At 39.8% G+C, this 259178-nt stretch overlaps 3 protein-coding genes and 1 long non-coding RNA gene across 7 annotated transcripts in view; 3 read left to right on the forward strand and 1 right to left on the reverse strand.

Moving 5' to 3' along the window:
- Nucleotides 1–53978, forward strand: part of LOC121519630 (receptor-type tyrosine-protein phosphatase N2-like) — a 361356-nt gene extending 307378 nt beyond the window's left edge. The window contains exons 17-23 of the mRNA XM_041802418.1: nucleotides 3800–3877; nucleotides 7832–7951; nucleotides 8447–8613; nucleotides 28077–28130; nucleotides 38405–38469; nucleotides 47309–47382; nucleotides 51615–53978. Coding sequence (XP_041658352.1) covers nucleotides 3800–3877; nucleotides 7832–7951; nucleotides 8447–8613; nucleotides 28077–28130; nucleotides 38405–38469; nucleotides 47309–47382; nucleotides 51615–51686 — 630 coding nt within the window. The 3' untranslated portion in view covers nucleotides 51687–53978. The remainder of the gene's footprint in view (nucleotides 1–3799; nucleotides 3878–7831; nucleotides 7952–8446; nucleotides 8614–28076; nucleotides 28131–38404; nucleotides 38470–47308; nucleotides 47383–51614) is intronic.
- Nucleotides 53979–86346: 32368 nt separating this feature from the next.
- Nucleotides 86347–102154, reverse strand: LOC121519764. The gene is made up of 4 exons (XR_005992736.1): nucleotides 101782–102154; nucleotides 101558–101692; nucleotides 93569–93900; nucleotides 86347–86710 (listed from the first exon to the last, which is right to left on the reverse strand). It is a non-coding gene; the product is annotated as an uncharacterized LOC121519764 (long non-coding RNA).
- Nucleotides 102155–108738: 6584 nt separating this feature from the next.
- lactb2 (lactamase, beta 2) lies at nucleotides 108739–114342 on the forward strand. 2 transcript variants are annotated; one of them, XM_041803680.1, is made up of 8 exons: nucleotides 108739–108770; nucleotides 108849–108988; nucleotides 109447–109610; nucleotides 111314–111434; nucleotides 111572–111750; nucleotides 111932–112080; nucleotides 113943–114030; nucleotides 114261–114342. In XM_041803680.1, exons 2-8 carry the CDS (start codon nucleotides 108867–108869, stop codon nucleotides 114302–114304), a joined length of 867 nt encoding a protein of 288 aa, XP_041659614.1. In that variant the 5' UTR covers nucleotides 108739–108770; nucleotides 108849–108866; the 3' UTR covers nucleotides 114305–114342. The 2 variants fall into 2 exon arrangements, with proteins under 2 accessions (XP_041659614.1, XP_041659615.1); XM_041803681.1 differs by having other exon boundaries at nucleotides 108747–108770; nucleotides 108866–108988.
- Nucleotides 114343–120930: 6588 nt separating this feature from the next.
- Nucleotides 120931–242691, forward strand: LOC121519607 (nuclear receptor coactivator 2-like). 3 transcript variants are annotated; one of them, XM_041802378.1, is made up of 23 exons: nucleotides 120931–121018; nucleotides 147686–147751; nucleotides 190781–190891; nucleotides 196080–196252; nucleotides 206708–206811; nucleotides 208583–208760; nucleotides 211535–211723; nucleotides 213926–214027; nucleotides 214505–214645; nucleotides 214900–215047; nucleotides 219978–221190; nucleotides 227396–227645; nucleotides 227806–228027; nucleotides 228421–228615; nucleotides 228703–228811; nucleotides 228908–229076; nucleotides 229358–229681; nucleotides 234940–235017; nucleotides 237303–237726; nucleotides 239265–239499; nucleotides 239583–239745; nucleotides 239828–239896; nucleotides 241109–242691. In XM_041802378.1, the coding sequence occupies exons 3-23, from the start codon at nucleotides 190800–190802 to the stop codon at nucleotides 241118–241120; spliced, it is 4590 nt and encodes a 1529-aa protein (XP_041658312.1). In that variant the 5' UTR covers nucleotides 120931–121018; nucleotides 147686–147751; nucleotides 190781–190799; the 3' UTR covers nucleotides 241121–242691. The 3 variants fall into 3 exon arrangements, with proteins under 3 accessions (XP_041658312.1, XP_041658314.1, XP_041658313.1); XM_041802380.1 differs by having other exon boundaries at nucleotides 237303–237552; XM_041802379.1 differs by lacking the exons at nucleotides 120931–121018; nucleotides 147686–147751 and adding an exon at nucleotides 154216–154346.
- The last annotated feature ends 16487 nt before the right edge of the window (nucleotides 242692–259178 follow it).

A 259178-nucleotide genomic window follows, 5' to 3' on the forward strand; every position in this document is an offset into this window, starting at 1 on the left:
AGAATATGATTCTCTTAATCTTCTCATAAATGCAGTAAGATTTAATCTGGCCCAAAAAAAACCCCCTTTGTTTTCACTTGAATAAATGTACTTTTATCACGATAACTCCAGTAAGGCTGAAGTCACTTAAAATGGATCTGTGCTGTAATCCAGGGGTTCTCAACCTTTTGAGCCCGTGACCGCCAAAATAAAGGTGCCAGAGACCGGGGACCACCTAAAGGTGGTTGAACACAGCCATGAACATTCAAGAATAGTCATGTGGAGACAAGGCTGTCCATTATGGGGGATAAAAGGGAGCCAGCCAAACTGGGGGCCCATGGAGGTCAGCTAAATCATGGTCTATAGTAAAGTTAAGCTGTGATACAGACTTTATATTTAACTGAAAAAATAAACACTCATCCATGAAACAAGTCTCTTATCAAATCGTTTATGTTAGATATAGCCGTCTTGAAAATGTATATCTGTTTTGTTAAAAAAAATAAATCAAAATTGGTTTAAAAAGTTGAAAAATGGGTTAAAAAAATAGCAAAGAAAATACTGGAAAAGGTGGTGAAATTGGATCTTAAATTGGCAGAAATGGGTTAGAAGTGGCAAAAATTATATAAGAATGGAAAAAAATTACTGAAAGGGGAAAAACGGGCCTAAATAGTGTTAAAAGTAATTAATGTTACTTGCAATGGATAATATCTGAGCTTAAAAAAATTCCCTTTTAAAGATTTTTAGGGTTTTTTTTTTAGGGAATAATATTTCAAACTAGAAAGCACTCAGAGAGCGCAGACCTCCGCCATCAGCCCTGTCTCCCAATAGTGAAGAATCCTTCAAAAACATTCCTGGATCCAGACGGTGATCAGGATCACTCCCAAAATCTAATTTACCGATTACTCCCTCCTGGTGGGGTGGAGACACGGTGAGGCAAAGCATTGGCTTCGCTACGTGTGGACTGTCATGGCAGAGGGTGAATGTTCCTCTATTCCTCCCAGCATTGTGAATATTCTCACTACAATTCGCTGTCTTTCTCTCTGTTACGCTCCGACTTGTCTCCTCAACCAGGCGTGCGTCTTTCAAACTCTATAAAATCAGTTCTTCCTTATGCCATTTCTGACATTTCCTGAAAATTTCATGAAAATCCGTCCACAACTTTTTGAGTAATGTTGCTAACAAACAAACAAACTAACTAACTCACTAACTAACTAACCCACCCGATCACATAACCTCCTTGGCGGAGGTAATTAAGATATAAAAGAGCCACAAACCATCACAGATGAGCAATGTTGCTTCAGAGAAACTCTCTTTATTTGTACAGTTTAATAGTTTGGTTGTGGCTCCACTCTACGCAGACTTAAGTCACCTGTGAGGGGATTTATTGAGGTTAAACTGATGAAGAATGGCGGTGCTTTGACAGCAAGGAGATGCAGCCAGCACGCGGCAAACTCGTGCCTTGTGTGAAAGCCGCATTAAAACACACAGCCAGTCTGAAAGCAGTTTAAGAATTAAGAACGTTTTTATTTTTCATGCTTTGAATGCTTGCCGTGGTCATAACCAGCTCTAAACATGGCTCTTTGGGAAACCTTTCTCTGTGCAGAAATCCCCGCTGGACTCCAAGGGGAGCTCATCGCTGTTGCAAAGTTGCGACCAAAATTCTGGACATTATTTGACAGACCGGATGTATTTGATGAAAAATAGCCACGTTTGGACCTCAGACACAGCGACATGGGACAAAGAGACTCAGGACGAGCATGTTTCTAAAGTTTAGAAGCACCAGCCTAAAGCATCGCCTGCTGTGTGCTGTTTTACTCTAAACAGAGCCGTATTGTTCTATACCAGGGGTTTTCAAAGCGTGTGAGAGTGAGCCTCCCCTAAGAAGAAATCATTCATTCGGTGGACCCCCACCCACAAAAAGGATTCAAATTTTTTTAAAAATGAAACAGCATTTCAAACATTTTTGTCTAATCTTTAAACATTTTAAACATCAATATATTTTGGATATTTTGGTTTGCAAATGTCCTTAAACATCTGCTTTTCCCTCTTATTCAGTTATAATGCCATTAAATACCACTTTTTCTTTTTTTTTTTTGGCCATTTTAAAATTCTTTTTACCCCTTTTTCCTCATTTTTTCCACTTTTATCCCATTTTTGCCCTTTTTATACTTTTTGCCTATTCAAGCTACCTTTCATCATTAAATATCCTTTTTGTCCAAATTTTTTTGCTCATTTTTGTGACGTCTTTTTGCCACTTTTTCCCAAGTTCTGCAACTTTTATCCGTTTTTTTGCCCTCTTTTTTATTACCGTTTTTTGCAACTTTTTGTCCATGTAAGCTACCTGTTGCCATTAAATATCACTTGTTTCCTTTTTCCCCAATTTTTGCCTCTTGTTTTTGCTATTTTTTCCCATTTTGCCCTTTTACACATTTTTTTGCTACTTTTTGCCTATTTAAACTACCTTTTGCCATTAAAGATCCATTGTTTCATCTTTTATTGCCCATTTTAGCCACTTTGCCACTTTATTCCATTTTTGCCCTTTTTCACCTTTTTTGCCACTTTTTACCCAATTTAATTTAGCTTTTGCCATCAAATAACACTTTTTCCCACATTTTTGCCCATTTTGACACTTTTTTTTTTTGCAACTTTTTACCTTTTTTGCCACTTTTATCCCATTTTTGCCCTTTTTCACCATTTTTCTCCAAATTTTCACCCATTTAAGCTACCTTTAGTCATTAAATACCACCTTTTTCCCTAGTTTTTGCCCATTTTAGCCACTTCTTTTCACCACTTATCCCACTTTTGCCTTTCTCACCATGTTTTTGTCACTTTTCAACCATTTAAACTACTCTTTGCCATGACATACCACTTGTTTCCTCTTTTTTGCCCATTTTTGCCACTCTTGACTGCTTTTTGCCCATTTTAGTCACTTTCTACTCCTTTTTGTCACTGACCATTTGTCCACTTTTTCTCCCCATTTTCGCCCCTTTTCACCCCTTTTTTAGCCTTTTTTACCATTTTTGCCACCTTTAACCTATTTTTATTGCTACTTCAAACTGTTTTTGCCTCTTTTCACCTCTTAGATTGTGGCTCTTGCAAAGGTATTTTTCAACATTTTGGCTCTTTGGTTGAGTAATACTGCTCTATATCATAGTCCCTATTGTAAGTATAAGTCTATCCATTTTGATCAGTGCACAGCAGAGGTTAGCAAAGCATATCACCTTTTTTCTGGTTTATGGTTCTGCGCCTCCCCTGAAGCTCTGTGGCGCCCCCTAGGGGAGGCCCACCTCACCCTTTGAAAACCACTGGCTTAAACAGAGCCATGTTGTTCTACATTCTTCTCATGCTGAATTGAAGTGAAGCTGATAATGAGACTCTAAGAACATAAACTCAAAAAAGCATTTATAGACTAGTAAAATCAACTCAGAAGACTTTAGTGTAACTTTACTTCTCTCAGCAGCCGTCACCACCTCCTTCCTTTTGAAAGAAAATTGGCTTGATTCCGTGTTTTTGCATTAGCTTGGATTTCAGATCTGGAGGAAACAAACACTATATAATGTATGCTGGGTGTGTGGTCCTGAGCCAGCATGTAAACTCATATCGAGGACTGACTTTATTTTGTTGGGTACCTTTTGGCAACTATTTTCTGCAATTAGTGCTTCCATTTTGTCTCGCCTTCAGAAAATAGAGGTCTATTTTAATTTCAGTGCATTTTATATGAAACCAGTATGCATAGGTTGGATATGGAGTTGTTTAGAATGAGTTTCTTTAAAAAAAATGGTTCAGATTTGACCTCCATCTTTTCTCTCTCTCCCCTCAGATGGATCATGATCCCAGAAATCCCGCCTACATCGCCACCCAAGGCCCCCTGCCCTCCACTGTGGCTGATTTCTGGCAGGTAAGAAAACCCAGCACATGCACGCTCACACTGGTGAACAAAAATCGATATGTTCTCCTCTCTAAAACAAGAGTTAGCCGAGTTTTATTAGTGCAGCGAGCCACGCGGGAGTGCAGCTTGTTCTATGGATGTCGTTATTAATCTCTCCTTCACTATCAGGCTCTCTGCCCAGCAACGCCACACACCTACACACCTACACACTTGCACACCTACACAGCTACAGTGAGCGGAGTGGAGTGGGACACTTTGTTAATGCAGGGAGGGACAAACACTTTCCCCACTGTCCCAGATGTTGGATTGGGTTTGAATGTGAGAGCAGGAGATCGATAAGTTATTCCGGCCCATCTTGGCGCTTAAATGTGTGTCGAGGGGGACAATAGGGGAGCGGTGTGAGCGGAGGAAAGGTTGCCGTGTCAAACATGCTGTCCTCCCAGAGGAGCTGGTTACCATGCAGGCTGCAGACAGAGACGTCACAGGCTCTAGTGCTGAATACAGCTAAGACTAGAGCTGCCTGCATCAGTGCATTAATCACAATGAGACTGAGGTCCAAAATGAACACATTAAATATTTACAATCAATTTAATAGCTATTTGCTGTTTTACAGCTGTAGGGATGCTTACAGCTGGATGCTACTCTCTGTAGCATCCTCCTGCTTTGACAGTGATGTAAAAATGTCCACCACTGCTTTTTAACCCTCAGGCATCACTTTCATTTACTACCCTTTAAAGTCATTACGGACAAAATGTCCACTTAAAAAAAACTGCTATAAAAACTTCACAGATTAATACTTTTTCTGCTTTTTTGCACAAATCTCTTAAACAACTTCAGCTGTGCTCAAAACTACCAAACATTTAACCATTTTGAGGATTTTAACCCTTTAAATGCCAGTTTTATTACTTCAAGTCAATGTTGTTTTTGATGAAAAAAGCAAAAAAAAAAAAAAAAGTGATATCTTCCTTAAACCAAATGCTGGATGGCAGCTTGGATATGTCTATGCTTAGCCAAAATATTGACTTTGATGCATTTTTAGTTTTTGTGTAGCATCGGATTTAAAATTTACTGACCTTTCGAGTCATTAAGGACAAAAACATCCACTACCAAAAACGGCAATAAAATAATAAACAGTGTTTTTGTCTGCTTTTTTGGATAAATCTTTTGATCGACTTCAATAAAAAAAAAAAAAAAACAAATACTGCATAATTTTCAGGATTTTAACCCTTTAAATGCCAGTTTGATTATAAGATAGTCATATTTTTTCTAAAAAAAAAACAAAAAAATTGGTTAATTTCCAGATTTTCATGCTTTTTCAGCTATTTCTATGCTTTTTCAAGCATTAAATGCAAGTTTCAGCTTCTTTTAGGCCAAATTTTTATGGCTATTTTTAGCTTTTTAAAGGCTACGTTCAGTTATTTTTAGGCTATTTTTAGCTATTTTAAGGCTATATTCAGCTATTTTTAGGCTATTTTCAGCTTTTTTAGGCTACTTTCAGCTATTTTTATCCTTTTTTGAGCTACTGAATGCCATTTTCAGCTACTTTTAGGCCAAATCAGCTATTTATATGCCTTTTTCAGCTATTTTAAGGCTACTGTCAGCTATTTTTATGCTATTTTTTTTTTTATAAAAATCAAATAAATCTCTTTGACTTTCCCAATCAACTCTGAGAAGGATTGCATCCCATTGTCAGCATTGTCTTTTTAAAGTCAGTCGCAGTTCTTCATCAGGGGGATAATGTTGAGTATTCGAGCTTCTCCCAGGCTATCTGTTGTGTTTTGGCCTAATTCACATCAGTCCGTATTTTCAGACTCCCTGGTCAAGAGCTGCTGGGTTATTACACTTCATACATCACATTGCAACGCCTTCCCCTCCAGGACTGCTGAAGCAGAGTACTCAGGGCCCATAATGCCAGAGTACTGAAATTTAACACATGGACTTTCATGATGTAGAGCAGCAGGACTCTCAGGCAACAACATCAGGGTGCAGTTAACGTTTCTCCAGCATAAATAAGCAATAAATTCAGATGAACTTTTAACAAACGAAGTTTTATCATGTTCTCCCTGCACCAGATGAGTTTTCCATCAGCTTGAGCAAATGAACCCCATCTCTCAAAAAAGTGCACCGTCACATCTTGAGATCCCAATCAGAGAAGCAGTGGGAGCTGCAGTAATTCAAAACCCACAGCAATTAACGGCAGCGAAACTCCACCAAGGTGTGTCGGCGCTCCATCTGAACGGCAGGTGCAGCCATCTTGATTATGTAGCTCGATGATGTGGGAGCGGTATTGTTTTATGGCTTCCATTAAGGGCTGACTGTTACCTCTGATCAGAGTCGAATGGATCTCCAGAGCCGGCCCACCCCTCCGGCTGTGAGGATATGACTGCCAGCAGGAGAAATACGACCGCGTACCGAGTCTCCCCGTTCAATGACCCTGCTGGGGAAGGGAAGCGCCCCAATAGCAATTAGTCTTCAAGCCATGGAGCTTCATTTCATTCTAGTTTCCCACTGAAGTTTGAAACGTTACAAAAATTGTGCTTTCTCTGTAATTCACGTTAGGTTGTCTGCAGAAACATGAGAAGTCACTGCACACCCTAAATGTTAAAATGTCCATCTGTGCATGAGAAATAAACATGTTTCAGCCTGGTAACTCCCAATCTCCTCCAGTTTTCCCACTCTGTCTACTGTGGGACAGTGGACCAGCTCTTCTCTCATGCGTGGTCTATATGTGTGGACCTAGAGAAGCCTTATGACCGTGTTCCACAGGTGCCACGTGGGGGTTACTGCTGGAATGTTGTGCCCTGGGTTGCTGTGGCGAACCCATCCCGGGCGGGTTCCCGGTGCATGTTGGCCTCTGCCAGGGCTGCCCCTTATCTCTGATTCTGTTAGTGGTTTTCATGGACGTAGATGACGTGGTTCTGTTGGTGTCCTCAGCCGGGGAGGCACCTCCAGGTTCAAGGCCATGGTTCTCTGCTGGAAAACAGTGGATTGATCCCTCTGGGTGGGGAGTGAGTCTTTGCCCCCAGTGAAGAAGTTCAAGTATCTTGGGGGTCTTGTTCACAAGTGAGGGTAGAATGGACTGGGAGATTGGCAGGCAGATCAGTGCAGACCATTGTGGTGAAGTGGTGAAGAGAGAGCTGAGCTGGAAGGCAAAGCTTTGTTCCACCTCTCACCTGTATTCATGATTTTTGGGTAATGACTAAAAGAATGACAACTTTGGTTCAAGCAGTCAAAATGAAATTGAAGTAGAGTTGCCCCTTCACACCAAAAGGAGCCGGTTGAGGTGGTTCAGGCATTTGATCAGGATGCCTCCTGGTCACCTCGCTGTGGAGGTCTTTTAGGTGGGTCCAACTGGGAGGAGACCCCAGGGTAGACCCAGGACTTGCTGGAGGGATGGATGGATGGATGGATGGATGGATGGATGGATGGATGGATGGATAGATGGATGGATGGATGGATGGATGGATGCATGGATGCATGGATGCATGGATGCATGGATGGATGGATGGATGCATGGATGCACGGATTGATGGATGCATGGATGGATGCATGGATGCACGGATGGATGGATGCATGGATGGATGGATGATGGATGCATGGATGGATGGATGGAGAGATAGATAGATAAATAGATAGATGGATGGATGCATGGATGGATGGATGATTGCATGGATGGATGCATGGATGGATGCATGGATGGATGGATGGATGCATGGATGGATGAATAGATGGATGGATGATAGATGGATAGATGCATGGAGGGATGGATGGATGGATGCATGGATGGATGGATGGATGGATGGATGGATGCATGATGCATAGTTGGATGGATGGATGGATGGATGGATGGATGGATGGATGGATGGATGGATTAGATAGATGGATGGATGGATTGATGCATGATGCATAGTTGGATGCATGGATGGATGGAATGAGTCTTAATGGGTGTGTTTTCGTTTGCAGATGGTTTGGGAGAACGGCTGTGTGGTCATCGTCATGCTGACCCCTCTGGTGGAGAGCGGAGTGAAGCAGTGTTACCACTACTGGCCCGACGAGGGATCCAACCTGTATCACATCTACGAGGTAAAATGACTCAGCTCTGGTCTAACCTGTATCACATCTACGAGGTAAAATGACTCAGCTCTGGTCTAACCTGTATCACATCTACGAGGTAAAATGACTCAGTTTTGGTCTAACCTGTATCACATCTACGAGGTAAAATGACTCAGCTCTGGTCTAACCTATATCACATCTACGAGGTAAAATGACTCAGCTCTGGTCTAACCTGTATCACATCTACGAGGTAAAATGACTCAGCTCTGGTCTAACCTGTATCACATCTACGAGGTAAAATGACTCAGCTCTTATATATCTTGTTGACAAATTCAGTATTAAGTGCTGTGAATGATAACTGTATGATGAGTGGGGGATTATGGATCAGTTTGTTCATCTTTAGTCATTTTGTTCTCCATTTAGTGAATCCAGATTAGACCTAATGGACAAAGTTGAATGTAAAAAAAGTCTTGAACAACTTGTTTGCTGTATTTGTTTATCGTACGTTTATTTGTCTCCTCGTAGGTAAACCTTGTGTCTGAACACATCTGGTGCGATGACTTCCTGGTTCGCAGCTTTTACCTGAAGAACATGCAGACCAACGAGACACGAACCGTCACTCAGTTCCACTTCCTGACCTGGCTCAACCAGAACGTCCCTGAGACCAGCCGGACTCTGCTCGATTTCCGCAGGTAGGGAATTGCGCTAAAAAAAGAAATATGAATACACCATCTCGGTTTCCACAAGGTTTCTTTTTTAAATCAAAGAGGGAGGACTTCTTTTGTCTTCATGTTTTTCTCTTCACTTTAAAGGCACAGGATGTAAAACTATGTAAACTATGTACCACAGGAGCAGTCATACATATGTAGGCTATGTTTAACTCCAGAGTTGGTAGGAGAACAAGAGAAAAGATATCCATATGTCTCTGAGCGACCTCTGTCTCTCAGTTATTGGTTCAGCACCAAGTCTGTGATCCCTCTCAGACTCTCAGCAGCTAATACTGCCAAATCTATTCTTATAATTCTCAAACAAAGCCCGAGGTAGCACCACTGGCTATTTAACTGAACCTCCTCTACTACAGCCGAGCATGTGTAACCATGCAGATTTGACTCGTGCGCCCACACAGAGCCGCTTTCAGCGTCTTCCTCCTCACCGGCCGGCTAATAAAGGTTTCTCTTTCAAGAGTTAGGTGGACCTTCCTTTCATTTGAAGTACAGAGTACCACAGCCTGCTTTTATTGTTGATAGTGAAAGCATTGAGGGTTTAGAAAGCCTTGAGGAAACTTTTGGAAGTCCTTTTGAAAGAAGCCCATAAGAGAAAAACTTTGATAGCAGGATTCTTGACTGAAGAAAAACTTAAGATGAGCCTTTTCTGTGATGTTCTTAAGAAAAAAAGTCACCAAAGTCTGCCTCTCAAAGGAGCTGGTTACCTCTCTTTGTCTTTGCTTTGGTTTAACTATTGTTGTGGAGAAATTTGCCTGTAGATAGACAACAGAAAAGGTAAGAAAGACACACGAGCTTTGAAAGAAATCACTGGGGAATTGTTTTGCAGCAGCATGCTTTTCCAAAATCTTACTAAGAAATTATGCAGCCATACACCTCTCAAAGGCTCTCTGATCTCAAATCTGTGTCTCCGAATAAAGCTGTTGTCATGTTCAGGAACCAGATATCTCTGGTTATGGTTACTATCACTCCGTGTGTTTCCTGTGCTTCCTTTGAGTGAACAGAATTTATAATTTGAGTTTTAAATGCAGCAAAAGATCCCAGGTCAAAACAACTCATATATAAACTCATGCTCGTTGGATCAGTCGTGAAAGGTCTTGCCACCTGGCTAACGTTTGCCTCCTGGGCCCAGCTCTGATCAGCCTATTTACCTATTTAAGCCGCCTTTTGTCATTAAATACCACTTTTCCCCTAGTTTTGCCCATTTTAGCCACATCTTTTTGTTACTTCTAACCCATTTTTGTCCTTTGTCACCATGTCTTTGCCACTTTCACCTATTTAAGCTGCTTTTTGTCATTAAATACCATTTTTTCCAACTTTTTGCCCATTTTAGCAATTATTTTCCAATTTTTGCCCTTTTTTCACATTTTTTGCCACTTTTTGCCCTTTAAAGCTACATTTTGCCATTAATTACCACTTGTTTCCTTTTTCACATTTTTGCTTCTTCTTTATGCCAATTTTTTCCCAATTTTTCCCCTTTTTTTGGCTAATTTTTACCCATTTAAGCTGCCTTTTGCCATTAAATACCACTTTTCCCCTAGTTTTTGCCTATTTAAGCCCCTTCCTTTTGGCACTTTCATCCCATTTTTGCCCTATTTTACCTTTTTTTTTGCCAGTTTTTACCCATTTAAGATGACTTTTGTCATTGAGTAACTTCTCCCCTAGTTTTTTCCCATTTAAGCCACTTCTTTTTGCCACTTTTATCCCATTTTTGACCTTTTTCACCACTTTTTGCCACTTTTCTCCCATTTAAGCTACGTTTTGCCATTAAATACCACTTTTTTCCTACTTTTTTGCCCGTTTTAGCCACTTTATTTGCAACTTTATACCAGTTTTTTTGCCCCTTTCCCCATTTTTGCCCCCTTTTTTGCCAGTTTTTTCCCATTTAAGCTGCCTTTTGCCATTAAATACCACTTTTCCCCTAGTTTTAGCCCATTTTAGCCCCTTCTTTTTTCCACTTTTTTCCCCCAGTTTGGCTGGGCCCCAGAAAGCTCTCCCTTTTATACCCCTCATTCCCTTATTCTTGAATGTGCATGGCTGTGTTCAACCACCTGCAGGTACAGTGGGGGTCCCCGGTCTCTGGTACCTTTACTTTGGGGGTCCCGGGCTGAAAAGGTTGAGAACCTCTGCCCTAGGCTGTGCCTACTAGCCACATCCATCCCTTACTCTTCCCTAAAGGTGTGGCCTTTATTTCTGTTAACACAGTGTGTGTGTGATGAGCGGACATCCAGAGCACAACAGGGTTGTGTCGATCCTCCTTCCTGCCCGATGGTGCCCTCGGGTGGGCTCATTCGCCATTACACACCTTAACTCAGGCTCAGTTTTTGGCCCAATCATGGCTGAAAGTTCTGCACAGTCCCGTATGTCCACATCTTTGACTTTAATATCAGATTCAGCTGTAGGGCTGAACGATTTGCAAAGAAAATCTGCAATTTTTTCCTGCAATATTGCGATTTGAAATGCGATTATTTCCTATTTTTTTCTGTTGTTAACAAACATCAGCAAGAAATCATTCTATTTTACAACAAGTACAATATTAGATAAGTTCAACTAGGGCTCAACATAGAATAAAAATATCTTACTGCCATTTTGGCTCATATAGACATTTTGATATCAATTGGGTTATTGAAGGGGATGATCATTTCTTATATTCTTCTCATTTTGATGAGGAAAAATAAATGCATGAGCAAGAAAAGTAAGATTTTTGTGAAAAAAATTAAATAAATAAAAACATACTTGAAGGTTTGAATAACGTTTAAAGTAGTGATAATCAACGTGTGCCTCTAGAGGCACATGTGGCTCTTTTATGTCTTCATTTTAAATGTTATTCCCCCAGAAAACCTTAAAGAAGGAAAACTTTTTTCACTTTTTCACCTTTTTTTCCCACTTTGCACCCATTTAAGCTACCTTTTGCCTTTAAAAAACATTTTTTCCTACTTTTTGCCCATTTTGACACTTTATTTCCACTTTTATCCCATTTTTGACCTTTTCACTGTTATTTCGCCGTATTTTCACCCATTTAAGCTGCCTATTGTCATTAAATACCACTTGTTTCCTAGTTTTTGCTCATTTTAGCCACTTTTGACAGCTTTTTGCCCATTTTAGTCACTTTTCACTGATTGTTTTCACGGTTTTGCCACTTTTGGACCATTTAATACCAACTGTAACTGATTTTTTGTCACTTCTCACACATTTTTGCTTCTTTCTGACCCTTTTTCCTCTTTTCCTCTCCATTTTTGCCCCTTTTTTACCCTTTTTGGTTGCTTTTTGACCATTCTTGCCACATTTAACTTATTTTTATTGCTACTTCAAGCTGTCTTTGCCACTTTTCACCTCTTAGCTTGTGGCTCTTGCAAAGGTATTTTTCAACTATTTGGCTCTTTGGCTGAGCGGGGTTGAGTAACACTGATATAAAGGATAAAAAAAGAAAAAAGATTGTTTCAAACTGATATTTTGACACTTTTCAGGTTAAAGAAATATTGCACTGTCTGCGATTTGAATATTGCAGCATGCCATGTTGCGATTTAATCTAATTTGTGATTAATTGCCGAGCTCTATTCAGCTGTTCTAGCCAGTATCAGATCGAGCTATCCAACAGCAGTAGTGGCTCGGTGCGTCCCTAAACAGAAGAACCAAAGGCAGAAAAGCATGAAACTAACTTTGCAGATGTCCTGAAATGCATGTTTGGGTTTAAACTGGGAAGTTATTTGTTAATCTCTCGTTCACTGCGTTTGAGAGACGAGCAAGGCTGCAGAGTAGAACCTATGAGTGGTTTAATGGATGAGGATCTGTCAGACTTTTTGGATTTCTTCTTCAGAAACAAGAGGCTTTGAGTAGCTCACTCAAAGAGTAATAACCTCAAACCTCTCACTTCCCCTGGATTTTTCGACTTGTGACCCTGAGATGCAGGCAGAGAAACGTCTTTATTCCTCAAACATCCTGGGCATTTTCCCAGTCGATAACAGTGTAATTTAGGATGCATTGAGTGAACTCTGCAGGAGTGATCCTTTATCTCTGGTGCCTTTATAGCCGCTCCCCTCCTTCACCCCGCCTTCGACCTCTTTTAAACTGATATACTGTATTGCCTATTAGGCGGGAGCGTCCCGGCCCCTTTCTTCTGATTCACTGTGGATTTTCTGCAGCGATAGACCCCAGCTCGGTTTTATATATAGGTCCGGAGCTGCCGTGTTGCTGGCGCACATCAATTAGACGAGATATGAAGAGTGAGAGTTTGTGGTCACAGCTATTATAAAAAGGTCTGGTGGGCGTCGCCACCCACCATCAGTTAGGAAATATTGCCTTTACTCACAGGGCGGCGGGGTCAGAACACAATGAAGAAAGCTCAGAGGGATATTTTTCACTTTTATGACCCAGGATGTGGTACTCTCACTTAACAACCTGCCTCCTTTTTTGTGCCGTTTCCTTTTTTTTTTTTGTCTTTATGCCTCGATGGTTCGAGGAAGTCGGCTGATCTTTGCCAGCATGATTTTTTTTAACCTCATTCACAGCTGACTGACTGAGGCGAAGCACCACTTACCAACCCTCTGTCATTTCCCCACCTCTTTTACCAGCTAACTAGCGGTTGCCAGTGTCATTTTTGTGATGTTGCAGCTAGTAATATAAGCCCAGTTGCATAGTCACAAAAGTGATCATTGGAGACTGTGACTCTGCAACCAAGGGGCCCTCATGGACCCCAACCCCCGTACCCTTTCCTCTCCTAATGCTCCTGTTGTTGTCCACCTCCACCACCGTCTCCTTCATCTCTCTCCTCGCTGTGCCCGGTGACCTGAGATGACCTTTCTGCTTGCTCATGGTTTGCTTGACTTCCCTCGAATCCCCCCCCCCACCTCTCTCACCACGCCTCCCTTCCTCTCTTGGTCGCTTTTGTCTTTTTTACCCATCTTTGATCCGTCCTTAACTCCCTCTTACGTCCCTCTGTTGTTTCTCTCAGTCCATATTTCTGTGGGAAATCTGAGTCATTGTCAGAGAGTACATCCACACAGGGAAATGGCACTTAAGAGAGTGTTTTTCTTAGAAGACAGAGTGACTAATGCTTTCATAAATTAAAAATACTGCAGAGAAAGAAGCAACTCTCCTGCTAGCCTTGTGTTCCTTTTTTAAATGTTAGATTATACTATTATACAACACAGATATTTTCATGCTGCTGCAGCACGTTTATTTTGACGGACAAATCTACAACCATGCAATCAGGATTCTGGTTGTAATGCAAGAGCATTATACATCAGAACAGTGTTACTCAACCCTGCTCAACCAAAGAGCCAAGTTGTAGAAAAATACCTTTGCGAGAGCCACAATGTAAGTGGTGAAAAGTGGCAAAAACTGATCGAAGTGGCAATAAAAATAAGTTAAAGGTGGCAAATAATGGTCAAACAGAGGGGCAAACAGGGGCAAAGAAGGCATAAAAGGACAAAAAGTAGGTAAAGAGTGGAAAAACAGTAACCTGACATGTCAGATGGATGTGTTTCACACATCCATCTGGGAAAGCTTCAATAGGAAATGTTTGAGAAAAGGCAGAGGCTTTGAAAAAAACTCAGAGTGTGATTGGATGAACGTTCTGTCTGTCACATCTCTACGGGCCAATCAGAGCAACAAAACACTTGACGTAGCTGCTACTGTGCTGTGCGTGCGCAGCTACTGAGGAATAACGTGAAACATGTCGACTATAGACATGTAAGTACTCGACTTTTGTCGTTTTTGAAAAGAAAACAACTCACTGCTGTTCTTTGTTCTTCTTTTAACAAAGAAATTCTGTCAAGTTCTGCTAAAACTGGCACTTTAGCAGCATCCACGCTAATCTCTTCCTCCAAAACTGCACCAGCTCTTGCTGTGGCTTGTTTATGTCACGACTCTGCTGCGCCTGAAAGTACCGCCCCTCATCGCTGATTGGTCCTGTCACTTTCTAACTGGGCCCAAACGGTTTAGATGGGAGCTTTGCAAGATGGATTTGCATCTTCTCGAGAAGAGGTAGTAGTCAGAGAGAAAGAGAGCGAATTGTAGCGAGAATACTCACAATGCTGGGAGGAATAGAGGAGTATTCACCCTCTGACATGACATTGAGTTGTCAGGTGAAACCATGGGTGAGACTGATGATGTGTCTGTGAGCAACGACATGGAGTCTGTGCATCATGACAGTCCACAAGCAGCACATACTGAAGCTGATGCTTTAGCTCACATCATCATGAGGTGGGAGTAGGGGACATGGCGGGGGTAGCAGGGGGGTCAAAACACCGCTAATAGTGACGGAGGTAGGGGCAGCCATGTTAGAATCTGTGGGAGAAAACGCACAGCCAATGGCGGTGGAGGCCACCTGGTGATGTCAGAATATGCAAATTAGATGAGTGAATTTACTCCCATCACAAACTTTGGGTCATACTGAAGAGTTTTCTCATTTACAGTAAGCCTTTATCTCTAACCACTTTCAAGCTACAGCCATCTTGATATCACAATTGACTATTTTCTTGAAAAAACTCTTGCGGCCAAAGGGTTAAGTGATGGTTGGCTCCTTAGGCTGGCGGCGCTGTACTTCCTGCTCGGAAAATATGACTGTCCCAGGTTGCTATGGTTACCCCTACCATCTAACGGCTGCTGTGTATTAATTTGGAACAGTGAAAAGATTTTTTGACCGGGACTACTTGAGAAGTTGGAACGGTGTCCATATATCAGAAATTAATTGACACCAATGGAATTTCCAGAGCCAATCAGAAATGAGTTTTCACCAAGACCATGGTTTAAGCAGCGTTAAACATGAACACAGAGGTATTTCCAGGGATTTTCCCTGTTTTCAAGAGTGAAGCCATCCACAGATGCTGAACATCTCCACCTAGCATGGTCACTGCATGTTTGTAGTTCACTGTCCACACATGGGGTGATAGTCCAGGTCCTGAGCTCTGGTTAGCCCTCTTGGGTTGTTCTGCGGTAGCATGAGCCATGCATAGTCAGTTATGCTCATGATGCAGCAGGACAAAAAAACTATGGACGCCTCGAGTGTTTCTTCTTCCTATTCCTGTCATCTTTGTCTGTCTTTGTCCACTCCCTCATTTCTGCCTCTCTCTCCCTCTCCTATTGGGTGTTTCCTTTACCCCTCCCCTGCCCTGACCTCCTCGCTCCGCTCCATCCCCTCCTGTTGGTGACTCTCTGCCGGCTGTTTCCATGGTAACATCACTCATGATTGTCTGCAGTGAGCTCTGACTTTTCAATTTTGGTGGGATGGAGAATGGAAATGGAAATGGGAGCGGTGGGGTGTTTGGTTTTCCAGCTGCATGCGTGTTCATCTCTTGGTCTAATGAAACCTGCAACAAAAAAATCTGTGTTTGTCTGTCCTGCTTGTTTGTTTCTAGAAATGTCTGAAAATATGATTCTGTCCCAGGTATGATGCTACACTGTTAAATGTTTTATATGCATGAAAGCAAGGTGATTAAAGGTGATGCACTCTTTTATGTGGAGCTCTGGATCTGAGAACACTTGGCTGTATAAACCTAGTTCATTTAAATAAGTGGAAACATAACTGTACCATACTTAGCACCTCTGCAGTGGCCTCAAGCATGGTGCTGTCAGACTTGATCCACATGTCTTCAGGCATGGTACATGGAAGATATAAATGCAACCATGACCAAGTACTGGGTCCTCTTCAGCCAGCAGAGTTGTGACGTCAATTCCAATCATCTCCTGGCTATTCCAATACTGTCATATCTACACAGCATCCTCTGAGCTGCAGCTACACAAGTTTTAGGCTTAAACAGTGATGAGGCTTCATCACCGGACCTGGTGTGCCACATCCCGGGGCTGTAGGGGGGTGCAGAGTCAAGCTGGACATATGTAGACACACATGTGCCTTTTTTAACTCTGGTGATACGCCGAAGACTCCCGGTGGTTTTCGGGCCCTTAGGACATCCACAGCGTGACCAGGGCCTCATGGCAACCCTACAACCCCCGGAACAGTACCCTAGGGCAGTGGTGCTCAACCGGGGGTCCCAAGACACTAAGAGGGGGTCTCCAGATTCCCTTAGAATATTTTGTTGCCACCTTACACCAGTTGTGTTGAATTTTAACCAGTTTTCGTCACTTTTTCCCTCAAACTTTAACACATTTTTGGAATTTAACACTTATTTTTACCATTTTAAACCCTTTCCACCACTTTTTTTCTGCCTGTTTTGCCACTTCTAAACCCGTTCTTGCCACATAACCCTAATGTCACCTCTGTTGACCCACTGTTGCCACTGTTAACCCCATTTACCACTTTTAATGCTGACTTTTTCCCATTTTATCTAAATTTCACTATCTGATTTTGCCCATTTTGCCAATTTGACAAATTTCTGCCAATATCTACCTATTTGTTTTTTCTCACTATATTGCCAGGTTATATCAATTTTTCTTTTAATTTGACGAGTTTTTCACCCTTTTTGCCAATTTAAAGCCTTTTCAGACACTTTTTAATTTCCTTTTACCACTATTAATGCCCATTTTTGCCTTTTTTGGTTATTTTTTGCCATTTTTATATAATTTTTCCTTTTTTGCCCATTTCTGCTACTTTTAAGATCCAATCCAACTTTTCCCACCATTTTTTTGCCACCATTAACCTTTTCTTTCAATTTTTAACCCATTTTCATTCTTTTTTTTTTTTTAACAAAATACGGATATCACAGCTTAACTCTTTAAGCGCCAAAGTCGCAAAATTGCAACAAGCAACATTACTGAATTAAACAGGCTCCAGCTGCAAATGTGGTGCCTAATGTTGTTACTACTTTACACCAGGAGATGGCGGACATGAGTAACTTCAATCCCAGCAGCATATGTGAGTGTGTTTCTATTCAAAGTTATGGAGAGAGAGGGTTTGAAGACGCACCGCCAGTCAAGGAGACGAGGAAGTGGTAGTAGTGGGAGCGTAAAAGAGAAAAAGAGAGTGAATTGTAGCGAGAATACTCACAATGCTGGGAGGAATAGTGGAATATTCACCCCTGTGACGATGACAATCAGTCGTCCGGTGAGACCACGACTGTGACTCCGTGCACCATGAGAGTCCACCAGCAGCACATACCTAAGCCGATGCTTTCCCTCACCAGGGCCGGGGTGGGAGTAATTGGCGAATGCCGATGAGGGGACATGGTGGGGGTTTCAGGGATGGTCAGTACACGACGTTTGTTCATCCAGTGAGACCGAAACTGCCGTGTGTCTGTGAGCAGCCACTGCAAGTCTGTGCGCCATGAGAGTCCACAAGCAGCACATACCTAAGCCGATGCTTTTCCTCATGGTGGCTGGGGTAGGGACATGGTTGGGGTTGCAGGGGTGGTCAAAGCACGAATATTGGCAGAGGTAGCGGGATTAAAAAAACACTGCGGAGGTAGGGGCAGATGTGGTAGAAGCAATGGTAGTGGAGGCTGGCTGGTGATGTCAGAATATGCAAATTAGATGAGTGAATTTACTCCCACCACAAACTTTGGGTCATACTGAAGAGTTTTCTCTTTTACAGTGTGCCTTTATCTCTAACCACTTTCAAGCTACAGCCTTTTGAAATCTTGATATCACAATTGAATATTTTCTTGAAAAAACTCTGGCTCCCAAAGAGTTAACTTACCTTTATTTTGGGGGTTGCGGGCTGAAACAGTTGAGAGCCACTCAACCTTTTAAGCCTGCGACCCCCCAAAATTAAGGTGCCAGAGACTGGGAACCCCAGCCAAACCGTGGTCCCATGGAGGTCTGCAAAAACATAGTCCACTGGGAAGTTAAGCTGAAAAAAACATATTTTACATTTGACCTGAACAATAACCACTCTTATCAAAGCAACAAATATCTTTATTTACTCATTTGTGTAGAAAATAGCCTTCTTAAAATGAAAATAAATTTAATTATAAACATTTAAAATGGGTTAAAAATTGTTAAAATATGTTAATAATGGCAAAAAAAAATGGTAGAATAGGTGGTGAAATTGGATTTTTGAAAAATGTAAATGGATTAAAAGTGGCAAAAAATAAGCAAAGATGGATTAAAGGGGCAAAAACGAGCACATGAAGTAGTAGAAGGGGATTAAAAAGTGGCTGAAATGGCTTTAAAGTACAAAAAATTTGTGGAAATTAGGTTGAATGGGATGCAAAAGGAGAAACTGTCAACTGTGGTTAAAATCGGCAAAAACGGGTGGCATTAATGGGTCAACAGAGGCAACATCAGGCTGATGTGGCAAGAATTGGTTTAGAAGTGGCAAAAACAGTCAGAAACTAGAATGGCCGTCTGAGGCAGCAGACCCACGCCTAAGCAGCGCCACCGAGGAACTCACGCTCCCATCGATTACTGTGGTGTTCAAAATTTCAAAGTCCGAGAAAAAACGAACAGGTGCGCGGATCATCACCAAAATCTAATCGATTCTTCTCTGTCACTATCCCAATATTCCCTGAAAGTTTGGTGAAGATCTGACTTTCCGTTCTTGAGTTATCTTGTACGCAAACAAACAAATAAACGAATAAACAAAGATGCAGAACCCTTTACATAACCCCCCTGCCGATTTCATCAGCGTGGGTAAAAAGTGGTGGAAAGAGTTTAAAATCCATACAAATAGGTTTTAAGTGGCAGAAATGTGTTAAAATTGGTGTTGAAAGTGATAATAAACAATATTCTTAGTTTTTTAAGGCATCTGATGACCCCCTCTTAGTGTCTCACGACCCCCAAGGGGGTCCCGACCTCAAGGTTGAGAACCACTGCCTTAGGGCATGCTTACTCACCACATCCACCCTTACTCCACCCTAAAGATGTGGACTTTGTCATTTATTCAACAGATTATTTTCCCATACCCTGGTAAAATGCATCCAGAGCATGACCTGGGTTGTGTCGATCCCTTGGGAGGCTACTCGCCTTACTCAGCCTCAGTTTTGGCCCCAGCATGTCCAAAAGCTCTGCACAGAACTGTGTATGATCAAAGTTTGGACCCTTTGGATCATGCTATAGAGCTTTGTGCCTAATTAGTGGGAATGCTGAGTAAGCATCCACGCTATTGATATTCGCGTCGGCCATTTTGTTTATTATTATTCTTTTTCTATGTCCGCTATCTCCTCCTTCATACTTTGTCGTATCGACACCGTTTAAACTTTTTAAAAAGTCAGTTTTTTCACCATTCGACTGCTATGCCTTTTCTCATTTCTAACTTTTATAATTTTTTAAATATTTAACTTTGTGTAACAACAATGGCAAAATTTCACAAATCTGCACTGTCCTCAACTCCTCGTAACTTTGGCATTTCTTGTGCTATTTTCACTCTTCTACTATCATACTTTTCAGCTTCTTGTGCTCTTTTCATTTATTTTTTATTTTTTTACCTTTCTATACTATTGCATCTTTTTTGCTTTTTAAATTATATATTTTGAGCAATGATTTCACATTCTTCTACGCTCTTTGGCTTTTATGCTATTTTCAGCTATTTTTCCACTATTTTCAGCTAATGTCATGCTATTTTAAGCTATTTCTATGCTTTTTCAGCTGCTGAATGCCATTTCAGCTACTTTTAGGTTATTTTCCAGATAATTTTATGCCGTTTTCAGCTTTTTTAGGCTACTTTCAACTTTTTTTAATCCTGTTTTTTTTTGCTACTTTCATGCTTTTTGTGCTATTTTTATGCTATTTTCAGCTATTGTTGTACTTTTTGGCTATTTTCAGCAGTTCTTCCGCAATTCAGCTCTCAGCATCCCTCATCCAGTGTTTGCTTTACATATTTATAAGGCGAGTACCCGATCCAGATTCTGGTTCGATCAGTGTGAACACAGCTGAACTGTATTTGGGCGCTGTGCTGGAGTCCACTTGAACAGGTGGTCCCAGGTCTGAGGAGAGCTGTAGAACCAGTTCTAACATCTCCCGTGTCTTCAAAAATGTTGTATTAGCACACTACAGACTATTTTCCTCCTCTGAGATGCATGATAGACATTGGGTGTAGAGAGAGGTTCATTGTTGGCATCTAAAAAATAATGAAAACATCCTTAGTGGCCTCCAGGTTGGACTCAAATGTCTGCACAGAGCAGAAATAATATCCCTTCTTCTTCTTCTTAACGGATCTGATGCACAATTACCCAAGTATGATTATGCTTTCCTTCACAGTGGACCAACAGAGTTTAACTCTGAGTCAAGTGTACTCTGCTCTGGCCCTCGGTCTCTCATGCGAGACCATCTTTAGTTGTAGCTATACCATTATGCAGCATTTTTCTTATTATTATTCATTAATTGAATTAAAGCTAGCCTGAGCAAACGTGCAGAAGAGCAACTTTTTTGTAGTTGTTCATTTAAAGTTTTGGGGAGTCCTACAAGAAAAAAACCAGACTGAGTTTTTACTGTGGAAAGTCAGTCACAATGAGGATTTTTAAGAAAGTAAAGCAGAAAAAGATGTGTAAATTTACACTAACTGACCATGAGGAGCTGCAGTTAAGCATCAACCCTGCACCTCCTAAACTTCCCTCCCTGAATAAGCCTCTGAGTGTCTTTACATCAGAAACTGCAGCTGAATATTGTTATTTGGAGTTGTGGCCATGAGATCGACTCACAGATGATCTCCTGCTGGGATCAAAGTCACGTCTCTCTGCTCCTCGCTCACATCCAAGCTGGATGTTTTTCACCAGCTGCCGTGAATTTTGATGAACTTAGAGCCAGTTTTTTTCACCAACATTTCTGAAAAGGTTTGACACCGGTACCTTGAACCGGCTCTCAATTTTTTAATGCATGTATGAAGGCAGCTGCAGACGTGAATGCTGATCTCATCCGCTTTAGATCGGGGAAGGATGGTTTGGATTCTTCAGACACACGTTTTTGGTTTTTGTGCTGAGCTTTCAGTGGAACATTAAGAGTTGTCGACTTCATTATGATTCAAACTTTACACAAGCACCGGTCAGAAAAGGATTGTTTTTATTTCAGCATTCTGTCCACACCAGGAGGTCTCAGCCGGGGGGTCAGGACCAAACAGCGGCTCATAAAGCTGTTTCAGAGGGTCACATCTACTCTGTGGTTAAACGTCTATACTGTCCCAAAGTAAATACACATATTTTATTATCTCAGTTGTGACATGATGATGTCTACATTTTGTGATTTACTTGTTTATCTTTTTTATAGCAAGGTCCCTGATCTAAAACCCCAGATACACCAGTGATTCTCAACCTTGGGGTTGTGACCCCATTGGGGGTCACAAGACACTGAGAGGGGGTCTCAAGATTCCTTAAAATAAAATTGACACCAATTTTGCCAAAATTTAACCAGATTTGATCATTTTTTCCCACAAATTTTTATACATTTTGACCCATTATTGCCACTTTTTACCACTTTTTATTCCCAATTTTTCCCATTTTAACCACATTTCACTATCTGATGTACCCATTTTTTGCCAATTTGACAAATTTCTGCCAATATCTGCCTATTTTCTCTTTCTCAGTTAGCACTATTGTGCCAGTTTATTCAATATTTCTTCCCATTTCACCAGTTTTCCACCCATTTTTGCCAATGTAAAGCCTTTTCAGACACTTTTTAAGTCCCTTTTACCACTATTTATGCCCACTATTTTTGCCACTGTTACCCATTTTTGCTTTTTTCAGTAATTTTTTGCTATTCTCATATAATTTTTGCCACTTCTAACCCATTTCTGCTACTTTTAAGATCCAATTTCCTGACCTTTTTCACCATTTTTTTTGCCATCATTAACCATTATTTTCCATTTTTGACCCGTTTTAATTTTTTTTTTTTTTTAAACAAAATATGAATTTCACAGCTTAACTTTACAATGGACCATGATTTTGTTGACCTCCATGTGCCCCCAGTTTGGCTGGGCCCCAGAAAGCTGTCCCTTTTATCCCCCCTTATGGACAGCCTTGTCTCCACATGACTATTCTTGAATGTTCATGGCTGTGTTCAGCCACCTTCAGGTGCTTTGGGAGTCCCTGGTCTCTGGCACCTTTATTTTGGGGGTCGCAGGCTGAAAAGGTTGCAGACTCCTTAGAAAAAATTAGGGATCCATGATATTGGATTTTTGCAGGTATCCGACATGCTGATAATTACAGATTCATTTTAGCCGATACTAATATCGATACAGATATTTAAATACCCTTTTCGGAAAAAAATGTCAGTCCTTTTGGACACTTTAAGGTTTAAGAATGACCAAGGACTCCACTTTAGTCCTTAAAAACCTTTTTCAAGTTTAAAGAATGAGGATAAATAAAGAAAAAGCCCTCACCTGACATAGGTCTGTTGGTTCAGACTTAACTATTGTATATGCACCAAATTTACAGTCGATATCTGCTGAAATACTCAGGCAAAATATTGGATGCAAATATCGGCAGAAATTTTGATATCTGCCAGTACCGATAATTAGCTTTTCAGCTTCATCGGCCTGATGGCAGACATGGAATTTTGGACAATCCATGCAAGTTGAGACGCTCCCTTTACCTCAAAAGCAGAATAGAAGAGAGTGCATGCCTCCTGTGGCTTCTTGCTGCTGTGCCTTTTACCTGTGTTTGACCTCTCTCTTGGCTCAGTCATGTTCTGCTCCTTCTCAGATGCAAACAGCCACATTTTTCATCACGTAGTTTTGACTGGTTGAGATTTCTCCTGGAAGTTTGGGGTCCTAATTTCCCATCTAGCTGCTGAGAATAAACACATTGATAACCACTGGTTTAGACTACTTTTTCCCTTTGTAAATACATACTTTAGTTCTCAAGAGGCTGCTCTTCTTTTAGAGATAAGGAGGTTCTGTCTGAGGGTCTGAAATGATCCATTAGTCGTTCCTGAAAAAACAAACACAATGGGATTGATGGAAAACATCATCTTTCTTCAATTTGGGTTTTATGCTTGATAGTTTTAGTTTACTTTCTCTCATTTATTTCTGCCAGAACACAATCAGCATCTTTAGGGATCATGTTTTATTATTATGATGCCAATCCTGTTTAGGAAAGTTATTATTTGTATGTTTAACTCAGTGGCCAGTAGATTTGAGCCCCAAATAAACATTCAACCACACATTTTTCATACCTCACTTCATTAAAACTCTTCAGTATTCCATCGTTCCCTTTTAGTTCCATTCACTTTGTAGGTTTTCATCCAGACGGTGGGGCTAGCATGGTTTGGGTTATGTACCTGGATGGACTGCTCTTATCAGTGGCAGTTAACATCAGTTAACATGGTCACACATTAAGGCGTAACACCGGCAGAGCATGCACTGAGTTTGTTCACTTCTATATCACTGATCATCAACTGGCGGTCCGAGGGCCATATCAGGCCCCCGAAGCGTCCTGTCTGGCCCCCAGAAGGTCGTTAAAATCAGAAAAGGAGGAAAAGAAGATGTTCTGGTTTTAAGAGTATCCTTTGGCTTTAAATGTCTGCAGATGTTAAATCCAGCCCAACAACAATTGATATTGAAATAATTCTACAATGACTTTAATTTTGATCTGTTTTATCAAATTTCACTTTCTGACACCTTGTAGAGCCACATTATGTAATAACGCCGCATTATGTAATAATCCTAACCATAGGACTTAGTGTGGGCACCAAGGTATAACTTACTACCTTGCCCTAACTCTAACTGCTTAGTGACTTATGCCTAAACCCAGCCCCCCTTCAGGGCTCTAGTCTAAACACCTAACCTTAACCCTAGGACTTAAGGTGGGCTCCAGGGTATACCCTACGGCTTTGCCCAACCCAAACCGCTTAGTGGCTTACAAAATGCGGCGTTATTACACAATGAGTTGAAAATGTATTACATTATTACATAATGTGGCGTTATTGCATAATGTGGCACTGTAACCCCCTTTCATCGCTTTTTAACACCAATTTTGCTCGTTTTTGCACGTATTTAACATTTTAAACCTATTTTTTTCCATTTTAAACTCTTTCAACTCCTTTTTCTGCCTGTTTCTGCCACTTCTAAACCAATTCTTACCACTTTTTGCCTATTGCTGCCTTTATCAACCATTCTTTACACTCCTTTTTGCCCATTTTAACCACAGTAAAACCATTTTTGCCAGTTTATATCACATTTCCATCCCATTCCACCTAATTTCAACCATTTTCAGCCTGTTTTTGCCACTCTTATCTAATTTTTGCCACTTTTAACCCATTTATGTTCTTTAAAAATCCAATTTCCCTGCCTTTTTCCACCATTTTTGCCATTAATTAACAATGTTAGACATTTTAACCCATGTTGATTATATTTTTAACCAAATTTTTTGCATTTAAAGAGGGCTAAATGAATAAATGAATATATTTGTTTGTTGATAAGAGTGGTTATTATTCAGGTCAAATATAAAATATGGTTTTCACGGTTTTACATCACCATGGACCATGGTTGTTTTGCTGACCTCCATGGACTTCCAGTTTGGCTGGGCCCCAGAAAACTCCCCCTTTATCCCCCTTATGGCAGCCATGTCTGCACATGACTGTTCTAGAATGTTCCTGGCTGTTCAACCACCTTCAGGTACAGCGGGGGTCCCCAGTCTCTAGGACCTTGGTTCCCAACCTGGGGTCCGGGACCCCCCAGGGGGGGCGCCAGAGATCTTAGGGGGGGCGCGAGGCTTTGTCTTCTCTGAGGCTGCCAAAAATAGGTTTGCAAATATTGACTAAAACCATGACAAAGCAGTTATAAAGTAGTTCATACAGAGGTCTTTTGTTAAGTAGCATGGACCTTTTTTAGGGTTTAATCAGTGGAACAATTAAAATCTATGTGGATTTTTGGCAGCAATGTGTCACTTTTTCTTCTCTCTTGGGTCCTAGGGGGGCTCCGCTTTTCTGAGGAGCGTGTAGGGGGGCTCCAAGGAAAAATGGTTGGGAAACACTACTCTAGGACCTTTATTTTGGGGGTGCCTGGTCTCTGACACCTTTATTTTGGGGTCCCTGGTCTCTGACTGTTTTATTTTGAGGATCCCCGGTCTCTGACACCTTTATTTTGGGGGTGCCTGGTCTCTAACACCTTTATTTTGGGGGTGCCTGGTCTCTGACACCTTTATTTTGGGGGTCCCTGGTCTCTGACACCTTTATTTTGGGGTCCCTGGTCTCTGACACCTTTATTTTCGGGGTTCCCTGGTCTCTGACACCTTTATTTTGGGGGTTGCTGGTCTCTGACACCTTTATTTTGGGGGTCCTGGGTCTCTGACACCTTTATTTTGGGGGTCCTGGGTCTCTGACACCTTTATTTTGGGGGTCTCTGGTCTCTGACACCTTTATTTTGGGGTCCCTGGTCTCTGACACTTTTATTTTGGGGGTCCTGGGTCTCTGACACCTTTATGTTGGGGGTCTCTGGTCTCTGACACCTTTATGTTGGGGGTCTCTGGTCTCTGACACCTTTATTTTGGGGGTCCGGAGTCTCTGACACCTTTATTTTGGGGGTCCTGGGTCTCTGACACCTTTATTTTGGGGGTCTCTGGTCTCTGACACCTTTATTTTGGGGGTCCCTGGTCTCTGACACCTTTATTTTGGGGTCCCTGGTCTCTGACACCTTTATTTTGGGGGTCCCTGGTCTCTGACACCTTTATGTTGGGGGTCTCTGGTCTCTGACACCTTTATTTTGGGGGTCCGGAGTCTCTGACACCTTTATTTTGGGGGTCCCGGGTCTCTGACACCTTTATTTTGGGGGTTGCTGGTCTCTGACACCTTTATTTTGGGGGTCCCGGGTCTCTGACACCTTTATTTTGGGGGTCCTGGGTCTCTGACACCTTTATTTTGGGGGTCTCTGGTCTCTGACACCTTTATTTTGGGGTTCCCTGGTCTCTGACACTTTTATTTTGGGGTCCCTGGTCTCTGACACCTTTATTTTGGGGTCCCTGGTCTCTGACACCTTTATGTTGGGGGTCCCGGTCTCTGACACCTTTATTTTGGGGATCCTGGAGTCTCTGACACCTTTATTTTGGGGTCTCTGGTCTCTGACACCTTTATTTTGGGGGTCCGGAGTCTCTGACACCTTTATTTTGGGGTACCATGTGAATGACACCGTTTTTTTGGGGGTCCTGGGTCTCTGACACCTTTATTTTGGGGGTCCCGGGTCTCTGACACCTTTATTTTGGGGGTCCTGGGTCTCTGACACCTTTATTTTGGGGGTCTCTGGTCTCTGACACCTTTATTTTGGGGGTCCCTGGTCTCTGACACCTTTATTTTGGGGGTCCCTGGTCTCTGACACCTTTATTTTTGGGGGTCCCTGGTCTCTGACACCTTTATGTTGGGGGTCCCTGGTCTCTGACACCTTTATTTTGGGGGTCCGGAGTCTCTGACACCTTTATTTTGGGGGTCCTGGGTCTCTGACACCTTTATGTTGGGGGTCTCTGGTCTCTGACACCTTTATTTTGGGGGTCCTGGGTCTCTGACACCTTTATTTTGGGGGTCTCTGGTCTCTGACACCTTTATTTTGGGGGTCCCTGGTCTCTGACACCTTTATTTTGGGGTCCCTGGTCTCTGACACCTTTATTTTGGGGGTCCCTGGTCTCTGACACCTTTATGTTGGGGGTCCCGGGTCTCTGACACCTTTATTTTGGGGATCCGGAGTCTCTGACACCTTTATTTTGGGGGTCCTGGGTCTCTGACACCTTTATTTTGGGGGTCCGGAGTGTCTGACACCTTTATTTTGGGGGTCCTGGGTCTCTGACACCTTTATTTTGGGGGTCTCTGGTCTCTGACACCTTTATTTTGGGGGTCCCTGGTCTCTGACACCTTTATTTTGGGGTCCCTTGTCTCTGACACCTTTATTTTGGGGGTCCCTGGTCTCTGACACCTTTATGTTGGGGGTCTCTGGTCTCTGACACCTTTATTTTGGGGGTCCCGGGTCTCCGACACCTTTATTTTGGGGGTCCCGGGTCTCTGACACCTTTATTTTGGGGGTCCCGGGTCTCTGACACCTTTATTTTGGGGGTCCTGGGTCTCTGACACCTTTATTTTGGGGGTCCCTGGTCTCTGACACCTTTATTTTGGGGGTCCCGGGTCTATGACACCTTTATTTTGGGGGTCCTGGGTCTCTGACACCTTTATTTTGGGGGTTGCTGGTCTCTGACACCTTTATTTTGGGGGTCCCGGGTCTATGACACCTTTATTTTGGGGGTCCCGGGTCTCTGACACTTTTATTTTGGGGGTTAAAAAGGTTGTGAACCCCTGATCTAAAGAAGCTTTTCTAAACTGTGGAGGTCAATTATACTTATTTATATAAATGTGATTGCTTTTAAAACAGTGTTAAAGATGGACGATGACAGCTTATGGTCAGGTTTAAATGTAATAAATCATCTTTTAATGTTTAAAAGCGTGCTTTATAATCCTCAAGCTTAAATGTAAGACTTAGATTTATCCAGCCTGTTGTCATGGCTGATAATCAGCGTGAGCAGAGTTATCCTTGCTGTGCATGCTGAGGAACATGGCGTTCTCACTCTTTGTGTTTTGCTGCAGCTGATGTTAACACTGAGCTTGTTTTTCTCCTCTCTCTCTTTTTACAGAAAAGTTAACAAGTGCTACCGGGGACGCTCGTGTCCGATCATCGTCCATTGCAGGCAAGTATCATCATAACTGAACCGTCTCTTCTTCCTTTAAAGCTTTCATTCAGGGCGCTGAAATGTGGTTTGTACTGACTGTGATGTGATTTGTCGGTAATGAGCACATACACCGACCTCTCACTGATACTGACAAACTGCCCGCTCGGCTGATTTGAGGCTGGACTTGGCCGGCTCTCCTGCGGTTTGTGTTATCCTGTCCACATTACCGTTTAATTTCCTACAAGCTCTTGTGTCACTTGTCAGCACGGCGGAGGACGGCAAACATTTAATATGAGAAATTAAGCAGAAAGTTGTGATTTAATTGGACAAACTGTCCGTGGAGGAGGACAACTTTTAATTGGAGGCACTTCAAAGTTTGCAGCGTGTCGGTCAGAGTGGGGGGGGGGGGGGTGAATAGAAGTGAGGAGAGATGAAGCTGTTGCATTTGTGTGCCACATCTGCCTACACCCACCACCAATAGGAATGAACCCAGACCAGAGAGACATAATTAAGTCCGTATTAAGCATAAAAATCTGCCGCTGTTTTTCTGGAAACGCTCTGCAGTGATTGGATTAGAGACAAAAAATAACTTCCATAACAGATAGCTTTTATGTGTCTGCTCACTCCTGCACTCAGTGATCTATTATTTAATATGGTGTAATGGCTCTTCCAGGATGATGAAACCGAGCCTCGCTGGCTGAACTGTCAGGCTGCACCAGAGAATGAAACCCCTCTTTATAAAGCATCAGATAGCCATGATCATCCTGAAGGTTTCCATTTACCTTTAGGACTCTGCATGTAAGAGGAAATGGTTGAAATCGTGCAGAATGGCTCCTGGTTACTTAAGAAAGATAACAGCACATAGAAATGTATAAAAACATGCTGCTTCATTTCTGCTTATGCACTGAATCAATGCTGTAGCATGCATCGTGTAGCTCTGATGTGCACCGCTTCAGAAGTGTAACAACACGGACTTCAAGCTCTGTGATTGGTGCAAAGGGTAGCACAGGATGACAGCCAGTCTCTGAGTAATGCTTGAAAACAGAAATCTGTGTTTACGCTCATTTCCATGCATTGATCAACAGTTTGAAATTTGGACATGAGCGCAGGACATGCTCATTTCCAAGTCAGTGTAGACGTGCAGTGTCTGTTCAAACTGACCTTGACTGTTGTCATCTCATTGGCCTTGCCATGAGATGATTTCTGCACCAAAATGTGCTGTGGTTTCTACAGAGAAGGGTTCCTTCACACTAACAAGCAGGAAATATGTTGACAGGAGCAGAGAGTGGCATAAAAGTCACACTGCCGTATTGCAGTGCGACAGTCGTCACTTTAGGGGTCTGGATCCAGATACACCTGACCCCAAAGTCTGTTTCTGTTTGGTCGGTGTGAATGCAAATGTACTGTATTTATGCACTGGGCCCAGTCTGTCTGGTGAGCTCTCTATGGCAGTGGTTCTCAACCTTTTCAGCCTGGGACCCCCAAAATACAGGTGCCAGAGACCGGGGACCCCCGCTGGTCCTGAAGGTGGTTAGACACACCCATGCACCTTCAAGAATAATTATGTGGAGACCAGGCTGCCCCTAAGGAGGGATAAAGAGGGAGGTTTCTGGGGCCCAGCCAAACTAGGGGCCCATGGAGGTCAGCAAAATCATGGTCCATTGGGAAGTTAAGCTTAAAATAAAATTACTTTGTTAAAAATGGTGAAAAACAAAACAAAACAAAACAAAAACTGATTAAATTAATGAATAATGGCAAAAAAAATTGTGGACAACGTGTTGAAATTGAATTTTTAAAGAACATAAATGGGTTAAAAGTGGCAAAAATTAGATAAAAGTGGCCAAAAAATAACCAAAAATGGATTAAATTGGCAAGAATGGGTACAAAATATGCTAAAAGTGGATTAAAAAGTGGCTGAAATGGCTTTAATGTGCAAAAAAAAAAAAATTTAGGGACATCAGGAGGACTGGGATAAAAAATTGATATAAACTGCCAAAAATGGGATAACTGTGGTTAAAATGGGCAAAAAGGGGTGTAAAAAGTAATAAATAGTGGCAATAATGAGGCAACAGGCAGCAAGTGGCAAGAAGTGACAACAACAGGCAGAAAAAGTGGTGGAAAGGGTATAAAATTGACACAGATGGGTTTGAAGTTGCAAAAATGGGCTAAAATGGGCAAATTTGGTGTTAAAAAGTGATGAAAAAGGGTCACAAATTGGTAAAATCGGGGTAAAGTGGCAACGCTGTTATTTAAAAAAAAATTCTTAATTTTTTTTTTTAAGGCATCTGGTGACCCCCCTCTCAGTATCTCGCAACCCCCAATGGGGTCCAGACCCTAAGGTTGAGAACCACTGCTCTATGGTAGCGGTAGCTACATCTGGGGTTTAGTTATACTTGAAGCTGATGGCAATTATGGATGCACATGGTTAAACAGTTAAATTTGTTTATCAAATTAGACGATGCGAGATTTTCAAGTTGGTTAAAAATCCATCCATCCATTTTTTTTCCTACTTGGGGTCACAGAGGGGGCTGAAGCCTATCCCAGCTGTCATTGGGCAGGAGGCGGGGTACACCCTGGACTGGTCACAGGGCTGACACATAAAAAACAGACAACCTGGCACACTCGCATTCACACCTACGGCCAATTTAGAGTCACCAGTTAACCTAATGAGCAGTCTTTGGTGGTGGGAGGAAGCCGGAGTGCCTGGAGAGAACCCACGCGTGAGGCAACAGCATTAACCCTGCGCTGCCGTGCAGCTTGTTGGTTTAACAAATTACCTATAATCTTTCATAAACATGGTCTTGAAATCCCGATCTATAATGTTCTTTCAAACTTGGATGAACGTCCTGCCATTAGAGGCCGCTGTAGCTACAGTTAACCAAAGTGAGAGAGGCCACATGGCAAGGCATGAAATTAGTTTGCAAAGAGGAGCAAGGCTGGCAGAGCTAGCTGCTAATGTTAGCAGGTGACTCTGATGGATTTGACTCACTATTTTCTTTTCTTTAGACAAGTCTGTTAAACACAGTTTAAATGAGCATTTAGCAAATGGGGAACATAGCAACATCCCTAATAGCAGTGGCGGCCACCAGTGTAGCACTTAGCTCGGATGTAGCTATAGAAGCAGCAGTTTGACCAGAACTGGACCACATTTATTTATTATTAAACAGCAGAGAACAGCACTGAAAGATTTTCATGACAGAAAAGATGTTTTTCGCTCTTCTGCTGAGCCTGTCAGGTTTGCAGTAGTTACCACTCAGTTGTACTGTAAGCTGCGGCTGCTGCCAGGAAGCAGTTGCCTCAGATGTAGCCACGCTATAGCGGCTATAGCAGAGTATGTTTGGTGTGAGTCAAATCCATCGCCAAGCTCTGTCATTCATACACTACTGCAGCATCAGTCTGTCAAGCTGAGGTTACTACCAAAGCATATGCATGCCTACTACCTCATTTTGTCTTACTCTGATTGGCCCATCATGAATGTGACAGAACATTTGTCCAGTCACCTTTCAAGAATTATTTAAAAGGTTCTACCCTTCCTGAACGCTTTCCATGGGAGCTTTCCCAGATGAATATGAAAAACCTTACAACAAAAAGTAAGGCAATTTGTGTTTGGTAGATTATTTCTTTGTTGTAACAATGCTTCTTGGTAATAAATCTTATACCAGTGGAAAGCCTGTTTATTACCCTTTTAATTGATGCCACATTTGTAAGGATCATGCATTTGTGGGATGAGCAGCAGAGCTGAGTATGTGGGTTGTGCCCATGAAAAATGTGCCAAATCTCTGCCAATGCCAAACAGCTGATTCTGCCACTGACTCTGGTTTGGTGTTTGGTGGATTGGATGATTGAGATTTGAAGAAACAAGACATATTGACAATTTAACAATTTATTCATTTAACAAACAGGAGCCTCAGTAGCATATGGAAGAACCACACACAGCCACAACAGCCTGGCTCCTCCTCCTCATGCTGGTCACCAGCCTGGTCACACACTGCTGTGGGATGGCATCCCATTCTTCAACCAGCATTTGTTGCAAGTCAGCCAACATGGTTGTGTTTGTCACTCTGGCACGAACAGCACACCTAAGCTGATCCCACAAGTGTTCAATGGGGTTCAGGTCAGGACTGACAGCGTGAGAAAACAGTATTCTTGGGGTGTTGTCTTCTTGGGACGCCACTTCTCGGCCTGTCTCTGACATTCCCCGTTATATGGAACTTGGCCTTCAGGCTGGAGATGGTACTGGGGTTCACTCCAAACAATGACGCAACTTGGTTTTGTTGAACACCAGCTTAAAGTTGCCCAACCGACGGGCCCTATCCAGATCAACCAAACATGGCATGCCGATTCTTGAAGCAGACATTTACTGACCACTGTAGCCCCGCCCATGCTCACAGGTGCTGCCAATCAGGCACCTGATTGGCAGCACCTGGGGGTACCAGAAGCTCAAAACAAGAGTCAATAGCAACAGCAAAATGAGCTGTTTGGCAGAGAAGATTTGGCACATTTTTGAGGCGCAACCCACATACTCAGCTCTGCTGCTCATCCCACAAATGCATGATCCGTATAAATGTGACATCATTTAAAAGGGTAATAAACAGGCTTTCCAATGGTATAAGATTTATTACCAAGAAGCATTGTTACAACAAAGACATAATGTACCAAACACAAATTGCCTTACTTTTTGTTTTAAGTTTATATTCCTGCAGTGAATGTATGGAACAGTCTGTGTGGTGTGTCAGGCTAGTTTTTTGGCCCATTTTTGCCTAAAACTAGCAACATTTCTGCTGTATAGCCTAGCTTCTTTGCCGGTGCCCCAAGCACTCTTAAAGGGGCAATGCAGACTGAAATGTCTGGAAGCCAATGCCACTATTATTGCCAAGTATCTTTTACAACCCAACTTAAAATGCAGAAATATCCCTTTAACTGCGATCTCTGGCCTTTATCTGACTGATTTTTATTTTCAGCTTTCAACCAAATATGATGAACCCTGACTGTGCTAAACCCTTTTTCAGCGTGATGCAAAGCAATCAGGAACAGAAGAGAGGTAGAAATGTAACGCAGCGTTTAGCAGCCTCTCTCTATTTTTCCCTTTTCCATCCCTGTCTCTCTCTATCTCGTCTTTCCTTCCCTCGTCTCTCATTTTAAGAAGAGTGAAAGGAGGCAGCAGACATCTTGACGTGTTTACTCACAGCCCTCAGGCTTCGGCTCACACACGGTCTTCACACACGCCACGTATCTTTGATCGGCCTGTAATGATTCTGGCGAGGTGCGGCGATACGACAGATCTAATCACGCCGTAATAACCTGTACGGTGCACACACGTGGGCCAGATCAGGGCGATAGTATCCGTGTTTGTGCTCGTACAAACGCACATGCTGCAGCGGTTCTGCTCAATTACTGCAGCAGAGAGAGTGAATGTGAGGAGTTAAAAATGAAATATTCAGGAAGGATGGATGCATGCCGGCGCGGAAAAACACACACAAACACACACAAACGCACACTCTGGGTGCAGATTTTCAGCACTAGAAAATATCCCCCTGACAGAAATGTTGTTTTTCATGCAGCATGTTTGGATTGTACTGCCACTTTTTCACATATTTCCGTTACAGTTCTGGAGAATGTGTTCACGATCATGTCAAACAAACACTCTAGCTTCAGTGTTGTTGTTTAACATGCAGATTTGTACGTTTCTTTTAATTCCTAACCAAAAATAAACCTTTTTCATCCTTTCTGTTCTATAATTGTACACCTTTGAAGTCGTTGATCCCCTTGAAATAGCATTAGAGGACTCATCAAACCCAAACATGTTGAATCTGTCTGACTGCAGCTCAGAAGCTCAGCTCCACTGCCTTTAAAGCACAGGTGTCAAACTCAAGGCCCGGGGGCGAAGTCCGGCCCGTGGTACAGTTGTATCCAGCCCACAAGATCATATGATCTTTCTATTATAACTGGCCCGACAGAAAAGAATGAAGGGCTTGGGCCCCAAACGTCACATGGGTGATAATCTTCATTAAAGAAGCCTTTGGAGCAGCTTCTGTCTTGCTTGATAGACTTTTTGGTTCAGCACCCAGTACTCAACTTTATGGGATGTGTGTGCCTTTGAATTTTTTTATTGTAACTGGCCCACCAGTATGAGGTCTGCAGACTTAGCCCAGTAAACATGTAAACTTAACGCTGATGATTTAAATATCCTTGTTAAATTGAAAAAATCTGAAGAAGTAAGGAATAAAAGAAGTTTAATAAAGCCTCAGGAAGGTGAGAAAATAAATTTGTGTTTTCATTTCATATTTTCAATTTTTCATCTCACAGTTCTGACTTAAACTTATGATTTTGACTTTTTTCATGTTTTGACCTTCAACATTCACAATTCAAAATACTAAGTCATATTTTTACCTTCTAAACTTTTGATTTTGACTTTCTATCTCATTTATTTGCTTTGTAAAATCATTAATTTGCCTTTAAATTTTGTGTTTTGACCTTTTGAACTAATAAATTTGACATTTTTATCTGATATTTTGAGACTTTAAAATTATAATTTTTATTTTTTTAAATCTCAGAATGATTTATTATGAGTATTATTTTTATTTTTCATATTTTACTGATGGTGAAAATGAGGTTGACAGTTTATGTTTAAATGTTGACCTTGTTAGGCTCTCAGGTAAGGCCTAAATTCAGAATCGGCCCTCAAGTCTTCTCATCGGAGCAAATCTGGCCCCAGACCCAATACGAGTTTGACACCTATCAAAGCTTTTTCATCACTTCTTTTGGTGCCAGAATCCCAAAATGCCGACATTTTCTCTCACATTTAACCACAAAAACTGATCAGAGTTTGTCCAACCAGTTGCTTCCTCTGCCTGATCGTAAACCTTGTCTCTAAATCAAAAATTATTGTCGACTGATGTGCTAATTTGTGCAGAAAAGCACTTTAAGTTTCAAAAAATGGCTTCAGACAACACTGGTGCAACAATGCAGCACTGGAAAAGCTGCGGTCATGAAGTACCTCCCTTTGCTTTCATTTCATCCACTAATCAAGAGTTGCTTCACTTACATGGATTTTGAAATTGCTTTGAAATGCCAAATAAAATGAGGTTAATGGGTGTAAAGTCATGCAATGCAGCAGTTATTGTAATGAAAACATATTTTTAGGAGCCCTTATTGTTGCATGAAGCAGCAGCAGCGCAGACCTGCTCAACATGTCCAACTGTAATAGTTTTACCGGTTTGCTTTCTATTGTGAGATTAAATGTGATTATTACTTGATCTTAAAGAAACTCTGCTGCCTGAGTAAACTTAAACAAGTCAGCGTGATGGAAGATAACGCAAACAGAAAGCGAGGCTGCAGGTTTTAGTTCCTGATGGTGTCAGAGGAAAGACTGAACCAGTGTGGACAGGTTCATCGTGTTTTCCTGGACTCAGTGTGAGTGAAGCTCTCATGATTCACTCTGACTCTGCAAAGACTGACGCCTAGGATTATTTGGTCTATCTGTGACTCCTGGCAGTGTCATCTGTGAAAGGACTGAGGCAAAATCATCACTTTTTACCAGGTTTAATGTAGAATTGATCGACTTTGTATTGAACCTCATCCTCTGCTTTGTCAGCCTCCATGCTAAGATGTAGATATTCTTGCTGTTTACGATGTGCATGGATGCACGCCACATGTCTGCAACCAACATAAAAGATTAACAAATTTCTGTCCATGCAGGGAGGAGGATGTTGCAGGAAAAAAAAGTGTGTTCTGACCACCAGTCATCAGCTGATCTGATCTAAAGTTACCATCGGTTGTTAATGCTACTGAAAAATCAGTTCTGATCTCAAGATTAACATTGTAGACAGCTGTTCATATCTGTTCATAGTTTACATCTCACACATCAGGTTGTTGTATCTAGCCTGAACTCTCTCATGTGCCCTCTAGTGGTCTAGTCAAACATTGCATCAAGACAAGCATAAAGAAGGAAAAAGGTCCACACACTTGAAAGTTCCTCTTAAAAGATTTATTCATCTGCTACAGGCAGGCTTTAGTTATACTGGGAGCTGATAGAGAAGGCTGCTCCTGGTGTAGCGTTTAGCTCTGATGTCTTTGCAGATCACGTCTGCAGCAGCAGCAGAGCACTCCAGATGAGGGGCGAGCAATGATTTCAGCATTTAATGCCACCACGAGGCCATGTGTGGAGCTGTTTACGACTATGCCAAGCATTCTAAGTGTGAAAGTAAAAATATTCTTAAATCTTAAGCTTCTTTTGTTTCCCAAAGCTAGTGAAATATTCAGGACGACAAAACAATCTCACAGAGAAACAGCAGCAAGCAGGAATTTAAAAAAATCTCCATCTGAAGCCTGGACAAGCAGCGTCACACAAAGCTTGTGTCTGTTTCTACAAAGCGGTTCAGTCCGGTTCTGTCATCTGACCCGTGGGAAATCTGTCTCTTTTTAGAGATCCAGATCATGTGGATCAGCTCAGTAGAGCTGGTCGCTCTTCTTTTGGTGCCAGTTTGGCTTTTTGAATGTGGACTAAATAAGAGAAAAGGATGGAGGAAAGGAAACTGGCACTCAAACAGGAGCTAGCTACAACAGGCTGGCTCATGAGTGGCGCATACTTGGTCTGGTGTAGTGAAAGGGGCTCCGCTAGCCTCTTAGCTCAGTACTAGACTCCTCTAGACTCTGGTCTCCCTTCATCTGGATAGAGCAGTGGTTCTCAACCTTGGGGTCGGGACCCAATTGGGGGTCGCGAGATACTGAGAGGGGGTCACCAGATGCCTTAAAAAAAACTAAGAATATTTTTTAAATAACAGTGTTGCCACTTTACCCCAATTTTAACAATTTTTAACCCTTTTCATCACTTTTTAACACTAAATTTGCCAACTTTAGCCCATTTTTGCAACTTCAACCCATCTGTGTCAATTTTACACCCTTTCCACCACTTTTTTTCTGCCTGTTTTTCACTTCTTGCCACTTTCTGCCTGTTGCCTCATTATTGCCAGTATTAACCACTTTTTACATCTCTTTTGCCCATTTTAACCACAGTTATCCCATTTTTGTCAGTTTATATCAATTTTTCATCCCAGTCCACCTAATGTCCTCATTTTTTTGCACATTAAAGCCATTTCAGCCACTTTTTAATCCACTTTTACCACGTTTTGTACCCATTCTTGCCAATTTAATCCAGTTTTGGTTATTTTTTGGCAACCTTTATCTAATTTTTACCACTCTTAACCCGTTTATGTTCTTTAAAAATCCATTTTGACCACACTTTCCACCATTTTTTGCCATTATTCATTAATTTAATCAGTTTTTGTTATGTTTTGGTTTGGTTTTTTTACCATTTTTAACAAAAGTAATTTTATTTTAAGCTTAACTTCCCAATGGACCATGATTTTGCTGACCTCCATGGGCCCCTAGTTTGGCTGGGCCTCAGAAACCTCACTCTTCATCCCTCCTTAGGGGCAGCCTGGTCTCCACATGATTATTCTTGAAGGTGCATGGCTGTGTTCAACCACCTTCAGGTACAGTGGGGGTCCCTGGTTTCTGGCACCTGTATTTTGGGGTCCCAGGCTGAAAAGGTTGAGAAGCTCTGGGATAGAGGACGCTAGAAGGTCTGCAGGAGTAATTTATGATATCAGCGTACAGGTCCATGTAGAGCTTTAGAGTTCTAACTTTCCTCCATTCCCATTCGTTCATAAGGCTGACCCCCACCTCCTGAACCCCAGCAGACATTCAGGATCATGCGATTGGTAACAACCTACAGTTTTATCAGAAGTGGAACAAGCTTTTATTACATGAAGAGAAAAGAACAGCACTGAAAGCTTCTCTGATCTTTTTACACTCAGCACAAATTTAGAAGTTCTGCCACCTCATGTTTGTCTCGTTGCTCTGATTGGCCGGTAATGAATGAGACAGAACATTCATCCAATCACCTTCAGAGAATCTTTTGAGAAGTCCAGACCTTCCTAGACACTTTGCATGGGAGGTTTTCCTTGTGAATGTGAAATACATCCATGACATGGATTTATGGAACAGTCTCTGAGGTGTCAGGTTTTTTTTTTTTTTTTTGAGCCCTAAAGCTTTGAGCGTTTGCTCTTTCACCTTTATGTTATAAAACTCTACAGGATGCTGAATGCAGAGCTGTTTGTGAAACAAATACTGTTATAAAAATCTGCTGATATATAATCACTCACTCCAACTTATAAGAGGTAATAGTTTTAATTTGTTTATTATGAAGCAGCCTTTTTAACTAATGACTCTCCCTCTCTCTCTCTTTACCCACCCCATTCTGTGTCTTTGTCTCTCGCCCGCCTGTGCAGCGATGGCTCAGGAAGAAGCGGCACCTACATCCTGATCGACATGGTCCTCAACAAGATGGCTAAAGGTGGGTTTTTCTCCTCTTCTTTGCTTTTTTTCATTGTTTGACTGATTTCCACGGCAACATGGACTCCAAATAGGAGCCAAACAGCTTTCAAAATGTTTTGACTATTATTCATCAGAGCTAATGTGATTTCATTAGCTAATTACAGTGATAAGCAGGTGAAAATGATATTTTCTGTTAACACAAAACAGCTAAATCACTGTCGACAGTTGGGTTTAATTAATGCTCATTAATATCTGTTTCATTATCTCAGTCAGTGGCACGTCGCTTTGGCGCCACGCTGCAGGATCTCTCTTCTGTTGTGCTTTTAAAACACTTCAAACCCTTTAAAAACAAAAAAGTGAGAAATTAACCCCAGTGAGGTGATCGATGACAATCACTCGAACCAGAAGACAATAACAGCAGCAAATTCAGCTTGAGTTTGAACAACTAAAACACCGTTAGAGCAGCTGAGAACCCAGCCCTTTACATCAGTGATCCTCAACCTGTGGCTCATGATTCGTGGCTCTTTTATGTCTTCATTTTAAACATTATTCCCCCTGAAAACCTTTAAAAGGAAAATTTTACCTCAGAAATTATCCATTGCAAGTCACATTAATCAGTTTGTTTCCTACACCTACACAGTAGGCTTTAATTGTCAACCTCTATTGTTGTCTGCATATTTCCGTTGCCCTTATTTGCATTTATTTGCTACTTTAATTCCATTTTACTGCTTTTAGCCCATTACTGACACTTTTATCCAGATTTTTGCAATTTTTATGCCCCTTTTTTCACCTTTTTTGTCACTTTTTGCCCATTTAAGGTGCCTTTGGCAAGTAAATGCCTCTAATTTCCCATTTTGCCACTTTTTTGTGCTTTTTGCCCATTTTTCCCACCTTTTTTCTGATTTTTGCCCATTTTAATCACCTTTAACTCCTTTTTCTCCACGGTTTTGCCAATTTTGGGACCGTTTTTGCCAACTGTAACTCATTTTTTTGACTCTTTTGACCCATTTTGGCCACATTAAGCCCATTTTGGCCACTTCTTCTTTTCACTTTTCTCTCCTTTTTGACATTTTATCTTGCTTTTTGCATTTTTTCCCCCCTTTCCCCCACTTCTCCCCATTTAAGCTGCCCTTAGCAATTAAATGCCACTTTTTGCCCTTTTTTCCCACCTTTTTTTATGATTTTTGCCCATTTTGGTCACTTTTCACCAAATTTTCTCCACATTTTTGTCAATTTTGGATCATTTTTGCCACCTGTAACTAATTTTTTTGCCACTATTTACCCATTTTTGCCACTTTCTGCCCTTTTTTGCCACTTTTCTCCCAGTGTTTGCCACTTTAAGGCCATTTTGTCCACAGTTTTTCTGATTTTTGCCCATTTAAATCACCTTTAACTCATTTTTCTCCACGGTTTTGCCACTTGTGGGACTGTTTTTGACACTTTTGGACCATTTCTGCCAACTGTCACTAATTTTTTGACACTTTTTACACATTTTTGTCACTTTCTGCCCATTTTTGCCTTTTTTTGTCATTTTTCTCCCCTTTTGACATTTTATCCTGCTTCTTGCAATTTTTTGCCCCTTTTTGCCTCTTCTGGCCCATTTAAGATGCCTTTTGCAATTAAATTCCACTTTTTGCCCATTTCCCCCACCATTTTTCTGATTTTTGCCCATTTTAGTCACTGTTAACTCATTATTTTGGTCATTCCCCACCAATTTTGCCACTGCCACACTCCCAGAGTTGGCACTTTTTGCCCATTTTTGCCACATTTAACTCATTTTAATTGCTACTTTCCACCACTTAGATTGTGGCTATTGCAAATGTATTTTTCAACAATGGCTCTTTGGTTGAGTGGGGTAGAGTAACACTGCCCTGCACTGTTAACTACACAGAAAGTCAAGTTTAACATTCATTTTATCCACCAGGCTGCAATCAAACCTGCAGATTTTTGTGGTGAGGCACCACTGCAGTAGCAGCTTAGCTTCCAGGACCAAAACATCAGAACTGCAGATTTTCACTCAGAATTTAACCAAACAATGCCAGGAGATTGCATTGCACAATGTTGTGTTCCTAGGACTTCTTTTCCTGTTGAAAGATTGAATGGCAGAATGTTCACTGGCTGTATTTGACAGAAAAAAACTCAAAATAAGCCGAGTGTAAGCTGTGTATGTTGAAATAAGTTTAGGTGTTGATGGGTCTGGGTTGGAAATATAAATATATTTTAGTTGCTAAGGGAGGGTCCTGCAGAAAAAGTTTGGTCACGACCAGCCGAGTATGAGTGCCACATAAAATATGTGAATAAACACAGAAAGAGAAAGCTTTATTTTTTTCTTTGACATCTATGAGGATGTTTTATAAACTGAATATAAACCTCGTACATCAGCATGTAATCCTTCTAGATGAAACACAAAATCCCAAAAGTGCAGTGACGAGAATCTCAGCAGACTGAGGCTGTGTGTTTGTCAGTGGAGAGAATAATCAGTCAGGATGGTGTTGGGGCTTCCCTGAATATTCAGATTTAGTGGAAACTTTCAGATGAATTCACCTCCAGTGCAGCCATATCAGAGCAGAACTATAGAGACTGGTCTGTGGCAGTTTCTCCATCACATAGTGCAGACTTTTTACCTTTGAGATGACGGCTTATACCAGACATATCACAGACACTTTTCTCTTGACTAGTGTAAAATGCTGAGGCATGCAGCACCATGACTGCACCTGCAAACACTGACGACTGCTTCTGCCTTCATTCATTGTGTCTAACAAGCAGCTGCACGCTGTGTGAGGGAGATCACCCCAGCCACTCACTGAGTGTCAATCAGTCCCTGCAGATCCAGGTGTGTTTGCGTCTGATTGGCTCTGACTCAGCGCAGGTGTGGGAAGCTTTTATAAACTCTTGTGTTGCAGAGCTTAGAGGTAGTGGGAGCAGCTCTCTCAATGGTTTTCCTTGTTGCTCCACTCTGCTCCGGGTCAGATTCATGCTGTTTCCTTTCAGGAGAGCCACAGAGCATCAATCCATGCAGAGCAGATCGACCCAGACAGACTCAAAAACACAAAGAGTGTCTGGTCAGTTTCAAAATACAACAGGAAGCACCCACTGTAAATCTCATCAGTATAACAACATTACATCAAAAGGTCAGAGGGTCACAGAACACACTGGTGCCATCTGTAAGCTCGCCCCTGTTACTGGTCATCAAACCACCACAGCAGTACAGAGAACAGACGTTTTACACCTCTTGGCCTTCATTTTAAAGGACGTGACTGAGGAAATAATATATTTTTCTGCAAAATAAATCCATTTATTTGTTTTCATTAAATTATTTTTGTACATTATTTTGTAAGCCGTGCAGGATAAATGGAAATTACTTGTTATTGAAGCATGTTTCATGAAAATATATAAATATAGTTATCCAGTTAAATCAACAGCGTTGACTCAACCAAGTTCTTTGCATGTAGCGTGTTACTACCTTTTCTTCTATACCACCTGTAACTATACCAGGAACTATATCAGTCTGTTTACCACCAGATTTTATCATCCATTTTATGTTTATTTTCACTTTTTGCCATTTTGGTATTAAATCGTCTTTTATTGTTTTTTGGTCCAAACCAAAAAAAGTCATGTGTGGATCAATCATAATTTCTTTAAAGACCCTGTAAATTGAAAATAAATCTGTATTTAGGTTTGTTGTATGACAGCTCACTGTGTTATGAACTCCTAAATCCAATTTCAGCCAAATAAAACATCTCTTAGTTTATAAACTTAAACTTCAACATCATGAAAAATGAGGCAGTAAATCTGCTCTTGGATGGCGTGGGCGTTTCTGTAGAATGATCTGAGGCCATGCCCACTGAGGAGAAATAAGATCCTCCTGCCTCTTAACCTTTTGTTGACCTCAGAGGAAGAGACAAAGTCTGTTTTCTGTCTCAGATCTCTGTTCTGATGCTCTAAATCACCGATCATCAACTGGTGGCCCGGGGGCCACAACAGGCCCCCCAAAGCTTCCTGTCCCTGGAAGATCATTAAATTCAGAAAAGGAGGAAAAGAAGATTTTAAAAGTATCTTTTTGCCTCTAAATGTCTGCAGCTTTTAAATCCAACCCAAAAAATTAACATTGAAAAAGCTTTAGAATTCATTACCATTTGATCTGTTTTTACAAAGATTTACTGTCATAATTAGTAAGTATTTAAAATATGTTTAAGGTTGGCAGAAGTGCTGCAAAAATGACCAGATAAAGTGGTGAAAAGAGGTTAAAATGTGGCAAAAAATTGTAAAGGAGGAAAAATGGCACGAAAGTTATCAAAAAATTTGTTACAAATGACAAAAAATAGTGCAAGAAAGTCATGAAAAGGGGTTAAAAAGTGGCAAAAGTAGAAGAAAAGTGGCAAAAATTGATAAGAGTGGCACAAAGGAGATAACACATTTGGGAAAAGTGGTTTGAAATGGGTTAAAATCGTTTAAAAATTGTGTTAAAGAGGCAAAAAGAATCAAGAATGGGTTAAAAGTGGGAAAAATTGGTTTTAAAGTTGCAAAAATTGTTGAAAAAATGTAACGAAAAGTGGCAAAACGTAGAGAGGAGTGTCACAAAGGGGATAAACCATGCAGGAAGAGTGGTTACAATCATGTCAAAATTGGGTTAAAGAGGCAAAAGTGGGCAAAAAGCATCAAAAAAGGGTTAAAAGTGTCAAAAATGGGTTAATATTGGTGCTACATGACACTTAAGGAGGACCCAGTCTCTGGGATTTTCAGGGGTCTGGCTGATTCTGTTGTCAGGTCCGTCTCCTTGTGGTCTGCTGAATTGTAGATAATAGTGGTAGATCTCACTGGTAATGACTCAAAATGTCCTGTGTTCTGAGGGAAAATACAAATACTACTACAAAAATATTTAAATCAGACCAACATATTTATTTAATTTGTGTGTATTTGAAGGCCCGGCCCCCAGAGTTTCTGTCGAGAATGAATCTGGCCCTTGTGCAGATGTACTTGATGACCCCTGCTCTGAATGATCCGTAGACCACTGTGGCTGATAGATTTAGTAAACTTACCTCACAGTGAACAGAAAAACAGCATTAACTGACTGTTAACTTTGAATAAAAGCAGTGACATCAGCTAACAGACTGGACTGAGATGAACTGCTCTGTGATTTTAGATTGTAGTCTTAGAGGGGCGGGGCCATTCCCCACTGTGGACTTGTGACATCATGAGCCCACGTATTGGCCCCGCCCACATGAAACCCAGCCAGGAGAGAGGTGAAAAACTTTCTAAACGGTCTAAATCCAGAATTCAGTCAGATGTAGATCTCAGTGTTTTCACATGTTTGCAGCAGCCAGATTCTCACATTTCTAGAGTGTTAAGACACAAATTTGGGATTTCACTTCACAGAGAGTTTAAATGAGCCAGAAATCATCACATTTGGGCATTTTTTAAATAAATAATAAATGTTAACAGGAGATTAACTTAAAACGTCAGCCCTGGTCTGGTGTACTAAGAATTCTCACACGTCTGCTGTGTAAAAAGGTCTTAATTTTTCTCAGTCCAGGTTTTGAAAAGCTCTTAAAAGTCTTAAACTCAGAGCACAAATGGCCCTCCTGTGGCTCCTTTCCCTCACGTTTCTCCCCCACTCTCCTATCCCTGTTTCTGACTCTACCCACCATCCTCCACCCCAAATTTAGAGTCTTAAATAAGATTTTTAAAGTGTGATGGAGCTCTGCTTCACGTGCTGCATTATGCCAACAACACCGTCCCTGTACGCCACGCTGGATGTCAGAAACCGTCAGAAAATACTCCAGTCTTTCAAACTCCAAATCCAGCTATCGTCAAAATGATGTCTCTTTTCTGGAAAATTCCTCCAGAGCCCCGAAAGACGATTTAGAGCTATTTTCACTGGTAGAACTACTGTGAACGCAGTTTTTTCACTTAATCACAGCAGATGACTGGATCTCACACTGCCGCCCTTATCTCCCAGAGGATCTTTAGATTATTTAGTCTTTTGTGAGTTGTGGAATAAATCTGTGAAGGTTAAAAAAGTCTCTTCCTCTGGAAAACAGACTGCCTTTCCCTCCACAACATCCCTGCACTCCTCCCCTCCTCTTTTCTGGAGGTTTTTGTCTGTCCTGAGAAGCTGGAGGCCCCCAGGTTTGCAGGCTGGCCCCGTCCTGATCAAAGACTCTCCTCCTCCTCCTCCTCCTCCTCTTCTTTACTTTCCCACTCCCTCTCTCTGAAGGAATGAATTGTAAATTTGGGCGAGTATTACGGCGGTGTTGAGGAGGTATTGCTGTGGTTCTCACCCGTCTTCTACTTCTCCAAAAGCCTCCCTCCTCCTCCCGCCACCCTCCTCTTCATCTTAAGAATCGAATGAAACCCATCGAGGGCCGGGGAGCTTTTCAGCATCCTTGCGTTTCTTTTTCCCACCTCCAGCTGGTGAGCCCGGCCCTCGGCTCCGTCTTTCGGGCTCTTTTACGGCCTCCTCAAGGACTCTGCCTTTCTTATCCCACCCCCCTCCCTCCTCGGCGACCTCCACCCTGAAGCCAGGCTCTTGCAGAGGAGAGAAGTTCAACATGAGGCCAGAGTTTTTTATACTATTCCTCGTTTTTCATGCCTCTGCGTTTGCAAAGCAGGACGGCTTGAAAAAGGTGTTTTTTTTTCTTTATCCCGTCCATTTGAGGTTTATCAGAAGCTGCACAATAGCCCTCAGCTTGTTAAGTCCTCCACTATAAAAAAGAAGGAGAAACTAGCAGTGAGTAGTGTGTTGCAGCTTTTCCTGGCTAGAAGGGGGTCTATTGTGTGGTAGAAGGAGAAAAAACGCTCAGAAAACCTGTGAAACAGAAGAAGAAAACGGTGTGAATGAGCAGTTCTCCCACCATTCATTTCCCTCCTCATGCCAGGGAGAGAAAGAGGCGTTATTATGTGTCACAACAAGAACCCAGGAAAGAGAATTTTGCGCTTTTTGTTTCCACAGAGTTCGGGTAGAGGAAGAGGAGGAGGAGGAGGAAGAGGAGGAGGAGGGGAGACGGGAAACAAATTTAATGTCTTTTTCTTTTCTCCTGCAAATGTAATCGTTGCTCACATCCTCTCCATTTTTCTTTTATTCCATCTCCAGCAGAGATAATTCAGCTCATGTTCATTATCAGCCGTGACAATAGGCTGGATATAGTTTGAGAGAGTTCTGCATTTAGGCTGGAAGATCATAAAAGCTATCTTTCCAACAGGAAGAGATTTATGCATTTGAACCAGACCTGGAGCCATCGCCATCCAGTTAAAACACTGTTCATTTAAGCCACTGATGCTCAACCTGTGGCTCTAGGGCCACATGTGGCTCATCTGTGATGATTCGTGGTTCCTTTATGTCTTCATGTGAAATATTATTCCCCCAGAAAACCTTAAAAATGAAAATTTACCTCAGAGATTATCCATTCAAGTAACATTTATCAGTTTTTTCCCACATTTACATAGTAGGCTTTAATTTTAGCCCATTTTTGACACTTTTAGTCAGCTTTTTTCAATTTTTTGCCCCTTTTTTCACCTATTTTTGTCATTATTTGCCCATTTAAGCTGCCTTTTACAATTAAATGCCATTAATTTCCTATTTTGCCACTCTTTCATGCTTTTTGCCCATTTTTCCCACCTTTTTTCTGATTGTTGCCCATTTAAATCACTTTTCATTCATTTCTTGCAACGTTTTTGCCACTTTAAGCCCATTTTTGCCACTTCTTTTGTCACTTTTCTCCCCTTTTTGATACTTCAATCCTGCTTTTTGCATTTTGTTGCCCCTTTTTTGACACTTTTCGCCCATTTAAGCTGCCTTTTGCAATTAAATGCCACTAATGTCCCATTATGCCACTCTTTCATGCTTTTTGCCCATTTTTCCCACCTTTTGTTCTGATTTTTGCCCATTTTAGTCACTTTTCACTCATTTTTCTCCATGTTTTTCTGACTTTCTGACCAATTTTTGCCACCTTTAACTCATTTTTTGCCACTATTCACCCATTTTTGCCACTCAAATAGAAATACCTGGATGTGCCCATGGCTGCAGCTTAGCCAAAGAAACCGATGAGTACAACTTCTCCCCTCTGAGGGTCAAAGACATTACCAAAGCTAACAGAGCACACTCAGAGGCATGCATGTACAGCAGTAACCCTGGTTTCAAACATGTGGTCTTTTTCCAGTTTGCTCTCTGCATATTCTTTATGTTGTACCACTGCTAATAAAACGCTCTCCTACATGGACTAAAAGTAGCTGTATGCGTTCTCACTGCTGTAGAAAATCTTAGAAAAGTTCATCTGCAGTCATTTTAATGGTCAGGATTTTAATTATTGATCAGTGAGTGACTTGAGTTTTCTTGTGGATTTATCCTCTTGAACAAAGGAATTTAAACACTTTTCCAAAGATAGTACAACGTAGATGTAGATAAATGGATTGTTTTTGCTTCTAAATGGATTATAATCCTCTTTTAATGTCTCACATTGTCTGATAATCTGGCCCGTGATGGCTCGAGGTCATTCAGCAGCCAAAATGTCCTCAGCCGTGGGGCTCATCGCCAGTTTGGCACGCCGACAGAATGACTAGGTAGTGAATCGCACCGGCACAGATTCACAGGAGTGTAAGACTTTGGCACGGCCTGCAGAGCTTTGAACGGTGACCTTCAGGAGTTTAAAGGTGACTGGAGGACTATCAGAGATCAGAGGAGCCTCCTATAGAAATGAGTCAGCTTTCAGGGTTTCTTTAGCACCATGGAGCTGTTTACAGAGAGCTGACTGGAATCACTTCTCTGACAGATGTTGACAGATGTTAGCTGGATTATCTCGTTGCTGTTTCCAACCTGGTGTTTACACCTGTGTGGATTTTTGTCTGTGCTTGTCTGACAGGTGCCAAGGAGATTGATATTGCAGCAACGCTGGAGCATCTGCGTGACCAGAGACCGGGGATGGTCCAGACCAAGGTAAGACTCTCACAATAGTGTGAACGACCCTTACCTCTCCATGACTCTGTGGTCTCCCTCCTCCCTCTGCAGCTCAGCTGAGTGCAGTCAGAGTGGAGGAGGGGTATTTAGAGGAGCCTTAGTCCCTCTGTACATGTTTATTCCTGGGTTTTTCCCCATTTCCAGCCATTAAATTTTCCATTAAGTTAGTTTGTTTGGGTCAGGCAGGTCAGGTTTAGCTCAAAGCAATATAAAATGCAGTTTTTAAATGGTGATTTCATTTTGGCACTCCTTGTGAATTCATAAATTAGCTTCGATTAATCACATATTTTGGAAAACTGAGTTCAGTTTCTTTGCCCCTTTTTCCTCTTTTTGCCACTTCTTGTCCATTTAAGCTGCCCTTTACAATTAAATCCTATTTTTTTTGCCCATTTTTCCCCCAATTTTTTTAAGATTTTTGCCCTTTTTAGTCACTTTCACTCATTTTTTGCAGCGTTTTTGCCACTTGTAACTCATTATTTGGTCACTTCCCACCCATTTTTGCCACTTTTAACTCATTATTTGGTCACTTCCCACCCATTTTTGCCACTTTTAACTCATTATTTGGTCACCTCCCACCCATTTTTGCCACTTTTAACTCATTATTTGGTCACCTCCCACCCATTTTTGCCACTTTTAACTCATTATTTGGTCACTTCCCATCCGTTTCTGCCACTTTTAACTCATTATTTGGTTACCTCCCGCCCATTTTTGCCACTTTTAACTCATTATTTGGTCACTTCCCACCCATTTTTGCCACTTTTAACTCATTATTTGGTCACCTCCCACCCATTTTTGCCACTTTTAACTCATTATTTGGTCACTTCCCACCCGTTTCTGTCACTTTTAACTCATTATTTGGTTACCTCCTGCCCATTTTTGCCACTTTTAACTCATTATTTGGTCACTTCCCACCTGTTTCTGTCACTTTTAACTCATTATTTGGTTACCTCCTGCCCATTTTTGTCGCTTTTCTCCCAGTGTTCGCTGCTTTTTGACCATTTTTGCCACATTTAACTATTTTAATTGCCACTTTTCACCTCTTAGATTGTGGCTCTTGCAAATGTATTTCTCAACAATTTGGCCCTTTGGTTGAGCAGGGTTGAGTAACACTTTCTTAGAATATAGAAGATTTGTTGCAGAGGTAGAAACCAGACTCTACTGTGAGGGGACAGGTCATCTCTAAACCAGCCTCTGCACAGTCACGAGTCTGCAGAGCAAAGTTTGTGAGACTTTTTCGTCTGGAAGTTTCTAAAAATGTCATCTTTTCATTTCTGAGTCAAAGTTTTGTTACTGACAGCCGCGGGGATCAAACCTGTGACCTTCACGTCATAACACCGTCTCCAACAATCAGTCATACCTTCATTAAAACTTCATTTTATCCCAGTGTCTATCCTCTGCCAGCCCCATTGTGAGATAGACTGGATTAGCAGTTTTTCAGGGACTCAATGCTCCCCCTCAGGCAAGATCAATCGATTTCTGAGAAGTAATAGAGCAGGTATTATAGTCAGGTCTGACGAGATCACAGAGGAATATGTATGGAATTCAAATAGGTGGTAATAATCTGTTCTTAAACCTGCCTTCTACTTTCATGAAACCTCAGTAAGTTTTTGATGTTGAAGAGTTCTCGCTCGGCTAACTTTTTACTTTCCGAGACTTTGTGATTATTTGAAGAGTGCATAATAGAGGTTACAGAAGTTAAACACTTAAAAAGTGGCTGATTTTTGAGACAGAAAGCCTTTCATCGATGCTGTACTTCTCCATTCACATGATTAAAGACACTTAAACCCGACCTAAGAGATTCACCTAACACAGCCAGTCTTTCCTCATCTTCTTCTACGTAGGGTGACGTGGGGTCAGTCTGGAAACTTCCATTACCGGCTGATCTGTGAACATAATTAGAAAGAAAAACCAGGATGTGTGTAAAACATCCGCTGTATTGATCGGGGCTTTATTAAACCATGCATCCTGAGAGGAGCTGCTGTCACTGCGCTCTCTCGTGCATCGATTCCCCGCGTGGTCAGCTGGACCGTCTTCAGCACTCGGGTTTCATTTCTGATTTTGATAAGGGAGGACACTGTTGGACCATTAATCTTCCATTTCCTGTTATGGTGCAATAAATCAGACATTAAACACAAGTAAATCTGCCTGATGAATACTTCCAACTACACTGACTCATACTGTAAGCTGTTCATGATTATAACCAGATTAATGATCAGTAATGCTGCATGTGCATCACTGCTTAGTGTGGACCTTCTATCAGCAACCCGATGGCAGTTATAACCCTAGTTCCAAAAAAGTTGGGGCGTGTGTAAAGTATAAATAAACCACTCTGGGTGTGGCTCAGCGAGGCCAAACAGATGATAGAAAAGGGAATTAGCATGGCTTGGTTAGAACAGCGGCTCTCAACTTTGGGGTCGGGACCCCCTTGGGGGTAGCAAGACACTAAAAGGGGGTCTCCAAATTCCCTAAATAAAAAACTAAGAATATTTTGTTGCCACTTTAAACCAATTTTGCCAAATTTTCATCATTTTTTTCCCACAAATTTTAAGACATTTTTGCTATTTAACACTTATTTTTGCCATTTTAAACCCTTTAAGCGCCAAAGTCGCAAAATTGCAACCAGCAACATTGCTGAATTAAACGGGCTGTAGCTGCAAATGTGGTGCCTAATGTTTTTACTACTTTACACCAGGAGATGGCGGACATGAGTAACTTCAACCCCAGCAGCATTTGTGGGCGTGTTTCTATTCAAAGTTTTGGAGAGAGAGAGTTTGAAGACGCACCGCCGGTCGAGGAGACGAGGAAGTGGTAGTAGTGGTTGTGGTCGGTACGTAAAAGAGAGAAAGAGCGAATTGTAGTCAGAATACTCACGATGCTGGGAGGAATAGTGGAATATTCACCCCATGACGATGACGTTCAGTCGTCCAGTGAGACCAAGACGTCAGAGCCACACGAACTCCGTGCACCATGAGAGTCCACAAGCAGCACATACCGAAGCTGATTCGGGGCCGGGGTGGGAGTAATCAGCGGATGCCGATGAGGGGACGTGGTGGGGGTTTCAGGGGTGGTCAGAACACGAACATTGACAGAGGTAGCAGGAATTTAAAAAACACCACGGAGGTAGGGGCAGATGTGGTAGAGGCAGTGGCGGTGGAGGCCGCCTGGTGATGTCAGAATATGCAAATTAGATGAGTGAATTTACTCCCACCATAAACTTTGGCTCATACTGAAGAGTTTTCTCATTTACAGTCTGCCTTTATCTCTAACCACTTTCAAGCTACAGCCTTTTGAAATCTTGGTATCACAATTGAAAATTTTCTTGAAGAAACTGTGGCGCCCAAAGGGTTAAACCCTTTCCACCACTTTTTTCTGCCTGTTTTTGCCACTTCTAAAACAGTTCTTGCCACATAACCCTAATGTTGCCTCTGTTGACCCATTATTGCCACTACTAACCCCATTTTTACCAAATTTTTTTCCCATTGTTCCCATTTTAACCACATTTCACTATCTGATATGCCCATTTTTGACAATTTGATGAATTTCTACCAATATCTGCCTATTTTTTCTTTCTCAGTGAGCACTATTTTGCCAGTTTATATAGATTTTTCTTCCCATTTCACTAGTTTTTCACTAATTTTTGCCAATTTAAAGCCTTTTCAGCTACTTTTTAATTCCTTTTTACCAGTATTTGTGCCCATTTTTGCCACTGTAACCCATTTTTGCCTTTTTCAGTATTTTTTTGCCATTCTCATACAATTTTCTAGCCCATTTCGGCTACTTTTAAGATCCAATTTCACCACCTTTTTCATCATTTGCCATGATTAACTATTTTTTCCATTTTTATTTTTTATTTTTTGAACAATATGGATATCACAGCTTACCTTTACAACAGACCATGATTTTGCTGACCTCCATGGGCCCCCAGTTTGGCTGAGCCCCAGAAAGCTCTCCTGTTTATCCCCCCTTATGGACGGCCTTGTCTCCACATGACTATTCTTGATTGTGCATGGCTGTTCAACCACCTTCAGGTACAGTGGGGGTCCCTGGTCTCTGGTACCTTTATTTTGGGGGTCACAGGCTAAAAAGGTTGAGAACCCCTGGGTTAGAGAGTAACACGGGAGCATCACACAACATCTGAACCAAACTTTTTCTCCTTTAATGAGAGATTCATAAACTTTCTCTTCTCTTTCCTCTTCTCTTTGTCTCTGCAGGATCAGTTTGAGTTCGCATTGACAGCTGTTGCAGAGGAGGTGAATGCCATCCTGAAAAATCTTCCACAGTAGAAAGGAGCGCCTCCTTCTCCTCCATCCTTGAGGACATCCCCGACTCAAACCTCCACCTCCCATCTGCTGTTCCCTCCTTCCCTCTCTTGTCATTCCTTCTTTTTCCCTTACCCCTTTTCTCCCTCTTTCCTAGTTCTTACCTTTTCTCTTCTCTCCTTCGTTTCGTTCTGTAGCTTTTTACCCAGTCTTTACCTATCTTATCGTCTTTCTTCTTCTCCTTTCTTTATCCATATCCCCTCCTCTTCTTCCCTCCACAGCCCTTCCTCTTTCTCCATCTTAGTAAAACGTCATGCCAGGAACCCGTTGACCCAGTCTTGTACATAGATAGACCTTCCTTCTATTGTAATGATCCATGCAGCCTGTTTTTCCAAAGCGACATTTAAACACATTGAATAGAGAGTGATGAAGAGTATATTTATCATCGTTTATTTGCCGTGATGAATGAGGGCTTCGCTAAACGACGTCAGGTGGATTTGTCAGTCCTTAAAGTTTGGGTACGGCTAAATAGGTGAATTTTTGTTGCATTTTATCATTTTTAATAGACAAATTTAACATGCCAAATTCTGCTCTGATAAGGCTGGCTACACACTAGACATGTTTTAGTTTTAATGTATACTCCACAGACATGAATGTCCACAAAAAGTGAAATTTGGAGGACATGCGATGTTGTTTGGCTGTTAGCAGTATGATGATATGTCTTCATGAGACATTATAGAGGTACTAATGTTTCCACAGTTCCACAAGCTGGTCTTCTTTTTCATTATTCTTAAGCTAGAATCATAGATGTCAAATGAAAGATATTTAAGGTTCAAGCTGGGGAAGCTCTGACGAGATTGGGCCTCATTCACCACTGTCTTCCTAAGATTGACCTGAGAGACCTACGTAGGATTCATGACACGTTCTTAAACTTCAGACTTGCTCTCTCCTTGCATCTTAAGTTGATGAATGCCAGGAGCTTGTGAGCTGGAAGTGCAAGCACATTTCTTGTAATTAGCACAGAGAAATGCCCCTTTTGTGCCCATATAAGGGCAAGAGACTGCAGGGCAGTGTGCAAACACAGGAGCGAGAAAGGGGGGGGGGTATCAGTGATGCTCAAATTAAAATGAACTGTAAAAACAAAACCACATTACTCTGAATACTTTGTTAGTTGTAAAGTGGATGCAATGCTGCAAATGACACCAAAAGAGAGGAAAGATAATTCTATTTATAGCACCAGTAGTGGGTATTAAATACATGAATTGGATGGAATTATTAGTTCAGGACTCATTCAAGATCAGTTAAACAAACGCCAATCATGCAGGAGGGGGTGTCATGTTTTTAGACGAGTATGATTTGATTATCATAACATTTGGTGACTTTAAAATGAAGGAGTATCATTACAACACATTCATACCTGCAGATGCACGCATGTCTGTGTGCACATGTTCTACATTTGTCCTTATTATTTAACATTTGCAGCTTCGGCCAAACACTGCCTGTCTAAATCAATGCTTAACCATGTTTAGGTTATGTATTTTGCTAATTATTTATTCATTTAAAAGTGTTTAATGATTAAACTAGAAAAGCACTTGGAGAGCGCAGACGTCCGCCATTAGCTCAATCTCCCAATAGTGAAGAATCCTTTAAAACAGTGGTTTTCAAATGGTGTGCCTCAAGGCAAGTCTAGGTGTGCCGTGGGAATTTGTACAATCCATTATTACTACAACTTTATGGCAAGGACTGTAAGCAGGCCCACCCACGGATCTGGACCCCTGGAAAACCCCAGAGAATGGGATTTATCGATGATATCAGTGTGTGTGTGTGTTGGATCAGTAGCATTGGTGCTAACATCCTGGCTAACAGTTACCTCACTAAGAGCATAAAAGCATGGCAAACTATTACTGGGTTGAAATTGGTGTTGAAATTATAAATTCATGCCATTTTTAACCAAGTTGACCAACTTTTCTACCTACTTGTGCCACTTCTTATTACTACTTTTGACCCATTTTTGCCCCTTTTCTGAGATTTTTGCTGCTTTTAACCCATTTTTGCTATTGTTTGGCCATTTTTTTTGCCATTTTCCCCATCACTTTTGACTCCATTTTACCACCTCTTATGAATTCAAGCATTAATTTCACACTTTTCTGCCACTTGTGATCTATTTTGCCACCTTTTGGACACTTTCAGCCCATTTATGTCACATGCTTGCCAATATTTTTGCCCACTTTTGCCTTTTTCACCACTTTTTTGCCCAGTTTTGCCTTTTTATCACTTTTAACCCATTTTTACCACCTTTTTACAACATTTAATCCTTTTAAGCCAGCTGTAATCTATTTTTGCTCATTTCTGACTTTGTTTTGCCACTATTTGCCCACTTTTGCCATCTCCATGATCCTCCAGTTGGCTGGGCACCAGAAAGCTCTCTCCTTTATCTCCCCTTATAGGCCACCTTGACTGTAACATTATTTTAAAAGTCTGTTACATATCGATTTAAATATGGTGTGCCTTGAGAGTTTGGCTTAACCTTGGGTGTGCCTTAGGTGAAAAAAGTTTGAAAACCACTGCTTTAAAAAATTCCTGGATCCAGATGGTGATCTGGATCACTCCCAAAATCTAATCGTTCTTCCTTATGCCATTTCTGACATTTCCTGAAAATTTCATCAAAATCCGTCCATGACTTTTTGAGTTATGTTGCTAACAAACTAACAAACAAACGAACAAACCCACCCAATCACATAACCTCTTTGGTGGAGGTAAAAATGCTATAAAATAGATTTAAATATATATATATATATATAGTCCTAACGTGAACTCCTACAGTTCCTACAGTACCTCCAAAACCCAAAATCCTGTATTCAAGGCCAATGCTTGTGCAAGAATCTATGAAGAGGAGGATGTTCACAGGCATGGTGGATATTACAAACATTCGCCACCTTGCACATGTAAATGAGGTTCAAAGTTTGTTCTTTTTTCTGTTTCAAACAAGGAAAGATTTCATGCCATCCTACAACAGACCTTGGTTTGGGTCACTCACCCCAGGTCATCTAGTGTTCAGCCAGCCTGAGTAACATATACCACATCTTTACATTATCCTGATTTTTGACAGACATGCGAGGAGTTTGAGGGAATAAGGAAAGAATTAAGAGTAATTGTCGATGAACTTGTGGCCCTAGATATGGATCTTTTATCCCACTGATGTTAAATGTTGGCATCTTCCGTTTTTGCCCTGATTGGCACCCTTCATCGGTCTGTTCTGGATGCACTTATCATCCATCTTTGTAATTTTTGGTGCCATGCTTTCTGATACATCTTCATGCGAATGCTGGAGTGTCAAAGAGCTGATCAGTAGTCAGAATGAGAGTAAATAACCAAAAGTGGTCATTTTTGTGACTAAAAATCGCAAGATGAATCTGCAGTGTTGCTCATTTGAATTAAAAAAAAGATGTTGATGAGGTCAAATGACACGGATATATATTTTTTCACTGACCCCTGTGGAAGCAATATTTGTGTTCCTTCATCCTGAACCGTCACCGATATTGTGGCTCGTCAGTGGAGTTTCACTCATGTCTGCCTTAATAAAACCACAGTAGATGGGATGATGAGTTTTTTCAGCCACGTCAAACAAAGCCGCTGTTCAGCGCTTCATTTTAAAACGGCCTTTATTCCAGCGGATTAACCTGGTGGACTAAAGGTTTGCTGTGCTGCTACTTAATGAAAATCCCTCTGATAAACACAGCAGTCTAATAATCTGAGGGCAGAAACTCTGAGACGTTAGTGGAAGTCTTTGGTCGACTTTGACGGCAGTAATCTAAAGTTCCTCGATGATTAATAACAGTGCATGAGGCCGTTCTAAAAGGAAGCGTTTCAAGCCGGTTCCTTTTAAAAAAAGAGGATGTGGGTGTTTCTGAATAGCAGTTCTTCTATGTAGCATTTCAGGATTATTTGTACATGTACAGTAGCTGAAGCAGTGTTGCTTTTGAAACAAGTTTGCAGTGACGTATGTGAGCTGGTTTTCCTAAAGCATCTTCAGAATAACTGCCATTGAAATGGCATGGGTTAGCTATGGCTAACTCTTTTAGACATTTAAACAGTGCTCCTGTACTTACAGCTCTGGTTCATATCTTTATTTTTCTAAGGTTGTGAGATCAGTGGTTCTCAACTTCTTTTGCCCAAGGCACACCATATTTAAAACGATACATAATAAACTTTTTAAATAATGTTGCAGACAAGGTGGACTTTAAGGGGGGATAAAGGGGAGAGCTTTCTGGGACCCAGCCAACTGGGGGATCAGGGAGATGGCAAAAGTGCACGAAAGGTGGCTAAACAAAGTCAGAAATGGGAGAAAATTGGTAAAAAAGTGGCCAAACAATGGGTTGAAATTGGCAAAAGCTTGCTGAAAGTGTCAAAATAGTGGCAAAAATGGGTTACAAGTGGTCTAAAAGGGTGAAATACTGTAAAAATGGACCAGCTTTTCTCCTGTGAGTAGACTTTTTTGTTTGTGATCAGGTTTTGCAGGTCAGGTTTTTGGTTCTTAACTTTGCCCTGAAGCTAAATCCAGTTTAATTTTGAAACTTTTACCGTCTGTTTCCGATGTCTCACCTTAGGGGTCTGCAAGGGGGGTGTCTGAGATCTGCGGTCTGCAGTGAAACTGTCCCGATCAGTTGAGACCATCAGCAGCATAATTTTCTCTTTCAAACCAACCAGGAGGTAAAACATTAACGATCAGAGAGAGGCTGTCCCAACTATTTTATGACTAATTTAAACAGACAACAGATAGATAAATGGTTATGTGAAGATGGATTAGGCAAGCCAGCTTACATTTTGTGTAAAATGAATTAAATTTCACTGCTTTTAATTGGCTGATATTAAAAGAACGTTGTACGAGTCTCTATTGATTAAACTAGTTGTGTTTGAATCACTGATAGTATGACTACACTCTGCTACTAGTGCATGGCTCTTTATTCAGCAGATTATCGTGCTCTTCTTTGTGGCCTAAAGGCAATCTTAGCAGAACTTTAGAGGCAAACAAACACTCCATTTTTAAACTACATGTTGCACGAGATTCTCCAGGGACCTTAAAAGTGCAGAAGCCAAGGATTATCATCTCTAAAGTGTGCCGATTGTGGTTCAAGAGAGCTGAGAGGTGGTGCAGTAGCAGCATGATGCAACACTGCAGCAAGCTGGTGTCATGTCGTTGGAATCGACTCCATTTTTCCATCACAATGTTAAAACACGCTGCAGGAAATGCTCTCTGTAGATCTTATCATTTCTGCCTTCTTCAAGATACTTTCATGTGTGTTATAAAAATGAAACTACGTAAATTAGCTGCCATTTTACATGTGAGTAATCCTGTTTTAATGGGTATTATTTAGCATTGTGTGTTCTTTCTCCATGCTCCATCCAGATCAATAGATGGCTGGTCTGTTTCATTAACACTGTACATAAACCAAACTCTAAAAGCATAAAAACAGAAGATATTTTGTTCTATTGGTGTAAACAACTTGTGAATAAAGTCTCATTGTTGATGCAGTATTGTAATGCAATCCTGAATTCTGACTTCTGCCTCTTTTTTTCCACTTTAAATTTATGCTGGGGATGCAATTATATACGATCATCGGTAGCATGTTGGTGGGTGGTGAAACATCTGTTTCTGCAGCACCAAACTGCTTGATGAATTTTAAATCAGCGAGGTGACATCAGGTTAGGAGTGACACAAGCCACATCCAGGAAAAGATGCATTTACAGACAGAAATTCAGCATATAGCAGCTTTTTTTCTGCAATTATCCTGTAAAAGTTTGTCTAGAGGAACTTTTACCTTCCATGAGCATCAGCGTTAACATTCAGAGTGGCTCAGGAGGACTTTTCGCAGTTTATATGGCACATTTTTACTCTGATAAGGCTTTTATTCTGATTATGTGCATCCAGGAAAGCTGCAGAATGGGCTCTTTTATGTTCCAGCTCTTTAACACAATGCATGCTAACATCATTTACAATGTAAAGTTAAAACAAGACAAATGAGTCAAAAAAATACATAAATCAGCTGTTAATTTAAACGTTGAATAAAGCAGTGTGTAGACTGGCAGATGGAGATCAGTCAGGGAGTTCCAGATGCGTGGAGCAGAGCGGCTAACAGTTTCAGATCTCATGGTGTTTAAGCGAACAGGTGGGACGGTGAGGTTGACAGAAGAAGAGGACCTGAGAGTGCGGGTTCCGTTGGCACAGGTGTATAAAATCCTCGCCTAGCCATGCAGTCTCCGTTCTCAAACATCTGTGATCCTGAACGGGTCGTCCTGAAGAGCTCGGTGACTTCAAGTGTGGTACTGTGATGGACGCCACCTTTGCAATAAGACGGCCAGTGAAATTGATTCCCTGCTGGTTATTCCACAGTCAAGTGTTAGTGATATTATTAGAAAGTAGAAGAGTTTAGGAACAACAGCAACTCAGGCACGAGGCGGAAGACCACGACTACTAAGGTGCATGGTGCGTAAGTCTCCAACGCTCTCCTGGTTCCGTAGCTGCAGAGTTCTGAACTTCATGAACGGGTTTCCATGGCCGAGCAGCTGCATGCAACCTCACATCACCAAGTTAACCCTTGTGCCCTCCTCAAAGTTACTACCCTCTTTACACCTTCGAGGCAAAAATGTACATGTCCAGAAAAATTGCCATTATATCAGCATACATATTTTCTTCTACTTTTTTTCATAAATCTCTTTAACAACTTCAGACCTGCTCAAAACTACCAAACATTCAATAATTCTCAAAATTTTAACCCTTTTAATGCCAGTTTGATTATTTGAAAGCAAAAAATGCAAAAAAAAGTGAATTATTTTCCATATAATAAATAGTAGAAAGATGGGGCTTTGGTGCTGATGAGAGTCTTGGATGGGTCAAAGATTAGCAACAAAATTGATTTAATGCATTAATATTTTTTTACATAATGTCAAAAAATACCCTCTGGACACCTTCGAGGCAAAAATGCCCCCATAGACTTCCATTAAAACCAGGTTTTTTAATCTCACTGTCACTGCAGTATAAAATCATGCATTCTTTAATGTCAACATTTCCATGTGAAGAAATGTAGTGAAATTTGACATTTTTACCAGATTCAACCATTTACTCATTGTAGCATCATGCACGATATTCTTGTATTTTTGCCTGTTATATTACGAAATATTATAAAAAAAAAAAAATACAAGTGCAATCAAATCAATTTTGTTGCTAATCTTTGACCAATCCAAGACTCTCATCAGCACCAAAGCCCCATCTTTCTACTATTCATTTTATGGAAAATAATTCACTTTTTGTGTTTTTGTAGTAAAAAATAAAATATTTCAAATAATCAAACTGGCATTTAAAGGGTTAAAATCTTGAACATTATTGAATGTTTGGTAGTTTTGAGCAGGTCTGAAGTTGTTAAAGAAATTTATGAAAAAAGTAAAAAAAAATATATATTGTTGAATGCTGATTTAATTGCAGTTTTTTGTACGTGTACATTTTTGCCTCAAAGGTGTCCAGAGGGTACAAAATTCATGGAGATAGTATGAATGACATTTAAGAGTAAAACATGTTGGATTTCAAAAATTTAACTAGAAAGAAAAGTTCCTGTAAAAATTCATACCACAAGCTGTAAAAATGACAAAATGATCACAAATTTTAAAAAAAAGAGAGAGAGAGAGAGAGAAATGGCCAAAAATACCAGAGGAGGACACAAGGGTTAATGTATTATTTTTAATTTATTTAACCTTTATTTAACCAGGAGAACAACCTCACTGAGATTAAAAATCTCTTTTTCAAGAGAGTCCTTGCCAAGACAGCAGCAGCACAGTCAAAGTTACAGACAACCAACGGGTAAAAAGAGGAAGCAGAAAGTAAGCAGAAAGTTAATTACAGGTGGCAAAAATGGTCAAAAAGTGGCAAAAAAGAGCTACAGTTGGCAAAAAAAGTCAAAATGTGGCAAATACTAGGAGAAAAGTGTAAAAATTGGGGAACAGAGATGGCATCAAGGGGCAGAAAGTGGCAAAATGGTTAAGAAGTGACAAAACAGTTAATTACAGGTGGCAAAAAAGGTCAAAAAGTGGCAAATACCAGGAGAAAAGTGTAAAAATGGGGAGCAAAGATGGAAAAAAGGGGTAAAAAGTGGCAAAAAATGGTTAAGAAGTGACAAAAAAGTTAATTACAGGTGGCAAAAATGGTCAAAAAGTGGCAAAAATGAGTTACAGGTGGCAAAAATGGTCAAAAAGTGGCAAATACCAGGAGTAAAGTGTAAAAATGGGGAGCAGAGATGGCAAAAAGGGGCAGAAAGTGGCAAAAATGGTTAAGAAGTGACAAAAAAGTTAATTACAGGTGGCAAAAATGGTCAAAAAGTGGCAAAAATGTGGCAAAAAAAACTGTGAAAAGTGACTACAATGGGCAAAAATCAGCAAAAAGTTGGGAAAATGGGCAAATAACCGCAAAGTATAGAAAAATGGTAAAAAGTGTTTTTTAATTGCAAAAGGCAGCTTAACTGGGTGAAAAGTGGCAAAAAAAGGAAAAAAAAGGGCAAAAAAAATTACAAAAAGTAGGATTTACATGTTAAAAATGGGCAAAAAGTGTCAAAAATGGTCTGAAAGTGGCAAAAAATTGGGTGAGAAGTGACAAAAAATGAGTTAGATGTGGCAAAAAGGTCAAATAGTGAAAAACACTGGGAGAAAAGTAGTGAAAATGGGGAGAAGTGGCAAAAAAAAGGGCAGAAAGTGGCAAAAATTGTGTGAGAAGTGACAAAAAAAATGAGTTCCAACTGGCAAATATGAGTGAAATCTATCTAAAGTTGGAAAAAAAAATGTGGGAAAAATTGGCAAAAAAGCAGCAAAGAGCTGCAAAATGGGGAAAAGGAGGCATTTTATTGCAACAGGCTGCTTGATGGGAAAAAATGGCAAAAAAAAAAAGGCAAAAAACTGCAAAAAGCAGAACAAAAGTGTCCAAAATGGGAAAAAGTGGCAAAAATGGGCTGAAAGCAGAAAAAATGATCAAAAAGTGGCAAAAAAAAATTGCAAAAAAAGAGCAATGGACAAAGGCAGAAATATAGTTTGACAATGAAAGCCTACTGTGTAAGTGCAGGAAACAAACTCATTAATGTGACATGCAATGGATAATTTCTGAGGTCAAAGTTTCCTTTTTAAGGTTTCGTGGGGGAATAATATTTCAAATAAAGACATAAAAGAGTCACACAAGAGCTGCATGTGGCTCAGGAGCCACGTGTTGAGTATCACTGCTGTAGTATATATGCCAAGCCTGTAAGTGGCGCTGTAACGCTGCCATGGAAATGCACCAAAAGAGAGAAGAAGATTACAAAAACTGCCACAGACTTCCCATAGTTACCCTTCTGGTTGTTCTCTGCGGTAGACTCTAGAACATCTGGTGTCTGCTGTTCTCAGTGGCGGTAAAGGAGCATCAGATTTTGCTGTAAAAACCAGAATAAGCTCAGTAGCTTCTGCAGCACGAACACAACGCTGTAATCCGCCGTTGTTGTTTTGGTTTGACCCGTGCATGCAGCGTTAGTGCGCTACGCTATGTATGATGTAATCATTTCAAGAAAGATGGGTTGGCTGTCCACACGGAGACGAAACGGTAAACGTTTAGAGATTTGTTCACTCTGGGACCTGGTTTCAAAAAGAAGCATTTATGGCAGTGATACTCAGCGTGTCACTCTAGAGCTACATGTAGCTCTAGAGCTACATGTGGCTCTTTTATGTCTTAATTTGAAATATAATTACTCCAGAAAACCTGAAAAAAAGAAAATTTAACCTTTATTCCTTGCAAGTCACATTAATCAGTTTGTTACCCACACTTACACAGCAGGCTTTCATTGCTAACCTCTATTGTTGTCTGCATATTTCTTTTGCCCTTATTTGCATTTTTGGCTACTATTATTCCATTTTTACTGCTTTTTGCCCATTTTGACAATGTCATCCAGCTTCTTTGCAATTTTTTGCCCCTAGTTTTGCCTTTTCTGCCACTTTTATCCCATTTAAGCCATTTAATTTTCCATTTTGCCACTCTTTCATGCTTTTTTGCCCATTTTTCCCATCTTTTTTTCTGATTTTTGCCCATTTTAGTCACTTTTCACTCATTTTTTTCCACATTATTGTGACTTTTAGGACAATTTTTGCCACCTTTAACAGATTTTTTGGTCACTTCCCACCCATTTTTGCCACTTTCTGCCCTTTTTTGCCACTTTTCTCCCAGTGCTTGCCGCTTTAAGCCCATTTTTGCCACTTCTTTTAGTCACTTTCTCCCCTTGTTGACACTTTTATCCTGCTTTTTGCATTTTTTTTGCCCGTTTTCGCCACTTCTCACCCGTTTAAGCTGCCTTTGCAAATAAATGCCACTTTTTGCCCATTTTTCTCCATGTTTTCTTTTTTTTAATTTTTGCCTATTTTAGTCACATTTCACTCATTTTCGCAATGTTTTTGCCACTTTTAACTCATTATTTGGTCACCTCCCACCCATTGTTGCCACTTTTCTCCCAGAGTTTGCTGCTTTTAACCATTTTTGCCACATTTAACTTGTTTTGATTGCCACTGTTCACCACTTAGATTGTAGCTCTTGCAAACATATTTTTCAACAGTTTGGCTCTTTGGTTGAGCAGGGTTGAGCAACACTGATGAATGGCCTCCCGTTTCCGTGTGAATGAAACGCCAATACGACAAAAAAGTTTTACATATACTCCTGAATTTGTCTCCGTGTGGACGGGGCCTCAGAGGATTTGACCAAGAGAAAGTTAATAGATGATGAACAGTAGGGGGCCCAGCACAGAACTCTGGGGAACGCCAGTAGAGACTGGAAAAGCGTGGGATTTGATGGTTTGAATTGCATGACCTGAGTGAGGCAAGAGAGATATTATTTAAACCAGTGCAACTGAAACTATAACAGGAAAGTCCTAACCAGAACTCCTCTTCAGTGAGATTTACATAAATCAACTGGAGAATCCTTCTCCTTACAGTTTGATGTGTTTATGATGTATGTATGTATGCTGACATCTGAGTGACTGCTAAAAGATCCGTTTTCATCAGAAGTCTTAATGCAGATCACAGAGAGATGCAAGTTTATTCTGAAATGAAACATCTGCAGATTCATGAAGGTGTTTCTGATATTTTACCACCACACGGTCCGTGAGAAGCATCCTGATGTGTTCAGATATTCAGCGAGCGTCGGTGATCAATACGGTGTTGTTGACGCTGTGACTCATCATCTCTGAAATGTCAGCGTGTCACTCTGAGAGCCAATCACACACAAACACTTCAGCTGCCATCACACAGTCGTTCTAAACAGGTTATTTATCTGCAGGGTTTACAGAGCACATAAAATAAATCTCAGTCATGAAAACACATTTATTAAACGTCCCACCTGGGAGCTTTCAGCAGACTGCTGTCACTCAGCTGTGGAGCATCATCAGACCGGCACAGAGGCTTTAATGGCTCTGTTTAAACACTCACAAGCTGGGTTCATACATCCTGATAGAGGCGCAGATCAGCAGAAATGTATCTTTGATGACCATTAATCCACTAACAAAGACCTTAACTTTGATAACAAGGGATCAGTTAATTAGGGGCCGAGCACCGACCTTGGTGCAAGGACCCTATGCCCTCTTCAGGGCCTTATAATGCTCCAACACTCGCCCAATTTGGTGGCTTGTTTGGTTCTGCTGAAAAATGTAGTATTCTGGTGGCATCCCGTTAAAAAAATGGCCTCCTGGGGGGCCCAAACATCCTTTTTCTGGGGGCCCTCCAAAAAATTTTTAGCGATGTGCATGAAAATTGGTATACATATGTATCATATCCAGATAAACAAACTAATATACTCTCATTTAAAAATACATACAGGAAATGAGCTACTAATGGAAAAGTGTCCAATTTTGGCAATTTTGCCTCAAATGTCATAAACAGGAAGTAGTGTTTTCTCTGCCTTTTCAGCATCGTACAATCACCAAATTTCATATGTATGACCCTTATTGGTGACTCATAGCAGGCACATGATTTTTATTAGGGGGCGTGGCCTAATGGCTCAATGGCAGTCCCTACAATATTTAAAACATCAGCCCCCAAAGGAGGTTGAACCTAGGATTCTGAAATTCTAACTAATGTAGCATGAGCTAATGTAGCTAACATAGCTTTGTTAACTACATTAGCTTTGATACATTAGCCTCAGCTACATTGCCTACATAGCCAATATAGCTAATCTAGCTACTTCAGCTTCATAAGCTTTAGCCTTAGCTATGTTAGCTGCATCAGAGAACTTTTCACTGAGAAAAATCTTTTTGTCCTGTTACCAGACTGTTAATAAATATAATGTAACTTAATTAGCTACATTAGCTTTAGATACATTAGCCTCAGCTACATAGTTTACATGGCTAACCTATCTACCTTAGCTTTGTCTGCTTTAGCCTTAGCAAGGCTAGCTGTGTTGAAGAACATTATTTTTTCTCCTGTTAGCAGACTGTTTAGTGGGCTATGTTAGCTTTAGCTAAAACTAATGTAGCATAAGCTAATATAGCTAATGTAGCTTTGTTAGCTACATTAGCTTTAGATAGATCAGCCTTAGCTACATTGATTACATGGCTAATCTAGCTACCTTAACTTTGTAAGCTTTAGCCTCAGCTAGGCTAGCTGTGTTGAGAACTTTCCATGGAGAACAATCTTTTTTATGAAGTTAGCAGACTGTTTAGTGGGCTACGTTAGCTTTAGCTAAAACCAATGTAGCATAACTGTTTAGTCGGCTTTATCAAGCATTTGTAAACAGATTTTTCAGGCAAAGTTTGTGGTTTCCAAAGTGGGGGTTGGGACTCCTGAGGATGCTTGAAATAAAGAAACACTTCGAATGATTTTAAGTAGCATGATTCACTCATTATGGAAAAAAATGTAGCAGCTAATCTTATTTAAAACAAAACCATAGTTAATCAGTGAGATTTGTGCATGCATGTAAGTTATATGTAGTAAAACTTAAAATGTACATTTGTACATGATGCTGTGTGCATGATCGTAGGCTTGGACCACCTCCAGGGACGATGGGGGTCCCTGGTCTCTGGAGCTGTAATTTTAAAGTCTGGGAACTTCTGTCTAACCCTTACATAAAGTTAAATCAAATTTTATTTTGAAAGTTTAAGCATGAATACCTGTCCTGATAGAGGTGGTGTCACACACTTATTGTTTGTAAGATGAGGCGTCTGAGATCTGTGGTCTGCCTTGGAATAAACAGCAGAACGGCACCTGTTGTTAACATGCTTCTCACGCTGGATTCTCTATTCTAGCAGTCCTTGTTCCCCATGACCATCTCTTGTGTCCAGCTGCTCAGGACAGGGCTCTGCTGCACATCATTTCAGAAACATCCAGAGGGCTGTCGGTTGGAGCAAAACAGTGGTGTGCAGGCAACACTACAGTCAGGCAGTATGGGGAATTTATAGCACAGGAAATCCATTATGCCATTCTATGTAATGTCTGCTATTCAGCCTTTGGAGAGCAGAGCATCTCTGCTCACTGTGTGCAGCTTCACCATCCTACCATCTATTGTTTTCCACTGTTCCCAGCCCATCCTTGTTATTCCAGCCGTGCAGAAAACTCCCTTGGATTAAGTCCGTTCTCTGTGCTCTGGGTCTAAATGGACAAATGTGGCAATCAGGAGGTGGTTTGAGTTCACAGTGAAGGTGATCAGGGCCGTTTAAATGACCTGAGCTCAGTTTACAGAGATATTTATAACGCCATTAAACTCCTGCAGCCCTCAGCTTTATTTGTACGCCGCTCTGAACGATTACCACTTCCCCCTGATTCTCAAAGAGACTTGGAGGTGTTATTGAAATTAAGAAAAATAAATCTGTTAATTTGAATCACCCCTCAGATCTTTTTCATTAGTGCCTCGTCCAATCAGATTACTAACGACCACGGCTGTGATCTCACACGCCTCGGCCTCCTGTCCCATGCCCGCCTCACTCGTAGCGAGGACACTTCTGGCATTTAGTTGATCATTTTCATCGGTGTTGCACGTGCAGTGCCCCCAATATCGCCCACCGTCACTCATCATTAGCACGTTTATAAGCACGCGCCCACCGGCAGCCCTCACGGGGAATTTAACCATTTGCATAGAAAAATTGCTTTCCTCCATGCGACGAGTACGGACTGTTTTGCATAATTACAAATGATGTGCGGCTGCCGGACCAGACTGACACGTGCACGCGGGAGAATTAGGAGGAGAATGAGGCTGTGATTGGTATGATGTGTGTCGGAGGACAGCAGGGACCATCACAGCTTTAAATGATTGGGCTTCATGTGCTGCAAGGAGGAGAATTTTATTTTCTGTTTGTAGGAAATAAAAGTCATTTTCAGCACAGGTGCTTTGAGCTCTGTGCTGCAAGTGTGTGCATGCTGTGCAACACTGTAGGAGTAGCTGTGCATGATCTGCAAACACAACATACATCATATATACACTTAGAGAATGAAGCCAGATGATGGCTCAGTTTCTTCTTCTTCTCATTAGTTTAAAACATCTCATCTGCCTCCATCTCTCATGATTACTGCATCAATATATCAATTATCGATCATTCCTCTTTCACATCCAATGAAAAAGTCACAAATCTTCACATCAAATGTAAAGTTGGAGCTCAGTTTGGATTCTGTTTGGTGTTTCGAAGCTTCTACAACTCCAGTCAATCCTCCTTCAGGCTACGACATATTTTATAGAACAGCTGAGTGAGAAAGAAGAGTTCAGTAACACTAATCAGTCCCCATGAGGCGAGTCAAAGGGACTCAGCGTCTGCTCGGCTTTCGCAGGTTTAATGTCGAGATTTATTAACATGCCCATCTCTTCTCTCAGCGCTGAGAGACAGCGAGTGTTTCTGGTGGAGGCTAAAGTAAACAAACCGTGGACTTAGAAAATCTCAAAAAATATAAATACATCACAGAAATGAAAGCCACCTCTTGGTTTCAGGCCTGAAGTCCTTCCTGAAGATTCCTGCTCTGGCAAAGTAGTCCTAAATCATGGGGTCACAGCTGTAAAAGCCTTGTCTCTTTTATGTCTGTTTCATTCTGGGTGTGTGTTTGCTGTGTGATGGTTGGGGTGTGTGTTTGCTGTGGGACAGTTGGAGTGTGTGTTTGCTGTGTGACGGTGAGGGTGTGTGTTTGCTGTGTGACGGTGAGGGTGTGTGTTTGCTGTGTGACGGTTGGGGTGTGTGTTTGCTGTGTGACGGTTGGGGTGTGTGTTTGCTGTGTGACAGTTGGGGTGTGTGTTTGCTGTGGGACAGTTGGAGTGTGTGTTTGCTGTGTGACGGTGAGGGTGTGTGTTTGCTGTGTGACGGTGAGGGTGTGTGTTTGCTGTGTGACGGTTGGGGTGTGTGTTTGCTGTGTGACGGTTTGGGTGTGTGTTTGCTGTGTGACGGTTGGGGTGTGTGTTTGCTGTGGGACAGTTGGGGTGTATGTTTGCTGTGTGATGGTTGGGGTGTGTGTTTGCTGTGTGACGGTTGGGGTGTGTGTTTGCTGCGTGATGGTTGGGGTGTGTGTTTGCTGTGTGACGGTTTGGGTGTGTGTTTGCTGTGTGACAGTTGGGGTGTGTGTTTGCTGTGTGATGGTTGGGGTGTGTGTTTGCTGTGGGACAGTTGGGGTGTGTGTTTGCTGTGTGACGGTTGGGGTGTGTGTTTGCTGTGGGACAGTTGGGGTGTGTGTTTGCTGTGTGACAGTTGGGGTGTGTGTTTGCTGTGGGACAGTTGGAGTGTGTGTTTGCTGTGTGACGGTGAGGGTGTGTGTTTGCTGTGTGACGGTGAGGGTGTGTGTTAGCAGTGTGACAGTTGGGGTGTGTTTGCTGTGGGACAGTTGTGGTGTGTGCTTGCTGGTTGACTGTTGTGGTGTGGGTTTGCTGTGTGACTGTTGGGGTGTGTGTTTGCTGTGTGACAGTTGGGGTGTGTGTTTGCTGTGTGATGGTTGGGGTGTGTGTTTGCTGTGGGACAGTTGGGGTGTGTGTTTGCTGTGTGACGGTTGGGGTGTGTGTTTGCTGTGGGACAGTTGGGGTGTGTGTTTGCTGTATGACAGATGGGGTGTGTGTTTGCTGTGGGACAGTTGGGGTGTGTGTTTGCTGTGTGACAGTTGAGGTGTGTGTTTGCTGTGTGACGGTTGGGGTGTGTGTTTGCTGTGTGACAGTTGGGGTGTGTGTTTGCTGTGTGATGGTTGGGGTGTGTGTTTGCTGTGTGACGGTTGGGGTGTGTGTTTGCTGTATGACAGTTGGGGTGTGTGTTTGCTGTGGGACAGTTGGGGTGTGTGTTTGCTGTGTGACAGTTTGGGTGTGTGTTTGCTGTGGGACAGTTGGGGTGTGTGTTTGCTGTGTGACAGTTGGGGTGTGTGTTTGCTGTGGGACAGTTGGGGTGTGTGTTTGCTGTGTGACAGTTTGGGTGTGTGTTTGCTGTGGGACAGCTGGGGTGTGTGTTTGCTGTGGGACAGTTGGGGTGTGTGTTTGCTGTGTGACAGTTGGGGTTGGGTTATTCCTTTCAGGATTAAAACATTTTTGTCTGAATGTTTGTTTTATCCTGTTTTGTTTTGTTTTTCAACAGAACTTGTAGGTTGTTTGCATCATGTGATCCTGAATGTGTGTTGGGCGTCAGGACCGGGGGACAGCCATTAGGAATGAATGGGAATGGAAGGTGATCTAAAGCTCAAATCTCTGTGTCATTTGGAGTCCCTGTGATGTTTCCCCTTCTCTGTGAACATTGCAGAGACACATGAGGTGGTCCCACGTTGTCCTCTGAGGTAAAAGAGGCCTAAAAGAAGTGAAAACAGGATCAGCAGAGCCAGGACTGCCATCCCAGATACCCAAACACACTGGGAAGAGCAGCTTCACATTGTCAATATGGGTTTAAAACCTGCCTTGAATTCTAAGCATGCAATCAGTGTGATTAACCATCCAAATTCAGTGATTAATCCGGGTTTGTTTGTCAGCCATAATTTGAACAAAATGTTCAGCAAACAGGGCTGTAACTTGAGGACAGAAACTGAAGTCTGTGTTAGGAGGAAGAGTCTGATTGTCATCAAATCCTGTCTCTTCCTTTAAGCCGTTTCTCTGCAGATAAAATCAGGTGCAGCTTTGAGGTTGTCCGTGTCAGAGCGAGTGTTAGCAATTCATCGACCAGCTCACAGCCGTCACACTCTAACATCCCCACCCTGTGTTTACTAAAGGTCTGAGCTCAGACCGTCACCACTGAGGAGAAGTTTCCGTCGATGCCATTTCCCGGCCAACTTCCTCCTTTATCTGTCTCGCTCTGGTGGCGTCGGCGGTGGAGGAGAGAGGAGCCGGGCTGGGAAGAAGACTTGAGGTGATAACGGAGCGGGAGATAAAAAGAGACAGAGAAAACGCACACAGAAGGATGTGTTTGAGAGCTATTAGAGCCTGTCACAGTTGGCTTGTCATGGATCTGGAACAGTCACACAGCACCTTACACAATCCTAATTCTCACCAGTGTACACAGGACGACTACTCCCCACTGAGGCAGACTGGCTTCCTCCTATACAACACAGCAACACGCAGACACGTGTCTGCCTGCCATCTCAGGGAATCAAAGAGTGCAGCAGCAGGTATTTTCGACGTGCAGACTTGAGCAATTTTCAAAGATAAGAGCTGCGGCTGAGTGGCTTCTTCGCCATCTGGGTGGTGTGTATATGAGTGTGTGTTTGTAGAGAGTGTGAGAGAGAAGCAGACCAAACACTTCTGTGTCTGCAAATGTAATCCAGCATCACTGAAAAAGGACACCTGTAAGCAGAAAGCATAATCAGAGACTTTTAATGGAGAAGCTCAAACTTTGGCCGACCATGTGAAGTGGAGAAATGTTTATCTCTGCAGCAGGTGTGCGTCGCTTTGGAAGGAGAGATTTGGAAACACAGACAGAATATTTAAGGAGCAAAAGTAGAAATAAAAGTTAAAATCCTGCACTAATTAAGCACTGGTGTTTGAGGAGACTCTATGTTAGAACTAAGGCTGTTTTAGCTGGTTTGCTCTGGTCTTGATCACGGCCCAGGTTGTCACCTTGTCGCCAAAATACCTCAAGTTTGAAATGGACCAAGATGAGCTGGATTGCTTCTTTCAGGTGGGGAGACTTAAGTAATGCCAGACTTCATAGATAGGCCATGATCTGCACAAATGCCAGGGTGCCAGAGAATAAAGTAAAAGGAACTAAAATAACTTTTAAAGACAAATAATGAAACAATCGCAAAAAAAAAAAAAACAATGCTTAGGAGTGGCAAAAATTGGCAGGAAAAGTGGTGAAAGTGGTTAGAGAGAGGCAAAAAGGGATTAAAGGAGGTGAAAAGAGTCAAGAGGGGCAAAAAAAAGGGCAAAGATCTGTAGAAAATTGTGAAAAGCAATAAAAAAGCAGAACAAATTGGTTAAAAGTGGGAAAAATGGGTTGAGTAAAACAAAATGGGTTAAAAGGTGGTGAAAAGCGGGTAAAAAAGTGTCATAAATGTGTTAAAAGAGTTGAAAATTAGCCAAGAGGGGCACAAAGGGGAAAGAAGGGCAGAAAGATGGTGAAAAGTAATTAAAAAAGTGGCAAAAAAGGGTTAAAAGTGGCAGAAAAAATTGGCTACAAGAGGCCAAAATGGGTCGAGAAAAACAAAAATGGGTTAAAGAGGGTGAAAAGTGGATAAAAAGTGGCAACAATGAGTTTAAGGAGGTAAAAGTGGGTCAAAAAAGGCAGAAGGGGGAACAAGACAGATGAAACAGTGGTGAGAAGCAGGTAGAAATGGCAGAATTTGTTTAAAAAGGCAAAAAGTGGTCATGAAAAGCAAAAACAGGTCAAAAATGGGCAGAAATGTGGTGTTAAAAGAGGGTAAAAATGGGTTTATAATGGAAAACAATGCATTGAGAGGCAAAAAATGGTTCCGAATGGAGAAAAGTGGGTAAAAAGTGTCAAAAATGGGTTGAAAATAAGTCAAGAGAAGCATACAAGGGTCAAAGACACTCAGAAAATGGTGAAAAGCAATAAAAAAAGCAGAAAAAAATGGTTAAAAGTGGCAGAAAGAAATTGCATCAAAGGCAGTGAAAAGCGGGTGAAAAGTGGCAACAGTGGGTTTAAGGAGGTTAAAGTGGGTCAAGAAAGGCAAAAAGGGGAACAAGACAGCAGGTAGAAATGGCAGAATTTGTTTAAAAAGGCAAAAATTGGTAAAAAAAAAAAAAAATGGGCAGAAATGTAATGAAAAGCAAGTAAAGAGTGTCAAAAAGGGGTTTAAAGAGGGTAAAAATGGGTTAATGGAAAAAAAATGTGTTAAGAGGCAAACATGGTTCAGAATGGAAAGGTGGTGAAAATGAGTAGAGAGTGGCAAAAATGGGTTAAAAGAGGTGAAAACGAGTTAAAAACAAAGTCAAACTGGCCAAAAATAGGCAGAAATATGGTGAAAAGTTGTTAAAAAGTGGCAAATTGGGTTAAAATTAGGTTTAAAGAGGGAACAATTTATTAACAACTTCAAGAAAAGAGTCAAAAACAAATGAGAAAGATTAAAAAGAGGTTAAAAGAGGCAAAATTGGTTCTGTGGTGTAAAAATAAGTTTGAAGAAGCAGAAATGCATCAAGAAAGGTAAAAACAGACAAAATAGGCAGGATAATATGAAAGCTGGCAAAAGTGGGTAAGAAGTAAAAAAAATGGTAAAAAGAGGCAGAAATGGGTTACAAGTGAAAAATTTGGCAAATCAGAGACAAGAAGGGGTTAAAATGAGGCACAAGTGTGTCTGGATTGGAGCTGAGGTGGTTCAGGCGTCTGATCAGGATCTCCCGTCTTATAATAAAGGGGCTTTGTGGGTTTTGGTGTTCAGATCCTTCAGTTAGTCCATCTTTATTGAGCTCACGTCCACCGGAGAGTTCCGTCATGTATCTCTGTGTTTCGTTGTCATAGTGAGGATGTGTGAGGATCTGGAGTCGGAGAGTGCAGGTACTTTCAGAGCCACTCTGTCACCTCATATTCAGCCAATAGAGGAGACTTTGATCAAACAGGAAGTCAGCTCTTTGATGAATAAGAACCCAGAGAGTCTGAGCAGTGAGGAAGAGTAGCTGCAGGTTCTCTCTGTCTGCAGTCTCAGATGCTCGATTTTCCTCCTTAAATCTGGAGCAGACCTGATTGTAAACATGCAGCAACAACATGAACTGAACAAGGTCACTGTCCAAACAGGAAATCAATGAAGAGTCAAAGGTCAGAGGTCACAGTGGTCGGTCAATATTCCTTAGTATTGATTAGGATAAGTAGGAGGAGGTCGAGTCCTGTTAATTAATCCAGACTACATTTTAGAAATGACAGTAAAACCAATAAAACTCCGGAGTCAGTGAATCTTTAAACCTGTTTGAGCTTTTAAGCTGAAAATCTGACTCATTTTAATAAATGAAAACTAGCTTGATCTCAGTGTAGGGCTAGCACAAGCGTCACTTCCTGTTGAAAAATAGAGGTGTGATTGGGAAACTTGGAGGAACTCATAAGCATTAGACCAATGCCAGGACGGCGTTCAAATACAAGAAAATACAACCAGGTTTTTATTTTTCTAACATTTTTAACAGCTCTGCCCCACTAGAGTCAAATTTTCCTAATTAGCAGAGAGAAATGCCCCTTTTATGCCCATATAAGGGCATGATAGTGCAGGGCAGTGTGCAAACACAGAAGGCACACAGGAGGAGAAGAAGCAAGATATCAGTCATGTCCAAATGAAAATAAACCATAAAAACATTCAGAATACTTTTAAATACTTTGCTTTTTCTGAAGCGGATGTAGCGCTGCTTCAGTAACACCAGTGTTAGATGTTAAATATGTGCTACAAACACAGTAACTGGATGAAATCACTGGTTCCAACGTTTTTCATCAGAAATGAATCGTGCTGTTGGGCAGTGGTTCTAAAATGTTGTTGCCCTAGACACACCTAAGCCTAAGCCAAAATCTCAAGGCACACCATACAATAGACATTTCAATTAAGGTTACAGTCAAGGCTGTCCATGGGGGGGCAGCAAAATCCTGTCCGTTGTTAGTTTGCTGTTAAGCTGGCAAAAATGGGTTTACTTATAAGGATACTCACTCCTGCTGCTCATTGAGGCAGGTGAGGCAATCACTCAACTCACCTGCAGAGTCAGGTGTGCAGCTGATTAGCTTTCATGATGACCAGGTGTGGGACGCTTATATGCTCCTGAGCTCCAGCTCTCTTTGCTGACTCATTATCTCACCTTCAGAGATTCTGAGAGCATCTCCCTGGGTTTTCTTGCGTGTGTTTGCATGAATGAGTCTTCACAAGCATTTATATAACCGTCTATGAAGTTTTACTTTACCAGTCACAGTATCAGGCAGTGTATCAGGGCTGAGGGTTTTTACTCAGCCATTTTGGTTTCCTTTTTCAAGCTGGTCTAGTTGATTTTGCATTTCATTTGAGTTTTCTCAGTCTCTCATATTGTTTCAGTTTGTTGTCAGCTGCTTGGCAGCAGTGGTTTAGTTTCTTGTTTACATTTAGAACGAGAGCTTTTAGGTCATTACTAACCAACTTACAGCTTTTGTTTTCTTTCCCCTCTTCTATTGATAGTTTGTGATCCTAGTGGCTATCCTTTTAGGATAACTTAAAGAACCCCTGTCGTATCTGCAGTTGTGTTCTAACTCTCCTCGTCCTGACATTACTGACTAAAACCCTAACCCTAACTGACAGAAAGGTGGCAAAAATTGTTTAAAAGTGGCAAAAAGGAGGCATAAATGGGTTAAAGGTAGCAAAAAGGTGGCAAAACTGGTTCAAGGTAGCAAAAAGGTAGCAAAACTGGTTAAAAGTAGCAAAAAGGTGGTACAAATGGGTTAAAAGTAGCAAAAAGGTGGAATAAATGGGTTAAAAGTAGCAAAAAGGTGGAAAAATTGTTGTAAAAATGGATTGAATATGGCAAAAAGGGGGAAAATATGGGTTAAAAGTGGAAAAAATGGGGCATAAATGAGTTAAAAGTAGAAAAAAGGGGGCAAAAACTGTTGGAAAAATGGGTGAAAAGTTTCAAAAAGACGGCAAAATTGGTTGCGAGTTGCAATAAGGTGGCATAAATGGGTTACAATCAGAAAAAAGCTGGAAAAAAATGTTGTAAAAATGGGCTAAAAGTGGCAAAATTGTCATAAAAATGGGTGAAAAGTGTCAAAAAGGTGGCGACATGTTTACAGTACTTGTCATAAGTCAGTAGTTGATGAGCGATTGTTCGAATTCCAAAGGCAGACCTGAGCTTACCTAAAGGCACACAAGCGTGCCATGGCATACCATTTGAGAACTTCTGCTGTGAGGATGAGGATACATTCAAGACTAATAAAAAAATAGTTAAATCAGGCATGACGAGTTGTTATTTTTTATGTACTATAAGAGTTGATGAAATATTTATTCTAAAATTACACTTAGAGAAGAGAGAATGTCATTTTGACATATTTATACCCACTAAAGCACACGTCTGTGTGTGAAGATAGGTTTTAAATTGTTTTAAAAAGTGTCTCATAATAAAATAAAATAAAATAAAATAATTTATAAATCATTTATTATAACTTTACATATGTCAGCAGAGTTCAAACACTGTATGTTTCAAGAAATACTTGGTCATATCTTAGGCATGTGTTTTTGCACATTATTGAATTAGATTTAAAAGATTGTATTGATTTAAAAAGCAGTAAAACAGAGCTTAGATTGATTTTTGGTTTTAGCACATCTGAGTGCTGATGGCAGGCTAAATTTACATTTTTATCCCCTTATATCAGCACTCAGATGTTGGTCAGAGTGCCTCAGAATAAATCAGAGATCAGGAAAACTCTGGTGAATGTCAGAATTGTCTAAAAAAATTTGTAAAAGTTTTTTTTTTTTTTTTTTTTTTTTTATTTCATTTATTACAAACAGAAATATAGGGAGTATACATACATAAATCTCATATCTCACAATTCATATTCCCCACAACAAAAAATAGACAAAACAATTGCAAATAAAATGCAAAGATAAAATAAAACAGAAAAAACACATCATACAAAATCACAAATTTTGTAAAAGGTTTTAAAACTAAATTTCTTCTTAAGAAAAGTTGGTGAATGAAGCCCATTCCCATTCAGAACTGGGAACATAATCCAGCTGGTGTTCGTATTTTGAAGGCAGATTTATTTTAGGGATCCTGGTCCTGGCCAGGCTTCAGGGCACGAACCATGTCGGACCGGTCCTGGGATGGGTCAGAGAATCTCTCCTCTATGTGAGCTGCGGCAGGGAAACTTTTTCGGGAATATGGAAAAACTTGAGGAGTTTGAAACTGAAGACTGGCAGCAGGATTTGGATCGGCTGCAGAAGCAGAAAGTCTAGAGGAGAGGAGTTGGAGCAGCTGATTAGAAACTTCTTGGTTAAGACAGATTTGAAATTCTGATTTTGTACTGAGGAAATCTCCAGTCTGACTGTCCTGTAGCTTAATCTGGTTCACAGTGCTGAGTTTAATCAGAGAGGAGCAGCCAGGGTGAATATTTTAATAACCACCTACACAGAAAGCCTGGACAAACTGCTCCACATTCACTGTACTTTATCGTGATCACGCTGTTCAAACAAATCGAAGCGAGCTGCTGACGGAGTGATGAAACGACAGAGTGATAGAAAACGATGGAGACGAGTGACAGAGACACGGAGGAGAGCGACGAGTCATCAGCATTTCAGATCCAGCAGAACCTCCAACCATCCATAATGCATCACATGTCTCCTAGCAACAGCCGGGAACCTAGCAACAGGAACTTAGCAACAGCATCAAGCTACCGCCTCCTCGTCTGCTGACCAATGAGGGGGCAGTTTGTCCGATTTACAGCAGCCAATCAGGAGGAAGCAGAGGCCTGTTAGTGAGTAAAGTGGGTGTGTTTCTTTGCACAGCTGATTGGGCTCTAAACCACACACAACTACACACACTAACAGGAAACACACACACACTGTTAAACGCACACACGGACAAAGAGGAGAACAATTTAGATCCACATGTACTACCAACCAGACTCCAAAAAAGTTGGGGCACTGTGTAAAATGTAAATAAAACCAAATCTCATAAACCAATATCTCATTCACAATAGAACAGAAAATAACACATCAGATGTTAAACTGAGACATTTTACTATTTCATTAAAATATGAGCTCATTTTAATTTGATGGCAGCAACACATCTCAAAAAAGTAGGGACAGGGCCATGTTTAACGTTGTGTAGCATCCTCTCTTCTATCAACAGCCTGTAAACATCTGGGAAGTGAGGAGACCAGTTACTGGAGTTATGGGAGAGGAATGTTGTCCCATTCTTGTTTGATGTAGGATTCTAGCTGATGCTCCAAATTTATCTACTTCTCAGCACTGACAGTTCCTTTCCAGATGTTAGAGCTGCCCTCACCATAGGCACTAGTGCAACCCCATACCATCAGAGATGCAGGCTTTAGAACTGAGCAGGACAACAAGCTGGATGCTCCCTCTCCAGTTTGGTCCACAAGAATCAGAATTTCACATTTTGATTCATCTGACCACAGAAGTGATCCAGCTTTTAACTGTCATTTGTAGATGGCACAGCTAACTCAAGAGGATTTCTGGAAGTGTTCCTGAGCCCATGCAGTGATGTCCAGTGCAGAATCATGACTGTTTTAAACCCTTAGGTATACCTAGGCACATTGAATGCATTCTGTTTTACATTTCTAGAACCAATTTGTAACCTTGCAAAGTAGGGTGAATCCATCTTGCAAAGCTCCCATCTGAACCGTTTGGGCCAAGTGACAGGACCAGTAAGCGACGAGGGGCAGTACTTTCAGGTGCAGCAGAGTCGAGACGTAAACAAGCAGCAGCAAGAGCTGGTGCAGTTATGGAGGAAGAGATTAGCGTGGATGCTGCTAAAGCGCCAGTTTTAGCAGAACTTGACAACATTTCTTCGATAAAAGAAGAACAAAGAACAGCAGTGAGTTGTTTACTTTTCAAAAATGACAAAAGTCGAGTACTTACATGTCTGTAGTAGCCATGTTTTGTGTTATTCTTCGGTAGCTGCACACGCGTAGCTTGATAGCAGCTACGTCATGTGTTTTGTTGCTCTGATTGTCCTGTAAAGATGTGACAGACAGAACATTCATCCAATCACACTCAGAGTTTTTTTCAAATCCTCTGCCTTTCTCAAACGTTTCCTACTGAAGCTTTCCCAGATGGATGTGTGAAACAAATCCAGCTGGCATGTCAGGTTAACCAATTTGTGTTCTGTTGATGCAATTGGCATGAAATGCAAAGATGTATATTTTTGCTCATTTAAAAATCTTCAAGCCTAATCATTACGTTGACCCGTTTGGTATTGTGCATGGGAAAAATACTCACATATGTATCCCTTGTGGACAAAACTTTCCCATTCAAACCCATCATAATTGCTTATTTTGATATCAAATTTGCAATACCATGTATCTCTGTTTCTGCTGTTATCTGTGATGCAATTTTGAATGGGAACCTTAGACTTTCAATTTTGATTATAAACCACTAGATGGCGCCATTACCCTTTTTGAGCCAAGTTTGTATCTGTAGGGCACTTAAAAGAAACACAGTGGGATTTTCTTTTTTTTTTTTAAATCAAGGCATAAAAAAAATGTCTGTAGATGTTGATATAAACTTGGGTTTTGCATGTTAGATATTAGAAATTGCATCTTTGAAGTGCCACTCTAACTTGCTTTGTTGGGGATAAGCTGCAGGTCTCTGATGCGCTGCCAAACTGCATCAGTAACCATTAATCAGAACTCTCCAAACAGGAAGTCAAAAGTTTAGAGTAACAGGTATTTCCTCTGTCCATCCCAGTTAGCTCTGCTTATTTATTATACACTGTACGTTTTTATTTTATTTCTATTTTATTTTTATTTATCTACTTTATTAGGGCCCGAGCACGGAGTGGTGCGAGGACCTAATTGTATTTGTTAGGATTATTTTACTTACGCATTTGCTGTCATCGCATGGACTTTTGAGGCCCTTAACATTTATGAATTCGTGGTAAACTTTGCACATACATCCAGTCTTGTGAAAACTTTGATATTTTTTAGGTCTCCAACATGAAAATACAGAATTGCAAAAATAGAGCCCCCTAACAGTTTTCAAAGTTAAAGCACCCTCCTTTGACTTTGTCTAAGATTCATGAAATTTTGTGTGCAGGTGCGGCTTGGGGAGATCTACAAAAAAGCCTCTTGGGCCTACATTCTATCTTCAACAGGAAATCCGCCATTTTAAATAAATATGCAAAGAAGGGGCTGCTTTTGGCCTTTTCCAGGGTTCATATCTGGATTAACTCCACTGAGGGATTTCATCTGGTCGACTTGTACTTCGGCACAGAGGTACGTGACACATGGATTATGAAAAGTCATTCGGGATTTTCTCAATAGTCAAAAGGTGTGGTCATGGCGAGCCCTCAAATTTGCATATTTCTTTGGTAAACAGGAAGTAGTTTATAACTCAGCCGTGCATTGTCCGATTGGACTCATATTGTTTAGGAATATTGACCGTCATGGTCTGCACCCATTCATATGGTCAGGTTTTTAAGGATCAAAGCACCACCTAGTGGTGACAGGAAATGTCAAGGTTTATGGTGCAAGCTCCTGTTAAAAAACTATCCAAGATATCCACTTCAAATTTGTGTCAGGAAGGACTAAAGAAGTGGATTTAGCTTTGTGAAAAAAAAAATTGACTTTTCATCCGAGCCAGATGCGTCATGTCAGGACACAAAAAAAAAATCCTTTTGGACTCATATCATAAGTCAAACAGGAAGTTGGCCATTTTGAATTTTTGTAAAACAAGCCGTATTTTAGTGGTCGTATTTGAACGAACTTGTCTGAGGGTGTTCATCCAAACTACTTGATCTTTGGTGTAGAGCAAGAAGAGATGTCTTGGGTCAAAAGTTATTCGGGATTTTCTCATTAGGTGAAAGGCGTGGCCATGGCGGCTCCTTAAATTGAAATGCTTCATCATGTGATAAAAGTGGCTGGTGCTCACTAAAAAATTCCATTTATTACAAGATTGGTCAAATCCTGCTGAAATTAGCCCAGGCACCTCCCTCAAGGTTGGTATTACTCAAATTTGAAGGTCAAGAGTCCTTACCTAAAATAGTGTGGTGATGACAATCGGACAGTCGGTGGGCGTGGCTTTTTGGCTCAGTAACGCCCCCTACAGTAATTTGAAAATTCAGCCCCTGCAGAAGGATTATCCGAGGATTTTGAAAATTCGTGAGCTTATACATCATTTTAAGTTCTATAAAAAAGCCTTCAGACCCATGCTGTAAAACAAACAGGAAGTCTTCCATTTTTATTTTCTTCCCTCAAAAAGCAGCACATTTAGCATGATTATCACTACGGCCATTTTTACACAAAAACTATCCTCTGAGAACAGAATCCCTTTTCTTCTTCTTTTTTTTTTTTTTTTTTTTTTTTTAGGTTTGGTGATTAAATGTCAATCAGATCCACTAATGTGCCTGAAACTGCTGTAGTATGCATGCCAGGCCAGTAGTTGGCAGTGTGACTGACAATGAAACACATGCATGCACACCTTTCCTTCCTCCTGGTGGTGTCAGCAGACAAACATGGCTGACACACAAATGTTTGTGTGGACAGATGAAGTCAGGTTGCTTCCTAGTGACAGTCAACGACAAAATAAATAGATAGTTCAAAAATGGGAACATATAAACGTTGGCAGGAAGTGAGCAGCACAAACAAACAGCACATTTTTGTGTGGTCTGTGCAGCACCAGGCCAAGATCAAGTCTCTGACGGACTACATGCAGAACATGGAGCAGAAGAAGAGACAGCTAGAGGAGATCCAGGACGCTCTGACCGAGGAGCTCGCTAAGCTACAGGCTCACGGTTCGCACATTTATATTAACCATTAAAACATCTGAGCTCAAGTAAAAACAGGTTAACTTGATGGAATTTTCCTCTTTGTTTTTCATCAGATAAAACACACGAGATGTCTGGAGAGGAGAAGGAGGACATCAGCAGAAGGTGATGAGGAAACACGTCACTGAGAATCTCTGTTACAGAAATGTGAAATAGCTGAATGTTTTTGTGTCTGTGTGTCACAGAAAACTCTGGAGGAGCAGCTGGAGAACCACAGAGAGGCTCACCACAAACAGCTGAGCCCACTGAGAGACCAGATCGAAGACGAGCAGAGGATGCTGGACGAGCTCACAGAGTAAGTCTGACTGTTTTAAATCGAACTACATTTTTAAAGACATTTGAGAGCACAGACATGAGAAGAAACACATGGCAAGAGACATTTGAATCAAAGTCTGCAGTAAAATAAGTATACTAATAATTATTCAGACCAGTGTTACTGAAAACTGCTCAACCAAAGAGCCAAATTGTTGAAAAATACCTTTGCAATAGCCGCATTTAAAGAGGTGAAAAGTGGCAAAAATGGATTAAAAGAGACATAAATGGTCCAAAAGCAGGAAAAAATGGTATAAAGGTTCAAAATTGGAATAAAGGGCAAAAACTGGGTGAAAAGTGTCAAAAAAGGAGTTACAGATAACAAAAATGGTCAGAAAGCAGCAAAAAATGTGCTAAAAATAGTGAAAAGTGACTAAAATGGTCAAAAAGCGGAAACAGAATTAGTGAAAAGGTGAAAAATAGGCATTAAATGGCAACAACTAGGTGAAAAGTAGCAAAAATGGGGGAAAAGTGATACAAAAAAGGAGTTATGGATGATAAAAATAGTCAGAAGCTGCAAAAATGTGGTAAAAAATAGTAACAAGTGACTAAAGAGGCAAAAAGCGGCAAAAATGTGGTAAAAATTAATGAAAAGTCTCAAAAAGGTCAAAAAGCTGCAAAAATGTGGTATAAAATAGTGAAAAGTGACTTAAATGGCAAAAAGCTGAAAAAATGTGGTTAAAAATAATGGATGGTGACTAAAATAGGCATAAAGATGCAGAAATATGGTAAAAATAAAATGAATAGTGATTAAAACGACCAAAGGCAGCAAAAAGTGGTGAAAAGGTGCAAAAATGGAATAAAATGGCAAAAAAAGGGTGAGAAGTGACATTAAAAAAGGAGTTACAGATGATAAAAATGGTCAGAAAGTGGCAAAAATGTAGTAAAAATTAATGAAAAGTAACTAAAATGGTCAAAAAGCATCAAAAATGTGGTGAAAGTAGTGAGAAGTGACTGAAAAGGTCAAAAGGCAGCAAAAAACTGGTGAGGAGGTGCAAATTTGGAATTAAATGACAAAAAAATGGGTGAGAAGTGACATAAAAGAAGGAGTTAGAGATGACAAAAATGGTCAAAAAGCTGCAAAAATGTGGTAAAAGTAGTGAAAAGTGACTGAAATGGGCAAAAAGATGCAAAAATGAATGAAAAGTGACTAAAACGGCTAAAAGCAGCAAAAAAGGTGAATAGGCGAAAAATAGGCATCAAATGGCAAAAACTATGTGAACAGTAGCAACAATGGGTGAGAAGTGACATAAAAAAGGAGTTACAGATGAAAAAAATGGTCAGAAAGTGGCAAAAATATGTTAAAATAATGGTGAAAAGTGACTGAAAGGGGCAAAAAGTGATAAAATGTGCAAAAAAAAAAAAAAATGTAAAAAGTGACTTAAATTGTAAAAAGCGACAAAAATGTGGTATAAAAATGGTGAAAATTGAGTTAAGGAGAAGTGGCACAAATGGTCTAAAAGAGGCAAAAATGGATTACAAGTGTCAAAAAAAGGAAAAAAGGGAGAAGAATTAAAAATAAGGGTAACGAAAAAACTAAGAGAAAAAATAAAGGTTGACAATTAAAGCCTCCTGTATAAGAGTGGAAACACACTGATTAATGAGACTTGATATGGATCATTCCTGAGGTGAAAGTTTTTTAAGGTTTTCTGGGGGAAAATATTTGAAATGAAGACATAAAAGAGTCACAAACCATCCCAATGAAGCCACACGTTCAGTTTTACTCATTCAGACTAATAACTGTCTGTGACAAGACTTGAACTGGATCAGGAATTTAGTCTAAAACGGTCTAAACCAGACCTAAAATTTTGACTTCAAGTCCACAAAGACGAATGAAACAGTAGCAAAATCAACAAACCTATTCATGTTTGATTTTTTTTAGATCTAGGATATTTCCACAGATTTGATTGGTTCTCAATGAACCACTTGTTGCTGGTTTAAATGATCCTAAAGTTTGTTTTTCATTGTTTTTTTCAAACCAAAGTAGTGACAGTCATTACGACTGTCTACTGTGTGTGATCCTCATGAGGAAGGATGTAAAATCCTCGTACCACTCCTCTTTACTGAGCCAGGAACGTTTAGCTGAATACGACTGTAGTCTGGCTTTACCCTGGCTCTAAAGTCTACACACACCTGTTACATTAGTCTGGCTTTACCCTGGCTCTAAAGTCTACACACACCTGTTACATTAGTCTGGCTTTACCCTGGCTCTAAAGTCTACACACACCTGTTACATTAGTCTGGCTTTACCCTGGCTCTAAAGTCTACACACACCTGTTACATTAGTCTGGCTTTACCCTGGCTCTAAAGTCTACACACACCTGTTACATTAGTCTGGCTTTACCCTGGCTCTAAAGTCTACACACACCTGTTACATTAGTCTGGCTTTACACTGGCTCTAAAGTCTGCACACACCTGTTACATTAGTCTGGCTTTACACTGGCTCTAAAGTCTGCACACACCTGTTACATTAGTCTGGCTTTACACTGGCTCTAAAGTCCACACACACCTGTTACATTAGTCTGGCTTTACACTGGCTCTAAAGTCTACACACACCTGTTACATTAGTCTGGCTTTACACTGGCTCTAAAGTCTACACACACCTGTTACATTAGTCTGGCTTTACACTGGCTCCAAAGTCTACACACACCTGTTACATTAGTCTGGCTTTACACTGGCTCCAAAGTCTACACACACCTGTTACATTAGTCTGGCTTTACACTGGCTCTAACAGTCTACACACACCTGTTTTCTAGTTCAAAAGTCCTAAATTATTTCATCATGCACTTTAAAATTTCAAGTTTGTAATGTCAGAATTGAACTTTGTAAACTAGTGAAATTACAAGGAATCAAACTGAAAACAGTGACCAGAAATGTCTCTTCACAGTCTGGGGAATAATGATCATGTGATCATTCTTGGATCATTTCCTCACTGATCAATCCTAATAAGAAAAATCTCCTGATCAGACGATCATCTGTAGGACTTATGGAAGGAAAACATCTTCTTCTCTTGTCATTTTCTTTTTCCACGGCTCTTTTGGATTTTATAAGGACAAAAAATTCTACCTTTAAGTTGACATAGATTTCCAGTTTTCTTTTTCTGGTAAATTCATGACTTGTTAAATTAGAAATGTTTGAGATTTTACTTAAAAATTGACTGAATCTTTTCATTTTGGTATTCGTATGGTGGCTCTAAATGCCATTGTAATAATGGATAGTTTATATGCAGATATTTATGAAGAACGTGTTTATGTAGGCCTGTAATGCTGGGATTTAGTCAATAAAACAATTAAAAATGATGTTTAATTTTTGTCCTTGGGGGCTTTAGAGTGTTTAGAGTAGAGGGACCCCAAAGAAGAAAGGTTGAGACCCACTGATGTAAAGGTCTATCACTTCAGAAATGTTCTGCCTTCTACCATTTTTATGGCCAAATAACTGTTTGGAGAACTTCCCAGAAACCAGATGAAGAAAATGAATCTATGTTGATGTGGTTTGTTGACAGTTACTCTGCCATTAAAAAGCGCCCAATCAGAGCTCAGCGAGCGTCTCCTCTCAGTCTGAACCAGGGTCTGCTGCTGGAGCAGGAGAGGCTGATGTCAGACTAGGACAAACTGAAGACTGAAGAGCAGGAGAAGGACGCCGAGCTGCAGAAACTCATGTGAGTAAAGGACTCATCCGTACGTTTATTTATGCTGAATGTGAGTTCATGTGGTTTTTGTTTGCAGGCTGCTGAATGAGCAGAGGGAGCAGGCCAGAGAGGACCTGAAGGGCTTGGAGGGTCAGGGTACCAAAGTATCATTTATTTTGAAAGGGCCTGGAGGGTCAGGGTACCAAAGAATCATTTATTTTGAAAGGGCATTTGAACATACAGAAATCAAGAAAACGGACAACTTCACTCGTGTTTTTATTCTGGACACAAATCGAAAAAAGAGTGAAGTTGTCCGTTTTCTTGATTTCCGTACGTTCAAATGCCCTTTCAAAATAAATGATACTTTGGTACCCTGGAGGAGACCGGGTAAGTATTTCCTATTTCCACAGCGGAGGAGATGAAGTCCCCATGAGAGGCTCAGTGATCATCCATGCAAATAAAGACTCCATCCTGTAAAACTCCAGCTGTGTCTGCATTTTTGTTCCATAACCCCCTGCTTACATCTCTGAGGGCTCCCCAGGGGACGCCTCACCGCGTCCCCCCTTCTCCATCAGGCATGCCTTGATCCAGGTACCGGCCACAGTGGGGTTTGAACCCCAGCATCCCCTGCAGAACTGGTCTAGTCCAGTCCTCTGTGCCATCGCCGCCATACCTTTCACACTACCATCTCTTCTCCTGGCGCATTTATCCTCTTTGTTCAGGATGTGGCTTTAAAATTCACTGAGACTAAGATGGGAGTCGAACCTGGAACCTCCAGACTCTGAGTCAGTCCACTATCTCTTTAGGCTACAGAGCCAGACCTGCAGCAGAGCCTCAGGGGAGCTTTTCATTCTTTATCTGGACTCAAATCTTGAAAATTTAAAGACATTGGTTAGATTTGAAAGGCCAACTCCTGTCAAGGTCTCCTGAAGTCTAGATTTGGACTCAGACTTTTAAAATAGATGAACCTGGACATGGTAAGATTTGAACCTGTGACCTCCTGATTCACAGTTGATTGTCTTTTCCACTAACCCACTGAGACACACGCCTGCTTATGTTTCTCAGAGGATCTGATCTCTGCTTTTGGGGACTGGACTTAAAAATGCACCAAGAATCAAACCCACAACCCTCCAACTCTATGGCAGTCCTCTTTACTCCTGAGTCAGCCATTTACACCAGCAGCTTCAAAAATCCACAGATTCAAACCAACAACCTCATGACTCCAGGGCAGTTACCTGTCCAACTGAGCTAACGCAAAGGCTAAAGCTAGCTGCACTTTCTCTCAGACTTCACATCTGGAGTAGAACATCTCTACGATCCACAATCTTTGCTGCTGGAGACCATTTTCATACTTGAGCTGCAAATCTCCATGAATGATAATCTTTGCTGCTGAGAACTATATTCACATCTTGTGTTGCACATCTCAATCTTGAAAACTTAAAGACATTGGTTAGATTTGAAAGGCCAACTCCTGTCCAGGTCTCCTGAAGTCTAGATTTGGACTCAGACTTTTAAAAGAGATCAACCCATGCTAAGATTTGAACCTGTGACCTCCTGATTCACAGTCAGTTGGCTTTTCCACTAAACCACTGAGACAGACACCTGCTCATGTTTCTCAGAGGATCTGATCTCTGCTTTTGGGGACTGGACTTAAAAATGCGCCAAGAACCAAATACTCCCCGCCTTCCAACTCTATGGCAGTCCTCTTTACTCCTGAGTCAGCCAGTTACAGCAGCAGCTTCAAAAATCCACAGATTCAAACCAACAACCAACAGCTAAAGCTAGCTGCACTTTCTCTGAGACTTCACATCTGGAGTAGAACATCTCTACAATCCACAGTCTTTGCTGCTGAAGACTGTTTACACATATTGACTTGCACATCTCCATGAGTGATAATCTTTGCTGCTGAAGACCATATTCATACCAGAGTAGAACATCTCTACGATTGACAATCTTTGCTGCTGAAGACCATTTTCAAATTTGAGAGGAGATATAAATAGATATAAAAGCATTGACAAAAATGATGAAAGAAACTTGTACACATCTTGAGCTCTCTATTTGCTCCTCTGGTTGATCTTATTCACCAATGATTGGAACATTCAGTTAATGCTTTTAGCCACCTGGTCATTTTTCTCCTGTGGAGTGAGCGTGCACACGAGGGAGAGGGAGTGAGGCTGCAGGCATGCAGGAGAGAGAGACAGAGAAACAGCGGCTGAGCCAAGCAGAGCAGAAGGAGGAGCTGTGAAAATGACAATACAGTGATTGTTCATAATTTGGAGCTGCATTCAAAATTTTCAGGGTACATGCCTCCTTCCCGTTAGTTTTACTGCCAAAATTATGGCAAAATTAATGACGGGTATCACCCTCTGTTTCTGTGACAGTGTGAGTGTTGCAAAGCTCACATAACCCATGGGTGCAGCCTTGTTGCTGGCATGCAACGGTTGCTACATATCCACTTTTGCGTAACACCTCGACATGCAATGGGTTGCGAGGGCCCGTCATCGCTGCTTGCAGCTTTAATTTTATTATTATTATCTTTTTCTCTTCTTTTATTAATACTCTTAAGTTTAGATTTGTACATACCTTTGTCTTTGCCTGTATTGTTCTGTCAACTGACACTTTGTTTCTAAGCTTTGTTCTTTTTTGTAATGCTGCTGCTCTAAAGTGCCTAAAGTGGTTACAAACACATAAATCAATCAATAAAAAAAAACAAAAACAAATATGAATGTAACCACATAAAGTAGGGGTCAAAATGTTTCCTAGGGCTCTATCTTTTGCATAATTTTCACCAATTTCTGGGCGCTGCAAAAAAAAAATAATGTACTAAACTTGATGTTGGTGGTAACTCATGACTTATGACCATCTTTGATAATAATAAAAAATCCCCTTAGCATTTTTAATATGTAAAATATCTCATTCTGCTGAATGAAAATTGAACAGACGGGCATTTAAAGGGTTAAAAACACATAACATCATGGCATTGACCAAAGATTTGTTATGTCATGATCAGAGATGGAAGTGTTAAGAGAAAAAGCAAAACAAAAATGTTTTAAAGAATAATATAAATCATGAATTTTAGCATTTTTAGCTCCTCCTTCATCCTGCTTCTTAATGAATCCTTCTGCTGTCAGTGATGCCCGCTCTGCTCCGGGGTGCTGCTTCACTTCCTGCCTCAGGTAGGAACAGGAAAGGCAGGAACGTGTGCTGTCCCTGCTTTGTGCTCTCCAGATCAGCCTGTGGAAGAGCAGAGGGCATCCCAGAATAGTCACACCTTTGAATATAATATAATAACAGCAGTGAGTGCAAATCAATAACTGCTAATAAAGAAAAATATTTAAAACTGTGCTGAAAATTCATCTTTGCTCTGTCCGTCTCACACTGCATTATAAAGGACTTCTCTCCTATCTGCTCCTTCTCGGCGTTGCTCCAGAGGCTCTAGCTGCTATCAGACCTCCGTTCTGAGCAGACTCTTTCCCCCGCGGGCCCAAAAAGAAGAATAAGAATAAAAAAAACCTCCGTCTTTAACTTTAAATGAGCTGTAATGGCGTCCGGGGGCCTTTTCCCAGATCCAATATGGTCCCGCATCCTGCAGACACACGGGGGCTTTTCAATTCCCGGGGCCAAAGGTGTGGGTATTATCTGGAGATTTCATTCCCTGGGCTTAAATGGCAGAATGAAAAGTCAGGCTTAACTCACCTGCCTTTTTGTGAGCTCATTCTTCATTCAGAGTCAGGCAATCTCTAAACCAGGAGGAGGGGTATGTTTTAGTCCAGATGGAGCCTCCACTTTAGGATAAGCACAGGTGGTTTTAAGGAACCTTTTATGGGAAATCATGTCTTACATTCAGAGTTCTTTGAAAGCTGGATGGGGAAATTGTCCCAAAATAAAGAGGTTTTCTCTCTTTGGTATGTTTTTTTTTTTTAAATGAACACGACAAACATTTTAGGACAGAACAATCAAGCCACGATGACTTGGAAGAGATGGTCTGACTCTTGGCTCCCTTCAAATTGAGCCTTAGAGTGGCTCTATGTAATGGGAGCGCAATCAAGCTAACCGCCAGGACAAACAGCTCATGTTGACTCATCGCACCAAAGCAGGAGCATGAGCAGCAGCTGGAGTAATACGTGATGTTTTCAGTCTTCTCAACACTTATGGAGCACAGGCTTTGGTTAAAATAGTGACAGTAGTCAGTGTCTGGTAACAGGCCTTCACAGACATGCAGCTTACGGTCATTACCCAGAGTTCATGAGGAGATCTAAGGGTAAACTTAGAGCTTTGCCTTCCAGTTCAGCCTGCTCAGTACCACAACAGTCCAGTTCAGCGCCTGCAGAACTGCACAGGCTACACCAGTCTGCCTGTCAGTGTCAATGAGGGGTTAAGCGTGGAGATACGTGTTTGGCCAGGAGGGGTTAAGTTGGGGAACAGGTTTTTTATGACATATTTTAAAATCTGTGTGTGACCTGAATTGTAGGCATGCAAATGAGTGTTGTAAACTGGAATATAAAAGAGCACCGGTCAAAAGGTTTGGGGCACATTCTGTCATCACGACTCCGTGGTCGTGGTTGGTCTGTCCACCTGCAGGTGTCAAAATAAATCCAGAGAGTTTCTCCTTGCTGGTTGTTGTTGGTGTCTTAGTTTTATTGTCCTTTTAGAAATTCCCACCACAGCCGTAGAGATAGGGTGAGGAGTTCAGACGTCTGGAAGGAACTAAGAGTAGAACCGCTGCTCCGTCACATTGAAATCAGCCAGGTAAGGTGGTTCAGGCATCTGATCAGGATGCCTCTGAGGTGCCGTCCTGTGGGGGTCTTCCAGGCATGTCCGGCTGGTAGGAGACCTCGGGGAAGACCTAGAATGTACTGGAGGGGTAAAATGTCCTGTCTGGTCTGGGAATGCCTCGGGATCCCCCAGAAGGAGTTGGAAAGTGTTGCCGGAGAGAGGGATATCTGTGTTGACTTGCTTAGCCTGCTACCATTGGGACGCTGCCCCAGGTAGGTGGAAGATGATGAAGGATATTATCATCATATGTTATCAGAGTTGCTTGGTAGCCATACTACAGAGACTACTTCCTCTGAGCGATCTCAGCTCTGTCATTTTGTTTTAAAGCAGTGTTTGATTGTGGAGTTCACATCCATGTAAACCAGTTACCCAACCCTGCTCAACCAAAGAGCCTAGTTGTTGAAAAATACCTTTCTAAGAGCCACAATCTAAGTGGTGAAAAAATGGGTTCAAGTGGCAAGAAAAATAAGTTAGAGTTAGTAAAAAAAGTCAAAAAGTGGCAAAAATCTGGCTAAAAAAATGGGCAAGTGGGGTAAAAAAGGTATAAAATGGTGAAACTGGGTGAAAGTCACAAAAACTGAGAGAAATGGGTGAGAAGTGACAAAAATGTGTTACAGGTGGCAAAAATACCGCCACTTGGTGGCTGAGTTGCTGTCATTCCCAATGGCTTCCACTTTATTATAATACCACTGACAGTTGACTGAGGAATATTTAGGAGAAACTTGTTGCACAGGTGGCATCCTATCATAGTACCACGCTGGAATTCACTGAGCTCCTGAGAGCGAGCCATTCTTTCACAAATGTTTGTAGAAACAGTCTGCATGCCTAGGTGATGATTTTATACACCTGTGGACATGGAAGTGACTGGAACACCTGACTTACATTATTTGGATGGGCGAGTGATTACTTTTGGCAATATAGTGCATCTCTTCCTCTGCGCGTCTTGACTTTGATAATGTTCTGGGGGTCAGATGGGAAGATATGGGGGGCCTGATGTGGACCCAGGGCCTCCAGTTGAGGATCGCTGGCCTAGGTTCTCTTAGAGCTGTCTGGCATTGGTCCATATCAGTGACAACATGGAATCCCTTTAAACACAGCAATGACTACAACCTCCAAGGGGCCCACTGCCTGGGGCCTCCAGAGTATCTGGATCAGTGATACTCAACGTGTGGCTCTGGAGCCACATGTGCCTCTTTTATGTCTTCATCTGAAATAGTATTCTCTAAGAAAACCTTAAAAAGGGAAACTTTTTTGCCCTTCACCATTTTTTGCCACTTTTCATCCATTTAAGCTACCTTTTGTCATTAAATACCACATTTTTCCTACTTTTTGCCCATTTTTGCCACTTTTTTTGCAACTTTGTACCCATTTTTTGCCACTTTTATCCCATTTTTGCCCATTTTAGCTACCTTGTGCCATTAAATACCACTTTTTTTCCAGTTTTTTGCCCATTTTTGACATCCTTTATCATTTTTTTACAATTTTTGTTGCCACTTAAATCCCATTTTTGCCTTTTTCCACCATTTTTTTTCTCTGAATTTTCACTCATTTAAGATTACTTTTGTCATTAATTACCACTGTTTCCCTAGTTTTTGCCCATTTATCCTTTTTCATCACTTTTATCCTTTTGTCAATACCCTTTCACAATTTTTGTTGCCACTTTTCACCCATTAAAACTACCTGTTGCCATTGAATACCACTTTCCTCTTTCCTCTGTTTTTGCCCATTTTTTTCCCACTTTTATCCCATTGTTGGCCCTTTCCACCATTCCTTCTCCCCATTTTCACTCATTTAAGCTACCTGTTGCCATAAAAAAAAATTTTTTCCTATGTTTTGCACATTTTTGCCACTTTTATAGCAACTTTAACTCATTTTTTGCCACTTTTATCCCATTTTGCCCTTTTTAGCTACCTTTTGCCATTAAATACCACTTTTTCCCTACCTTTTGCCCATTTTTGACATGTTTCTTTGCAACTTTTAAGCCCCTTTTCACCATTTCTTCTCCCCATTTTGATCCATTTAAGCTACCATTTGCCATTAAATACTTTTTCCTATATTTTGCCCATTTTTGCCACTTTTTTTTGCCATTTTTAATTCATTTCTTGCCACTTTTTTTCCAATTGTTGCCACTTTTATCCCATTTTAGCTTCCTTTTGTCGATACCTTTTTCCCCCTATTTTTAATCCCATTTTTGCCAATTTTCACTATTTTTTGCCACTCTCACTCATTTCAGCTTCCTTTAATCATTAAATACATTTGCCACTTTTATCCAATTTTTGCCCTTTTTCACCACTTTTTACCTTTTGAAGCTACCTTTTGCCATTCAATATCACTTGTTTCCTATTTTTTGCCCAATTGTGCCACTCTTGACTGCTTTTTGCCCATTGTAGTCCTTTCCACTCATTTTTTGCTTGTATTTGCCACTTTCGGACCATTTTGTGCCACCTGTAACTAATTTTTTGTCACTTTCCTCCATTTTTGCTACTTTCTGACCCCTTACCTCCCCATTTCGCCCATTTTCACCCATTTTTGTTGCACTTTGACCATTTTTGCCACCATTTACTTACGTTTATCGCTACTTCAAGCTATTTTTTGCTACTTTTCACCACTTAGATTATGGCTCTTCCAAAGGTATTTTTCAATAATTTGGCTCTTTGGTGGAGCAGGGTTGGGTAACACTGATCTAGAGACACTGCTGCTTGTGCGTGTGTTTGGCACAAATCATAAGTTTTTATAAAATGTTATAATCTTTCTAAGAGGATATGTGAGTATTTGCATAAACCATGTGAGCTAAAATGCTTTAAAATGACTGAAAAAAGGAAGAATAAGAACTTGGCTGACGGTAACCTGAACATGAATCATGTGTTGAAATTAACTGGATAGTTGATGCTAGATTTACCACCTCAGATGGTCCAAATGTAGAATCCAATTTCTAACAAGCCACTTAATTTCAGCGTCTGCAGCTAGTTTGGCTGTCACTCCTTTTTTTTTTTTTTTTTTTTTTTAACACCCAAATCCAGCGTGGGTGGCAGGGCGAGGAGTGCACATCACATTTTCTCTTTTTTTATTTTCAATCTGACGTGTTGGAAACGACGTGTTGCTTGGTGGCTGGATGTGTGCCGAAATAATGAGTGGACCTATTAGTGAGTAAACAACAAACTCCCTGTCTGACTCTCCATCATCCATCCTTATTTTCTCTAAATCCTCTGCATACATCTTTCCATTTCCTGGACGTTTTCGTCACACATCTCCATCAGCATGGGTCTGTCTGCTCCATCCTTATTCTCCTGTCCTCTCTGTCTTTATTCAGCTCAGTTTTGATTCACTCTGCTTTATTGGCATGAATGTTGGATGAACAGTACTGCTGAATCAGTCCAATAAAAGTCATACAAAATATCTGCAACATCACAATAAATGAATCCCGCTCTCTTTTTCCCCTTTTGTCACACTCTGTCACATTTGGCTGCTTCCTCGCTCGCTCTCTGCTTCTTCCTCTCTCTCTCTTACACACACTCCCACACACACACCCACTCAGCCTCCCAGCCCTCTCAGGGTTTTTTCTCCATCACTGCTCAGATTAATCAGCAGCTTCCTGCCAGTGTCTGACAGTTTTCCCCTAGTTGGCCGGCCTCCAAATCAGACAGTGTTAGACACCGGCTCACTGTCCCGTCTGACTCTCACTTCTCTTTTTTTCTACCTATAAAAATGTCTTTTTTTTCTGAATATATTTAGGAGGTTTATGCATGCTTGTTGGGCTTTGAATTTCATGAAAACACTGAAAACGACCAATGCATTTGTTTATTTCTCACTGTCTGAATATGCATCATCATTAGGGGCTGTCTTTTCAAAGTGGATCAGTTTGTTTCCGTGCAAAGGTAAGTGGAGCTACAGTTAAAGCTTAATTTGCATTTTTATTCTCTCAGTGCCCATCATGACAAAGTGAAAACAGAATTTTAGACATTTTTCAAAGAAAACACTGCAATATCACAATGATTCACACTGCCATTTGCAGTCTTTCCAGAGATGTTGGATAAAGTTCATGTCAGGGCTCCGGCTGGGCCCCTCTAGGACATTCTCAGAGTCGGCCCTAAGCCCAGGGGTGTAGCACAGGGGGGAAAAGGGTACTGATTACCCGGGCCCACAGCAGGAAGGGGCCCGTGAGAAGCCCACTATGAAAAGTGTGTTTTTATTTAACTTTTCTTAGCATTTAGTGCAGTGTTCAACCCTGCTCAACCAAAGATCCAGGTTTCTGAAAAATACCTTTGCAAGAGCCACAATGTGGTGAAATGTGGCAATTAATATAAGTTAAAGGTGGCAAAAGTGGTCAAAAAGCTGCAACCAGTGGGAGAAAAGTGGCAAAAAAGGACAGAGTGTGGCAAAATTGGTGGGAAATGACCAAAAAATAATTTAAAGGTGGCAAAAAATGGTCAAAAAGTAGAAAAAATCCGAAAAAAAGTTAGGAAATATGGCCAATAATCAGAAAAAAATGTGGGAAAGTGGGGAAAATAAGACATTTAATTGCAAAAGGCAGCTTAAATGGGTGAAAGGTGGGAAAAAAGGGGCAAAAAGGGCAAACACCGAGAGAAAAGTGGCAATTAAGGGCAGAAAGTGGTAAAAATTGGTTAGAAAATTGCAAAAAATGATTTACAGGTGGCAAAAATGGTCCAAAAGTGGTAAAAGATGTGTGAAAAGTGACAAAAATTGGCATTTTTTTTAAAGTTTGAAAAATGGGAACTAGGTAGGAATTTAACTGCAAAAGGCAGCTTAAATGGGTAAGAAGCAACACATATAGGCAAAAATGGGCAAAAAAATTGCCAAAGCAGGATAAAAGTGTCAAAAATGGGTGAAAGGTAATAAAAGAAGTGGCTAAAATGGACTAAAAGCGGCAAACACTGAGATAAAAGTGGCAAAAAAGGGCAGAACATGGCAAAAATTGGTGGGAAGTGACCAAATAAATAAATTAAAGGTGGAAAAAAAAATGTCAAAAAGTAGCAAAAATCTGACAAAAGTTTGGAAAAATGGCCAAAAATCAGGAAAAAATGTGGGAAAGTGGGGGTAAAAAGGACATTTTTTATTGCAAAAGGCAGCTTAAAGGGGTGAAAAGTGGAAAAAAGGGGCAAACACTGATGGAAAAAGTGGCAATTAAGGGCAGAAAAAGTGGCAATTAAGGGCAGAAAAAGTGGAAATTAAGGGCAGAAAGTGGCAAAAATTGGTGAGAAGAGGCAAAAAAAAGAGTTACAGGTGGCAAAAATGGTCCAGAAGTGGCAAAAATAATGTGTGAAAAGTGACCATCTGGGTCTTGGTCTCCTCTCTTACTGGCTCTTGAGGGAGTCCTGGTTGGTCCAAACGTCTTCTATGTGAGAACTCTGGAGGCCGCTGTGCCCCTCCATCCAGATCTGTGCAACAGTCCTGTCTCTGAGCTCTGCACCTCCTTTGACCTCATGGCTTGGTTTCTGCTCTGGTATAATTGTCAGCTGAGAGTCCTATAGAGAGGTGAGTGCCTATTTAAATCACGTCCAATTAGTTTAATTTGCCACAGGTGGACTCCAGTCGAGGTGCAGAGGGTGGTAGAGGTGGTGTAGTGATTCATAAGTGGCAGCCTGAGTGAAGTTATCCACTGAGTTAGTCTGGATCTGGCCCAGGGGTCACTGTTTGAGGAACACAGATTGAGGGGTATTTAGTCCAAGTTCATGAAATTCATATGACTTAAAGGGATATTTCAGTATTTTTGAAGTTGGGTCATTTTTACATAAAACTTGTTAAACTACATTGATAAAATGTTCCCATTTATAGCCATTATGCTGCGGGGCTCTCTGAGCAAGTAACAATCACAATGGCTAATGCCACTACTATAGCCAAGCACCTCATACAACCTAACTTCAAAAACCCTGAAATATCCCTTTAATGAAGACTTCCAAGTTTACATGTTTTAAACGCCCATTTTTGTGGAACCAACACGAGGATTGGACTTTTCCTGACTGGGTGTAAATACTCGATAGTCTGCCTGCCTGCCTTCAGTGAGTCAGCGTGTCCCTGCAGAATCACTTTAATTCAGTCCAGAGGGACCAATGTCTGCTGCAGCGTGGCTGTCTCTCACCTCTCAGCCTGTAGATCATTTACAGCGGCGTTAGTCAACCCCGCTCAACCAAAATGAAAAATGAAAAATACCTTTGCAAGAGCCACAATGTAAGTGGGGAAAAAATGGGTTAAAGTGGCAATAAAAATACTTTAGAGCTGGTAAAAAAGGTCAAAAGGCAGCAAAAATGTGGCTAAAAAATGGGTGAGTGGGGTAAAATAGGAATAAAATGGTAAACCTGGGTGAAAAGTCACAAAAACAGAGAGAAAAGTGGCAGACATGGGTGAGAAGTGACAAAAAATGTGTTACAGGTGGCAAAAATGGTCATAAAGCAGCAAACAAGGTGGCAAAATATGAGTGAAAATTGTTTAAAATGGGCAAAAAGCAGCAAAAACTTGGGAGAAATGTGCTAAAAAGGGAAAAAGTGACATTCACTGGCAAGGGGCAGCTTAAGTGAGAGGGAGCTGGATGCATCAGAGAACCACTTCACATTTGAAATCGGACGAGCGCCGCCATATCTCGTCTTCTGATACTGGAAGTCACTTAAACTGAACGTCTTCTTCGTTGTTTTCTTCGTGCATCGCCGCCATGTTAACAGAGGCAAGTCTGCCACATAAGGAAATATAAGTAGACCAAAAATACGTGACTTTTCAGACTAACAAGCACAGAGATTACATAACATTAATTTTACTAAATCGATTTATGATCCAAATTCAAGTGTCACTTTGCACGGACATAATATGTGACAGGAGATTGGCTGGCTGGACGCTGATGTCGCCGCCATGTTGCCAGAGGCAAGTCCACTACATCATTTAATACAGTAGACAAGGACTGTGCACGTTTTTGGAATAAAAAGCACAAACGACAAGATTATATGGATTTTAATGAATCATTAAATAAATGATACATATAAAGAAAATAACTGACAGTGAAATATAAGTTTATATAAAAAAGATATAAATCATTTTTCGTGTAGTCTATTTTGGCGAAGTGGTCCGGCACAATAAACGCTGAACCAGAAGTAGCGACTTGCCTCTGGCAACATTTTTTCAAAGTTTTTTTTCAAAGCCTCTGCCTTTTCCCAAACGTTTCCTATAGAACAACATTACTCAACCCTGCTCAACCAAAAATTGGTGAGAAATACATTTGCAAGAGCCACAATCTAAGTGGTGAATAGTGGCAATTAAAATAAGTTAAATGTGGCAAAAATGGTCAAAAAGCAGCAAACACTGGGAGAAAAGTGCCAAAAATGGGTGGGAGGTGACCAAATAATGAGTTAAAAGTGGCAAAAACATTGCAAAAAATGAGTGAAAAGTGTCTGATGTTGGCAAAAATCAGAAAAAATGTGGGAAAAATGGGCAAAAAGCATGAAAGAGAGGCAAAATGGGACATTAGTGGCATTTAATTGCAAAAGGCAGCCCAAATGGGCAAAAGGTGGAAAATTGGGCAAAAAATTGCAAAAAGCTGGAAAAAGTGTCCAAAATGCGCTAAAAGCAGTAAAAATTCAATTAAAGTAGCAAAAAAAAAAAAATGCAAATAAGGGCAATGGAAATATGCAGACAACAATAGAGGTTGACATTTAAAGCCTACTGTGTAAGTGTGGGAAACAAACTGATTAATGTGACTTGCAATGGATAATTTCTGAGGTAGAATTTTCCTTTTTAAGGTTTTCTGGGGAATAATATTTAATATAAAGACATAAAAGAGTGACAAATCATCACAGATGAGCCACATGTGGCTCCAGAGCCACAGGTTGGGTATCACTGCTATAGAAGCTTTCTCAGATGGATGTGTGAAACAAATCCATCTGGCGTGTCAGGTTAGTGACTTCAGATGTTAGAAGACGAGATGTGGCGGTGATTTTCCGACGTTTGGTGTGAAGTGGAGGTCCTCAGATGCATCCAGGTACTCTTGGCTTAAATGGGGAAATAGGGGAAAATTCAAATCGCAAAAAGCAGGATAATAGAGGCAAAAAGTGGGAAAACATGGTAAAAATGGGATAAGAGTGGCAAAAAAGTGGCAGAAAGTGGCAAAAATGGGCTAAAAGCAGCAAAAAGTGATTAAAAGTGGCAAAAAAAGCAAATAAGGGCAATGAAGACAGAGACAACAAATAAAGTTGACAATGAACTGATTAATGCTACTTACAGTGGATAATTTCTGGTGTCAAAGTTTCCATTTTTAAAGGTTTTCTGGGGGAATAATATTTCAAATTAAGACATAAAAGAGCCGCCAATCATAACAAAAGAGCCACAGGTTGAGTATCACTGATTTAGAGGAACTGTCTGGATGTTAACAACCTTACAATCCCCCCAGAATAAAAATCTGAACTGGATTCTTTGTTTTCGTCTAGCCAGACTCCATCCTCTCAGTATTTACCTAATCAAAGTGAAAAACGGCACCTGAGGGCATGTGGAATCACTGCGACACCATAATAATAATCAAAAAAACACGTTCTAAACCTTTAAGACTAGTCAGACAACCTCCAGTTAAGTGATTACTCTTAAACTCTCCTATTCAGTCATCATAGAGGCTTTAAATTAATTTTATACTCTGTTTTGTCTCCTCCTTGCTGCCCGACTCTCATTTCCTGCCTTTCTTTACCTCCCTCTCTCTCCCCTACAGATTTCCACTCTGACTTTTACTCCCTCTTCCTCTAAATTGATATTTCCCTCCCTCTCTCTCTTTAATTTGGTCTCACATTACGGCGGCCGAGAAGAAAGTTAATTACGCAGCATTTTGAATTATGAATTGCGATACAGTTTAGTAACATATTGCCTCATTTCTCACGGCAGGGGGAAGCTGTGAGGAGATTTTTCACAGTTACTTTGCAGGTATCAGAGGTGCCATGTTCGCTGGGATCTCTCATATGAGCTGAATTTTATATTAACTTGATATCATCTTAGTGAAAGCCAACGTGACAGATGACGGACTCCATTCCTACACGCAATTTCTATATGAATTAAATATGGGCTGAAAATGGCCAACCCAAAGTTAATGTTTCCTTCTTAGTAGTTCAGTGTAATGTAGATGTCATGAATGTCAGCTGTTAGAGGAGTAACAAGAGAGTGTGAGTCTATTTCTAAGCTCGCAGAGTTCTACGGGAAATTTAAATTCATCTGATAATTAAATAACAGCATCATTTTCAACCTGACGGGGATTTGCACCAAGAAGCTAACCTGACCTGCCAGATAGACTGTTTTACTGCACGGATATATTTCACATTCACGTGGAAAAGCTCCCATAGAAAGTGTTTGGGAAGGGTAGGACTTTTAAAAAAAATTGTCAGAAGGTGATTGGACAAGCATTCTGTCAGTCACATTCATGAAGGGCCAATCAGAGCGACAAGAATAAACAAGGAAGTAGCTTAGCTTCAGTGCTAACCTAAGTTATACAGCAGCCACTCCACAACCCATTTTGACACTTATCACCAGTTTTTGCCAGTCTCAGACCCCTTTTCACCACTTTATCTGGCCATTTTTGTAACATTTCTGCCAGTCTAAACCCAGTTTTTTTAAAACACTTTTTTTACACATTAACTAATAATGGCTGACAAGTGATTTTTTTTTCAAACAGATCAAATGTTAAGTCATTCTACAACTATTTATCTAATCTATCTAATATCGTTGTTTTTGTGGTGGGTTTAACAGCTGTAGACATTTAAAGCCAAAAGATACCCTTAAAATCACAACATCTTTTCCTCCTTTTCTGAATATAATGATCTTCTGGGGGTCAGATAGGAAGCTTTGGGGGGCCTGATATGGCCCCCCAAAGCCAGTTGGGGGGCCATATCAGTTGATCAGCCAGTTGATGGTCTGTGTTACACAGGCTAGTGCTGTTAGTGGTGGAGCATGTCGGTGGGTGAAATTCATGCCAAAAAGCATGCTGAGAGATGTGCAAAATTATCTCTGCCAGGCCAGATTAACCATTAGGTCAGTGTTACTTAACCCTGCTCAACCAAAGAGCCAAATTGTTGAAAAACACCTTTGCAAGAGCCACAATGTGAAAAGTGGCAAAAAACAGCCTGAAGTAGCAATAACATTAAGTTAAAGCTTGCAAAAATTATCAAAAAGCAACAAAAATGGGTGAAAAGGGTGGTACAAATGGGAGGAAAAAGTAGAAAAAGGGTCAGAAGTAGCAAAAATGGATGATTGACAAAAAAAATTAGATATAGTCGGCATGAAATTGTGCACAAGTGCAAAAACATGTCAAAAAAATAAGTGAAAAGTGACTAGAGTGGGCAAATAGCAGTCAAGAGTGGTAAAAATGGGCAAAAAATAGGAAACAAGTGGTATTTAATGGCAAAAGGTAGATGAAATGGGTGAAAAGTGGTGAAAAGAAGTAGCAAAATGGGTGAAAAAGAGGACACAAGTGGTATTTAGTAGCAAAAAGGAGCTGAAATGGGTGAAAAGTGGTGAAAAAATGGTGAGAAAGGGCAAACATGGGATTAGAGTGGAAAAAAGAAGTGGCTAAAAGGGGCAAAAACTAGGAAAAAAGTGGTATTCAATGACAAAACGTAGCTTAATGGGGTGAAAATGGGGAGAAAATTGTGAAAAAAGGCAAAAATGGGATTGAAGTGGCAAAAAAATCATCAAAATGAACAAAAAAAGTAGGGAAAAGGGTGGTATTTCATGGCAAAAGGTAGCTTAAATGGGATAAAAGTGGCAAAAAGGGCAAAAATGGGATAAAAGTGGTAAAAAGTAGTGGCTAAAATGGGCAAAAACTAGGAAAAAGGTGGTATTTATTGACTAAGTGTAGCTTAAACGGGTGCAAATGGAGAGAAAAATGGGGACAAAAGGCAACAATGGGATAAAAGTGGCAAAAACGTGTCAAAAAAATAAGTGAAAAGTGACTAAAATGTGCAAATAGCATGCAAGAGTGGAAAAAATGGGCAAAAAATAGGAAACAAGTGGTGTTTATTGGCAAAAGGTAGATGAAATGGGTGAAAAGTGGTGAAAAAGAGCAAAAATTGGATAAAAGTGGCTATAAGAAGTAGCAAAATGGGTGACAAAGAGGACACAAGTGGTATTTAGTGGCAAAAAGGAGCTTAAATGGTGGAAAGTTTTGAAAAAATGGTGAGAAAGGGCAAAGATGAGATAAGAGTGGAAAGAAGAAGTGGATAAATGGGCAAAAACAAGGAAACAAGTGGTATTCGATGACAAATGTTAGCTTAATTGGGTGAAAATGGGGAGAAAAATTGAGAAAAGGGCAAAAATGGGATAAAAGTGGCCAAAAAAATGGGCAAAAATTTGAAAAAGGAGCAAAATTGGGCTAAAAGTAGGAAAAAAGCAGCATTTAATGGCAAAAGGTGGCTTAAATGGGTGAAATGAGGCAAAAAATGGTGAAAAGGGCAAAAAAGTTTCCCCTTTTTAAGGTTTTCTGGGGGAGAATGTTTAAGATTAAGACATAAAAGAGCCACAAATAATCACTAAAGAGCCACATGTGGCTCTAGAAACACACGCTGAGTATCACTGAATTAGGGCAACTAGGCCCTGCCCAGGGGAATGCACCAAAGGAGAGGAAGATCACAGAAAACCGATACACAAACTTTCTTCTAGTTGTTCTCAGAGTTGGATTTAAGAAAATATGGTTTTTGCGTTTCGTGGTGGTGGTAAAGGAGCATCAGATTTTGCTGCAAAGGCCGTAACGAGCTCAGTAGCCTCTGCAGCACGAACACAACCCTGTAGCCCGCCATCACTGTTTTGGTCAGACCCGCGCAGGCGCCTTAAGGGAGATACGCTATGTGTGATGTAATCGTTTCAAGAAAGATGAGGATAGCCGTCCACACGGAGATGAAACGGTAGTTGTTTATGGATTTATGTACTCTGGGACCTGTTTTCAAAAAGTATCCTTTACAGTCACCTAAAACACCGTTTCCGTGTGGATGAAACGCCGATCCGACATAAAACTTTTACGTATACTCTGAATTCGTTTCTGTGTGGACGGGGCCTTTGTCAGCTCCTTTCTCATTTGTAGATGAGACATTTTCGTGGACTGTTTAGTTTTGTGTTGTAACATTATTCTTCCCATCATGATAAGGCAGCAGTGATTTTTCAGTCTGCCTTTTCTTAGCACATTTGCATTTCATTCTCAAGGCAGCCGTACAATTTAAAGATCGAAATACGTTTTTAAAAATGTGGGGGGTACTACAGAGCCCGGGAGGTGACATGAACTTTTTTTTTTTTAATGCACGTGCGATTTAGTATCTCGCACATGCAATTTAGTATCTTGCATGTTCAATTTAGTATCTCTTACATGCTATTTGTTATCTCACACGTGCGTTTTATTCGTATCTTGTACGTGCGATTTCACAGTATCTTAAATGCGAATAAATCATACGTACGAGATACTAAATCACACATACGAGATACTAAATCACACGTACAAGATACTAAATCACACGTACGAGATACTAAATCACACGTACAAGATACTAAATCGCACATGCATAAGATACCGTAAGATACTGCAAAAGTTCGCCTTTTTTGGAAAGAAGAAGCCTCCCTTCCCTGAGACCAGAGAAGTAAAGTTTGCTGATGATACTTAAGATTCCAACCTTCCAAAATCTGAGCAAAAAGACCAAAACAGTCTTCATTGATAAGATAAACTACTAGTTGGAAAGATAAAGGGTTACTTGTGGTCGTTTAAACCTCCAAAGATCATATTTTCAGTCAGTTTTTGACCCTCATGCTTACAGTTCAATGTTCAATCACATAAACTCTCTACAGTCTTCAGTCCATATTCAATTTGTACACATTATCACAAAGATGTAAACGCCTTCTAGTAAATATAAGTACGGATTTGTGTGGAGATCACACTCCACATTTACACACCATACTGTTCCTGACCTCCCCTCCCTCCCCCTCCATCTCCCCCCAGTCATTTACATTTATATTGAATTAGAAGCCGTGGTGGAGAGCGAGTGGAGGCAGCCGAGACTGATTATAATGGGAGATTACGGGCCGACTGCACCACCATTATGTCGTGTAATTACAAAGAGAGAGAGAGAGAGAGGAGGATGGGGCCCTCGGATGCCCAGATGTCAGGATCTATTTCATTTAGGGGAAATAATGTCTCTCTGCTTTCCCCTCCACCTATTCTACCTGTAAATATTACAGAGAGCCCCGTTCTGGCCTCTTCTCCACGCCCGCTTTTATGGGTCACTATTTATTGGAGACAAATATCAAACAAGGCGTTAAGGAGGATGTGTGGGTCCCCAACAGGCGATTTACCGCTGTCTCGATGCGCTTTATGGCTTCATTTGACTGCCATCGATCTGGTGTCGTAATGCTGGTAGGATTAGCGGTCATGTAGTCAGGAGAGAACTAATGGGTTCAGTGTAATGTAGAGCATCTGCAGGGTTTCTCCTGATAACAGAGGAAGACACTTTCAGGTATTATGAAGGAGTGGTTATAGCAGTGTTACTCAACCAAAGAGCCAAATTATTGAAAAATACCTTTGCAAGAGCCACAATTTAAGTGGTGAAAAGAGGCAAAAACAGCTTGAAGTAGCAGAAAAATAAGTTAAAGTCGGCAAAAATGGTGAAAATGGCAAAAATGGGATAAAAGTAGCAAAAAGAAGTGGCTGAAATGGGCAAGAACTAGAAGAAAAACTGTATCTAATGACTAAACATTGCTCAAATGAGTGAAAAGTGACAAAAAATGATGAAAAAGGGCAAAATGAGATTAGAAAATGGGGGAAAGGGTATTTATTGACAGAAGGTAGCTAAAATGGGCAAAAATTGGATAAAAGTGGCAACAATTGGGGAAAAAAAGTGGCAAGAAATGAATTAAAAATGGCAAAAAAGTGGCAAAAATGGACAAAATATAGGAAAAAGTGGTATTTAATGGCAAAAGGTAGCTTAAATGGATAAAAAATGGGGTGAAGAAATAGTGAAAAAGGGCAAAAATGGGATAAAAGCGGCAAAAAATGAGTGAAAATGACTAAAATTGGCAAAAAGCAGTCAAGAGTGGACAAAAAAATGGGTAAAAAATAGGAAACAAGTGGTATTTAATGGCAAGAAGTAGCTTAAATTGGTAAAAATAGGGAGAAAAGATGTGGAAAAAGGGCAAAAATGGGTTAAAAGTGGCAAAAAATTGATAAAAAGTTGCAAAAAAGTGTCAAAAATGGGCAAAAAACTTGGGAAAAAAGTGGTACTTAATGGCAAAAGGTAGCTTAAAAGGGCAAAATGAGATAAAAGTGGCAAGAAATGAGTTAGAAATGCAATAAAAGTGGCAAAAATGTGCAAAACATAGGGAAAAAATTGTATATTATGGCAACATGTTGCTTAAATAAGTAACAATGGGGAGAAGAAATTGTGAAAAGGGCCAAAAATGGCATAAAAGTGGGGGAATATGGGGAAAAAGTTGTAAAAAGTGGCAAAAACAGGCAAAAAACAGGGAAAAAACATGTTATTTAAGGACTAAAGGAAGCTTAAATGGGCTAAAAGTAGCTTAAATGGGTAAAAATGGCAAAAATTGCATAAAAGTAGCAAAAAAGAAGTGGCTGAAATGGACAAGAACAAGGAAAAAAGTGGTACTAATGACTAAAGGTTACTCAAATGAGCGAAACGTGGCAAAAAAATGATGAAAAAGGGCAAAAAACTTGGGAATAGCAAATGGGGGGGGTATTTATTGACAGAAGGTAGCTAAAATGGGCGAAAATGGGAAAAAAATGGCAACAATTGGGGAAAAAAAGTGGCAAGAAATGAATTTTAAAAAATAAAAAAGTGGTATTTAATGGCAAAAAAGGTAGCTTAAATGGATGAAAATGGGGAGAAAAAATGGTGAAAAGAGACAAAAATGGGATTATACTGGCCTCAGTCTTCGTGCTTGAAAAAGCTTATCCAGCTAGCTAAACAATCAATATGAGAAGACTCTCAGACCGAAGACGTTGCGTCATCTTTGAGCTTTCTGAGGGACTTGACTGTGAAACTGTAATACAAATAATACAGAAATAGCAATAAATGTAGGCTCTTCGACATCATTTTACAACCAAATTCTCATCATACAAAATAAGGTAAGTATTTACAATGTACACAATCATTCTCACACAATGCACATGAACAAATATACCACAGAAGTACTAAAGAAATGCTTACGTATGCATAAAACAACAGAGTCCTGCACACTGTCTAGGCTAATGATACAAGCTAACTCCAAATGAACACATCTGTCTTATTTTAAGTTTTTCTGTATACATACATAAAATGTTAGTCTTTAGTAATGAGAAAATCGATAAACATCATTAAACTTACGGATATGGCCTTCGATAGCTTCAGTTAACAGAAAATATTCCTTCCTCCGGACACAGAAGAGGAGACTGCACAGCAGCACTGACCATGTGCTCTTTTAGCATTAATGGAAGCCTTAACTTAAAACTACAGCTGCATTGTTACTCTGTGCCACTAGGCGGCAGTGTTACACTAAGAAAACATAAAAAAGACTGATTCATCTGTTAGGACATGGCACAGTCCATGACAGGGATCAAAGTGGGAAAAAATGGGGAAAAAGTTGTAAATAAAAGTTTCAAAAACAGACAAAAAAGAGGAAAAAAGTGACCAAGGGTTGCTGAAATGGGTAAAAATGGAGAGAAAAAATGGTGGAAAAAGGCAAAAATGGATGCATTTGTACATTTGTTGAATTAATTTGATATAAATCCCTAGAAAAAGAACTCACTGATGTTATAAATCAACTTAACTGTCTCAGTGGCACATATATGCAGAACAGAGGAACTTCCTAATTCAGAGCAGAAACAAATTTGTGCTTCAGGAGGCGATCTTTTTAACAGGAAGCTGGAATAAATAAACGTAATTCTCTATTCATTCTGTCAATGAAAAGTCATCCTCCTCCTCTTCAGCCCATATTTACTGGAGTTTATTTTCAGTAGCAAAGCTGTTGAGTACAGTTGGATTGTAGAAGAGAGGGTCGCGCTGTTATGTTCATTTGTTTAAATGAAAACAAATAAATCTCGGTTATAATTGTCTGGGGTTTGTTTTCTGCATCTCACAGGTCATAGGTCACTCTCAGGAAGTTTGTGCATCACACCACCCACAGCTTTCTTACCAACTGCGTGAAACCATCACAGCAGTATAGAAGATCAACAATGGGCACTCCATTTTTATCAGTCAAACAAGCAGCTTTCTTTGTTCACCAGTTCCCCCAGTTATATATCAGCATCAACCCCATAGAGCACCGCTGGGATGAATTAGAGCAGAGCTAATTGCTAGCACCAATGCTACTGACCACACACACATGCACTGATATCACCAATAGACTGTCAGGGGTCCAGACAGTTCTGTGGGCGGAGCCTGCCCATAGCTGATTGGTTGGTACTCTAATGGCTCAGCCCTGTGGCGACCAATCCTGAGTGTACCACACCTCTCACCCAATCACAGCAGAGATCAGCTCCACCTGATAATGAATGGATGGACATGCTGGGACTCAGGTTTTAACTCCTGGAGTTTTCAGAAGCTGTCCATAAGATGGCGGCACTGACCAGTCATGATTCAGATGTTAGAGAGCAGTGATGCTCAACCTGTGGCTCTGGAGCCACATGTGGCTCATCTGTGGCTCTTTTATGTCTTCATTTGAAATATTATTCACATAGAAAACCTTTAAAAAGAAAATTTTACCTCAGAAATTGTCCTTAAGCATTTGTTTCCCACACTTACACAGTAGGCTTTAACTGTCAACCTCTGTTGTTGTCTGCATATTTCCATTGCCCTTATTTGCATTTTTTTTGCTACTTTAATTCCATCTTTACTGCTTTTAGCCCATTTTTAACACTTTTATCCAGCTTTTTGCATTTTTTTGGCCTTTTTCACCTTTTCTGTCACTTTTTGCCCATTTAAGCTGACTTTGGCAATTAAATGCCACTAATTTCCCATTTTGCCACTCTTTCATGCTACTTCTTGCCCATTTTTCCCACCTTTTTTTTAATTTATTTTTGCCCATTTAGTCACTTTTCACTAGTTTTTCTCCATGTTTTGCCACTTTTAGATCATTTTTGCCACTTTTCTCCCAGTGGTTGCCGTTTTAAGCCCATTTTTGCCACTTCTTTGTGTCACTTTCTCCCCTTTTTGACATGTTTATCCAGCTTTTTGAAAGTTTTGCCCCTCTTTGTAACTTCTCGCCTATTTAAATGTCACTTTTTGCCTATTTTTCCTGCCTTTTTTTTTTTAAATTTTTGCCCATTTTGGTCACTACCCACCCATGTTTTGCCACTTTCGGCCCTTTGTTGCCACTTCTTCCCAGTGTTTGTGCTTAAAGCCAATTTTTGCCACTTCTCTTTGTCACTTTTTTCCTGCTTTTTGCAATTTTTGCCCCGCTTTGCCACTTCTCACCCATTTCAGCTGCCTTTTGCAATTAAATGCCACGTTTGCCCAGGTTTCCTGCCTTTTTTTAAATTTTTGCCCATTTAATCACTCTTGACTCATTTTTCCACCTTTTTGCCACTGTTGGACCATTTTTGCCACCTGTAACTCAATTATTTCCACCTTTCACCTATTTTGCCACCTTTTTCCCAGTGTTCGCCACTTTCAGCCCATTTTGGCCACTTCTTTAAGTCACTTTTCTCCCCTTTTTGACACTTTTTTTCCTGCTTTTTGCCATTTTTGCCCCGTTTTGCCACTTCTCATCCAATTAAGCTGCCTTTTGCAATTAAATGCCACTTTTTGCCCATTTTCCCCATGTTTTTTTTCAGATTTTTGCCATTTTTGTCACTTTGCACTCATTCTTCTCCACCTTTTTGCCACTTTTGGACCATTTTTGCCATCTTTAACTCATTTTTTTCCCCCACATTGCCACTTTTCTCCCAGTGTTTGCCACTTTAAGCCTATTTTTACCACTTCTTTTTGTCACTTTTCGCCCATTATTGACACTTTTATCCTGCTTTTGCAATTTTTGCCACTTTTTGCCCATTTTTCCCACCTTTTTCTTTTTTTTGTCCATTTTGGTCACTTTTCACTCGTTTTAGCCACTTTTATCTCATCTGGTCACCTCTCACCTATTTTCGCTACATTTATCTTATCATTATAGCCACTTTTCACCATTGTGGCTCTTGTAAATGTAATTTTCAACAGTTCGGCTCTTTGGTTGAGCAGGTTGAGTGACGCTGGTATAGAGACTCATTGGTGAAGTACTCGGGCAGTGGTGTAATGTGTTGTAAGTCAAATAAGTTAAATGAAGGGGGGAAAAATCTAAATCTCAACAACGTTTGCCATTTCATGGAGCATATGTGACAGCAGCTGCATACTTCTGCATTTTTAATCGGCAGAATATTTATGCCAGTTAGATATTATTGTTTGAAATTGTCACCTTCCAGATGTTTTACCCTCCAGAGAAAAGCTCTGAAATGAAGGTTACATACTTATTGTGTTAAATCAGCAGTAAATGTTTGGATCCTGTCTGTTTGAGGTGTAATAAAACACCCATGAGAGCTCTAAACCCATTACACCAGTTTACTTAGATATCTGAGGTGAAAGTGTGTGGAGTCTGAAGGCTCTGTTATCATCACACAGACATAAAGGTTCATGATAAGCCAGCATCAGTGCAGGCCTGACGAGACTGGACAACAGCCCCACCTAGTGTTCATTCAAAGCACCGTGGATTTATGATGTGTGCTGACATTTAGTGTGACATATCCTCCAGTAAATATCCAGTAATGGTTGTATTCATTCGTTAGCAGCCTGGGCGAGGATGTATTTGCATATGTAGGAGCTCTGAGTGAATATCCATTTAACTGTGAGGAAGCATGTGAACAGGAGATTATTGAGGCACTGATGTCGATGTCATTTATGCAGAAAGACTGTAAATATGTGCTAATGGGCGCAGATGAGGATGGCTTGGCTGTATGGCAACAATAAACATGGATGGATGGATGGAAGGGTGCGTGTAAAGGAATTTAGTCATTTTAAAGCAGCAAACAGACAAAACAAGAAAAATGTAAACTTCTCCAGAGTCTAACCTCCTCAGACCGGAGAGTTTGTTTGGTACTTATTTCACATAAACAGGACAGCTCAGCCTCGTCTCAAACAGGAAGTGGGTTTGTTCAGAAATGATGTCCTGTTTCTGCAGTTGTGATTTTTTTGAATCGTCCTTTCCAAAATCCACATTTTTAAAAGAAATTACTCTGTGGAAATTTCTTATATACACGAAAACATGAGGTAAAAAGCACAAAAAAATTCAGCAAATGTTTCAGTCAATCTTTTATCATAAAACCTAAACATCCCAATAAAAAAGAAATGAATGTGATTCCCCAAAACTTTGAGGCAAATTCCCTATATTTCAAAGTAAATTCCTCCTAAAACTTCTTATCACATTCCCCAGAATTTACAAACACATTCCCCAAATTCCCATGAAAAGGCTTGAAATGTAAAAGACCCCCCCCCCACCCAATTCCCAATTAAATTCCCATAAATTAACATATAGATATCCCAAAATTTCAAAGTAAATCCCCTAAAATATATCAAATACCAAAATTCCAAGCAAATTCTCCAAAAGAATTCAGTATAAATTCCAAATAAATTTGCAAGTAAATAAAAGAGAAATTACTTTGAAAATGCAAATAAAAAAAAGAAAAAGAAAAAGAAAAAGAAGAGAAAGAAAAAGCAAAGAAAGAAAAATGAATCAAAGCAAATTCCCCCAAATTTCCATGACACTCCCCTCAAAATATTCCCCAAAAAATTATGAATTAAGATTTAAGCGTTTCAAAACAAATCCCCCAAAAAAATAAAAAAATCAAATAAAAAAAAAAATTACAAATTAATTTCCCAAATTTGCATGAAAAATGCCTGAAAATGTGGAAATAAAATACACAAATAATAGAAACAAAAAAAAAGCAAAGTTCTGTCAAGACATTCACAAAAATACTCCAAAATGTGCAAAAAAATGTCTAGTTACTACAAAAATTCTTGAAAATGTCCAAATTTTGATCAATCAATCAATCAATCAATCAATCAATCAGTTGGTCAATCAATTAATCAATTAATTTTTTTATAAAAATTATTCAAAATATTTAGGTAAATTCTTTAAAACATCCTAACATATTACCTTTTTTTTTCTTATTTTATTTTATTTTTTTAAGCACTTTGAAACATTTAAAGCAACTTACCTCAATATCAGTGGACATTCTGGACATTTATCTCTGAGCTAAATCGCCGATTATTTATATGTAAGAAAGCTAAGACGTCATTTCCTCAATGTTCATACAGAGTCTAAGGCGGTTAAGATAAAATTGCTCCATAAATCAACAACTAAAAAGGTAAAATAAATAAATAAATAAACCCTCGGCCGTCATAATTATTCTTAAAATTATTGTCAATGTTGCTAAATGTAAATAAAGTTATGCATTGTTGGAATTAGCAGAGCCGTGACGACATTGTTGTAAGGTGACTTTTATTTTGAAGGCTGTGTTGGGAGATACCGGAAGTAAACATCGGAAACGGTGAGATTCCGAAGCATATCCTGTGTTTTTGGTTAATTTGTTGGACTTTAACCTCCGTATGTTCTCTTACTTGCTCAGATTTGATCATATTTCAGTATGAGCGCCATTCTTCCTCGGATAGAGCAGCTGTCCGCCAGGGTGGTCCGGGTTTTGGGCTGTAACCCGGGACCGATGACCCTGCAGGGAACCAACACTTACCTGGTCGGCACCGGGGAAAGGTGACACTTGCCGTGGGCATTTCTCATGTTTCTGTATGAAGCTTATTCAGTGAAATATGTCTCTTCAGAATATCTGTGCCAGGAAAAGAATAACAGCATATAGACGACAGTACGCTAGCATAGATGGGAAAGGACGCCATGCCAAATACCGTTCATAAATATCTATATTTAAGGTTTCTTTACTTGTTGGGTTAGATACGCTGATTATAGATAAGTGATGATCATCTAAAGAGGATAATCAGGAGTTGAATGTCATTTCGGCATGTGCAACAAATGCATTAAATTGTTGTTAGTGAATTATAATAAATAAGTAATTTAATTTAGGGAAGTACACAGCATAAAGATACCTAACTACTAAAAACAAATTATCCTGGTATGAAGGGTTTATACATCCAGATGTGTGCAGCTGCATGTATGCAGCAGGATTTAAACCTCTGATTTTAAATTCTGTATTCCAGGAGAGTGCTCATAGACACCGGAGAACCTGCTGTTCCTGAATACATCAACAACCTGAAACAGGCACTGAAGCAGTTTAGGACCAGCATCCAGGAGATCATCGTCACCCACTGGCATCACGACCACACAGGCGGCGTGGAGGACATCTGCAGGGACATCTTTGGTGGTCGGTACATAGGTGGTCATAGTATCACCTGTAGATCTGCAGAAACAGGAAGTTTGATTAAATCTGTGTTGCTCAACCAAAGAGCCAAAATGTTGAAAGATACCTTTGCAAGAGCCACAATCCAAGTGGTGAAATGTGTCGATTAAACTGAGTTAAACCTGGCAAAATAGGTAAGAAAGCTGAAAAAAAGTGGCCAGAAATGGGTGAACGGGGGTAAAATATGCTGAAGACAAAACTGGGCGAAAAGTGATAAAAAATGTGGAAAAATAGTGGCCGAAATGGGTGAGACATGACACACACAAAAAAAATGGCTTACAGGTGGCAAAAATGTACCTAAAAAAGCTTTAACTAAAATTGGCAAAAAGCAGCATCAAGGTGTGGAAAATGAGTGAAAAATAACTAAAATGGCAAAAAGGTGGGTAAAATCAGTGAAAAATAACTAAAATTGGCAAAAAGGTGTGGAAAATGAGTGAAAAATAACTAAAATGGCAAAAAGGTGGGGAAAATGAGTGAAAAATAACTAAAATGGCAAAAAAATAGCATTAAAGTGGGGGGGAAATGAGTGAAAAATCACATGGCAAAAAGGTGTGGAAAATGAGTGAAAAATAACTAAAATTGGCAAAAAATAGCAAAAAGGTGGGGGGAAAATGAGTGAAAAATAACTAAAATTGGCAAAGAGGTGGGGAAAATGAGTGAAAAATAACTAAAATTGGCAAAAAGGTGTGGAAAATGAGTGAAAAATAACTAAAATTGGCAAAAAGGTGGGGAAATCAGTGAAAAATAACTAAAATTGCCAAAAAATAGCAAAAAGGTGGGGGGGAAATGAATGAAAAATAACTAAAATTGGCAAAGAGGTGGGGAAAATGAGTGAAAAATAACTAAAATGGCAAAAAGGTGTGGAAAATGAGTGAAAAATAACTAAAATGGCAAAAAGGTGGGTAAAATCAGTGAAAAATAATTAAAATTGGCAAAAAAAAGCATAAAAGTGGGGGGAAATGAGTGAAAAATCACATGGCAAAAAGGTGTGGAAAATGAGTGAAAAATAACTAAAATGGCAAAAAGGTGTGGAAAATGAGTGAAAAATAACTAAAATTGGCAAAAAGGTGGGGAAATCAGTGAAAAATAACTAAAATTGCCAAAAAATAGCAAAAAGGTGGGGGGGAGAATGAATGAGAAATAACTAAAATTGGCAAAAAGTAGCAAAAAGGTGGGGGGGGAATGAATGAAAAATAACTAAAATTTGCAAAAAGTAGCAAAAAGGTGGGGGAAAATGGGAAAAAGTGACATGTAATGGCAAGAGCCACCTTAAATGGGCAAAAAAGGGAAAAAAATGCAATTTGCAAAAAAGCAATCTAAAAGGCAAAAACTGGTGAAAAGGGTAAAAATGGGATTCAAATGGTAAAAAGGGGGAAAAAAGGGCAAAAACTGCAAATAAGTGCAATAGAAATATACAGAGAAAAAATAAAGGTTGATGACTGAGTTTGACAATTTAAGCTGAATTTACAAGTGTGGGAAACAAACTGCAAAGGATAATTCTGAGGTTAAAGTTTCATTTTTTTATTGTTTTCTGGGGGAATAATATTTCAAATTAATACATAAAAGAGCCACAAATCCTCACAAAAAAGGCCACATGTGGCTCCAGAGCCACACGTTGAGTATCACTGGATTTAATCATTCATAAATCTGTTTTCTTCTTTTTGCAGGTTCTGATGTCCGAGTCAGCAAACTTCCTCGCTCCAGTAATGTCAGAGAGACAGCCGGAAACAAAAGCTATACTTACCTAAAGGACGGAGATCTGGTCCAGACGGAGGGGGCCACGCTAAGGTGAGCTCTCTTCATCTGTAGAGAGCTTTATCATCTGCAGGGACTTTCACTAGCTGACACTTTTAGAAGATAAGCATGCTAAAATGATCATTTAGTCCGTTATTTGATCATAGAACCATGTTTGTTTCCTTTCCCAGAGTGCTGTTCACCCCCGGTCACACTGACGACCACATGGCGCTGCTGCTGGAGGAGGAGCAGGCGCTGTTCTCAGGTGACTGCATCCTGGGTGAAGGTACAGCCGTGTTTGAGGATCTCTACGACTACATGAAGTCTTTAAAGATCCTGCTGGACTCTAAGGCAGACCTCATCTATCCTGGTGAGTCTGAGCCTGGACTAGTGTATCTAGTCCACTCCTTTATATTCTGTCTAATGGTTCAAGCCTAAATGTTTAATGTACTTGTGTATTGGAGGCTTCGGCTAGTGACCATAAGTTGGTGTGATAATTTCATGTGAAAATGTTCAGATAGTGAACAAAAACTGTGCCCCTCTCTGTGCAGGTCACGGCCCTGTGGTTCAGGATGCAGGCTCTAAGATCAGGTACTACATCAGCCATCGGGACCAGAGAGAGCAGCAGATCCTGGCGGCCATTCAGGACGGAGCAGGAAGGCCATTCTCCTCGATGGAGCTGGTCAAGATCGTCTATAAGGTCAGGACTACAACTCCTGTTTGTCTGATCATGAAATTAAGGTTTTATTTGTTCAGGGAATTCTACCAAAACCAAGCAATAAAGAGGACTTACCCAAATCAAATCTCAACACTTCTAGATATACCTGTTTAGATGGAGATGCATGTAAATCTACTAAATAAATCATTCTTTAAACCAGTGGTTCTCAAAGTGGGGGTCACGAGGCACTGAGAGGGGGTCGCCAGATGCCTTAAAAAACAATGGATATTTTTAAAATGATTTCAAACTTTATATTTTCCCCATTTTTATGAAAATATATACGTGAAATCAGTTACATGTAATTGAAAACGTGGCCATTTGGTGAGATTTACGCTGAAATCAAAGTTATTAAAAAGCAGGTCTGCACAGTTCAAACTGCTGTGTGGTTCTGATATTAAAACTATATATTTGTGCCACATTTTAACAGCTTTGCCCACCCAATTTTGCCATTTTAGAAAATTTGAACACATTTGTGCTACTTTGAATGAAAATTTGTCAATTTTAAACCCTTTCCATCACTTTTTCTCTGCCTTTTTTGTCACATCTGAACCACTTTCTCCCTACTGTGCCTCTATTGACCATTTTTTGCTATCATTGTAACCACATTTCACTATTTGTTATGCCCATTTTTACCAGTTTAACCCATTTCTGCCACTCTGCTTATTACTCTGCCTTAGTCAACCCATTTTCACCAGTGTAAACCACTTGTTTTCACTTTTAAATCCCATTCCACCAAATAGTCCACCTTTAATCCCATTTCTGCCACCTTTCAGTTCTCTTTTACCACTTTATCTGCCTGTTTTTGCCACTTAAACCAATTTATGCCTTCTTCTTCACCTTTTTGGAAACACTTTTTAACCGCTTGTCCTATCCAATTTTGCAACTATTATTTGCCACTTATCATTGATTTTTGCACAATTTTGACCCACTTTTGCCCCTAATATTGCAATATTTTAACCTGTTTTCTTCACGTTTCCCACAAATCTTTGCCGATTTTAACACATTTGTGCCACTCTAAGACAATTTTTGTGAATCTAAACCCTTTCCACCACTTTTTTTCTGCCTGTTTTTACCGCTTCTAAACCAATTCTTGCCACTTTCGACCTGTTGTTGCCTCTGTTGACCCATTATTGCCACTATTTACCCCTTTTTACACCCATTTATTCCCATTTTAACCCCATTTCACTATTTGGTATGCCCAGTTTTGCCAGTCGAAACAATTTTTACCACTTTAACCCATTTCTGCCACTTTTTAATCCCCTTTTTATCCATTTTTATTCCTGTTTCTGCCACTTTAACCCACTTTATTTTTTTTTCTAATTTTTTTTTCTTCTAACCCATTTTTGTCACTTTTAAAATCCCATTTCACCAACTTTTCCACCAATTTATAACCATTTTTTAATTTCTGTTTTTAAGAAAATGAGTTTACATTTTTAACAAGGCTATATACTACAACACAAATAAATTAAAAAAAAAAGATATTTGTGATATTTTGTTGCTTTGATAAGAGTGGTTTTAATTCAGATTAAATAGAAAATATGGTTTTGCTCAACTCCATGGTCCTCCAGTTTGGCTGGGCCCAGAAAGCTCTCCCCTTTGTCCCCCCTTATAGACAGCCTGTACCTTCAGGTACAGTGGTGATCCCCAGTCTCTGGCACCTTTATTTCAGGGCTGAAAAGGTTGTGAAATCCTGCTTTAAACAATATCGCTTTTGTGTTTTTGTATGCAGGCAGAAAAAGCTGAATTATTGTATTTGTGTGACTTAAACTGGACTTTCAAAAGAGATGTCAACAGTTAAGACTGAACAAAAAAATACCAATATTTTCTAATCGTTTTTGTTCCAGGACACTCCTGAAAACCTTTATCAGGCAGCCAATGTGAACCTGGTTCATCATTTAAAGAAACTGGAGAAGGAAGGGAAGATCAGCCTGGGTACGTCATCTCTTTATGCCACTGCAAGAAATACTGGGAGAATTTCAGAGCACCAGATATAAACTTGATCATATTTGTTCAATCAGGGAAGACATATTTGCTCTGCATAATTGTGATGTAGGGTTAGGGTAGGAATTTATGAAAGTAGTCGTGACGTTTTAGCTAAGCTGAATACTATTTCCTCTCACATTCTGATAGAAAAATCTAAATTATACTGTTTTTCTCCTCAGTGAATGAGTCTCCACAGAGCATCAGATGGAGGAGTAACCTGTGATGTCCATGGAGGCCATAAATAAATCAGCTCTTATTGATCATTTGGTGATTTAAACTAATCAAAAATGATCAACTTTGGATAGAATATGAACTGATCAATGCCTGTGATTGGAGAAGGTGTTGAGGAATCAGGGGTTGGTGGTCAAACATGTTGCCTTGAAAGCCTCCCGACTGGGATAAAACTGAATTAAACCAGCTGTGAGAATTTATAGGCCATTGCTGCTCTCTGTGTTGAAGTCTACCAAGGTCGAGTTTTGTTTGACGGCAGGCTGCAGCAGAATGGAAAATGTAGGTTTGATAAACCACAATATAAACATATCTTTAATGCATGCATTAAATGTCAAAATGTTGTCAACTCTTGCACCAAGAACAGCTTCTGCAGGTTATGGGATAGTCATAGACACTTACTGGAAACACAGCTGAAAACCAGCCAATGTGCAAGTGAAATAATACTGAACAATGGCGTGATTTGTGACTGCAATTATGATATAATCCATAAATGGCATCATGAGTCTCCTTGCTCGGTTATTGATGAAAATGCAGAGAATAACGACAGTTTTGAAGCGTGTATTTCTCAACTCAAAACAAACAAATATTAAAGAGCATTACAAAATACAAAACCTGAAGTTTTTACACGACTGCTTTCAAAATAAAACATTTTCCAAATTAAAGTGATTCTTTTTTGAAAATAACTTCTAAAAAGTACTATAGTGGCACTATTGTAAGCCTAAAGGCCTTTCTGCAGGCATTTTTGTAAACCTTTCAAGTGCTACTGATGACAAAAATAACCAGCCTTTAATGCAGCTGTGTAACGGCCCAACCTGACGTGCAGCTCTAATTAGCATCGCTACCGACAATCTGCTAGATTATTTTCAACATTAGCATCATATCAGCCCTGATTTTCACACTTTGTGAAACTTTAAATACATGGTTTGTTATTCGGTCCAAGCCTTCCCTGATTCTTTAGTGCAGGGGTGTCAAACTCAAGGCCCAGGGGCCAAATCCGGCCCATGGCACAGTTATACCTGGCCCACCAGATCATATATTTTTATTATAACTGGCCCACCAGTATGAGGTCTGCAGATTTCCTCCAGTATAAAACTGTAAACTTAACCTGGATGATTTATAATATCCTTGCCGAGTCATAAAAATCAGAAGTAAACAGTAAAAATAATAAGATAACTTTGACTTTTATCTATTTTTTTACCTTTAAAACTCACGATTTTGAATTTTATTTTATATTTTGAGTTTTAAAACTCATGATTTTGACTTTAATCTAATTTTTGACTGTTAAAAATTATGGTTTCAGTATTCTATCTAATATTTTGCCTTTTAAAACCAGTATTTTGACTTTAAATGTCATGTTTTTACCTTTAAAACTTAAAAATTTGACTTTAATCTCAGATGTTGAGTTTTTAAATTATCATGTTGACCTTTTAATCTCAAAATCATTTAAGTTGACACTCAGTGGTTAAATATTGACCCTGCTAGGCCCTCAGGTTAGACCCAAATTCAGAATCCGGCCCCTGCTGTGACTGAGTTTGACACCCCTGCTTTAGTGGGTAAAGGTTTGCCAACAGATATATGGAACCAGATCAATATATGCAGTGATTTTCAAGTAGACGTTTGATATCTAGGAAATTAGAATCTGATGGTGCTCTGCTGTCATATTTTAAAAATATGAAGCCACAGATCATCAGCATGAAAAGATGTTTGATTAGTGAATTTAACTTGTAGTTCTCAACTGGTGCGTCTGAACCCAAAAGTTTGTTGCAAAGCTCTTTTAGTGGGTCGCAGATGCCAGGAGGAAAGTGCAGCAAAAAGTCTTAAGCATATGGAAGCTTTGAGTGGACATACAGTAAATTCAAATGTTTATTTTTTAGGTTTTCCTATGATGACAAGTACATTTCAATGTTTTCCCCAAGATTTATTCTTATTTTTCTCCTTTGCTTTGGCAGGTTTTTCTAAGATAATGGGGACACTCCTGGAAAAAATTCCCATGCTGCCTCAGGCAGATGGAGTAAAATAAGATGCATGCATGCTTTTTAAACATGCTTGTTTGTCAGGTCTCTTTGTTTGTTATAATTTTTCTACTTGGGGTCCAAACCAGTGTTAAATTTGGAAGCTATTTTTACTTTTAGTCTTAGTTTTAGTCTTTAAATGAAATGGATTTAAGTTTTAGTCACATTTTAGTAATTTCTATCCTTTTTAGTTTTAGTCTAGTTTTAGTCAACGAAAACTCAAAACATTTTAGTCTAGTTTTAGTCCATAAAAAGTCCGATTTTAGTCTTTACTTTTAGTCCAGGCATTTATTTTCTTGCCCAAATCTGCTACCAAATCATGTTTGTGTGTTCTCTGCACTCTGCCAAACCTGGGGTCCCTGTTTCTACAGCTGAGAGACAGAATAGATACAGATGCATTGTTTTATAACAGATTCACCCACAGTGGAGAAATATCACGGATTTTGAATGTCCAACAAAAACGACATTACATTTTAGTCTGGTTTTAGTCATCTTGATGAAAACTAAACTTAGTTTTTGTCAGTTTTAGTCATCACAGATCTATTTTTGTTTGTCTTAGTCTAGTTTTTGTCGTGGAAAAAAGGCTGTCGACGAATATTTTTAGTTATAGTTTTAGCTGACAAAATTAACACTGTTGTTCTGCCTCTCAGCTGTAGAAAGCAGGGACCCCAGGTTTGTGGAGTGCAGGGAACACACTACAATGACTTGATACCAGATTTAGGCAAGAAAATAAATGCTTGGACTAAAAGTAAAGAATAAAATGTGAGGACTTTTTATGGGCTAAAACTAGACTAAAACTAAACGGATAGAAATGACTAAAATGTGACTAAAACTAAACATGCATTTTGTCTAAAGACTAAGACTAAAATTGAAAATAGCTGCCAGAATTAACACTGGTCCAAACTGTGACATTTGATTTAATAATTGAGAGTAGTTGGAAATTTTTATAATTTGGGTTGCACTTTCTCTTAAGGGAGTGGCGGTGAATCCTAAAACCTGACCAGTTGAGAACCACAGATTTAAACCTTTTTGATACACAACACAGTTTTCAAGATGAGAAAGCTGACCATGGTTTGAGACAAAATTTACTGCTAGTCCGCTTTAAACTTAAACGCTACAGAAGTATGCCAAACAATATTACACGCTTAATGTTGCCTTCATGTCAGGCCTGTTTTAATAAGCTGGTGTGATTTCTAAAAAGGCGTGTGAAAAACTTGTTAGGATGTTGTGGCTAAAATGCACATTTGTTTAGATCTGTTTCCAGATTGTGTAAATATAATTAAGACCAGCATTCAGACTATTTTTTAACAATCTGTAGTGAAGTTTGTGATTTAGTTTCTTTTCCTATTATCATAAATTGCAGCACTTGCTCACAAAATATCACCACAGTTTTGTCACTAGATGGCGGTGTCTGCTAATGTTTGCAAATAAACAGCAACTAAAGCAAAGCTTTACAAGGTTTACAAACATATACAGCGGTGTTGAAATGACATGTTAAGATTGTAAATGTGTATTTGAAAAGGTGAATAATAAATAGTGAATGATTTTCAGTATTCTGTGAGGTGCTGTTTTATTTCTGGTTATTACTAGAATTTTTGGGGTTCTGGTAGGCCCTCTGTCTGCTGGCAGAGGGCTGGCTGCTGTCTGGCATGTCATTCCCTTCTGTTTCTAACCCATCCACTGTCCTACCTGAATAAAGGCACATAGAAAAAACAGAAATCTTAAAGAAAGCAAACTTTATTTCATTATTTGAATATACTGAGGGATGAACATTTATTAATCATCTACATAAAAAAAAACATGAATGATCTCAGCTCCTGAACTTTCGTTTTGTGGTTGACCTTTTCCCAGGCCTCTCCTTTTCAATGACAGCTCTTTTTGAACCTGATATCAGGATGTTTTATCTATGATGACAAACATTCTCTAAAGCCTGTATAAGTTTATCTTTAAACCTTCATAACTGAAAAGTTGGGACGTTTTGTAAAATGTGAATAAAAACAGAAAACTGATATGCAAATCCATCTCAACTGATACTCAGTTGAAAACAGCACAAGGAAAGATATTTGATATTCAGACTGACTAACTTTATTGTTTCATTTTGGATATACATATTCTAAATTTGATGCTCACAAGATATTCCAAAGATATCTCAAGATATGGTCAAAAAAGTTTGTTTAGATTCTGTTTGTTGAGGCACTAGTTTTGATGCACAGGGCCAGGTAGTAGTTTGGTTAGGCACACACTCACATGTAGGTTTTGTTATTTTTTTAGTCACACTAGGTTTAGGGGTGCTGTTCTTTTGTTTAGATTTAGTCAGTGTAGGTAGTTAGGAGTTATGTTCAGTTTGTATCACCAGTTAGTTCGTTTTAAAACACTAGTTTAGATTCTGTTTTATTTGGTTATTAGTTGAACAGCACTCTGCGGTCCTTTCATTTTGCCTCACTTTTGTTAAGCACAATTCTACTTTTGTAATAAATACCTTTAATTTACCAACCACATCTGGTTTTATGTTACTTCCTTTTACCCACAACGAGCTGATCGTAACACTCTACATAATATGCCATACACTTTCTATGAGAGACATGTCTGGACCATGCGCTGGCCGGTCTAGGCCCCGCCCTCTTTCACTGTGAAGCCATGTTGTTGTAAATCATGCAGATTGTTAAACTTGCAAAGCAGATGGATACGCCCATTTCCTTGTTTTTCACTTCCGAATCCATCTTGCAAAGCTCCCATCTGAACCGTTTGGGCCCGGTTAGACAGTGACGGGGCCAATCAACGATGAGGGGGCGGTACTTTCAGGCGCAGCAGAGTCGTGACGTCAACAAGCAGCAGCTGGTGCAGTTATGGCGGAAGAGCTTAGCGTGGATGCTGATAAAGCGCCAGTTTTATCAGAACTTGACAAAATTCGTTCGTTAAAAGAAGAACAAAGAACAGCAGTGAGTTGTTTTCTTTTTAAAAATGACAAAGTCGAGTACTTACATGTCTATAGTCGCCACGTTTCACCTTATTCCTCAGTAGCTGCGTACGTGCAGCTTGATAGCGGCTATGTCACCTGTTTTGTTGCTCTGATTGGCCCGTAGAGATGTGACAGACAGAACGTTCATATGACAGAGTATTAGGGCCACAAAAAAAAAAAATACAAGTATTACCTTTTTTTTACATTACGAGAATAAAGTCATAATATTATGAGAGAAAAATTGTAATATTAGGAGAATAAAATATCACAAGAAAAAAAGTCTGCTGGGGCGCCGCCTTCATTACAATGAGCAATGTTGAGCATCTTGTGAAGCTATATTTCAGTATCTGTTTCACAAATAAGGAAATACTTCATCTTTGGCACATCAGCATCAAATTATTATCAGAATCAGGACAGTACTCTGTCGAAGATCTGCACAGACTGTCTTTCTTGTAATACTTTATTCTCATAATATTCTGACTTTATTCTCCTAACATTACGACTTTATTCCCGTAATATTACAACTTTATTCTCGTAACATTACGACTTTTTCAAAAAAAAATTTAATTCTTTTTTTCAAAGCCTCTGCCTTTTCTCAAACGTTTCCTATTGAAGCTTTCCTTGGCTGCCAGGTTAGCAGATTGTCTCTTGGCATTTATTCACTGGAATAAGCAGAGACTTTCCTTAAAAAAAACAGGTTTGGATGAAGGCATATGTTGCTCAAAAATCTATTTTTTAGCTCTCAGTATTTTAGGATTTGCAGATGTGCTAGTGATGCCATGGGCACTAGCATCAAATTCAGCCTGCTTGTACATTTAAAAAAATGGAAGGGAAGTTAGCTAACCACTGTTTTCTGCTTTTATTTACATATTACACAGCGTCCCACTTTTGGGGGAATTTGGTGTTGAAACTAAATGCTTTCTAGGAATCTGATGTTATCAGAGGTTTTTCTCTTAATAGGCACAAAGATTTGCTTTTGTCTGATCAAATTTCTCCTCATACACTACTCATTTTGGGTCTGAGAAGCAACTTTAGTGGAAGCAGTTTTATGGGAAGAACAGATCAGGCCTCTGTGTTTAAAATAAACAGTGCTGAACTTCGACATAGTGCCACAGAAACGCAGCAGACTACAGATATGTATCATTAGGAGAATGCACTTTGTACACATAAACCTGGGAAAATGTATGCAAATGATAGTGGGGCACAAAATTAAATGACGACAATAACAGCTACACAGTAAGAGGGTAAAGGCGGTAAAAAGATCGCTGAAATACCTTTAAATAATGGGAGGTTATGGATGTTAGAGTGCCCATGAGGTTGACTTGGTTCTGTTCGCTGAGGTCTTTTAGGTTCTGTTAACTTAGCTGAGGTTGTCTTGGTTCTATTCGGTGTTTTAGTCAATGTTTTCTTGGTTTTGTTCAGTGCTTTAGCGGAGGTTATCTCGGTTCCGTTCGGTGTTTTAGCGGAGGTCGTCGAGGTTAAAAGGCTGCCATCAGTTCGTGTTAGGTGGAAGGAGAGAGAGTGGTAGAGAGGCACCCGTTCTGCATTGTGCTAATGAGATGAGTGGAGGTGGTGGAGAGGGAGGAGAGGAGGGGGGTCTACACGTAAAGATAAACAGCCGAGGAGCCTCTGAGCCACAGGAACATGGCGGCTCCGGCCCTGGACGCCGCTGCCGCTCAGTCCCGCTGACCGACGCATCCGGCACCGCACGCACTCACGGCTCCACAACTCTCAGGTAAGTTTCCTGTCATTCTCCCGGTCCCCCGCCCCCTAATACTCATCACATCCCGGCCCCCCCGAGAAAATAAATTAATGTGGGAGCTTGTGTGAAGTGACAGCCCTAGTTTATATCGAGGTTATCTCACTTCATGCGCGCGACATAACCGTTATGACATTTCGAACGTTGTTTCCTCTCTACATCTCAGCGCGTGACATGACCGTTATGACATTTGTACGGTTTCGTGAAAACGCGTAACTGTATTAACGAGGGAAGTCCTGAAATTAACGTTCAATTGGATCGGTATTTATCGAGCAGGTTGTCTTCTATTTTCGTGCCCGGCGTTGTAGCCTCTTCAACTAACAGTGAGGGACACTTGACGGTGGAATTGGCAGCTACGACCGTGTATTTCGGCGAAATTCTCGCTTTAACACGGTTCAAATATGCTACTTTTCGCCGGTGTTGCGGTTCAACCAGTGACGTGTTAGATGTTGACTTTCAGCCGAATGTGTCTGTGGCTGTCGTTGGACTGAAATTCGTGAGGACGTAAAGTGTCCCCATTTTGTCAAAAATACTAATAGGATATGTCTTTAACGGAAACGAAAACAAAAGGGCAATGGCCAGGACAATTTATAATATTTGTTGTAACGACGACAACTCGGACGCGTTCGACTGGAAGTCGCCAGCCAACACGGTCGCTCTTTAAACCGCAACACCGGTTGTCTGTCAAAATCCGCCGTTAGGTCTCAAGTCTTGTGGGAAAATAAGTAAATGCTGATGTGTTGCTGTTTGTTTAACGTGTTCAAACAGTGTTTTAAAACTGCACAAATATCCTAAACGGGACTTTGCTGTTTAACTTTAACAGTTAGCTGTTAAACCCCCCTTCCTGATCAGCACAGGCGACCAACTGAAGGCTTATTTGAACCGTGAAATCCTGCGTTAGCAACAATCTTGTTCCGTCTTTTTTCGGTGTTAGACGTTAATGTTTCGACCCTAAAATTAAAGCTGTATTTAATATTGAAGGTATTTATGTGACCGAGGTTGACAAATAGTAGTTTTACAGTAAATCATTTGACTTATTCCCGGTTGATATTGCTCGCACTTCCTCAACTACACAGACGCTTTAAGTGGGAGAAGGTTGCCCACAGTACTTCCGTTGTAAAACTTCAAAATAAAACTTAGATTTTGTTTTCTTTTTTAAGTTAGTCATATTAGTTATTGTTCAGTAAAAATTAACTTGCTGATCGAATAGTAGTTTGAATTTTCACTTTGTGATAGGGTTTGCTATTATGTTTAAAGAAGCTGTAGCAGTTTGTGATTGTTCTATTGGTTTATAAAGCTACAATTTAGTCAACAAAATAATGTTTGGGTGATTATTTAAAGAAAATGGTAAAAATTCTTGGCTAAAATAGCTCAAATTTGAATATGTTTTATGTCACATTTGTCTTTTTTATCAGTAAAAGAAGCGTATTTGAATTTTTCATAAATCCTGACCCATTTAAGGTCAGTTTTTATTGGATGTGAGACTATTTAATCACCTTTTACCTATGTTGGTAGTGGCTGATGGAATAATTAAGAAGACAGGCAACAAATAAACAGAAATAATGGCAACTTTTCTCAATCTCAACCCTCTTGGCATTTTGTATTCTGCAATTTCAATTTTCCACATTGGGTTCTTACAGTATTTAACCAAAGTTTAGGACAGTTTTTGAAGGCTATGTACAGATGCTGCATTCAGTAGAGTAGTATCAGATCCAGTTTGAATTTCATTTTTAAATTGTCTTATTGTGAAGAGGAACTCGATCAACTTCTGGTTCTGTTTTTGCTAACTCTTGTCACCTTGATGCAGTGCATTAATCAGCCTTCATGCATCCCTAAAAGTACAGTGAAACAGACGAAAATTAATTTGGTCTGAGAAAAGAGGGCATTTTTAAAAATCAAAACATTAACCCTTTAACACATTCAAATGAAAGCAAGTCAACGAGTAGGAATTCTGTAGGTTAAAGTACTAATGCTCAGTGAAAGCAGTTAGAACCAGTGAAATGCTTTTTGACTTCAAGATAATCTGTTTGGATCTAAATTGGAAATGATCATGCTAGTTATGTAATTCAATTTAGGAACATTAATTTTCTAAGTAAAAATGAAATGAGACTGATTCCTGTTCGATACCACAGCAACAAAAATACAAGTCCTGGATGCCAAACACTGGGCGGTTCATTGTTCGTTATGATCAACATTTGTGGACAAACAGTTGCACACTATTCCTGGCACTTCAGCAGTTCCAACCATTTTTTTCAAGTGCTGCATATTTCTGTGATTTACACCGTCCATTCTCCCTTTTGGCAAAAAAAATATAATTAACGACTCAAATCTTTTCAAGAGGGCAACTGGACTTGACTGAGATTCTTGAAGACGTTTCGCCTCTCCTCCAAAAGGCGTCTTCAGTTCTGCCCTCTCCACAACCATGAACTTGTTCTTAAAGTTAATTTGAGAAATCCACGTCATAATGAGCACATAGAAAGGCCTCTTGTATGCCCATGTAAGGGCATGAGGCTGCAGGGCTGTGTGCAAATACAGAGGGCACAAAAGAGTGAGGAGAAGCAACAAGACATCAGTCATGCCCAGTAGATGAAGTGAATGAAACCCAAAAGGATTCTTTCAATGATGCATTTAGAATCAGTAGCAGATTTTAAATACACACTACAGACCGATAAATCAGGAGATATCACTCCGACAGAAACAACATGCATCATGCTGTAACAAAAGGATGCATTCCAGATGAATTAAAAAATCATATGATTTGATTTAAACCTTTTACATGTATTCTAAAAACAGACTAACAGTGGTACTAACAGCTAAACTTACAGCTGTGTGACGGCAGGTTTGTACTTACCTCCGCTAAGGAGGTTATGTGATCGGCAGAGTTTGTTAGTTAGTTTGTTTGTTAGCAACATAACTCAGAAAGTCATGGACGGATTTTGATGACATTTTCAGGAAATGTCAGAAATGGCATAAGGAAGAAGTGATTAGATTTTGGGACTGATCTGGATCCGGATCACCGTCTGGATCCAGGAATTTTTTAAAGGATTCTGTACTATTGGGAGATAGGGCTAATGGCGGAGGTCTGCGCTCTCAGAGTGCTTTTCTAGTATTTAAAGTGTTCAATAAAAAATCTTTCTAAAGGGCCAAGTTTATGCCTGGAATTTTACATTTCACACTAAAGATCAAACACAGCCTGGCCTTATTAAAAGCCAACCATGTTTAAGCTTTGCATTGTGCAGATTATCAAAGTATCATAAACAATGAAAATACAGTAAATATAATTACAAATTAGAGATGTACAATATTGGAATTTTGCTGTTATATGCAGATTCAAAAGAAGCTCTGTTTGCATATAGTGTAGAGCAGTGATACTCAACATGTGGCTCTTTATGTCTTAATCTGAAATATTATTCCCCCAGAAAACCTTCAAAAAAAAAACTTTTTTTGGCCATTTTTTACCATTTTTGCCACTTTTCACCTATTTCAGCTATCTTTTGCCATTAATTACCCTTTTTTGGGGCCATTTTGCAACTTCTTTTGCCACTTTTCCCCTCTTTATTCCACTGTAATCCATTTTTCGCCCCTTTTCACCATTTTTTTGCCACTTTTTGCCCATTTAAGCGACCTTTTGCCATTACATACCACTTGTTTAATTTTTTTCCAAAAATTTTTGCTGCTTCTTTTTGCCACTTTTTGCCCTTTTCCCCATTTTTTTTTTGCCTCTTTTTGTCTAAATAAGCTACCTTTTGCTGTTAGATATCACTTGTTTCCTTAATTCCAAATTTTTTGGCCTCTTCTTTTTGCCACTTTTTTCCCATTTTTGCCCTTTTTCACCATTTTTTTGTGTTATTTTTTGCCCATGTAAGCTACTTTTTGCCATTACATACCACTTGTTTCCTATTTTTTGCTCATTTTTGCTACTCATGACTGCTTTTAGCCCATCTTAGTCACTTTTCACTCATTTTTTTGCCACTTTTGGACCATTTTTGCTACTTTCTGACTATTTTTCACGTTTTCTCCCAATTTTTGCACCTTTTCATCCATCTTTGCTGCTTTTTGACCATTTTTGCCTCCTTTAACTTATTTTGATTGTACTTCATGCCATTTTTGTCACTTTTCACCACTTAGATTGTGGCTCTTTCAAAGGTATTTTTCAACAGTTTGGCTCTTTGGTTGAGCAGGGTTGAGTAACACTGCTGTAGAGCATAAAACATCTACTGCAAAACACTGTATCTGGTATTCTGACACATTTCAGGTTAAAGAAATATTGCACTGTCTGTGATTAGAATATTGCAGCAGGCCATAATGTGATTTAATCTAATTTGCGATTAATTGCCCAGCCCTAATATCAGCTGTCAAATGTGTATGAGTAAGTCTGTTTTGTTTGTAGCCAGGTACAAATCACAGATAAGAAATCTTTGGTGAACACCAGCATCTTCTCAAAACTGCAAAAGTAGGTTTTAAGCTTAAATTTCTTTTTGGAAATGGCTGTTGAATTAGGGCCATCACATCTTTGAGTTCACAGAAATCATTGTTTTGAAAAACATGGTATTTAAGAGTGTTTAGAAGTTGGAAATATCGACCTATTTACAATCTGGACGATGTTTGTGAAGACTAGAATTGACCAGTACTGTGTATCAAGGACTTAAATTTTATTGCAGTGTTATAAAGCAGTTATTTTCTATGATGCAGGTATGCTGACAGCTATTTCTTATGTACAGAAAATAATCGTTATCACCATTGCAAAGATTTTAAGTCTATTTCAATGAGCCCTAAGGTGAATGCATATCTGTGCTTTTTAAAATTCACAAAGTGAGCAAACAATAAGTCTGCACTATTCCTCCTTTTGTGTGCAGGATCAGCGTTGCATGGGAAGAGCTGCAGGGCAGTAACTTAATGTGCTGCAGAAGTTTGGAGTGAATAGAACAGCAGAGCAGTTTATTCCTTTTGTCTGACGGCGAGGTAGGCCCATGCAGGACAGGTTCAGGAATTGGTCCTTATTTGCTGTTGTGCTGGTTTGTCAGTGTTTGCTGTTGTGCTGGTATGTTACTGTAGGGAACCTGTAAGTTTGCCTACGTGACAGGTGCCATCTGACTCCTCTGGATGTGTTATCTTTGAGGGCTGGACTCAGGAGTTTTTGGCTCTTTGGAGCTTATTTGCTCTTTCCTGCACCCCAAAGTGAACTCTGAAAAGGATTGCGACATGTAGGTTGCCAGGTTCTACGTTTATCCCCCTTTAGTGAGCTATATTCTGTTCTGTTGTGTTATTTATTCATCTACACAGCTCTATCAGTGTGTAACTAAACAATTATATTTTTACTACCCCGGCTTTAAAGCACCGCGGGTGTTATTTAGCTGCTTAAATGTCTTTTCAGTGCCAAAACTACCTTACAGTGCTGCAGCAAGAGTGCAAGGAATGTATTTAAGACCAAGATCTTAACATGAGATTGGCCGCCTGCCCGGTGAGGGATTCTTAGTAGCTTGAATTCACTAAACCACGTGAGGGCTCAAATAATGCTCTGACCAATGACAACAACAGGAGCAGCAGAAACAGAAGGAGGAGGAGGAAGGGCAGAGGCTTGACTGTGCATTTCTCCAGAGCAGGTTTCCACCAGGCTTGATCCTCAGCAAGCAAATCCAAAGGGAAGAAACACAAAGGCAGACCGAGTGATGCATGAATCATTATCACAGCCCAGCTCCTTCACGCTATATCCTCTGTCTGATTAATGATCACTGGTTTCTTAGATTTGACCGCATTTTTACGAGTATTTAGCATCTGATTCAGGATAAACACAAGCATCAGAGTCCGACTGGCTGATTAACATGATTAAAAAGACTGAAGTGCACCAACCAGTCCATCACCGAGTGTCACATGCTGTTTCATTTGGCTGCTTTTTTGCAGAATAGCTGACTCCAGACACTTAATGTGCAGACAATTGTTTTAACCCTCTGGTATTCCTACAAATTGCTGCATCATTTTCCTCCTAGTGTGCAAAAAATGCACAGGGGGGTTATTACTGTAAATAAAACAGTTATATTAGTTTATTTTTAATTGTTTAATTTTTTCCTTGTTTCATCAACTTGTGCCATTAACAAAAATACCAGATACTCAATAATTGTCATATCTTTTAACCATTTAATTGCCATGTTTGTAATTTAAACAAACAACATTTTTTGATGAAAAAAAAACACAAATTGATTTTTTATTATTATTATTTTTATTTACATCTGTAGCTCCATTTCTTCCCCGCATTCCCTGCCATCTTTCTTTGAGTGATAACCCTCAATACCAAGGGAGCTCCAGGAACATCTCAAAACTGAGGGAGATAACGCCTTTAAACTCGCCCCTAAACTCAACTCTCGGGAAAATTGGGACAGCCCTAACACTTCGTGGGAACAGGCGGAACAGACCGCCCCCACAAGGCCTTTTAGCATTTAGCATTTAGCAACACAGTAGTTAAACACTTACCAAACAGATACGTCCTGTGCTGCTGCTGGTTTTATTCCCCCTCTCTCTCCAAACTATCAGGGTCAGACTCCGGGTCTAACACATATCAAAATTCGCCATAATTTACTTATTCGGACCGGTTCATTCAAAGTTTACAAGTACTAGCCTAGCAATATAGCCACATCGGAGGGGGCGGACACAAAACATTGAGTCCTGTCGCCGGCCAGCCTCAGGAAAATCGGCCAATTGGAGGAAAGCAAGTCCATGGAGCGGGGCGAGTTAAAGAGACAGCAGCGAAAACGAAGCGTTTCAGACGGAGGTTAAAACAAGGGCTTTTCAGGACGCCAGTGTGAGAAACATGAGGAGTTTTTTGAGCTGTAAACCATGTGAAGCTACTACGTGTGTATCAGAGAGATGGTGTAAAGCCTTGAAAAAAGGCATAATACCCCCACTTTAATTAATGCTGTAGCACAATAAAGCTTTTCCAAAATGTAAACCCCTTTTTCATAACACATTTATTAGCGGTCTTAACCATATGGGTGCACATTTTGAACTAAGACTTCATAGCTACATGATACTGTGCACAAATTTCAGGATGCCAGAAATTAAAGTAGAAGAAACTGAGCCAACTGTTTTGGAAAAATACAGAATAATTGTGAAAAGAGAAAAAAACGGATGAGGACTGGCTAAAACTGATTGAAAAATGGGTTGATAGTGGCAAAAATGTGTTAAGGTTGCAAAATAGTGGCATTAAAGTTGCAAAAAACAATAAAAAATTGTTAAAAAGTAACAAAGAGTGGCAAAAATGGTCAAAAGTGTGGCAAAAATAGCTGAAAAGCAGCAAAAATGGACATAAAGTTTCAAAAATAGTCAAGAAATGGCAAAAGATGGCAAAAGTTGCAAATAGACATTGCAGAATGGTCCAAAAGTGGTTAAAATGATAAATAAAAGTGTCAGAAATGGTCAAGAAAGGGCAACAACAGGATAAACCTGAGAAAAAAGTGGTTTAAAATGCTGCAAATAGATAATTTAAATGTCAGAACTCAATAGTTGACACACTATTCAGCTCTTAAAGAAATCCTGGTTCATTGTACCTTGGTTTTGGGGTCATGTTTTGGTTTTAACAGGAGAAGAGTTAGAAAAAGTTTGAATGAATATTTCTAGGTTTGTCTTACTGATTATTTTGAACTGACAGTTCAAGATTTTTCCATCTTTTGGCGCTGAAATCTTCCTCTGGGGAGCCGGTTCAGCTCAGTTGATAAGGCAGGTACCCGTATACAGAGGCTAGAGTCCTGGCACTGTTTGATACACGTCTTACCCCACTCTCGCTTCTTATATTTCCTGCGTGTGCATCCTTCTCTTTAACAGTGCTGGTCCAATGTCCGCATTCACTATGCAACTCCGACTACAGTCTGATTATCGACCCATCTTTCTTTATTGTGGAAAAACACCAAGTTCCTCCAGTGCAAAGAGAGTCTGAGTCAAGCAGAGTTAAGAGGAGCCGTGAAGTGGACTCTCTGGTGGTTGTTTTACATTTCAGGAGTCACCATGAGCCTCACTGAGTGAGTGGCGGCCAAGGAAACCACCAATACCTGATGGTACAGGAGGACATGTTGCTGGTATTTAAAGCTGGTCTGTCATTTATGCTGCAGATATTTACAGCTCATGTATCGTCTGTAAAAATCAGTGATTTTCTTCTATATGAACCTGTGCACACAGACCAGGAGAAAGACAGAAAACTTGATTTGATTACTGATGTCACCCAGATCAATGAAGTAGGTGAACAACACTACAACTATAAATCACTTCCAGTCGGCTCTGGCTGCTCTGAGGTTGTCGTCCAAATTGGATTAAAACATAATAACTTAAATCAAGATAACTCAATCACTTAATAGTTTATAAAATAATCTTTGGATAAGAGCAAATGTGGAACGGCCTGTTCTGATAGGATTTTATCAGTGGACAAATCTAAAATGTTTGTCTTAGACGCAGTCAGGAAAGCGTAGGGTCACCAGCTACATTTGTACAAGAGCCAGATTTTTCTTGAAGGGGCCCAAATCTAAATAAAACTAAATACTTTGACCCAATTAACATATTTACTTTTTTTCCCCTTCAAAAATGTAAAAAATTCTTGCTTCTGGCGGGGAGGTCAGCCTCAGTTGCCTGAACTGCAGCTGCCACTAGGGGGCGGTTGTGATGTTTTGGCTGCGTATTCATGGGGCTGGCGTGTTGTCCATCCCCGGGTTTGATGCTACAATGCTGTGATTGGTGGGAAAAATAGGCAGGAAACCAGCCTATCGTTGTGGCTGGAAAATGTAACTCTTAAGGCGCCTGAAGTGGAAAGTTGACACGGAAAATGGGCGCTTTAATCAAGAATGGACTAATGAGTGTAATCACACATCAGTTGGACTAAAATGACTGATGGATGGATTCCTGTAAAAAGGATCAAACATTAAACCGGCCTTTTAAAGCCTATATGGAGTTTTTTGAAATAACACACCACAAATACAACAACAATATTTTTCCTCTGCACATTTTCTGATTTTAAAAATCCTCTTGGGGCCGGGTGGGGAGCTGTGGTGGACCTGATGTGGCCCCCGGGCCGCCAGTGGATGATCACTGGCGTAGGACTTTGAGAATTAGACATCATAAATTCATCAATAAAATATATTAAAGAAAATGTGGAGGGACATAAGGCCAGGTTTTACATTTAAACTCAACTAAACTAAGGATTTTCTGATTAGACATCAGTTTACAAAAATTAGAAGCTTTCATGTGACTTTCCGCTCTTAAACATGATTTTCCCATTATTTTAAACAGCAGACGAAGACATAGACAAAGGTTGCATTTCAAAATAGTGCCAAACATGAAGGCTTCCTGGGAGAAAGCCCCATACATTTGTTTGTTGTTGTTTTTTTTGCCCATTTTCACCTAGAAATCCCAGAATAATGTAGAGAAACTGTACCTCTCTGTGGTGCTGTGTAGCCCAGCTCTCCTGCCGTTGCCCCTGGTATGCTCTCCTTAAGGCAGTGGTTTTCAACCTTGGAGTCATGACCCCCTTGGGGTTGCGAGACACTGAGGGGGGGTCTCTAGTTGCCCTTAAAAAAACTAAGAATATTTTTAAAAGTAAATTTTCAAAATTTCATCATTTTTTTCCCACCAATTTTAACACATTTTTACCATTTAACACCTATTTTTGTCAGTTTTAAACTCTTTCCATCACTTTTTTCTGCCTGTTTTTGCCACCTCTATACCAATTCTTGCAACTTAACCCTTTAAAGCCAATTGTATTATATTTAGTACGCAGTTTTTTGATACCTCTATCTAATCAAAATGATTAACAATTTCCTATAAAAATTTTTTGTATATAATCATATAAATGATAAAAATGCCCTCCAGTGGATTATCAGTTTCAAACAAATCCTAATATATCAAATGTGGTACAAAAAATGTATATGTGACATTAAATGGCCTTATTTATTTTTCTGGATTTCAGTTAAATAAACATCTCATTTCCTCATTTCCAAAAAATAGAATTTTCTGGCTATTATTTGAGGTATCTGGCTTTAAAGGGTTAAGCTTAATGTTGTCTCCGTTGACCCATTATTGCTACTTACCCCTTTTAACCACTTTTTACACCCATTTTAACCCCATTTCACCATTTGATATGCCCATTGTTGCTAGTTTAACCAATTTCTGCCAGTATCTGCCTATATTTTCCTTCTCAGTTAACCCATATTTACTAAATCAAAGCAATTTTAGCCACATTTTAACTCCTTTTGACCACTATTTACGCCCGTTTTTGCCACTTTAACACATTTTTGCCTTTTTTGCCATTTGTATCTAATTTTTGCCACTTCTAAACCACTTCTTCTACTTTTAAAATCCAATTTCACCATCTTTCCACTATTTTTTGCCATTATTAACCCATTGTGGCAATTTTAAAACCATTTTGAATATAAAATATGGGTCTCACAGCTTAACTTAACTACAATGGACCATGGTTTTGCTGACCTCCATGGTTCCCCAGTCTGGCTGGGCACCAGAAAGCTCTCCCATTTATCCCCCCTTATGGACGGCCTTGTCTGCACATGACTATTCCAAATTGTGCATGACTGTGTTCAGCCACCTTCAGGTACAGTGGGGGTCCCCGGTCTCTGGCACCTTTATTTTGGGGGTCGCGGGCTGAAAAGGTTGAGGACCCCCGCTGTGAGGGGAAATGAAGTCTGGAATCTACTGCCACGTACCTCATACAACTTAACTTCAAAAAAGTGGAATATCCCTTTAACTGTAGCTAACCAAATATGTCCTTACTGAAAATACAAAGACATTTTTTTTCTTTTGGTTATTAACCACAAAATCCTCATAGTCCACCTGCACCACTCTCCAGGTGTGCAGCGTCTTGCGCTGAACAGCAGCGCGTGCCCGACCCACTGGATGAATTTCTGGAGACAGAAAGAGAACAGAAAGTAAACTACAGGATTTCCTTTCTAAGGTTGATTTGCTGCTCCATTCGATATTCTTCTGTTATTTTTCAGCTTCTACCATGGATGACAACATTTAGAAAGTTAATAGGTTTAGGTTTTCTAAAAAGACTAGGGGGTTAAATATAAAATCTGTCTTTATTTGCCTTAAAAATGAACTTTTCTTGTCCATGGCGTTGTGTTACCTCTGTGACCCTCTGACCGAATGATGACTCAAGGCTTGTGCCACAGGATGAGATGTAATCTTCAAATAATGATGAGATTTACGGTCGGGGATAAAGGGGAAAGCTCTCGGAGGCCCAGCCACGTTAAGAAGCCCATGAGGGTTGGCAAGAACATGGTCCGTCTTACATTTACTAGTAATGACCAATGATATTCCCAATCATATACACACAATTCATGATTAAAGCTAAAACAGCATTTTTGTTATTCTTCTGTTTGAACACATAAGCTGCATCTTTTAAAAGTGTACCAGAGCCCCGCCTCCCACCTGCTCCCTCTGGATTTCTAAACCGTACCACAGCACATGCCGTCCACCCACAGCAGGTGTGTCAATCCCGCCCACACTGCGGGACAATCCAATTCTGACAACCCATGTTAAATATTCAGAATAACAGATGTTATGTTGATATGCTCACTTAAGCACCACCCTGATTACGCTTCCTCTCTAAATGATAAGAAGACTGATTTAACTCCTGGTGATGACTTGGTAATACTAATGTTAAAATAATATGTTCAGACCTTATTGAGACATCTTTTATTTTTAATCCATACAGAGGTGGAGTTGCTTCCTGATCGCTGGAAAGTTTGTGCGTCATTAAAACTTCAGTGCACTTCCATCAGCTCTACCAGACAGTAGAATCTTTATTAATGCCATGCTGTTGCCATCCTCATCATCAGATGCTTAATGCAATAAGGCAAATGTGCATGGGAAGGGATGACTGCATAATGGCGCAGCGTCTCTGCATGTTTGTGCGTTTGCTCAGTGATAGGCCAGCGACAAAATAAGGGGAGCTTTAAAGCTGTGTCTTTTGACTTATTTACAGAGATTTAGAGCAGTGGTTCCCAATCTTTTTTCCTTTGCACCCCATACTTGTATCTAAGAAATCTTGAGCCCCCCCAGGTGATACTTTGTGGCCAAAATTAACTTACATTTTAATAATTTTTTGTGTAAATCCAAACAAAGTGTCCCTAAACACATTTTTAACCCCAACACCATTGTATGAATTGTTTACAAGTGTTATACCATGATTTCTGTTCATATGTGCAAATCTAATTCTAACAACCTCAGGGCAGACATCCGCGCCCCCCCTGAGGTCTCTGGTGTCCCCCTCAGGGGGTCCTGGACCCTAGGTTAGGAGCCAAGGTTTTAGAAGGTGGACTTTTTGCATGGCACCGGTTTGAACCAGTACACCCAAGAAGTCTTCTAGAGACCCATTTATACTCCCTTTATGTACGAAAATGTATACGTCCTTTTCAAACGATGTTACCATCGCTGCTCACATACTTCCATGTGTCCTTTACGTTGGCATGGATGTTAACCAATACATCCACCGGGGGGGGCAGCCCGGAGTCAAAAGTTTATGACAACAACAAACTCAAAAACAAACATGGTGACTGTAGAGGAGGTACTGATAATGTACCTCTTGTATAAAAGACAAAAACTGAGGCAGCGTTTCTAACCAACTCGCACAACTTTCCCTCAAAAAGTTCCACCATTGTTATTTCTTCTAGAGCTACGTATCGGGTAGTGACAGCAACACTGTCCCCACGGTTTCTAGTGGTACTGCTCCATTTGGCCTGTATCCGTAAGCTTTATGGAAACGTGCAGAAATACGGACGAAATGAACGCGGAGCACGGACAGAAGGCTCTGTCTGTATCCGGATTTGTATTTAACGTTGAGCATAAATGGGCCTTGAGAGGTATCAGGAATGACTGGAGCATGGTGTGGTGTGCAAATGGAGGCATACAGACAGACATGCCGCCAATTATAGTAGTAATATGAGTGATCTTTTTTTTTTTTTAAATAATGTTCATGTCATGGGCTGGCCCACCTGAAAAATTTGTTTTGGACTGTACAGCCGTGCCAGGAACTGAACAAAAGTTGGAATACTGGAAAAGACAAGGAGGTGCATATGATCCCCACAATGACCTTCCAGCAAACTGTTTTCATTCAGCTTCAGAGCTGATCTGAGCGTGACTTAGAGGCAAATTCAAGCCAGGAAGCTAGCTCTAATGTTGCTTATACATGCATCGATATTGTTAAATCCTTGACTCCGTGACAGACCAAGTGTAAAAGAAATGAGTTGTATTTCGAAGCTGACTAGATCCACGTTGTTTGGGTCGATCCACGTAAAACTGACCTGACACCTACCTCGAGCAAAGCCAAGCAGCGCAGTGATTCTTGCACAAGCTGGAGGCAGAGCGAAGAGGGCAAAGACAGACTAGAGCAGGAGCGACTGCTCCAGAGTGCATGATGGTGTGAATGTAATTTCAGGGTTGTTTTGGTCTTTTCAGCTGCTATTTAATTGTAAAGCGGTATAACTATAAAAAGCCCTCATTTTATTTATTTATACGACATTTAATCCTGAAATATAGCAGTAGAACACGTTAGCAGTAGAACATGTTAGCAGTAGAACACGTTAGCATTAGAACACGTTAGCAGTAGAACACGTTAGCAGTAGAACATGTTAGCAGTAGAACATGTTAGCAGTAGAACATGTTAGCAGTAGAACACGTTAGCAGTAGAACATGTTAACATTAGAACACGTTAGCAGTAGAACACGTTAGCAGTAGAACACGTTAGCAGTAGAACATGTTAGCAGTAGAACACGTTAGCAGTAGAACATGTTAGCAGTAGAACATGTTAGCAGTAGAACACGTTAGCAGTAGAACACGTTATCAGTAGAACATGTTAGCAGTAGAACACGTTAGCAGTAGAACACGTTAGCAGTAGAACATGTTAGCAGTAGAACACGTTAGCAGTAGAACACGTTAGCAGTAGAACATGTTAGCAGTAGAACACGTTAGCAGTAGAACATGTTAGCAGTAGAACACGTTAGCAGTAGAACGTGTTAGCCGTAGAACACGTTAGCAGTAAAACATGTTATCAGTAGAACATGTTAGCAGTAGAACATGTTAGCAGTAGAACATGTTAGCAGTAGAACACGTTAGCAGTAGAACACGTTAGCAGTAGAACGTGTTAGCAGTAGAACGTGTTAGCAGTAGAACACGTTAGCAGTAGAACACGTTAGCAGTAGAACACGTTAGCAGTAGAACACCTTAGCAGTAGAACACGTTAGCAGTAAAACACGTTATCAGTAGAACATGTTAGCAGTAGAACACGTTAGCTGTAGAACATGTTAGCAGTAGAACATGTTATCAGTAGAACATGTTAGCAGTAGAACATGTTAGCAGTAGAACACGTTAGCAGTAGAACACGTTAGCAGTAGAACACATTAGCAGTAGAACACGTTATCAGTAGAACACGTTATCAGTAGAACACGTTAGCAGTAGAACGTGTTAGCAGTAGAACGTGTTAGCAGTAGAACACGTTAGCAGTAGAACACGTTAGCAGTAGAACATGTTAGCAGTAGAACATGTTAGCAGTAGAACACGTTAGCAGTAGAACGTGTTAGCAGTAGAATGTGTTAGCAGTAGAACACGTTAGCAGTAGAACACGTTAGCAGTAGAACACGTTAGCAGTAGAACACGTTAGCAGTAGAACACGTTAGCAGTAGAACGTGTTAGCAGTAGAATGTGTTAGCAGTAGAACACGTTAGCAGTAGAACACGTTAGCAGTAGAACACGTTAGCAGTAGAACACGTTAGCAGTAGAACGTGTTAGCAGTAGAACGTGTTAGCAGTAGAACACGTTAGCAGTAGAACACGTTAGCAGTAGAACATGTTAGCAGTAGAACATGTTAACATTAGAACACGTTAGCAGTAGAACACGTTAGCAGTAGAACACGTTAGCAGTAGAACATGTTAGCAGTAGAACACGTTAGCAGTAGAACACGTTAGCGGTAGAACACGTTAGCGGTAGAACACGTTATCGGTAGAACATGTTAGCAGTAGAACACGTTAGCAGTAGAACACGTTATCGGTAGAACATGTTATCGGTAGAACACGTTAGCAGTAGAACACGTTAACAGTAGAACATGTTAGCAGTTGAACATGTTAACAGTTGAACATGTTAACAGTTGAACATGTTAGCAGTTGAACATGTTAACAGTTGAACATGTTAACAGTAGAACATGTTAGCAGTTGAACATGTTAACAGTTGAACATGTTAGCAGTTGAACATGTTAACAGTTGAACATGTTAGCAGTAGAACACATGAGCTGTACAACATGTTAGCAGTAGAACACGTTAACAGTAGAACATGTTAGCAGTTGAACATGTTAACAGTAGAACATGTTAGCAGTAGAACACGTTAACAGTAGAACATGTTAGCAGTTGAACATGTTAACAGTTGAACGTGTTAGCAGTTGAACATGTTAACAGTAGAACATGTTAGCAGTAGAACATGTTAACAGTAGAACACATGAGCAGTAGAACACGTTAGCTGTAGAACATGTTAACAGTAGAACATGTTAGCAGTAGAACACGTTAACAGTAGAACACATGAGCAGTAGAACATGTTAGCAGTAGAACATGTTATCAGTAGAACACGTTAGCAGTTGAACATGTTAGCAGTAGAACATGTTAGCAGTTGAACATGTTAGCAGTTGAACATGTTAGCAGTAGAACATGTTAGCAGTAGAACATGTTAGCAGTTGAACATGTTAGCAGTTGAACATGTTAGCAGTAGAACATGTTAGCAGTTGAACATGTTAACAGTAGAACATGTTAGCAGTAGAACATGTTAACAGTAGAACACATGAGCAGTAGAACATGTTAGCAGTAGAACATGTTATCAGTAGAACATGTTAGCAGTTGAACATGTTAGCAGTAGAACATGTTAGCAGTTGAACATGTTAACAGTAGAACACATGAGCAGTAGAACATGTTAGCAGTAGAACACGTTAACAGTAGAACATGTTAGCAGTTGAACATGTTAACAGTAGAACACATGAGCAGTAGAACATGTTAGCAGTAGAACACGTTAACAGTGGAACATGTTAGCAGTTGAACATGTTAACAGTAGAACACATGTGCATTAGAACATGTTAGCAGTAGAACACGTTAACAGTAGAACATGTTAGCAGTTGAACATGTTAACAGTAGAACACATGAGCAGTAGAACATGTTAGCAGTAGAACACGTTAACAGTAGAACACGTTAGCAGTAGAACATGTTAGCAGTTGAACATGTTAACAGTAGAACACATGTGCATTAGAACATGTTAGCAGTAGAACACGTTAACAGTAGAACATGTTAGCAGTTGAACACGTTAACAGTAGAACACATGAGCAGTGTGTGAACGTATTCTGCCATGTTTGAATGAGGGGCGTTGCAGCAGGAGTCCGGCCCTGTTTCTGCTGTGGGCTACTGATCCCTGACTCTGCCTCTTCTTTATGTTTACTGTTATTTACTAAGGTGTGTGGCTGTTTGGGTCTGTGCCTCTCAGCTGTGTTTGTTTGTGTCTGGCTCTTCTCACCGCCACCAACTTATCAGACACTCACACACACGGCCACCTGGCTCTCTGTCACGTAGCAGAGACAGTCGTCTTCCAGGTCTGATCCTCCTGAGACCAAGTGCTCTAATTAACCCTCACACACTCAGACACTAACACACACATGCACAGCCATGTCACGACTCTGCTGAGAGCCTCCTGTAGAGCCTGAATACCGTAATTACTGTAATATTCCCTCAGTAAGATGCATCCAGAAAGAGATGTGAACAACAGCAGGTTTTCAAACCTGTAAGGATGCTGTAGAAGTAAAACCAACATCCTTTAGGATGCCTTTATTTCTCCTCAGGGTTTCTTATAATTTACTTCCAGGGTTCTGTGTCTCTCGGAAAACCTTCCCATTGATCTCGTCATAGTTTAAAGCACACAAAGGGACCAAAACAAAGTACAAAGGTTTTATTTCATCTTAGTGCAGTTGTTTGGTTCTTCAAAGCCAATAAGAGGTGAAGATCTCTCACGCTTCAAAAACAGCAGCAGAGCTGCGATCAGTAATCACAGGGTAGATGCAGCTGAGATGTAGCTACAGCTTAAAGATGTGTGACTCACTGAAGAAACATCAGAAACACTTTGATCGAAAGAGCAGGGAATTTCTCATGCACACTCTCGCAACGAAATCTTGACAGTTAAAAGATTCATGTGTCAGATTTTAGGATGATAAAGAGTAAAAGATCAACCTTCTCAGCCCAAAACCCCCCAAAAAAGGTGCTAGAGACCAGGACCCCCACTCTACCTGAAGGGGGTTGAAGCATGGTTGAACACGGCCGTGCATTTTCAAGAATAATTCTGCAGACAAGGCCGCCTGTCAGGGGAGAGCTTTCTAGAGCCCAGACAAACATGGAGGTCAGCAAAATCATGGCTGTAATAACCAAATTTTATATTTGACCTGAATAATAGTCACTCTTAGCAATGTAAAAAATATATATTTTAATTCATTTGTGCAGTAGTATAAAGCCTTCTTAAAAATGTAAATGCCTTTTCTTAAAAACAGACTTAAAATGGGTAAAAAAAAAAAAAAAAGCAAAATTGGTGGGAAAAGTGGTGAAGTGGGAATTAAAAGTTGCAGAAATGGGTTAAATGTGAAAAAAGTTAGAAAAAGGTGGCAAAACATATACAAAAACAGACAAAAATGGGTTAGGTTGGTAAAAACAGACTTAAAAATGGTAAAGGGGGATTAAAAAGTGGCAGATACGGGTTTAAAGTGGCAAAAATTGGTTCGACTGGCAAGACTGGGTGTACTAAATAGTGAAATGTGGTCAAAATGGGAATAAATGGGTGTAAGAAGGGGTAAATGGTGGCAGTAATGGGTCAACAGAGGCAAGAACAGGTCGAAAGTGGCAAGAATTGGTTTAGAAGTGGTAAAAACAGGCAGAAAAAATGGTGGAAAGGGTTTAAAATTGATCAAAGTTGTGTAAGAGTGGAAAAAGTGTTAAAATTGCTGGGAAAAAGTGATGAAAACAGGTTAAAATGTTGCAAAATTTGTGTAAAGTGGCAAAAAATGGGTCCACAATGTGCAAAAATCTATTATAAGTGGCAAATGATAGTGGCAAAATTGGCAGGGAAAAGCAGTTAAATAGTGGCACAAATAAATACTTTCAACCTTAGAAACCGATGATAGATTGACACACCTTTCAACTCGAGAATGAGGGAACTGTTATTCAGGATGCTAATGATCAAACACACATGCATCGATAAATCCCAGCTGGGGAGAGCCCACTCTGGGTTTATCAGGGGCCCAGACGATTCAAGGTACAGAACTTACTGCTTTTGATTACTTTGATTTCCGCATAAATCTCTCCAAATTACCATATTTTCATTTTACATTTAGCTTATTTCCTGCATATATTTTGAAATAATGTACAGATATGAAAGAACAATCAGACATGCCGGTGTAAAACAGACTCAAAGCTCTGTTAGTTGATCCTGTAAACACCGATGTGCACACAGCAGTTCATAAATAATAAATAAGAACATGTTAATACAGTCTCAGAGTACATGTATGCACACATGCCATCTGGTGACCCACATGGAGACGACTGGTGCAACGACACTTCATGTTAGATGTTAAAGTTGGACATTTTAGGAACAGAAAAGAGAAACAGCTGTTTCATTTAACCAATAAAGACACTTAGGTCAGGCTTATAATTTACTGAAAATGAAAAATACGGTTACATTTGTGTTCCCAGGTAGCTGTGTTGAGGATGTTTGCATTTAGATTTCATTTTTAAACTTACCTGCATGCAGCGGTTTAGCAGCGTCTCAGTTAAAGTTAAGGTTTTGCTTTGACTTTCAGCATGTTTCACCAGCTGATGGTGTTTTAATTTACTGAGCAAAGTTAACTCTTTCCACAGTTTCTCACCTGGAGAAAACGGGTAAAAGGCTGCTTATTAAACACCTGCTGGACGTCAGACTTGCCTCAGTAAGGAAAAATAAAGTGCGTACATTAGGCTGAAAGTCGCACCTTCTTTGACATGCAGGAACCGTAATAAAAGCTCGACAGGGTTGAAGCTGTAAACCTGGGAGCCAAGTCCAGCAGGTTGCATAACAAGTGCTAATTTGGTTAGCTGGAGTTGACAGCGGCTGTAATTCTGCAGCACTGTGACAGCAGAGAGAGTCCACAGGCCTCCTGCCGGATAATACAAGCTAATAGCATAACAAGCTTTTGCGGAGCAAACGTCGGCCGCGGCCAGAGCTAATTGTGGAGTTCATCTCTGCTTTTTGGTCCCTGCAGAAATCTGACTGGTTGTTGCTGCCTAATCCCATGGTTATGGTTAATATTTGTTGTTAAAGATGTTTCCTAATCCTTCTTTTCTGACACTACGGTCAGAATTACCCTTAATCTGTGGACACACTGTAGTTGTTTAATCTGATGACATTAAATTAGTGGCACCAGCACAGACTCCACACATGGAGTTGAAGCAGTTTGACGTTGATACGAGCTGGTTTGTTTGATTCAGGATCACACAGTTGGGTTTGGAGAGCATGCTGGAGTACTCGGGCATAACCTAATGGTAGCTCCATACTTCCCAGTTGAAGCATCTGCAGCAGAGAGAAAAAGAAAAGAAGACCCAGAACAAGACCAGACCACATAGTAGTGCAGTGGAGCTGGATTAAAGCTACGCTCTTCCTGTTATTGTGCAGGGAAAGAACATTTGCGCCAACATGTGTGCTTCTGCAACTCACAGAGCAACTGGGCAGAGATCAGCTGTCCGTCCCCTCCTACACACCCACACTCAAACACTGACACACACACACACACACATGCAGCCATCTCTCTGCAGCAGCAGGTGTATTCTGGAGGGTTGTGTCGTTTTAGTTCAATGTGACCAAAACGACAGCGCGGACGGCTGTCCTATCCAAACACACACACACACACACACACTCACACACAAAGATGACACACTGACACAGCAGGGGAAAAGCCAGCAGATGTTTCAGATTTGGCTGCTGACCAAAACTCACTTCTCCTTTTCCTCCTTTTCATTTAGTGTTTCTGATTACAGTCGAAGCCCACTTTTAAAAGCACGCTTATGCTTATGCAACATGAACACACAAAGTTAACTATCACAGCCAGGATCTTCAGATTGATGACTTTATGGCTTTTATAACAATTTGTTTAAATCTTAAAAAGAAAGAAAAAATGATGTTGCTCATTAACATTTGAGACTGTGATAATCAAGTTCAAGAAAATCCACTTTGCATGCGACAAAATATTTCATTTTTGGTGTTTATACATAACAAATATCAGGGTTTTTTGCATTTTAACTGGCACTGAAGGGGTTAAATTCCTAAGAAATCAGTATTTGGTATTTATGATCAGGTCTGATTTTGATTTAAAAAGAAGTGGATTTTTTTCAATGTATTGTATTTTTATTGCCATTTATGTACGGTGTCCATTTGTGGCCACTTCACTCTGAGCGTCACAATGTCTTAAAGCCGGAAAAAATGTATTTAATGATAATAAGTGTTCATTCTGGAGTCATTGCTTCAAATGTGCAGTTTTTCCTGTCATCAGATGTCAAACATTGAGCAATATTTGGCATGAGGGGGAACTGCGTGCTTTTTTCCTGGTTACCAATAGGTTGGCTTTTATAACATTTGTTTTTAAATCTTAAAATAAAAATTAGAAAATAATGATCTATAAAAATAATAGTTGATGCTCATTAATGCTTTTTAACGTAGTCAAGGTAGTGATAATCAATTTCAAAGAAATTAAATTTGTAGTGTATGAAAAATATTTCATTTTTGTGTTTGTTGAATTACAAACATTGGGGTTTAATGATTAAATCTAGCATTCAGAGGGTTTAATGTTTTTAAATTAACATATATATTAGGGCTGAATTATTTAAGAAAATACTCTAATTGCAAATATATTTTCAAATATTGTGATTTAATGTGCAATTTTTTAAAAGTTACTCATCCAATGCTTTTCCTCCAACACAAGCAATAAATCATTTTAGATCAATTTTAAATAGATTTAACTGGGGCAGGACAATTTTGTTAAAATTTCCAATTTCCAATTATTTTGAATTATATTGGACATTTTTTAATTAAATGTTGCATTAACAGGAATGATCATTTTTATGTCACTCTTATTTTGAATTTAAAAAAAGAAAAAGTAGGATTTTTGCAAACTATTCTAAAAAATTTAATGTTTGCATGATGGGTGGAACATGTCTCTGCTGCACAAAAATTGAATTAAACTGGTATTTTAACATATATTTTAGGTCAAAGTAATATTGCACCTTTTGCGATTCGAAAATTGCAGTAGGACATATTGTGATTTAATCTAAAGTTCGATTAATTGCCCAGCCCTAGTGTATATTTATAATCAGGTCTGATAGTGGTTAAGAAATTAATGCAAGAGTGTTTTTTATGTATGGCATCCATTTTTGGCCACGTACACCCTAAGTGTAACAATTTATTAAAATCTTTTCATAAAAAGCTGCTAACAACAATTAATAAAAATCAAAGTTGTTGCTCAATATTAACATAACCAAGGCTGTGATAGTCAATTTCAAGTAATTTCAATTTGCATGTAGTTTGTGAAATATATTTCTTTTTTTGTTTTGTTTTTTGAGTTTTGACGACACTAAAATCAAGCATTTTGCACGTGTACTGGCACTGAAAAGTTTAAATTCCAAAATATTAATCAATATTTTATATTTATGCCCAGCTCTGTTCCTGATTAAAGAATAAATGCATAAAAGAAAAGGTGTTTTTTTATGTGTGAGTGGTGCCCACTTTTTGGCCACCTAAACTCCGAAGGTAACAATTTATCAGTCTAAAATTTTAGACAAATTAAATTAAGTTAAATTGCTAAGATATATAAGAAGTTTTTGATCAGGTCCGATGTTGATTTAAAAACTTTAAAAAATGTTTAAAATAGAAACAAACATAAAAAGTAAACAATTTTATCATTAACTTAAAATTTAAAATAATATATTAAAGGCTGTAATAATCCCATTCAAGCTGATTTAATGCATGTTTTATATGAAAATATTTATTTTTTGTGTTGTTTAACAGCATAAACATCAGGTTTTTTTCATTTAAACTGACATTTAAAGGGTTAAATTCCCCCAAAATAATCAGTATTTAATATTTGTCATCATGTCTCACCTTGAATTAAAATTTAATGCAAAAAACAATTTGGAAAAATTCCTTTGTATATCTTTATCTTTATTACCTCCACCAAGGAGGTTATATGATCGGGAGGGTTTGTTCGTTTGTAGATTTTGGGAGTGATCCAGATCACCGTCTGGATCCAGGAATTTTTTAAAGGATTCTTAACTATTGGGAGATAGGGCTAATGGCGGAGGTCTGCGCTGTTACCACTTTACACCAGGAGATGGCGAACATTAGTAACTTCAATCCCAGCAACATTTTTGGGTGTGATTCTGTCCAAAGTTTTGGAGTTTATAGAGTTTGAAAGACACACGCCCGGTCGAGGAGACGAGTCAGAGCGTAACAGAGAGAAAGACAGCAGCGAGAATACTCACAATGCTGGGAGGAATAGAGGAATATTCACCCTCTGCCATGACTTCCAGTCATCTGGTGAGACCATGGGTGAGACTGTCAGTGCATCTGTTGGCACCGGCAAGCAATGCTTCTGCCATGACAGTCCACATGTAGCGAAACCAATGCTTTGCCTCACCATGCTTCCACCCCACCGAGGAGGGAGTAATTGGCGAATGCCGTGGTGGGGGGCACACGGGGACATGGTGGGGGTATCTTGGGGGGGTTCAAAACACAGCGAATAGTGACGGAGATTAGGAATGACAAACATCGCGGAGGTAGACACGTGGTAGAAGCCATGGGAGAAAAAGCACAGCCAATGGTGGTGGAGGCCGCCTGGTGATGTCAGAATATGTAAATTAGATGACTGAATTTACTCCCATCACAGAGATTGGGTCATACTGAATATTTTTTAAAGGATTCTGTACTATTGGGAGATAGGGCTAATGGCAGAGGTCTGCGCTCTCTGAGTGCTTTTCTAGTTGTTATTTATGTTACAACGACTTCCCTCAGTGTCACCATTGATTTTACACCATCTGACTGATAAATCACATCTGGGGGGGTCCAGTTCATGGTTTTGATCAGGATTAGTGTCTGACAGTCCAGAATTCAATGAGGATCTCCTATCATCTGACTGACTCTGGTTTAACACTGTATATTCATCATAAAGAGAATAAAAAACATTTGTACTTTAATGGATGGAGTGGGAAAAGCCGTGTCTCATTTTAAATGTCATCAGAGGCATTTATGTGACTCAGAGTAGTTTAGAATAAAAGCACATCAGTGACTTAACCAAATAAAGCAAGCTTAGTGTAAAAATGTAAATATGACTATAAGAAGTGGGAGAGAGGACGTGATTCATGAAGGAGAACATGTAACGTGTGATACTTACTGAAAACAACGTTTTGATTGGATTAGGCAAGTTAAGGTGGGACAGAGGAGTGACTAACAGGTGCTTCCTTCCATCCCATGGAGGGGTTTAAGCTGTTTTAACTGTTCAAGTACAGTGAGAGAAATAATTTCATAGAATCAGACTTGTATGACCATGAGTCAAAGCCAGTGGGAACTCCATGAACCTGGATCAGCCTCACACTGGCGTGGGTCGGCCTCTCAGCGTGAAGACGGCCTGACTGGTCCTCTCAGGCAGGGTCAGTGTCTGGGAAAAGCAGCAGGTTTTCTTGTTTTTGTGGGCAAGAGTGAGACTTCCAGCATAATCAGCGTGGGATGTTTAAGGTGAAGTCCTGCTCAGGAACGTACTCCTAAGATGCATTTCTGTACGGTATCAGCTTGACTTGACTCCGCTTGGTTTTACACAGAACCTCCTTAACTTAGGCAGGCTGATCAGCCCTCATGATCTGCAAATACCAAATTAAAGTCCCTGTAGAGTGAAAGAAATCTGTATTTTAGGTCTGTTGTACAACAAACAGCTTTGTTATCAACCTCCAGGTCAAATGTCAGTCATGAAAAACATCTAAGTATTTAAAATCAAGTCTCTGAAATATGAGGCAGTAGGCTAATATCGACTCCTTGTCCGTTGAAGGTGCCCACTCTCAAGAAATGTGATTCTCTCAACCTGAATGTTGCTCTGCTGGACCTGTCAGCTCAACGTTTGAGCCCCAAGAGACACGATCACATTCATGTTGATCTTTTAGACCAGTGTTACTCAACCCTGCTCAACCAAAGAGCCAAATTGTTGAAAAATACTGTCGCAAGAGCCACAATCTAAGTGGTGAAAAAACAGCTTGAAGAAGCAATAAAAATAAGTTAAAGGTGGCAAAAATGGTCAAAAAGCAACAAAAAAGGGTGTAAATGGGCGAAAATGGGGAGGAGAAGTAGAAGAGGGTCAGGAAGTAGCAAAAACTGGGTGAGAAGAGACAAAAAATGAGTTACAGGTGGCAAAAAATGGTCCAGAAGAGGCAAAAACTTGGCATGAGTGAAAATAACTAAAATGGAGAAAAAAAGCAGTCAAGAGTGGGAAAAATGGGCAACATATAGACAACAAGTGGTATTTGATGGCAACAAGGTAGCTTTAATGGGTGAAAAGTGGTGAAAAGGGCAAAAACTGGATAAAAGGTAGCAAAAAGAAGTGGCAAAAACAGCAAGAAAAGAGGAAACAAGTGGTATTTAATGGCAAAAGTTGACTTAAATGGGAGAAAAGTGGCAAAAAATGGTGAAAAGGGCAAAAATTGGATAAAAGTGGCAAAAAGAAGTGGCAAAAATGAGCAAAAAGTAGGAAAAAGTGGTAAGTGATGACTAAAGGTAGCTTAAATGGGTGAAAATGGGGAGAAAAATGGTGAAAAAAGCAAAAATGGGATAAAAGTGGCAAAAAAACTAAAAGTTAGAAATAATGTGTCAACAATGGGCGAAAAAGTAGGGAAAAAAGCGGTATTTAATGGCAAAAGGAAGCTTAAATGGGCAAAAATGGGAAAAAAGTGGCAACAATGGGCAAAATATAGGACAGAGGGGTATTTCATGGCAAAAGGTAGCTTAATAGGTGAAAATGAGGAGATGAAATGGTGAAAAGGGCAAAAATGGGATAAAAGTGGCAAAAAAAAATAGGTACAAAGTTGCAAAAAATGGGGGAAACCAAAGAAGTTGCAAAAAAGGAAAAAATATATTTAATGGCAAAACGTAGCTTAAATGGGGGAAATCAGGTGAAAAAGTCTCCATTTTTAAGGTTTTCTGGGGGAATAATATTTAAAATTAAAACACAAAAGAGCCACAAATAATCACAAAAGAGCCACACGTTGAGTTTTAAGCTACAAAGGCTGAGTTTATTTTCTAGTTCTACATTTAAAGACCTCAGGCTTTACGATTACACAGTTCTTTCCCATTTAGCGAGATTTTTCCATCCCCTCATGTTGCTGTTCACTGCAGAGATTTTCACTGAGTTGATTCTTGTGCAAAACTGAATTCTAGCGTAGTGCTCGAGCGCTGGGCTCAAGAGACACTAAGATAACTTCTCCAGCAGTTAGCCTGCACCCATGGTCTTGTTGGAAAAACAAATCTTCTCCAGAGCCGTGGTTCTCCTGCAGAATGACTAAGATCGTCCAGGATTTTCCTAAATTTTGCAGCATTCATTTTACCTTCTACCTTTACAAGCCCTCCAGAGCCGGCTGCTGAGAAGCACCCCCACAGCATGATGCTGCTGCCACCACCACGCTTTACATGGGGATGGCATGTTTGGTGTCTCATCAGACCAAAGACCTTTTTTTTCCTCTTGACCACAGAGTCTCCCACAGTCCTTCTGGTGAACTCTAGTCCAGATTGGATCTGAAGTTTTCTTCAACAGTGTCTTTCTCTTTGCCACTCTCCCATAAAGCTCTGACTGGTGGAGAACCCGGCCAACAGTTGTAGTAGTCATAGGTAACTTGGTGGTCTCTCTCACTAGTCTCCTTCTTGCACGCTCACTCAGTCTGTGAGGACGGTCTGATCTAGGCAGATTTACACATGTGACATATTCTTTCATTTCTTCATGATGGATTCAACCGAACTCTAGGGGATGTTCAGAGCCTTGGAAATGTTTTCTGTATTCATCCCCTGACTTATGATCTTTTCTTTTAGTTGCTTCGAGCGTTCTTTTGGTGTAATGGTAGCCAGGAATACTGATTAACCAGTAACTGGCCCTTTCAGACACAGGTGTCTTTATACTCCAGTCACTGGGACACATTCACTGCTCTCAGCTGATCCCTATTTCACTAATTCTGAGACTACTAGCACCGATTGGCTGGTGCTGCAGTCACTGATTTTACTTCACATATTATCCATATACAGCTGACATAGATCTGTTGGTCCTACCTGGAGCTTTTTGTACATGCACCCAATTTGTAGAGCCGATATAGTAGTTGTAAATATCAGCAAAAATGTTTATATTGTCATTAACTTTTCGTGCTTAAATCTGCCAGTGCTGATATCATGTTCATAGTATGACGCAGATCAAGCAAAGTGAAAGAAGTCAAAGAGAAAATCCAGGTTTTCATCAGTGTGAGCAGCTAAAACTGATTTATGGCTCAGCGTTCTTGTCTGAATAACAGCTATAACATCCCACTTGCTTCTGTCTTCCAGAGATGACTGAATGGTGTCACAAGGAAACTCTTTGTGGATGTTTACCCAGGATGCTTTGCATGTGAGGTGAGTCAACTCATTAAATCATCATCATTGATGTATTTTTGGCAGTTTTTTTATTACAAAAAAGAAAAGCAAGAATGTTGACCGTAGATGGACAGATTCAGACCTGATGATGGGAGGAAGAGGAGGAGGGTTTCTAGGACTTTCTGACCCAACGGTCAAATCAGAGGTGCAGCAGCACTGAAAAGGTTCTCTGTAACAACAGGCTTAGAAAGCAAACAGCATGAAAGTGAAAGAAGAGGAAGATGTGTTTATTGTGGTGTGTGTGCTTCAGTGACACAGTCAGCCTGGTAAACCGTGTTCGTGTGAATCTATATGCCAGCTCTGTGTGTATGACCTGTGACGCACGGCTGTTTCCACCAGCAGTTACAGCTTTTGTCATTTAAAATTACCCCCTCTCTCTCTCTCTCGCTCACTTTCACTTGTGTTTAATGCTGTCTCATTCAGTGAATGTGTTGCTTGTTATCACAATGGGAGGAGGCTTATTATGCTGCTACTGCATGATGCACCAGAGCAACCGTCAGACTTTATCTGTTTGCTTTACTGCTCTTAAACATTTTCATTTGCATTAATCGTGCACATAAAGAAGATCCTCTCTGCTTAGATATGTGCTTTTCTTATGTTTATGTTTCCTAAACTGCCAAACTTTAAAGGATTAAGAGACTCAAGGAGGGTTTGTTGTCGTTTCAGAGCATAAAGGTTCATGAAGAGGAATGAATTAGGTACTCAGGGATGTGATTTGAAGACATTTTTTAAATTTTGCTCGTTTTCCTTAAGATTCTAATGAAAGAAACATTGATATTTAGATTGTCACATATACCAGTGTTACGCAAGCCTGCTCAACCAAAGAGCCCAAATAATGAAAAATACATTTGCAAGAGCCACGATCTAAGTGGTGAGAAGTGGCAATTAAAATAAGTTAAATGTGGCAAAACTGGTCAAACAGCGGCAAACACTGGGAGAAAAGTGGCAAAAATGGGTTGGAAGTGACCAAATAATAAGTTAAAAGTGGCAAAAAAGGGCAAAAAATGAGTGACTAAAATGGGTAAAAATCAGAAAGAAAGGTGGGGAAAATGGGCAAAAAGTGGCATTTAATTGCAAAAGGCAGCTTAAATGGGTGAGAAGTGGCAAAAAGGGGCAAAAAATGGCAAAAAGCAGCATGAAAGGGGCAAAAAGGAGAGAAAACTAACTATAAGACAGGCAAAAAGGCTTAAATCAACAAACACTGGGAGAAAAGTGGCAAAAAACAGCAGAAAGTGGCAAAAATGGGTGAAAAGTGGCAAAGAAAATGAGTTACAGGTGGCAAAAATGGTCAAAAATAGCAAACACTGGGAGAAAAATGGCAAAAATGGGATTGAAGTGACCAAATAATAAGTTAAAAGTGGCAAAAACATTGCAAAAAATGAGTGAAAAGTGACTAAATGGGCAAAATTCAGAAATAAAGGAGGGAAAAATGGGCAAAAAGTGGTGTTTAATTGCAAAAGGCAGCTTAAATGGGTGAGAAGTGGCAAAAAAGGGCAACAATTGCAAAAAGCGGGATAAAAGTGTCAATAAGGGAGAAAAGTGACCAAAAGAAGTGGCAAAAATGGGCTTAAAGCAACAAACACTGGTTGAAAAGTGGCAAAAAAAATGAGTTACAGGTGGCAAAAATGGTTCAGAAGTGGCAAAAATGTGGAGAAAAGTGGATGAAAAGGGACTAAAATGGGCAAAAATCAGAAAAAAAGGTGGGAAAAATGGGCACAAAGTGGTAATTAATTGTAAAAGGCAGCTTAAATGGGCAAAAATTGGCAAAAAATTGCAAAAAGCTGGATAAAAATGTCAAAAATGGGCTGAAAGCAGTAAAAATGGAATTAAAGTAGCAAAAAAAAAAAAAAAGAATGCAAGTAAGGGCAACGGAAATATGCAGACAAAAACAGAGAATGATAGTTAAAGCCTTCTGTGTAAGCTTTTTAAGGTTTTCTGGGGGAATAATATTTCAAATGAAGACATAAAAGAGCCACAAATCATCACAGATGAGCCACACAGTGAGTATCACTGACATACAGTGCATTCAGAAAGTATTCACACCACCTTCACCTTTTTCAATTCTTGTTACATCCTGAAGCTACAGTTGAAAAAAAAACATGTTAATTCTTATTTATCTACACGCGGCGCCCCATCATGACAAAGTGGAAATAGAATTTTAGACATTTTTGTAAATCAATGGCATATAAAAACTGAAATATCACATCTATGTAAGTATTCAGACCCTTTGCTGATGGGTTTGCCAGACTCCGTCTCTATCCTCCAATCCAGGAGGAGACGACGCAGTGTGGGCGGCGTTTATTCGAACGGTTCAGTGATTACCTCAGATGTAGCTTTACCATAGCATCAGTTTTGCCAGAACCTGACCACGTTTCTGTATGAAATAGAGACTAAAAAAATAACACAATAAGCTTTTCGTGTTAAAGATGTCTTCACTCTTCTGACGACCTGCTTCAGAGTTTTTGAGAGTTATGGGGGAAAGCGTTAGCTGTTGTGTGCTTTATGTCTGCACTTGTTTTAGGAGCAGTTTGCCTTAATTTTTTAATAATTGTGTACAATTTTTTAACCAAAAATAGCAATGGATTATGGAAGATATTGTTGTCAAGATGAATACAATTCCTCTATATGCAAAAATCCATCTAATGCAGGGGTGTCAAACTCAGTCACAGCAGAGGCCAGACTCTGGATTCAGGTCCAACCTGAGGGCCTAACAGGGTCATCTTTTTAACCATGTGCTACCTCATGTGCTAGGTGTGAAGCAAACATTCACGTATTTTAGAGAAATTCAAGTAACAGCCTGTAATAAAAGTGTAGTTATGTTTGGGCTTGAACCCCAGTTTAATAAGAAATAGAACATCTAGGTATGAAAGGTAGGCTGATATCAAAGTGCCTTGAATGCATAATTAGATGAACTGTCATAGTCAGTCTACTGGCAGCTTTCCATCTTCAAATTTATGCAGGGATTTTCTCCAGTTCCCGTTCAGATCCATCTGAAAGATGCTGCATGAGTACACCAGGCAGATCACCAGAATCCTTTTTATTTTGCACAGATGCATCATCAAGAAAAAGTCGTAATATAAAGAGTTCTGCAGAGTCAGAGTTTCCCTCTACAGGAAGCGGGGGTCTAGCCATTTAGAAACAATCTCACACCACAGAAAGGAGGGTCTACGTATTTTTTGGTGGCTGTTTGTCGTGTTTACATTAACACGTTGCCTACACAGCCCGCCACCACATCAGCAACTGCCTGAGTCATCACACGTCTCATTTAGTTTCATTTCTCTTTGCTAATTCTCTTTGCTACAGCTCCCACTCTGATGACATAAGCATAGTTTCCAACATTAAAAGCACAAATACAAACCTCAACTCAGCCATAGAGACGTTCCTTATACGTTCCTAATTAACCAGAGAAGAAATAGTATTTAGCATTTTTGTTTATGTTGTCATTCAGCTTGTTGGCTTGTACCTGAGTTTGGCCTTCATAAATGTAATGGTTGTGAAATTTAAACTGCTGTTTTATAATGGTGCTAAAACATTATCAGTTCATACATGTTTTATGCACATGCGAGCTAGTGACGGAGTTCCACAAGGTTTGGAACTCGGACCACTTTTGTTCAACACAAATAGGAGTTATTTAGACCAGTGGATTCCAAGCCGGGGGTCGGGACCCCCTCAGGGGGTCGAGAGACATCGGAAGGTGATCCTGAGGTGTCTTCCAGAAATAAAGGATAATATTATATGATTTCAAATTGAACACATTTTATGCATAAACCTTTACAAAACTGGGTAAAATATACAGTTTAGAACAGTGATACTCAACGTGTGGCTCTGGAGCCACATGTGGCTTTTTTGTGATTGTTTGTGGCTCCTTTATGTCTTAATTTTGAATATTATTCCCCAAGAAAATTTTAAAAAGAAAAACTTTTTAGCCCTTTTCACCATTGTTTTTTTTTTGCCACTTTTAATCTATTTAAACTCTTTGCCTTTAAATACCATATCTTTCTTACTTTTTTGCCCATTTTTGACCACTTTTTTTGCAACTTTTTAACTATTTTTTTTTTCACTTTTATCCCATTTTTGTCCTTTACACGATTTAAGCGACCTTAATTTATTTAGCCACTTTTATCCCATTTTTACCCATTTCAGCTACCTTTTACCACTTTTTTCCCTACTTTTTTCCATTTTTGCCCTTTTCACCATTTCTTTCCCCCATTTTCACCCATTTAAGCTACCTTAATTTATTAAATACTACTTTTATCCTACTTTTTGCCCATTTTTTACACTTTTTTTGCAACTTTTTACTCATTTTTGACACTGTTTTTGTAACTTTTTACAATTTTTTTGCCACTTTCTTCCCAATTTTTGCCACTTTTATCCCATTTTTGCCCATTATAGCTACCTTTCGCCATTAAATACTGCTTTTTCCCTACTTTTTTCCCATTTTTGACACTTTTTTGCCACTTTTATCCCATTTAAACTACTTTTTGCCATTAAATACCACTTGTTTGCTCTTTTTTTGCATGGTTTTGCCACTCTTGACTGCTTTTTGCTGATTTTAGTCCTTTTCACTTTTTTTTTTGGCCAAGTTTTTGCCATTTTTGGACCATTTTTTGCCACTTTTAACTAATTTATTGTCACTTCTCACCCATTGTTGCTACTTTCTGATCCTTTTCCATTGTTTCCTCCCCGTTATCACCTTCTTCACCCATTTTTGTTGCTTTTTGACCATTTTTGCCACCTTCTACTCATTGTTATTGCTACATCAAGCTGTTTTTGCCACTTTCCACCACTTAGATTATGGCTCTTGCAAAGGTATTTTTCAACATTTTGTCTCTTTGGTTGAGCAGGGTTGAGTAACACTGGTTTAGAATAAAACCATGCTAATTTTGTGAGATTTATGCCAAAAATCTAAGTAGTATTTAAACTAATCCTTAATATGTAAGTCTGCACATGACAGTTCTTGCATTTGCACAGCTGTGTTCAAGTATGCAAGTGGAATTTAATGGCAAAAGGTAGCTAAATTAGGCGTAAGTGGCAAAAAATTGTGAAAAAGGGAAAAAATGGGATAAAAATGGCAAAAAGAAGTGGCTGAAATGAGCAAACAATAGGAAACAAGTTGTATTTAATGGCAAAAAGTAACTTAAATGGGTGAAAAGTGATGACTAAGGGCAAAAATGGATAAGAGTGGCAAAAAGAAATAGCAAAAACCGGCAACAAAAGAGGAAACAAGTCGTATGTTCTGGCAAAAGGTAGCTAGATTGGGTGGAAAATGGCAAAAAATGGTGAAAAAGGGCAAAAAAGTGGCAAAAAGAAGTGGCTGAAATGGGCAAAAACTAGAAAAAAATTGGTATATAATGGCAAAAAGTAGCTAAAATGGGATAAAAGTGGCAAAAATTGGGGAAAAAGTGGCAACAGATGAGTAAAAGTTGTTAAAAATGTGGCAAAAATGGGCAAAATATAGGAAATATAGGAATATAGGTGAAAAGTGATGACTAAGGGCAAAAATGGATAAGAGTGGCAAAAATTGGGAAAAAAGTGGCAACAAATGAGCAAAGTATAGGAACAAAGTGGTATTTAGTGGCAAAAGGTAGCTAAAATGGGAAGAAGAAATGGCGAAAAGGACAAAAATGGGATAAAAGTGGTAATAATATGGGTAAAAACTGGCAAAAAAGTAGGTATTTGATGGCTTAAATGGATGCAAAATGGCAACAATAGTGAAAAGGGCCAAAAGGTTTCCCTTTTTAAGGTTTACAGGGGGAATAATATTTAAAATGAAGACAGTGGCTCCAGAGCCACACGGTGAGTATCACTGGTCTAGCCACTCTGCCATAAAGCCCAGATCAGTGGAGGGCTGCAGTGATGGTGGTCCTTCAGGAGCCCTGTCCCATCACAGGATCTCTGGAGCGCAGTCAGAGTGACCACCAGGTTCCTGGTCTCCTCTCTTACTACGGCTTTTCTTCCTGATAGCTGAGTTTGGAGAGAAGTGTTTGAAACGTTTCTACGCTGCTGCTTTATTTGTGCAATATTCTAACGATTCAGCTGAATTTTCTCCATTGTTTTACACAGAAGCTACAAAAGTGTTTTCAAATTAAAATGTTTAAAAATGACCTGAAATGGCCCTTCCAGCATACATGAAGGCTGCGTTTATTTACTGTAAAATCCAGCCTAAAAAGAGAACAACAGGTCGTGTAAATCATTCAGTAATAGATGAGCTGTGGGAGGGAGAGCTGGAGTTTTTTCCTGCACATTGGCTAATAGGAGGGAGGAGTGTGAGTGTGTTATTGAGGGAGGAGTCAGGGTGGAGTGTGTGATTGTGTGTGTGTGTGTCTCTGTGATGGGGGGAGGGGACAGAAAGAGAGAGAGAGAGGATTTGTGGCATGTAGTTAGTCAGCTGTCATTAGGCACAGATGACACAGGCGCAGAGGTAATCTCACAGAGAACAGAGAGGAAATACAAGCGGAGCGTGTGCGTTTGTTGTGCTGCGTGCATGGTGTGAAAAACCAGCGTGACAGCCTGGCCGGCATGGGATGATCGGCCGGATTTGGACTGGTTATGGACTGGTTTTCCCAAAGCAGAGGTGAGTGACCACTCTGACTCACTCTGGCTGGAGCTTGATGATTGATTCTGAAGCGTTTCAGTGAATTTGAGATCTGACAGCTTTGTTTTCCTCCTCTTGAAGCTTCAGCTGCATTAATAACACTGTGGTGAAGTGTCAGTCAGTTTGGGAGTGGTGTGTTCAATAGATGAGCTTCTGTTGTGTTTACTTTTGAATCAAGCAGACAGTTTGGATTACAACTTGTGTCAATGTTCCTTTAAATTCAGCTTTGATTCTCCTATTAGAGGATAAAAGTGCTGCGTACAGATCAACATGGAACAGTAAATGAACTACAGAGTCATCTGGTGAGTTTTGGCTCTAATAATAACATGATAAATAAGATTACTGCTTTGATGCTCATGGTTGCATGACTGTCTTAGTCAGAGCTGGACTTTGAGCTGTCATGTATTATTGTGGTTTTGACACTGTGTGGAGGGAGGGGGGGAGTGGTTATGAATGACTGGCCTCCCTCCCTCCCACACACACACGCACACACACACATTGACACACATGAACAGGCAGAGTGCACAGTCAGCAGCCCTGTAGCTGCTCTGTCACCTGAGGTCTAACCGGTCAACTGTTTACCCAGAGTGCTTTGCTTCAATAACAACTGTTGTTCAAACTCATTCAGAAAGAAGCAGCTCCATAACGCAGACAGGGGATGATTCAGAGGGAAATCTGAAAGGGAATGAGCACAATTTAAAAGTTTGGTGGGACTTTACAATGTCTTTAACCAACTTTGTTGGCATGGGAGTGAATGGATAGCTAACTGCTGGTTCTCCTTCATGAAAGCACCACAGTAACTAGGCATAGACTGATCTAACAACCACTGGTTATCAGGGGACAAATAAGGAGCTAGATTCATTATAACCAGGGAATAAAAAGTTCTGATTTATCAGGGGGCAAAAAGCAGTCAAGAGTGACAGATATCAAGCATCCATTGAATGGATATACTCCATATTCATTTGGTAAACCTCCCATATAAAGTGACTGGAAGGTGATTGGACGAACATTCTGTCAAATTTATTATGGGCCAATCAGTGCAACAAGACAAAACGAGGTTGTACAGCTTTGGTAATCAGACAGGCAAGTGTTGATGTAGTTTATTAACAGTGGAGCTTGTTGTTGGATAAAACTCATGCCGAGAAGTGCAAAAACATCCTTTTTTTGCAACTTTTTACTCATTTTTTGTCACTTTTTTCCCAATTCTTGCCACTTTTATCCCATTTTCACCCATTTTAGCTACCTTTTGCCATTAAATACCACTTGTTTCCTCTTTTTCGTCTGTTTTTGTTACCTTGTCTGCTCTTTGCTGATTTCAGTCCTTTTCACTTATTTTTTTGCCACTTTTGAACCATTTTTTGCCACTTTAAGTCATTTATCATCACCTCTCACCCATTTTAGCTACTTTCTGATCCTTTTCCACTGTTTCCTCCCCATTATTGCCTTCTTCACCCATTTTTGCTATTTTTTTGTCCATTTTTGCCACTTTTAACTTTGTGTTATTGCTACTTCAAGCTGTTTTTGCCACCGTTGTAGTTTATGAACAGTGGAGCTTGTTGTTGGATAAAACTCATGCCGAGAAGTGCAAAAACATCCTTTTTTTGCAACTTTTTACTCATTTTTTGTCACTTTTTTCCCAATTCTTGCCACTTTTATCCCATTTTCACCCATTTTAGCTACCTTTTGCCATTAAATACCACTTGTTTCCTCTTTTTCGTCTGTTTTTGTTACCTTGTCTGCTCTTTGCTGATTTCAGTCCTTTTCACTTATTTTTTTGCCACTTTTGAACCATTTTTTGCCACTTTAAGTCATTTATCATCACCTCTCACCCATTTTAGCTACTTTCTGATCCTTTTCCACTGTTTCCTCCCCATTATTGCCTTCTTCACCCATTTTTGCTATTTTTTTGTCCATTTTTGCCACTTTTAACTTTGTGTTATTGCTACTTCAAGCTGTTTTTGCCACCGTTGTAGTTTATGAACAGTGGAGCTTGTTGTTGGATAAAACTCATGCCAAGAAGTGCAAAAACATCTTCCTCCTTTCATCGTGGCTTTGTGCTCCTCTTTCGATAAAGAAATGCTGTCAGATTAGCGTTAGATTAGAGTTAATCGCTTCACTGGTGGCGGTTGCGCCTGATGAACTCCATCCGTAACAATTGCAAAGAGAAATGTCATCTTTTTCACCATGAAAAGCTTTCTGTGCAGTTTTCTGGACTTCTTTGCTGTTGTTTTATGTAGAAATTTGGCCCAGTTTAGATAAAAGTCCCGCTGTGGCTACATCCAAGCTAATCTCTCCACAAGCAGCCATTGCAAGACAACTCAACCCCGTCTGTAACGATTGCAACCTCATGCCCAAGCAGGTGGGGGGAACAGCGAAAGCATCTTTTTGGTCATGAAAAGCTTTCAGCGCAGTTCTACGCTCTTTATTTCATAAAGAAATGTGGCCCAGTTCTGATAAATCTGTTGCTTTGCTGTGGCTACATCTGAGCTAAATGCTGCATCAGCGGCAGCCATTTCTACTGGCTTCCAGTGCAGCTAAACCCCGCCTCATTCTCTGAAAAAGCAAGCTGATTGGTGTGGATGTTTCAGATTGGAGCTTCAGAACGATCACTCTGATGATAGATATGGAAACTGGACTGCTTTGCAGGGTGGTAACCCGTAACATTTCTGCTATGGGGGATTTTTGCACTGCTGCATTGTGTGGTAGTGCATCCACAAACATGACGGATGCAGCAGAGTGATTTGTGCATGCTTTACTCCGACACTGAAGAACAAGTCAGACCTCACTGAACGTGTATTAACAGTAATGGAGTAAAATGTGTTCTCTACTCTCCAGGTTTAACCTCCTGAGACTCGTGCTTTTGTTTGGAACAGGAAGTAGTCTTCACTTTGCATACGAGGACAAAAAACATTTCTCATTGCACAAGACAAAACAAAATTATTTTACTTCTAAGTTGTTTTAAAAAGTTCATGAGGTCTTGAAGATTTCCAAAGCACAAAAAAAATCCCTAAAACTGCTAACCAGAATGAATGCTTGCTAACCAGGTAATTACAGCAAACAAACTGTAACCAATCAGTTGTAAATTTTCTGTGCTTTACTGTCGAGTCACCAGAACTTTTTTGTACTTCATCACAGAGCTCCCTGATGATGAGCACACTCTTCAGATAAAGTCAGAGTTTTTATATTTCTAGTAACTACTTGCTTTTGCATGTTGTACACAGTAACTTTTATTTGCTTAAAATGATGAAACTACTTGTTTCCTTTCCAGATTAGTCTGATTTTCCTTCACAGCTGGAAACTACTCAGCAGTTTGGTTCCTTTTTAAACATGATTGCTCAACATGACATTGACCTAATTACCCCATACATCCATCTGTAGATGCATTTAAGAGGCATTCTCCTTTTTGAGCTGCAGTAACGTGGCATCCATTGTCAGTCTCAGACGAGCCCACAGTTTCCTGCAGCCGCTCAGCTGTGACTGTATGTAAATTTTCACACAGACTCTGGCAGCAGTGAGAGGAGATAAGTCAATCAGTAAGTCAGAGGTGAAGTTTGACCTCCAGGCCAATGGAGCAACGTGACACTTCAGCTGCACGTTAGTGTTTTTACTTTCATTTTGAGAGTGATTGCTATCTCTCGCTTCATTTATCTACCCTTAGTGGAGTCATGAGATTTATTATAGCCAATTAGTTACTGAATTAACGGAGACCTTATCTTTTATAACAAGGCATACTGTTAAATCAGCATGGCTACCGGAGCTGGGAGTTACATTTCCAACCAGTGTGTGCAAGATCTTTGGTCTCAAGAATGACATTTCTATAAAAACTTAAGGGCCCACTATTGTTTCTGCCTTCCTCTGCAGACGTGAATATAAGAAGTATTTTTAGTCATGTTGATCACAAACGTAGCTAAACAGCAGGATAAAAAGATGACCATCATTAAAGATCATTCTGTAAGGCAGGGCTGTCAATCTCGATCACAAAAGGGGGCCGGATTCAGGTCTGACCTGAGGGCCTAACAGGGTTTAACCAAACAGTCAACCTCATTTTCAGCAGTAAAAAATTATGGGGGACAAATTAGTACTGATAATAAATGATTTTGAGATTTAAAAAGTCAAAATGGTTAGTGAAAAGGCTCAAAATCTGAGATAAAAAGTCAAACTTATTGGTTCAAAAGGTCAAAACACAAAATTTGATGTTAAAATAATGCTTTTAAAAGGCAAAAAATATATAAAAGGGAAAGTAAAAATCATGATTTTAAGGCAAAAATAGGACTTAGAATTTAAAATGGTGCACCTAAAAGGTCAAAAATGAGATGAAAGTGGAAAAAATAAAGTAAAAAAGGTCAAAATATCAGATAAAAAGCCAAACTTATTAGTTCAAAAGGTAAAAAAAAAATTAGATGTTGAAATAATGCTTTTATAAGGCACATATTAAAAAGAAAGTCACAATCATATTTTGAAGGCAAAAATATGACTTAAAATTTAAAATGGTGCACCTAAAAGGTCAAAAATGAGATGAAGGTGGAAATAATAAAGTGAAAATGTCAAAATATCAGATAAAAAGTGAAAATAATAAGTTGTCAAAGTCAAAATTTGAGATTAAAAAGTCCAAGTTATAAATTGAAAAAGCCAAAATTATTAGATAAAGTCAAAATTTTAAGCTTAAAAGGTCAAAATATGAAATAGAGGTCAAAACACAAAATTATAAGTTAACATAATGCTTTTAAAGGTCAAAAATGAGATGAAGGTGGAAATAATAAAGTGAAAAGGTCAAAATATGAGAAAAAGTGAAAAACATAAATTGACAAAGTCAAAATTATTAGATAAAGTCAAAATTTAAGCTGAAAAGGTCAATATATGACACAGAAAGTCAAAATCATAAATGTTAAAGGAGATAAAAAGTCAAAATAATGAATTGAAAATGCTTAAACTTTTAGATAAAGTCAAACTTTTAAGCTGAAAAGGTCAAAATGTGAGATAAAAGTCAAAATAAAAAATGAAACTGGTCAAAATATGAAATAAAGATCAAATTATAGATTAAAGTCATAATTGTGCGATGCAACATTGAAAATAAGAAAAATGAAAACCAATGAATTTCTTTTCCCACATTTCTTTTTATGTAATTATTTTTACTCTATATTTATTTCACATATTTATGACTTGAGGATATTTGATATCTTATACAGGAGTAAATCTGCAGACCTGGTGTTTTAGGGCCAGTTCTAATAAGATTATGATATGATTGTGGGCCGGGTGTCACTGTACCACCTCCTCATATTTTTTTTATGTAAGTGCATAACAAACAAAACACAAACATTCTTCTCAGCATAAAACGACTTGTTCAGTTGGGAATGAAAGACTGGACTTCATTTTCATATACATTTTTGGGCTTTTTATGTATTTAGAGAGGAGGACAGTGGATAGTCAGACACGGGTGAGAGAGTGGAGGAGGGACAAGCAGGAAGGGAGCTGCAGGCGGAACAGGCGTTCAAGGGGTGGGACCTAACTGCTAGGCCATCTGTGCCCTGATTGGACCAAATTTTGAACCAAAAATAAAATTTAAAAAAAAAAAGCAAGACAAAAGTAAGAGAGACCAGAAAAGAATAGGTAGAAGTGAAACTTTTATAACCCCACCACTTTCTCCATTTCTGCTTTTAAGCCTTTTTTCAATGAAGAATGTAAAATATGATGCTGCAGAACACGGCGCCATAGTTAACGTTCTTTTGGAAGTCAACGCAGTGAGAAGGGTCTCTTTTTAACGGGTGAAGTTACGTTAAACTGAAGCTCTAAGCCCCCCAGGAGACGCCATCAGCTTTGACGCTGATTGTGCTGTTTTTTTTTAGCATGCAGAAGATTTCTCAACATCAGCACATAATTGCATTTTCATGCACATCAACTTTCCAACAGCAACACTTCATCTTCACACCATTCATTCCTGGAGTTGTGAAACCCCTAACAGCCGGATCCAGAGTTGATTTCTGCATAATGCATCATTTGAGAAGGTTTGGTTTTAAAAAAAGTGGAAGACTGCTTCTTGGCCAAGAGTTTAGCGGTGCCCACCCACACTTGACAGCTGCAAACAAAGGCTGCACTCCACAACGCACCGGTCCCAGGTTCAAATCCTGGTCCTGGCACTGTTTGGTGCATGTCTCACCCCAACCCCTCCTCCCATAATTCCTGTCTCTCTTCAGCTGTCCTATCAAATAAAGGCAAAAAGCGTCCAAAAATAATCAAAGTAACTTCCGTAACTCGACACTTTGGCCACAATATCCAGCAACATTACATTTGTATCTGTAAGGTTATCAAGTAGCTTTTTGTGCACTTTTAAAATCTGTCATCTTACTCTTACTTGCACGTAATTTGGGGAAGTGTTGCACTTCATTGCATTTTAAAAAGCATCAAAAACTGAGTAAAAACTGAAAAACTAAAAGCCAAAGCAAGGAGGTCCAAGGTTTCTGCTAACAGGAGTATGGCCTTCCACTACATGTGACGGTCATATGCACATAGCAAGAGAACGGTCCCACATTTCATCAACAGATGTTGCATTTTATTTAAGGTTAAGTCACACCTTATAATGAACAACCTGGCTGGAGATCGCTGTTATCCTGTATTTATTGCACATGATCAGTTAAGATCATATTCCACTTTGAAAGCCCCTTTGGTGGCTACTTAGGGCATTAAGCGAGCTTTAAATGACTTAGTTTTGAGTTTTATTTGGGTAGATTTATAGACCAGTATTTTCACATAAGTAAAGTTTAACCAAAGTAGACGGTAGTCTACTTTGAAGCTTTCTGACTTAGACATGCACCTTCTTAAATAAAGAGTAACTATGCACTGAAACAGTGCAGACTGCAAGGCTTCTGATTGGTCAGCTGGGTAGCACTGGGTCTCTGTAAGCCTCAGCATAATGTCTGCAGGCACCCAGTGCAAACTGCAATGAATGCACACTTGCACACTATGGAAGACCAAACTTGCCAAAATTGTAAATAAATAAATACAAGTAAAAATAAAAACATAAATAAAAAATAAATTCAAAAACTAAATACAAAAAATAAATATAAATGGAAATAAAAACAAAAAATAAAAAAATATATACATAAATAAATTAATAAAAGTAAAAATAAAAACAAAAATTAAAAACGTTAAATTCAAAAAATAAATATAAATGGAAATAATACAAAAAATAGAAAAATATATACATAAATAAATGAATAAAAGTAAAAACAAAAAACAAAATAAAAAAAATTTAAATTCAGAAAATAAATATAAATGGAAATAAATGCAAAAATAAAAAATATATACATAAAAGTAAAAATAAAAACAAAAATACAAAAAATAAATTCAAAAAATAAATATAAATGGAAATAAATAGAAAAATATATACATAAATAAATAAATAAAGTATAAATACAAAAATAAAAAATAAGACTCAAAAATTAAATATAAATAAAAAATAAAAATGGAAATAAATATAAAAATAAATATATAAATAGAAGTAAATATCAATAAATAAAAACAAGTGCTCTGCTCTCACATTTATTTATTTCATGCATCTGTCAGCATGAAATGCAGAAGCAAATGTTATTCAAATAAGGGGGCGGTCCTAAGTGTGCCGTGGGTTGAACTGTGCGCCTATTGGTTGATCGACATGTGAGTGCAGAGATCGACTTAGCATGGAAACACGGAAGTCTGCTCTGTGAGAAGCAGCGAAAACGGGAGGAAAACGGACTAATATCTGCTTAAATCTGAAATATTTGGACTCGACGGAGATCCAAACTGTTTCCTGGTGGATATTGGTATCTGGCCACAAATCAAGTTTTCTGAGGTTTATCTGGACTCTTTCATTTCTTCTCTGCAGTAATCAACCGTTGATGAGTATTTGTCAGCTCCAACTCCAACATGAGACCCTGGGTGCAGACGCCATGGTTTCCTGTGCACAAACAAGCAGAGAAGGTGGCGATATAGCTAGCAGAGAAAATACTCTGCCAACTTTCTTTAGACAGACGCACTGAAGCCAAAGCATGCACTGCTCACACTGGCAGCTTTGACACAGGAGTTTAAACCAGGCTGAAGATTCTAGAAAACGTGCAGAGATGAGGGCAACACGAAAGTAGAGCCCTCGCTGCTGTCGCCAGTTGAAAATAAAACTCTTTAATTTTCATTCCAGCAGAGTTCTTGTTCTGTGTGTTAATCTGAGAACCTTCTTATCAAACCTGAGCCAAAGATCTAGAAATCTCTCTCAGGAATTTGTGCACACTTTTGGCCCAAGTTAAATGAGCAAGACTTGAGCTTCACTAAGACCCCGTTTATACCCGGCATTAGCACGGATTAACATCTGATCGGACCTTTCAGATACCAACTCTGCTAGGTGGGGTGCACCCATTTTTTGCCACTTTTTTTGGGAACTTTTTGCCACATTTAACCCATTTTTGCTACCTTTTTGCCACTTTTCGCACAATTTTGCTATTGTTTGGCCATTTTTTGCCATTTTCTCTCATCACTTTTAACCCCTTTTACCACCTTGTAGTAACTTTAACCCTATTTGCCACTTTTCTGCCACTTGTGATCAATTTATGCCACCTTTTTTTCCACTTTTGCCTTTGACCACTTTTTTGCCCACTTTTGCCCTTTTTTTCTTATCACTTTTATCCCATTTTTACCACCTTTTCACACAGTTAATCCTTTTAGGCCAATTATGACAAATTTTTGCCACTATTTTGACACTTTCAACAAGTTTTAGCCAATTTTAACCCAATGGTTGGCCACTTTTTGCCTAATTTTGCCATGTTTTGTCATCACTTTTAACCCATTTTGGCCACCTTTTGCCCACTTTTGCCATCTCCATGATCCCCCAGTTGGCTGGGCCCCAGAAAGCTCTCCCCTTTATCTCCCCTTATAGGCCACCTTGAGTGTAACATTATTTAAAAGTATGACTTGTATCGATTTAAATATGGTGTGCCTTGAGATTTTGGCTTAACCTTGGGTGTGCCTTGGGCAAAAAAAAGTTGCTTTAGACAATGAACCTGTGGAGATGCACCAGTAAATAAAAAGTGCAGGGTTTATCCTGAATTCAGAATCTGGTGGCAGCTAATTTCATAGCACCGCTAGCCTTCATCAGGATCAGACGTGTTCATGAAGGATGCCGTCTTCCAAAGGCAGCGTTGGATGCATTGACACTTCTAACTGCATTTGTCTTTTCTCAGTCACACACTTACTAGAACTCCTTAAACTGTTTGTAAGTTTGCATTTTAACCTAGGGAAACCCCTTAAAGGTTGGTCAGTTTCCATCCATGTAGCCTGGCTCTTTTTAGAGATCCTGATATTTTGGTTCAGCTCAGAAAAGAGCTCATTTTTCTGCTCCACATCATCTCTTTATTTTCTACCATTTTGGATTTTTATGACTATAGCCAACATCAAAAAGAGCGCCACCTGCAAGCTGGTTCAGGCAGACGACTTGAGCTGTGCTGATTTTACACCAGACATGCGTCACTATCCAACGACCGGACAGTCATCCTCACAATTACGGGTTTATTTGAGCTGCGAGACTTCGAGTTCCTCCCTCGGCTCTGCTATTGCCAGCTCTGCCCTGCATTAGCAATGCATTCTTGCTTTCAACCCCTCATTCATGTTTAGAGTCAGGGCAGGGTGTCAAACTCATGGCTCGGGGGCCAAATCCAGCCCATGGTACAGATCCAAGCCCACCAGATCCTATAATATTTTTGTTATAACTGGCATGAGGTCTGCAGATTTGTTCCAGTTTAAAAATGTAAACCTAACCCTGATGATTTGTACATAAAAGTGCGTAAAATGTTCAAACAATTAGATAAAAGGTCAGGAATATGGGAAATAAATTTCTGTTTCCATTTCATATTCTTAATTTTGAATTTCACAGTTATGACACAAATTTACGGTTGTGATTTTTATTTCATATTTTGACCTTTTTAATTCACAGTTTTGACTTTTTATCTTATTGTTTGACCTTTTAGATCCTCAATTTTAAAATTTTAAGTAATATTTTGACTATTCAAACTCACGGTTTTGAATTTTTTCTCTCGTTTTGACCTTTTTAGCTCTTTATTGTGATTATTAGCTCGTAATTTGACCTTTTGTATCCTCATTTTCAATTTTAAGTAATATTTTGACCTGTAAAACTCAAAATTTCAATTTTTTTCTCAGCCATTGACGTTGTAAACAGAGGAGTTTGAAATGTATCTCATATTTTGACCTTTGAAACTCATGATTTCAAATTTTATCTGTTTTTGACCATTTCAAATCGTCATTTCAACTTTCTATCTCATATATTTGCCTTTTAAAAACATTATTTGACTTTAAATGCCATGTTTTGACCTCTTGAGCTAACAAGTTTGAATTTCTATCTCAGATTTTGCGCTTTAAAACGTATCATTTTGACTTTTTTCAGTCTCAAAAATCATTTATCATCAGTGCTAGGGTTTTTTCCCCCATAATTCATTGCTGGTTGACCCTGTTTGGCCCTCAGGTTGGACCCAAATTCAGAAATCGGCCCCTGCTGTGATTGAGTTTGACATCCCTGAGTTGGGGTGCCCAACCAAACTTTCCCAGAGGCACACTGCAGACCTGATGTTATTGGAAATCTCAGAATGAAGATCTGAAAATGACGAGAACATCTACTATCATAATTTAATGTTGTTTCTATGCATTTTAACCCTTAAGGTCCATTTATACTCCCTTTATGTACGAAAATGTATACGTCATTTTCAAACGATATTACCGTCACTGCTCACATACTTCCATGTGTCCTTTACGTTGGCATGGATGTTAACCAATACATCCACGGGGGGGGGGGGGGGGGCCAGCCCGGAAGTTTATGACAACAACAAACTCAAAAACAAACATGGCGACTGGAGGAGGTACTGATAATGCACCTCCTGCATAAAAAACAAAAACTGAGGCAGCGTTTCTAACCAACTCGCACAACTTTTCCTCAGAAAGTTCCGCCATTGTTATTTCTTCTTCGTGTCTGACTAGAGCTACGTATCGGGTAGTGACAGCGACACTGCCCCCACAGTTTCCGGTGGTACTGCTCCGTTTGGCACGTATCCGTAAGCTTTATAAAAACGTGCAGAAATACGGACAAAATGAATGCTGAGCACGGACTGAAGGCTCCGTCCGTATCTGGGTCCTTATTTAACGTTGAGCATAAATGGGCCTTTAGAGTTCGCACCTCATGGATCCGTGCCACAGGCAACTTTAACTTTTGAACCGTAAGTCGTAGACCCTAACTTGTTTTTTCCTTTGAAAGCTCTGTGTTGTGCCTCTCTAAATATGTTCTTTATGCATTCGTAGCTCTTACAGAACATTTTCTTGTGAGCCCGGAATTTGGCTGACTTCCTGGGGTCTCTGAGGACATCATTGTTGTAAACAACAAGAAGTGAAAAGTTTATGAAATCATAAATAACTTTTGAAGCATAAGTTATAGACACCTACTCCTCTTTTCTTCTGAAAGCTGACCATTTTGCCGTTCGTTTGCTGCCCTGGCTGTCTCCGTAGCCCTTAAGGACACCGTTTTAGTGAGCCCAGAACTTCTGTGACTTTTCAGGGTCTTTACAGTTTGAATCCAGGGCATTAGATCAGATCATAAGCATCTTTTTGTCAATTTTTAATCCATTTTTACCTCCGCCAAGGAGGTTATGTGATCGGTGGGTTTGTTCATTTGTTAGTTTGTTCGTTTGTTAGCGACATAACTCAAAAAGTCATGGATGGATTTTCAGGAAATGTCAGAAATGGCATAAGGAAGAACTGATTAGATTTTAGGACTGATCGAGATCACCGTCTGGATCCAGGAATTTTTTAAAGGATTCTTTACTATTTGGAGATAGGGCTAATGGCGAACATCGGTAACGTCAATCCCGGCAGCATGTTTTTGGTGTGTTTCTATTCAAAGTTTTGGAGTTTATAGAGTTTGAAAGACGCACACCCGGTCGAGGAGACAAGTCGGAGCGTAACAGAGAGAAAGACAGTGAATTGTAGTAAGAATACTCACAATGCTGGGAGGAATAGAGGAATATTCACCCTCTGCCATGACTTCCAGTCATCCGATGAGACCTTGGGTGCTTCCGCCATGACAGTCCACACGTGGCGAAGCCAATGCTTTGCCTCACCGTGTCTCCACCCCACTGGGAAGGGAGCAATCTCAGAATTAGATTCTGGGAGTGATCCGGATCACCGTCTGAATCCAGGAATGTTTTTAACAGATTCTTCACTATTTGGAGATAGGGCTGATGGCGGAGGTCTGCGCTCTCTGAGCGCTTTTCTAGTTGATCATGTTATTTGACTTTCTTCAGTGGGTACTGCCATATTTGTTGAAGGCAATGTTTACACGCAATGCATTTTGGGTGTTGCAGTTGAGCAGTTGCGTCTCTACTGCTTAAAGGAATGTCACGAATGAATCTGACTGCATAAAAGCGCATGGACTTTTCTTGTATATATGCAGATATTTTGAAAACCGTTAGTCACAGAATATTTATTTTTACACTGTTTTGTTCCCAAGAGATGGGAGAACAAGTCTGTGCAAAGGAAAGGCTTAGTCACTATTGTTTTCTGTGTATTATCAGTAAAAATCTTTGAGTTTCAAATTCCGATTTGTTTTTTCTTTTGTCTTTAGAGTCCTGTAACTTTTTAGAAATTCAAATGGCATTACTGTAGTAGATATATTCTTAAAGCCCAGGTTGTCCTGGAAAAAAAGATGTTTAGAGCTTGACTGTGCACCACAGGGTTGATGTTTTACAAGCTTTTTTAGAAAAAAAGTCCAGACGAGACATGATAGTGAAAAAAACAGCCGTGAGCTCTAAGGGTTAAGTAAACGCTCTTGGTAGAAATGCCTGATATGAAAGGTTACAAGTGGAACAGAGCCATAGACTAAGACCTAAACTCCCCTCTCTATTAGAGCTGTGCAGGTCGGAGAATTTTGCATGTTCAGCAACAGCAGAGGTCCAAAGTTTAACAGTTGTTCTACATGAGGAAACCACATACGGTGAAATAAAATGATGAAAAGGTCAAATCTGAGCACAAAGAGTTTGAATTTAGTGAAAATGTAATAGCAAAGTGAGAGTAAGTGGATGATTGAGCGCTCTAGACTGCATTATTCACTCTCTTACCTGCTCAGTGTGTGGTTTAGTACTTTCTGTACCGTGCTCTGTCAGGGTACATTACCTCTGCTGTTCCCTGGACTTAGCCCATCACACGAACACAGGTCCTGGTGGTTTCACTGTTTGTTATTCTGCTGGTTTGACTTCCTTTTAGTGTGTTTGATATAGCTCCAAGGTAACACGTTTAGTGTTTGTTTGTGAGTGTGAGGACAAGAATGAGCACTAGTCTATATGCAAATCAGACCCATTGGTGTTTTTGTCTGCATGCTCTGGATTCAGTTAGCATCTAGGCTGGCATGTTCAATGGTATTGATCCCTGTTTATAATCGATCGGGCTCTCACATTACATGGAGCTGCACATGCAGAGTAATGGGCTGCTTAGCCTGCTGCTAACAAGCTGCCTTAAAGCTGTTTATTAGAAGTCATATAACAAGAACAGTTTACTTCTTTGTTGATTCTCTCTCCATCACTGATGCTCCAGTGTTCCTGCAGTCCAATTTCCTGGAATGGGCTTCAGTGTCGCAGCTGATTTTCTTCTATTTTGAATCAAGTTTGCTCCTCTTTTTGTCATTTTCTCAGCAAACGGTTCTTGAAATGGCATCAACTCCTCTTTTGCAGTCCCTGTACCAAGTGCAAATACAACCCTATTTCCAAAAAAGTTGGGTCACTGTTTAAAATCTGAATAAAAACAGAAGTCGATGATTGTCAAATCTCATAAACCCAGATTTGATTCTCAGTGGAACAGAAACATGTCAGATGTTGAAACTGAGACATTTTGTTATTTTCAGGAAAAATATGAGCTCATTTTGACTTTGATGACTGCAACACATTTCAAAAAAAGCAGGTACAGGGCCATAACTATCATTATGTAGCATCCCCTCTTTTTTTTTAAACAGTCTACAAATGTCTGGGAAGTGAGGTGACCAGTCGCTGGAGTTTTGGGAGAGGAATGTTTTCCCATTCTTCAGGCACTGATATCTAATGGTTTTAAAGGTAGTCTGTATTTGTTGAGTTGAGGAATGGGGGTAGTGCGTTCACCAGTAAAGAGCGTTGGTTGAAGTGGGTGAATGTGTCCAGCTTGAAGTTTACAGTCCCTCTCTTCACAGCACACAGAGGGGCGTTTACTTTCAATTCCAGCGTGTTGGTGTCAGGAGTCTGTGGAAACTTTGACAACAACTCAGTAAAAAACAAGCAGCAGAGCCAGGTGTCTCAAATGACGGCGGATTCTGTGCCATGGTGACGAGCCTTCGTGTTCATCGATTGGTTGACCAATCCAAACACAAATACATCGGTACTGATACGTTATAATATGGTAATAAATCAAAGTTATGAGGTGCTTCACTAGCAGCAAAGACAACAAAGCAGATATAGCACAAGTCAAATCAGGCAGCAGAGTGAGTAGAGGTAAATGATGGGTTTTCTTTATTTATTAAGTGAAAAGAAGCTGTAAAATACCCCCCACCCCACCCCTCAAGCATTGTGGTGGCATCTAGACCAGTGTTACTCAACCCTGCTCAACCAAAGAGCCAAAATATTGAAGAATACCTTTGCAAGAGCCACAATCTAAGTGGTGAAAGTCGCAAAAACAGCTTGAAGTAGCAATAACAATTAGGGATGCACCGATCCACTTTTTTCCAGTTCTGATCTGATTCCGATAAATATGTGCCGATACCGATTCCGATTCCGATATTTTTTTTAACAATTATTATTGTTGTTGGTATAATGTGTGAGGTTACATGAAGCTGTAGTAAACATTGATTTACTAGTCGGTTAAACTAATTACCTATCTTTTTTATGAACTCATGCTGAAAAGGGGTTAGGGTTAGGGTTAGGGTCAGGTTTAGCGGCACTAGCTTTCAATGCTAGCACTGCCGGTTATCAGGCTAACGTCACACCCACTCTTCTTTGTGTTCTCTCATCGTTAGACTAGTTTTGACTATTCTAAATATAGATTAACGTTTAATCTACTAGGTAATTATACCGCTAAGAACATCCTAACTAATACTAGCTCAGTTTCACACAGACTGTCTCGTGTTAGACTGCGGTGCGTTCATGGTCTACCGCCAACTGTAGGATGGATCTGGATCAGTCACTTGGATCGGCGCCATCAGTCAGATATCCGATCTATTAATTACGTCCATATCGGACCCGACACTGATATTGGATTGGATCGGTCCAATCCCTAATAACTACAAGTAAAAGATGGCAAAAATGGTCAAAAAATGGGTGAAAGAGGGCCAAAATGGGAAGGAAGACAGAAAAAAGAAAGCAGCAAAAATGGGTGAGAAGTAACAAAAATAGTCGAGAAGCAATCAAGAGTGGCAAAAATGGGCAAAAAATAGGAAACAAGTGGTATTTCATGGCAAAAGTAGCTTAAATGGGTGAAAATGGGGTAAAAAAGGGCAAAAATTGGACAAAAGTGGGAAAAAATAGGTAAAGAAATTGCAAAAAAGTTTCAAAAATGTGCAAAAAAGTAGGGAAAATTGTATTCAATGCCAAAAGGTAGCTAAAATGGTTAAAAAATTGGATACAAGCGGCGAAAATTGGAGAGAAAGTGGTAAGAGATGAGTAAAAAAAATGAAAAAAGTGGCAAAAATTTGCAAAATACAGGAAAAAAGTGGTATTTAATGGCAAAAGGTAGCTTAAATGGGTGAAAAGTGGCAAAAAAAATGTGAAAATGGCAAAAATGGGATTAAAAGTGGCCAAATGAAGAGGCTGAAATCAGCAAAAACTATGAAAAAGTAGTATTTAATAATTAAAGGTAGCTTACATGGATGAAAATGGGGAGAAGAAATGGTGAAAAAGGGCAAAAATGGGATAAAAGTGGCAAAAAAGTGAGTAAAAAGTTGCATTAAAAGTGGCAAAAATGGGCAAGAAGTAGGAAAAATGTGGTATTTAATTGCATAAGGTAGCTTAAATGGATGAAAAGTGGCAAAAAAGTTTCCCTTTTGAAGGCTTTCTTGGGGAATAATATTTTAAATTAAGACATAAAAGAGCCACAAATAATCACAAAGGAGCCACATGTGGAGTATCACTGTTCTAGAGAAATTCAAGAACAGATGAGAAACAAGCTCATTGATATCTTTTAGTCAAGAAAAGGTGACAAAGACATTTCCACGGCTTTGGGACTCCAGCCAACCATGGGGAGAGCCGTTATCCACAAATGGAGAAAACTTTGCACAGTGGTGACCAGCCTACAAAAATAACTCCAAGAGCACAAGACCGACTCATCCAGGAGGTTCCAAAAGAACCCAGAACCACACCTGAAGATCTGCAGGCCTCACTGACTCAGTTAAGGTCAGAGTTCATGACTCAACAATAAGAAAGAGACTGGGCAAAAATGGCATCATGGGAGGGATCAAAACCCCTGCTGACATAAAAGAACACAAAGGCTCCTCTCACATTTGACTAAAAACATCCTGGTGATCCCCAAAACTTTTGGAGAAATATTCTGTGGACTGATGAGACAAAAGGCGTCCCATTCCATCTGGAGTAAAACTACCACCGCATTTCATGAAAAGAACATCAGACCAACAGTCAAACATCTGAGGCTGCTTTGCTAGAACAGGAGCTGGACCATGGAACCATGACTTCTGCTCCCTACCTGAAAATCCTGAAGGAGAACGTCTGGCCATCAGTTCATGACCTCAAGCACAATGATCCCAAACACCCCAGGAAGTCCACCTCTGGAGAGGCCTAGTGAAAGTCTCGATTTAAATCTGACTGAGATGCTGTGGCATGATCTTTAACAGGCCGTTCATGCTGGAAAACCCTCCAATTTGGCTGAATTAAAACAATTCTGCAACAAAAAGTGGGACAACATTCCTCCACAGGGATGTGAAACACTCACTGACAGTTATTGCAAACGTAGCGTCCCTGCTGTTGCCACCAAGGCTGGAACAACCAGAGGTTGGAAGGAGGAGGAAGTAGTTTTTCACATAGGGCCAGGTAGGTTTGGAGGACTCTTTTTCCAGAATAAATAAAATCATCATTTAAAAACTGACTTTTGTATTTACTTTAAAAGGAAATCAATAATAAAATGGGTCCAAGACCAGACCCCTGAGGTATCCCACACTTAATGGTGGAAAAAGGCAAAACGAGAAAGACACAGAACCTCCTGTTGGATCAAAAGAACCAATCTAAAACCAGTGGGAGTTACCAGTGTTGCCGTTGTTGTTTTTGTGCAGTTGGACATTTTTCAGAAAGAGTTTTAAAACAATCAAGTATCCATGAGAGTGCCCAGCATCACCATCTTTGTTTGTTGTATTTAAGCAGACAAATATAACGCTTATGCTTGGTTATTCTGGTAAATTATAGTGTTTTATAGATATTGATGGAGTGGTAAATTGTTGCTAGAGCTTTTTTACCCATATCCTGTGTATTAATGTCAATCATAGTAGGGCAGACTTTGAGTTAAGCTTCAAATAAGGTCTTTATATGAGCAGGAAATGAAACAGCTAATCTGAAATAATCTAGTTTTTGGTTGTAACATTTTTTCAGGCTTAGTACAGTATTTCAGAACTGTGAACGCCTTCTGTCTAAACAGTTTGAAGGTGTTTAAGGTCTAATAAGATGTAGCTTTGTGAGCAGAAGCAGCAGTTTTCTGTTTTTCTATGCGTACTTTATGGTTTACAGTATCAGTTACCTCGATGCAGACTGGATTATGTTTTCTCTGATGCGACACAAAGATAAAGAGCTGGCCGGATAAACAAAATGCTTGTCGTTCCCAGCTTCAGGCGCTGAGCCACCGACCACAAAGCCACGGCTCAGAGCGGCTCCGCGGCGGCACCAAACAGCAGAGATATACATAAAGAGATTGGACATATTGACGTGGATGCACCGAGATGCACTCGGACGCACACACGCTCAAACACACAAGCTGTGGGTCTGAAGCCGGCCCTTCAGTGTGGGAGAAGCCAGTGTTCTTAATCCAGCCTCAGCAGGGTATTAAATCTACTTTATGTTGGTGTGTGACGGGGAGCGCTCGCTGGCTCCGACACGAGCAAACGGAGGAGGGTCCCGCCTCTCTGTCACCGCTGTCATGTTTACATCCTTTCAGGTGCTGCTTTATTTATTGATCTGCATTGTTTTCTATTAGAGGAGGCTGACACTCCCTGATATGTGCAGTAAAAGCCTCCACTACCATCTTAGCATCACTGCTGCTGTCACAAGGGTTTCTCCCACATCAACAGGTTATTTCTATCCATGCATTTGTTTAATTTTAACCATAACCTGCAAGAAGTGAGCATGAAAAAGAGGAAAATCTTATGCAGCAAATCCAGTTTGGATTTGTTAGTGTAGCAAACCCTTGGCTGAACCTTCAGCTTGGATTGACGATGGTATACCAACAGCCAAGGGTATAATGTAGCTGGACATCGGCGACCTTAGTGTACTGGCTGCCATTACCAATCACTGGCATCGGCGCTGATTTCAACAGCTTTTCAGTAAAATGTAAGCAAGCCTGAAATGTCCAAGGACCGGTGTTGGTAGGACCAATCTTTAGTTACAAAGGCTGTTATTTCTCTTTGCTGAAAGACAAACAAAAAGTCTGTAAAATGGACATTATTATAAACCAGTGTTACTCAACCCTGCTCAACCAAAGAGCCAATTTATTGAAAAATGCCTTCGCAAGAGCCACAATCTAAGTAATTAAAAGTGGCAAAAACTGCTTGAAGTAGCTCTTAAAATGAGTTAAAGATGGCAAAAATAGTCAAAAATCAGCACAAATGGGTAAAAAGGGGCAGAAATTGAGAGAAAACATAGAAAAAGGGTCAGAAAGCAGCAAATATGGGTGAGCAGTGACAAAAAAACAAGTTAGAGGTGGCAAAAAACGGTCCAGAAGTGGCAAAAACATGGTAAAAATTGTAAGAAGAGTGACTAAAATTAGCAAAAAGCAGTCAAGAGGGGCACAAACAGGCAAAACAAAATAGGAAACAAGCGATATTTAATGGCAAAAGGTAGCTTAAATGGGCAGAAATGGGGAGGAAAAGGGGCAAAAATGGGATAAAAGTGGCAACAAGGGGCAAAAAAGTAAGAAATGATATGGCACTTATGGAAAAAATTGGCTTAAATGGGCAAAAAATGGTTCAAAATTGTAAAAAATGGGATTAAAGTGGCTTGAAGTGGCAAGAAAGAGCAACTAAGAAAAAACAAGTGGTATTTAATGGTAAAATGTTGCTTAAATGAGCAAAAAATGGTGAAAAGGGGCAAAAATTGAATAAATGTGACAAAAATTGGAATGATGGGCAAGAAGAAGTGGCTAGTATGGGCAAAAACAGGAAAAAATGGCTATTTAATTGCAAAAGGAAGCTTTCATGGGTGGGCCAAAAAATGGTGAAAATGGCAGAAAACTGGAAATAATATTTAAAATTAAGACATAAAAGAGCCACAAATCATCACAAAATAGCCACATGTGGCTCCAGAGCCACATATTGAGTATCACTGTTATAAACTATGATAATATATTATAAAATCACACTTAAATTCTGGTTCTAACCTGCCAATTTACATGGACTTCGATATGGAGTTGGCCTCTTCCTGCAGCTCTAACAGCCTCCACTCTTCTTGGAAGGCTTTCCACTAGATTGTGGAGTGTTTCTGTTGGAATTTATGCCCATTTATTCTGTAGAGCATTTATGAGGTCAGGCACTCATGTTGGACCAGAAGGCCTGGCTCACAATCTTCATTGTCTTTCATTCCAAAGGTTCTCGATGGGGTCGAGGCCCAGGCTTCTTCCACACTAAACTCATCCGACCAGGTCTCTGTAGTCCTTCTTTGTGCTCTGGGGCAAAGTCATGCTGGAATAGAAAAGGGCCTTCCCTAAACTGTAGCTGCACAGTTGGAAGCAGAGCATTGTCCAGAATGTCTTTGTCTGCTGAAGCATTAACATTGGTCTTCACATAAAGGGCCTAGTCCAGACCCTGAAAAACAGCCCCACACCATTATCCCTCCTCCACCAAACTTCACAGTCAGGCAGGTAACATTCTCCAAAACCCAGACTCACCTATCTGACTGCCAAACAGAGAAGCGTGATTGGTCAGTCCACAGAACACCACTCCATCTGATGCTTGGCATTGGGCTTGGTGATGTGAGTCTTGCATGCAGCTTACATGAATGCCAGTGGAAGTTCAAAAGTCTTCAGCTATGAGATCAGGGGGTCTTTTACTCACCATGCACCTCAGCAGGCCTTGAACCCGCTCTGTCATTTTGCGTGGTCTTCCACCTCATTCCTGAGTTGCTGTTGTTCCTAAACTCTTCCACTTTCTGCTAATAGTTCCATGCCTGGGTTTGTACTGAGAAAATGGCACAATTATGAAAGTGCACCGTTGAACATCTACATAATGGATGGATGCTTTAATCCCTAAAAACACAAAAAGAGTCTCCTGTAGGAAAACTGGGGGGGGGGGGGGGGTCGAAGTGTAAGGTGGTATCATTTAGAAATACTTCAAACTGAAATAGAGATATCTCAGCACTGGATCAAAGTACAGAAGAGTAAATGTGCAACATAGACTCCATCAAATATGGAATTAAAACAGTAAATATGAGTACTTAACATTTATTTTCCTTTAATAAACAATAAACCCTCTAAATGTGTTGTTTCAGGATGTTTCCACCAGCCCTGTAAAAACACATTAGCTCTAATTGAGTGCTATCAGTCGTTGCATAAGCCTGCGTGGTCAGTGTGTTTTTTAGCATGCTCCAAACCTTAATTATTCTGCACACTAAAGCCTTTAGCATGACTCACCCCTTTAATAACCACCCATACTGTGCTTTACTACCATGACTACTATCATTTTGTCAGGGCTGGGTGTTTATGCAAATGATGATTGTCACCCTTTTTCCATCCATTTATCCAGCGCTCCCTCGTGTCCCAGACTAGGTCTAGGTTCACTCATCCTGGTGACAGAATTTACCTTTAATTTAACAGCTTGTGGTTGTTTGACTTCTCTTTTTATTCAAACCTGACCTCCATGTGGCTGTTACCTGACTCCTGCTCTACCTGCTCCCAGTCACCTGTATCTCACCAGGAAGCAGATTTCCAGGAATATTCCTTGAAAGCTACACAGACCAGGAAGAAGCTGAATAAATGATAACACTCATGAACCCACATGGCAGCTTATCGTTGATGTATTCACTACATTGGATATCTGTTTATGATTCAGTCTCTCCTGTAACATCCTCTAGAATCCGTCCGTCACCACCGGTGGGCCTTTTAGGTTTTCTGTCCAGGTTGAAGTGTATACAAAACCCTTTTTACACTGAAATCTTTACTACAAACAGCAGATGAGTGTTGTCAGTCCTGCTAAGAGTGGTTGATATCAGTGGTTCTGCACTGGTTTTGCTTTCAAACCCACCACAGAGTCTTTAACAACAAAGTGAGACACAAATTTCCAAAAATGTGCAACAGTGCATGTTCGTTTAATGAAAACATTGACATTTAAATCTTGCATTGAACTGCATACATGACTGAAAACAGAGAAAACAAACTCATGTAACACCCCATTTCCCCATGATAACACAAGTTTCTGACAATTTTTTTGCAGATCTTGAGGAATTACCTTATTGTATTGGGAAAAGAAGTACAGTTATTACGGTGGCCCTGAAGGCCAACAGGATTAAAATTTCAAATCGCAAAAAAAAAAAAGGAAAAAACACAAAAATATTTCACAAAGCACGAACTATATTTCATGGAGCAAAAAATATATTTAACAGATGACAAAATATATTTAACAGAGCAAGAAATGTAATTCACAGAGGACGAAAAATATATCACCTAATACAAAATATACTTCATGGATATCAAGATATTTTACCAGACCAAAAATATATATTTCATGGAGCACAAAATATATTTTACAGAGCAAGAAATATATTTCATGGAGCACGAAATATATTTAACAGATCACGAAATATATTTCACAGAGCATGAAATTTTTTCATGAAGCATTTAACAGAGCATGAAATATATTTTACAGAGCTCAAAATATATTTCACAGAGCATTAAATATATTTCACTGAGGATGAAAAATATATCACAGAGCAGGAATTATACCTCATGGAGCACGATATATATTTCACAGACCTCGAAATACATTTCACAGAGCACAAAATATATTTCACGGATATCAGGATATTTCACAGACCGTTAAATATATTTCACTGAGGACAAAAAATATATCACCGAGCACAAAATATACTTCATGGAGCACAAAATATATTTCACAGATATCAAAATATTTTACATAGCACGAAATATATTTCACAGACCAAGAAATATATTTCATTTAGAACAAAATATATTTTACAGAGCATGAAATATATTTTTCACGGAGCAGGAAATTTAGCTCAATCTCCTCTTCCATCCCAGTTAAACAATTTAAATTTAGATCGGCTTCTGTGGTATCCACTGGAAACAAGAAATTACTTGGGTTTCGTCCAATCAGAGACAAGAACCAGGGTCCTACCCTTTCCGGTTTCCTGAAACATTTTTCGTGCTCTGTGAAATATATTTTGTACTAATATTTTTGTGTTTTGTGAAACTTATTTTGCACTTTTGAAATATTAATCCTGCTGGCCTTCAGGACCGCCATATGTTGTCTCAATAAAAGTGGATAAAGGGTTGAAATATTGCAAAAAATAATTTTATTTGATCTAGTACCTCCATAAAACAAGGGCTGAAATAAGAAACTGGGATACTAGTCCACTAATGGACATCACAGAGTTTTTCCCAGGCACAAACTCGCGACCCTCTGAAAACAGCTGCAGCAACTTTTGAATGGTTTTTGAGGATGTCCTGCCAGATTATCCTGTGGTGTGTTTAAAGTACGTTTCTCCCTGATCAGAGGTGCTCCAACCTCAGATCATACTTATTAAACACGTTGCGCGTGTACAGTCAAAAATCCTGTTGTGTGGTGAGCACTGAGGACGTAACCTGACACATCAGACAAACTTTCACATCTGTTGCATGGATTTATTACATTTATTACATGTAAATGTCCCATAAAACACGTTTGATAAGGGCAGGACTTTTAGAAACATTCTCAGAAGATGATTGGATGAATGTGCATTGTTCTTTACTAAAGGAGATTAAGACTGACTGATCTGCACAGTGACAGCCTCCACTACCATCTTAGCATCACTGCTATGCTGTCACAAAGGTTTCCCACTGGTTCCATCATCAGCAGTTAAAGTCTCCCTTTGCTTTTGTTTAATTTTACCAATAGTTTGCAAGTAAAGAGGAATATAAAAGAAGAAAATCTTATGCAGCAGATCCAGTTTGGCTTTGTTAGTGTAGCAAACCCTTGGCTGAACCTTAGTCTTGGATCAACGATGGTATACCAACAGCCAAGGGTGTAATGCAGCTGGACATCGGCGACCTTAGTGTACTGGCTGACATTACGGATCGCTGGCATCAGCAGTGATTTTAACAGCTTTTCAGAAAAATGTAAGCAGGCCTGAAATCTCAGTGTTTCAAAGGCAGGACCTTTTAAAAGAAATTCTCAGAAGGACAGTTTTCTGTGTCACATTTGTGACGGGCCAATCAGACCGACAGGACAAAATGAGGTAGGTGTGCGCAGTTCCAGGACAGAGCTAAGCTACCGCCATAGTGCTTGGACGGTGAAGCATGTTGGTGGCTAAAATCACACCGTAGCCTATCAGGAGACGAACAGAAACATCTCTACTGAGAGAAGCTTTCAGTGTGGCTCATATTATAATGAAGAAATGTGGTTGAGGTCTGATTTCTACAGCTACAGCCAAGCTAATTGCTAACATGATGGAAGTCATTGTATACACCGGCTTACGGTAACTAAACCCCCCATAATGATCGCAGTCTCATGCTGAAACAGGTCAGCAGAAGAGTGAAAACATCTTTCTGTCATGAAAAGCTTTCAGAGTGGCGCTTCGATCTTGTTTTAGTAAAGAAATCTGGTCCAGTTCTGATAAAACTGCTTCGATACTGTAGCTACACCCCAGCTAAGCGCTACACTTGAGGCAGCCATGGCTAACGGTTCACTGTCCATCTAAACCCCGCCCATAACTACCGCCTCGCTCTCCTCAAATGACGACGATTGGTCTGAACTACTTTCGGTTCTGCACAAACGTTGTGGATTGGACCTTTTCAAGATGTTTTTTCCTGATGATAGTCAAATAGTCAAATCCATCTGCTTTTGCAAGGTTACAGAAAACATCCAAGCAGAACTGAACAGAGACATCAAATGGAGCAATAGCCAACCAGGAAGCAAGTTGATCGAAGGAGGAAGTAAAACGGAAACAAGCCATGGCAACAATGTACAGGACACTTCAGCTATTTAGGAGCAACTTGTTGATTTGTTGCAACGACATGAGTGTTGACAACAAAAACACATCACCACAACCAACAGGATTCCTGGTCCTAGATAATGAACATGGTTCAATCTTGAGTTGGAGAGAGGAAAAGTCACATGTAGCATCCCCTCTAGTAAGATGATTTTAAAAAACATTCAGAAATTAAAACATTGAAAAATTGGGCCTTTACTGATTTTAGATGGACGGAGGGATTCAGGCCAATACCAGTATCATTATGGTGCAGTATGTGGCCCTCTTGGGACACATTATATTTGGTATTCTCTGTACAAAATGAACCAAAAAGACATGCACATTTATTTCACAGATGTTTGCAGCAGGTGCTTTCTCTTTTGGTGAAAAATAAAACTAAGAATGTGTAGTGTACTGTTGTAAAATGTGGTATTAAAGAGAATCCTAGTACTGGAAATCTGACATCCTTAAGGCAGGCTACACCAGATGATATACGACCGGACTCTGAGCCTGATTCCTCCCTGCACTGATTGGGACCAATTCAAGGCTGATCATCCTCCATTTTTGTTTTTCTTCTGTCATGTTTGATTTCGAGTTTCTGTGAGATCTCACGTCTGTGAAATTGTCTCTACAGAAACAAGCTCTCACGTTTTTGTTGATTTGTCTGGCGTGTATTTCTAATGTCCAAAATCAGCTGAAAATGTCCCCATGACTGTGGTCTCTGATGTTTTTAAACCTGGGTAAGGTTTCAGTGTGCAGCCATCTTCACTGCATCTTTATTACCTCTGCCAAGGAGGTTATGTGATCAGGAGGGTTTGTTAGTTTGTGCATTTGTTAGCAACATAACTCAAAAACTTACCGACGGATTTTCATGAAATTATCAGGAAATGTCAGAAATGGCGTAAGGAAGAACTGATTAGATTTTGGGAGTGATCCGGATCACCGTCTGGATCCAGGAAGTTTGTAAAGGATTCTTTAGTATTCGGAGATAGGGCTAATGGCAGAGGTCTGCGCTGTTACCATTTTGGGATGGCGGACGTGAGTAACTTTAATCCCAGCAGTATTTTTGGGTGTGTTTCTAGAGTTTAAAAGACGCACGCCTGGTTGAGGAGATGAGTCAGAGCATAACAGAGAGAGAGACAGCTAATTCTAGCAAGAATACTTACAATGCTGGGAGGAACAGAGGAATATTCACCCTCTGCCATGACTTCCAGTCGTCCGGTGAGACCATCAGTGAGACTGTCAGTGCATCTGTTGGCACTGGCAGGCAATGCGTCCGCCATGACAGTCTACACGTAGCGAAACAAATGCTTCCATCCCACCGGGGAGGGAGTAATCGGCGAATGCCGTGGTGGGAAGCACATGGGGATGTGGTGGGGGTATCTTGGGGGGGGGGTTCAGAACACCGCGAATAGTGACGGAGGTCGGGAATGACAAACACCGCTGAGGTAGACACGTGGTAGAAGCCTAGAGTAGAAGCCATGGGAGAAAAAGCACAGCCAATGGCGATGGAGGCTGCCTGGTGATGTCAGAATATGCAAGTTAGATGAGTAAATTTACTCCTAGAAACGTGGTAGAAGCCGTAGGAGAAAACGCACAGCCAATGGCGGTGCAGGCCTCCTGGTGATGTCAGAATGTGCAAATTAGATGAGTGAATTTTGTAGTGGTCAGGGAGGTCTCCACGGGTCAGAAGAGTTGAAAACACGACTGGAAACAGCTCTTTACCGTCACACTGCATGTTTAATGTTTGTAGGGAAGCTCAGACATTCTTCACAGGTCACATGAGCACACTTCTGTGGAGGAAAAAGCAAATAAACGATTTGAGTCCCAACTTATGAACAAAAGCAGCGTATCGGTACTGGGAGCAACTCTTGTCTGACTGCGAGGTGTACAGGTTATGCCCTCACGACCAAAAGCAGTTAAAGAAACAGTACACAGAAAGGCGATCGTTCCAATTTACAGCATCACAAAGTTTGGGTCATACTGAGATTTTTTAAAGGATTTGTTACTATTGGGAGATAGGGCTAATGGCGGAGGTCTGCACTCTCAGAGTGCTTTTCTAGTATGAGTATGAAATAAGCAGGAAATAAGCCACATGTAACACAGGTGAACCAGGCCAATAAGACCTGTAAAACCTCCCCGTCAGCGTCCTGTATTTTCATTTTCAGAAACCAAAACACAGACGTAGAGCAGCGCTGGTTTCCATAGGAGCCAGAGTCCACTTAAGCAGGCCGTGATCGATCGAGAGCTTTAATTCCTTAATGGCTGCTTTGACCCTCTGGCCTCGTCTCTTCTCTCCAGCTCAGATTGTTTTTAAATGGCTTCACTTTGTGAAGCTGCTGGCTCCTCTGATTGCATTAGTGTCAGGCTGAACAGGCCAAAGGCTTTTGTCGCTGGCCACATTAGTGTTAATTCATTGTGTGCACGGCCATGTGTCTCTCCATATGTAAGGAGTAGAACATGAGTATCTGCTTCTGGTGTTGTCTGAATGTTCAGCAGCTGAGTCTCTCTGGCGGTTCTCAACTCAAGGGGCAGGACCCAAAGGTGGGTCTTGGAGCTGTTATCAGTGGGTCATTCATTTGTGCCTCATGAAGAGTCTATCGCTTTATTTCTACAAAGCATTAATTAGTATTTATATCCATTTTGGGCACCTAAAAAACTGTTTATCTGATAGCCGAGAATACAGGGGTGGTCTGGGATGCACTCACCTGGAGGGGGTTGATGGCCTGCATTAAAGACCGCCCTGTCAACTGATGTGATTTGCCACTAGTAAACAAAACCATAGCTTTATTTATTTCCATCCAGCCTCACTCAGAGTGATGGGAAGTCCAGCTTAGTCTCCGCTCTCTGCTCCCAGACAGCTCTACTTTTGGCTCCATTTTGCCTCGTTATGTCCTTATTACTGTAGGACAGTGGATAGATTTGGAAATAGGGATGGGGGGGTGACCTGCAGGAGAGGAGCCACAGGTCAGTCTTCTGCATCCTACCATTTGTCTTCATAAATGTTTAAAACAACAAAATAGAAAAAAAATATCTGAAATATTAAAAATAGTCATATTTGCCTCTAGCCAGTGCCAAGTCATTTTAGTATTTAATAGGATATTATGTGGCCTTGTTAAAGGCTAAGCAGAGAGTAAGGCAGCCTGAAACATGCCAAAGAGACACTGTATGGACAAAAGTATTTGTCTGCCACACAGTTGGAAGCGTAGCATTGTCCAGAATGTCTTGGTGTGCTGGAGCATTAAGATTGGCCTTCACTGGAGATAAGGGGTCTAGCCCAAACCCTGAGAAACAGCCCCATACCATTGTTCCCCCTCCACCAAACTTCACAGACAGGTAACGTTCTCCTGGCATGCACCAAACCAAAGTCGCCCATCTGACTGCCAAACAGAGATGCGTGATTGGTCACCCCAACAGTCCAGTGTCGATGTGCTTTACACCACTCCATCTGATGCTTGGCATTGGCCTCAGTGATGTGAGGCTTGCATGCAGCTGCTCAAACATGGAGACCCGTTCATGAAGCCCCCGCTGCACAGTTTTAGTATTTACATTAATGCCAGTGAAAGTTCAGAAGTCTTCAGCCCTGGAATCAGCAGAGCTTTGATGACTTTTATGTGCCTGAGCTGCCGTTGACTCTACTCTGTGATTTTATGTGGTCTTCCGCTTCAAGCCTGAGTTGCTGCTGTTCCTAAACTCTTCCACTTTCTAATAATACCACTGGAATATCCAGCAGGGATGACATTTCACCAACCGTCTTATTGCAAAGTAGGCGTCCATCACAGCACCACTCTTGAGGTCACTGAGCTCTTCAGAGCGACACATTTAGGATCACAGATGTTCGAGACTGCATGGCTAGGTGAGGATTTTATACACCTGTGGAAACAGGTCTGATTGAAACACCTGAGTTCAGTTATTAACAGGTTGGACAGAAATACCTCAACATCCAGTAGATGTTGAGGTATTTCCCTCTTTTCAGCCACTCATCTGTCATGCCTTCATGTGACTGGTTGGTGGTGCTTATGTGATGATAAATGGGATAGTAAAGGGCTTCATTTGCATGATCATAAAAAGCAGAGACAAATGCACACCTTAGGAGTCTTCACCTGTTTTGTTGAGGTTTCTTCTCATTGGAAGGACCAGATCTGCCATTTTTCACTCCCTCTCTTCTCTTGGTTTAATTAGGACATTTTCTTCCACGTCCTCAGGCCTGATTATTTAGAGCAACAGATGTCCCGCTTCCCTTTTTCTCCTTTTTTCCCTGCAGTCACTCTCAGTCGTCTTTTCTCCATCCTTTACATACAGACCTGTCGTTCATACATTTGATCTTCTGCTATATTTCCAGGTCTTTCTGACCTTCTCATTCAGGGCGGCTATCCAGTAGGGCTGAACAATTTGCCAAAATAATCTATGTGCAATTATTTTTCCCAATATTGCAATTTAATGTACGATTATTTTTAGTTTACCCATCTGATGTGTTGTTTAACAAACACAAGCAATAAATCTCTTTTTATTATAAAGAGCTCCATATTAGATAAACAAAACTAGGAATACATCACTTTAAAAAAGAAAAGGCATTTTGATCCAGATCTTTTCTTGTTATTCTTGTTTTGAATAAGAAAAACACATACATGAGGGAGAAAAGTAAGATTTTTGTAAAATTTATATATATATATATATATATATATATATAAAAATCCACAAAAGAAACTCTGTTTGCATATAGTGTAGAGCAGTGATACTCACCATGTGGCTCTTTTATGTCTTAATCTGAAATGATATTCCCCCAGAAAAACTTCTTAAAAAACTTTTTTTTTTGCCATTTTCACAATTTTTGCCACTTTTCACCCATTTCAGCTACCTTTTACCATTAACATACCCCTTTTTTTCCTATTTTAGCCCATTTTGCAACCTCTTTTTACCACTTTTTTTCATTTATGTCCTTTTTAACCATTATTTTGCCACTATTTGTTTAAATAAGCTACCTTTTGTCATTACATACCACTTGTTTCCTATTTTTTTTGCTAATTTTTGCTACTCGTGACTGATTTTTGCCCATTTTAGTAACTTTTCACTCATTTTTTTGCCACTGTTCGACCAGTTTTGCTACTTTCTGACTATTTTCCATGTTTTCTCCCAATTTTCAACCCTTTTAATCCATTTTTGCTGCTTTTTGATCATTTTTGCCTCCTTTAACTTATTTTGATCGTACTTTGTGCTGTTTTTGTCACTTTTCACCACTTAGATTGTGGCTCTTGCAAAAGTATTTTTCAACAATTTGGCTCTTTGGTTGAGCAGGGTTGAGTAACACTGCTGTAGAGCATAAAACATCTACTGCAAAAAAACTGTATCTGGTATTCTGACATATTTCAGGTTAAAGAACTATTGCACTGTCTGTTGCAGCAGGCCATATTGCAATTTAATCTTATTTGCGATTAATTGCACAGCCCTACTTCCCAGTACAGACCCAGGCATGAAACTGAGAACACTTGACCCTAGACTCAGCGTGCAGTTTCCAGATCTGCCTGCAGAAGTGGTCTTGGGCATGTATGTGGACTTGGGTGCAGTTGCATTCCCTCACTTGTACGTGCCTGAGTGCAGGGTTCCTGTCAGTCAATAGAGCTGTAAAGTCAATGATAAACATCTAATGCCTCTTTTAAAACCCTCACATCCATGCAGCACGGGCCATTTCATCCTCTAAGCTTCATGGCAGTAGGAAGAGGAAGAAAATGCTCTTATTCTCTCTCTTCTGTCTCCCCCCTCCCTCCCATGTTTTCTCTCTCTCATATCCCGTTTTCCTGTCTTCATCTGCTCAGCGTCTGCCCCTCCGACCGGCTGTTATGTAACAGTCAGGTGATTTGTTGGCCTGTTGAAGGCCCTTAAAGGCCCACAGTCCCCACAGACACAGCTCCTCCTTCTCTGTTAGGCTGTGGCATATGTGTGTGTTTGATCTACTGCCCATAAGATAACATTTGTAATATTCAAAATCTAGTTTGAGTTAGTAATCCTGTTAGAAGATAATCCATCAGTTTGCCCTTATAACTTTCTAAAGCTTTGCTCAGTAACCAGCTTAGTTGAGAAAATCATCATGTTCAAGCCTTTATAAAAGAACGGGATTATGCAGACACAGTCATTTTACACTGTAAGGCTTTAAATAAATTGGATTTGGCTGTTAAATATGAAAATGACTTTTCCGTTTTCAGTTCAGGCTCCTTAAACGTCCAGCACTTTCAGCCCTGAGCCTCCATTATCTATCACGTTTTTTTCTGAAGTTTTGCACAGAAATTGTGACTCTTATGTTATACTTTTCACATTCTTGGTAAAAAGGTGACATTTTTATAGTTGTAAAGTCCAGGTTTAAAGACTGCTACATAGCGAGGCATGAACTAGAAGCTGCCGTTCTGTTGCTGTATGCCTTCATGGTTTGTGTTGATGTTTGTGATGGATCACAGCTACTCTTTAACCGTGACCGTGGGTTCCATGGTCCAACCCCCATAATGCACTCCAACCCCTCCGCCTAGCCCCACCATGTTCCTTGGCCAAATGGAGCTACAGTGGCCACTAGAGGTGGGCTACAGTGTAGACAGAGCATCTGACCAGGATTGGGGCCTGAGTTTAATGAAAGTGAAAAGAATTAGGTTATAACTAAACTTAGCACAAGAAGTAAGGACGTGTGTGTTTAGTAGAATGTGTATTTGTCGCAACAATGCTTCTGGGCAATAAATCTAATACAGCTGGAAAGCCTGTTTATTCCCCTTTTAAGTGGTGCCATATTTGTAAGGACCATGTGTTTGTGGGATGAGCAGCAGAGCTGAGTATGTGGGTTACACCCATGAGAAAGTCTTGAAAGTTTGGCTTTGTGTAGTATATAGCCTTCTTAAAATATAAATCTATTTTGTTAAAAACATAAAAATAAAAATGGGTTAAAAATTGAAAAAAAAAAAAGGGGTTAATAATGTCAAGAAATGGTGGAAAAGGTGGTGAAGTTGGATCTTAAAAGTAGCAGAAATGGGTTAGAAGTAGCAAAAAATGGGTATTAAAAGTGGTTAAAGGGAATTTAAAAGTGGCTGAAAAGGCTTTAAATTGGCAAAAATGGGTGGAAATCTGGTGAAATGGGTAGAAAATCGATATAAACTGGCAAAATAGTGCAAACGGAGAAAGAAAAAATAGGCAGATATTGGTCAAACTGGCAAAAATGGGCATATCAGATAGTCAATTGTGATTAAAATGGGAAAAATTGGGCATAAACAGTGCTAAAATGGGGTTATTTATAGCAATAATGGGTCAACTCCAGGTAAAATTTGGCTTATGTGGCAAGAATTGGTTTAGAAGTGGCAACAACAGGCGGAAAAAGTGGTGAAAAGGGTTTAAAATGGCAAAAATGTGTTAAAGTTTATGGGAAAAAAAATGAATAAAACTGGTTAAAATTTGGCAAAATTGGTGTAAAGTGGCGACAGTGGAATTTTTGAAATATTCTTAGGTTTTTTTTTTTTTTTTTTTTTAAGGGAATCTGGATACCCCCTCTTAGTGTCTCGTGACCCCAAAGGGGGTCCCAACCCCAAGGTGGAGAACCACTGTGCTAATAAAAAAGAAACTCATGGTTTCAGACCAGACAGTTACTGAAGGCCCAGTGCTACAGAGAGCCTCTGTGATGGAGATAAAGTGGCCCAGGTACCAGGTCAGGACCAGACTAGTCCAGAGTTCACGATCAGCACACCACCCAGCCGAGATGAGTTATGGCTGGGTCTGAACGATTTGCAAAAATAATCTAACTGCCATTATTTTTCCCAATATTGCGATTTAGTGTGCGATTATTTTTAGTTTCCCCATCTTATGTGTTGTTTTTGCTCATTTTTGCTATTCGTGACTGTTTTTTTGCCCATTTTAGTCGCTTTTCACTCGTTTTTTTTGCCACTTTTCGACCATTTTTGCTACTTTCTGACTATTTTCCATGTTTTCTTTAAATTTTTCGCCCCTTTTCATCCATTTTTTGCTGCTCTTTGACCATTTTTGCCACCTTTAACTTATTTTGATTGTACTTCATGCCGTTTTTGTCACTTGTCACCACTTAGATTGTGGCTCTTCCAAAGGTATTTTTCAACAGTTTGGCACTTTGGTTGAGCAGGGTTGAGTAACACTGCTGTAGAGCATAAAACATCTACTGCAAAACACTGTATCTGGTATTCTGACACATTTCAGGTTAAAGAACTATTGCACTGTCTGCCATTAGGATATTGCAGCAGGCCATATTGTGATTTAATCTTATTTGCGATTAATTGCCCAGCCCTAGTGGGAAGTGTGTTTTTGCTCTCCTCCTGTCCAGGCCAGCTTCAGTGAGGTGTGAGGATGCAACGCTGAGAAAGGCTGCTTCACATCCCTGAAGGGATATAAATCAGCATTGGGCCAATCAGAAGAGTTTTATCGTGTTTTTTTTTTTTTGGTCGAAGTTCTGAGAGCATAAGGGGACCATATGGTGCGTCTGCCCCTGCCAGCTCTCTCCACCTACATATACTTTTATTCTAACTAAAAACTCTGTGGAAAATCTGGAGAAGAGAACTTGGCTCCTAACGTTAGTGTCTTCTATAAACGGCTGTCAGATCACTGCCAACAATGTTCATAATAAAACAGTGTGAATGCCTACATGAATTTCTAACAGAAGTAATTATCGACACTTACTGTAGTCCCACTGGGCCTCCCACATCATGCCTGCAGGCCGCCACAATGCTACATTGTTTTCATGAGTCATGAGCCCCTCCCTGTGTGATTCAGGTTGTGTACATCTTCAGCACAATCTCTCTGGATAACAATGATAGAACAGGACTTCTTATTCAGAGAGGATCATTTTTAATGCATAAGCTGCTGCTGAAGGAGCATTAGCTCTCCTACTAAACATCAACATCACGAGAAAAACACCAGATCTGCAGGAGAGCTGGGAGGTTTTTTGGATACCGAGTTTGTTGTTCATGCTCTTTAACGGTGACTAAATATTGTGACAGGCACCTCCAGTAACTGATCTCTGTTTGCATTGTTCAAACACATCAAACTGCTGCTGCTGGTGTCTCCTAACAGCTTCAACTTCTCGGTTTCAGCACAAAAATACAGAAGTTTATTTTTAGGAAGAAGTTGCCAAATGCTTGAGCCACGGATCGAAATGAACTGCACTTTTTTGATTATCACAATGCAAGCATTCTTTGTTGGCTCATTACATAAGCAGAAATTAATCACTATGAGTAATTGCGATAACTCCTTCAAGCTCTCATCAGCTGACGGACAGCTGATTCACCCTATTGGCTGATCACACTCTTCCTGCCGAACGGCTCTAGCCTGCTGCTCCCCCTGCAAACAGCTCTTTGCAACCCTCCTCCACCCTAGCTCCTCCTTTATTCTCATTCTGTTGTCACTGATGCCTGCTCCGCTCTGCTCTGGGCTTTTGCTGCTTCTCTCCCTGCCTCAGCCTTTCCTTGCAGGTACAGGAAAGGCAAGAACGTGTGCTGTTCTTCCACATAGGGGATCCCAGATCAGCCACACAGCCAAATTCACATAACAGCAGTTAGGGCAAATCCATAGCTGCTAAAAGAAAAAAAACATTCAGGTGAAAGTACACCTAGCTTTGCAAACTTCTTTAAAGTCATGAGAAACATATTAGAACTAGCCAAAGTGAATAGGATTTCTTAATATTGGTGAATGTATTGCAGTTCATATTGTTCTCAGTGTTGGAGGATGTTGCAGTTCACATATCATGCAGAAAATAAACTTGATGTCTCTAATATTTAAATCAGTACTTTTTGAGTTAAGAGTCTATTTCCTGTTTTTAAAGCTGCATACGCTCGTTACAACTGCTCGGATAACTTCTTATATAAAGATATCCTAATGTCAGGCTATTCAATTGGAGACCCTGGGGCTAGATCAGGCCCCCAAGGTCATTTTTAGTGGCCCTTTAAAGATCCAGTATGCCGAATTTCTGCCCCTAAAAATCTATATAAACTAGATCAAAATTGCAATTTCAGCTGAAATTGCATGGGTGATGCAATTTCAAAAAAAACCTGAAAATAGCATAAAAATAGCATAAAATAGCATAGAATGGCATAAAGTTAGCTGAAAATGGCATTAAATAGCTAAAAAAAGATTTTAAAAAATAATTAAAAGTAGCCTAAAAAGCTGAAAGTAGCCTTAAAATATCTGAAAATAGCATAGAAATAGCTGAAAATGGCATTCAATTCCTGAAAAGCAAAGAAACCGCTGAAAATACCATGAAAATAGCTGAAAATACCATATAAATAGCTGAAAATGGCATTCAATGGCTTAAAAGCAAAAAAATCGCTGAAAATACCATGAAAATAGCTGAAAATAGCATAAAAGCTGAAGAGTGCAATACCTGATTTGTGAAGAATGTGAAATTATTGCTCACAATGTAGAATTTAGTAAATAACATTTTTTTAGACTGTTTAAAGAGCTGGCCCATCTGGAAATAATGTAATTTTAGTTTTAGAAAAAGGAAAATAGTTTAAAAAAAAGTATAGATAGTATAAAAAAAGTAGCTAAAAAGAGCACAAGAGGCTGAAGAGTATGACAGTAGAATAGTGAAAATAGCACAAGAAATGCCAAAATTATGAGGAGTTGAAGAAAGTGCAGATTTGTGAAATTTTTCCATCTGTTGAACATGGTTAAACAAAGTTAAATATTTTAAGAATTATAAAAGTTAGAAATAAGAAAAGGCATAGCAGTCGAATGATGAAAAAACTAGATTTTTAAAAGTTTAAACTGTGTCGATTTGACAGAGTATGAAGGAGGAAATAGCGGACACGGAAGAAGAATAATAATAAACAAAATGGCCGATGCGAATATCAATAGTGTGGATGTTCAGCATCCCCACTAATTTAACAAGTGACCAACCTCAGCCTCCCTCTCTGTTCTAGTTCTGAGCACTGCTCCTTTAAGAAGGACTGGTTGTAATGGCCAGGAAGCTAAGCTAGGAGTTTTTGGTAAAAATGAGCAACAAAATAATGTTGCCTCAAATTAACACACTGTTAACATTTTTTTGAAGTGTTATACCTCTGTGTTTTTGTTTGATTTTGCCGTGCAGGAGCACACAACAGGTAGCCAAAGCCTGCTGGGAAACCCTCCAATGTGACTGGATTAAATCAGAATCAGAATTTTTTTATTGTCATTGTACAACGTACAACATTGTTTTTTGCAGTTCCATTTAGTGCTTCAGCAGTTTCTCATTTAGTATTGAAACTGCTCTGGGATAGGTGCTGTTTTTAGTCTGTTAGTTTTGGTTCTTATTGTCCTGAACTGTCTTCCTGAGGGTACCAGTTGGAACAGGTGATGTGCTGGATGGGATTAGTCCTTCAGGATGGCCAGGGCCTTCCTGTGGCAGTGGCACCTGAACTGCTCCTCTAAGGAGAGGAGAGCTCAGCCTGTGATTTTCTGTGCTATGTTGATGACCCTCTGGAGAGCTGCCTTCTCCTGAGCAGTGCAGCTGGAGAACCACACTGGGATGCAGTATGCCAGTACACTTTCAATGGAGCATCTGTAATGGGACACCAGCAGCTCCTTGGCCAGGGCGTGGCTCTTCAGGACCCTCAGGAAGCACTGGGAAACCTTCCAATGTGACTGGATTTAAAAAATCCTGCAAAGAAGAGAGGGCCAAAATTCCTCCACAGTGATTTGAAAGACATTTATCATTGACATTTATCAAAAATGCTTGCTTGCGGCTGTTGCCACCAACGGTGGAACAACCAGCTTAGGGGGCAATGACTTTTTCCCAAAAATTAGGACGGGGGGTGAATTCTTGTCAAAGCATCGTGCAGTCTCTCAGGCCCTTCTTATGGATGCTCCTTCAGGAAGTGGCCCTCATTCCAGACTAAGTGAATAGCCCTGTCCTAGTGCCAGTTTTCAGCCTCAGGATAAACTCTAAACTGCATTTTTGCTAAGTTTTCGATGAATTTTGATTCGTTCTGACTGTAAAACTATCTGTTTTGTCCTCTGTAGGTGCTGATATTTGCTGAAGATGAGTAGTGGAGGGGGTAACACCCCAGAGCCCCCCAGAGGGGGGGAGTCTCTGAAGAGGAAGGACTGTCAGTCAGACCTCCTCGGGCCCAGGTGAGTACCTTTCCTCTAAAGGTGTTTTTAACAGTGCCATAATGACGCCCCATTGTCTTAAGGCATTGGGGCATTCTCGTTGATACTTCATTGGTGAGCAGTGCTGCCGTTTGGGGTCAGGAAGTGGGGGACACCCATTAGGAATGAATGGGAATTGAGGAAAGTTAGTACTTAACAGCTCTAAATGGATCAGTACGCTGCAGTTATCATCAGAACATTTCTACATACATTGAATAGGATCCCTACACATCACAAAAAAGTGATTTTTACCACAGTTTAACTGGAAGCAATCAGTATTATTATAATAGTAATAATAATAGTTAATTTTATTATTATTAAGAACAATTCCAGTGGCTGCTAGTGGTTGGCGGCTGTTTTTTTTTTAAATTTAGACAGAGCATTTGATTGGGATGAGGCCTGCTAAGATAAAAACAAATGTTATAAAATGTTAAACTGGCTAGTAATTCTGTTGACTTTACAAAACTGCTCAAGCTCTGTCAGGTTGCACAGGTATCAGGTGTAAACAGCCCTTTTCAAGTCAGTCCATCTGGATTGAGATCTGGGCTTTGACTTGGCCACTCCAGCATTCATTGGCAAACTGGGGTGGTGGTTCCAGTTCCCCTCTCTAAGAAGGGGGACCGGAGGGTGTGTTCCAATTATAGGGGGATCACACTTCTCAGCCTCCCTGGAAAGGTCTATTCGGGGGTCCTGGAGAGAAGGGTCCGTCAGATAGTCGATCCTCAGATTCAGGAGGAGCAATGTGGTTTTCGTCCTGGCCGTGGAACAGTGGACCAGCTCTACACTCTCGGTAGGGTCCTGGAGGGTGCATGGGAGTTTGCCCAACCGGTCTACATGTGTTTTGTGAACCTGGAGAACGCATTCAACCGTGTCCCGCAGGGGATCCTCTGGAGAGTGCTCTGGGAGTATGGTGTGCCGGACCCCCTGATAAGGGCTGTTCGGTCCCTGTACGACCGGTGCCAGAGCTTGGTCCGCATTGCTGGAGGTAAGTCGGACTTGTTTTTGGTGCGTGTTGGACTCCACCAGGGCTGCCCTTTATCACCGGTTCTGTTCATAACTTTCATGGACAGAATTTCTAGGTGCAGCCAGGGCGTTGAGGGGGTCCGGTTTGGTGGCCTCAGGATCAGGTCTCTGCCTTTTGCAGATGATGTGGTTCTGTGGGCTTCATCAGGCCGTGACCTTTGGCTCTCGCTGGAACGGTTCGCAACCGAGTGTTAATCTGCTGGGATGAGAATCAGCACCTCCAAATCTGAGGCCATGGTCCTCAGTCAGAAAAGGGTGGAAGTCCCTCTCCAGGTTGGGAATGAGATCCTGCCCCAAGTGGAGGAGTTCAAGTATCTCTGGGTCTTGTTCACGAGTGAGGGAAGAATGGAACGGGAGATTGACAGGCGGATCGGTGCGGCGTCGGCAGTGATGCGGTCTCTGCATCGGTCTGTCGTGGTGAAGAAAGAGCTGGGGGCAGTTGCCCGGGGGCCAAAGCTGGCTCGTGGTGCAGTTATACCTGGCCAAACTGATCATATTCATATTTTTATTAGAACTGGCCCACCAGTATGAGGTCTGCAGATTTGGTCCAGTATAAAACTGTAAACTTAGCCATGATTATTTATAACATCTTTGCTGGGTCGTAAAATTTAGAAAAGTAAACAGTGATGAAAATTTGATAAAAAGTAAGGAACATAAGAGAAGTTTGTGTTTTCTTTATATTTTCAATTTTGCATCTCACAGTTACGACTAAAAGTTATGGTTTTGACTGTTTTTTTTTCATATTTTAACATTTACATTGTATTAACTCCAAATTTTTATCTGATATTTTTACCTTTTAAATTCATAATTTTACATTAAATCCTAGTTTGACCTTTTAAACTCATGATTTTCACTTTTATCTCTTTTTTACCTTTAAAATTCATGATTTTTAACATTGTTTTATATTTTGACTTTTAAAACTCATGAATTTTAAATTTTATCTCATATTTTGACATTTTAAACTCATGATTTTGATATTTATCTCGCCTTTTGATTATTAAATATTATTCTGATTTTTTTTCTCAGTTTTGCTGACCTTTTCAACTCCTAAATTTTAGTTTTATCCCACATTTTGATTGGTAAATATTATGATTTTGAATTTTATCTCATTTTTGCAGACCATTTCAACTCCTAACTTTGAATTTTACTTCATACTACCTTTAAAACCCATGATTTTGACTTTTATATCATATTTTGACTTAAAAATCATTGTTTCAGAATTCTATCTCATACTTTGCCTTTTAAAAACATCATTTTGACTTTAAATGTCACGTTTTTACCTTTAAAACTTGTAAGTTTGACTTTTTATCTCAGATTTTTTGAGTTTTTAACTTGTCATGTTGACCTTTTAATGTCAAAATCATTTAGGCTGACAGTCAATGGTTAAATATTAACCCTGCTAGGCTCTCAGGTTAGACCCAAATTCAGAATCCGGCCCCTGCTGTGACTGAGTTTGACACCCCAACAGATCAACTTGTTCTGCTTTTGCCATCAAATCCCAGAATACACATTAACTACATATGGAAGTCCTTCCTCTTCATTTCGCCTCAGTCTGGAGAGTAGTATGGCCTCATAGAGCTCAGGCATGATAGTGACACTACGCTGGGCTCTTCCTTATGACAGGTTGAATATATTATTACCTGTTCCCGCCCACTGAGCCCAGATCTACAGCTGCCCTGCCGTACAACAACAACATGACATAACCTCTGCAATATCAACACATTCCTTCATGCAGTGACCACAGTGCTCCAGCACCGTAACAACAAACCCTCCATGACTTCCAGCAGGTTGTTTTCATTCATTTTTCATAATAACACCATAGAAAAGTATGGTGCAGTAAGTCCTAATGAAATCATAGCTATGTTTGGAGGTCCACACTGAGGTAGAGAGACTGCTGTTCATTTGCAGGTTTTTGCTGTTGCTTGTTTTGCCGGATTCTCAGAGTCAACAAATCCAGAGGGGTTGCCCCTCGGTATCTTGCGAGGAAGCAGAGGCAGCCTCTGATTGGCCTTTGCATAAAACAAAAAGTGAGAACCTGGTCAAGGAAGAGCAGTGGTACTCTATGTGTGGCTCTTTTGTGATGATTTGTGGCTCTTCTATGTCTTCATTTGAAATATTTTTCACATAGAAAACCTTATAAAAGGGCAAACTTTGACCTCAGACCTCGGGAAGCTACACTCTTGTACAGCTATGGCTTTAATTGTCAACCTTTATTTTTTTTGTCTGTATATTTCTGTTGCCCTTATTTTCAGTTTTTCCTTTTTATTTTCCCTTTTTGTTGCGACTTTTAAAATTTTTTCTACTTTTTAAGCCCATTTTGCCACTTGTTTTTGCCACAATTGTCCTATTTTTGGCCCTTTTTAACCACTTTTTGCCTCTTTAATCCTGCTTTTTGCTATTTGCAATTTTTCCCCCTTTTTTGCCACTTCTTGCCCATTGAAGCTGCCTTTTGTCATTGAATGCCACTTCCTTTCCCAATTTTTTGCCACTCTTGCTGCATTTTGTCCATTTTAGTCACTTTTCACTCATTTTTGCAGCGTTGTTTAGTGCTTTTTGACCATCTTTGCTTGCTTTGCTTGCTCCTTTGACTCATTTTTCTATTCATTTTGCCGCTTTTTCTGCCTTTTTTACCCAGTTTTTGCAATTTGCCCTGTTTCATCCATGTTTTGCCACTTCTGTGCCTCTTTTTGAGCATTTTTCCCTCTTTAACTTAGTTTTATTGCCACTTTAACCCCCATTTTCTCCACTTTTCATCGCTTTGTTTGTGGCTCTTGCAAAGGTATTTTTCAAGAATTTGGCTCTTTGGTTGAGTAGGGTTGAGTCCATTTTAGTCACTTCTTTTTGCTACTTTTATCCCATTTTTGCCCTTTTTCACATTTTTTTGACACTTTTCGCCCATTTAAGCTACGTTTTGCCATTAAATTCAACTTGTTTCCTCTTTTTTTGCCATTTCTTTCTGCCACTTTTAGCCAATTTTGCCCCTCTGCACCACTTTTCACCCATATAAGCTCCTTTTTGCCATTAAATACCACTTGTTTCCTATTTTTTGCCCATTTTTTGCCATTCTTGATGGCAATTTGCTGATTTTAGTCCTTTTCACATATTTTTTTTTTTGCTACATTTTTGTCACTTTTGGACCATTTTTTAACCACCTGTAACTCATTTTTTGACACTTCTCACACATTATTGCCACTATTTGACCCTTTTCCCCCTTTTTTGCCCCTTTTCACCCATTTTTGTTGCTTTGCCACCTTTAACTTACTGTTATTGCTGCTTCAAGCTGTTTTTGCCACTTTTCACCACTTAGATTGTGGCTCTTGCAAAGGTATTTTTCAAGAATTTGGCTCTTTGGTTGAGCAGGGTTGAGTAACACTGCTGTAGAGCAAAAGCACAAGCTGTCAGCTGGGTGGAAATACCCCTGCAGGTTAGAGGAGAAATAAGTGACTGCTGAAGGTCATTCCTCCTGAATCCCTCACATGAACTTAAGATTCCTTTCTATCAAATCAAGTACGCTTTTATTTTCCTCACATAATCTTATTGCTACATGCAAATCAACAAGAAAAGACCTCTGTCAGGGAGTGAGAGGAAAAAGCAGAAAGAGAGAGAGAAGGATGGAGGGAGGGCTGGTGAAACGAGACGCGGCTCTCGCAGGTCGATGAGGAAAAAATGCTGTCGCTGCATTTTTACAGCCGACAGTTTATTCAGGGGCTTACAAGTCGTTGTTCTTTCACTGTCCAAGAGGATATGTGAAGGTTGTAGGGACGGTGAACCGAGTTGCAGTGCACCGAGGTTGAAATAAGGACATGGAGATGTTGTGATTCAGGCTGTAATGAGGCTGTGAGCCTGCTGTTAGAGGGAAGAAGTCTGTGTTTCACAAAGGCAGAATAATCAGGCTGTATCCAACGAGATGAAGCTTTTTGAGCAATTATATACAAGCCTTTCTGACGGCATGAGTCATAATGGAAGCATGTATAGAATAGGTACATTGTAGACTCTTTTTTTCTTCTATTTTAACTTAAATGCAGCTGAAAAGTTTTGGAAACGTCTTCAGCTGAGTGCTGTTTGCTTTCTTTCTTTTTATTCTTTCTACCTTTAATTCACTTTTAGTCATTGTCTTTGACATTTCTCTGTTTCCCTTTCCATCCAGCCCAAAGAGGAGCACCGAGAAAAGAAACCGTGAGCAGGAGAACAAGTACATCGAGGAGCTGGCCGAGCTGATCTTCGCTAACATCAACGACATGGACGACCTCAACGTCAAGCCGGACAAATGTGCCATTCTCAAGGAGACGGTGAAGCAGATCAGACAGATCAAGGAGCAAGGTGAGGATCGGATCTGGTTTACTTTCAGTTTGAGCGCAAAGCTGCAGAGTTAAACCGCCAATTTCACCCACGGCTGTCCATGGGGGGGGGTAGTGGGGACAGCTTTCTGGGGACCAGCCCAATAGTGGGCCCATGGAGGTCAGAAAAATCATGGTCCATTGTAAAGTTAATCTGTGATAACAATATTTTATATTTAACCTAGATAATAACCACTCTCAGGTTAACAGAATATTATTTTTTCATGCTGTGGTTGGTTAAAAGTGGCAAAACTGGTAGAATCATTACAGAATGGCATTAATGGGTAAAAAGCGGCAAAAAAATGGGTTCAAAGAAACAAAAAGTGGGCAAAAAATGGGAGGATAAGGTAGTGAAAAATGTTTAAAAATTGCAGAAATGGGCAACAAATGGTAAATTTGGTTTAAAGAAAAAGAACAATTTTGAAAAAAAAAAAAAAATTGCAAAAAAGTGGCAAAAATGGGTGGCCAAAGTAGTGGAAAGGGGTTAAAAGTTGCAAAAATGGGCGAAAGGTGGCAAAAAATTGGTGGAAAAAGGCAATAAAATATGAAACGAATGGGCAGAAAAATGGTGAAGAGCAGCTTGAAAGGGACAAAAATGAATTAAAGGTGTCAAAATAGGCAAAAATTGGTTGAAAATGGCTAAATATTGTCAAAAATCGAAGACAACAGAAATTAAAAGGGTCAAAAAGTAGAAATAATTAGTTTTTAGTTGCAAAAATGGGCAAAAGGTTGCGTACATTGGTTAAAAGTTGTCAAAACAGGTGAGATTTGGGGAAAAAGTTGGAAAAAAGGGCGGAAAATTGTAAAAAGTGGTAAAACTAGAGAAAAGGTGAAAAAAGAGGCAAAATTTTGTTAAATTAAGTCAAAAATAGAAGGCAATAGTAGTGTAAAGGGTAGAAACAGTGATGAAAAGCGGTTAAAAAGCTACACAAGTGAAAACACGACACAATTCTTAGCTCCAAAATGAAGTAACTGTTAGTGAGGACGCTAGCACCAATGCGACTTATTCAAACGCACATTGATATCATCATAAATCACAACAGGAAAGGGTCCATTCTCTGGGTTTATCAGGGTCCATTCTCTGGGTTTATCAGGGTCCATTGTCTGGGTTTATCAGGGTCCATTCTCTGGGTTTATCAGGGTCCATTCTCTGGGTTTATCAGGGTCCATTCTCTGGGTTTATCAGGGTCCATTCTCTGGGTTTATCAGGATCCATTCTCTGGGTTTATCAGGGTCCATTCTCTGGGTTTATCAGGGTCCATTCTCTGGGTTTATCAGGATCCATTCTCTGGGTTTATCAGGGTCCATTCTCTGGGTTTATCAGGGTCCATTCTCTGGGTTTATCAGGGTCCATTCTCTGGGTTTATCGGGGTCCATTGTCTGGGTTTATCAGGGTCCACTCTCTGGGTTTATCAGGGTCCATTCTCTGGGTTTATCAGGGTCCATTCTCTGGGTTTATCAGGGTCCATTCTCTGGGTTTATCAGGGTCCATTGTTTGGGTTTATCAGGGTCCATTCTCTGGGTTTATCAGGGTCCATTCTCTGGGTTTATCAGGGTCCATTGTTTGGGTTTATCAGGGTCCATTCTCTGGGTTTATCAGGGTCCATTCTCTGGGTTTATCAGGGTCCATTCTCTGGGTTTATCAGGGTCCATTCTCTGGGTTTATCAGGGTCTATTCTCTGGGTTTATCAGGGCCCATTCTCTGGGTTTATCAGGGGCCACTCTCTGGGTTTATCAGGGTCCATTCTCTGGGTTTTTCAGGGTCCATTCTCTGGGTTTATCAGGATCCATTCTCTGGGTTTATCAGGGGCCATACTCTGGGCTTACCAGGGTCCCACTCTCTGGGTTTATCAGGGTCCATTCTCTGGGTTTTTCAGGGTCCATTCTCTGGGTTTATCAGGATCCATTCTCTGGGTTTATCAGGGGCCATACTCTGGGCTTACCAGGGGCCATACTCTGGGCTTACCAGGGTCCCACTCTCTGGGTTTAGCAGGGTCCATTCTCTGGGTTTATCAGGGTCCATTCTCTGGGTTTATCAGGGTCCATTCTCTGGGTTTATCAGGGGCCATTCTCTAGGTTTATCAGGGACCATTCTCTGGGTTTATCAGGGTCCATTGTCTGGGTTTATCAGGGGTCCCACTCTCTGGGTTTATCAGGGTCCATTCTCTGGGTTTATAAATGTCCATTCTCTGGGTTTATCAGGGCCATTCTCTGGGTTTTCAGGGTCCACTTTCTGGGTTTATCAGGGTCCATTCTCTGGGTTTATCAACTTTTTAAACCATTATCTGCTGATGCTTATATCCTGTTGATGATCCTGCATTCCTATAACTATTCTAACTGTAAATATACAGCTGAGTTTTTATTGTCCCCAGGTCTTAAATATAAACAAACTCATAAAGAATAATGCTACAACATATGGATTTTTTATTTAACTTAAATGCCAATATGAGATCTGTTTCAACAAAAGTTCTCAGAAACGAAGCAAGTAAACCAAACAGGATTTCTGTTAGACAGATGTTTGATTATACAAGTACAGTCTCGTGTTCTAACAACTACACACGTAGAACGTAGAGGAAGAGAATGTGGATGTTGTAGTAAGCTAAGACACTTAGATTAATTGGATATCTCTTTCAAGCTTAACCCTGCAACCACAGCAACTCGGCCACTATCAAGAAGTTCCTTTTCAGGCTTTCCACGGCTCAGTCTTTACTAATGGACTCTCTGGACACATAAAACAAAAGTAAGTCCTGGATCTGACCCCAAATTCAGGTTCATTTGATCAGTGTGAACACAAGCATACTGTAGAGGAGGATTTATTTATTCTCGGGCAAAGTATGCAGAATATGTGAATGCAACCGTGCCATTCAAAGTAAAGTCAATGGTAACCATCTCCTGTCTCCTCCAAAACCATCCTGTCCACTCAGCACAGGTCTATGTGCCCTGAGCTGCACAGTAGATCAGTAGGAAGAGGTTTGTTGTTGGCATCTTTAAAGCTCTTAGTCACCTAAAGGATAGACTCCATAGTCTGCATGGAGCATGAACAAATATTGATGCGATTAGTTGCCGTGATTGCCTCGTCTTCTTTCTTCTTCTTGGCAGATTTCAAAACGGCTACATGCATATCGCCAATTGCAAGTGCAGGAAAACAATCTGGCTAATGTGGAGACAGGGCCCCTACTATCTGAAAAAGACAAAAAGTGCACATTAGTACAAGAGTCTTCATTTTTGTCTCGTCTTCTGTTTCTCTTAAAACAATCTTCCATCCTCCTCTTCATCCCCCCTTTCCTCTCCTTTAGTTGGCCTCTTTCTCTTTTTTCTCCTTCTTTTTGTCCCTGAGGTCAGCCGGTCGGCGTCCGTGTTTTAGCGCTGTTTGTGTCTGAAAACAACAGCTGAATAAGCACTCGCTTACACTCACAGATAATACACAAGTCACACAGCTGTTGTCCTGCAGCCAAAGTTTTTAACTCATGACGGTGGAGAGACAAAGCTGCTAGAGCTGTGAGAGAGTTGAAGGAGGCTGTACGATCAGTAAATACAGACACTATCAATCATGAAACAGAAATTTACAGATGCTGCTATAACTCAGATTTTCGGCTTGAAAATGGTGTAAAGTAGCGGGGTGTGTTTTTGCCTCCTCTAATGCCATTTAATTGCAGGGTCAGATAATAGATGGACGATGGCTGTGCTTCATTTTCTGCCAGATCAGCAGTGCTCCCTCAGCTCAGGCTGAGTGCTGTCGTCTCCACCTGCAGTATCTAATCATTAACGAGGTTATACAGCATAGAAGTGTGTGGTTTCACTCATAAAGCCTCCATGAGAAAGCTGTGAAATATAAGCTGTGTTGCATAAATCATATTACAGAAGATTAGACAGCAACTAAGAAGATCAGAAATTAGAATTATGGGCAAAAATCCAAGCTGATTGTAAAACTGTAACACAAAGATTGCATGAAATATTTAACCCCTTAGTCACTTTGTCTCTGATCGATAACAATCTCGATATAAGCAGATAAACATGAAAAAGTTCCTTTTCACTAAAATTGTCAAAGAAAGCTGTGAAAGTGAAAGTCTTAGACTGTGATAGTACAGTAAAACATTGATGTTTAACATTGAAAACTCAATTTTATCACAATTGAAGGGAAATTAAGGGGATTAAGCATCATTAAATGGTAATATCACAGCCTATAGGTGGCAAAAAGTTGCAAAACTGGGTGGCCAAAGTAGTTAAAGTGGGTCAAAAGTTGCAATTGAATGGGCAGAAAAAGCTGCTTTAAAGTGGAAAAAAATGGTGAAAAGTTTCAAGAATGGGCCAATGGGAAAAAATTGGTTAGCAATTGTGAAAAGTGGCAAAAATGAGCAAAAAATGGTGAATAGGGGTTAAATGTAGTGAAAATAGATTAAAAGTTGCAAAAATGGGCAAAAGGTGGCAAAAAGAAGATGAAAAGAAGCAAAAAATCTGGAAAGAATGGGCAGAAACATGGCGTAAAGCAGCTTGAAAGTGCAAAAATATGCGACAGGTGTCAAAATGGGCAAAAATTGGTTAAGAGTGGCAAAATTGTGGCATAAAATGGTTAAAAAAGAAGTTAGAAGGCTCAAACTGTATCAATAATTGGTTTTCAGTTGCAAAAATGAGCAAGAAGTGGAAAAAAAATGGTAAGAAATTACTAAAAAGCTGCAAAAATGGGCAACTAAAGTAGGGAAAAGTGGTTAAAAGTTTCAAAATTCAGCAAAATTCAGATCCATTATGAGTGCATTACTTTTTTAAATATCAGGCTTTATTGGCCGTATCATGTCAGCGTCTCCCTACAGCCTCGGTGGTGTAAAAGTCCACCACTGCTCCTTAGTGTCTGTGGTGGGCCTCAGGGTTCTGTCCTGGACCCTGTTCTTGTGTCTATGAATATGCTGCCAGTAGGTCATGTAATAGGCCGGTTTCAGGAGTGTGATGCTGTGCAGTGCCGTGATGCATGCTCTCAGGACTCGGGGATAAACTTAGAGTAATTTACTTCCTGTTGGGATACAGAGCTGCTTTTTTGTTGAAAGAAAATAAGGAACCTCAGGAAGATTATGACATGAATTAAACTACAGGAAAAGGAATTTGCTATGGATTGAGAAGAAAGCTTTTTGTGAGCAATGTTTTACTATCATACTATGAAAATAACAAACGCTTCAACACAGTGTTACTCAGCCCTATTCAACCAAAGAGCCATACTGTTGAAAAAAATACCTTTGCAAGAGCCGCAATCTAAGAGGTGAAAAGTGGCAAAAACAGCTTGAAGTAGCAATAACAATAAGTTATAGGTGGCAAAAAATAGTCAAAAAGCAACAAAAATAGGCGAAAATGGGGAGGAAAAGTTGGAAAAAGTCAGAAAGTAGCAAAAATGGGTGAGAAGTGACAAAAAATTAGTTCCAAGTGGCAAAAAATAGTCCAAATTTGACAAAAACATGGCAAAAAATGAGTGAAAAGGACTAAAATCAACAAAAAGTAGTTAGGATTGGAAAAATGGGCAAAAGTAGAAAACAGGTGGAATTTAATGGCAAAAAGCAGCTTAAATAGGTGAAGACTGGTGAAAAAGGGGACAAAATTGGATAAAAGTGGCAAGAAGAAGTGGCAAAAAAGAGGAAACAAGTATTTAAAGGCAAAAAGTAGCTTAAATGGGTGAAAAGTGTCAAAAAATTGTGAAAAGTGCCAAAAATTGGATGTAAGTGGCAAAAAAAAGTGGCTAAGATGGGCAAAACTAGGAAAAAAGGGGTTTTAATGACTAAAGGTGGCTCAAATGGGTGAAAATGGGGAGAAAAATGGTGAAAGAAGGAAGAAATGGAAAATAAGTGGCAACAAAATTGGGTAAAAAGTTGAAAAAAGTGTCAAAATTGACAAAAATGTATGAAAGGAGTGGTATTTAATGGCAAAAGGTAACTAAAATGGGCAGAATGGGATTAAACTGGCAAAAATTGGGAAAAAGTCACAAAAATAGGCAAAATATTGGAAAAAGTGATATTTAATGGCAAAAGGTAGCTTAAGTGGGCTAAAAGTGGCAAAAAAGGCAAAAATGGGTTATAAGTGGCAAAAAGAAGTGGCTAAAATGGGCAAGAATTAGGAAAGAAGTGGTATTTAATGACTAGAGGTAGCTTAAATGGGTGCAAATGGAGAGAAAAACGGGAAAAATGGCAAAAAATGGGATAAAAGTGGCAAAAATTGGGTAAAAAATTGCAGAAAATGGGAAAAAGTTGCAAAACAATGGCAAAAATGGGCAAAATATTTTTTAAAAAGTTGTATTTAATGGCAAAGCGTAGCTGAAATGGGTGAAAATGGGGAGATGAAATGGCGAAAAAGGCAAAAATGGAATAAAAGAGGCAATAAAATTGGTAAAAAGTTGCAACAATGTGGCAAAAAAGTGGTGTTTAATGGCAGGGGGTAGCTGAAATGGATGAAAAGTGGCAAAAATGGTGAAAAAGGGTAAAATAGTTTCCCTTTTGAAGGTTTTCTTGGGGAATAATATTTAATTTTCCCTTCGGGGATTAATAAAGTATGACTTAAATTAAAATAAGACATAAAAGAGCCACACGTTGAGTGTCACTGCTTCAACAGAAAATAGCAGCCAAACCGACAAATGTAAGTCTAACCAGCTCTAACCTACATGTCAGCAGCTCCAGCAGGGTCCAGCAGTGACAGCTTTAGGGGCTGATGACTCCGTCCAGCTCTGGTCCCACTACAGGAATGTCAGCTATGTGGCCTAATGGGGCCATGGGAGGCTTAACAGTCAGTGGTACAGCCTGGGAGGAGAGTGAGAAGTGGCCTCCAGGCACTCAAACTGTGCATCATTACATCTGTGGCGGTTATAATTGACCGGAGCAGAGAGAGTAACCGTGGATGGATAAACCCATGAATGCAGGCAGTGAAAGTTCTGCTGAAACACAAATGTGGTTTGTGTTTGTTTGGCTAGGAACATCACAAAAACAACGCTGTCAGTGATTTCTAGGAAACGGCGATAACTGTTAGAGAGGGCGAGCCATGATAAGAGCTTCATAGAAAACAGACAGACACAGACGGCCGTATGATGTGGAGCTTCAACATTCGACACGCTCCCTCACCACAGCATTACTAAGTCATGCATTCACTGGATTCTTTTAAGCACATTGTGAACTTTTTCTTCCTCTTTCACTGATTAGATTTGGGATTCTGTGGAAGAGGAATGATTTTAACCTCTGTAAAAAAACAAACAAAAAACCTTTAGCTCGGTGTAAATGTCTGCAGTGTTCATGCTGCGAACTTCAGACTTTGCAGGTGTCTTTTCATCAAATCTGAGAGTACAAAGGCAGACCACGCCCACATTTGACCCAGTCCAGTGGCTCCCAAACCTTTTCTACAGGGCCCCCCTTTGGCAGATGGAAATATGTTCCACCTCGCCCACCCCTCAGCATGCACATCAGCACATATATGATTATTGATATCCACCAACCTCCTTAGACCCAGCATGCACATACGTTTGCTTTCCTATGACAAAGTCAGGATCTCTGCACAGTCGGAGACAGTCGTCCAGAATGTCCATCAGAGCTTAACTAAATTCAGGAGGATTTGCTCTTTGGATATTTGCTCGAAAATTTTCAAATATTTTCATGGAAATTAGGGGCTATATTTTAGAGATTTAATGAAAGTTCTGGGGGTATTTTCTTTGAATTATTTTAGCACTTTAATATGAATTAAGGAAAGTTGTTTGAGGAAATTTGTTTGGAAATTCTCAGGCCTTTTAATTTTAATTTTTGGGAATTTTATTGGGAATTTTGGGTTGGAGGATTATGTTTTAAATTGTCAAAAAAATTTCATGGAAAAGTCAGAGAATTTGTTTGGATGTTTCCACCATTTTCATAGAATTTTCTAAATGAATTTGTAAATTTTAGGGAATCTGATAAATTTTAAAGGGAATTTGCTTTGATCTTTTGGGCTTTACTGGAAAATTTTCAGGAATATATGTGGAATTTTGGGTCCAATTTTTCACTGGAAAGTTAAGGCTTTATGATAAATATTTGCCGAAATATTTTGGGACTTTTTGAAGAATGTTTTGGGTACTTTTTATGGTGTAGTTTTGATATATGTTTAAGAATTTTGCAGAAATTGTAGGTAATTTTTTGGATATTTTAGGGAATTATTGTGGATTTTTAGAAAGAAACGTCTTTTTCTCAGGACGCTAAACATGCTGTCTCTCTTTACTAACAAATTTCTGTGTTTTTAGGATTTATCTTAAACATTTTCTACAAAAAGCACAAAAAACACAAAAAACATCTTGTCCTGTTCTGATTGGAGAAGAAAAAACACCTTCCACTAGCTGCAGCTAAGCTGAACACTTCACCAGTGGCAGCCATTGTTTACCGTCTTACAGGATGACCAATGCCACGCCCAAAGCTGTCACCTCGTTCTCCAGAAACAGTGCTGATTGGTCAGTAATTTCAGACTGGACCGTAGCTTCAGATTTGAGCTTTGTGCGATGGATCTGGTTGTGGAATCTGGACAATCCATCGGCTTTTGCGAGTCTTTTAACCTTAAGGAGATCTCTGACCAGTGCGTTGTGGTTTAACCTCCTAAGACCCTGCGTGTAAATACGCGGACATTTCCTCTGCAGCGTAAATATTTCTGCTGTTACACTTTTAGAGATGATCGTGTCCCATGTCCATTGACAGTCAAGTTATTTGCCAGAAATATTAGGGTGATTTTAATGTGAAATTTTCATGGATAATTAGGGGATATGTTTGTATTTTTTGGAGGGTTTCATTGAAGGTTTTGAATTTTTTTGTATTTTCTTGGGAATTTTTTTTTATTTTGGGGGGAATTTGTTCAGACATTTGGAAATGTATTTGTACATTTTCAGGGGTAATTTTCTATGACATTTGAAAATTATTTTCATTAAATATTTTCAGAATTTATTTGTACATTTTTGGCAATCTGATTGGGAATTTTGGGCGTGGGTGTCCTTAGAAATTTTCAAGAATTTTCATTGAAATTTCAGGGAACATTTTAGGGGGAACTTTATTTAGATCTAGAGATTTTTTAAAGACATTTTTAAGAATTTCATGGATTTATGGGGGAAGTTTTTATTGAAATGATCAGGCTTTATTTTGAAGTTTAACTGAAACATTTTGGGAGTTTTCAAGTCATTTTGGGGTTCTTTTTTTTGGGATGCTTTAGAAATATGTTGAAGAATTTTTACAGAGATTTTAGGTAATTTTTCAGACATTTTAGGGCAGTGTTATTCAACCCCGCTCAACCAAAGAGCCAAACTGCTGAAAAATACCTTTGCCTGAGCCTCAATCTAAGTGGTGAAAAGTGCCAAAATGGCTTGAAATAAAGATAAGAATAAGTAAAAGGTGGTAAAAATGGTCCAAACTGGAAAAAAAATGGCAAAAAAAGAGAGAAAGTGACTAAAATGGGCAAAAACCAGTCAAGAGTGGCAAAATAGGGCAAAAAAAAAGGAAAAGAGTGGTATTTAATGGCAAAAGGTAGCTTTAATGGGCAAAGAAGGTGAAAAAATGGTGAAAAGGAGCCAAAATTGGATAAAAGTGGCAAAAAGAAGTGGCAAAAATGGGAAAAAGGTTGTATTTAATAGAATGGGTAGCTTAATTGGGTGAAAAGTGGCAAAAAGGGGATAAATGTGGCAAAATGGAATAAATGGGACAATTAATTTTGAAATTTAAGGCCTTCTGTATAAGTCTGGGAAACAAACTGATTAATGTGACTGATTTCTGAGGTCAGAGTTTCCCTTTCTAAGGTTTTCTGGGGGAATAATATTTCAAACTGAGATATAAAAGAGTCACAAATAATCACAAAAGAGCCACACGTTGAGTATCACTGGTCTAGGGTATTAGTGTGGATTCTGGAAGGAAAACTTCTAGCAAATTCAGAGCGTTTAGTAGAAATGTTGTTGATGCTTGCCCTTTACATGCCCTTGAGGTTCATCGCCAAGATGACTCCATCATAGCTCTCTCAATGCCTGACTAAAGACCCCCAACAACCAACCAAGTGGCCAACACTCAGCCAAAACATGCTCAGAAACCTATCCAGTTATGTATTTTCTGCAGAAACAGGAGATTTGTGGACATCATTTTTGGTTAAGAGCTTTTTAAACTTATCCGGTTCTACTGATCCCAGAGAAGTGAGAGAAACTAAGAATGCATTTTAAACAAAAGCTCAGGTCTCAGGAGGTTCATAAACTGTTATTATTCAGTCATTATTCAGGTGTTTCTCTGCTTCTGGCTGCTCTCGTCCTCCCGTTCTTGATGTGTCTTTATCTGGAGATTTGCATGTCATTGCATCTGGACTTCCTGCATGGCAGAGGTCTACACCCTCTGTATTCTCTGTTGAAAATGTTTGTCCTCATGCAAAGAGAATTAATGCCCAGATAAGGTTTGGGAGATACCTTTAACCCTCTCCTCTCGTTTCTCTCAAACAGAAAAAGCTCCAGTTGCCGATGCTGAGGAGGTGCAGAAGGCCGATGTCTCGTCCACGGGGCCGGGCGTCATTGACAAAGACACCCTGGGGCCCATGATGCTGGAGGTAGGCTCAGCCAAACTTATACTGTCCTGTGTTATCTCACTGTGAAGAGTCCAAAGGTTGAAGTGATAGTGACACAAAACAGGACAGTCAGAGGAGCGACGATGACTGACCCAGTTCACAGAGGAGGACTGGAACGAGCCAGATCAACTACCTTTCTCTGTTTGTTTGAATTTTCCACCATGCAGGACAGTCATTCAGATCCCAGATAAAGAAGTTCGTTCATATGTGCTGGGTGAAGCTCATGCTGAGCTGTTGCAGCGTCTGTCTGACTTTAAATGGCGTTGTACTCTGCAGCAGCACAGAATGAGATAAGAGTTCCTCTGGTTAGCATCGATGCCGTCATCAAGCCAACCTGTTTGTGAGCGCACGTGTGTGGTGACGTATTACATGGAGCCCAATGAGGTATAAATACCTTTGCTTAAAAGCCAGATTAGCAAAGACGGGGAGGAGCTAGACCACAGACACACATGCTCTCTCTCCCACAAACATAAAGGCTATAAATAGCTTCTACTGGCCAGGATGTAGGGTGAGGTCTCTCTGGCATAGACGCATCTATTCTATAGGGTTCTACTCAGTTCTGCTGTTTCTGTTGTGCAGCATTGATAAGCAGGCATGTACAGGAGGAGGTTTGTGTAGACATATGGCGGGCTAAAGGTTAAATCACAGTCTGTATATACAACAGGAAAATGCTGAATCGACAGAAATGAAAGAACGGAAAATATAGACACTTACTTTGCTAAAGACGTAGACTTTGTAAGCCTGGAAATATTATGAGTTCTATTTTTGTACCATAAAGGAAGCTTTTTTTGATCATTGGTAAAATCTAGTCTTTTTCAAAAATATAAACTGCTCTTCTTAAAACAGAATGACCTTTTTTGACGATGTTTACGGTAGGGATAGGCACATAGACTAAGACATTTGGAGAGTAATGTCTGTAAGAGCTAAGCCATGGTGTTCATAAATGTCAGGATGCCAGAGAATAAAGTAGAAGGAATTGAAATAACTTTAAGAGGAAAATAAATAATTGAAAAGAGTCATAAAAAGGTTAAAAAAAAGGGCAAAAATGTGTTTAAAGTGACAAAATTGGCCAAAAAAACATGTTGTAAAGTGGTTACAGAGTGGCAGTGATGAATTCGAAGATGCAAAAATTTGGTTTAAGTGGCAAAACTGGGTTTAGGAAGGCAAGAAGTGTCAAAATGGGTGGGAAATGGTGAAAAGCTGTTAAAACGTGGCAATAAACAGAAGCCTAATTGTTCACTCCACAACACGTTTCCTCTGCTCCACAGTCCAGTGTCGTCATCTTTTTCTGGTATCAGTCTGCTCTACAGATGAAAGGTTCCTTGGTGGCGATGAAACTGTTGTTATAAAAAGAGCTGTGTCATTAAAGCCGAGGCTGATTGAAGAGTTTTTCTCATATAAAATGGTGAAAATGCTATCTTTAATGTTTTTCAGAGGTTGGCAGGCTAAAGTCAGAGGGGTGGCACCTCAAGTTTAGCCTCACATCTTTAATTGAAGTAAATCAGCCTTGGGTGGAAAGTTCAGATGAACTTTAATTAACATCCTCTCTCCTCTCTTTATCCCTTTTGCCTTTTTAACTTTCTTGTTCCCTCCTGTGGGCTTTGAATGTTTGCTTCATGGTTTAATCTCTGTCTTCTTTTTGCTAAGTTCTTGCTCCTGGCCTTTACCATTTCTGGGTGAAGTTAAACCAACATACCTCTCTACAGAAGTCATCTTCTGCTGTCTCATTTCGTGTCTTTGTTCCTCTCCTCAGGCCTTGGACGGCTTCTTCTTTGTGGTCAACATGGAGGGCAACATCGTGTTTGTCTCTGAGAATGTCAGCCAGTATTTGCACTACCAGCAGGAGGAGCTGATGAACACCAGCGTCTACAGCATCCTGCATGTTGGAGATCACTCCGAGTTAGTCAAGAACCTGCTGCCCAAGAGCCTGGGTAAGAGCAACAGGAAGCACATTAGCCCGTGCAGCAACACTATGCATTAGCAATCCGTCTTCATGACGGAACATGACGATAGCCAATCAGGAGGCAAGCTGGCTGAATAAGGAAGCATATGGAAGCAATGGGACCTCCCCAGTTGGGATGTATTGATGATATCAGTGTGCGTGTGTGTTGGATCAGTAGCATTGGTGCTAGCATCCTGGCTAACAGCTACCTCATCTAGAGCTGAAAAGCATGGCAAGCTCTTATTGGGTTGAAATTGATGTTAAAGTTATGAATTCGTGCTATTTTTAACCAATTAAAAAAAAAATTGTAGCCATTTTTGCCAGTTCTTTTGACTGCTTTTTTGCCACTTCTTTTTACTACTTTTGCCCCTTTTTTTGCAACTTTTTTTGGGAACTTTTTGCCACATTTAACCCATTTTTGCTACCTTTTTGCCACTTTTCACACAATTTTGCTATTGTTTGGCCTTTTTTTTTTTGCCATTTTCTCCCATCACTTTTAACCCCTTTTTATGACCTTGTAGTAACTTTAACCCTATTTGCCACTTTTCTGGCACTTGTGATCTATTTATGCCACTTTTCTGCCCACTTTTGCCCTTTTTTCTTATCACTTTTATCCCATTTTTACCACCTTTTCACATGGTTAATCCTTTTAGGCCAATTATAACCCATTTTTGCCACTATTTTGACACTTTCAACAAGTTTTAGCCAATTTTAACCCATTGGTTGGCCACTTTTTACCAATTTTCGCCCATTTCTGACTTTTTTTAGCTACTTTTTGCCCAATTTTGCCATGTTTTGTAATCACTTTTAACCCATTTTTGCCACCTTTTGCCCATTTTTGCCATCTCCATGACCCCCCCAGTTGGCTGGCTCTCCCCTTTATCTCCTCTTATAGGCCACCTTGACTGTAACATTATTTAAAAAGTCTGTCTTGTATGGATTTAAATATGGTGTGCCTTGAGATTTTGGCTTAACCTTAGGTGTGCCTTGGGGGAAAAAAGTTTGAAAACCGCTGATCTGAGCTATCGAGTTTCACACCATCTAAAGTGATCATTACCTCTAGTGTCTGAATGGTCTTAATGGATACCAATTCATGCTAATGCGCTGTCTAAATAGGCTCAAAGTCCAAACCAGTAGCCATGCTAGCGATACTGTCTTGGGTGCAGCAATAGTGTATCAAAGGGGACATATTATGCAAAAATCACTTTTTTCAGGGTTTTCTAATAAAAACATAAACCCCTGGCCTGTCCACAATCCCCCCAAGTACCAGAAAAATCCCTTCCACCTTCTCTCTCTCCACCTTTCAGAAAATGTGTGCTGAAACAAGCTGTTCTCAGATTTTACCCTCATGATGTCATTTGGGGAGTTGACTCTCCCTTCTTAGAAGAAAGTCCCGCCCTCTTCTCCTGATCTTCCTCTCAGCTGCCAGCTGAGATGCTCAGTGGGTTACCCTGCTGACTTTGATCTGGGAGATTGATGGTTCAAATCTCAGTCAGGTCATAACTTTGGATAAAAGCGTCAGGGATGGAGTCAGACAGCTCATTAACATTTAAAGTCACAGACACAGAAACAGCTCGTTCTGAGCAGGGCTGAAACAGAGGAGTTTTTAGACATGCAAAAATCCAATACTGGAGTGTTTTATCAGCAACAAACTTCACAGTCATGTTTAGGGGACTTCTGAGACCAGTATAAACTTGTCTTAAAAGGGTGAAATATGTCCCCTTTAAGGTGTGCCCCATGTTTATGGTCAGCCTAGGTTTGAACCAGGCCTGTGGCTCTTTCCTGCATGTCTCTCCCAAGCTCTCTCATCCCCGTTTCCGATCCTGTCCGCTATCCTCCTCTGTCAATAAAGGCATAAAAAGCCCCAAAATAAATCTGAAAAGCTTACACCTCTGGGGGAACAGTTTGTTTCAGCAGTAGAAATGCACGTTTGAGTTGTGTTCAAATGGGGACGTCTTTATTTGTGAAGACAACAATTAAGGAACTGCAGTTTTATGCACTTCTACAACAGCTTAATTTTCCAACTCCAGAGGTAGCTGCTCAGTCACATTTGGCACTCAGAGCTACTGCTAACCCCATTGAAAATTGGCTGCAACTTCTTTCCCGAGCTTCTTACCTCAGAAAATACTTCGGCTAAATGTGCATGATGGTTGCTCTGCTTTATTTATATCCTCCTAAATCAACCTGAACAATCAACCTGATGTCAAACCAGCGTGTTTGGGTAGCCAGGCAGGTAGTGGTAATATTATGCTAACTTTTGCACTGACAGGACTTGGCGTCTTGGCGAGCTTAGAGAAATTTAGTGGTAGATCGTTAAGCTGAGGACCAAATCCTATTAATCATGTGTGTAACTCTGGGTTTAGCTAGCCACACAATGTGATTTTGAAATTTTTGTCATTACCTTACCCAAAACTCTCAAACAGGATCATTTCTATGCAAGCTTGTTCTTTATGACATAAACTCTTTGAATCAAAGACAGTTTCCTACTTTCAGCACAAATATTTGATGGTGGCTAAATATATATTTGTATGAATCAAACTGGAAGCTGTTTAGCAGTTCATATAAGCCCAAAGCCGCCCATTAACCTCTCATAATATCACTGCTCATAGCACAACAGGAGCATGTGAAAAGCCACATTATGTTCCTAGGAAATGTAGTATTTCTTGCCTCTTTGGTGGTGCATTTTAGTGCATTTTAGTGGGATTGTTGGCAACTAAAGGAAGAGCATCATGCCCATATTGTTGTTTTGTCTTTCTTTTCCAGTCAATCATCGCAGCAGCGATTCCTCCAGCAGGAACAGCCACACCTTCAACTGCCGTATGCTGGTCAACCCTCGAGCCGACGGGGAAGCCCGACCGGCATCTGACCAGCCGGACGCTTCGCAGCAGAAGTACGAGACCATGCAGTGTTTCGCCGTCTCCGAACCAAAGTCGATCAAGGAAGAAGGCGAAGGTTGGGATCCTGGTTGTCTTTCTCTGCTCTGATCGCTTTGTTTCAATCTCTCCTCTTTTGCGAGGTTCAACAGTACCTGTCATTTCTTTTTGCGTCTGCCCTCCTACATGCTTCTCCCTCCCTCTCCAACTTGACTTTCTGTCATTTTTCCGTCACTCTTCCATCCTCACTCTCTTGTGTCCTGTCCTCCTTTCATCACCACTTTTCTCTGACTCCCCTCCCATCCACCGGGAGGGACTAATTAGTGTGTGGCACTTTGTCATCTTTGTCTTATCTTATCACACACACAAACACACAGGGGAAAAGTCTGTCTGGCACTCTAATTTTAGATGTCTGGCGAGCAGATATTGTGCCGATCTTTCACCTACGTCAGGGCGATGTCTGGTTGACAGATGGAGGGTTGCAGGTTGAGACTGAGGCTAAAGATGGCGACCAAACAATCAGCTTTAATGAGGAGTCTAATGTTGTTGATTTTTTCAAGTATTCCTAAATCTCAAACCTTTTTAAACTTCTTTATTCTTTGCATTTAGATATTTCCATTTACTTATCTATCTGTAACAAGTTCTTTTTGTGGTTAAGCTGAAGCTGTGACCTACCAGAAGTTCCTTATGTTCTTTCAAAATAAAAGCAGGTTTGATACCATAGGAAGAGAATTACTAGGGTGCTTTTCCACTACGTGGTTCGTGCCTGAGGTTAAAGAAGGGATAGACAGTGATCACCTAGGCCACATTTAGGACATGAGGTTTTTATGGTTTTCTTCCTAAGTCTATAAAGTGAATTCACAGTAGCTTTAATGAGCTCTGTGAATTTACAGCCAGCAGGACCAACAGGAATAAGGCAGACCTATCACCTTGTGTTTTTAATGAGGGATGCTGTGGAGCCATAACAGGTGGGCAGACGGAACGAGACCACCCAGGAGACAAAGTGTGAGCTCACACTTACCTACAAACACAGAGCACACGTTAAGACACACAGACGGGGTTTAAGCTAAAGGTAGATACAATGGGAACAGTCCGTGTAACAGCCCGACTTCCTGTCCTGGATATTTCTTTTCTTCCATAGTGATACTCAGCGTGTGGCTCTGGAGCCACATGTGGCTCTTTTGTGATTATTTGTGACTCTTTTTTTTTTTTTAATTTGAAATATTATTCCCCTTAGAAAGGGAAGCTTTGACATCAGAAATTAGTCACATTATTCAGTTTGTTTCCCAGACTTATACAGAAGGCTTTTTCAAACTTAATTGTCCCATTTATCCCATTTTTCACGCATTTATCCCATTTTTCCCATATTTATTTTTTGTCATCTTTACCCTATTAAGCTACCATTAAAAAACTTTCTTTCCATTTTTTTTTTGCCCATTTTTGCCGCTTCAATTTGGCACTTTTTTTTCCATTTTTGACACTTTTATCCCATTTTGGCTCCTTTTCACCATTTTTTTTCACCATTTTTCACCCAATTAAGCTACCTTTGCCATTAAATAACACTTTTTCCTGTTTTTTTGCCCATTTTTGCCACTTCGTTTTGCCACTTTTTTCCATTTTTGTCCCTTTTTCCCATTTTGGCTACTTTCCTCATTTTTTCCCCATTTTTTGCCCATTCAAGCTCTGTTTTGCCATTAAATTTCCTATTTTTTTGCCCATTTTTTGCCCGTTTTTGCCACTTCTTTTTGTCACTTTTTGCCATTTTGGCTCCTTTTTACCATTTTTTCACAATTTTTTGCCCATAAAAGCTACCTTTTGTTATTAAATACCACTTGTTTCCTCTTTTTTGCCTATTTTTTCCACTTCTTTTGGACACTTTTTCCTATTTTTGCCACTTTAATCCCATTTTGGCTCCTTTTCACCATTTTTTCACCATTTTTGCCCATTAAAGCTACCTTTTGTGATTAAATAGCACTTGTTTCCTTTTTTTGCCCATTTTTGCCACTCTTCACTGCTTATTGCCCATTTTATTCACCTTTCTCTCATTTTTTTGCCCCCATTTTGCCACTTTGGACTATTTTTGCCTCCTTTAACTTATTTTTATCGCTACTTAAAGCCGTTTTGCCACTTTTCACCACTTAGATTGTGGCTCTTGCGAAGGTATTTTTCAACAATTAGGCTCTTTGGTTGAGCAGGGTTGAGTAAAACTGTTCTATACCTTTAGATTTGCATCTAGCTGAAGTGAAGGATTATTTTAACTTAAACTTTTCCAATCATGCAGATTTCCAGTCATGTCTTATCTGTGTGGCAAGAAGAGTCCCAGTCAAGGAGAGACCTGTGATGCCATCTTACGAGAGCTTCACCACGAGACAGGACCTTCAAGGTAGGAACCGCCTGCTGTAAATGAGTTATGTGGTGCTGTTTTACCTGAAACTGTTATGCTGTGTCACCCGTTACCTTTCTGAATTTTTGGGCTATGTCAACACCCAGCAGTAAAGACAACAACTGAGCTGCAGAGTTAGATGTATGGCACATGCACTGTGGGTCTGTGCCTTACAACTATCAGTGTTATCAGTTACTGAGAGCACAAAACTGTGCCTTAGCTAGTTATAACAAAGTATAAAAGGTAAGAGATGACACTAAAAGAGCTGCAGAGAAACTGAATGTTGTGGCCTTTTCTGAACTGATTGGAAATCATCAAACATTGAGATGGTTAAAACCTTTTTCTCTATCTGTATCAGACTGTATCTTACAGTTCACAAGAACAAAATCACTGATGCGAAGAAAATGTTAACTCTACTGTTAGACCTGTGGGTATGAGTATAGTTACCTCATTTTAACTTGAACATGGACTTTCCAGGAAAGATCACATCTCTGGACACGAGTCTTCTCCGTGCGTCCATGAAGCCGGGCTGGGAGGACCTGGTCCGCAGATGCATTCAGAGGTTCCACCTGCAGAACGACGGGGAGATGTCGTTCGCCAAGAAACACCAGCAAGAGGGTGAGGGTGATGGTGATGGTTGATTTTGAATCTTCTTACTATCTTGGGTTATGCTGATTCTGGTAGTTTTTCTCCCTTTTTTAGCCTTTGGTGTAGATTTGTTGATTTTTGTTAAAGTGAACATTATTTTCATGATCCAGCCTGCTTGTGCTCTTTTCTTTCTGGATCTTTGTCAGTTGCTGTCAAACTATCTATTTTATAGATGCACTGTTTGTCACAGTGATTTTTCTCTGTCCATGTCGTTCTCTTGGCAGTGCTGAGAAACGGTCACGCCCTCAGCCCCCTGTACAGATTCTCCCTGGCAGACGGGACCATCGTCTCGGCTCACACCAAGAGCAAGCTGGTCAGATCTAATGCCACCAACGAACCACAGCTCTACATGTCGCTGCACATCCTGCAGAGGTAATACAAACTCTTTATCTACCTTTGGATTTTCTGCAGGGTTGCAGCCTTCATGCTAAGCTTGAGCCTGGTTTATGGATATTGTACTCAGTCTCTAGTAGCTGGTTTGGACTTTTATTTTGTTTCTTTAAGAAATCAGCTCTTTTAGAAGCTCCAGGCCAATTACAACACTAAATGCATTAAAAATTACTTGGCATTGTTTGTGTAGATATAATGGGAAAAAAAAAACGTAGTGAAATGAAGCCCAAGTCTGGCCTCGGCTCACAGCCCTGCCCTATCGTGACAACTCACGCTTAGCATAAGTTTAGCTCTCCATGTTGTCTAGAATAAGCAAAAAAAATCTTAAGTCAATCAGATAGCATCCCTTGGACAAGTTTCTTAAAATGTGAAACCTTCCTGTACATTTTAGAGCAGTGTTACTTGCCCTACTCAACCAAAGACCCAAACTGTTGAAAAATACCTTTGCAAGAGCCACTATCTAAGCAGTGAATAGTGGCAAAAACAGCTTGAAGTAGCAATAACAATAAGTTTAAGTTGACAAAAATGGTGAAATAGCAACAAAAATGGGTGAAATAGGCAAAAATGGGGAGGAAAAGGTGGAAAAAGGGTCAGAAAGTTGCAAAAATGAGTGAGAAGCGACAAAAAAATGAGTTAAAAGTGGCAAAAAATGGTCCCAATGTGGCAAAAAATGAGTGAAAAAGACTAAAATGGGCAAAAAAGCAGTCAAGAGTGGACAAAAAGTAGCTTAAATGGGTGAATAAGGGGTAAAAGAAGGTAAAACTGGAAAAAGAAGTAGCTAAAATGGGCAAAAATGGGATAAAAGTGGCAAAATTTGGGAAAAGTGAGAAAAAAAATGAGTAAAAAGTTGCAAAAATTAGCAAAATACAGGCCAAAATGGTATTTAATGACAAAAAGTAGCTAAAATGGGCAAAAATTGGATTAAAGTGGCAAAAATTGGGAAAAAAGGGGGAAAAATGAGTATAAAGTAGCTTAAATGGGTGAAAATGGGGTGAGGAAATGTTGAAAAAGGGCAAAAATTGGATAGAAGTGGCAAAGAATGGGGAAAAAAATGCAAAAAAGTGGCAAAAATGGGCAAAAAAATAGGAAAATGTGGTATTTAATGGTAAAAGATTAAATGGATGAAAAGTGGCTAAAAATGGTGAAAAAGGGCAAAAAAACTTTCCTTCTTAAGGTTTTGTTGGGGAATAATATTTCAAATTAAGACATAAAAGAGCCACAAATAATCACAACAGAGCCACATGCAGCTCCACTGTTTTAGAGGATGATTGCAAGAGACTTTTTTGTTCGTCCAGTCCATTCATATATGTACTAATTTCATGTATGTAGCTTTTACCCTGTCCCAGGAATAATGTTTTGAGCCCCTACATAAAAAGACTAGGATAATTTCCACTGGGGGACAATTTTCTATGACATAATTAGAGCACCTACAGTTTTAAAAGGGTCCTCACTCCGAGGTCTGTGCTCAGGCACTTTATAGTTTGACATTAGTGTGTTTTACATTCAAAATCACAGTTTTGAATCTAGTTATTGGGCTTTGAATGTCTTGACAGTGGATAGAGTCAGGAAACTGGGGAGAGAGAAAGTTGGGAATGACATGTAGAAGAGCCACAAGTCAGATCCAAACCCAGGCTGCCTGCAGGAGCTGGTTTGGCTGTTAGTAGACAGACACTCATATACAGAGTCTGCAGTCCTCAATGCACTGGTTGCAGGATTGACTCCCTATGGTGGTGCATGTTTGGTGCATGCCTTCCCCATCTCTCTCCTTATATTTGTCCAGCCCACTGAAGGAAAAAAAAACCTTGCAATAATCCCCAAAATAACAAAAGATGTTATTTTTTGAGATATTATTCTTTAACATGCCGTATCTCCCCCTTGTCTTCGCTCTGCTGTCACATGTTTGCTCTCAGAGTTTCCCCTTGATCTAAACAAAGACACTGAACAGCAGTTTGTGTTAAGAACAAAGACGCTCTTATTCAGAACCTCTCTTCTATACGTGAAGACCAAAACTGACCCGAGCACTACCAGTCAGTCCAGTTTACAGGACCGCCACCCCTCTCTCTCCCACCGCTGGGAGCGGCTGCAGCCCAGCCAGCGTCCAGCCTTTGGCGTGACCATTCAGAGTCAGGAATTGGACGGCGATCAGGAAACAAAGCCAGGCCTGTTACCCCGAGTATTCAGGGATCAATGGCGAGAATTTGGCCTTTTTACTTCCACAAGTTTCACACTGAAAATTATCGCACCAATACTCAGTCAGCACAATCAGAGCTTTGTTTGTTTGGTATGAGGCTGAAGTCGCTCTGTCTTTAAAGCTTTTCTGTGTTACAACTCTGTTTTCTCAACTGTGTACACTGTGTCACAAATGCTTTCTGTTTATGACACGATTGACTGAAGCTGAACCAAAGGGAGCTATTTCATATCTCCATGGGCTACTCATGCCAAATCCTAAAAGACAGTCACCTCTATAAATAGATATTTTCCAAAAAGTCCCCAGTAAAACACTTTCTTTGATCTTTTAAAACTGGAACAGGCGTATTTAGTTTGAAGGGGCATTTATCAAACTTTTAAATCTTAACAGTTTTGAAAAATAATTTCATTAACTCAGAAATGAAGCATGAACATTTCTGATCATGTAAACAGCAGCACAAGCAACATTTCATCCCAGCCTGGTGGAACTTCATGTACACAGCAGAGTAGGGAAATGTAAAGCTCTGTAGAATCACTACAGACTTATATGCCTCTACAGCAGTGATACTAAATGTGTGGCTATCGAGCCTGTCTCTTTTAAGTCTAATTTGGAAAAATACTCCCCCCATTAAAACCTTAAAAAGTATACACTTGCCATCATAAATGAACCATTGTTGGTCACCTCAATCAGTTTGTTTCCCACACTTACACAGTTGGTGTTAATTGTCAAATTTAATAGTCAACCTTCATTTATTTGTATTTTCATCAGATGTGTGCAAGAAGGAACATGCAAGATAAATATCACTGATTCTTTAAAAAAGTGATCAAAACACATCCCAAACTTTAATTTATACTTTTGTTTAACTATATAAATTTGAAATAGAGATTTGCTGACATCTCGACTAGCAGTTGTGTGAAAGAAAAGATTATTAATTCAACATTGTTTCCAATATATTACTTTTTTGCCCATCAATCTTAATTTTTGTCAACTCTGTGACACACTAAAAGGTAGCTGATGGAGTTCATAAACATCTGACAGAGTTGACAAACATCTGACGGAGTTGACAAACATCTGACGGAGTTGACAAACATCTGACGGAGTTGACAAACATCTGACGGAGTTGACAAACATCTGACGGAGTTGACAAACATCTGACGGAGTTGTCAAACATCTGACGGAGTTGACAAACATCTGACGGAGTTGTCAAACATCTGACGGAGTTGACAAACATCTGACGGAGTTGTCAAACATCTGACGGAGTTGACAAACATCTGACGGAGTTGACAAACATCTGACGGAGTTGTCAAACATCTGACAGAGTTGACAAACATCCAAATGGTTGGCAAACATCTGACAGAGTTGACAAACATCTGACGGAGTTGACAAACATCTGACGGAGTTGACAAACATCTGACGGATTTGACAAACATCTGACGGAGTTGACAAACATCCAAATGGTTGGCAAACATCTGACAGAGTTGACAAACATCTGACGGAGTTGACAAACATCTGACAGAGTTGACAACCATCTGACGGAGTTGACAAACATCTGACGGAGTTGTCAAACATCTGACAGAGTTGACAAACATCCAAATGGTTGGCAAACATCTGACAGAGTTGACAAACATCTGACGGAGTTGACAAACATCTGACAGAGTTGACAAACATCCAAATGGTTGGCAAACATCTGACAGAGTTGACAAACATCTGACGGAGTTGACAAACATCTGACGGAGTTGACAAACATCTGACGGATTTGACAAACATCTGACGGAGTTGTCAAACATCTGACAGAGTTGACAAACATCCAAATGGTTGGCAAACATCTGACAGAGTTGACAAACATCTGACGGAGTTGACAAACATCTGACAGAGTTGACAACCATCTGACGGAGTTGTCAAACATCTGACGGAGTTGACAAACATCTGACGGATTTGACAAACATCTGACGGAGTTGACAAACATCTGACAGAGTTGACAATCACCAAATGGTTGGCAAACATCTGACAGAGTTGACAAACATCTGACGGATTTGACAAACATCTGACGGAGTTGACAAACATCCAAATGGTTGGCAAACATCTGACAGAGTTGACAAACATCTGACAGAGTTGACAAACATCCGACAGAGTTGACAAACATCCGACAGAGTTGACAAACAATTTGCCTTTTCAGTTGAGCATGGTTGAGTAACACCGCTCTATAATACGCCAACCTCATGTGTTGGGCTCACAGTGACCTTTGAGCTACTAATCTGATCAGTTCACTTTCAAGTCCAAGAGTAGATTTGTGCCAAATTCAACAAGAATCTCTCAAAGAAATCTTAAAATTTTGTGTTCACAAGATTTAGTGTTACAGTGACCTTGAACTCCAAAATCTAACCAGTCCATCCTTCTGTCAGAGTGGATATCTGTGCCAGAATTGAACATCTATATCAAAGCACCCATGGGATATTACATTCAAAAGCAAGGGATGTAGAAGAGGCCCAGTGACCTTGACTTTTTGATCTTTTTATGCTTCCAACCCTGGGTATCGTCAGTGTGAAAGCGTAGAACATTTTTCAGTATCCCATTAAAGATTGTTCACAAAAACGTGGTTGCTTTAGGCATGCAATCAACAGAAATTTAACTTAACTTTAAATTAGTTTAGTTACTCAAAACTCTTGCCAAAATCAGCCTCAGTTTGACACCCTGATACTCATTTCTGTTTTCTTTTCTTTGCAGGGAGAACATGGGCGGCATAACCCCAGACACATCAGGCAGCCAAGGCATGTCCAAACCAATGACCCCGACCAGCATGAGTGGCCCCTCCCCTTCCCCTGATGCCAGTGTCACCAGCAACTCCCACCACTCCGCCACGGCCGCACAGGGACGAGCTTTCGGGTCTGTGTCGAGCCGGTCATCCACGCCTCAGGGAAACAGCCACTCACTCAAACTTGGCAGCCCTTCAGCCCAGGGAAGCCCCAGCGTCACCTCGGGGGCCCAGGGTGCCATGTTGTCCCCCCATCATCGCCAGAGCCCTAGCATGGCGGCGAGCAGCAGCAACTGCAGCAGCCCCCACCTCCCCCAACATCCAGCCGGCTCTTTCTCTCCTGCAGCCGGCCTCCCCTCACCAGCATCCGTCTGCAGCAGCACGGGAACCAGCCAGGGGTTCAACTCTCTCAGTGCACTGCAGGCCCTCAGCCAGGGCCAAAGGGTTTCCCAGGCACACAGCGAGGGGCAGCATGCAGAGTCACCTGACGGGAAGTCAGTTGGCCTCCAGAGCCCCAGCACTGGGAGCCAACTAGCCAAGAACAACCTGGAGGCTGACTTCTTTGGAGCGTTTGGGGAGCCCCAGGATTTGTCACCCCAGAACCAGGAGGGCGAGGGGAAAGACGGCGACCCTGACAGCTTTGGCAGCACTGGAAGCTTAGAGGAGCTTGGTGATGTCTCAAATCGTCTTCTCAACACGAAAGGGCACACTAAACTTCTCCAGCTCCTCACCACCAAGTTAGAGCCGTCTGATCCCGGCTCGCCACCGCCTCTGGGGGATGATCAGAACTGCAAGGACCAGCTAGCTGGGTTGGGCGCCATGGGTGGTGCTGGACATAACAACCACTCCACCTCGTTAAAGGAGAAACACAAGATTCTCCACAGACTACTGCAGAACAGCACCTCACCTGTGGAATTAGCCAAGCTGACTGCTGAAGCTACTGGAAAAGACCCCATCGGTCCGGAGTCCGCTTCGGGCGACAACATGGCCACCCTGGGAGAACTGTGCGCCAAACAGGAGCCTGGGAGCCCCAAAAAGAAGGACAATGCTTTGCTTCGATATCTGTTGGATCGGGATGATAACGGCATCCTAGATAAAGCGATCAAAATGGAGCCCAGCGACGGACCGAAGCTGTCCAACATCAAGACGGAGAAGCAAGAGGGAGGGTTCAACATGGCGGACCAGGTCAGTGGGGGTGATTGTGTCATTGAATTTGGCTTTTATTACCTTTAGGGGACTCTGCCATGCATGAATAATAATAACAAATAATAATAACAAAAGACATAAACATCCAAACAGGAAAGCACATAAAAATAACGAAAGAAAATCAATAAAATTCAATAACATCGGCCATGTAGGCATACAGGATTTTTCAGGGGCCCAGTATGCCACAACCTCACAGTGGTTGCCCGAAACAGGTGCCTTTTTTTAGAATTTTTGCCCCTCCCCCTCGAACATCTGAGTCCACCACTGGATTAGAGTTATCATAAAATACTTTACAATATTTCTAAATTTCAAAAAATCCCAGAACTAAACTATTCAACGAGAAGGTTCAATGTCAGCTTTTTATCATTTATTTTGCCTGAAGTGATGAACTGGTGTCATGGTTTAACTGGTGTTGGATTAGCTCAGTGGTTCTCAACCTTTTCAGCCCAGGAACCCAAAAATAAAGGTCTAAGGGACCGGGGACCCCCACTGTACCTGAAGGTGGTTGAACACAGCCATGCACAATCTAGAATCTTGTGCAGACAAGGTCGCCCATAAGAGAGGGATAAAGGGGAGAGCTTTAACCTGAAAAATAACCACTCTTACCAAAGAAGCAAGTATATTTTTTATTCATTTGTGTGGTAGATAGCCTTCTTGAAAATGGGTTCAAATCCCTTTTGTTAAAAACAGAAATAAAATAGGTTAAAAATGGCTAGAATAGGTTAATAATGGCAAAAAATGGTGGAAAAGGTGGTGAAACTTTTAAAAAGTAGCAGATATTGGTTAGAAGTGTCAAAAATTTGATAAAATTGGCAACAAATAAGCAAAAAGTGGCAAAAATGGATTCAAGCGGCAAAAACGGGCATAGATGTGGTAAGGGGAATTAAAAAGTGGCTGAACTGACTTTAAATTGGCAAAAATGAGTGAAAAATTTGGTGAAATGGATGGAAAATTGATATAAACTGGCAAAAAAGTCTTAACTTAGAGAGAAAAAAGGGCAGAAATGGGTTGAACTGGCAAAAATGAGCATATCAAATAGTGAAGTGTGCAGAGGCAAAACATCTGGTGAAATGGATGGAAAATTGATATAAACTGGCAAAAAAGGCTTAACTTAGAGAGAAAAAAGGGCAGAAATGGGTTGAACTGGCAAAAATGAGCATATCAAATAGTGAAGTGTGATTGAAATGGGTGTAAAATGTGGTAAAAAAAAGTGGTTAATGGAGGCAATAATGGGTCAACAGAGGCAACAACATCTGTAAAGTGGCAAGACTTGGTTTAGAAGTGGTAAAAACAGACAGAAAAACATGTTGGAGAGGGTTTGAAATGGAAAAAATGGGTTTTAAGTGGCAAAAATGTTGTCAGAGTCATTAGGGACAGTCATGTTACTAGGAAAGAGTTTGTGGAGTCACAAAGTTTGTTGAGGGAAAGAAAATGCAGAAGACTTTGCAGATGCACGATCGAAACAAAATAAAGGAGGTCATTAGACGTGTTTTGCGAGTCTGCAAATCTAAAGCTGAGCATTCACCCAGGAATTCTGCAGAGATGTGACGGTGGAGATTCCACAGACATGAGCTCTCACAGAAACTTGCAATCAAACGAACATGGAAGTCATCATCCTGGCGTATGTTGTGTCCCAGGCTACTCTCTTTTATGCTGTTGCGGTCCTTCCATTGGAGGCAGCAGAAATATCAAACATGACTGATATTTAAGTTACGCAATCAGGGAGGGTCCTAGTTAATCTGGAGCAGTGAAATAATGTTATTAAGCCGCAGCAACCTTTAATAATCCCTCACACTTCATTCAGCCTGACACAAGTCCGTACCAAGCAGGCTGCTGTTTTGTCCGTGTTTGGAATTTAAGTGAAAACCCCAACAATCAAATATAATCAACCTGACTAAGAGTTTTAAGTGGGCTGCTGTTTGACAGAGAGGCAAATCTTTAACTTATTGATAACTAGTTCAAAGTGCTGTTGTCTTGATTGAAAGTGCAGGTGCATTGACAAAGCTGAAATGAGTTCCAGGAAGGAGCTGGAGGAGGAAAGTCGTTCCTCCGGACAACTGCCAGAAAGGAGGCAGCCATTCAGCAGCTCCATCCTGGATAGTTTGGATTTTAGTCAGTGGAAAGACATTTCCTTAAACTGCTGATGAACGAGTCCATCAGAGGTGGAGCTTTTAAGATGTTTTCAGTTTACAGGAGTGAGAAACAGAACATGAAAAACACGATGAGCAAAGCAGCAAAAACACAAGGTCATTAAGAGTGTTGCTGTGTCGGCTTGGCTCTCATGCCAGGATCAATAACCTCCTGAGACCTGAGCCTTTGTTTGGAATGCCTTTTTATTTTCTCCCACTTGTTTGGGAAACATACAGTCTGATAAACTAAAATGTTGTTCTTGTTGTTGAACAGGAATTTCTTGGAAATTTTCCTTTCCAAACCCCCAAAAGTTCCATAATTTAAAAAAAGTCTTTGGAAATTCTTAAACTTATTTTTAAAGTAACTCATGAAGTGTACACAAATATTTCTTTAGATACTCCTCAAAGTGCTGTTTTTGTGAAAATTGCAGGTCATTGAAAGCCTGAAATGAGTTCCAGGAAAGTTTCAAAATTCCATAATTAAAAATTCAGCAGCTCCATCCTGGAAATTTTAGTCAGTGGAAAGACATATTTTAAATTTTCTCATGAAAAGTTCCCAAATTTTTCTTTTACGATAGTCCTCAAATCTTTCAGAACATGAAAATTCCTCATAAAGCAGCAAAACACAAGGTCATAGAAAGTGTTCCCAAAACTTCCATTGTTCAAAACCTCCTGAGACCTGAGTATTTGGAAATGCTAAATATATTTTCTCCCACTTGTTTGGGAAACATACAGTCTGATAAACTAAAATGTTGTTCTTGTTGTTGAACAGGAATTTCTTGGAAATTTTCCTTTCCAAACCCCCAAAAGTTCCATAATTTAAAAAAAGTCTTTGGAAATTCTTAAACTTATTTTTAAAGTAACTCATGAAGTGTACACAAATATTTCTTTAGATACTCCTCAAATCTTTCAGTGAAAATTTTTCATAAAGCCTGAAAATTCCCATAGAAATTTCCCTAAAACTTCCATTATTAAAAAAAAAAGTCTTTGGAAATTCTTAAATATATTTTTAAAGTTTCTCATGAAAAGTACACAAATATTTCTTTAGATAGTCCTCAAATCTTTTGGTGAAAATTCCTCATAAAGCCTGACAATTCCAATAAAGTTTCCCCAAAAATTCCATAATTAAAAAAAAACTCTTTGGAAATTCTAAAATATTTTTTAAAGTTTCTCATGAAAAGTTCCCAAATTTTTCTTTCGATAGTCCTCAAATCTTTCAGTGAAAATTCCTCATAAAGCCTGAAAATTCCAATAAAAAATTCCATAATTTAAAAAAAGTATTTGGAAATTCTTAAGTATATATTTTTAAAGTTTCTCATTAGAAGTACACAATTTTATTTAGATAGTCCTCAAATCTTTCAGTGAAGTTTTTTTTCATAAAGCCTGAACATTCCACTAAAAATTTCCCCCAAAATTCCATAAGTTAAAAAAAGTCTTTGGAAATTCTTAAATATATTTTTAAAGTATCTCATGGATAGTCTTCAGATCTTTCGGTGAAAATTCTTCATATGGCCTGAAAATCCATTGAAAATTCCCAAAAAGATTCTGTGCAAATTCCTGAAATATTAAAGTCAATTCCCCCTTAGATTTCTTGGCAAATTCTAGACATTTTCAAAAACATTCTCCAAAATTCCATGAAAATGATGGAAACATTCCAAACATCCTAATGTTTTCTAAGAAAAATCCTCAAAAATTCAAAGAACAATCCTGAACCCCAAATTCCCGATCCAATTCCCCCAAAATTTAGTAATAATTTCCCCATATTCCCATGAAAATGCGTAAAAAAATAGAATACATTTAAAGCCATGAAACCATCCAAAATGTACAAACATATCCTCTTATTTTCCATAAAAATACTTTGATTACTTCCAAGCAAATTCCCTAAAATATCCAAACAGCAAATTATCCCAGCGTTTCAAGCAAATACCTTAAACTTGAACGGACATTTTGGACAGTATTGACATCAATTCTAATACCAAAAATGATCGCAGTAATGTAGGAAAGCCAAAAAAGTAATGTCCTCATATGTGGATGCAGGGTCTTAGGAGGTTAAACATGATTAAGCACATTTCCCTGCAGATGTTTGGAGGTGCTTCATAATTTCACTAGAGGTTGATGAGCTGCAGTGCTTCTGTTTAGCTCTGTAAATTAAAGTGTGAGGAGAGAGCGAGATGACATGTTTGGGTTTGAAGTTACAGAGGGTGTGTTTGTGTTGGACCTTGTTAAACATTTACAGCGTACACAGTCTTGTTTCACTGTTTTTCTCTGTGTATCCTGCATCTTTGTGTGTTAGAAAGATAAAGAGCTAGCTTGAGCTGAAAGTTAGCGACATCCCTCATCAGACTGTTGGTGAGAAAGGTCCTCATGTCTGAGTCTGAGATCCCGTCCTTGCCGTGCTCACGCTGCCTTCACGGTGTGTTTGTCTGCGTCTGTGTCTGTTTGTGTTTGTGCGTGTTGGCTGCAGCCAAACAGAGCTGTGCCTGTGTCTTACTGTACATCACACATGACCTCATTAGTGCCGCCGGTTTATTTTTAGCCACTCCTCTATTCATCAGCCAAACGGCCGGAGGAAACCAACGCTGTCACTGAGTGGGTGTGTCTGTGTGGGTTTCTCTGTGTGTATTTGTGTGTGTGGGCTTGAATTACAGCCTCTTTCAGAGTTGTCATCAGCAGTGAAGATCAGATTTCATGTTTTTGTTTAAAGGAAGGTTCTTTTTACACTTTATGTCCATTTAATCATTCACTTATTTCCATATGGCCTGTCTGGTTCAGCTTGACTTTGTTTTTCTGCCTTTCTGTTACACATGTTTGTTGGAGAGGGTCGCTGGGCAGAGCGTGTTTTATTCACTTGTGTTTGATGGAAAGGCAGGAAAAATATAGCTGTCCTTCTCCCTGCTCCTTTCTGGACATCACTAACAGTAAAAATTTGGATTTTTTTCTCCAGTGAAAGAATTCAACATTATCATTATCAGGACAGAATAAAAATGAAATTACGTTAAACTGTTAATTTTCAGCAGAAAACCACAGTTAACAAATGTAGCAAATATTTAGCATTTTTAAAATGTGTTTTAAGCTTTCTAATTTATATAGACGGATACATTTAGTTTGGCAGATTCCTTTCAATTTGTGAAGTTGATATTATCTCCTTCAAAAACACTTGGTATAAATTGAGTGTATTTATTGGCCTAAATAAGCCTTAAATATTGGTTTATATAAGCTGTAAATGTTGGTCTATATCAGCCCTTAAAGTAAGTCTATATTGACTATTAATATTGGTCTATATTGGCTATGGATTTAAGTCAGTATTAGCTGTATTTATTGGTCTATATAAGCTGTAAATATTGGTCTTTATTGGCTATAAATTTAAGTCAATATTAGCTGTATTTATTGGTCTATATAAGCTGTAAATACTGGTCTTTATTGGCTATAAATTTAAGTCAATGTAGGCTGTATTTATTGGTCTAAACAAGCTGTTAATATTGGTCTGAATTGGCTGTAAATTTAAGTCAATATAAGCTGTATTATTGGTCTAACTAAGCTGTAAATATTGGTCAATTAGCTGCAATTATTGGTCTATATCAGCAGTAAATATTGGTCTGAATTGGCTGTAAATTAAAGTCAATATTAGCTGTAATTTTTGGTCTAAATAAGCCTTAAATATTGGTTTATATAAGCTGTAATTATTGGTCTATATTGGTGTTAAATATTGGTCTATTTTGGCTATAAATTAAAGTCAAGTTTAGCTGTATTTCTTGGTCTAAATAAGCTTTAACTGTCGGTATTAATTGGCTGTAAATATTGGTCTATATTGGCTCTAAATTCAAGTCAATATTAGCTGTAATTATTGGTCTAAATAAGCCTTTAATATTGGTCTATATAAGCTGTAATTTTTGGTCTATATCAGCAGTTATTATTGGTCTATATTGGCTATAAATTGAAGTCAATATTAGCTGTTTTAATTGGTCTAAAAATCCTGCATTTTCTATTTCTTTGTACCAGCTATTATTACATTTCCCACACTAATTGATAAACTTTCTTGCTGTGTCTGCCCTCAGACCAGTGAGTTGGAAGACCTTTTGGAGGACCTGCAGAGCGGCAGCCAGCAGCAGCAGCTGTACAGTGGGCAGCCAGCAGTCAGACGACCAGCTTCCTCCTCTTCATCCTCCTCTTCCTCTGTTCAGCCTGGTTCCTCTGTGGACAAACAGACCATCATCAGCAACATCCTGCAGATGACAGAAAGCAGCGGTGGCAGTGGCAGCAGCCCACCCAACCCGCAGAGAGTGTTCCCGCCTCTCGGCTCTGCAAGTACGTCTGTGACAGACTTTACTCCGTCTGATTATTGCAGAGTAAAAGAGATTAGACTTGGACGGATCTGTTTGATTTGTATGAGACACAGTAAAACCTTCACCGTATCTCTGTCTCAGAATATAAAACGATATTAAAAGGCCTCCTTTCTTCCTCTCAGCGGGCTTTAACGGTGCCAGGCCAGGTCAGCCGGGGCGAGGTGCTCCTCCTGTCAGGAGCACGTCTCTGGATGGTAGTATGGGCCCCAACCCCAATGCCAGCAGGCCGTTCCCTCCTCAGCACAGAAACACAACCCCCTACTCCTTACTGCAGCAGCAGCAACAGCAAGGCATGATGGGAACACATGTAGGCATGGCCAACCAGGCAGGGATGGCCAATCCAGGTCAGGCAGGATTTTATTTTGCATTTTCAAGGTTTGATATCTGGCTTAAGTGAGATTATTATTATTTGATAATTTTCCTCACAGGAATTTAAACATTTTTTGGTCTTATTGCCTTTATTTATAGAGGCTAAGACATTCGATATTATTGGAAATAGCATGAGAGAAAGAGTCAAATGCAGGATGCTCATTGAGGGCTATGACCTCTGCACACAGGGGGCTATTCTGTGACCTCTAGTCTGTCTGGAACCCCTTCTCATGATTTCTAAGTAAAGCAAATGAAAGCTTCTTCAATAATGAGTTTTATTTAACTAAGACATCAAGCTTTGTAAAGAGCAATCACTGTGAAATAACATGTATTGAAAATTTAAGATTATTTCTCCTCCTTTCAAACAGGCATGATGAATAACGGGTCGATGCGTGGTCCGATGCAGCAGGGTTGGGGTCCTCAGGGGCCCTTAGGGGGTAACCCAGGAGCAATGATGGGCCAGGGGGTCGGACCGGGTCGTATGATCCCCAACATGAACACTGCTATGCCCAGGGGCCCTCCTGGGTCCAGAGCCATGGTCAGCATGCAGATGATGGGCAACGGTGAGAAGAAAAAAAACAAGCATGAATTGGAAAAAAAGCTAAGATAAAAACTTCATAATAATGTTTAATTTTTTTGCTTCTCTCCAGAGATGGAGATGGCAACCCCCCCCTACCCTCAGCAACAAGCTCCTCCCAATCAGACTGCACCATGGCCGGACCGGATGATGTCTATGGATCACTATGGAAACCAAAGCAGGTACGGCATTTAACAAAGAGACAACAAACTGCTTATATTGAGCTTTGTCTGCTCCCCCTGAGTCTGCTATGACAGTAACACCTACTTTCCCTCCAGGCCACCGTACGGTGTCCCCCAGGGGGACGGGATGGGGTGCTGCAGCACAGGTCCTGAGGGTCAGCCTGATGAGGGAGCCCTGCTGAACCAGCTGTGCTCGGTGCTGAAGGACTTTGAGGGTCTGGAGGAGATCGACAAGATGCTGGGAATCCCAACGCTGGCTGGACAGGTGAGCTCCTTGATATTAAGTTTCTAAAAGTTTGTAAAATGACTAGTTATTTGTTTGAGCCAGCAGCTGCAAAACAGCTGAAAGAAAATGCAAGTATGTGCCAAGCATCCTCTAACAGTGTTGCCTCTGAAAGGCTCTGGCTGTTCTATGTGTCTGGAAACATTAGCGATCCTACACAGGAAGATCTTTTGTTCAGGGTTGCAGGGACTGGAGCTGAGATTTACAGTCTTAAAGTTAATGTAACTCTTAAGTTATTTATACCATGTCCTTCCACCCTGCAGGGTCCTATGTCAGACCAGGACCAGTTCCTTGGCTCCTCAGACCCATCAGCGTCCATGAAGCCTCTCCTGTACAATCAGCAACACTACAGCGGTCAGTCTGGTTACGGCGGCATGCCCCCTGATGGTGGCTTCCACGGCCCCTCTATGAGCGGCCACATGGGGCCTCAGAGGATGCCGCCAGCTGGTTACCCCCCAATGATGAGAATGCCAGGAAGCGTGGGGCCCAGAACAGCTGGGATGAGACCAGGGGGGCCCAATCCAGGAGTACTGCCACAGCCCAACAACCTGCGGCTCCAGCTGCAGCACAGACTCCAGGCACAGCTGGTAGGTTCCAGTCATAAATAAGTCTTTAAAAGTCCTCCCTAAACGGGATTTTACAAGTGTGTAGGAACCCTGAATCAACATTGTGCTATTGAAGAAAACCACAGTCTAGTTATTGAGACGCTGATATTCTAAATCAGTGTTACTCAATCCTGCACAACCAAAGAGCCAAACTGTCGAAAAATATCTTTGCAAGAGCCACAATCTAAGTGGTGAAAAGTGGGTGAAAGTGGCAATACAAATAAGTTAAAACTGGCATTAAAGGTAAAAAAAGCTGTAAAAACAACAACAAAAAAAAAAAGTGGCCGAAAATGGGTGAACAGAGGTAAAATAGGCTAAAAAGACATCACAAAAATGACTTACAGGTGGCAATGACGGTTAAAAAAAAATGAGTAAAAAATTTCTCAAATTTGCAGAAGGGAGCAGCAAAAAGGTGAGGTAAATGAGTGAGTAAAAGTGACTAAAATTGGCAACAAGCAGTAAAAAGGTGGAGGAAATGAGTGAAAATGACTAAAATTAGCAAAAAATTGAGAAAATGAGAGAAAATGACTATAATTGGCAAAAAAGAAGCAAAAAGGTTTGGGTAAATGAGTGAAAATTGACTAAAATTGGCAAAAAGCAGCAAAAAGGTGGGGAAAATGAGTGAAAATTGACTAAAATTGGCAAAAAGCAGCAAAAAGGTGGCCACAAATGGGTGAAAAATGACTAAAATTGGCAAAAAAGAAGCAAAAAGGTGGGGGAAAATGAATGAAAATTGACTAAAAAAAAAGCAAAAAAGCAGCAAAAAGGTGGGGAAAATGAGTGAAAAATGAAGAAATTGGCAAAAATTAGCAAAAAGGTTGAGGAAATGGGAAAAACTGACATGTTATGGCAAAAGGCACCTTAAATGAGCAAACTGTGGCAACAAAGGGAAAAAATACAACTTGCAAAGAGCAGGATAAAATAGGCAAAAACTGGTGAAAAAGGGCAAAAATTGGATTCAAGTGGCTAAAATTTGCTAAAATGGATTAAAAGTGACAAAAAGGGTAAACAAGGGCAAAAAATTGCAAATAAGGGCAATGGAAATATACAGACAAAAATAAAGGTTGACAATTCAGTTTGACAATTACAGCCTGCCCTACTGTGTTAGTGTTGGAAACAAATTGCAATGGATAATTCTGAGGTCAACATTTCCTTTTTTTAAGGTTTTCCGGGGGGAATAATATTTCAAATTTAGAAATAAAAGAGCCACATGAGGCTCTAGAGCCACTTGTTGAGTATCACTGTTCTAAATTATTCGATAATTAGGGCTGTTTTTATGCTCGTATGATCAGACATGTTTTGGAAGACCGTAGGTTCAAGTCACCTTAAGCTTTTTAATTTCTGAGTCTGTGGCCAAATTTTAGTCAAAGTCCAAGGATTACATATTTGTAAACTTCTTTTTGAAATGATTGGCCATCCTCTCATTTAAATAGAGTCTTTTTTTCTGTTTTGTCCCTGGTACGATGCTGTAGATCAGGCAGCAGGGTTCACCAAGTTTAAACAGCAGCAGCCTCCAGGAACAAATGCGTTTCAGCTTTCTGCTTTCATCAGCAATCATCTGCTGCTGAGACACTTTATAATGGACACACATGATATATACACACATATGAGCTCAACACTGATCATAAGGATGACTGCAAACACAGGCTGTACTCTTTGAGACTCACTCAGAGCTAAAACCCTTAAATGTCACTTCTGAAGGCTTTTTTTTCTTCTCTGATTGCATATGAAGAACTCTTCTATTCTTCAGTTTGTTTCAGCTTTAAAGTGATGCATGCATATTTACATGTTTTATTATTTTTTAGTTATTTTATATAAGAAGTTAATCTGTTTATGTTGAAACACGACCATAATGCCCTTTTCAAACATCTACATTCCCTTTTTTATTACAAGCTACATCTTTCATGTCATGATAATGAGTTGCAGGCTGCCTCCTGGTGGAGAATCAGGGCACTGCAGCTGCATATGGAATGAGGTAGCACTGATGATTTAGCAGCTGTTTCTGAGGTGAGGCACGACTTTTGCACCTCCATCTTTAGGTTTCTGACGTTGAGAGTGGAGGCGCAGAGGAGTCAGACACTGGAGGGAAACTTCAGATACATTCCTGCAACCTTTATCCAAACCTGAGCTTAGATTTGTTCAAAGATAGGAACAGTATCATGGAATAAAAGCATTATTCTGATTAACATTTCAGATTTCTCCGTTAAAGGCTGTGAACTCTGGAGTTTATTACCAACATGAATGAAATCAACCACAGATTTAAAATCCTTCACTACAAAGGTCAGAGCTGGCTAAGAGTGAACTACAGCTGTACTCACTTTTAGATTAGATATTTGCACTTAAAGAAATTATTATTATGTATAAGGTTCCTGGTTCGCTTCCCAGTTAGGGCCTTTCTGTGCAGAGTTTGCATGTTCTCCCTGTGCATACATGGGTTCTCCGGCTTCCTCCCACCACCAAAAACATGCTCATTAGGTTAATTGGTGACTCTACATTGCCCGTAGGTGTGAGTGCGAGCGTGCATTGTCTGTCTCTATATGTCAGCCCTGTGATTGACTGGCGACGAGTCCAGGGTGTACCCGGCCTCTCGCCCAGTGGCAGCCGGGAAAGGCTCCAGCTACCCCAAACGGGATAAGCGGTGTGGAAAATTGATGGATAGATGTATTTATTGTCTCTTAATTCTGTAAACTTATATGCCACTTTTTGCATTTAAATGTTGTTCATTTCAAAAACTGTTTACTCAAAGGCCCAAGGACGGGAAAGAGTTGGAAATTAGCAATAGCGTGTTTTTACTTTGCAGCACGTCAGCTTCATGCTCTGTTATGAAACTATGTTAAGCTGTGTCTTCCCTATCAAATGACATAAATTCATTTCGATTCATTATATATAAATAAACTGAAGGTTTTGCACAGTGAAACCTACAATGCAACCTTCTGCCGCATGTTGCATGAATGCGCTTGCAGAATCTGGCTATAGAAATCATCAAATAAAGAAAAGTGAACTGCGACACTACAAAAATAGTGTATGATGCTATTCATTTAAAATATTTGTCACAGAGTGGGTATGACCCATTAGATTAAGGCTGGGCAATTAATCGTAAATTAGATTAAATTGCAATATGGCCTGCTGCAAATTTCTAATCGCAGACAGTGCAATATTTCTTTAACCTGAAATGTGTCAGAATACCAGATACAGTTCTTTGCAGTAGATGTTTTATGCTCTACAGCAGTGTTACTCAACCCTGCTCAACCAAAGAGCCAAACTGTTGAAAAATACCTTTGAAAGAGCCACAAAAGTGACAAAAACGGCATGAAGTACAATCAAAATAAGTTAAAGGAGGCAAAAATGGTCAAAAAGGAGCAAAATGGATAAAAGGGGGCAAATTGGGAGAAAGCATGGAAAATAGTCAGAACGTAGCAAAAATGGTCCAAAAGTGGCAAAAAAATGAGTGAAAGTTACTAAAATGGGCTAAAAGCAGTCACGAGTAGCAAAAGTGAGCAAAAAAAATAGGAAACAAGTGGTATGTAATGGCAAAAGGTAGCTTAAATGGGCAAAAAAAAGGCAAGAAAAATTGAGAAAAAGGGCAAAAATGGGGAAAAAAGTGGCAAAAAGAAGAGACAAAAAATTTGGGAAAAAAGAAAAAAGTGGTATGTAATGGCAAAAGACAGCTTAAATGGGCAAAAAGTGGCAAAAAATGGTGAAAAAGGGCAAAAAAATTTGATCACAGTGAACAAATGGGGGAAACGTGGCAAAAGAAGTTGCAAAAGGGGTATTTAATGGCAAAATATAGCTGAAATGGGTGAAAAGTGGCAAAAATGGTGAAAATGGCAAAAAAAAAGGTTTTTTAAAGGTTTTCTAAGGGAATAATATTTCAGATTGAGACAAAAAAAAGCCACATGTTGAGTATCACTGCTCTACACTATATGCAAACAGAGTTTCTTTTGAGGATTTGTTGTTTTTTTTTTGTTTTTTTTACAAAAATCTTACTTTTCTCCCTCATGTATGTGTTTTTCTTATTCAAAACAAGAATAACAACAAAAGATCTGGATCAGTATGCCTTTTCTTTTTTAAAGTTCTGTATTGCTAGTCTTGTTTATCTAATATGGAGATCTTTTTAAGAAAGAGTGATTTATTGCTTGTGTTTGTTGAACAACAAATAAGATGGGGAAACTAAAAATAATCGCACATTAAATCGCAATCGCAATATTGGGAAAAATAATCGCAATTCGATTATTTTTACAAATCATTCAGCCCTAGTACAGTATAATACAATAGCATGCCACTGGATTCAATAAGATATCTGATATACAGATATTTACAGATTCATTTTAGCCGATGCCAATATCAATATTTAAATAAGCTTTTTGTATAATAAATCTCAGTCCTTTTGGAGACACTTTAAGGTTTGAGGATGACTGAGGAAACAAACTTTAGTCCTTAAAAACACTTTAAAGTTTAAAGAATGAGGATAAATAATGAAAAAGATCTCAACTGATATAGATCTGTTGTTTCATCTTAAAACTTCACTCATTTGTTAGCATATAAGGACAAAATGTACAGTCGATGTATGCTGAAGTGCAAAATATTGGATGCAAATATCAGCAGAAACTTTGATATCAGCCGATACCGATATTTGCCTTTTGAAGCTAATATCTGCTGATACCAGACCGATAATACCGTGCATCCCTGGATGTGATGCAATAGGATATGATAACATAAAATATCAGACACCACATCACAGCACATTACAGTAGGATACAACACAGTACAGCACAGTGCAATATGATATTACATGATAAGATATGGCACTCTGTCCCCATGGTGAAACTGCCTTTGATTCCAGTCTCTACCCATGAATAATCATGCAGTTTAATGATTGTAAAACACTTACTTTAAGCAGTCAGTGTATGAAAAGAATAGCTTGAATAAACCTGAAATCATTGCAGAAAGTAAGAGGAGTTAAAATAAGGGAAAATAAATGGATTAAACAAGACAAAGTAAAATGTACAATATTGAAAGTATTGAAGAACCTGCCTTGAGGTTGACGCACTCTTAAACATTATAAAGAAAGAGACTTTTGCTGCTCAGCAGGAACATTTTGAACAGTTGTAGATCATTTTAATGTTCGTAAACTGACATGGCGATTTGAAAGTAAATGGATTCTTTCTATGTGTGATTGTTTTCCTGTAGTTTTCCATTAAGTTTTGCTTAAACTCGCTCTCTGTCTGTCCCTCTCACAGAACCGTCAGCCAATGGTGAACCAGATGGGCGGAGTGTCTAACATGAATCTACCTCTCAGGTCTAATGTACCAAACCAGGTCAGCATGTTGTGTATTTCTGAATATTTTCTGGTTTAGAGGGTAAAAACAATCATTTTCCTAATCACTGGGTATAGCTGAGGGTAGTAAAGAAATCATCCCCTATGACAGTGGTTCACAAATGGTGGGCCTTAAGGCAAGTCTAGGTGTGCTGTGGGAATTTGTGCCATATGTTATTACTACAACTTTATGGCAAACTTTTTGTCACATTTAACCCATTTTTGCTATCTTTTTGCCACTTTTTTCACAATTTTGCTATTGTTTGGCCATTTTTTGCCATTTTCTCCCATCATGATGAAGTGCCACAAGTTTCTGGGGACTTGCTCAAAGTAAACTTCCAAAAACTACAGAATGTCCTAATTAGTTCAAGGAAGAACACTGTTAAACAAAAAATGGTTGATAGTGGCAAAAATCATTGAAGACTGGCAAAAACTGGGTAAGAAGAGTTAAAATGGTTGAAAATGGCTTTGAATAGGAAAAAATCCCTGAACAATGGCATAAAGAAAAATGGGTTAGAAGTGGCACAAATGGGTTTAAAGAGATACTTCAACATTTTGGCAAATTCCCCCATTGCCATAATCCCCGTAGTCTTAGTAATAGGTTTGTTTCCTTTAGTTGTCGGTGCTGAGATAGGAGCTACTCAGCGAATGCTATGGTGTCTTACCGTATTCTAGCTTCCCCTCAAACTCATCAAATACATGATCCAACAACTCCAAAACGCTCTCGTGGATAAGTTGTGACCTGCTCATTCACCACGCTATGAAATAATAAAGTATAATTATGTAACATTACAAGACATGAAGCAATACTCGGAACTATTTTCTTGATTAAACCACTGGGCGGAGTGACACAGTGCAGCAGCCATGTCTGGAGTGTAGTTCCGGCTTTGCATTTAGCTTTAAAACATCTCCATCTCGTAATGTTCCATGATTATTTCAAAGTGTGGTGAATGTGCAGGTCACAACTTGTCCACAAGAGCGTTTTGGAGTTGTTGGATTGTGTATTTGATGAGTTTGATGAGCACCATAACACCATAACATTAGCTGAGCAACTCCTATCTCAGCACCGCCGATCTAAAAATAGCTTGCACTGACAACTAAGGGCAATGAACCTATAAGTAAGACTATAGGGATTATGGAAATGGGCGAATTTGCAAAAATGTTGAAGTATCCCTTTAAGGTGGGAAAAAGCAAACATTGGTTTAAAGTGGCAAATAATGGGCAAAAAGGGGCAAGATTTGTTGAAAAGCTGAAAAAGGATGGCAGAAATGGTTAAGAAGTTGCAAAAATGGGTTTGAAGTAGCAAAAGCCAATGGCATAAATTTGGCCAAAAAAAAGGCCAAAAAAAGGTAAAATGTGGCAGAAATTGGCTGACAGTGGCAAAAAGACGTGTCAACAATGGGTCAAAAATGGTCAAAAAGTGGCCAAAAAATGGTTAAAAAGAGGCAAAATTGGTTTAAAAGTGGCACAAATGGATTTTGAAAAATCCTTCAACACTGACAAAAAAATGGTTAGAAGTGGCAAAACGCTTGTTGAAAAGTTGCAGTGGCAAAAGAAGGCAAAAATAGCATCCAAAATAGGTTCAAGGTGCAAAAGAAGTGGAGAAATTGGTCAGAATGTGGAAAAATGGATAGGAGGTCATAAAAAAACTTTCAAAATGATTGCAAAAAAGGATTTCAAGTTGCAAAAATTCAGTTTTAGGTGGCCAAAATGGCATAAAATGGGCAAAAAAGTTGCAAAAAATCATCATTAAGTGACAAAAAATGGTTAGAATTAGAAAAGGTGGCAAAAGAAGGTCAGCAAGTGGTAGAATAGGTTGAAGTTGCAGAAAGAAAAGTCATTAAAAGTGACAGTATTAGTCAAAAGTGGCAAAGGAAGGTCAAAATATGGCAAAGTAGGTGTAAGAGGCTAAAAGATGTGCCAGCGGTGGCAAAAATGGTCAAAAGTGGCAAAAATGTGTTAAAATGGTTAAGAAGTAGTTAAAATTAATATTTAATTTGAACATCATAATCCAAAAACTGCTTGACACACTTCAGCTCTAAAATGAGCCAACTGTTATCCTGGATGCTAGCACCAAGTCTACTGATCCAGCACACGTGTGTCATCAGCACATCCCAACCAGGGAGCGCCCATTCTCCAGGTCTCTGCAGTCAGGTCTGTGGGCCGGCCTGCCTCTGAGTCCACCGGTGTTAAAATGGCCTTTCTAGTGAAATCTTGCACTAGTTTCTAGTCTTTAAATATTCTTTATTGATTCAAAGTGTCATCTTTCTGTTATTTTCTCTCCAGGGAACCCTCAACGCTCAGATGCTGGCTCAGCGCCAGCGCGAGTACCTCAGCAACCACCTACGCCAACGCCAACAGCAGCAACAACACGTGCACCAGCAGCGTGCCATGATGATGCGGACTCAGGGCATCAACATGCCACCTAGCATGCCCAGCGGGGGCGCCGCTCCGACTCCGATGTCTATGGGTGGCCCCAACCCTCGGCTCCCGCAGGGGGCCCCGCAGCAGTTCCCCTACCCGGCCTCCAGCTACGGTACCGGCCTGCCCTCTCCTCCTCCTCATCCCAGCTCCACCAGCCCCTTCTCCTCCCCTCTCTCCCCCAGCCATCACCTGGCTAGCCAGGGCATGATGGGAAATGTAAGCGGGCAGTACAGCGGAGTTATGAGTCCGCCAACACAGCACAGTGCCTACCAGTTCAGCGGCTCAGGTATTTGATGAGAGCACGTCTGCGGCGTCGCAGCTGTTTGTGTGTGCTTCATGGCCGGTGTAGTCGCTTGTCCTGTGTGGTGGCGGTAATCACATAAATCATCAGAACTCTTCTAATCATTTTAGACATTTCTAGGTTGATTTGAGGTGATGTAAGGTTGCATGATGCTTGTTTTAGTATGCACATTAATGCTGCGTAGGACTCTCTGATTTTAACCCTGCCATTAACCAATCAGGAGGCTCCGTGCTGTAGTTCTATGTGGGAATAGCTTTGCTGGTGGCACTGTAGAACAAAATATTCTTCTTTGCTTCTCTTACCTTATTTGTCAATGTCATATTTCTTTTTTTTTTTATTTATTTTTGTTCATTCTACTTTTTTCAGCCAGATTCAAGCAAAAGAAATTCAATTAATCTACGAGTTTTCAGAATAAAAGTTTCTCTATGAAGGGTTGAATTTGTGGTAATTTGTTCAACAAACTGGTGCATCAAAGAACAAAGTTTTTACTCATGGGAATGTAAATAAAAACAGAACTCAGTGGTTGTCAAATCCCATAAACTCATACTTTATTCCCAATGGAACACTGAAACTGAGACATTTTACAATTTTATGAAAGTATTACCTCATTTTGAATTTAATGGCAGAAACACGTCTAAAAAAAAGAAGGGACAGGGCCATGTTTACCATTGTACAGCATCCCCTCTTCTTTAACAACAATCTGTAAACATCTGGGAAATGAGGAGACCGGTTACTAGAATATAGGGATAGAAATGTTGTCCCATTCTTGTCTGATGAAAGATTCAAGATCCTCAACAGTCCTGGTTCTTGTTTGCTCCTTTTCTGATCCTCCAAATGTTTTCGTGAAAGGTCTTGACTGCAGGCAGGCCAGTTCAGGACCTGGACTCTTCTACTGTGAAGCCATGCTGTTGTGATGCAGGCATTAGAACTGAGCCAGGAGAACAAGCTGGATGCTCCCTCTCCTCTTTAGTCTGTGGACACAACGTCTGTGGTTTCCTCTGACCACAGAACAGTTTTCCATGTTTTCTCAGTCCATGTTAAAAGAGCTTTGGTCCAGAGAAGAGGGCGGTGTTTCTGGATCCTGTTCACGTATGGCTTCTTCTCTCCATGATCCAGCTTTTACTGTCATTTGTGGATGGCATGGCCAACTGTGGTGACAGACGATGATTTCTGGAATGTTCCTGAGCCCATGCTGTCATTTCAGTACAGAATCATGCCTGTTTGTAATGTAGTGGCCCCTGAGGGCCCCAAGAACACCAGTATCCAACGCTGAACTTCAGCCTTGTCCCTTGCTCAGAGAGTTTTCTCCAGATCTCTAAGTGTTTTGATGGTGTTGTTTATAAAACATGGGTTTATGAGATGTGACAATCATTGCATTCTGTTCGCACTTTTTACACAGTGCCCCAACTTTTTGGGAATTGGGGTTGTAAGTTGAAGTAAATCAGATTGTAAGTATTAGTTTGGTCCTTTTTTTCCCACCTTTATTTGCAGCTTTTAACACTTTAATTTTCCCATATGTGCAGGAATGAGCCAGCAGCAACAGCACCAGGATCCAGTTTCAGGCTTTCCATGTGGAGCTGCGACCCCTCAGAGCCCCATGCTGTCCCCTCGTATGGGACAGGGTCAAAGCCCCATGCTGCAGCACAACCAGGGCCAACCCCAAACCCAGGGTCCCAACCAGGGAGGAGCTCCAGGCTATCAGCCCAGCGGCGACCTCAACGGATGGCCCCAACAGGGCAACATCTCCACCAGCAACAGGTACCAACAGATTAACAAGCTACCAGGTGTGATTCAAGTCTTTTTTTGTGGATGTTTGACACTCACTTTGGCTCTTCTTTCAGTGTGTACCCTCAGCAGTCCCAGTCCCAGTACGCAGCACAGCTTAATGGAGGAATGTACAGCAGCAACAGCAACATGAACCTGGGGGTCATGGCCAGCAACGGGGGCAGCATGAACCAGATGTCAGCACAGATGAGCTCCATGGCCTCCATGAATACAGATCAGGTGAGAAAGGCACATTTTAACACTCACTGTTAATTCTAACTTCAGTGTTTGTTGGATAATACTCTTCATTTCCTTTGTGTAGGTGTGTGACAGCATCCTGGGGCAGCTCGCGGAAATTGACATGTTGACACAAGACAATGAAGCTAATTCTGTGAGTAAATTATTCTTAATTTTGCACAGTGTTTTTGTTATAGTGTTTAAATTTTCCACTTAAATTCACATTCATATTGTGCAACTATTAATGGCAGATATTATTATGCATTTATTAGTGTCATGTTCTGGGATCCCCCTGCCAAAACCCATAATCTTTTTGAGAAGTGTACCTTAAATTTTTCTCAAAAATTCCCAGATAAAATTCCTCAAAGATTTGGGGTAGTCCACAGCGCAAATGTCCTAATTAGTTTAAAGAACAACACTGTTAAACAAAAATTGGTTGAAAGTGGCAAAAGAAGTGGCAAAAATCATCGAAGACTGGCAAAAAATGGGTTAGAGGAGGTAAAATGGTTGAAAAGTGGCACAAATGGATTTGAATAGAAAAAAAAAAATCCTTGAACACTGGCAAAAAAAGGGTTAGACGTGGCAAGAATGGGTTTGAAGTGGGAAGAAGAAAACGTTGGTTTAACGTGGCAAATAATGGGCAAAAAAATGGCAAGAATTGTTGAAAAGTTGCAAAAATGGGATTGAAGTAGCAAAAGCAAATGGCAGAAATTGACATGTTGACACAAGATGAAGCTAGTTCTGTGAGTTAAAGATTCTTCTTTTTGCAGTGTTTTTGTTATAGTGTTTAAATTTGCCGCTTAAATTCATGTTCATATTTTGCATCTATATACCGCAGATATTAATATGTATTTATTGTTGTCATCTATATTTCCCCCTGCCTTTCCACAAGCCTTCGTAGAAAGCAGGAGCAGATACATTCCTGCTCATCCTGTGCCTACAGGGAGGGAAGCAGCAAAAATTAACCCAGAGCGTCAGTGACAACAGGATGACATTGATGAAGCAGAGTAAAGGAGGAGCTGGGGTGGAGGAGGGTTGCAAAAGCAGCTTGCAGAGGGAGCAGCAAAAAGAAGGCGTACCAGAGCAGGTTAAATATGGTGGCATGAGTGCATTTAACCAATAGGAAGCTTAGGGTGGCTATCAGCTGATGAGGGCTTGTGTAAGATCAGGTGATCTGAATTAGATTGCAGGGATTGACACCGTTGTCTGCTTGAACTAATGCTGTATGCAAGAAGGCCACTTTTAAGTGCTTTTCTCCCTCAAACCAACCAATGAGTTCTTTCACCCCAGCCATGGCATGTTTGTATGTTCTGCCTCAACAGCACTACTATCAATGCCTAATCCTGATTCTCTCATTACTTCTCAGAATTTCTGTTGACCTCAGCGGCTGTCATCGAAGGCAACGCAGGAGCTCACGTAAAAACTCTCAAACCTGCTCAGCTATCGGAGAAGCTTTGAGCGGTGGAGGACTCATGAAGGAAGCACTCGTTTCTCCGTCACACCAGCCGACGTAGAGGCACTACGACCAGAGGACACACAAAAACATGTCAGAGTAAAAGTGAACTTTGAAGGTTTGAAACTAAAGATGTCAGTTTGAGACTGGAGAGCTGAATGGTTGGCGAGAATGAATGAAAACTCTGGATTTTATCTTTAATGGTTCTTTTTTTAGAGCCGGACTGAAAACATCACATGACAAAAAAAAAGGTTTATGAGAAATATTTTACAATTATTTATAGTTTTGAAGAAGTTTTAGAGATTATTTGTATGACATATAAGAAATCACGGATATCTTTCTTTAAGAGAATCTCCCAAAATGGTACGTTTTGATGTCAATTTTCAGATTAATATATTTGAACTGCTGTAGTTACAGGGGAGCTGTGTCCCCGTCTAACGACTCTTTGAATGAAGGTGAATGTGTATAGATAGTGTAAATACAAAGATTTATTTTACCTGCTTTTCTCCTCAGTGGGATTGTGAAGCAGCAGAGTGGAGCTTAAGTCCTACAAACATTTCTCAATAAGCTGAGCTTTTATTGGTAAAACTTCACATCAGTGGGCGGAGCAAAAGAACTTAGAAGGCTATGAGAAAAAAAAGGTGCTCTGGTTGAAACCACGGACTGTATAAAACATGGACGTAGTCTCAGTGATGTCTTCTGTTGGTTTTAGAAAGTCACATTTTGAAAGGCCTCTTAATCAAGCTAGCAAACTTAGTTTAAGTCGCTTAAAGCAGTGTTTCCCAGCCTTTTTTCCCTGGCATCCCCCCTTCCTGTACCTAAGAAAAGCAGAGCCCACCCAGGACACAAGAGAGAAGAAAAGGTGCTGTCAAAATCAACGTAGATTTTAATTGTTTCACTGATAAAACCCTAAAAAAGCCCTTTCTTATCATAAAAACCCCTTTGCATACACAACGTAATCACTGCTTTATCATGGTTTTAATCAAAATTAGCAAATCTTATTTTTGGCAGCCTCAGAGGGACAGAGCCTCTTTGGCGCCCCCCTGGGGGGGTCCTGGACCCCAGGTTGGGAACCAGTGGCTTAAACCAGGGGTGTCAAACTTAGTCACAGCAGGGCCTGGATTCTGAACTTGTGTCTAAACTGAGGGCCTAACAGGGTTGATAATTGACCATAAAATGTCAACCTTATTTTCACCAGAAATGAATGATGGGGGTAAAAAATTTGTCACTGACGATACAGTTTTGCAATTAAAGTTATGTCAAAAACTCAAAATCTGAGATAAAAAGTCAAACTTAGAAGTTTAAAAGGTAAAAACATGACATTAAAAGTCAAAACAATGTTTTAAAAAGGCAAAATATGAGATAAAATTAAAAACCATAATTTCTAACAGTCAAAATTTGAGGTAAACATCAAAAGCATGAGTTTCAAATGTCAAAATATGAAATAAAATTAAAAATCACGATTTTTAAGGTTTAAAAAAGTGATAAAATTTAAAGTGAGGAGTTGAAAAAGGTCAAAATGTGAGATATAAGTCAAATAATGATTTTAAAAGGTCGAAAAACTAAGGTAAAGTTAAAAAACATGCATTTTTAAGGTAAAAAAAGATAAAAGTTAAAGTTAAGAGTTGAAAAAGGTCAAACCCATAACTTTGAAAGGTTTAAATAGGATTTAAAATGTAAAATTATGGATCTAAAAGGTTAAAATATGAAATAAAAAGTCAAAACCATGACTTTAAAATGTTCAAATAGGATTTAAGATTTAAAATTATGAATCTAAAAGGTTAAAATATGAAATAAAAAGTCAAAACAATGACTTTTAGTCATAGCTGTGAGATGCAAAATTGAAAATAAAGAGAAAACGCTAATTTCTTCCCCATATTTCTGACCTTTATCTAATTATTTTTACTGTTTAGTTTTTCTAATTTTTGTGACTCAACAAGGATATAAATCATCAAGATTAAGTGTACATTTTTATACTGGAGGAAATCTGCAGACCTCATACTTGTGGGTCAGCTCTAATAAAAATATCATATGATCTGGTGGGCCGGGTATAACTGTACCACGGGCTGGATTTGGCCCCTGGGCCTTGAGTTTGACACCCCTGGCGTAAAGCATTCAGACTAGGCAGCACTAGGACATTTTAGCTACTTTAGGATGGCGACGCTAGTCAGTTAGCCATCTGAGATCAGAATGAAATATCTCGCAACCTATTGACTGTGTTGGCGTGAAGTTTGGTACGAACCTTCATTTGTCTGCTACAGGAATTTTAAGAACATTGCTCCCTTTGTCTTTACCTTTAGCAACCTTACAAAGTCAGAAATATAACTGGTACATATTTCAGTTTATAACCAGGTACATGCAGAAGCTCCTTCATCTTTGGACTGGTTGCTATATCAGCAACATGCTAACATGCTATTCACTAAAATCAGGTTATTATTTTGAGCTCTTGTAGATCTTTTCTGATGTTCAACTGGCTTACACTTAAACTTTTTTTTGGCCAGGAATAGTTTCTTTGCTCCGCCTACTGAATTTCGACCAATGAGATATTTTGAACTGCAAAAACACAAATCTCACCATGGTGTATTAGTCGAAAATATGTTAGTGCACTTAATATAAGCCACAATCATGCAACTAGTCAAGTCAGACATCCTGGTTAAAGATATCCTCCTGAGACCCTGCGTGCACATTTGAGGACAGTGAAATTTTTTGGATTTCCTACAACATAGTTATAAATTCTGATATTGGATTTTTATAAACAATAGAACAGAATTTCAATAAAAGTTTTAGTCATTTGATTGGCATGTCTTTCGGGAGTTTCGGGAATTTGATTGAAAATTTAGGAAGGGAACTCCCTTCAAAATTTTTCATGAATTTTCATGAAAATTTAGAGGTTTTGTTTGGATGTTTGGACTATTTTGGGGGGAAATTTTCCATGGTTTTAGGATGGAATTTATTTTTATTATTTGGAGAATTTGATTAGAAATGTTTAGTGATATTTGCTTTGAAATTTAGGGGAATTTGCCTGAAGTATTTTTAGGGATTACATGGAGTTTTTGTTAAAAATTTCATGTTTATCCTTAGGCTTTTTCCAGAAAGATGACCTAAAATGTGTGGGGAATATTTGAGAACATTTTGGGGTATATTTTAAGGAATCTTTGGGGTTTTACAGGGAGCTTGTGTTTTTTTTTTTAAGTTTTGGGAATTTGATTGGAAACCTGGATAGGGAATTTCCTTCAGAATTTTCCTGAATTTTCATGGAATTTTAGGGACTTCGAATGTTTTGGGGATTTTTCTAGAAAAGTGTTAATTAGTGTAAATTTGAGGGACTTTGATCAGAAGATTACAGTGAAATCTGCATTAAAATTCAGGGCCATTTGCTTGAAAGTTTGCAGGAATTTTCATGAAATTTTTGTAATTTTACATTAATTTCTGGTAATGTCTTGAAAAAATATATTCATATAATATTTTGGTCAAAACTACATCCTGTTTAAAGACAGTACTTGTTTTTTTTTCCTTATCAGGTCCTGCTGATCCTAAATAAGTGAGAAAAACTACTCATGCATTGCAAATGAAAACTCGGGTCTCAGGAGGATATAAAAGGCACAAGTAAGGCCTGAGATTACTTAAACGTTAACTATCAGCAAATTAAGAAAGCAAATTTAACCTGGTAGGATTGCTACACCCCTACTGAAGACGCTCAGTGGCAAATAAGTGAAATAAGATATTTTGACTGGAATTACACCTGCTAAGAATTATGTTTTTGCAGTGTAGCATCTCCAGAAGCATTTCCTGTGAGAAAACATGTACAACTAACAAAACTCCATGTTACTGCGATCATTTTAGAACGGCCCTTCATGGCTGTGAGGTACCTGTAGGAGAAGCTGAAGCTCTCCGTCATGCTGAAGTGTCGTTTTATTGTGGGTGAGGCTGGGATCTCTGACGCAGCGTCCACCTGCCCTGTGTACTGTCTGATCATGAGGATGAATTGAACGAAGGATGTTTACTTTAGGCGGGTGAACTCGAAACTTCACAATCCAAAGTAATACAGAGTGGACCTGTGGTGTTTGGGAACAGTTTCACTGAATAATTTTCAAAGGTGCTCTCTCTCTTTCATTAGGTGCTGTCTCTTTTAAGCTCGACTGTAACTGTCAGTGAATTTCTTGAATTCAGATGCTCCAGAATTCTGTAAAGCACACACTGTAACACGACGACTTTCCCCTCACAAGAGAAGAAGAATGTGAACGTGTAAACTGACTGCAAACACTGAAAATAACTTCAGGACATTTTCAGCCCATTGCCCCCTTATGCTCACAGACCACTTTATTAGGTACACCCATTCAACTGCTCGTTAACTCATATATCTAATCAGCCAATCAAACGGCAGCAGACAAAGCATTTAGGCGTGAAGACATGGTGGAGAAGATGTGCTTAGGCTCAAGCTGAGCATCAGAGTTGGGAAGAAAGGGGACTTTGGACGTGCCATGGTTGTTGGTGGTCAGACATCCATGGCACTGGATATACTTCACAGGGGCGTAGCTAGGGATTTTGGGCCCCCAGAAGGAATATTACACAGGGCCCCCCTTAACCAGTTAGCCAGGTAACAAATGTTGCATCCTTTTTACAAAAATCTCTGCATTTTAATATTTTTTTTTTTTACTATCAATTCCCCATTTATGAGCAATATTTTTTACTGTGGTTAAACTAGATTTAGTTGCATTATTTTGCAGCACTGGGCATTTGGACATTTTTAAGGTAGGAGCAGGTGCCCCCCAGTATTGCATTTTACTCTTTTGAGTCATTTTTGATTTAATAACACTAATATCTCAGAAAAAAATAAATATTAACACTTGCACATTGCAGGCTTCTCAAGGGCCGCTCCCTACTGTGTGAGCCCAGATAATCAGTACCCTTTTTCCCCCCTGTGCTATGATACTCCATATCCATCGATAGTGTTTGGGAAGGACAGAACCCAATCTCAGAAGGTGATTGGACAAACATTCCATCTGTCACATTTATGGGCAAATCAGAGCAACAGAATGTTTGATGTAGTCGGCATAAACTACACCAGTGGTTTTCAAACTTTTTTCGCCCAAGGCACACCTAAGGTTCAGCCAAAATCTCAAGGCACACCATAATCATATCAATACAAAATAGACTTTTTAAATAAGATACAGTCAATGTGGTCCATAAGGGGGGAAAAAAGGGAGAGGTTTCTGGGGCCCAGACAACTGGGGGTGGCAAAAGTGGGCAAAAGGTGCCTGAAAGGTGGCAAAGATTGGTTAAAGTGATGATAAAACATGGCAAAATTAGGTTAAAAGTGGCAAGACATAGTCAAAAATGGTTAACAATTGGCATGAGGGGCCAAAAAGTTGGTTAATAGTGGCAAAATATGTTGAAAGTGTCAAAAAGGTGGCAAAAATAATTTACAAGTGGCTAAAAGGGTTATTTGTTGTAAAAAAAAAAAAAAAGTAGTTAAAATGGTTTAAAAGTGATTAAAAAATGGGCAAAATTTGGCAAAATAGTGGCCAAACAAAGGCAAAGTGAGTGAAAATTAGCAAGAGGATGGCAAAAATGGGTTGAGCCTGTCAAAAAGGTGACAAAATAGGTTACAAGTGGCAGAAAAGTGGCAAAAAAAGGGTTAAAGTTGCTAAAACATGGTTAAAAGTGATGAAAAAAATGGCAAAAATGTCCAAATGATAGCAAAAGTAGGCAAAAACTGTCAAAAAGGTAGCAAAAATTGGTTTACTGTTGCAAAAATTTCCAAAAAAGCAGCAAAAAATCCACTCTAATCTCTGCATGGGCCGCCATTGTTTACAGGCTTGCAGTCGCTTAAACTAAAAGACGCCTGTAGCTACCACCTCTTTCTCCTCAAATGATGCCTGATTGGTTATTCTCTGACCAGGAAGAAGCATGTCAGATCAAAGCTTTATTTACAAGATGGATCCACCTGATGATTTACCCACAGTGGAGAAATATCACAGATTTTGAGTGCCCAATTAAAACATTACATTTTAGTCTAGTTTTAGTCATCATGACGAAAACTAAACTTACTTTTTGTCAGTTTTAGTCATCACAGACCTATTTTTGAAAGTTTTAGTCTAGTTTTTGTCATTGAAAAAAGGCAGTCGATAAACATTTTTAGTCATAGTTTTAGTCAACGAAATTACCACTGCTTTGTGGAAAGCATCTAGCATTCTCCTATACTTTCCTGTGCCTACAAGGAAAGTCTGTGGCAGAGAGAGAACCAGCAAAAAAACCCCAGACCAGAGCAGGTATCAATAACAACAGAATGGCACTTTTTAAGCAGAGTTAAGGAGGAGCTGGGATGGAGGAGGGTTGCGAAAAACAGCTTTTAATTTGGCAGCAAAAATCAAAACTCAAGAGACCAAGCAACACTTTATTATTGTCCGACTTTAGTGAGGCTTTCAGAATTGTAGCCTGACTTTGGCAACACCCGGTGTGGTCTTTCTGTAGACCATCTGTTGCCATTTAATCAGCGTGAACCAGCTTGGTCATTCTCCTGTGTCCTTCACCATCAGTAAGGCATTCTAGCCCAGAGAAGTGCCGCTCACTCTCTCTTTCTGTCCCCATTTTCTGTAAGACAGGGATGTCAGACTCAGTCACAGCAGGGGCCGAATTCTGAAATTGTGTCTGAGGGCCTAACTGGGTCAAATTTTCCTATAAAATGTCAACCTCATCTTCACCAGTGACAAATTATAGTAAAAAAAGGAACATCGATGATAAATGATTCTGAGATTTTAAGAAAGTCATAAGTTAAAATCATGATCTTTAACAGTTAAAGAACTAAAAAAACATCAAAATCATGATAATAAAAGGTCAAAATATGAGATAAAGTTCAAAATTATGAGTTTTTAAATGTCAAAGTATGAGAAAAAAAATTTAAAACTATGAGTTTAAGATGAGATGAAAAATTAATTTTGAATCAAAAAGGTCAATATTTTGGGTTAAAAGTTATATTTAGGAGTTAAAAATGTCAAGATATGTGAAAAAAAATTGTAACCAAGAGTTTAGAAGGTCAAAATATAAGATACAATTCTAAATAATGAGTTTTCAATGCCAAATATGAGATAAAATTAAAAATATTGAGTTATAAAGGTCCAAAGATGAGATAAAAATGTAAGTTTTTAGATAGAACAGGTTAATATTTGCGATTAAAATTCATTGTTTGGCATTGAAAATGTCAAAATGTAAGATAAAATTCAATTTCATGAGTTTTAAACGTGAAAATATTACTCAAAAATTAAAACTGAGAATCTAAATGGTAAAAATATGAGACAAAAGTCAAAATTATGATTTGAAAATGTCAAAATATGATATAAAAAGTCAAAAAACACAATTTTTAGTCATAATTGTGAGATGCAAATTAGAAAATATGAAATGAAAACACAAATTTCTTATCCCACATTCCTGACTTTTTATCAAATTATTATAACTCTTTACTTTTTCTAATTCTTGTGACCGAACAAGGATATTTTCAATCATCCAGGTTAAGTTTACATTGTTATACTGGAGGAAATCTGCAGACCTCATACTGGTAGGCCAGTTAGAATAAAAATATGATATGATCTGGTGGGCCGGGTATAGCTGTGCCACGGGCCAAATTTGGCCCCTGGGCCTTGAGTTTGACACCACTGCTGTAAGAGATGGATGTGATGGAGTGGAAATCCCAGTACTCCAATCAACAACCATCGCACATTCAACGTAGTTCTGATGCTCAGTTTGACCTTCAGCTCATCGTCTTGCCTAGATCTACATGCCTACATGCATCGCCTGCTGCCATGTGCCTAGCTGATTACATATATGAGTAGGTGTACCTAATGAAGTGACCGGTGAGCGTATACCCTTTCAGCCTTTAGCACAGTATGTAGACTCCAGTTTTGAAACTCCCAAAGATTTTACGAGAAAACCTCGGAGTAGAAATGTAAGCCATGAAAACGCCCTGAATGTTGAACTCTCTGCAAACAATCAAGAACGGATGTAAAGTCATGTACAGAAACTTCTAATGTTTTAGATTAAGGTGAATATTTTCTCTTGATTTTGACTGATAAAGTATAAATATATATATTAAGGAGTTTTATGATTTATAGATGGATATTTTATCTATTGCGGAATACTGTAATTCATGTAAGTACCTTAAGATGCTAAAGACAAATGCCTTAGATCTGTGATTCTGTCTGGTGTTTAACTGTCTGGTTTACAGCTGTATCATACGTGTCCCATACTGCTGACTGAGTGTTTGATCACTTCATACTGTAGGTGTGAGAATTAGACATCATGAGTTTTTATATCCTCTATTCAGAAGTTACGCTGAGCTACTTTAAGAGTGTATCGTCTCATGGACTAACGGTGTGTTAGCGAGTGTAATCATGCTGCAGAAACGTGCTGATTTAATGTAGATGGTTTGTGTTGAGTGCACAACACATGAGGGAGATTCTCCCAAACTAACACTGTTTTGTTTCTAAAGGGGCATTTCGTAATCTTCGATCTCTGTTAACGACCAATAAGCTCCGCAGCAACATCTCACCATTTCATCTTCACACTTTAACTAAGGTTGCCTGTAGATTACTTTAACTATAAATGTAGCTCCATTGACTGTAGAGGACAAAGTGAGAGGCAGCTGCTGAGGCCAGCTGTCTTATGAGGCCATGTTTACACAGGAACTATCAGACAGAGCTGAAGTATCCATGTCAGGCCAGTGTGACTTTGCAGTGAAACGTGCAAATACTACTTCACAAATTTGATGTGCATTAATGTATTAAAGGGAATGGTCATTCTCTTTTTTAAAGTCCCTGTAAAGTGATAAAAAAAAAAAAAAAATCTGTCTTTTGGGGTTGTTGTATGACAGGCCTCTGTGTTATGAACCACCAGGCCAAATTTCAGTCAAATTAAACATCTCTAAGTTTATCAAATTAAGCTTCAAAATCATGAAAAATGAGGCAGTAAATCTGGTGTGGGCCTGTCGGTTAAATGAGCAGAAGCCACGCCCACTCAAGAGAAATACAATCCTCTCAAATTAAAAAACAAAGCTTCTGATCAGGGCAGAGAGACAGACGTTGAGGAATAGAGTTACTGTTTTCTGGCACAAATCTCTGCAGATATATTAAGAAAATTTATCTCACATTGAACAAAAACAGCATGTAGCTGGATGTTAACTTTCAATGAAGGCTGTAACAGACTGTACTGAGATGAACTGCTCTGTCATTTTATATCATTGTAGCATTTGGGGGGTGGGGTACTTCCCCATCAAGACCGGTGATGTCATGAATTTTGCCCCGCCCACTTTGAACCAAGCCAGGAAAGAGGTGAGAAACTTTTTAACAGTCTCAGTGTAGATCTCAGTGTTTTCAGGTTTACAGCAAACATATTCCAACATATCTAGAGTGTTTAAACACAAAGGTTGTGTTTCACTTTACAGGGACTTTGATAAGAAAAACACACAAAAATAGGATTTTTTTTTGCAAGATATGTAGAATATCAAAAAAATGTATTGAACTGGTATTTTGGCACACATTCAGGCTGTGATTTGACAATTGCAGCAGGATATTTTGCAATTTGATTTAAATTTCATTTAACTGCTCAGCCTTAGTGGGAGTGAAAAGCACATATACAACCTGCTATCAGTCCCCCTTTTCAACCACGGCTATTGACTGGAGCATAACAAGCATCTGCAACAAGTCTCTGTGTCAAAGAAACCGCATATGCGATCAGAGAGATGGTGCAATTTTCAAAACTTTACACGTTCATGCACCCTAAGTGCAGTTGTTGTGCAAAAGACCATCCAAATGTAGTAAATGTCACCATGTTCAGCTGAAGTTATTGTCTTGTAAACATGGCCTAGCTTTTTCTTTAAGCCTAAAAGCAGATAAAGGAGCAGAGCTGAGGCCGGTCTCAAGCCTCCGCACTAACAGCTACAACATGCTGGCTTTTACAGAGCCCCAGACATGACATGGTCAAGAAAAATTAAATTGTGGCCACAATATAGCTATAATGTGCGGACAAAATACTAATATGTGGCCACAAAATACCAATTTGTGGCCACGAAGTAGGTATAATGTGTGCACAAAATACTAATTAATAATATTGATATCATTCCTGGGCAGCTGGGTAAGCAAATCGAGTATACTTTCCTCTCTCAGCTTGCAAGTCGTACCTCTGCCGGTAAAGCAACCTGACTCTCCATGTTCTGTTTAAATGCCTCTCGGTAATGATGGTTCCTTGCGATGCCAGGCTTTTCAGAATGTCTTTGTAACTCATTTCCAGCCTAAAATAAAATTCAATCATACTATCCCTGTCCGTCGTGTATTAGCACCTCTACTGCCTCTACCTTGGACCTTAGAGAAGGTATGCTCAATTTGCTTACCCAGCTATCCAGGAATGAAATAAACATTATTAATTAGTGATTCGCGCACACATTACAACTACTTTATGGCCACAAATTAGTATTTTGAGGCCACTAATTGGTATTTTGTGGCCACAATTTGGTTTTTCGTGGCCATGAATTAGTGTTTTGAGCCCATTAATTGATATTTCGTGACTACAAATTAGTATTTCATGGCCATGAATTAGTATTTTGTGGCAACAATTTATTATTTTGTGGCCTAAAATTAGTATTTTGTGGCCCCGAATTAGTATTTTGTGGCCATGAATTAGTATTTCGTGCCCCCATATTAGTATTTTGTAGCCATGAATTAGTATTTCATAGCCATGAATTAGTATTTCGTGGCCATGAATTTGTATTTTGTGGCCTCAATTTAGAATTTTGTGGCCTCAAATTAGTATTTTGTGGTCATGAAGTGGTATTTTGTGGCCACTATTTAGTATTTCGTGGCCGTGAATTAGTATTTTGTGGCAGTGATTTAGTATTTTGTGCACATGTTAATGCTATACTGTGGCCAAACTTTAATTTTTTTTTTTTTTTTTTTTTTTTTACTATGTCAGGTCTGGTGCTCCGTAGGCTTTCATTCATATCAGACACGCCCCTAATTATACATAACTGCATCCTTGTCAAAATAAATGCATAGGAAAAAACATGAACTATCCTAAGCAAAAGCGCTTTTGCAGCTCCTGCAGAAAGATTGTAGTGCACATTCAAGTATCTGCAGCTTTTCTGCATTTCAACGCCGGCTTCTTTATTCATCACAGGATGTCTCTGTGTGTCGCTCCATGATGACCCGCACTAACACCAAAATTACACACTCATGTCTGACATTAAACGCCCGTAACGTTCACTATCAGATCTAATTTGGTGATTTGAAGTCATTTGACGTTCTCCATGTCAGCGAGGATTTTACCACAGAAGATAACTTTTTATTTTAGTCTCAGTTTGCTTTTGTTTTAAACAATAAAATGTCCTTTTTCTAACAAGAAAGCTTGAAGTTCATCAGCTTTACCTGCTCCATCTGTGGAAATATATGCCCAATAAAATGTCCTTAGCAGTCTCGAAGAGAAATAAAAACCTGTCTGAGACTGAAGACATGTCTGCTATAATCTGTTCAGTGAGAATGAAGGAATGTAGGAACTCACAGAGGAGTTTTAGGGCCAGATTTCTGTAGAAAAACTAAGATTTTAAAAGTGTTGAGTTGAAATCTTTAAAGTACAATAATGTAAGTAAAATGGTAAAAGAAGGCAGCCTGCAACACAATAGCTGGATGAATACTTTCCCCCTTTTCAGTTCCAAACCCTGACTTTTTAACAACGGTCTCTGTCCCCTCATTGGTTCTCATGAAACATCTCCACAGTGATGGTCCAGTATAATTCGTTTGGAGTGTGTTATTATGCAAAAGTCCAGACGTTCACACCACTTTATGCAAGCTGTCGACTCTAATGTTGCTTTTGCCAATGCTGCTTGTTAATTTATGATTCATGCCACTGTAAATAAATTATTTTTATTGAACCGGACTACTGCTGTCTTTTATTTCAACAGGAAAATGCATTCGCCACCAGGCGGTCCAGTTTGGCAGTTTGGTTTTATAAGTCTTGACCTTGCTTGTGTTTCTGCACCTTGACCTGGTAGTCAAGGGTAAAAAGTCTTAAAATGACCCCTTCAAAACCCGCGGGATGTTCAAGCACGGCACATTAGGTGATCATCCATCATTACTGCTGTCAGACTTGCATGCAAAGTGATGATCAATCTGCAGACTAGTGAGTCTAGTTCTGCCCTTTAGGGTTGGGTAGGGTCACTCAGTACACCAACGGAAGTTTACCAAAAAAGTGGGGACGGTACAGATTGGTTACTGCGGTACCTTTTCCAGATTTTGACAGTGAAGCTGAACTGAACTGGATGGTTAAAGCAGTGATACTGAACATGTGGCTCTTTAGTGATGATTTGTGGCTCTTTAATGTCTTAATTTTAATTATTATCCCCCCAGAAAACCTTAAAAAATGAAACTTTGTTGACCCTTTTTACCATTTTTGTCACTTTTATCCTATTTTCGCCATTTCTTCTCCCAATTTTCACCCATTTTTATCTACCTTATGCCATTGAATATCTTTTTTGCTATATTTTGCCCATTTTTGTCACTTTTTTGCAACTTTTATATATTTTTTGCCACTTTTTTAACACTTTTTGCCACTTTTATTCCATTTTTGCCCATCTAAGCTACTTTTTACTATTAAATACCACTTTTTTGTCTCCTTTTTGCCAATTTTTGCCACTTTTTACCAATTTTTGCCACTTTCCACCTTTTTACATTACCTTTTTTTTTTATTAAATACCACTTGTTTCCTAATAATTGCCCATTTTTGCCACTTTTTTCAACTTTTATATATTTTTTGCCATTTTTTTTAACACTTTTTGCCACTTTTATTCCATTTTTGCCCATCTAAGCTACTTTTTACTATTAAATACCACTTTTTTGTCTCCTTTTTGCCAATTTTTGCCACTTTTTACCAATTTTTGCCACTTTCTACCTTTTTACATTACCTTTTTTTTTTTATTAAATACCACTTGTTTCCTAATAATTGCCCATTTTTGCAACTCTTGACTACTATATCCTGATTTAAGTCCTTTTTACTCAGTTTTTTGCCACATTTTTTTTCACTTTTGGACCATTTTTTGCCACATTTAACTCTTTTTTTGTCACTTCTCAGCCATATTTGCTACTTTCTGACCCTTTTCCATATTTTTCCTCCCTATTTTCACCCATTTTTCTTGCTTTTGACCATTTTTTGCCACCTTTAACTTATTTTATTGCTACTTTAAGCTGTTTTTGCCACTTTTCACCACTTAGATTGTGGCTCTTGCAAAGGTATTTTTCAACAGTTTGGCTTTTTGGTGGAGCAGGGTTGAGTAACACTGGCTTAAAGGAAACGAACCATGAGAGTCCCTGTCAGTTTTTCTGCACAATACAGTGACAAAAATATATAGAAGATAGTAAAACTCAAAATGCATGTATATTATTATGCACAGCTACTTTACCCAGTCAGTTTTACCATTAGGGAAGTGAGGCCTGCAGCCTCGAGCTCCAAGACGCCTCAAGATGAATCCATTATAGATGTGCATTAAATAATGAAATAGTCCATGTAAACAGGCAGATAGATAGATGGATGATAGACACTGTGGATAGGAAGGTTTAAGCCTCTGCCTTTTTGCACATTTTCTGTTTTTACATTATGTTAGTTGTGTTAATGCTAACGGCATAGTTTTTGGAGGGTCATTTTTTCATAGAATTTAGAAACTTTACCAGCTGAACCGATAAGGGTTCAATAATTAGCTTGACCAAAAATGCCCCATCCAGACCCAATAAAACCAAAACTTTTTATCTCACAGCCATCGCAGTAGGAAAAAAAACATGCATTTTATGATATCAGGCTTTCATTCAGCAGTCACTGCGGCAGAGTTTCAGTTTTTCCTGTTTGTGATTTGCCATTTTCCTTCCTTATTTAACATAAAGGGACATTGAATGTTTTTTTTCCTGATTTTGAATTGCCCAATAGTGAGAGAGTTTACATGGATGTTTCTGTGTATTGTATGAATTTTTTTTTTTTAATCTGTATTATTTGCATCAAAGGAAAGGGGATTTTATGCTTTGTAGCTGGCATTTAAAGGGTTAAATTTCTGAAATGTCATCAAAATGTGATATTTCTCATTAAGTCTCATGTTAATAAAAAAATCAGTGCAAAAAAGGGTTGGAAAAGTATCCTTTTTAAAAATCTTACAGTTTAAAGAAATAATAATGCATACATTTTAAGAATGCTGTTTAACAGTGACATAGCTAAGGCTGTGATTAACCCTTTCAATTACATCCAATTAGCATGTAGTTGATGATTATTTCCTTCCTTTCCTTTTTGATTATTAATATATATTTTTTACTGTTATTCATGCATGGTGGTATTTATGTATTTTTGGGCACAGACGCCGTGTGTAAGCATTTTTGAGGGTATCTGAGGGTTAATAAACTCAGATGAGGACATTGTGGTGCTAAAGCAGCCAGTTAACAGCAGAAGATGAAACACTAAAATTATGGAGAAAATAAATACATATGCATGCAGTAATTTCACCTTAACATCGCTAATAAAGTCTGTGGAATGTAAACATACTATGCCTCCAGGTAGAGGTGTAAATGTGCAAAAACACTGATCACAGCTGCAGATTTCTCTAAGGCAGTGTTCCTCAACCAAAGAGCTAAATCACTGAAAAATCACATTTGCAAGAACCACAATCTAAGTGGTGAAAAGTGGGTGAAAGTGGCAATAAAAATAAGTTAAAACTGGCAATAAAGGTCAAAAGCTGTAAAAAAAAAAAAGTGGCCGAAAATGGGTGAACAGAGGTAAAATAGGCAGAAAATGACAAAAACTTGGTGAAAAGTGACAAAAAAAATGTGGAGATAAAGTGGCAGAAATGGGTGAGAAGTGACAAAAAAGAACCGATTTACAGGTGGCAATAATGGTAAGAAAAAAAAAAAAGTGGCAAAACTTGGCAAAAAATGAGTGAAAAATGACTAAAATTGGCAAAAAGCAGCAAAAAGGTGGGGACAATGGAAATATAAGACAATTAAGTTTGACAATAACAGCCTGCTGTGTGGGAAGAAGGTGCAATGGATAATTCTGAAGTCAAAGTTTCCCTTTCTATGGTTTTGCTTGAATAATATTTCAAATTTAGACTTAGAGAGCTGCATGAGGCTCCAGAGCCACTCGCTGAGTATCGCTGCTCTAAGGCATCATTAATGTTGAACTGCTGTGTGTAATGCAGAGATGAGGCATTTAGAATTCAACACAATGTGCAGAGATATTATCTGTTAATATTATTAACCCAGAAAACATGCACTGATACACGGATGCAGTGATGTGAATATTCAGAGATGAACAAGGGCAGATAAGAGCAGTAAAGCTAAAAGAGGACGCCCCGGGTCAGTTCTCTGCGGGACAGAGCTCAGCTGTTCTAAAGAGTCCTGTCTTCAGGCAGGACAGATTTCCTCTCTGTCCTCGTGGAAGCGGCGTTGTTAAAGAAAGTGCTCCGCTGTCTGCCCAGCAGGTGGTTCAGAGGGCATTCGGGATTATCCTTAATGGAAAAGAGTTTGCTCAGCATTCTCCTGGTGACACTACAAATAAGTCTAAATGAAGGAAGAGGGACCAAGTGGGAATCTTAAAAAGCATCAAAACAGATTTTGATTATCCAAAAAAGTCCCTGTGGAGGATCCCTGACCTTGGCAGTGTGGTCCAGGCCTACAGAAATATCTTCATATGAAGCTAATGACAGAGACATTCCTACAGACATACTGGAAACAATGAATAACTGTGAGATAAAGTAGTAGAAATGTCTTAAACGTCACCAACAGTGAGCATCTTTTGTGTGCAGATATCAGGACAGGCTGAGTCTGAGCCTTGATGCTCCTCTAGAGCAGGGGAAGTTGGGTATTTATGTTTGAGTATGTTCCTTAGTTCTCTAGCTCAGAGGTTCTCAACCTTTTCAGCCCGCGACCCCCCAAAATAAAAGTGCTGGAGACCGGGGACCCCCACTGTACCTGAAGGTGGCTGAACACAGCCATGCACATTCTAGAGCATGTGGAGACAAGGCCGCCTATAAGGGGGGATAAACGGGAGAGCTCTCGGGGGCCCAGCCAAACCGGGGGGCCATGGAGGTCAGCTAAATCATGGTCAACTGTAAAGTTAAGCTGTTATAGCCAATATTTTATATTTAACCTGAATAAGAAGAAATCTTCTCAAATAAACATTTTGTATTTGTGCTGTAGTAAATAGTCTTCTTAAAAATGTAAACCCTTTTTCTCAAAACTAGAATTAAAATGGGTCAAAATGGCTAAAATTGGTTAAAAATGGCAAAAATTTGTGTAAAAATGGGAGAAATAGGATTTTGAAAGTTGCAGAAATAGGCTAGAAGTGGCAAAATAAGATAAAAGTGGCAAAAAAAATTTGGTTAATGTGGCAAAAACAGGCATAAAAGTGATAAAAGAGGATTAGTACGTAGTTGAAATGGATTTGTAGTGGCAAAAATGGGTGGAAGATTTGGTGAAGTGGGTTGAAAAATGTGTTTAATCTGGCAGAAATGGGCATGACAGCGAGTGAAATGTGGTTAGAATGGGTGTTAAAAGTTGTTCATAGAGGCAATAATGGGTCAGCAGAAAAAATAAGCAGAAAGTGGCCAGAATTGGTTTAGATGTGGCAGCAAAGGGTTTAAAATGGACAAAAATGGGCTAAGTGGCAAATGTGTAACTTCAATAATCTTGTTTTTTTACAGGCATCTGGAGACCCCCCTCTCAGTGTCTTGTGACCCCCAATAGGGTCCTGACCCCCAGGTTGAGAACCACTGCTGTGGCTGATAAGAGAAGCTGCTGAATACTTAGTTCACTCCTTCTGATGGCTTTGAGCTGAATGGGGAAGGTCTTTGTTTCAGTCTTTGTCTGAGGAATCCAGATGACTACATTCACTTAGACAGCGTTTACATGGACAGTGATACACTGCACTGCAATACAGTCAAAGGCAGCGGTGTCCAACTCAAGGCCCGGGGGCCAAATCTGGCCTGTGGTACAGTTACACCCGGCCCTGCAAGATTATACAATATTCTTACTATAACGCCCTAAAACTCGAGGTCTGCAGATTTCCTCCTGTATAAAAATAAAATGTGATGATATCAAACATCCTGAAGTCATAAATATGTGGAAAGAATAAAGAGTAAAAATAATTAGATCAAAAGAAATGTGGGAAAACAAACGCATATGTTTTGATTTCATATTTTCAATGTTGCCTTGCACAATTATGACTTCAATCTATTATTTGACCTTTATTTCATACTTTGACCTTTTCAGCTTAATTAACCCCTTAAAGTCTGAAAACATAAATTATGACCAGAAAATTGTAATTTTTTTGGAAATTAAATGTTTGTTTAACTTTCTACTGAAATCCAAAAGAATCCAAATTTCCATTAAATTTAGCATATATATATATATATATATATATATATATATATATATATATATATATAAAATCTGGTATAGTATTTTAGTAACTGTTTTAGTAACTAATAATCCACTTGAGGGCATTTTTGTATCATTTATTAGATATTGTTTTCGGAATTTTTTTTTTATTAATTTATGATCATGTTGATTAGATAGAGGTATCATAGAAGTATGTATCAAATTTTCAGCTTTTCAGTTTATTTAATTGACTTTTTATCTCATACTTTGACTGTCAGTTTATTATTTTTGACTTTAATCTCATATATTGACCTTTTCAACTTATAATTTTGACTTTTTATCTCAGATTTTGATCTTTTCAATTGATAATTTTGACTTTTTATCTCAGATTTGACTTTTTCAATTTATTATATTGACTTATAATCTAATAATTTGACCTTTTCACTTTATTTCCACCATCTATTTTTTTTATCTTTAAGGTGCACAATTTCAAATTTTAAGTCATATTTTTGCCTTAAAAACATGATTTTGACTTTCCCTTTTATATATTTGCCTTTTAAAAGCATTATTTTAACATCTAATTTCATGTTTTG

Source organism: Cheilinus undulatus, linkage group 13, assembly GCF_018320785.1.
Source record: "Cheilinus undulatus linkage group 13, ASM1832078v1, whole genome shotgun sequence".
NCBI classification, from domain to species: Eukaryota; Metazoa; Chordata; class Actinopteri; order Labriformes; family Labridae; genus Cheilinus; species Cheilinus undulatus.

Excerpts from the sequence above, each read along its gene's own strand:
- lactb2 (XM_041803680.1), top strand. The coding sequence starts at position 108,867 with ATGAGCGCCATTCTTCCTCGGATAGAGCAGCTGTCCGCCAGGGTGGTC. Across the intron at positions 108,989-109,446 it reads CTGGTCGGCACCGGGGAAAG|GAGAGTGCTCATAGACACCG; the intron begins GTGACACTTGCC and ends TCTGTATTCCAG. Across the intron at positions 111,751-111,931 it reads GGCAGACCTCATCTATCCTG|GTCACGGCCCTGTGGTTCAG; the intron begins GTGAGTCTGAGC and ends CTCTCTGTGCAG.
- LOC121519607 (XM_041802378.1), top strand. The coding sequence starts at position 190,800 with ATGAGTAGTGGAGGGGGTAACACCCCAGAGCCCCCCAGAGGGGGGGAG. Across the intron at positions 228,812-228,907 it reads CACTATGGAAACCAAAGCAG|GCCACCGTACGGTGTCCCCC; the intron begins GTACGGCATTTA and ends CTTTCCCTCCAG. Across the intron at positions 235,018-237,302 it reads GGTCTAATGTACCAAACCAG|GGAACCCTCAACGCTCAGAT; the intron begins GTCAGCATGTTG and ends TTTTCTCTCCAG.